The 218,284-nt window shown below is 48.2% G+C and overlaps 14 protein-coding genes, 4 long non-coding RNA genes and 2 pseudogenes across 45 annotated transcripts; 10 read left to right on the top strand and 10 right to left on the bottom strand.

The window, feature by feature from the left end:
• Positions 1-1,126: 1,126 nt before the first annotated feature.
• Positions 1,127-9,913, bottom strand: LOC144382213 (uncharacterized). The gene is made up of 2 exons (XR_013448698.1): positions 9,654-9,913; positions 1,127-1,878 (listed from the first exon to the last, which is right to left on the bottom strand). It is a non-coding gene; the product is annotated as an uncharacterized LOC144382213 (long non-coding RNA).
• Positions 9,914-22,662: 12,749 nt separating this feature from the next.
• COPS6 (COP9 signalosome subunit 6) lies at positions 22,663-25,324 on the top strand. The gene is made up of 10 exons (XM_036078778.2): positions 22,663-22,788; positions 23,010-23,135; positions 23,346-23,477; positions 23,795-23,883; positions 23,983-24,045; positions 24,343-24,390; positions 24,466-24,580; positions 24,673-24,765; positions 24,859-24,959; positions 25,068-25,324. Exons 1-10 carry the CDS (start codon positions 22,665-22,667, stop codon positions 25,206-25,208), a joined length of 1,032 nt encoding a protein of 343 aa, XP_035934671.1. The 5' UTR covers positions 22,663-22,664; the 3' UTR covers positions 25,209-25,324.
• Positions 25,325-26,186: 862 nt separating this feature from the next.
• Positions 26,187-33,655, bottom strand: MCM7 (minichromosome maintenance complex component 7). 5 transcript variants are annotated; one of them, XM_036078749.2, is made up of 16 exons: positions 33,515-33,651; positions 32,418-32,514; positions 32,244-32,323; positions 31,783-31,947; positions 31,496-31,620; positions 31,240-31,420; positions 30,800-30,937; positions 30,340-30,489; positions 30,039-30,153; positions 29,817-29,948; positions 29,512-29,595; positions 28,858-29,251; positions 28,286-28,369; positions 27,557-27,725; positions 26,729-26,838; positions 26,187-26,575 (listed from the first exon to the last, which is right to left on the bottom strand). In XM_036078749.2, the coding sequence occupies exons 4-16, from the start codon at positions 31,915-31,917 to the stop codon at positions 26,374-26,376; spliced, it is 2,019 nt and encodes a 672-aa protein (XP_035934642.1). In that variant the 5' UTR covers positions 31,918-31,947; positions 32,244-32,323; positions 32,418-32,514; positions 33,515-33,651; the 3' UTR covers positions 26,187-26,373. The 5 variants fall into 5 exon arrangements, with proteins under 5 accessions (XP_035934642.1, XP_035934643.1, XP_035934641.1 ...); XM_036078750.2 differs by lacking the exon at positions 33,515-33,651 and adding an exon at positions 32,953-32,984; XM_036078748.2 differs by lacking the exon at positions 33,515-33,651 and adding an exon at positions 32,617-32,757.
• A 172-nt stretch (positions 33,656-33,827) lies between these two features.
• Positions 33,828-37,740, top strand: AP4M1 (adaptor related protein complex 4 subunit mu 1). Of its 5 annotated transcripts, none has more exons than XM_036078770.2 (15): positions 33,828-34,032; positions 34,134-34,222; positions 34,542-34,648; positions 34,728-34,824; positions 34,951-35,061; positions 35,115-35,219; positions 35,433-35,495; positions 35,599-35,665; positions 35,771-35,824; positions 35,972-36,078; positions 36,180-36,274; positions 36,523-36,567; positions 36,808-36,858; positions 36,990-37,101; positions 37,240-37,740. In XM_036078770.2, the coding sequence occupies exons 1-15, from the start codon at positions 33,975-33,977 to the stop codon at positions 37,459-37,461; spliced, it is 1,383 nt and encodes a 460-aa protein (XP_035934663.1). In that variant the 5' UTR covers positions 33,828-33,974; the 3' UTR covers positions 37,462-37,740. The 5 variants fall into 5 exon arrangements, with proteins under 5 accessions (XP_035934663.1, XP_035934662.1, XP_035934660.1 ...); XM_036078769.2 differs by having other exon boundaries at positions 33,830-34,032; positions 35,139-35,219; XM_078074378.1 differs by lacking the exons at positions 33,828-34,032; positions 34,134-34,222 and adding an exon at positions 34,390-34,404.
• On the bottom strand, positions 37,666-51,240 carry TAF6 (TATA-box binding protein associated factor 6). 5 transcript variants are annotated; one of them, XM_036078743.2, is made up of 16 exons: positions 46,206-46,251; positions 45,749-45,907; positions 42,375-42,590; positions 42,179-42,265; positions 41,879-42,032; positions 41,631-41,687; positions 41,402-41,521; positions 41,102-41,247; positions 40,921-40,998; positions 40,713-40,814; positions 40,424-40,606; positions 39,895-39,969; positions 39,641-39,766; positions 38,939-39,112; positions 38,513-38,710; positions 37,666-38,231 (listed from the first exon to the last, which is right to left on the bottom strand). In XM_036078743.2, the coding sequence occupies exons 3-16, from the start codon at positions 42,528-42,530 to the stop codon at positions 37,851-37,853; spliced, it is 2,037 nt and encodes a 678-aa protein (XP_035934636.1). In that variant the 5' UTR covers positions 42,531-42,590; positions 45,749-45,907; positions 46,206-46,251; the 3' UTR covers positions 37,666-37,850. The 5 variants fall into 5 exon arrangements, with proteins under 5 accessions (XP_035934636.1, XP_035934637.1, XP_035934638.1 ...); XM_036078744.2 differs by lacking the exons at positions 45,749-45,907; positions 46,206-46,251 and adding an exon at positions 51,187-51,240; XM_036078745.2 differs by lacking the exons at positions 45,749-45,907; positions 46,206-46,251 and adding an exon at positions 50,800-50,929.
• CNPY4 (canopy FGF signaling regulator 4) lies at positions 46,502-50,756 on the top strand. The gene is made up of 6 exons (XM_036078785.2): positions 46,502-46,759; positions 48,583-48,709; positions 48,808-48,904; positions 49,116-49,238; positions 49,754-49,871; positions 49,964-50,756. The coding sequence occupies exons 1-6, from the start codon at positions 46,645-46,647 to the stop codon at positions 50,125-50,127; spliced, it is 744 nt and encodes a 247-aa protein (XP_035934678.1). The 5' UTR covers positions 46,502-46,644; the 3' UTR covers positions 50,128-50,756.
• MBLAC1 (metallo-beta-lactamase domain containing 1) lies at positions 51,241-54,257 on the top strand. The gene has a single exon (XM_036078783.2). The coding sequence runs from the start codon at positions 51,432-51,434 to the stop codon at positions 52,182-52,184; it is 753 nt and encodes a 250-aa protein (XP_035934676.1). The 5' UTR covers positions 51,241-51,431; the 3' UTR covers positions 52,185-54,257.
• A 1,984-nt stretch (positions 54,258-56,241) lies between these two features.
• On the bottom strand, positions 56,242-65,722 carry LOC118527124 (paired immunoglobulin-like type 2 receptor beta). The gene is made up of 4 exons (XM_036078787.2): positions 65,090-65,722; positions 64,372-64,761; positions 59,877-60,071; positions 56,242-56,605 (listed from the first exon to the last, which is right to left on the bottom strand). Exons 1-4 carry the CDS (start codon positions 65,142-65,144, stop codon positions 56,601-56,603), a joined length of 645 nt encoding a protein of 214 aa, XP_035934680.2. The 5' UTR covers positions 65,145-65,722; the 3' UTR covers positions 56,242-56,600.
• Positions 65,723-73,442: 7,720 nt separating this feature from the next.
• On the bottom strand, positions 73,443-134,908 carry LOC118527112 (NXPE family member 3-like). 9 transcript variants are annotated; one of them, XR_013448689.1, is made up of 9 exons: positions 134,688-134,906; positions 133,547-133,726; positions 95,584-95,790; positions 88,877-88,991; positions 81,491-82,215; positions 77,153-77,226; positions 76,834-77,046; positions 74,420-75,108; positions 73,443-73,808 (listed from the first exon to the last, which is right to left on the bottom strand). XR_013448689.1 is itself a non-coding variant. In XM_078074367.1 (8 exons), the coding sequence occupies exons 3-8, from the start codon at positions 95,586-95,588 to the stop codon at positions 74,576-74,578; spliced, it is 1,665 nt and encodes a 554-aa protein (XP_077930493.1). In that variant the 5' UTR covers positions 95,589-95,790; positions 133,547-133,726; positions 134,692-134,906; the 3' UTR covers positions 73,443-74,575. The 9 variants fall into 9 exon arrangements, 7 of the variants coding, with proteins under 7 accessions (XP_077930493.1, XP_077930492.1, XP_035934653.1 ...); XR_013448690.1 differs by having other exon boundaries at positions 73,443-73,935; XM_078074367.1 differs by having other exon boundaries at positions 73,443-75,108; positions 134,692-134,906.
• Positions 81,783-114,438, top strand: LOC144382211 (uncharacterized). Its single transcript, XR_013448696.1, has 3 exons — positions 81,783-81,840; positions 111,183-111,448; positions 114,023-114,438. It is a non-coding gene; the product is annotated as an uncharacterized LOC144382211 (long non-coding RNA).
• Positions 116,487-117,340, top strand: LOC118527126 (large ribosomal subunit protein eL21 pseudogene; annotated as a pseudogene).
• A 173-nt stretch (positions 134,909-135,081) lies between the features above and the next one.
• LAMTOR4 (late endosomal/lysosomal adaptor, MAPK and MTOR activator 4) lies at positions 135,082-138,393 on the top strand. 4 transcript variants are annotated; one of them, XM_036078795.2, is made up of 4 exons: positions 135,082-135,242; positions 135,731-135,811; positions 137,576-137,693; positions 138,037-138,393. In XM_036078795.2, exons 1-4 carry the CDS (start codon positions 135,240-135,242, stop codon positions 138,081-138,083), a joined length of 249 nt encoding a protein of 82 aa, XP_035934688.1. In that variant the 5' UTR covers positions 135,082-135,239; the 3' UTR covers positions 138,084-138,393. The 4 variants fall into 4 exon arrangements, with proteins under 4 accessions (XP_035934688.1, XP_035934687.1, XP_035934689.1 ...); XM_036078794.2 differs by having other exon boundaries at positions 135,083-135,242; positions 138,054-138,393; XM_036078796.2 differs by lacking the exon at positions 135,731-135,811 and having other exon boundaries at positions 135,132-135,242; positions 138,054-138,393.
• Positions 138,394-138,717: 324 nt separating this feature from the next.
• Positions 138,718-143,132, bottom strand: TRAPPC14 (trafficking protein particle complex subunit 14). Of its 2 annotated transcripts, XM_036078754.2 has the most exons (11): positions 142,505-143,131; positions 142,201-142,296; positions 141,965-142,094; positions 141,710-141,796; positions 141,425-141,545; positions 141,173-141,320; positions 140,959-141,041; positions 140,709-140,872; positions 139,997-140,151; positions 139,571-139,764; positions 138,718-139,456 (listed from the first exon to the last, which is right to left on the bottom strand). In XM_036078754.2, the coding sequence occupies exons 1-11, from the start codon at positions 142,913-142,915 to the stop codon at positions 139,303-139,305; spliced, it is 1,743 nt and encodes a 580-aa protein (XP_035934647.1). In that variant the 5' UTR covers positions 142,916-143,131; the 3' UTR covers positions 138,718-139,302. The 2 variants fall into 2 exon arrangements, with proteins under 2 accessions (XP_035934647.1, XP_035934648.1); XM_036078755.2 differs by lacking the exon at positions 141,710-141,796 and having other exon boundaries at positions 142,505-143,132.
• A 213-nt stretch (positions 143,133-143,345) lies between these two features.
• GAL3ST4 (galactose-3-O-sulfotransferase 4) lies at positions 143,346-149,047 on the bottom strand. 2 transcript variants are annotated; one of them, XM_036073314.2, is made up of 4 exons: positions 149,002-149,047; positions 147,496-147,808; positions 147,012-147,315; positions 143,346-144,802 (listed from the first exon to the last, which is right to left on the bottom strand). In XM_036073314.2, the coding sequence occupies exons 2-4, from the start codon at positions 147,618-147,620 to the stop codon at positions 143,768-143,770; spliced, it is 1,464 nt and encodes a 487-aa protein (XP_035929207.2). In that variant the 5' UTR covers positions 147,621-147,808; positions 149,002-149,047; the 3' UTR covers positions 143,346-143,767. The 2 variants fall into 2 exon arrangements, with proteins under 2 accessions (XP_035929207.2, XP_035929208.2); XM_036073315.2 differs by lacking the exon at positions 149,002-149,047 and adding an exon at positions 148,563-148,628.
• Positions 149,048-150,158: 1,111 nt separating this feature from the next.
• On the bottom strand, positions 150,159-156,164 carry GPC2 (glypican 2). The gene is made up of 10 exons (XM_036073311.2): positions 155,840-156,164; positions 155,012-155,170; positions 154,411-154,733; positions 153,798-153,878; positions 152,849-153,011; positions 152,500-152,630; positions 152,112-152,285; positions 151,868-152,007; positions 151,606-151,781; positions 150,159-150,556 (listed from the first exon to the last, which is right to left on the bottom strand). The coding sequence occupies exons 1-10, from the start codon at positions 156,003-156,005 to the stop codon at positions 150,306-150,308; spliced, it is 1,764 nt and encodes a 587-aa protein (XP_035929204.2). The 5' UTR covers positions 156,006-156,164; the 3' UTR covers positions 150,159-150,305.
• Positions 156,165-157,542: 1,378 nt separating this feature from the next.
• STAG3 (STAG3 cohesin complex component) lies at positions 157,543-185,674 on the top strand. The gene is made up of 33 exons (XM_036073299.2): positions 157,543-157,698; positions 159,136-159,238; positions 159,660-159,776; positions 163,823-163,919; positions 164,758-164,834; positions 165,131-165,335; positions 165,900-166,051; positions 169,314-169,387; positions 170,179-170,302; positions 170,784-170,882; positions 171,094-171,173; positions 171,546-171,653; positions 171,917-172,031; positions 172,623-172,728; positions 172,894-172,997; positions 173,269-173,361; positions 173,487-173,576; positions 173,841-174,041; positions 174,163-174,233; positions 174,322-174,409; positions 174,906-174,986; positions 175,069-175,161; positions 175,303-175,471; positions 175,596-175,732; positions 176,519-176,620; positions 177,129-177,277; positions 177,534-177,662; positions 177,763-177,920; positions 182,677-182,851; positions 183,092-183,193; positions 183,507-183,585; positions 184,703-184,762; positions 185,026-185,674. Exons 1-33 carry the CDS (start codon positions 157,547-157,549, stop codon positions 185,032-185,034), a joined length of 3,699 nt encoding a protein of 1,232 aa, XP_035929192.2. The 5' UTR covers positions 157,543-157,546; the 3' UTR covers positions 185,035-185,674.
• On the bottom strand, positions 170,001-172,742 carry LOC144382214 (uncharacterized). Its single transcript, XR_013448699.1, has 2 exons — positions 172,611-172,742; positions 170,001-172,102 (listed from the first exon to the last, which is right to left on the bottom strand). It is a non-coding gene; the product is annotated as an uncharacterized LOC144382214 (long non-coding RNA).
• Positions 185,675-192,487: 6,813 nt separating the features above from the next.
• On the top strand, positions 192,488-194,321 carry PVRIG (PVR related immunoglobulin domain containing). Of its 3 annotated transcripts, none has more exons than XM_078074394.1 (5): positions 192,490-192,790; positions 192,876-193,229; positions 193,330-193,432; positions 193,523-193,580; positions 193,692-194,160. In XM_078074394.1, the coding sequence occupies exons 1-5, from the start codon at positions 192,730-192,732 to the stop codon at positions 194,016-194,018; spliced, it is 903 nt and encodes a 300-aa protein (XP_077930520.1). In that variant the 5' UTR covers positions 192,490-192,729; the 3' UTR covers positions 194,019-194,160. The 3 variants fall into 3 exon arrangements, with proteins under 3 accessions (XP_077930519.1, XP_077930520.1, XP_035929210.2); XM_036073317.2 differs by having other exon boundaries at positions 192,495-192,790; positions 193,309-193,432; XM_078074393.1 differs by lacking the exons at positions 193,330-193,432; positions 193,523-193,580 and having other exon boundaries at positions 192,488-192,790; positions 193,725-194,321.
• A 3,391-nt stretch (positions 194,322-197,712) lies between these two features.
• On the bottom strand, positions 197,713-201,507 carry LOC144382215 (uncharacterized). Its single transcript, XR_013448700.1, has 2 exons — positions 200,769-201,507; positions 197,713-200,285 (listed from the first exon to the last, which is right to left on the bottom strand). It is a non-coding gene; the product is annotated as an uncharacterized LOC144382215 (long non-coding RNA).
• Positions 201,508-212,804: 11,297 nt separating this feature from the next.
• Positions 212,805-213,128, top strand: LOC118523637 (NADH dehydrogenase [ubiquinone] 1 alpha subcomplex subunit 1 pseudogene; annotated as a pseudogene).
• Positions 213,129-218,284: the final 5,156 nt, after the last annotated feature.

Raw genomic sequence — 218,284 nt, forward strand, 5'->3', positions numbered from 1 at the left:
TTTTCCTGATTATTCCTATTTCCCATTATGATTCCTCTTTTCTCAGTCCCTGAGTATTCCTGAATGTTGGGTCATGATACCACTTTGTCTCTTTCCTTACCATTACCTTGGAGCCACTTACTCCTGTGGTCTCAGCTCTTATCTGTGCAAATAAGTTTTAAATCTGCACCTGTGCTACTAGTCTCTCCCAAGTTCGTCTTGGGTCTCTGGCGGACTGCTGGTCATTTGTACTCGGACCTCTAAAAGTTTCAAGTTAACATGTTTCAAACCAGATAACATTTTTCCCATAAACTGCCCCCTCTCAAGATTTCTGTAAACTCAGGGTCAGACCTTCAGAGTTTTCTTTGGTTACTCATCCTGCATCTGACCAGCGTCAAGTCCTAGGCAGGTGAATTCAGTAGGCATGGAGTGGAAAGAGATTATTGGCAGAGGGGAGGGTTTCAGAGTTGAGGTCGTGGGGGAGGTGGGATTTCCAAGTGATGGTAATAATAGTAGCTGACACATGGCATATCCTCCGCCTGGCCCTTTTCCAAGTGGTTTTCAGATGTTAAATCGTAATCCTCACAACCGCCTGTGTGTGAGGCGGGCATTAGTATTAACCTCGTCTTACAGACGAGGAAACCATTGAACTTGCCAGGTGAGACGTGACCATGGGATCAGAGAATCACCATGAGGAAGACCCTGGGTTGCTCTACTTGGTGGGAGGCTGGACCCCATGGCCCAGACGGCTCCCATGTGAGGTGGGGAGGTGTGTGTGAAGAGAGTCTCACCCAGGCGATCGTCTTGCCCTGTCCCTTAGGATTCTACGACCTCCGTCGTTCCTCTTTGCTTCTATTGCTGCTAAGCCTAGAGTTCAGGTCCTTATTACTTCTCCCCTCGGTTATATAAATAGTCTCCTCGTGGATTGTTCTCTTTATTTTCTCTCAGTCTCCCCAAAGCACTACACCCATCTTGTCACTCCTTCAGTGGCTTCTCCCTTCTTAATAAAATTTGAAATCCTTAGTCGTATAGTGAAGGCTTTCCTTGAGCAGGTCTCTGCCTATCTGAACAGCCGTATCTACAACTGCTCCTCTTCACACATCGAAAAACCAGATTTGTGAAAACCAGTGCTGGTCAGTAGTGAGGGTGGTAAAAATATATATTTTATTTAGTACTATTGCAATAGAGGAAAAGAGACCTCTGTATAGACCTGGGCTCATGTCCGAATACAGCTGGTCAAGTGGGGATTTACAGCTGAGGGGCAAGGTAGGGGTCAGTGGATGGAAAATTTCTAAGAGAAAAAAAACATCAGGGTAAGAAGGATTTTGGTTAAACTGACCTAACAGGATTCTTGCTGAAGAAGGGCCGGGGTGAGTAGATCCCACCGTGGGGTGACGGTGGAGGATGAAGGACTGTTGGCAAACTGACTTCTCAGAGTTCTTGCTAAACCTAGATTTATGAGGAAACGCACAGAAGGGCCGAGGAGAAGGTTCAGGATCCTGAGTTTGGTTTGGTCAAGCAAAGAGGCTTTGTCCCATCAAGTAGCAAGATGATAATGGCCCATCCACACCTTACGATCATGCCCACGAGTTTGTTCACTCACGGTGTTCCCACATCCTGCTGGGGCTACCCACATTCAATCAATAAAAATCAGAGTTCAAGAGGGCCTTAGAAACCATCTTCAACCTCCTGCTCCATGCAGAAGCTCAGCGGTAGCCCTGACAGATGACCATCCATTCTCTCCTGCACTGTCTTCAGGATGAGAGGCTCCTTGCTGTACCCAGTAGAAAGGCAGGCTGTTCCCCTGTTGAATGTTCTCACTGCTAGAGGTTCATCTGAGCTGAATTCTGCCTCCTTAAGTTTCTGCCTCCATGGTTAGCTTCTGGTTTTGCCTCTCATCTGTGAAATGAGAAGGATGGGCAAGATTTCCAAGGACATTATCTAGCATAAAAGCAGTTTCATTTCCAGTGCCCCTCACCCATTCTGAGTCCTGTCTGTTCTTGAGATCCAGCTCTGTTCTGAGAACGCATATTATGTGGTAAGTTTCCAAGTAAGGGAAAACCCTGGTTTTACCTGAACATGTCAGCTGAGAGGAGTAGGAACCACGGAGTGGTAGTGGAGAAGAAAATCTTAATATTTTTAAAAAATAAATTGTTTATGGAGCTTAAATTTTTTAATCTCCTTCAAAAAAAAAGGAAAGCCCAGTCAGGTGTATTATTTTAAATATGCCAGTAATGAAGAACTGAAGATTTCAAAATGAATAAAAAATTACATGGACTAGGGGCACCTGGCTGGCTCAGTTGGTAGAGCATGCAACTGTTGATCTCGGGGTCATAGGTTCAAGCCCCACCCTGGGTGTAGAGCTTACTTTAAAAAAAAATTACATGGACTATTTTTTACATAAACATGGTCACCAGAGTGGTTTCTTCTCCACAAGCATATTTTTCTTTGTATATTTCCTACTTTGGCTGCTGACATCATCCACTTCCCAGTCAACCAAGCCAGAAACCTGGGAATTGTTCTGGATGCGTTGTTTCTCTGCATCTACCCACCGCCCCACCTCCACTTGTCAGGCGTATCCAGCCCATCCCGTGTTGCACACCCTCGACTCCCAGGTTGGCCTGGGCTGTCCTTACTTAGCTCGTTCTGGGACTCTGGCCCCAGCCTTACAGAAGTCTCTCTGCTTCCAGAGCCTTGCTCCTCAGTCCATTCTTCATCCTCTGCATGAGCTCTCTCTCTAAAATGCCAAGCATGTGACACCATCACCGAGACCTTCCAGTGGCCCCTCTCGTTCTTAGGCCAGTAACCATTTCTTTATGGAGAAGCAGGCTTCTCATTTCCTAGTCCTGCCTCCTTCCTCGCCCTGCCTCCTAGCACACTTGTTTATTTGTTTGTTTTAAAGATCTTATTTATTTGACAGAGTACGAGCAGGGGGAGTGGCAGGCAGAGGGAGGAGGAGAAGCAGGCTCTCTGCTGAGCAGGGAGCCCGACATGGGGCTCTATCGCAGGATCCCGGGATCATGACCTGAGCCGAAGGCAGACGCTTAACCGACTGAGCCACCCAGGCGCCCCTCCTAGCACACTTCTTACACCAAGTCCCTCCCCCACCCCCCCCCACATACTTGACCCTGGAGCCATGCAAAACCACGGTTAGGGTTATGGGGACACACATGCTGTTTCATGCCTCTGTGCCTTTGCATATGCTCTTCCTGCTTCCTGAACGCCCTCCCCACCTCGTCCACCTGACAAAATCCTGTTCACCTTTGCCAACCTCCTCGTGAGCTTCACCTTTTCTGTGGAACCTTGCCAGGGATCGTGCCCGTGCCCTTCCTGCGAGCTACCTCTGTGTCTTGTGTGTCCTTTCCTTCTTGTGCTTACTCATTTGTTCATATATCGGACTCCCTCACTGAGGTGAGTTTTCCCCTACATTTTCACACTTTTCTACCACAAACAAGAATTGCGTTCTTAATCAGAAAATAATAAATACTAAGAAAAAGAAAATAGGGGCACCTGGGTGGTTCAGTTGGTTGAGCGACTGACTTGATTTCAGCTCAGGTCGTGATCTCAGGGTTGTGAGACTGAGCCCCTCCCCCCAACAGGCTCAGCAGGGAGTCTGCTGGAGAGTCTCCCTCTCCCTCTGCCCCCCCCCAAATAAATCTTTAAAAAGAAAGAAAATAAAGTAGCAAGAAGTAACATCCATTGAGCACTTACTCTGTATCAGGCATTGTTCTAAGCACTTTATATGTTACCTAATTCAATCCTCATCACAATTCCATGATGGTAGGTACTATTATTGTCCCCATTTCTATTCCCTTCAGGAAAGAAGGAAGGAAGGAGAGAGAGAGGGGGACCCCTCCAGGCACGCAGTAAATGGCACAATGAGGGACAAAGGTGTTTGGAGCCTCCAGCTGGGGCTTCATCTCCTTATCACTCTCCCCAGACCACCAGAGGGAACCACCCCCGCCCCTGCCCTCCTTCAAGGCCCCTCTCCTCCCACCGGTCCCTGATGCTCTTCAGTGGCAGTTCTGCAAGTCCTGGGAGGCAGGAAGCCTGTATGGTTAATATGAGACAAGACACCGGCAGAGGTACCGAGATCATGAGGGCTCGTCTTTCTTGACTGCTGACCTCCGTGCTAGCATGTGTGGTCTTCACAGCAGTCATAGACGCTGGGAGTCCTTCTAATATCCCTATTTCGCAGATGAGAAAACCGAGGCCCACAGTGGTTAAGTAACTTGCCTGACATTACAGAGTTAATAAGTAGTGGAGCAGGAATTCGGACCCAGGCAGCCTGGCTCCAGAGCCTGGGCTCTTTTTTTTTTTTTTTTAATTTTATTTATTTGACAGAGAGAGACACAGCGAGAGAGGGAACACAAGCAGGGGGAGCGGTAGAGGGAGAAGCAGGCTTCCCACCGAGCAGGGAGCCCGATGCGGGGCTCGATCCCAGGACCCTGGGACCATGACCTGAGCCGAAGGCAGATGCTTAACGACTGAGCCCCCCGGCGCCCCTGGAGCCTGGGCTCTTAATGACACCACTCCAGTATCTACAAGTGAAATGGGGGAACTCAAAAAAAGTTTGCTTGTGTTGTGCCTGGGAAGATGCGAGGCACATAGCAGCCACAGAAGGCTTTGTTGAGGAAGTGGCGTTAAAGCTCAGTTGAAATCGTGGACAGGTGAAACAGAGATAACCATTTCTCTTTTCATGCCAAACATGTGACTTCTCTTTCCCTCAAGACGCCATCATATTCCTCCAGAATTCCTCTGTGTGGTACGATACTTAAGACTGTGTGGGCAGGTAGAAATCATTAAGACAAAACTATTTAGCCAGAAACGTGCACGACCCCTGGCACCCCTCCCCTCATTCCTTTCGGCTTCATCACGGTATGGACACCAGGCTGGAAAGTACAGTGAAAAGGAACTTTCGATCGTCTCTTCTGTAGGAAGAAGCTGATGCACCGTCAGAATCATAAACAGTAACTAGTGACCAACAAAAAACTTTTCAAGCTACTTACATCACCTGTCTTTTACCTGAATTGAAAATATAATTTTTTTTTTTAGTAATACTTATCTGCTCTAATTACACCACAGAAAAACCATACCACAGCAGCGGCATGGGACTCTTCATGTCTCACACGTGTTCAGGAACTGTCATGGTGCCCTGTCATGGATTTCCATCGCCTATCCCACGGAGCTAGCATTAAGGGCCTGTGAGCTCACCAGCCCCCGCCAGGACCCACCATGCAGCATCTTCTCTCATGGGCACGCCACTTACTCTCCACCGTCCTGCCTTTGCTGATGCTGTTCCCTCTGTTTGCAATGTCCCTCCCTCCTTCCCTGATTGCTAAAATCCGAGTATGTTAATATGGGGGGAAGGCATTCTAAGCGGGAGGACAGTAGCAGCACTGGGCTCCTGGAGAGGAATGTGCTTGCCACATTCCAGGACCAGTGAGGGCATTTGCGGTCTAGGAAGGGCTCTGCATTCTGAAAGTCAGGTCCTAACATGTGAGGGGGTTTTCTCATACAGAATCCTTGATCCTTAATCCAGTTGAAATTCTGATAAAAAATTTGGCTACCCTTAATACGCACAAGGGTAACTGATGGTACGAATCTTTTCATGTCAAGCCACATCCGACCCGCACAGACAGCCTCTACTAAGAACAGCATGTGGGGGGCGCCTGGGTGGCTCAGTCGGTTAAGCATCTGCCTTCAGCTCAGGTCGTGATCTCGGGGTCCTAGGATCGAGCCCCACATCAGGCTCCCTGCTGAGTGGGGAGTCTGCTTCTCCCTCTCCCTCTGCACCTCTGCCCACTTGTGCTCTGTCTCTCTCAAATAAATAAATCTTAAAAAAAGAAGAAGAAGAAAAAGCAGCACCTGGGGTGCCCAGGTGGCCCAGTTGCTTAAGCGACCGGCTCTCGATTTTGGCTCAGCTCATGATCTCAGGGTCGTGAGATCGAGCCCTGCATTGGGCTCTGCACTCAGTGTGGAGTGTGCTTGAGATTCTCTCCCTCTGCCCCTCTCCCTGCTTGAGCTCTGTGTCTGAAAAAAAAAGCAGCCTGTGTAGACATCCAGGGTCCAGGGTTCTCCTCAGCGTTAATCCCCCACTGCTCCACCAATGCTCGCCCCTTGGCAAAGGCTCTGTATGCCTTATACTCCCTTAATTGCTTGCTTGCTTGGGTTTATTTGAGCATGTGTTTTTATTCTTATTATTTTTTAAAGATTTATTTATTTACTTGACAGAGAGCACAAGCCAGGGGGAGCAGCAGGCTCCCTACTGAGCAGGGAGCCCGATGCGGGGCTCAATCCCAGGACCCTGGGATCATGACCCGAGCTGAAGCAGATGCTTAACTGACTCAGCCACCCAGGTGCCCCTGGGCATGTGTTTTTAAATACCAACTGTATTATAATCCATACACCACACAATTTACCCATTTGAAGGGTACAATTCAGTGGTTTTTAGTATTCAGAGTTGTGCAGCATCACCATAATCAATTTGAGAGCATTTTCACCACCCCAAAAAGAGACCCCATACCCTTTGGCAGTCACTCCCGACCCCCTAATTCCCTCAGCCCCTGGTGACTACCAGTCTACTGTCTGTCTCTCTGGATTTGCCTATCCTGGACATTTCACGTGAATGGGATCACCATAGCACAATACGTGGCCTGTTGTGTCTGGCTTCTTTCGCTCCTCAGGACGATGTCAAGCTTTGTTCCTGTATGTTGCCGCTTGAATCTATACTTCATCCTTTTTAATAGCTGAATAGCGCTCAATTGTATGCATTTACCAGTCTGTTCATTCTTTTCATCCATTGGGGGGCATTTGGGTTGTTGCCACGTTTGGGCTATTAGGAATAATGCATGATGAACATTGTGTACCAGCTTTTGTCTGGACGTATGTTTTCATTTCTCTTGGGTATATATACTCAAGATAGGAATTTCTGGGTCAAATGCTTTATTTAACCTTCTGAGAGAATGCCAGATGGTCCTCCCAAGTGGTTGTCCCATGTCACATGCTCGCCAGCAGTTATAGGCTTCTGATTTCTCTGTATCCTCAACGACACTTGTCACTATCCTTTTTATTATCGCAGTTCTACTGGACGCAAAGTGGTCTCACTGTGGTTTGATTTGCATTTCTCTGTTGGCTAGTGATGGTGGGCATCTTTCCACTTGCTTTGTATATCTTTTTTTTTCTAAGGATTTTATTTATTTATTTGAAAGAGAGAGCACAAGCGGGGCGGGGGGCAAGGGGCAGAGGGAGAGGAAGAAGCAGACTCCCTGCTGAGCGGGGAGCCCAACACAGGGCTCAATCCCAGGACCCTAAGATCATGACCTGAGCCAAAGGCAGATGCTTAACTGACTGAGCCACCCAGGTGCCCCCATTTATATGTCTTTTTTGGAGAAATGTCTATTCAGACCCTTTGTCTGTCTTTTAATTGGTTGGCTTTTTATTATTGAGTTGTAGGATATGTTCTAGGTGTAAGCCTTATCAAATATGCCTGATTTACAAAAATTTTCTACCATTCTATAGGTTCTCCTTTTACTTTTTTTTTTTTTAAAGATTTTATTTATTTATTTGACAGAGAGAAACACAGCGAGAGAGGGAACACAAGCAGGGGAGTGGGAGAGGGAGAAGCAGGCTCCCTGCTGAGCAGGGAGCCCAGTGCGGGGCTCCATCACAGGACCCTGGGATCATGACCTGAGCCGAAGGCAGACGCTTAAGGACTGAGCCACCCAGGCACCCCGTCCTTTTACTTTCTTAATGGTGTCCTTTGAAGCCAGAAGGTTTTAATTTTGGTGATGTCCAGTTTGTCCATTTATCTTTTGGTTCCTTATGCTTTGGGTGTCTGTATTAGTTAGGGTTCTCCAGAAAAAAAGAAACAATAGGATATAGAGAGATACAGAAGAGGGGATTTATCATGGGAAATGGCTCATGCAATTGCGGAGGTCGAGCTATGCCATGATATTCTACTTGCAAGCTCTACAACCAGAAAAGCTCATGGAATAATTCAGTCCGGGTCCAAAGGGCTGGTGTAATTCCCGGAGTCTGAAGACCTGAGAAGCAAGGACAGCCCCGATGTCAGAGGGCAGAGGATGGATGAGAGGGAGGGAGGGAAGAAAGGGAGAGAGGCAATGCACCTGTTCTCTGCTTTTTGATTCTGTTGAGGCCCTCAGCCGACAGGATGATGCCTGCTCACATTGGTGAGGGCAGATCTTCTTTACTCAGTCTGTCTGAATGCTAATCCCTCCGTAACCACCCTCACAGACACACCCAGAAACAATGTCTTACCAGCTCTCTGGGCATCCCTTAGCCCAGTCACATTGCCATGTAAAATTAACCATCCTGGTGTCCTATCTAAGAAACTGTTGCTGGTGGCAATGTAAAATGGTACAGCCATCCTGGAAAAGTTTGGCCGTTCTGTAGGGGTTCCACGAATCTATACATGTGCTAAAATTAATAGAACTGGAAAAGAGAAGAAAAACTGCGCGATCATTTAAAAAATTTTTTTTTCTTTAAAGATTTTATTTATTCATGAAAGACAGGGAGAGAGAGAGACAGAGGCAGAGGCAGAGGCAGAGGGAGAAGCAGGCTTCCCGCTGAGCAAGGGCCCAATGCGGGGCTGGATCCCAGGGCCCGGGATCATGACCTGAGCCGAAGGCAGACGCTTAACCGACTGAGCGACCCAGGCGCCCTCATTTTAAAACATTTAAAAATTTAAAGTAACTACCTCATGGATTGTTGAGTAGACAAAATAATGTATGTGCGGTGCAGGAAAGAGTGCGCTTGACGTGCTCCCGATGTTCCCGGGCAGGCTGATGTGGTGAGCCAGGAATCACGTTCATGGGAAAGGCGGGGCTGGCAGGCAGGGGAGGTGGCTTGGGAGGCCCTGGGAGGGGCTGATCAGAGGGGTACCGAGCAGGGGATGGGGACCCGCGGAGCCCGCGGAGCCTGCAGGCGTGGGGAACCTGGGGACAGGTGCGCCAGCCCTCCCCTGCCAGACCGGCCTGCAGCCCCGCGGGGCCGGGGGTGGGAGCGGTGGTGGTGGTGGGGGGTTTGTATGCCCCGCCCAGCAATACCCGCCCCCCCCCCCGCCCTCCCCGGCCCCCCCCACCCCCCCGTCCGGGCAGTGCAGGGACTCACGCCTCTGGCCCCTCCGACCTCGCGGGGCTGCCGACTGTGGCTCCGGCTCCCCTGGAGCACAGCTAGCTTTCTGGGTCCCATGACCCCCCGACGCTGCCCAGGGAGGATCAGGAGGTTGGGGGCGGGGCCTGCAATGCTCAGGTTCCTTACACATCCCACCCCCACCCGAGGGTGATTTCGATGCACAACCAAGTTTGGGAACCCCGACTTAAATCCTCTTTCCGGTCAGTTGGCAATCCACAAGGTGGATGCCCCCGTGGAGGTGGGAAAGCACAGTGTGCTCGCTTTCCTGGCCAATTAATCCAGTCCTTTCCCTGCCGCTGCACCCCCTTTGTAGACGTTACCGGACCCCTGAGTCCCAGCGGCCAGAGACTGGGAGCTCCCTCTCTCAACCCGTCACCTTAGGGCCAGACAAGCTGGCTTACATGCTGGCAGTGGGCCAGGTGGGGGTCACAGCAGCAGAGAAGAGAGGCTGAGGCTGAGAGGCCCGCTGGGGTGAACAGCAGGATTTGCCGGTTCTCTAACCACTGAAGTAAACTCACCAAAGCAGGAAGACTGGCTCCGCTGGCCAATGTGGCGTCCCTGAGGGGAAACCAGGCTGCAGGGCGGAGAGAGGGGCGTCTTTCATGGTGGAGAAACCCAGGTGGGCTGATCCCCGCTGGAGAGGGTCTGTGGACCAGCTGTGTAGGGGAAGGAGGGCAGGTGGCCAAGGAGAGGGTGCCCCCAGGAGAATAGCAGGAGACCCCCGTTAGGATCAGACGGGAAAGGGCCCTTCATGGCAAGCTGAGGACTGGCTCACTTTCCCCCCAGGTAACAGGAAGTCAAAGGAGGTTTACAAGCAAGTTGATTCTGTGAAAACCACAAGGGTGCTTGGCTGTAGCTGAGTACCAAGATACAACGGGCCTGACCACAAAGCCACTGGGGTCTGAGGCTGTGGGGGTACAGTGTGGGAGGTGAGAGTCCCCCTCCACCCCGGGAGGGACAAGTGGGGAGAATCACGCTTGGTTTGGCCGCCAGGCTCGGAGGGCATGGGGGCTGGGAAGCAGCAGAGGCTGGCGGGTGCTCATGGAAAACCGGGAAGGGCTATGCCGGGGAGAGGGGACCAAGGCGGGACAGGGTCAGCAGCCAGGAGGCGAAGCTGCTGAGAGACAGGTTTGGGCCAAGGGTCACGTTGTCGGGAGGTAAAGGCCTGACCAGAGAGGGAGCTGCCGGCCCTGGGGCCTGGAATGTTCAGAAAGAGGCAGGGTGTTACCATAGAGGCTCAAGCATCATGTGAAAGGTTGCACATTCATTATTCAGTTAATATTTACTGAGCAGCTGCCTGGGCCCTGGGGTAGACCTGCGGGCACAGCAGGGAACCCAACGGTCCCTGGAGCCTCTGTTCATATGGGGCCAGAAATAAGGGGTCAGCAAAGAGCACGGGGTGAGGCAGGAGAAAGTCAGGTCCAAGAGGTAAGGGGATGGCTTCCTTGTCAACTTGGCCAGGCGACAGTCTCCATTCAATCAAACACTGATGGAGGCGTAGCCACGATGTGTAGTTTGTCCATGTGATCAGAGCTCTAAGCGCGATCGTCCTTGGTAATCTAGGTGGGACTGATTCAGTCCATTGAAAGGCTCAGAGCAGCGCGCCTTTCACAGAAGAAATTCCACCTGTGGGCAGCGGTTTTAGCTTGAGCCAGAGTTGGGCCTGCCCCTCCTCATGGCCTGCCTTGTGGATTTCAGACTTGCCTAGCCAGCCCCCTGCAATCAGCTAAGCCACTCTGTTGCAAGAAAGCTCTCTGTCTGTGTCTCTCCCCTGACTGACCTGGGGGGCGTGTTATGTACCGGCTGGCAGCCACCGTTGGAGGTTTGACCAGCTCTCTGAGTGAACCTGAGCCACAGGAGGGCTTCAGCAGAGTGACCATGGTCTGTGGTCTGACCCCCATTGACAAGGGCTCACTCTGGCACCAAGGAGTCATGTTGGAAAGCAGCAAAGAAAAGTCAGGATTAGGAATGAAATTGATGTGTCCTAAACATGGGCTGTTCCTTTGTTAGGTGGCTGTAACTGGAAAGGCAACAGGGACTTGGTGTATTTATTGAGTTGTTTATTTTGAGTGAATAGCATAATGAACTCAAAATGTGATCAAGTCCTGGTGGAACTGAGACACTTTTTTTTTTTTTTTTTAAGTAGGCTCTACACCCAACATGGGGCTCAAACTCATGACCCTGAGATAAAGGGTCACAGGCTCTACTGACCGAGACAGCCAGGCGCCCTGGAACTGAGACAAACTTTTATCCAATCAGATCCTTGACTTCATGGGCATTACCTATCAAGCCATTTCCTACTGTCTGGACTTCACAGACTGTTCTCGGAATGCTGCCTTACCACAAACCTACCAGATCCTTTGATGGGCGGCCTAACCGCCACTGGGACTCATTGTTCAGAGATGGTCCATGTCTGCACAGAACCAATACGATGGGTTCGAGAGTCAGGTATTCTTAGCCGTGTCCCTTGACTTGCTGTAAGTGACCCTTTGGCAAATGACTCACCTCTTAAGCCTCAGTTGCCACTTCTGTGAACAGGAGTTACTTGATAAGAGTTTTGTGAGGCTTAAAAGCCAACCTGCGGCCAAGTGTTTGCCTAGAGGCTACTCGAAGTGTGTGCTCAGGACGTGTTACTAATCATTCATATCAGTAGGAGGATCTACCAGGAGCAATTCATGGCTTAGAGAGACACCAGACAGGTCCTGTGGTGTCTTTCTAGACAGAACGGACGTCCCTCAAGTCAATTTTAAAGACCATTTATAGACTCTTTCAGATTAATCTCATCTGCTATAAGAGGAATTCCCAGTTTTGATATACTTTTGAGCCATCATAAGACATCTTCTGTCTTTAACATGCTCTAAATTTCCTCAAAAGATAGACTCCACAGTTGCAGAATATGATTCAAATATCTGTTAGCCTTTTTTTGTTAAAAAAAAAAATGGGATTTGGGGTACCTGGGTGGCTCAGTTGGTTAGGTGTCTGCCTTTGGGTCATGTGATCCCAGGGTCCTGGGATTGAGCCCTACCTTGGGCTCCCTGCTCAGCAGGGAGTTTGCTTCTCCCTCTCCCTCTGCTCCTCCCCCTGCTCATTCTCTCTCTCTCTCTCTGATAAATAAAATCTTTTTTTAAAAAATGGGATTTAGGGGCGCCTGGGTGGCTCAGTCGTTAAGCGTCTGCCTTCGGCTCAGGTCATGATCCCGGGGTCCTGGGATCAAGCCCTGCATTGGGCACCCTGCTCCGCGGGGAGCCTGCTTCTCCACTCCCCCACTCCCCCTGCTTGTGTTCCCTCTCTTGCTGTGCCTCTCTCTGTCAAATAAATAAAGAAAATATTTTTAAAAATGGGATTTATTGCATACACCAAGCACAATACACTTTTGGGGGCAATTTTATTTTAGTTTTTTTAAAAAGATTTATTTATTTATTGGACAGCACACACAAGCAGGGGGAGAGGTAGGCAGAGGCAGAAGCAGGCTCCCTACTGAGCAGGGAGCCCGATGCAGGGCTTGGTCCCAGGACCCCGGGATCATGACCTGAGCCGAAGGCAGGTGCTTAACTGACTGAGCCACCCAGGTGCCCCTGGGGCAATTTTAAAAAATTGTGGTAAAATATACTTAACATAAATTTTACCATTTTTATGTGTACAGTTCAGTGTCATGAAGTACATTCCCAGTGTTGGAGTCTTTTTGGTGCACCAAACTCACCAGGTTTTCCTGAAGTATGAGTTTGAGTGACTGAATACTCCTCCCATTTCAGGACAGTTGCAGGCCCTCCCTGGCTCAGGGTTCCTAAATGATCCTAACTCGTATACAGAGAGACTGTATGTGAGATGGAATCCAAACTGCCTGGAGGCTATCTCAAGCCTTTCCCTAGGTGAACTCTCAGGTGCTTGGTAAGGTCCCTCTTTTCTTTTTTTCTTTCTTTTTTTTTTTTTAAGATTTATTTATTTTACAGAGAGAGAGAGCGTGCGAGTGCGCAGTGGGGAGGGGCAGAGGGAGAGTGAGAGAGACGGAATCTCAAGGAGACTCCCCGCTGAGCACGGAGCCCAATGAGGGGCTCCATCCCACAACGCTGAGATCATGACCTGAGCTAAAATCAAGAGTCGGACGCACAACCAACTGAGCCACCCAGGTGCCCCAGTAAGATCCCTCTTGACGGAGAAGTTTCTCTCCCACTGACCACGTGCATGGGGCCTCCCTCCAGTGTGGAACCTCTCGTGTTGAGAAAGCTGTGAGCAATTCCTGAAGGCTTTTCCGCACTCACATTTATATGGTTTCTCCCTAGAACAAATTCTCTGATGTCAGTGAGGTGTGTTCTGCCTCAAGGCCTTTCCACAGTCGCTGCTCTTAAATGAGTTCTCCCCATGATGGGTTTTCCAGTGCTGAGTAAGGGCTTCTCTCCAGCATGTTTTCTCAGATGCCAGAAGGTGGGGCTTCTGATGCAGGTCTTCCCACAATCACTACATAATAGGATTTCTTTAGTGTGGGGATTTTCTGATGCTTACCAATGGCTGAGCAACCTAATTTACATTTCTTTTTTTTTTTTTTTTTTTTGCTATTTGTTTATTTATAGGTGGGCAGGGGCAGAGGGAGAGAGAATATTAAGCAGACTCCCCACTGAGTGCAGAGCCTGATGCGGGGCTCGATTTCATGACCCAGAGATCACGACCTGAGCTGAAACCAAGAGTTGGACAGACGCTTAACCAACTGAGCCACCCAGGCACTCCCCAGGTTTTTTTTTTAAGTAGGCTCCATGCCCATTGTGGGGCTTGAACTCATGAGCTCGTGATGGAGAGTTGCATGCTCTACCAACTGAGTCAACCAGACATCCCATAAGATCGTTCTTCTTATGGGATATTGACATTTCTGTCGGCTTTCTTAGGATGACAGGCTTTTTCTCCAATGGGGGGTGGTTTCCTGGGGATGCCTGTTGCTGTGCTCGGACACGACCTGGGGGAAGGGGATACTTTTCTCTCTCTCTCGTGGAATTCTGCTGCTATTTCTGTTTTTTTTTTTTTTAAGATTTTATTTATTTATTTGACAGAGAGAGACACAGTAAGAGAGGGAACATAAGCAGGGGGAGTGGGAGAGGGAGAAGCAGGCTTCCCGCTGAGCAGGGAGCCCAATGTGGGGCTCGATCCCAGGACCCTGGGATCATGACCTGAGCGGAAGGCAGACGCTTAACGACTGAGCCACCCAGGCGCCCCTGCTGCTATTTCTAAACAGCTCGGAGATGTAGAATACTCATCTAGTCTTCCATTTATACCCGCCGCTTCACAGTCACCCCTTCCTGGAGTGCTCAGCTTCTTCCTGGTTGTCAAGTCTTGGTCTAAGAGAACAGAAAATAGAAAAGGCCAATGCCATCAATCTCTGTGGTAAAGAAAAGAAACATTCCACAGAAAGTCCAGAACGATTTACACGACTCTGAGATAAATGGGCAGGCAGCCTGGGCATGGGAGGCAGACAGAGCCTCAGTGAGAATTCTGCCTCCACCGCTGAATTGCTTGGAGGCCCTGAGTCTGTTTCCTCACGCCCTAGTTCACAGATTCTTCTGGGTACAGAATGTATGTGAAAGCCTCAAGCACTGCACATGACATACTAAGTTGCCGTATTAATTCAGTGAACAGTAGCTGGTGTCATCTTCCAAAAGCCCTTGCTGGGGCGCCCGGCTGGTTCAGTCCATGGAGCGTGTGACTCTTCATCTCGGGGTTGTGAGTTCGAGCCCTACGTTGGGTGGAGAGGTTACTGAAAAAAAATAAATAAAAACAACAACAACAAAAAGCACCTGCTAAGTACATTCTCCTTCACACATGGCTCAGTGTGGGTTTCTGGCAGCTGCCGAGAAGAGGAAGAGGGGAGTTTAAGAACGCCCCTGTGTCCCACACTCAGAATCAACGTCCCTTCCATGTTCTTAATGCTTCCATCCTCTGCTAACCGCATCTCCCCTAGGAAGATATTTCCTCCAGCCACGGCCTGTCCTACTTCCCTCTGCCCCTGCAGCCAGACTGTAACCCACGTTTTGTCACTACCTGTGGTCTCTGGGTGACAGAGGGATGCCATCAACACATTGGAAGCAGTAACCCATTTGGAGTAGTGGAGAAGGGCCCAGTTTGATAGATGAGGAAAGAGAATTGAAGAATAAGCCTCATCTCCTACATCCAATTAAATCTGCCTCTAAAATAGATCTTGCCATTATTCAAGATGCTCTACCATAGTAAGTTACATAATGGCCACACAAAGGTGTCAAGCCCTAATCCCTGGAACTTGTAAATGTTATTTTATTTGGAAAAAGGATCTTTATAGATCTAATTAAGTTAAGGAATTTGAGATGAGATCAGCCTTTTATTTTTAACTGTGGGGAAAATGAACCCAGAGCTCTTGTGCTTGATCCCGTCGAGGTGCCATTCCTATCACATGAACTAGGAGGATATTCATAGAAGAAATGAAGGCCCAGAGGATTGTTGACCTTGTGGGCTCAGGAGGAGAATCCCCTTAAGGTAATTACGGTGAGTAGAAGGAGCTCAGCTGGGACAGAGGTCTCCAACAACCGAACCTCTCTCACATATCTCTATTTTCACCCTAGTAACAGAAATCAAAGAACTAAAAAGAACCCTCAGCTTTCAGAATAGGGATTATAAATTCTTTACTGGGAAAGGGGTCCAGTAAAGACTGATGATCGACCCACGGTTAACATTCTGGTTGGCAGGAGGATGATGCTGCTGGGATGTGAGGGGGATGAAAGCTCACATCACAGGTGGCCCTTTGATGTGCAAAAGGAGGCTCTGGAGTCTGCTCTTTGTACTTTAATATCTTCTGCTGGATTCCACAGAGCGCATAAGTAGCTCTTAGGCTTGTTGACATTTGTAAAGGCTTCTTCAGACAAATCAAGGTAATCCACTAACTTTTGCAGAAAACTTGGTTAATTTCCAGTGACTTGCCTTCTGAAGGAGAACAAGGCCTGAGTTATGTTCTTCTCGCCCAGTTCTGTTTTTTTTTTTAAGATTATTTATTTATTTGACAGAGACACAGCGAGAGAGGGAACACAAGCAGGGGGAGTAGGAGAGGGAGAAGCAGGCTTCCTGTGGAGCCGGGAGCCTGATGTGGGGGCTCGATCCCAGGATCCCGGGATCATGACCCCAGTCGAAGGCAAATGCTCAACCGACTGAGTCACCCAGGCGTCCGGCTCATATTTTTAAATTAGGAAAATCCATTATTTAATCTAAAAACTGAATTTTGGTTTCTGCAGTTTTCCCCAACTTCATTGTAAGTGTATCCACTAAATTGCATGTTGCTGCATTTCACCCTGGCAGCTGGGCCACCCCCGTGCCCGGCACCCCATCCTCAGTGCCGGCCACTCCGGGCTGTAGCAGGAACCGGGTGCTGCAGCTGGGGGTGAGCGAAGCCCAGAGGACACTCGGGCCATTGGCTTATGCGGCACTGGCCAAAGGCGACTGTCGGGACACCCTGCCTGGCACAAAGGAGCAATGTCTCTCCTAGGGCCACCCGTGACGGCCCCCTCCAGGCCCATGTTAATGAAAACGACTGGTCTTGTTGTTGGGCTGGGACTGGACAGGCCTCCTGAGTCGGTCACTTTCGGTAGCGCCCCCATCAGCTGCAGGTCACCGAATCCCTCAGGCGCTGGCCTCCCATCCACACAACCTAGTCATCTGTGCGCAGTCCCCGTCTTGTAGGCACTTTCTCCAGCACCGTCACACACGCATGCACACGGACGCACACGTATACCCCAATGCCATTAACCCATACATACACACACACACACACACACACACACACACACTCCCCTCACTGCCCAGGAGGATGGGCTGAGAGAGGATAAGGTGCTCACTCTTCATGAAGGCCAAGAGGTGGCCAGAGAGTACCATCTATAAAGAAGCTGTCGTTAATTTTCTAACTGATTAAGGCTCTGTGGGGCCACAAAGATAAATGGGCCCAGGAGCCTTCCCCCTCGGAGTTACAGCCTAGAACAAGAGAGCGGGCAGTGCCGGGGCTGCAGGAACTAGCCGACCGAGCGGGTCCCAGTGCCCTGAGAGTCAGAAAATGACTCTCTCGGGCGCCTGGCTGGCTCAGTCGTTAAGCGTCTGCCTTCGGCTCAGGTCATGATCCCGGGGTCCTGGGATCGAGTCCCACGTCAGGCTCTCCGCTCAGCAGGGAGTCTGTTCCCTCTGCCTCTGCCTGCCCCGCTCTGCCTACTTGTGTTCTCTCTGTCAAATAAATAAAATCTTAAAATAAATAAATAAAAATAAAAATAAATTCAATCTCATTATCTTAAAAAAAAAAAAAAAAGACTTCGGATCCTCCGTTTCCCTCGTCCTGGGCACGGCATCGCTTGCCAGGTGCTCTTGCTTCTAGCTCTGCGAGATCCCCATACCAACCTCCTCCTCCCACTGCTGGCCACCCCCCTGCAACCGCGGAGCCCGCTGGGCCCTTCCGGAAGCCCGTTCTCCCCAGCCTGACCCTCCCCATTGCCGGGCCTCACAGAGAATCGCTCTCTGATCTGACTTAGCTTCCTGACCTGTAACCTAACCCACAAGGGATGCACATCTCTCTCATCTCCTGACCGCAGGTCGTAGAGGAGGAAACTTGCCCGCGGTTGCGCAGAGCACCCTGCAGGAGCCAGCCGGCCAGCTGCAGGCATGCCTGGGGGGGACGAGCGGCAGCAGCGGGGACAGGTGCCCGGGTCACAGCCACGTGTGGCCGCTGGGAGATGACCTGTGGGAGAAGGAGGGCAACTCTGTCCCCCGAAAAGAAGCAGCGAGGCTCTGGGCTCCAGCGCAGCCACATCTGCCCACGCGCCCGCACAGGGGCTGTGGCTATTTAGCGAAAAATTCGCGGCGCCTGCGTGGCTAGGTCGGTTAAGCGACGGGCCCTTGATTTTGACTCAGGTCATGATCTCAGGGTCGTGAGATTGAGACCAGCGTGGAGCCTACTTAAGATTCTCTCTCTCCCTCTGCGCCCCCCACCCCTGCACCGCCCTCCCCGCCCCTGCTCATTCTCCCCCCTCTCTAAAAAAAAAAAGAAAAAAATCCATTTGCACAAAACCCGCATGAATTTTTGCCACAGCTGAAAATACTGCCTGTCAAGCGAGTTGAGCTCACCTGCAGCCCACCCACGGCACCCACAGCCCAGCTGAGGCTTCCCTGCCCTGTGGCCGTCAGAGGGACCCGCTGGTGGGTGTGAGCGTCTAGTTCTTCCGTTCCGCTAGCCTTAGAGAAGCCTTCAGTACATACAAGGTGCGGCCGAGCCCCTAGCTGCACCTCCCGATGTATCCTGCCGGCCCGCGTGCGTGCTCGTGGGTGAGCAGGGGGGCTCGGGCTCGGACCCACAGAGGAGAAAGTGGGCCAGTTGGCTCAGCAGCTGTGGCCCGGCACAGCTCTGACTTGGATCCTGCCTTTGGATTCTGCGATCTCTCTGCGCCCTGCATCGCCCTCCCTTCCCCACTTCTCCCTGGAGTTAGTCTGGAGCCGCTATGTGATAAGCACCTGTGAAGCACTGGGTCACAGCACTAACCCCTCCCCTGGACCCCGAACCTCTGATTACTGGCAGGAAGCTCTCAGCACGGTGATGCCCCAGAGCTGCCCTTGCCATAAGCAAGTGCCTGGTAAAGGGGTGACCCAAAGGAATTAGCACAGCGCTTCTGACCAAAAGGTAAGGATTAAGAGACCCTTCTTATTCCACGGCTCGCAGAGACTATCCCTGCGGTCTCGGGGCACTTGATTTAAAGGGGAAAGAGAACTGTGGAATCATGCATCCATTTCCAATAACAACTAAAATCTAGCTGGAGTATCGCCCTCATTCAGTTCGGGATCCAGGGGGGTCCCCAGTCACAATGCTCCCCATCCATAGAGCTGTAGCAGAAGGACGTCCAGATGTCCTGTCTGTCCCTCTCCACAGCTTCAGCCTGCTCTGTCTCCACATGTCCGGGACTCCTCAGTAGTCAGATGCATCTCTTGGGTCCTGCACTGGGCTGCTGGGCAGGAGGGGCCGGGCGAGGAGAAGAAACCGGCCTAGTGGTGGGGGTTCCTGCGCGAGGCTGGAGTGGAGGAGGGCCCCGGCTCCTGGGCTGGCCTTGGGACAAGCACAGGGTCTTGCCCTCAGGACCCGGGTCTTAATAGGCCAGCTGCTGTCTCCACAGTGTGCCACTCAGTGAACCAAGTGGGTGAAATCTCTTTTTTTACCCCCTACATCCACAGCGCTGGACGGCCCTGAAGCCGTAGAGATGGGGCAGCTTCTAGGTGGATCGTCCTGTAGGGTTGGGGCTGCAGCCTGAGGTGAGGCAGCTGAGGAACGCGGTCGAATCTCTCTCAGGGGAAACGCCAAGTGCATGAGCAATATTATTCCCAAAGCCATTCTTGGAGTGCAGTTGTGGCAGCGAGGATTTGTGTGGTCTCCTGCTGGTTGTCGTTGTAGCCCCTGACAAACGAGTTAGATGCCTTGGTCCTTGTTCCTGTAGGGGAGGACGTGCCTGAGTTCCGCTGCCGGGGTCTGGACAAGGTTTGCAGTGGAGAAGCGAAGCTCAGGTGACCTTGCGTGGGGCCCGATGTCCTTGCTGCTTCTACACCTAAAGATGTAAGTAGGAACTGGTGGGTATATGGTCGCAATTGTCCAGTCCCTTAAGTATTAGAGGGGATTTTCCCATTCAGGGACTGCTGTATGTAGCGGGTGACAGTAGGCCGCACAGATCGCCAAGCAGGAGGGGAAAAAGGGAAATCACGGCGGGACTCAGGTGCCGCCAGTGGCGGTGCAACAGCGCCACCTGCAGGACACAGCCGGCGGCGCACCCGCCCGTGCCGAACTCCAGCCCCCGGCGGCCTGGTAACTCTGCAGCCTGGTACCCCCATCTTGGGGTGCATCAAGTCAAAGCTAATGAATAACAAGGTGGGAAGAGCCTACCCGGCCTCACTAGTAAGACAGGAGTGGTATGTTTAAGAGCACAGTCGGTCCGGCCCCAGAGGGGTTTTACATGGAGTGGCGCTCCTGTTTTGGAAGAAACCTGAAACCAAGACGCGGATCGGTAGGGACTGGAAGCCTCAGAGTTTCCCCTGAATGCCTGGGCTTGGTTCGCTGATGGCTCAGCTAAGGTGAACCCTGATGGGGTGCACTGGCTGTCTGCTGCTGCCCAGCTTCAGGGCCAGCTACCCCACACTGAAAGCCAATGTCACAGCTCTGATCAGTGGGCAGAACTCAAAGCTGTTCTCATCGGAAATCTGGCTAGCCCTCCCCCCCCCTCCGCCCCCCAGGAGCCTGGTGACATTTCGCTGACTTGGGCTGTCAGCCAATGGCCTGGCTGCTTGGTTTACCACTTGAAGATGACAGAGGAGCTGAAAGGTGCACGCTTTGGGGGCAGTGAACACACCTTGGCTCTGACAGTCGAGTCACTTGTGTGCATGCTCATGGCGGAGACCTGGTCTCTGATGAGGCTGGCCCTTTTAAGATGCTGATCAAGCCTGCACTGCCCAGAAGCTCCCTCCCACGCCTAAATCGACTCCATCGAACCTTCGACACCTTTTAGGGGCTCTCCTGGTGCTGATGTCCCTGTTCCAGTCTGATCCCCTGACTTAGGCCACATCATTATGGCCCTTGAAGCTAAACTGTGTCATGTTTTAGGTTTTGCAGATCATCTACAGTTTGACATTGGGGTGCACAAAGCTTTTTCTCACAAAAGCTACCCAACAATGGGTCAGTAGTCAAGGTGTTGGATGGACATTCTACACTCCCTACCATACGCAGCATCTGAGTGCCAAGGGCTGGAACGGCCTCCTCCAGATCATCCCGACCTCCCTTACCTCCTCCTGGTCCACAGACCTTAGTAAGACATCCTGATTGCTAAATGTCGCTGTTCACTGAAAGTGTTCATCTCCTCCTGGTCAGCCATCTCTTGGGTAATGATCAGGATGAAAGGAGGGTTTTCTAGACTTGTTTTGAAAATTCAAGATTCTGCCTTGACCATTCCCTGGTATGACAGTTCTCTCCCTCCCCCCTTCCCCCACCCCTTGGCTACCCCAGGCCATCCTGGTTGCAAACAAAAGGGAGCCTAGGGAATTCCAATCCTCTGGGTACAGCCCAGCCAAAAGGGAGCCTAGAGAATTCCAACTTAATTCTGGTTCAGCCACTAGGATTCTCTTCATGGACTGACATAATGCTAGATCATGAAGACAATGACCATTCGATTGAGGGCACTGCTCTCCAGCTCCCCCACAGTGGCCCACGTGTGCTGTGGCGGGCTGAACAATGGCCCCCAAAGACAGCCAGGTCCCAATCTTTGGAACCTGTGAATGTTACTGTACAGGGAAAAAGATTTTGCAGATCTGATTAAGTTATGGATCTTCAGATGGGGAGATTATCGTGGATTTATGATTAAGTTAAGGATCTTCAGGTGGGGAGATTATCGTGGATTTATGATTAAGTTAAGTATCTTCAGGTGGGGAGATTATCGTGGCTTTATGATTAAGGATCTTCAGGTGGGGAGATTATCGTGGATTTATGACTAAGTTAAGGATCTTCACATGGGGAGATTATCCTGGGTTATCCCAGTGGGCACTACATGGAATGCCAGGTATCTTTATAAGAAGGAAGCAGGGAGGGGGTTTTATTACAGAAGGCGATGTGACAAAGGGAACAGAAGGACAAAGAAAGAGATTTGAAGATGCTGCTAAAAGGCTGGACTTGAAGATGAGGAAGGTGATAAACCAGAACACATCTCCTGGTACCTGCTGGTTGTGGGCACTGGAGTGGCTCTGCGGGATCAAGACACAGGTGTCCACCTGCTTTCTGAGAGCTTACACTTTGGGTGTGGTGCAGACACATATTAAAAGAGCCAGCCAGACAAATTGTAGGGGCAGCAAGAGGGGATAAAGCAGCGTACAACAACTTGCTTGAGCGTAGGAGTGTGGAGAGGTCTGGAGAGGGCTAGGTTTGCCCGAAGCCAGTTTTGAAAGGCTGCTGGAGATGGAGGACAGAGGGAGGTTGGGAAGGGTTAGGGAGTGCTGGGAATGTTCCTAGTACTGTAGGTAATACGGTATTTGGAAGGCGGCAAGGAGGACACCAGGTGAACCACTTCAAATTAACCATCCACTTAAAAACTATTTGGGTGCGTGTGTGTCAGGTATCGTGGGATGTGGGAGCGAGCGGGGCATGCGAGGGGAACTGCCGTGAGAGCCGGTGTGGCTGAAGCATGAGGACCAAGGGGCAAAGCCGAGGACAGGGCCGGCTAGCGGGCAGGGGCCGGATCCTGCAGGGCCTCGCACGCCGTGGTTAGGGGCTTGGATTTTATTCTGAGGGCAAACACGTGATTTTTCATTCCTTCTGCAACAGCCTTAGGAACTAGGCCGTTTTATCCCAATTTTACTGACGAGGACGGTAAGGTTGGGAGGGGACAGGGTTAAGTAATTTGTTCCAGTTCACCCGCAGCTGCAGGCGACAGGCGAGACCCGGGTCTTCTGAAGCCCGCCGGCTCCGGGACCGCCCCGCCCCGCCCCGCCCCGCCCCGCCCGCCGAGACCCCGCGCCCACTGAGCATGCGCTGCCGGCCTACGGAAGCCGGCAGGGAGGGGGCGGGGCCGAGGCTGGCGGGCGCGGGGAAAATGGCGGCGGCGGCGAACGGGACTGGAGGGAGCAGCGGGATGGAGGTGGATGCAGCAGGTAACGGGCCTCGCGGGGGCGGCTTCTGGTGACGCCCCTCGGGGAGCGACAAGGCCCCCCTGGGCTCCCGGGAGGAGTCAGCAGGCGGGACGGCAATACCGCTCCCTGGACTAACTTGCGGGAGGGATGTATGGCTCCGGCTCTGCCGTCTCCCGCTCGCAGCTCCGGGGCAGAACGTGCGGCCCCGACTCTCACTCGCCCTCCTTTTCCTCCACCCTCAGTGGTCCCCAGCGTGATGGCCTCCGGCGTGACGGGGAGCGTCTCCGTCGCTCTTCATCCCCTCGTCATTCTCAACATTTCAGACCATTGGATTCGCATGCGCTCCCAGGAGGGGCGGCCTATGCAGGGTGCGTCTTCGGCGTAATTCTCCCACCTCCTCTGCTTGGTCACCTCCCCCAATAGGGGTCTTCGCCCCTTCCGTTCCTGAGGCCGGCTCCCCCTCCCCCAGGTCACGGTGTCTCCAGCGTTTGGTTCACACTGACCTCGACCCTTGGGCCGTAATGATGAGGGACAAGAGTCCTGACCCTCACGTTTTACATGTCGTTCTCTCCCCCCAGTGATTGGGGCTCTGATCGGGAAACAGGAGGGCCGAAATATCGAGGTGATGAACTCCTTTGAGCTGCTCTCCCACACCGTGGAGGAGAAGATTATCATTGACAAGGAGTATTACTACACCAAGGAGGAGCAGTGTGAGAGGGGAAGAGACTTGGGGCGGGGGAGAGGAGTGGGAGTGGGGAAGATGGAGAGTGTTGGGAAGAAATAAGAGAACGGGACAAGGTGGGGGCATGAGGAGAGTAGTGGAAAGGATCTCAGAGAACACTTTAGGTATCCCCCCCCCCCCCCAAAGACAGTAAAGAATGAGAGAAGATAGAAGGAATTAATTATTGTGACTTGAGCCAGGAGTTGAGTGGGGAGGGGAGAAGCTGATGAAAAATATACCAGGAGCTTCCAATTAAGGGAGGGTGGTTTAAAGAAATACCCTGTGCGTTGGCTCTTTCCTTTGCAGTCAAACAGGTGTTCAAGGAGCTGGAGTTTCTGGGTTGGTATACCACCGGGGGGCCGCCTGACCCCTCCGACATCCACGTCCACAAGCAGGTACACATGCTCACATGTGTGTGCTGGGGCAGAGCACGAGGGGGAGGGGGAGGGAGCAGGGTGGGCCTTGACAGTCGCGTCCACCATCCCCTTTTCCAGGTGTGCGAGATCATCGAGAGCCCGCTCTTTCTTAAATTGAACCCTATGACCAAGCACACAGATGTGAGTAATACTGACCCCGGGCCTACTTTTTATCCTCCTCCCCTGCTGTCCTTTAGCCCATCTCTGGTGGGTGGAATCGTCACCGGAGATGAATTCTCCCACTCAGCAGCTGTGTGACTTTGGGTTAGTCATTGAACCTCTAAACTGCTTTTCGCCTCACGTGTGAGATGGGGATTATCCTTACTTCAGTGGGTCCTTGGGAAGATTAGATGGGAAAAATCTAGGGTGGAGAAGAGCCCAGCCCAGCTTTTGGCCTCTAGTAGTTCAGTAAGAGTGGTCTCTGTTGCTTCTTTCCAGCTTCCCGTCAGTGTTTTTGAGTCTGTCATCGATATAATCAATGGAGAGGTAATGCCCTGCCCTTCAGCCCTGCGATCCTGCCCCTGGCCTTTCCTGCTTCTGACTCCGCCTTGTGCCCTGTAGGCCACGATGCTGTTTGCCGAACTGACCTACACTCTGGCCACAGAGGAAGCCGAACGCATTGGCGTCGACCACGTGGCCCGAATGACAGCCACGGGCAGCGGGGAGAACTCCACTGGTGAGGAAGGCTGGCAGGGTTTCCTTGGCCGCGGGGCTGGGCAGTCTGGCCGCGGGCGTTTTCCACCTTGGCCTGTCCCTGTGTCCCTGCAGTGGCCGAGCACCTGATCGCGCAGCACAGCGCCATTAAGATGCTGCACAGCCGGGTCAAGCTCATCTTGGAGTACGTCAAGGCCTCCGAAGCGGGTAGGAGTGTCTCCCTGGCATTCGTACCAGTTTTGCTCTCCCTCCTGGGGAGGTGACGGCGTCCACACTAATGCAGTCCTTTCGTGCCTTTAGGAGAGGTCCCCTTCAACCACGAGATCCTGCGGGAGGCCTACGCTCTGTGTCACTGCCTCCCGGTGCTCAGCACAGACAAGTTCAAGACCGACTTCTATGACGTGAGTATAAAACCCAGGCTGGGGAGGTGGGGCTTCTGTACGTCATTTCCGTGACGGGGGACCTGGGACAGTCCACCGCTTCCCGGGCAACTGGTCTGTTCCTTCCAGCAATGCAATGACGTGGGGCTCATGGCCTACCTCGGCACCATCACCAAAACCTGCAACACCATGAACCAGTTCGTGAACAAGTTCAACGTCCTCTATGATCGACAAGGCATTGGCAGGCGGATGCGGGGGCTCTTCTTCTGAGGGTACTTGAAGGGACAACGCACAGGTCGGACAGTGGCCCCACAGGGGAGGGGTGTCACACTCGTTAGAGAAGCCTCCTGTCAATAATAAAAGGGGAGAAGCCCCTCAGCACCCCTTCCAGTGGCTCTGTCCTCTCTCTCGGGCACCACACAGCCTTCTCAACTTGGATCTGAAAAGGAGGCCCTTGGTTCCAGCCTTGCTCAGGCAGGACAGGCTGCAGTGACCAGGAGGAGCTCCCTGCCACTTGAGGCGACCCCATGTCCGGTCAGGTGGGTGCATCTGCGCTGAGCCAGAGGCTGCTCGCTTCCACCCAAGTGAGCTCTGTTCTCTGAGGTCTCCCTACAACAGCAGTGCGGAGACCAACCCTGTACACTTGACCGATGACCGATTATCCAAGCTAAGTGAGTTTTTTCGGACACCCCAAAAGCTGATCCTATGGGCCCTGTTTATTGCCAAGACGAAGAAGTTTCTCTTACTGCGAATGTTCGCTGAGTGCTTGCGACAGGGAGATCGACACCTGACCCGTGGGGCACCTCACCCCCAGCAGGCAGAGGCTCGAGTGGCCCTCCTGGGGGCCAGCTGTGAACGCGGGGACTGCTATGTGTGGATCCCCTGTGAGGTGTCCCATGTCCCTGTGCCACCCTTCCACTCCCTGTCCTTACCCCTAAGTAAAGCTTTAGAGTGGGAGTTAGGGACGAGGGAAGGTCTGAGGCATTTCAAGAAGTAGAAAAGGAGAGGAGTTGGCTCGGAGGCACCGCAGGTCCTACTGGCCCGGTCTCTCGGGGGGGGGGGGGGGGGGGGCGGCACAGCAGGACCGAGGAGGGGACTGATCTCCGCACAGTGGCACTTACTGGGGACGCAGCAAGGAGTAACTGTGCCTGGCAGGTAGAGTGGGTGCCTTACTTGGTAAATTTATGGAGTGGACAGGGTAAGAGCAGCACGAAGGGAACAAGGTAAGAATCTAGAAAATTCCTAATACCCTGTTTGTAGATTGCTTTATTCTATTCAAACACTTTATTATCAAAAACAATAAAACAAATGCAGCTCAGGAGAAAGGAGGGGATCCTCCTTTCCCCTCAGAGGCATCACGAGCTCTTTCAAGGAAGGGGGATGGTCAGCACGTGGAACGCAGAGCAGACCCCAGTGTCTCACAAGCTGGACGGAATCAGACAAAAGTGATCCGCGTCCGGGCGGTGTTAACCTGCCAGACATTTAGCTCCTCGTACTCATCTAGCGCCGCCTGGAACTGGGCGGGTGTGAAGCCCCGGGATATGCAGCGCTGCTCGGCCTCCGCAAACCGCACACTTCGGCCCTCAGAGACCAGCTCCCGGATGGTGGCAAATATCACGTCCGCCGGCCTCTGGGTCCTGAAGGGGACAGTGCGGGGAGGGGGGGGGCGGTGAGGTCAGAGGACCCTGGGCCCGTGACAGCATCCCGAGGCCCACACCACACACGTGTGGATGCAGGAGCCACGAGGCTAAGTAGTCGGGGCCGGGAAGTTGGGCCTCGCGTCGGCTCACCTCGCCGTCTGCCCCTTGTCGCCCAGCAGAGAGTCCTTGGACATCTCCATGAGCCTGATGGCTTCGTTCACATCTTCCTTCTCCACCGCGTCCACCATCCGCAGCCGCGCCTGCGGGGAAGGGAGGGAGAGATGGGCACGGGAGGAGGGGGGGAACACGTCAGCCCGCCCCCCCAGCTCCAGCTTTCGGGAGCGCGGCCCAGAAGACGCGCGGAGAGCCCCCCGCCCGCCCAGCAGCCGCAGAGCGGGGCCGGCACTGTCAGACCGAGACAAGTGCAATGCGCGGGCAGCGTCCAGCAATTGCCCAAGTCTCCGCCTCGCAACGCTGGCCAGTCCCGGGGTTCCGCTGTCCTGTGAGGGAGACCGGACCCTTCGGAGCTCCCCTGGGCTCCCCAGCACGACAGACAGAGCAGGGGGAGCTCGGCCACGAAGGCGGCTGGCAGAGAGGTCGCGTCCCTGGGGCTCGGGAAGTGCTAGCTCAGCAGTAGGTCAGGTAATCACACTACCTGCACGAACAGCACTTTGGAGCCCCCGGGACTAAGGTCCAAGGTGTGCGGACAGAAGTGCAGGTTTCTAGCAAGGATCCAGGACCCAGGGAGCGGAGGTGCCCCCCCCCCGCCCCCGTGAGGCTGGAGAAGCGACAGCGGGCCTCTCCCTCCGGGGACGCCGTGCGTGCCCTACCGGAGCAGCAAGTACCCACAGTGCGGTAGCACGCAGGACCGCTATCTGCACTGTCAGCACTTTAGCACCGGCAGGGCCTGAGCGGGAGGGAGGCGGCGGCGCGCGGCGCGGGGCGGGCTGCCCGGGGAGCGGCGGGGCGGGCGCTCACCAGAGCCGTGGACAGCCGCAGGATGGCCAGCAGGGTCCGGGCGGAAGTGTAGGTGGCGTCCTTGCTGGCCCAGGCCTCCCGCCTCATCTCCACGTACGCGGCCGTGATGTAGTCGGCCAGGGACTCCGGCACCGTGGGCTGCTTCTCCCGGCACATGGCGATGTAACGTCTGCGGGAGAGGAGGTTCGTGGGACAGCGAAGGCTGAAAGTTTGCTATTTAAGAAAACATGGGGAGGATGGGGAGAGGGCACTTTCAAGTAGGAAAAACAAATTCGCTTGAGCATCACTGGTGGAGTTCTCCAGATGATTTCTAAGTTTTCAGAAAAAGGATTTTATAGCAGTAAAATCTATCTGTCCTAAAAGATGGTCAAGTCCCCTCCCCCTGAAACTAGGACAGCAGTGTGTGTGTGGGGGGAGTGATACACGTTGTTTAGTGCAAGAGAACAGGGACAAGGGGAGAAGACCTGAGGGCTCCCTGGGACCCCCCGGAGCAAACGAGATCAAGGACATGGAGCAGCATCCCGCTACTCCTGGAATCGGGACCTGCCTCCACCTTGAGATGGGCAGCTGGGCAGAAAGGTTCTGATGCTGGGTTCTTCTTGTGAAGCCACGGGGGGCGGGGGGGGCGGTAGTGAAAAACTCCCTGTTCCAGGAGACGCACACACAGCCCAAGCGGCTGCCACACGGGAGTGACGGGTCGGGCACACTGGCCGCGCCCAGCTCTCCTACCTCATCAGCTTCATGTCCAAAGGCTCGAACTGGGCTGGCGGCTGCCGGCTATGCTGGTGCACGTAGGTGATGTGCTGGGCCAACCTGGAAGAGGGGAGGCAAGTAGACACCTCCTCCTGGGGCTCTGCACCCCACGCCCCAGCTCACCATCTCTTCACAGTGTGGCAGGGAGGCTCTCCCAGGAAATCCTCCCCAGGATTTTTTTTTTAAGATTTTATTTATTTATTTGACAGAGTTAGCGAGAGCAGGAACACAAGCACGGGGCGTGGGAGAGGGAGAAGCAGACTCCCCGCCAAGCAGGGAGCCCGATTCGGGGCTCAGTCCCAGGACCCTGGGATCATGACCTGAGCCGAAGGCAGACGCTTAACGACTGAACCACTCAGGCGCCCCCGTCCCCAGGATTTTAGTCCTGACCCCCCATTTCCCTAAAGAACCGTGCACTAGCTCCCACAGTAAGAGGGGAAGGCTCTGGAGTTTCCACAAGCAGGGAACTGGAGAAGTTTCCAACCCCTTCTCCCTCCCTACAGATCAGCTGCGGGGGTGTGTGTCCCGGAGCACTGAGCTCCACTCACCGTAGGTCATTGTCGCGGTCAGGCCGGTCCTGGATCAGCCAGAGGAGGTCAAAGCGGGAGAGCAGCGCGGCAGGAAGCTGTATGTTCTGCTCCAGGCTGCGGCGAGGGTTGTAGCGCCCATAGGCGGGGTTGGCGGCAGCCAGGATGGAACAGCGGGCGTTGAGCGTGGTGAGAATGCCAGCCTTGGCAATGGAGATGGTCTGCTGCTCCATGACCTCATGGATGGCCGTGCGGTCGGCCTCGGCCATCTTGTCAAACTCGTCGATGCAGCACACACCCTGGTCCGCCAGCACGAGGGCCCCGCCCTCCAAGGTCAGCTCTCCGCTCACCGAGTCTCTCAGCACAGCCGCCGTGAGCCCCACGCCCGAAGAGCCCCGGCCCGTGGTGTACTGGCCTAAACGGCAGGATCAGGAACAGGAAAAAAGCAGACACACTGAGGAAGAGGAAAAGAACAAGGGAAGAAGCAAGAATAGGGTGGAGGTGAGGCCCGAACTGGAACCGCTCTACCGCCCCACCAGGTCCAGGCCTTCCTGAGGCAGCTGAAAATCAAGTGTTGGCACCAGAACCACCGCCCCTCCCCACCCCCTAAGGAGCAGATGAGCACGGGGCCCCATTGTCTGGTACATTCACCCCTCCCAGGGTTCAGTTACTCACTGCGGGGTGCCAGGCGATCAATGTAAGACAGGAGCTGAGACTTGGCCACGCCGGGATCCCCCATCAGGCAGATGTTGATGTTGCCTGGAAGAAGAGTTAAACCCCCAAGTGACCCTTCTTTCCGTGCAAGTTGTCCAACGACAAATACTCGAGATCCTCCCCGATATCCAGCATTACTTCTCATCCCCTCCCTGTGCCCACAAAGCCCAGATGCTCTTTTACTCTGTGACAAAGCGGTCACAGGACACTGGTCCTTGACATCCTTGCTCCCTCCCAACCGCCCCCTCATCTCCCCGCCCCCTTACCCCTGATCTTCATGCCCCGAGGAGACTGGTCCACCCCTCCCACCAGCAGGAGCAGCAGAGCCTTTTTCACGTCTTCGTGCCCGTAGATCTCTGGGGCGATGGAGGCCGCCAGCTTCTCATAGAAATCGTCCTCTGTGGGAAAGTTCAGAGTACTTGGGGGTGGAATGGGGGGAGGGGTGCCAGGAAGAAATTCCCATTCCGAGGCTCCCCCAGGCCCCTCACCTGCAATCTGCCTCAGCTCCTCCCTGCTTAGCTCTCCAGCCGCAGACTCCTCGTCCTCACTCTTGCTCATCTTCACGACCCGATGGGCTTCCAGGTAGGTTTCAGAGAGGAGACCCTTGGGCAGGAAAACGCCAGGGTATGGATGAAGGCCCTTTCACTTACCCATTCACCTGACTCCCTCAGTTCCTAACAAAACTCTCTGTGCTACTTTACCACTGCCATTACCAGTTCCCTCTGTGGAGCTAGCAAAAGTGAAGGACAAACGGAAATCTTTCCTCTCCCTTTCAAGCCCCTTTCTTACCTGTACCACCTGTCGGAACCCAGTGCGCAAGATCGGCAAGAAGATGCCGGTGACACTGACGTGGTCCCCAGGCTGGGCGATCCTCGTGTTCTCACCTTCTATCAGCACGGTGATGCTACGAGGGATGTTTCCCACAGGCACTTGGTCAGTCTACAGGGGAGAAGGCCCGCGGGCAGGAAGGAAAGAACATGAACGAAGCCTACAAGAACCTCATCTTCCAGGCCCAGGCATCCCACCCCCTACTTCTCAGCTCAGAGGAGCCAACAGGAGAAGGGAGTCCGAGACCGTCTTTGCCCCTTCCTAACTCAACTAGAAGCTCAAGTTAAACCTCCCTCCTGCTCTAGGTGACCTCTCTGCCTCAGCTTCTTTTGTCCTTTCTTTCTTCTACTCCGTGAGTGACTGCAGAACCTGAGCGAACACCTGAACTCCACCCTCCCTGGGCCACATACCCCAAACTCACATGTTCCTGCATCTTCATCTCCTGGAATTTGATGAATTTGGAACCACGTGTCTGCAGATACAGCCGCCCTCCTGAGCGGTTGGTCTGGCACTCTTGGCTCGGGCACATGATCAGAGGCATGAAAGTAGGGGACTGGATCTGGCATGCGAGAAAGGAAAGCAGAAGGAAACGAAGGCAGTCACCTGAGTCAACACTTCCTCCTCACAGCATACACCACAAACTGCAAAGAATGTCTTGACCCGTCCCGAGTTGATAATGATAGGAACCAAGAACACAAAATGGATGGAAAAACCACCATAGACCAAAAAAAAGAATGACAAGCGAACAGATAGTTACATTTCACAATGAACATAATAAATGACAAATAAATATCAGCTGACACAACAAATTCAGGGGGAAACCCCCAACAATTGTGTTCCTATTCCTTGCTCCATACATACCGGCTGGTAGGTCTCCGCCCCACACTGGTCACAAGTGTAAGTGGCCACCACCATTCTGGGTTTAACTTCACAGACACGAGTGACAATTCCACGCACGGTGACCAATTTCCCCACAGAGTCAGCCCGTACTTCCCGGATCACACGAGGCTTGTTACTGCTTGGCCCTTGAAAGTACAGCTCACTAGGGGGAGAAAATAGTCATCATTAAGGTCCTGGAGAACAAATTCCCACACCCGTCCCCACTGAGACCACTCACAATCTGCGCATGAGCTCAGGAGGGTACTGGTTCTGCGGGCTTCGGGCTGCCCCAGGGTCACGGCTCCGCTGCTCCATCATCAGCCGGTGCTCGATGTAAACATCCAAAACATCTTTGTTTACCACCTAAAGAAAAATAGAAAAAACGAGTGGCAGGAAGGTAAGACCATAAAGGGCACCAGGCAGATATTCCTGCCCTCTTTGTGCCAGCTCAGAAAAATCACCAGTATCCGAGAAGCTTCCCGAAAGCAACTGTTCCTTGCCCTGTGTTTTTCTGCAACCACTCACCTCCCTCTCCTTGTACTGAGGCAGCAGCTCCTGTACGGCGTCAGCAAAGAGCCTTGCATAGCGCCTGGCGTTCTCACAAATCGAGTCCACCAACTCAGGGTCATCCTCAGCTACATCGTCTAGGTCTACGTACATTGCCACTTGCTCCCGATGAGCCAGTCGAACCTGCCGTAAGGAAGCGACAGCAACAGAGCCCTGTTAACCAGGCTCGGCAGTGTCCATCACCCACAGGGCAGAAAGCAGCGTGAGACAAAGCAATACTCGTTTCTTAAAGACAGCCTCCTAACTCCTCAAGACCACTCTTGATCGTTATGCATGTACAATTACATCCACTTATTAAATAGATATTAAATAGAACACTGAAGGGATCACCTACAATGTACGCTTACTGAAATAAACCCGGCCACCTCTTATAACTCCTTAAGTAAGCACCCATTCCCTCCACTTTATCTTAGACTCACCAACTGGTTCCCATACTTGAATTGCTTCTTGCCAAATTCATCATCCTGGTAAAACTCTTGTAGGAATTTCTTAACCTTTTCTGGAAGGAAAATGTAAAATCACGAGAATCAGTCTTTCAGGCACTTTGCTGCAAACCCCCTTGATACGAATCTAAAAAACTCGCTTTCACTTACAAAATGTATGAAGTAATCAGTTTACATGAACATCTAAGTAAGCCTTCGTAATTGTCCCCAAGTAGGGCAGAACTCCTTCTAACAAGTCTGTTCTTACCTACGGAAGGAGAAGGGGCCCCGGGCGGTTAAGAGCATTACCCAACAACCCGCCCCCCCTCCAGGGAATTCCAATCTTTGTCTTAGTTAAAAATCTCAATACCCTTTCCCAAAGGCCTCCGACACCCCGCCACACACTCCGAACTCAAGGTTCTCAGCTTTTCTTCCACGCGTAAGATCCCCCCCTTTTCTTTCGGTCTCCTCAATCTCTCCACTAGGCCCGTCCTCCACCCCACCCCCTCTCCCGCCACTGCTTCCGCTCTTAGTAAACAAAGAAGCACATGGGCCCAGATGCAGCCGCCTCACAGCCCGGGATTCCTCCGCCCAGGGCGGGAGCCCGTCCGGCGATTGGCCGGCACGTCAAGGGCCACTCCGTCCCACTCCACCACCTCCTCTCTCGGGCTCCCGCGAAGCCCCCCAATTCCAGGCACGCCCCCACCCTGAGCAGCTCTCCCCAAGGCCGCCGCGCGGAAGGACACTGTTTACACACGACACTCCCTCCCGCGACGTCGCGCAACTTCCGCCCGCCTTCACTTCCGCTTGGAGGTTGGCCCAAAATGGCCAATCCCGGCGCGCAGCGGCCCGGGCCCGCCCGCCCCCGGGACTCCGGCGCGTCTCCAGGGGACGTGGGCGCTCCGAATGCTTAAGAGCGCGGAGGAAAGCGGACCCGGGATGCCCGTCCCTGGGGACGGAAGACCCTTCGGGTCTCCTGAGGTCTTGGTCTCTCCTGGGCGCGCCCCTCCCCTCTGGAGCCCCCAGCCCGGCTGTCCGCGCCCCCCCCCGCGAGCCCCCACTCCTTCCCCAAACAAGATGACCGGCTCTTCGACCTCGGTGGCCCGCGCGCCTCCCAGGGCACCATCTGTCTCGGCCCCGCTGCCTCCCGACCCTGCCTCTGGCCTCGCGCGCCGAGCCCGGCCCCCCAGGACGCCGGCTCACACCAACAGGTGTTGGCCGGGAGGCTTCCCGCGCAGGACGCTCCTCTCAAGTTTGCATATCCTCACCTTTTTCGAGCACGTAGTCCTTAACTGCCATCGCCCGTGAGGCAGCAGTTGGCGGATTCAAGGCTCTCACTCCTGGGATAGCAGAAAGCGTCCGCGCGGCGGGCTACTGCCGACCAACCGAAATTGGCGCGAAGCGTTGCGCCCCACGTGACCGGCGCCGCTGCGTGTGGGCCTATCAGAGAGGAAGCCCTTCGCCCCTCCCACTCGCCCGCCGGTCCCAGCCTCGGCCAATCACCGGGCGAGACTGGGCTGAGTGACGGGGCAGCGGCGCGGGCACGGGGAGGGAAAGGCGGGGCGGGGCGCGGCGGGGCGGGCGCTGGGTTTCCCGCGGTCCGAGCTGGCACGGGCGGAGGAGAAATTGTTCTTAAAGGGACAGCATACGCGCGTCCTTTTGTTCCCGGGCCGCAGGGCGGGGCAGGCCCAACTTTCGTTGTCTCCTTGCCTACTCTCCAGAACCGCCATGATCTCCCAGTTCTTCATTCTGTCCTCCAAAGGGGACCCGCTCATCTACAAGGATTGTATCCTTGACCTGCAGGGCGGGAGGGGGGGGCTGGGTGGGAGCAGTGCTCCAGAGCCAGCCTGTGTCGCCGACTCCTTAGCTGTCCTTCCACCCGCTCAGTCCGCGGGGACAGTGGCGGTCGGGATGTGGCCGAGCTCTTCTACCGGAAGCTGACGGGACTCCCCGGAGATGAGTCCCCGGTTGTCATGGTAACCAGTGGCGGGGCGTGGGGTAGGCTCCCGGCGGGCCGGGGGTAGGGGGCGCCTCCTTTCTCCCGGGGCTATTTCCCTGAGAGCTTCCGCTTGAGGATGGGGGTACATTCTGCCAAATATTCGGAGCGACCGTTTCTCGAGCGCCAACACTATACCGGGCGCAGCTCTGCCTCTCCGGGGTAGGTACGGGGGGGCTACCTCCGCTGACACATTAGGCAGCTGGGCCCCCCGGGGGGGTTCTGGCTCGCCCCAGGGCCCGCCGCTAGGAAGTCTCGCGGGCCCTTAATCACAGCTCTCTTCCCCGCCTCTGCCTCAGCACCACGATGACCGTCATTTCATTCACATCAGACACAGCGGTCTCTATCTGGTGGCCACGACTTCAGAAAACATTTCTCCCTTCAGCCTCCTCGAGCTGCTCTCCCGGTGAGGAGGGCAGGGCTGGGCACCTGGGCGCGGGGATGCGACCGCAGGAGGATATGCACACTCCATCCTGTTTTCTCAGGTTGGCCACTCTCCTGGGCGATTACTGTGGCTCCCTGAGTGAGGGGACCATCTCCCGCAACGTGGCTCTTGTCTACGAACTCCTGGATGAAGTGCTGGTGAGGCCAGGGATCTCCCCCACCGCGCCCAGGCCCTGCAGATGTGTGCTGTGAAGGGGAGGCTGAGTCCGTTCATTCTCACCCCTCTCCTCCGCTGACCATTCAAAGGCTGTTCCCTGCCTGCAGGACTACGGCTATGTACAGACCACGTCCATGGAGATGCTGAGGAACTTCATCCAGACGGAGGCTGTGGTCAGCAAGCCCTTCAGCCTCTTTGACCTCAGCAGTGTTGGCTTGGTTAGTCAAGGGAAGGAGGAGGGGGGGGCTGGTACGTACTGTCAAACCTGAAGACTGTGGCTTTGGGTGCTTTCCAGTTTGGGGCCGAGACGCAGCAGAGCAAAGTGGCCCCCAGCAGTGCAGCCAGCCGCCCCATCCTGACCAGCCGCTCTGACCAGGTGAGGGCGGGCGTGATGGAGTCAGGCCCTCTCATTTTTTTCTGGGACACCAGAGATGGAGATCCTGGCGTAGCTAGATGTGGATAATCCCTTCCCTTACCCCTGTGTCCCCACCCCAGGGTCCTAGCCTCCACTGCCCTGTCCTTTCTGCCTGTCCACTTTAGAACACAGGCCGTTCAGCCTCCAAGCGCCCAAATCCCCTCTCTTCCTCAGAGCCAAAAGAATGAAGTATTTTTGGATGTAGTCGAGAGACTGTCTGTGTTGATAGCATCTAATGTAAGTTGGGCCCCCAACCCTGGAGCTGAGGACAGATGGCATTTGGGAAATGTATGGGGGGGGGAGTGTCACCTCTGAGCATTGAGCTCTCCGCCATTCTTAGGGCTCACTGCTGAAGGTAGACGTGCAGGGAGAGATCCGCCTCAAGAGCTTTCTTCCCAGTGGCTCTGGTGAGAAGTCTGCAGGCTTGGCCCAGGCTGGGGTGTGGGACGGGCTCCTCGGTGCTGTGTATGGTGGTATCTGGCAGCCTTTTCTGATGTTCTTTTCTCTGACAGAGATGCGCATCGGCTTGACAGAAGAATTTTGTGTGGGGAAGTCAGAACTAAGAGGTGAGAAGAAAGTAGGTCTCTCTCTCCTATGTAGAGGTCACCGCCAGAAGTTGTGTGGAACACGGAGACAGGTTCTCCCCCAGCTCTCCCCTGCTGCTCTCCTCTCCCACAACGTGGGTTCCAAGAGGAGACTTTCTCTCCTTCCAGGTTACGGACCGGGGATCCGGGTGGATGAGGTCTCATTTCACAGCTCCGTGCTTCTGGAAGAGTTTGAGTCTCATCGAATTCTGCGCCTGCAGCCCCCTCAGGGCGAGGTCAGGATTGGGCTGGCCTAGCATGTTCTATCCACCATGGGGAAGGGAGGCAGTTCAGGGGTGAGGAGACCAAACTGACCTCCATTCCTGTCTGGTCCCAGCTGACTGTGATGCGGTACCAACTCTCAGACGACCTCCCCTCCCCGCTCCCCTTCCGGCTCTTTCCTTCTGTGCAGTGGGACCGAGGCTCGGGCAGGTGAGACCATTTCCCTGCTTTGGAACTTCTCTGAAGTCTAAGCCAATACAAAGATGTCCCCAAAACTCATTATGGAGAAGTGGCGGTAAGAGGATACAAGTCAGAAAAAGACACCCTCCCCCCAACGTGGACTCAGCCCTTAGTGGATTCACTGCTTGGGGCATGACCCACCCAGCAGCCCTGCACAGAGGCCCCGGGTGGGGATGGTGAGCTGCCAGCGAGTAACACTACCGTGCCCTTCCACCCAGGCTCCAGGTTTACCTGAAGTTACGATGCGACCTGCCCCCAAAGAGGTATGAGCGGGGGTTAGGCAAGCCTAGTTCTGTTACATGGGGTAGGACAGAGGGCCCACATACCTACTGCTCCCGCCTTCAGATGCATCCACTGGCTTCGGAATCCTGTTCAGTTAGAGGCAGGAGGGCTGGGAAGGGGATGGGGTAACACTCGTGCTGAACCCTAGTTGTGATGTTAATGAAGAGTGGGAACTGGTCGCTGCCTTCCAGGGGCTGACTCTGTTCCTTTTTTCTTTGCAGCCAAGCTCTCAATGTCAGGCTGCACCTTCCCCTGCCACGAGGGGTGGTCAGGTTAGTGGGTGATGCACGGGGGCTCGGGCGGTTGCACCAGCTTCCCTGGACAACAGGGTGGCCCCGGGAAGCGTGGAACTGGCCTGCCCCAGGAAGGCAGGGACTGAGCGCAGCGCCTCTCCGAATTCCAGCCTGTCACAGGAGCTGAGCGGCCCCGAGCAGAAGGCAGAGCTGGGGGAGGGAGCCCTTCGCTGGGACCTGCCTCGGGTTCAGGGCGGCTCCCAGCTGTCAGGCCTTTTCCAGGTACAAGCTGCTGACTCTCTGAGACCCTCTCCTCCACCTGCACGTCAGCCCCAACCTGTCCCTCCTCTTGCGGTGGGCCTCCCTGCCCTCCATCCTCTCTGGGCCTCAGTACCCCTTCCCGGCCTCTGTCCCTTACAGATGGATGTTCCGGGCCTCCCTGGGCCTCCTGGTCAAGCACCCTCCACCTCGGCCCCTCTGGGTCTGGGTCCCGCCAGCCTCTCATTTGAACTTCCCCGGCACACGTGCTCCGGCCTCCAGGTTCGCTTCCTCAGGCTGGCATTCAGACCCTGCGGCAATGCCAACCCCCACAAGTGGGTGCGACACCTAAGCCATAGTGATGCCTATGTCATCCGGATCTGAGGCTCCCCAAACGAGGACACGGGCAGCAAAGGTGGTTGTCTGCGGAGCTGGAGAGGAGGATCCTGTCTTTTCCACCCTTCTGGCCCGAGGCTATGGATCAGACTGAAGAGTCCAGAGTCCCGAGAGGCCAGGAGACAAGTCCTGGTCGACAAGCTCGACCTTCCCGTGGCACCTGACACAGAAAGGGCTGAGGTGGATCAGAACTTACAAATCAAACTTTTATTCTGAGGAACTGGCTGTACAATATCTAAAAAAAAAAAGTAACATGGAGGAAGCAAACTATTACTCCCTTCCATCCTGCGCACGAGTGTGTGTGTGTGTGTGTGTGAGAGAGAGAGAGAGAGAGAGAGAGTCGGGGACAGAAGAACGTTGGCAGATACACAACAGCATTAAGGTGCAGGCGGAGGGGAGCCAGATCCAGGAGGCTGGGAGCCGTTGGCTTTTGGAGTCCCTGGAGCTGGAGGGGGGCTATCCCCAGCTTCCTGTTTCCCCCCACAGAGGGCACTGCCCCCAAGCGGGGAGGGGGCTGAGGATGGGGGAGGAGCTGGAGAAGGATGGGAGGCCGGGCCTCCTTTGCCCTCCCCTGTAGGGGGAAGAGAGACCACGATGTACTTCTGGACGCTGCCGGGCCCAGAGGGAGCAGTGCTGGGGGGTGTGGTGGTGGCAGTGGAGACCAGTTTGACGATGGGCTGCACGCTGGGGACTGTGGTGGTGACGGGAGAGGTAGTGGTGGAGCCTGAGCCGGGGGCTGAGGTGCTGAGGGACAGGACCTGGGGGAAGAAAGGAAAGGCGCTGCCTGGGGGAGGATTCACCTGCTCCAGCCGAACAGCTGATCATAGTTCACGTGCTCAGGAGCCTGGAGGTTGCTGCCAGCTGGACAGCCATGCTCAGGATGAGCAGCCACGGCCTCGCGGGCCTCCTCGAAATGCCCCTTCCCGCTCCTGTCTTTGGGCCCAGAGGGAACTGGGCTCTACTCTGGGGCCCCCAGGGTACTTGGAGGTTGCCCTGGTCATGCTCCCCACCATCCCAGGTCCCACGTGGCTCCCAGTACCTGTTGGGTGGATGAGGCGCTGGAGGACGACGACATTACAATAAACTTGGTTGGAGGAGGGGAAGGCTGAGGCGGGGCAGCAGCCCGGGCAGACACCAATGTCTGCACAGGCAGCGCGATGGAGCCAGGGACCTTCAGCAAGCCAGGGGTCCGAGGGCCGGGCTGAGGGGCCTGTGAGAGGGTCAGCGTGGGCCGGGGCTGCACGAAGAAGAGGGAAGAAGAAAATGTCAAGGTCTAAGAAGGGAAAGGGCACCTGTTGCTGCTCCTCGGCGGGTCTCCCTGGGGTTGGGGAATCATCCACTAAGGGGGCCCAGACTCCCCCCAACACTGCTCTCTCAGAGGGCCCCATGTTTTCCAAAAGCAAGCTCTTGTCTGCGTCCCCTCCCCCCATGTTTCTTCACCAAACACCCCGCCCCCATCACGGACCTGAGTGATGGTCAGAGTGGTCCTGTTGACCTGCTGAGCCTGCAGAGCAGCCTGGGCCCGGGCCTTGACGACATGGGAGCAGAGCAGGGGTCCGAGGGACCCAAATTCTGCCCGATAAGCATCTTGATTGTCAGGTGGTAGGCGCAGCTTTGCCAGAACAGGGGCACAGTGTTTCTGCAGAGAAAGCAAAGAAAAGCCAGTAGGTGGAGGGCTGGGCCCCTCAGGAAGTGTGACAGGGAAGGGGTGAGGAAGAAAGCGCCCGGTAGTTCAGTATGTTCCTGGCGCGGGCCGGACTGCCGGGAGAGCCGTGTGTGTGAGAACCGCTGGCTTTTCCTCAGAGGACAAGCAGCACCCACTGGTGCGACTGGGTGACTTGCTGAATACACTGGTGACTTCTAAGGGGTGGCTGGTCCACAGGGTGATGCCTTGCACGAAACAGACCACAGTGATGCAGAAGCCTCAGGGGCAGTCCCTTCTAGGGGATGTCCTGTGCTGAGAGTTAAGATCTCTTATTTCTTACTTAACCTTTCAGTGCCTTGGTCTCCATCTGCACAACAGTATTGGACTCTGAATATATGAGGCAAAGATGGCATGAATGAATAAAAGCCAACCATGGCTTGCTGAACATTGTACCCGTGTGTGTGTGTGGGGGGCGGGAGTGGGAAGAAGAGGGGGGAGGGCAGGGATGGGGGCTCTGGTCACCAGGAGGAGGCTCTGCACGTGGTCAGCTCCGATGCGGTCGATGTTGCTCAGCACAGGGCCGTCTAGGACGCTGCGGATCCGCTCCCCCTCCTGCTGCAGCCGTGGCAGAATCAGAGTCTTAATCACCTATCAGAACGGAAGGGGAGAAGCCAGGAACCTTGGGTCACCTTGGGGTCTCCCGGGTGGGGCTCTTGCCCACTAGGACCCAGGATACCTCCTTTCCCCCAGCGCTCCCCCTGCTGCCGGGGCCTCACATCGTGTCCCAGCTCTGCCAGGCCTGCGATGGAGCCGTAACGCGTGGTCCACGGAGTCTTCTCATCCACCCAGCTCTGTAAGGGGAAGGAAGAGAAACCCGGGTCAAGGGGCCTGAGAAACTAACCGTTAAGGACCAAGTCTCATGAACACGCTTTTGTTGTGAATCATTAAGACATTACAGAGAGGGCCAGAGTTTGAGGCCCTGTCCCTCTGCCCTGTGTTTTCAGTGTCCTTTCCTCTCGCCACACTGACCCACCTCTGGCTTGGCTGAAGCTTTGTCCTGGTCACCACCCTGGGGTGGGGATGTGAAATAGTCTACACTCCTTATTCTTTAAGATTTATTTATTTATTTGTGCGGGGGGGGGGGTGTAGGCAGAGGGAGAGAATCTCAAACAGAATCCCTGCTGAGCACGGAGCATGAGCGCTGGATTCCACAACCCTGAGATCATGACCTGAGCTGAAATCAAGAGCCAGATGCCTAACCCACTGAGCCACCCAGGTGCCCCTACACTCCTCATTCTTGCTCACCTTGGTGAAGGTCTTGGTGATCCGGGACTGGATGTTGTTCGTGGTCGTGCTGAAATGCTTGCAGATCTGGGCCACGAGGCGGGCAGCAAAGTCCCGGAGTGCCCAGTGATTGTCCACATCTGGCCGCAGGCACAGCTGTCTGCTCACGATGCAGGTCATCACAGCTGGAATCAACTCATGCACCTATGGAAGGAGTGGCAAGTTGGCTAATTCTGACAAATGGCTTCCCATTGGTGGCAGCAAGGTGCCCCGACCCTGGGTGGAAAGGTGGGTGGGCAGGACCGCTCACATATTTTTCTAGATACAGCGTGGGGTTGTCCATCAGCGCCTTCACCATGCGCATCAGGTAGATGAGCAGGGCCAGGTTGTTCTGCACCACGTTCACACGGACCTGTGGGAGGAGGTGACGGGGCGGTGAGACCCTCAGATGAGCTCCCCCGCCGCCTCCTCACTGCCCGGAACCTCATCCTAGGTGCTGGCCATCTGCCTCCTCTCACCCCCTCCGAGATGAAAGTGCTGAATCGTGGCAGCATCTGATAGAGCCCCGGGTCCGTTGCGATGCTCTGCAGTGCCTCCTGCGGGGGGAGGGAGCGAGTGACGTGGGGGCAGAGACCGGGACGGGTTCGTGGGACTTCCGGAGAAGGGACCCGGGGTAAAAGCAGGTCAGGGGGGCCTCACCGCTCTCTTGGCCTCACAGGAGCCCACACAGGCTTCGGTGATCTCCTTGTAGTACAGCTGCTGCTCCACAGACAGCTCGTGGATACTTCGCGGCTTCAGCCGCAAAGGGGCGCCCTCCAGCAGGGGTGGCGCCTTCTTCTCTTTCCCTGGGTGAAGGGGGAAGACAGGTTTGAAAACAAAGGCTCCAGGAGAGGCCTCGAACCAGACAAACCTTTGCTCCCTGCCCAGTGAGACCTCCTCACAGCTCGCCATCTGGCTTTGGGGCAGGAGCCAGGAGAGGCCTGGCCTAGCAGTACTGACCTTTGCCATCGGCTGGAGCAGCCCCTTGACCTTTGCCTTTCAAGGGTCCATCTTCCTCCTGGCCTGGCTTTGCTGACTTCAGGGGTTCCGTGGCCTCAGCCTTCTGCTGCTCTTTGGGAGCTGGTGGCAAAGCGGTCACAGCAGGAGTGAGGAGAGTGGCAGGGGATGGAAAGGAAGGACAGGGAAGGTGAGATAGACCGGGGTGGGCTCTGGGCTTGGACAAGGTTACCTGGGGGTGGATTCTCCGGGATAGCTGGCTGGCAGCCTTCAATGCTCAGCCAATGAGCTGCAAGGAAAGAAGGTGTCAAGTTGAACTGCTGGACATGGACACTAAGGAGCCACTCCACACTAGGAACGTGTTTTCCGTCCTGTTCCCACTTCCTGCAACTCACCAGCGATCTCACGCAGCGGGCTTCTCCATTGTGATCCCCACCCCTTCTCCCTCCTCCCTGCCGCCTTGCTCTCCCCACCCCCAACCTTTGAGGCAGACGTCCAAGGGCACCCGGGGCAGAGGGGTATTGATGATGTCGCTCAGATCAACCTCCTTCTCCTCGTAGAAGTAAAGCTCCCGGCCCCCACCAGAGGCGAAACGGAAAGGAATGAACTCCTGAGCGTGGAAGCCATAGAGCGGCTATATCAGGAGAGAGAGAGAGAGAGAGACACCAGGATGAGAGGGAAGCCTGAGGAGCCATGGCCAAAGGCAAATGCAGCATCTGGAAGGACGGATCTCACCACCCTGTCCCCGCCCCCAACCTCAGTCCTGCGTGCCCCAATCACCTCGACATTCTTTAGCTTCAGTGCGTAGTCAATGTCACTCGTGGTGAGCTTCTGCCGCTTCCCCATGTGCATGAACTTCAAGGCGTCCTGGGGGTGGGTGGGAGACAGACAGACATCAGCCTGACAGCCTGAGGAAGAACGGGGCCTGGGCAGCATCCTTGATACAACGCAGGGCTGGGCGGACGGGTCAGGTTACCTGGGCAATCTCCTTGATGCGGTAGCTGACCTCATCGGTCAGCAGCTGGCAGGTCTCCTCCTGAATCTGAGCGATCCCCATTGACTCGGCCACCACCTTCATCGACTCCGAGGGCAGCACCGTATTGCTGAGCTTCAGCTTCTTCTCCTCGGCCATTCTGGAGCCCCTTGTTCCCTCCCCCAAAGAGTGATACCCCAGGGTGGAGAAACGGAGACCCTGGCAGGGGGATGGGGTGGGCAGAAGAGATAAAAAAGAACTATGAGTCAGCCTTGGATGTAACGGAAGCAGGTAGTAATCCGATCCAGGGCAACACAATGTACTGAGCTCTGCATTCTGTGCCCAGTGGCGTGCAAGTGAGGCACAGTGAAGGGACGTGGCCTCGACTGAAATCCCAGCCCTAGACTCCCCAGCTGGGTTATTTGGGCAAATTACTGACATTCTCCCACCTCTGGGTTTCTTCCCCATATGTGGAACGTGGAAAAGGCTTGGTTTCCTGAGGTGGTTCTGTGTATACCTTCATCTCTCCTGCCCCTTCTTGCACCATTATTCACGCTTGACACAAAAGCAGTAATGGTTAAATACAACGCTCCCACTCTGAGCCTAAACACCTGTACAATTTAATGTGATGAAAAAACACACAACCATCCCAACCAGTTCTTACTTTAAATTCATGGCCATGAACTTCACACAGGCCCCTCATGCTGCCAGACAATCATACTACACCTCCATGCACTCAGTCTCCCTCTGTCCTATGTGATACCTCCTCTCTTCCTTACTTCAGGCCATCAGAAGAGAACCTCCACAGATTCCCACCACATCCACCAACCTAACAGCACCGGTGCCCACATCCTCTGCCTTTGCACCTGTTACTTTAAGTATTTCATTTTTAAGTAGGCTCCATGCCCAGCACAGAGACCATTATGGGGCTTGAACTCACGACCCTGAGATCAAGACCTGAGCTGAGATCAAGAGTTGGATGCTTGGGGTACCTGGGTGGCTCAGTCGTCAAGCGTCTGCCTTCAGCTAAGGTCATGATCCCAGGGTCCTGGGATCGAGCCCCATGTCGGGATCCCTGCTCAGCAGGGAGTCTGCTTCTCCCTCTGCCCCTCCCCTCTGCTTGTGCTCTGTCTCTCAAATAAATAAATAAAAAAAAAAATCTAAAAAAAAAAAAAAAAGTTGGACACTTAGCCACCCACGCGCCCCCTACCTGTTAGAGAAGCCGCTCGTGCCTCTCACCAACTCCCAACACTGCTTTCTCCCTGCATCACCACCAAGTTTTCAACCTACCTAATCAGTCATTCCTGCCAGCCTACAAAATGCAGTTATTCCTCCCATCTTAAGAAAACAAAACGATAGTCTATCCATACAATGGAATAGTATGCAGCCTTAAAAAGGAAGGAGATTCGGACATGTGCTATACCATGGATGAACCTTGAGGACACGATGCTCAGTGAAATAAGGCAGCCACAAAAGGACAAATGGTATGTATTCCACTTATATGAGGTTCTTAGAGGAGTCAAATTCATAGACTCTGCAAGTGGAAGTGGGTTGCTGGGGCTAGGGCAGGGAAGAATGGGGAGTTAGTGTTTGATGGCACTGGAGTTTCAGTTTTACAACATGAAGAGTTCTGGAAGGATGGATGGTGTGAAGGTTGTATAACAAAGTGAACACATTTAATCCCTCTATACTGTACACTTGAAATGGTTTAGAATGGTGAGCTTATGTGTATTTCACAATTAGAAATATAAAACAATATTTTCTTCATTTCACTTTCTCTCCAACATATACCCCGTTTTTCAGCTCCTCCTTGCAACTAAACTCCCTGAAAGAGTTATCTTAACTTTCTAATTCCTCTCCTCTCCTCTCTTGCACCTACCCCAAGCAGGTTTTTGACACCACCAGGTCCCTGAAACTGCTCATCAAGGTCACTGATAACTCCACATCGCCAAATCCAAGGTCCACTCTCCGTCCTCATCATACCTGACCTGCCAGAAGCACACACTGTAGCTGACTACTCCCTCCTGAAAACTCTTTACTCCACTGCCTTCCCCTGGCTTTCCTCCTACCTCACTGGCCACTCCTGTTTCCCTGACCAGTTCTTCCTCTTGTCATCTGCCTGACGCCGGAGCATCCTGGGCTCGGTCTTTGGTTTTCTTCTGTTGCTACACTTACTCCCTTGGTGATGTCAACTACCCTCAATTTTCAACAGTGCTTATAGGCTGATGGTGGCCAAGTTTATATCCTCAGCCCAGAACGTTCTTCCTAACACCAGATTTGTTTATCAAACTGTCGACTTAAAATCTCTTCTGGAACTGAACTCCTGATCTCCCTTTCCACCTGCTCCATTTTTCTTCATCTTCATGGTAATGTCATCTATCCAGGCACTCACTCTGTATGTGAGCCCTCACATCAAATCGGCCAGGTGATCCAACCTGATTCCTCCAGTCCCACTGCTTGGCCAAGTCACCATCATCTCTCGCCTGGCTAACTTCAACAGTCTCCTGACAAGGTCTTCTTGCTTCCACCCTTGCTCCCTACATCTATTCCCAACACAGCAGCCAGAGTGATTCTGTCAAAATATAAATCAGATTGGGTCATTTCTCTGCTCAAAAGCCTGTAATGGTTCCCCATTTACCACAGAGTAAAATCCAAAATCCTAATTACAGTCTATAAGGCCCTTCATAACTTGCCCTCTCCCCATCACATCTCTGATCTGCTTTCCTTCCTTCTTCCATCTTGATCCAGCCCCAGTGTTATCCTGCTGTTCAAACCTCACAGGGAAGCTCTTGCTTTACGGCCTTTGCTCTCTTCCTTCTGCCTTGAATGCTCTTCCCCAGATGCCAGCTTGGCTGCCTACTCCCCTCACCCTATTCAACACCACACTCCAATCCCACTCTGCTTTTCCCCCTCATGGCATTTAACATCTACTAATATATACTGTATCATTTCTAATTGTTTATCACCACCACACCTTCCCTTTCCACCCCCCACTGTGTGGACAAAAATCTTTGTGTTATGCTCACTGATGTATTACAAGATCCCACACTGGTGCCTGAGCCACTGTACTCAGTAAATCATTTGTTGAATAAATCAGTGAATTATAAGGCTTAGAGATGTAGGTGCTCAATAAATTCACGGTACCACGATTACCAAGATGAACAAGATACAGGTCCAAGCTTGGAACCTGCTTTGTGGCCTAAAGGAGAGTGGCTTGCTTGAAGTTGGCATTCGGAAGACTACTGTCCAAAGTGTTTAGACTGACTGCGGGGTGTTGATGGGGGCGTGCTGGAGGGCTGAGCACGGAAGCGAAAGAGAATTTGGTCTCCTCCTCCGCTAAGTCTTCTGTTCAGGGAACACATTTATTCAACACATACTCTGTGCCTGGCGCCGGGTATACGAGACGCTGTTGTATCCCAGGTCACTGGTGAACTCTTACTAAGCCTTCAATACCCTCCGTACCGACTGCCAGCAACAGCTCGCAAAACACGCTACGACCTCAGGAGCTCTTCAGGTCAGTGGAGTCGGCAGGAAAGCTTCACAGAAAAGGGCTAACTTTAACTAGACGTGGGTAGTGGCTTCCCCAGCAAGGAAGCGAGTCGAAGCTCCCCACGGAATGGGTACAGCGCGGAAGAAGGCGCTGAGAGCCCACCTCATCCCCCCAACATCCTCCAATGCAAACACACACGCACACACAGAGTCCCCACGCGCACGGACACACAACCCAACGTCCTCCTCCAGACTCCCACACAGGCCCTTCAAAGGGCCTAGTCCCGGGTAGCACTCAGACCCGCCCCCGTCAGCCGAACGCCCCACGCAGAAAAAGTCTCTCACCGCCGCCAAAGCACCGCTCACCCGGCGCTCGGCGCCATCTTGGCCCCGCCCCCTCCCGGGAGCAGGTCCTGGCAGAGACGGAGAGGAAGTCACTGCCCCTTCCGCGAGCCGGAATGAGTCTCCTAGGCTCACGGCCTGAATTGGTATAAAAAACGGGTTTTTCTCTCTACGTGCAAGGAGCACACCCTCCTGCTGCAATTACTTCAGTTTATACTTTCACTACCCCGCGGCCAGGACCCTAAGAGGCGCCACAAAACCGAGGCGGGATAGCCGGGAGCGCAATGAGGCCCCACCCCCTTCCGGACCGGGACTGCGCGTGCGCCTCCCAAGCCAGGCTGCCTGGAAATTCCCTCCGACCCCCTCGGAACTTAAAGGGCCCGCTGCCTTCCCGAAGTTGGTGTGAAGGCAAGGGCTTGTTGGTTGTGGACAGCACTTTGTCATGGGACCTGTGCGGTTGGGAATGTTGCTTTTCATTTTGGCTGTGTATGGCGCTTGGGTTGGGTCGCCGAAGGAGGAAGACGATGACACAGAACGCTTGCCCAGCAAATGCGAAGGTATCTAAAGGGAGTGGCCCCTATTCGCATCCCTCTGCCCATCTCCTTAGTCTGGACCGGACCAAATGGACCGTGATGGGTGGGTCACTCGATGTCCTTTAAGACCTGAGGGAGACTCTGATGGAGCTTGGCTGAATTCGAAGGGGGTCAAGGGAGGGAATGCATAGCGCTACCCCACAACTGTGGCACTACAATTCCCATAGGGCATCCAGAGGAAGTCCTCTTTTTCTCGCTTGCGTAGCCCCAGTGATCTGTGGGAACTGTAGTTCAGAGACTATCTGCCCAGGATCACCCACTCTACTGAGCATTCAAAGTGTGTTTCCCCCCATGACACTAAACCTAAACCTGGGGAGCCTGCAGGAGCTGGGTGTGAGGCTCATACCTTATGAACGTCCTCTGCTCCACCCTTGCAGAGACGCTCTCAAATTACAGGCCCCATGCTCTCCTGGGGAGGGTTTGGGGTAAGTAAATAAGGCCTTGAAGCTCAAAAAGAGGAGGCCACAGAAATGGAGGAGGTTCCCCATACGTGTGAGGCTTTGCAGAGGGTGTGTACTTACAGATTTTACTGTGAGCAGCATCTTATGTGGCTGCATGACGGTGGTGACTGGGTGGGGTGGGGGGGAAACACTTCAGAGCTGGGCCGTTGAGTTCCCTGGTTCCCTAGTTTGTTGCCTTCCTGACTTTAATTTCTTCCCTGGATTCTTTTTCCTTTCACCCCACTCCACCCTGCATTTCAGTATTGGTGTTCCGCATGACCTGAGCCTACCTCGCCTCTCCTCCTTGCTCTAACACCTCTGCAGGCCTCCTGCTGTGGTCAAAATACACCCATTTTTGGCACAGCATAGAAGTCTCTTTGTTGTATGGCCCCCACCGCTCTTATATTTCTGTCTCAACTCCCATCCTCAAAGTGCCCATGATTCAGCCACACTGAACTTCTCAGCTGTCACTGAGCCTGCCTTATCCTCTTGCACTCTGTGCCTCAGCACACTTTTTCCCTTTGCCTGAAATAACCCTCTCCCTTCTGTTTTTGATTCTCAAGACCCAGTTTAGATGTCAATTCCTTTGGAAGCCTTCTTCCTTTTCTGTCACCTCCCACTATATTGTAAGCCCTTGGAGGGAAGAAGAGCACCTGTATCTCCGAGGTCCTAGCATAGTGCCTGGAACATTTAAGGCACTTTTGTTAACTTGCCCTGTGTTTAACTTGCTTGGCACTTCTGTATAGGCCACGCCCTTTCTTGGGACCCACCTCATGCCAGGCCAGGTGCTAGCTGCTAGAAGACGGTGGTGGAACATACGCAATGCTCATCCTTAAGGAAATCACAAGCTAGCAGCAATTCAGTAAATGGCCATTGAATGAATTTTGCATTTCCTAAAGAGATTAAATCTCTTGTGAACCTCTAGTGTAGGGCCCATCACACCACATTGTCATCATTTTTAATCTGTCCCCAACTACATCAGCAATGTCCTGTGAATAGGGATCATGGGTCTTACTGCTCTCATGCATATAGGAGCTCAATAAATAACTGCAGAATAAAAGCAAACACTTATAAAGTGCTCCCTATATGCCACGCACTATTATAGGGGCTTTACAGAGGTTGATTTATTTAATCCTCACCACACCTCTACGAAGGAGGTTCAACTCTATTGTTATCTCCATTTTAGAGATGCAGAAACCAAGGCACAGCAGAATTACCACATAGCTATTAAGTGGCTGAGTCAGGATTCTAACCCAGCCAGTCTGGCTCTAGTCTGCTGCTTTTGCTCATCTACAGAATGAGTTGCTGGAATGTTTGTTTATCTTTCACATCCTTGTGGACATCTAGTGTGTAAGCTGCTGAGCCTGGAGCTACAGGAAAAGCTGAGTCGCACTGGCCGATCTCGAGAGGTGCTGGAGCTGGGGCAGGTGCTAGATACTGGCAAGAGAAAGAAACACATCCCTTACAGTGTTTCGTGAGTTCTTCTTGTTGCTCATCTACCTTCTGAGCCCTGAGGGAGCCCTGGGAGCTCCTACAGCATCCAAGAAATCTTTGTTTCCCCTCTTCCCACAGAGAGACAAGGCTGGAAGAGGCCTTGGAGAATTTGTGTGAGCGGATCCTGGATTACAGTGTTCATGCCGAGCGCAAGGGCTCACTGAGATATGCCAAGGTCAGACTCTTCCCTAGGGCAGCATCCCACGTTTCAGAAACAACAACGGGTATCCCCTGGGACCCATCTCCCTCCAGCTCTGGAGAGTGTCCCCTCCCCATTGTTAGACTCCCTCATGGAGTCTCTGGTAGTTGACAAACCTGCTGTGGCAGAAAGGGGAAGGATGAGGTGGGGCAGTGAGCTGGGCTGATCCCAAATTCCTATCTCTCAGGGTCAGAGTCAGACCATGGCAACGCTGAAAGGTCTGGTGCAGAAGGGGGTGAAGGTGGATCTGGGGATCCCTCTGGAGCTATGGGACGAGCCCAGCGTGGAAGTCACGTTCCTCAAGAAGCAGGTAGGACAGGATACTGCACTGCCTGGGGCAATGAGAAGGGAACCTGAGGGGAGACCTAGATACTCGGGAATTCTGCCTCTGAGCAGGAGAAGGGGGCAGAGTGAAGACTCTGTCATTGATTGAAGTGGGCCCAGGAGCATATCAAGGAGTAATAATGGAGGCTGATAATATCTACTACCACATATTGAGCACCTACTATGTGCCAGATTCAGGCCCACATACTTTCCAGCTGCTGCCCCATTTTACCCTCACAACAACTTCACGTGGTAGGTACTGTTACCATTTCCCATTTTATAGGCAAGGAGTTGAGACATAAGAGTTTAATAGCCTACTTGGCAGAATAGGTTTTAGTAAATGTTTGTTGAATGAATGAGGATTACCATCTCGTACGCCAAGTTTAGCCTCCTGGCTACCTGCTCTTTAGGATGGGGTGGGCAGACAGGAGTGAAGAGCAGAGAGGAGCGTTTCCAAAGCCCAGCAGAGTAGATTCCTTTCTGACCCTTCCACTTGATCAGTGTGAGACGATGCTGGAGGAGTTTGAAGATGTCGTGGGAGACTGGTACTTCCATCATCAGGAGCAGCCCCTACAGCATTTTCTCTGTGAAGGTCATGTGCTCCCCCCTGCTGAGACTGGTAAGTGTGTGGGGCTGGCCCCTTTCCTGCCAGGCCCCAACCTCCTCTACCCCCAGATTAATATCTAAATTGTTTTCTATCACCCAACCTAGCGTGTCTACAGGAAACCTGGACCGGAAAGGAGAAGATCACGGATGGGCAAGAGAAGACAGAAGGGGAGGAGGAGCAAGATCAGGAGGAGGAGGAAGAAGAGGAAGAGGAGGAAGAGATGATCAACACACCAGGGCACTCCAAGCATGACCCAGAGGACCTTTGACTCTTGCCTTTGAGCCCCCAGGAAGGGGCAGGAGTCATGGAGAAGAACCCTCTGAAGTCTGAGCTCTCCCTGCTCCACATAAGGGTGTGTGTGTATGCGTGAGTGAGCTTGTAGCTGTTCTCTCCTGTCTGGTCTCGGGCAGGATCCTGGTGGTGCAGCATGGCATGGCTATGGGGACAAAGGTGGGAGCAGTAGGCGGAAGGCCTGCTCCAACAGATGAGTCCTCTGCCTGCCATCCGGCCCCTTAATTGGCAGGTGTGTGTGTGGTGACAGTATTGAAGGCTTTCCCCTTTAAATCTCTCTCCTACTCCCCACCCGACCCAGAGGTCAGTGAAGGCATTGGAGCTGTGGGTCTCGGGAAAGGCACTCTGCCCTCGGGGTCTGTTTCTAGACCCTTACAAGAAGAAGCCAGCGTGGACATTCTCTATGACCTATACACATTGCCTGAGTCCAGGCTACAAGCCAACAAACTGAACAAGAAGGGGACACTATGAGGATGGGGCGATGTTGATAAGTTAGGTGGGGTAGATATTTAGTCTACTTCATACTAATTTCACCGAGGGCCCACCATGTAATTTCACAGGTGCCAAATTTTCTACAGCGCTAGTAAAAAATTTTTTTAAATATCACCTGGGCCCGTAGTTTCAAACAACTGTCCTGCACACATCATACCTGGCCGATATAGCAGCGCCCAGAGAATAGAGCCGTTGGTCGCCGGCTGTTAGAAGCTAATGGTGCTTTGCAATTTGCAGTCCAGGGAGGCTGGCAGGGGTCCCCCGGCTGATAAACATCTAGGCGCGGGTCTGTGCAAGCCCTCGCGGCGCGTGCGGGAGAATGCACCGGAATCAAAAATCAGCGTTCGGCTCGGCCACCATACCCCGGGCTTACGGGAGCTCGCAGAGGACAAAATCTCGCGCGCTTTTCCGAGGGCCGCTCCAACTACGGAGTGAGGCCAGAATTAGGAGAAGCGGTGAAACTAGGTCCAAGGCGGGGAGCGCCTCGGTTAGAATGAGGGAAATAAAGAGGATATCCTTTGGGGCATGATGGGTGAGGACCTACCGCATGAGAAGTGTGGCGACGGCCGAAGACACTGAGGGACTGGCGGGTTCAGGCTCAGGGCAGCTTGGACGATACCATCTGCGGAAGGGCGTTGGGGCGATACCATCTTAAGGGCGCGAAGGGGGTGGCAAAGAGCAGACTTGGAAGGTGCTACTTTGGAGGAGGCAGGGCGCACGTGGGAACCCGAAGGGACTGGACAGTCGCCCACATCCCCATTTCCCTTCCCCAGCCGTCCCGATCCTGCCATGAGCGCTCTGGTGCGGACCGAGCCGCTGCCCGGGGAGCCGCCTCTGCTAGTGAGCGGCGACCCTTACTCCGTGGTGGTCCTGCTGCAGGGCTACGCGGAGCCCGAGGGGGTCGACGATGCGGTACGCGCCGACGGCTCCGTGACGCTTGTGCTGCCTCAGGCCTGGGGCTCAGCCTCCGGCACCCGAGAGTCCCCGCCCGAGGGCGGCGGGGCGAAGACCGCGCTGGAGGAGGTGGCCCGTGGCCCCATCCTCGTGGACACTGGGGGCCCCTGGGCTCGGGAGGCGCTCCTGGGGGCCCTGGCGGCGCAGGGCGTGGCCCCCGGAGACGTGACTCTGGTGGTGGGCACCCACGGACACTCGGATCACATCGGGAACCTGGGGCTTTTTCCCGGGGCGGCTTTGCTGGTCTCCCACGACTTCTGCCTCCCCGGGGGCCGCTACCTCCCCCACGGGCTAGGTGAGGAGCGGCCCCTGCAGCTGGGCCCGGGGCTCGAGGTGTGGGCCACGCCGGGCCATGGGGGCCAGCGGGACGTGAGCGTGGTGGTGGCGGGCACGGCCCTGGGCACCGTGGTGGTGGTGGGCGATGTGTTTGAACGCAACGGAGACGAAGACTCATGGCAAGCGCTGAGCGAAGACCCGGTGGCCCAGGAGAGGAGCCGGAAGAGGGTCCTAGCCACTGCGGACGTGGTCGTGCCTGGGCACGGAGCCCCCTTTAGGGTGGTCAGGGAAGCCCCTCAGCCAGGGAACTGACGTCCAGAAGACCAGAGGAACCGCCCTGTCAGCCGAGTCAGAGGAGTCAGGGGTGATCGCTTCCAGCCCTTGCAAGAGGCTGGTTTTCCAGCGAGGACAGTCATCTATATCACTGGTTCTGCAACCAAACTAGGACCAAGGACTGGCTCAGCCGTGTGCCACCTCTTGGGGCCCCCGTAAAATGGGAGAATGTTCCTGGGAGGGTCGTCCAAAATAAAAATAGGAAACTGCATAGAAAATCATAAAGCCCTAATGTAAATGTGAATCCTTAATAGTGATAATCATGCAGATTTGGTAATTAGCAACTGCAACAGGGGGGTACTTTGGCCAATTGCTTATTTCTCATAAGATGGAGGCTTGCTGAGAGAAGGTGCAGGGCATAGAAGTAACACCTTAGTTATCTGACTTTCATCCATCTGTTCGTTTGAGGAATATTTAACACCTGCAATGATTCAAGCACTGCCCTAGCTCAAGGGGATGCAACAGTGAGCAAGCTAGACAAACTCCCTGTTCCTTATGGAGATTACAGTCTACAGAGACAGAAAGACAACTAATAATAGTAAACCAAATAATTACAGATTGTGTTTAGTGATATGAAAGAAAAGGAGGGAAAGATGGGGGTAGAGTGCCTGGATGGGAAGATGGCCTCTTTTATTTAAGGTGGTCAGGGAAAGCCTCTGAGGAGATAATTTTTAATCAGGGAACTGAATGGGAAGAAAGCCAACCATATGAGGATCTGGCAGATGTGCATTCCAGGCACAGGAACAGCAGGTACAAAGGTCCTGAGGCAGGATGGCTTGACCTGCTTGAGCAGCAAGAAGAGCATGGGGTTGGACTGCAGAGTGCCAGAGGAGAGTGACAACAAATGAGGATGCAGAGTTCGGCCAGGCCATCATGGACCACAGTTAGGGGTTTGGATTTATACTGAGATGGAAGGCTTTGGCTTCTGAGGAGGCTAATGACTTGGTCTTATTTAAAGTAACTGCTCTTGTTCTGAGAGGAGAAGTGGTCAGAGTGGGGCAAGAATAGAATCAGCTGGACTGGTTAGGAAGCTATTGTGGTCTTCCAGGCAAGAGAAGTCAGTGGCACCTGCTCTTATCCTAGAAATCCTATTATGGCACTGGTCCTCTTCACAACTGTGTCCCAGGCCCTCCATCCACACAGTCCCAGGACCCGCAGAAGCACTCAGGTGTGGCAGATGAAGGAAAGGAGCAAGTCCACTTTGTTGCAGATGATGAGCCACCCTGGGTGGATGCCATGGGGCAGGGCCTGACTGGGGGTTATTTCCCTGGTGTCCACCAAAGGCAGCTCAGAGGAACCGGTTCACCTAGAGGGTGAACCAGTAGCTGCCACGCACAGACTTGTAGTTGGTGTTGGCCAGTTTGATGACCACAGAGTGCAGAGTTCCGGGCCAACAGTTCAGCCACAGCTGCCCAGATCCCTGCCAGTCACCAGATAAAGATAAATGGAGTGAAGGTGGCAATATGGGGACCCAGCCTCAGAACTACCCTTGGCCAGGTTTTCTAGCTTCTGGACCACAGAGTGCTGGGAGGTTACTGGTGTGTGGAGAGAGTACAGGGGCCAGCTGTGGGCCCACCAATGCAGCACTGTGCCCTGAGTGGTCTCCGGGGCCATCAGGGGCCCCATCTGATATGTGGAGTGTAGATCCAACAGCTTCAGGGCTGTAGGGAGGATGAAAAAGGAGTGGATGGGGGTTATTTAGAACTATGCACTTTCAACTTGTACAAATAAAAACTCCAGTCCTGACTTACTTTCCAGAATATGGTCCTCTGCCCACGACTCAGGTCTAGTCATCTAGAGCAACCCATCTCTTTGGCCACACTGATTGTCTCCAGGATGGGCAGGTCACCTAAGCTAGTCAAGGCTTGGCCATCTTAGGGGTTTTGTTGGAGCTAGTGGGAAAAAGTCTAGTTCTTTCCTGAAAGACTGACATGGGAGATGTACGGAAGTGTTGAATCACTATAGTCACGTATATCACGATGTGCACACCTGAAACCAATACTACCCTGTATGTTAGCTAACTGGAATTTAAATAAAAACTTTAAAAACTGACGTGAGAGGAGAAGTTATTTGCCACCTTGTGGGAAGAGCCCATGGGCTCTGGGGTCAAGTGGAGGCTGAGGCTGAAGCTGAACAGTAGGGGGCAGAAATGAGCAGTTAAGAGAAACAGATCCTGAGACAGACAAGTTTGCACTCTGAAAGCCAGACCCATCCCTGCATTCTTCCTTCAGTCACCTGGGCTAAGCCCCCACTTTGCTGCCTAAGCTGCTTTCTGCTTTCAGTCGCAACAAGAGGAGTCCTGGGTGGATACAAACACTGGTGGAAATGACCCATTAGAAAGGCCACAGGAACTGTGGGAAAGCAGCCTTAGAGGGTGGGGCCCAGAATGATTGTACTTTTAGAAGTTTTTTCCAGCTTCCCTTTTGTGTAACCTCTTGGGAAAACTTGACCCATATGGTTAGATGCTTCTACTCACAAATATTCAGGGGCTCCACATTGCCTACAAATAACACAAACTTTCCCAGTCCTAAGACAAACTGTTTCGGCTCTGCTGGGACTGCCTGCTGCCTGCCAGACTTGCCTGCTTCCTTCTCCCACAGGCCTGCTCTCCTGCTGTCCTCCCTCTTCTGTACCATCCCAATCATCCAGGCTCAACTCAGCTCATCTCCTACAGAAAAGCCTCCTCTGAATTTTCCACCCCTACTTTAAACTCTTGTAATGCATTCTCTGTATTATTCACTTAGCAGTAGGTATGACTGGTGTTGATCATTATTTCTGGAAATGTCCCCTCCCCACTGTGCCCCTTGAGAGCAGAAACTAAGAAAAATGCTTCTATGAATGCTTCAGAGCTTGGTATTTTGTCTGTGAACGCCATGTAATAAACACATGCTATTTTCCTGATTTCTCTGGGCATCTGTTACCTGTGGCCCAGCTCTGACTCCTTGCCCAGGACTTCAGTCCCTGCCCAGCCTTGGAGAAGTTCCAGTATCTTGTCCACTCTGCAAACACAAGGGTACTACTCAAAGCCCTCCCTGTTCACCTCCTCCTACAGGAAGCTCCAGGTGTCTTGCCAGGCGGCTTTGGGGCCCGGATCCCAGGGTGGGATGAGAGCTGATGTGTCAAAGCTGTAGGAGGAAGAAAAACATAACAGACTGGATAACAAGAAGCTCCCCAAAACAAGGCCACAGGAACCAGCTTGTCTGAGGACAAAGAAGCTAGAATGGTGCCCAAGGGCCTGACCCCACCAGCTCATCGTGTGGTCTGTCCCCTGGGGGGGGAAAGAAGGCTGGAAGTGTCCCCCCTGACGATGACGCCTCCAGTGACCTGGACCTGGAGCAACTCCTGGAAGATGCTGGAAAAGAGCCGGAGCAGCTGGAGGGACCCTGGTGTGGAGATGACCCTGGGGAGTTCACCTTGGCCTTCTTCGAGGAATAGCTGTGTGCACCTGCCTCCCTGCTGCTCTCTCACCCCCTTCCCTGCCAGCAGCAGGGAGAGCCCCTCAGAGGGTCCCTGAGAGGCTGTTAAGTGTGGGGTTTGTTCACCAGCTACAAGTCACCTGGCTGAAGTCCCAGCTGTGCAGTTTCCGTGTTAATAAAACAGGTTACGGCTTTCCGTAGTTCGTCTCTAACCACGTGCTTCCCTTCAGCTTCCCTCCCTCCCCTCTGCTTCCTGTGGCAGGTCCCTGTTTCCATGGAAGGCCGGCACAATATAGGGATCTGGGAAGGCGGGGACACCTGAGTCCTGGGAGAAGGCCATCCGGGGGGTGAGTGCGTCCAGTCCCGGCTCAGATTGTTGGAGATGCTTAAATGAGGTGGTGCACTTGACACATGCTCGTTCTGATCGGAGGGGAAGGAGAATGGGTAGAGGAGGGGCAGACCCTGGGTTCTGGGCTGACTACCAGCGTTCCGGGTTTACTGTTCCCCGCCCTAAGGCAGTCACCGAACTCCAGGACTGGGGGAGGGATCTCAGGTGTGAGCTCTTTATTATAGTTCATTTTTGGCGAGAAGGAAAAGACAGAAGTGGAAGGTGCCATTGGTTTTCTCCTTAGATGCCTTGGGGCAAATTCTAGGTACTTTTATTCTTGTGGGCAAGGGCTGGGAAGGCGGAGAGGGAGTTGGAGCAGATGGCTGTTTTTCTGCGGTCCTTGGTGGACTTCCACACCTGCTGACTTCTGAGTCTTCTGTGTCTGGCCGGGGTTATTATCAGAAGCTGTGACCCGCTGGGCAGCTTAGTCTGAGGAGGTCGTCCTTCAGTCCCACTCATCAGGCCTTTATGAGAGAATATAGGGTCTCCTCCTGGGGGCTCTCCTTGGGAGGGATGCAGGGAGATGCTGATGGTGATGAGGAGCTAGAGAGAGTGAGGGAGGTATAGAGGATGCCGCTGTTGTCCTGAGCTTCATTCTGGCAAGAAGGAAGGAGAAGGGGGTGACACAGTGGAAGGGGAGTGGTGGCTATTTCTCTCCTGCCTTGTGAACCTCATGGCGGGGACCTGGGTCTGAGCTGCAGCCCGTTCCCCTCCACCCTCTGCCACTGAAACCCGCCAGTCCCCCCACCACCCTCTTCCCTCCTTGTCCTCCCGAATTTCTCTGTGGCATTTCCCAAGGATTGGCCCCTGCTTCACAGCCATCCCCTCCACCACCTAACACCATCCTGGGAAGTCCTGTCATGCATGGAGACAACCCTCTGAACACACAGGACTCCTATGTCCCCCAAACGGCAGGGCCCTCTACTCCACCATACCCTGGACTTTTTTTTTTTTTTTTTTAATCTCTGGGACTGAGAACTCTGAAATAATAAATGCCAGCATCACTTTTATGCTACAACTTTCTTTCCTTCCAGCTTTCTCTTACCATCATCCTGCTTGCTATACCTGTGCGTTGACCCCATGAACTCTCGTGCCTTAATAATCCACTTTCTTTCGGGCTGTCCAAGCTCCCCGCTGATCCTCTACTCTCCACTCCCCTCTCACGAGCTCCTTGAACTCTCCTGTTCCCCTGTCCTTATGCCACACTTAGCTGACACATCTTTAATTCTGGCTGTGGCCTATGGTGGGGGTGCTATTTGCTTACCCAATATCCATTCATTTCTTCTTACTCAGTTACAGAACCTTGATTTTATTTGGGGTGGCAGTGTCCTCCCCTCCTGATAGATGTGGGACATATGACTACATCCTCACCAATACGATTCAAGGGGAAGTTGTGGTCTTTTTGTTCTTTCTTCCTTCCTCCTGTTTCCTGCCTGGATTCAGAAATAATGGCTGGAGTCTGAGCAGCCATCTTGGATCATGAGGCAACCTTCAGGGTAGAAGCCAGTAGCCAGGACAGTGAGCAGGAAGATGGAAGCCTGAGTGCCTGAGGACAGTGGCCTCTGCCATCCGCCTCCTCATCCTTTTATACGAGGGGAAACAAGAAACTCTTATGTAAACCCTGTTACTTTTGGTCTCTGGTGCCAGCAGAGGAACATAACTTCTAACCAACAAGTTCTAGAAGTTTCTAAACCTGCATGGTTGAATACTGCAGGGGGAAACATGATCATGGGCAGAGATGCTTTTACAGAGCGCTGGCTTCTCATCTAGGTGGAATCCTGAAATACCATCTTCCATTCCCTCAGTGACTATCACAGCTCTTCATCTCCGACCCTCATCCTCACTCTAGAGACAACCGCTGTGATTTTTCCTCTGCAGAATTAGAAACAATTTGTATATCGTTATCAATATTTTTATTCATGGCTTTTAGGTTTTATGTCATACTTAGGGAGGCCATCTACACTCCATGGATATTAAGATGGTCTCACAAGCTTTCCTCTAGTACTAGGGTTATTTTCCCCCTCATTTAACTCTTTGATCTCTGTGGAATTTATTTTGGTGCAAATTATGAGATCACATTATTTTCTCAGATGGCTGCTCAATTGTTCCAGCACCACGTATTGAATGACTCCTCTTTCCCCATTGATTAGAAATGCTACTTATTAACCTACTAAATTCCTGAATATATTTTGATCTGTTTCATCCTGCCTATATTCAGGCTTTTCTCTTTTCATATATTGGTTCATCTGTGTTTCAATATGACAGCATTGAATCTTTTTTTTTTAAAGATTTTATTTATTTATTTGACAGAGAGAGACACAGTGAGAGAGCGAACACAAGCTGAGGGAGTGGGAGAGGGAGAAGCAGACGCCCAACAACTGAGCCACCCAGGCGCCCCAGCATCGAATCATTTTAATTATTACAGCTTAGTACTTGCAGGCGCTAATGCTCATGTGGTCCTTATTCCGTGCCAGGATCTATTCTCAATGCGTTACATTTAATTGTCATGACAACCCCCAGGGTAAGTATTATTACTCTTCTCATTTTACTGAGGAGTGAGTTGAGGCACAGAGGAATAGTATCATTGCACCAGAGTTTACTCGGCCAGGATTTGACTGCAGGCAGTCCAGACTCTGTGCTCTTCACCTCTGTGCTTTAATGTCTGATGGGGCTAATCTCCTCTCACTGAAAATTTTCTTCAGAGGAATTTCAAATCAATATTGGAGCGTGTTGGGGTCTAAATAATGAATGCCTCTAGCCCTGTCCTCTTGAGCTGTAAGTGCATACATCCACATTTCTGATGAACATCTCTACTCAGATGCCACACAGGCATCTCTAACATATCCCAAACTAGAGAACCATCGTTCTCCCCCAAACATGGTCTTTGACCTTCTGTGTTCTCTAATTTGCTTGGTGGTTCACCATGGACTCACTCACCCAAGTTCTTCCACTCCCTCGCCTCTACACCAGTCCAATCACCAAGTCATACTGGTTTTCCTTCTTAAACTGTTCCAGGATCTGGCTCTCTCCCTCCATCCACCACCACCGCATTAGACTGGCCCCGCCTGGCCCACCTCTGGCCCCTCCACCACAGACTGATGTATCTATAAGGCAGAGCTGAGGTTGCCTCTGGGATCAGAGGCTCTTGGGTATCATTTACAAGCTTCTCTTCTCCCATCTCCAGCCTCCCCAACAGCACTGAGCTACTTAGAGTTCCTGCACTGATTTCCTGCACCTGCGTGGACAGTCACCTACTCACCACCCTCACCGTTTGCCTGGCCAATTCTCTTATATTCTTTGAGACTTTTTGCAGGGTCACTTCCTATGGGAAGTCCTCCCTGATTCCCCTCCTTTCTCCCAACCTACCACAGCTCTTTCCAAATGAGGCAGTCACTCCCTCTTCCCTCCCTCCACGACTGAGTTCCTTGAAAGCAGGACCTATGCTTTATTTACGTCTGTAATCTCCAATTACAAGCCAGACCCTGGAAAATAGGCCCTCAACCAATGCTTGCTGAGCTGAGCCAACTTCCTGTCCCTTCTGTTCTCGCCTTACTCTTCCCAGGGCTGACCCTCCCCTCCAAATGAACCAAAAGGTGAGGGTTGATGAGAAATGATTAAGTCAAAAGACAAAAACTAGAAAATGATCAAATTTGTGGAGAGGGATTGGTCTGGAGCAGTGGTTCTCAAACTTGATCACACACAGACACCACTTGATGAGACCTTTAAAAATGCAGATTCCCAAGCCCAGACTTCAAGCCCAGCAGGGATCTGCATTTTTTAACCAGCACCTGGGATCATTCTGATGCTGGTGGTTCTGAGAAACACAGTTGGGAAGCTTGGTGGGGGGTGTGGCCCAGAACCACTTACTTTTGCTTCTCTTCCACCTGAGGTAGAGTATCAGTCCCAAAATTGTAGTTTTGATCACAACACCAGGCAGTGCCACTATGACCACAGCTCCCACACTCAGGGGTGAAGATGCTGAGCTCCCAGGGCCTTCCAAGACACTGAGGCCAGTGGTGGTGGGAGCAGTGGTGGTGGGGCCCTCGGTGGTCCTCTTGGCAGCTGAGAAGACATGAGAATTTAGCAGATTCTCCCCTGGAGGACTGGAAGTTTCTGGATGAAACTTGTCACCTTGTTCCCTAGTTTGGGGAATATTGGGGGTAGGGAGCAACTCTCTGAAGCTCTCACACAGGGAGGGGGTAATGAATCCACATCACCCAGCTTAAATGCTGACTCTACCTCCCATCAGTGGTGTGACCTCAGAACCTCATTTCATCGCCAACAAATAGGGATCACTAAATTTCTAGCCTCAGGCATCCCAGGCACAGCAGAGGCGAGGGGTCAATCTTTGGGGCTGGAGGATTCTGTGTGAGGCTGAGACCCCATGTCCTTGTCCCCTTGGCGGCCAGTGTGCAGAAAGCCACGCTGACTGGAAGCTGTGTGTGTGATCTGGGAGAAAGTGCTTGTCAGCTAGTGAGCTGTAGGATCTGTTAGGATCTAGATCCTTTTGGGGCCCATCAGATAAATTTCTCAGAGAAGAATCTCCTGATTTCTTTCCTTGGTAGGGTGGGGGATACCAGCTGGGTTGCCTGAATCCTGGGAGGCATCTAAGGGGGGCAAGGCATTTAGGGTCTCATCAGTTCACCAAATCTCCAGTTTTAAGGACTGAACCCTTGCCCCTAGTATGCCTGGGGTACTGCCCCCAGAGTCCCTCTGGTCCATGCTTTCTGGAAAGCAAATCTCCAGTCTCTGCTGGGTGGGGAGGGGGCAAAGAGGTTTCCCTGCTTTTTAAATTCTTACCCAGTCCCCCAGCTCTCTGACCCCCTTTCACTCCCACTGTCAGGGGTTCTGGGGTCACCCTTCCTGAACCATCAAGGGGTTTGGCAATTTAAAAATCGCCTTTCTTCTGGGTCTCCCCACTGCTTAAGTAATGAAAAGCCCTCATTACTTAGGCAGTAGAGCTAAGCTTCCCTGGTCTCCTAGGCCAGGTACATTAGTCTATGTGTTTCCAGCTTCCCAAAGATTGTATTTGACCACAGGACTCACATATTTTTTGTCCTTGTGGTGTTATTTTTTTTTTTTTTAAGATTTTATTTATTTTTTGACAGAGAGAGAGACAGCAAGAGAGGGAACACAGCAGGGGGGGTGGGAGAGGGAGAAGCAGGCTTCCCGCAGACCAGGAAGCCCGATGCAGGACTTGATCCCAGGACCCTGAGACCATGACCTGAGCCGAAGGCAAACACTTAACGACCGAGCCACCCAGGCGCCCCGTGTCCTTGTGGTTTTTGTCTTAAAAAATTCCCTTTGCTGTCATTTTAGTAGGGTTTGCTAGGAAGGGGAGGTAAACGTGCACATAACCCACCATTTGGCCCGAATTTCTGCAATATTTTCTAGTGAAAATTATAAAAAATAAACATCCAAAAAATAATGTTGCAGGGGTGCCTGGGTGACACAGTCAGTTAGGTGTCTGACTCTTGGTTTCGGCTCAGGTCGTGATCTCGGGGTCATGGCATCAAGCCCAATTTTGGGGTCCATGCTCAGCTCCGGAGTCTGCTTAGTATTCTCCCTCCCTCTCTTTCTGTCCCTCTCCCCCAGCTCTCTCTCTCTAAGGTAAATATATACATCTTAAAAAAATAATGTTGCATATTAAAAACAAAAATAAGGGATTTAGAGGAAAGCATCTTGAGAGATATTTACATGGTCTTTAGAAGAACACTCCCAAGGTTACTGAGGTATATAAATTAGGGGCCATTCCTGGGTGGGAAGATTGGACATTACACTGATTTCCATTCTATCAACTGCTTTATAGGTTTAATGCAATTCTGATTTAAAAAATACCCATAGGTGAGGGGCGCCTGGGTGGCTCAATCGGTTAAGTGTCTGCCTTTGGCTCAGGTCACGATCCCAGGGTCCTGGGATCGAGCCCCGCATCGGGCTCCCTGCTCAGCGGGAAGCCTGCTTCTCCCTCTCCCACTCCCCCTGCTTGTGTTCCCTCTCTCGCTGTCTCTCTCTCTGTCAAATGAATAAATAAAATCTTTTAAAAAAAAAAAAGAGAAAAGACAGAACAGGGAAATAGAGCTGACAGACCAGAAGTGGGTGCTATCCTACAAAAAGGCCAAGCCTATGAGTCAATGGAGAAGAGAAAAAAAATTCCATGAATGCAGTTGGAACGATTGATTTGTTTCTTGGTGTAAAGATCAAATTAGTCCTTTACCTCAGACGATATACCAAAAGAAATCCTCACTACATTAATGAGTTTTACTGTCAAAAGAAAGCATACAGGGCGCCTGGGTGGCTCAGTTGTTTAAGCGACTGCCTTCGGCTCAGGTCATGATCCTGGAGTCCCGGGATCGAGTCCCGCATCGGGCTCCCTGTTGGCGGGGAGTCTGCTTCTCCCTCTGACTCTCCCCCTCTCATGCTCTCTATCACTATCTCTCTCAATAAATAAATAAAAATCTTTAAAAAAAAATACCTTAAAAAAAAAGAAAGCATACAAAAATCAGAAGAAATCAAAATATTTTCAGCCCCTAGTGGGATACAGGATTTGGGGCTGTAAAATAAGAGGAATTTAAAAAGGAGACTATAGGGAGATTTGGCTACAAAAGGAAAACATCTCTATGTAAAAAGCATTATTAAGCCAACCACAAACTTATCAGTTCTATTAGCTGCAAACATTCCTTTGGGGTGATGTCTTTGCATGGTGTACTTATCTTGGGTAAACACATTTCTTTTTATTACTTTCCTGTATTTTTTTTTTAATCTCAGTATGAATATCCAATTAATTGTATTAATTGAAAAAATTAATTTATTGATGAAAAACTCATAGTAAATGTGACTGAAACTGAGAAATGAGAAAAGTTAGGAGGATTAGGAAAGGAGGAAGAGGGGTCTGAGGAGAGCCAAAATCTCCCAAAAAGGGCCATTTAAGGGAAGATGGAAGAGGTGCCCGAAATATAAATCCAAGGCTGTCTTGCCTAATTCAGGTTGTGAACCACTGTCTATTTGCTCTAAAACCAGCACGGTGGTCCTACGGGGCAGTGGTTACCAAGGGTGGGGACACAGAGAGTGTGCTTCCCACCAGGAACAGTGATGCATTGCTCAGAATTGGCAGCGCAAGTGATTATAAAAAGGAAACCTACGATTTTTAGTTTTTAAGGAATTGTCTACAGATAATACACCCTCCAGTCCCTGCTCCTCAGAGAGACGCTCTCCCCATACTGCTCTGGGGACAAACCTAGGTTCAAGTTCCCACGGCCTGCTGAGTAACATGGGAAGATCTATTAATGCAACACATCCCATTATTGGGTGAACAATAGGTCAAGACAACGATATGATCAGGTCAGCTGGTGAGGCTGAGCAACTACTGGTTAAGAGTGGAGGCTCTGGGCTTAAACTGAGTTCAAGTCCTGCCTGCACCAGACTGTGGCTTTGGGCAGGTCAGTGTTTAGGATCTTGGAGCCTCAGGGTCCCGATATATCTCTAACAGGAAACGACAGCAGTACTTACTGTTACTGTGGGGTCGTGGGGAAGGTTAACTAGGGCGATGCATACCAAGTTGTTCAACCCTACACAGTGCACAGTAAGCGGGAGCTGCCGTATTTCTGCTGCAGACGTGCCTCTCAAGGGCCAGCACGGAGCAGTGAGATCGGAGTGGACAGTGGGGACAATACAGGCAGAGGTGGGGACTAGGGATGGGGGGGCAAGGAGGGTAAAGAGGACAGAGGCGGGGAAGAGGGAGATGGGAAAGGAGAGGAGGGCTGGGGCTGGGGCGGGGAGCATTGTGGGCCGGGTTCCGAGGAGCAGAGCAGGAGAAGAAGTGGGGGTTTTGGGAAAACAGGTAATGGGGTGTTGCCAGGGGACCGGGGCTCTCGGTCATCATTGGGTACCTGCTGTGTGTGCTGGGCTGAGCCCATGGCTGTGGGGAGACGCAAGACTCGGGGCTGGCTGGGGCTGCACACACGGACACATGACAAAGGGAAGGCAGCCCACATCCTGAAGAAGTCAAGTCCACCTGGACAGCATGGGGGGAGGGCAGGGAGGCAGGGCTGGAGCCCCAGCTTGGGGCAAGAAGGGAGGATAACTGGGAAGCCCAGGAGGTGCTGAGGCCGGGGCCTGGGGCGGCCTGGATCGGAGGGGGCAATGAGGGGGATGGTCAAGGAGGGCAACCCAGGCCTGGGGAGATGGAGGAGAAAGAGTAAAGTTGGCAGAGGCCTAGGGAGGGGGTGAGTATGGGGAGAGGAGTCTGAGAGAAGGGGCGAGCAGGAAGATTGGGGCCTGGGCCAGGCCTGGGGGACAAGGGCACCGTGGTCTTTAAGAGCCTCAGCAGGGTGGGCATGGTGGCTGCCGGGGCAGCTGGACTCACCATGGGTGACGGTGAGTCTGGTCCCCTGGAGGGACTGCCACACCTTTGTGCCGTCTCTTAGTGTTTCCACTTGGACCCGGCAAAAGTATATATGCTCATCCTCCTTCCGCAGGTTCGATATCTGCAGGGAGCCAAACTTCTGACCCTTTGGCAAGTTCAGGCAGATGCGGTTCTTGTACTCCTCATGGATGAAAGGCCCAGTACTGTTGTAGATGACCTCCCCATGGTAGTGTTTCCGTCTCAAGGCTACACTCACTCTGGGATCGTTGGCTAACTGCCAGCAGTAATAGAAGGAGAAATTGATATGGACGGAGCCACCCATGGGGGCTGAGAGGTTATTTGGTTGCTCGATCCCATAGTCAGGATATAAATCACATTCGTCTGAGCTACCTGCAGGACGGGGGAGAGGAGAGACTTTGAAGCCACTGGGAGAGATGAAGAAGATAACCCCAGACCTTCTGACACCCTCACCGCGGGCAGTAGTGTGACAGATGGTAGGACCGGCTCTCTGGCCTGGGTGTCCCCCTCGCCAGACTTGGGGTAGGGAGGAGGGTGAAGGGTTGGGGCTGACTAGCACTATGGGACCAGCCCGTCGCTTGCTAGGGCTGGGAGGCCTGGCCAGCTACCCTGGCAGACCCCTTCTCCAGCTGCCCAGCCTCAGCCCTTCCTGGGGACTCGCTGGGCCTCGGGGCAGAGCCAGGGTGTCCCGGACACTCACCAGCCTGCAGACATGTCGGCAACAGCAGCAGAGACAGCAGCAGGGACAGACCCATTGCCTCACTCTCTTCCCAGGGGAGGAGAAGACAAGCAGATCTGTCAAGGCCAGGGGAGGCCCTAGGGGGTGCCTTCTTGGGGAGTCAAGAGGCACCTGGAGAGCGTGGATCAGGCCCCTTCAGAGGAGCAAGGGAGGGTGAGAGCCTTCCCCAAACTCACCAGCACCCAGAGTAACCAGCACTTCCTTTATCAATCTGGTTTCTTCTTTTCCTATATTGCAAAAGTGCTTCCTTGTGGTCAGAGCTCAGAGAGCCACGACAGAGGCCCCCAGCCTCTATCTTCATGCTGAGGGCCATGGTTCTGACCTTGGCCATGTGTGGCCTCTCCTTTCTGCCTGGACTCCTGACCACTGCCAGCACCTCTACCTCCTTAGGAGTCAGTGTTTGTCTCTCTAGCTCTCCTTTTCATTGGCTCTCTGAGTGTCTCCTGGCCTCTGTCTGTCCTTCCAGGTGAAGGGGCGGCAGCAGGACCAGCTCCAGCTCTTGCAGCAAGAAGGCAGGCAGCCATGAGTCTCTGCCCAGCTACAGCCCCCTAGAGAGGAGGAGGAGGGATCCACTGGTGGTCAGATGCCCTCGACCTCCAGCCCCAGCACCAGGGACTCCTAGCTTGCTCTTGGTCCTTCTCCCTCCCAACAGGGGCTCCCCTTCAGCAGCCCCCAGCAGTCCTGTGCAGGACCCAGGCCTTCCAGGCCCCTTCCCCGCCCTGATCAGCTCCTCTTGTGCAGTCTCACACCCTCTCTGGGGTTAAGAGGTGAGGGTGGGCCTTCTGAAGGCCACGCCTTGACCCCCAAGATGCAAGACTGGATCTGCAGGTCCTTCTGTCCCCCACTCTAGATGAGGAGACCAAGGCTCAGAGAAGCCCTGCCCCAGGTCGAATGACTCTCAAGTGATAGGTCTAAGACTCAAACTCCAGCCTCACTGAGTCCACAGAGCATTCTGTTCCTTCTGGATGCTTCCGCCTGGTTGCACCACACAACCTCAGGGCCTCAGCTCCCAAGAGCAGAGCTCTGGGGGGTGACTCCCAGGAGGCTCTATTTTTATAATGCTCCTTAGATGATTCCCTCCCCAGCTGTGAGAGCCTTGGCTAATCCAGACCTTCCTTGACCAGGGGGGATATAAGGCCCAGAGCAGTAGCGTCACCCTGGTGACAGTCCCTGGACCATCTCCAATGGAGGGCACTGCCAGCCTGTGACTGGTGGTGGGTGGGGGTGAGAGAGTGGGGCTGGGACTTTTGGTGACTCCCTGGGCAGGTTGTAGGAGGCTGGGCTCCCTCCCACCCCTGGATGAGGTTGGCATTGGCTTACTGAGTAGATGGTGAGGGTGGGAGAGCATGATTTCATCACAGTAAGTGACCTTGTCTTCTGGAGGTGGCAGCAAGCAGACTGACTTCCTTTCTCCTTTTGTTTCTTCCTCAAACCTCATAGTTTTCTCCCACGCTTCTCCCTGGGCCAGCCAGGCAGCCCCTGCCCTTTCCCTGTGTCTGTGTTTCTTACACTTCCTCCCAGGCTCGAGAAGAGAAGTTCTGCATTTTCATGGGATCCCCTTATCTGAACCAGGCCCTAAACATCCACTGCCTCATTTTCGGCTTTACAACATTGTGTGGTGGATGTATTTTCACCAACAGGAAACTGAAGCACCGTCAAGAAACTGAGCCTTAATGTCATGGACTCCTCTGGGCTGTGGAAGGTGCTTGGGCGAATGGTAATGATGTGGGAAACTAAGGCAGAAGAAAAATTATTAAATGTCCTTACTACCTACAGCCCATCGACAAGCCCTTGAAACAGGCAGAGTGACAATCCTCTCGGGACTCAATTGCCTCGATATTAATACTTTGCTAAGGGCAAAAGGCAATCTACCCCCAAACACCCCGTCCCCCACCCAGGATCCTTAAGTCTTCTTTAACATATAAAAATTCCTTCAGAAATTTCCTTTATTTCTAAACCCCCAAGATGCATGTGGCAATCACCCCCCAAGCATATGGCCCACTGATATACATCTGAAGGGTCTCACGACTAAGGTTTTATTAGACAGTAATAAATGACCTTTTCCCAACAATATAGCTAGCCCCCTTAAGGTCCTGGAAACCTTGCTTCCAAAACTCCTTAGAGACTTACACTATCCCTAATGCCCTCCAAACTTGAAAGTATATAATGGGCCACTCCTCATAACCCTGGTGCAGCTCTTTCTGCCCATGGGTCCTATCCCCGTGTTTTAATAAAATCACCTTTTTGCACCAAAGACGTCTCAAGAATTCTTTCTTGGCCCTCGGCTTCAAATCCTAAAGTCTTTCTTATATCAGTAACAGCTGGAAAGTGAACAGAAGACAGGACAAGGGACCAACTGCCTTTTTGATAGCTCCTCTAGAGGGTAGCCTGCCCTTTCTGAGGGGTGACACCTGAGTTCCACTCTCACCTTGTCTCACTAGCTGTGGGACCTGGCTGGACAGTCTCCTCTTTGCCAGGCCACCCAAGGAGGGGGCTAGACCCCACTAGGGGGTGTCCCAGCCCATTCTGTTGGGCAGCATGGCATGTTAACTAAATACGCACGTTTACTAGATAAACTTTGGCAGAGTACCTGCTGTCCAGGTACCTTGGGCCCCACTGTTCCCACATATGGTCTTCCTAGATGCAAGCTGAACATTTCATGTCCTGTTCAGGCCTCTGGACCCAGCTGGATCCCCATGATGCCTGGAATTGTGAGGTGTGATTTCTGCTCACAGATGGTGTATATTCTCTGGGTTTGCTCATCCTCACTTCTCCCAACAGCAATGAGAGGGCCCACTGATCAGCCTTGAGCTGTGGCTCTCACAGAGGGGGCTTCTGGTGGGAGAAGGGCCTGGAGTTTCATGATTCATAGATGGGCAGAGCCTAAATGCAGCTCTTTAGCCCAGAGGGTGGCCATGGGGGAGGGGTCAGAAGTGCTTGCTCAGGAGCAGAGACAGAATGAGGGCTATGAGCTGTGGACCACATTTTGTGAATACCGCCTAGATCTTCTCCCAAGTTCTCCTCAGTTTCTGTTCTCCCTTCCTCATTGGCCACATCCATCACTACCTTTCCCCCTCCATGGTACCTCACCTTGCTCCTGCTTTCCCCCCAAGACCAGGAGTAAGGCAAAGATACCTGCTCTCACTACCTCCATTTATTATGATGGCGGTTCTAGCCCATGCAATAAGGCAAGACAAAGAAATAAAAGTGTTCTGTGTTTTCTTAGATTCTGTATTTATGTATTTGGCATTCATTTATCACAGGGCAATTGTATTAACTATTTTTTTTTTTTAATTTTCTGCATTCTTGATGCTCAGGCACTTGTGGCCTGGCTGACTGGGGAGAGATGGCCCCTCCCAAGGCTAGCCTATTCTTAGATAGAGCAAAGGGCATTCCTAGGAGCATGCCTTTCCTATGCAAACTAACCAATCCAGGGCCCATACTCTAAACCACCTCCTTTATCTAACTCTCACCTACCACGCCAGTATTTCCTCTGCCCTGAGTCAACCCTGTGCCAGGTGCCAGACAACGACAGACAGTTGTAACCTGTAACCCAAAGCCCACCGGAATTAATCAAACTAGCCAATCCTAAGCTGTTTCCCTTTCCTTGCTTGTCTTGCCAGGGGAAAACACACTAAAGGTGTGGTCTGTGCCTTCCCCTTGGTCTTGCCTCTTCCTCCTCTACTGCTTCCCCAGGTGGCCGGCCCTCTACGGCACGGCATTTTCCTTCTCTGCAGGAAACGTAAGTTAAAAAACCTTCCTTCAGTGTCATTACCCTCTCTGTGTCATCACTCAGTCACCTGTATACATTAAAACGCTGTGAGAATAAGAATTGAGTCAAAAGGCATCCAGATTGGGAAGAAAGAAGGAAAAACTCTTCGTTTACAGATGACTTGATTGTTTACATAGAAGATCCAATGGAATCGACAAAAAAAGCTACTAGAGCTGTACCTGATTTAAGCACGGTCACAGGATACAAGAGCAATACATGAAAATCAATTGTTTTTCTATATACTAATGACAAAAAATGGAAGTCAAATGAAAATGGTACCACTTACAATAGCTTCAAAATATGAAATACTTAGAAATAAATATAACAGATGTGCAAGATCTGAACACGAAAACTATAAAACATTACTGAGAGAAATTAAAGATTAATGAATGGAGATTTCATACGTATGTATGAATAGTGTTCAATACTGCTCAGATGTCAATTCTCCCCAAATTAACATGTAGATATAACACAATCTCAACCAAATCCCAGTAGGCTATTTTATAGAAATTGGCAAGCCAATTCTAAAATTCCTGTAGAAATTCAAAGTACTTAGAATGGCTAAAAACTGAAATTGAAGAACAGAATTGGAGGATTTACACTACCTGCCTTTAAGACTTACTATAAAGCTACTGTAATCAAGATGTATTGGTGTCAAGACAGATAAATAGATCAATGGAACAGAACGGAGTACAGAAAGAGACTCACAATTACGTGGTCAATTTATTTCTAACAAAGACGCAAAGGCAGTTCAGTGGAGAAATCACAGTCTTTTGAACAACTGGAAATTTAGATTAAAAAAATGAACTTGAATTCATATTTTGCATTACCTACAAAAATTAACTCAAAATGAATCATCAGCCTAAATGTAAGTCATAAAATTATTTAAGTCAAGGAAAAAAAAAACCAGGAGAAAATCTTTGAGACTTTGGGTTAGGCACAGATTTCTTAGATTTGATACCAAAAGCATTAAAGAAAATATTGACAAATTGGAGTCTCTCAAAATGAAATCTGTTCTTCAAAAGATACCATCAAGAAAATGAAAAGAGAAGCTACAGATTGGGAGACAATATTGGCAAATCACATAAATGACAAAGGATTTATATCCCAAATATACAAGGAACCCTCAAAATTTGTGAAAAAAAATCCCAATTGAAAATACGAGCTAAAGATTTGAAGAGATACTTTGTCAAAGAAAGACATACAGTTCACAACCACATGAAAAGATGTGTAAGAGCATTAGTCATTAGGGAAATGTGAATGAAAACCACGGTGAGATCACATTGTGTATCTGTTAAACAGCACAAATTGAAAGACCAGCCATTCTGACTGTTGGCGAGGAAGTGAAGCCACTGGAAATGTCCTACTCTGCTGGTGGGAATGTACAGAGGGGCATTCATGTGCGCCATTCCTTAAAAAGTTAAACACGTATCTACTACAGGCATACACACACGTACCTCATATCACAGTGTGGACCAGCTGCAAGTGGGAACTTGTGAAAAGGAAAAGTCTCAGGCCCCACTCCAAGCTGTTGAAGTTTGAGAACCACTGCCCTGGGGCAAGGACACAGACTTGGAGGACCTGCCTTGTCTGCTACCTTTCCTTTCCAGGGCAATCCTGTGAGAAAAAGGAATTTTATTCCCACCCAACAAAGGAAGAAACGAAGGCTCAGAGGGATCACCTCACTCACTCCAGTTCCCTCCACCAGGCAGGTCTAGGGTCTGGACAATGCTCAGGTCTGTGTGCCTTGTGAGCTTGGTGCTTTCCCAAATGATTGTCCTTCTTCCCAGCTCCCCCAGCAGCCTAACTTCCCCTACCTTCTCTCTCTTCCCACGGCCTTTCCTACAAAGGCCATTCATCAGTGCTGACTTCAGAATGCAACCTACCTTGCCAGCACCTTGATCTTGGACTTCCTGTATTCCAGAACTGACAGAAATTCCTGTTGTTTAAGCCACCAGGTCTGTGGCACTTCATTATGGCAGCCCGAGCAGACTACTCCCACTCCCAATGTGAAGTCGCTGAATTTGAGTCCAGAAGAAATGCACAGCAGCAGTGTGTCTTTCCCACTGTAGGACACAATAGCATGAATAACCTCAAGAGCATAGATCATAGTAATATGTGGTGAAATTAGAGAGGGATGAGCTTCCTTCTTTTTAAATATAATTTATTGTGAGTTTATCTTTTTTCTTGATTATAATTTTTTTATTGATAATGCTTACCTGACAAAAATTTACCATTTTATACCATTTTTTAAGTATACAGTTCAGTGGCATTAGGTACATTTATAGCGTTGTGCATACACTTAATTTTTAATAATGGCTGTGTTATTATTGGCTGGAAAAGGGCTCACAACATTCCCCAAAATGTACAATCAGCTCCAGCACACCTCCCTCTGTGGGGTTCCCAGGTGGTCATCAGGTGCCTTAGCAAACTCAAAAGAAAAATCCATGAAGTGATTTTGTTTATGTGCATTTCACGGAATTCTACCTTAAGATGAATTAGGATTGACACGTAAGTCCTCTTCCTCTTTTTTTCCTTCCTTTATTTGTAAAATGGTTTTAGTAATCTGAGCTGAGCATGTGCCCTCAAGGAAACTGGCAAGTGGATCTCAGCTGAGGTGGGGCTGCAGTTCATGTTAGCTCCAAAACTTCATGTCACTGCATGTCACCGGCCATGGTATTTATGTGGTTTGGTTTGAAACAGCAGACGTGTATTCTCTCACCGTTCTGGAGGCCAGAGGTCCAAACTCAAGGTGTCAGCAGGGTCGTGCCCCCTCTGAAGGCTCTCAGGGAGGGTTTTGGTCTCTGGAGAAAAGTTATTATTTGGTACAAGCAAAAGGCAATGTTCCTTCATACATATTGGTGAATGTTGTTTCTGAAGGCAGAGAAGAGGGAGCATCTCTACTTGCTGGATGGGATGCTGCTTGATTCATGAATTACATAAGAAAGCCAATTCTAAGAAAGGCGGAGAAGATACCAAAAGCACAGCAGCGACCCTCAGAGTTGGGCTTCCTGTAGCAAAGCAGGGCACAAGTCGTCCTGTTGGACCGCAGGGCCCATTCTCCCTCCCACACCTGCCTGAGTGCTGGTCCCACCTGCTCTTCCTGGGTTGATGGGCTGATGCCCCCTTGTGCTGAGCCAATGGAAGCAGCGACAGGATCCTGATTGGGGGCGGGGAGCGAGGCAAGTGCGGTCACGTGGGGGCGCCTGGGGTCCCTCTGGCCAGCGGGGGTGCGCCCTGCAGGGCTGTGGTCAGGTTCACTGTGGCCTGTCACCTTCCTTTCGGATGGTGGGTTTGCCCCTATCAGTTGTGAGACCTGGGCCAGAGCCCTACCAGAGCCCATGCCTTATGTCAAAATATTTAAGTTATCATAATCTGCCAAATAATCTCTCTGCCCAGAGAAGTATACCTTCCTAATACAAAATTGAGAAATGTGTTTTTACACAAATGATAGTTAGCAAAACAAGGACAACTGTATTGATTATTATTACATGAGCCTGGATGATCTGTTTTGGGGTGGCGATATTTGCAGGACTTTTAAAGACATGTGGAATTTCAAGTATTATATATTTATGTTGTAAAATTTATTTTTTCTTTCAGCAAAATCACTAAGTGTTTGTTATATTTCCAAATAATTTATTTTCTATTGACAGCAATGCCAAATTAGACAACATTCCTTTGTCTAAGAACACAAATAGGTCATTGGGAAAAGTCTATCACATGACTAACCCAAGAAAACTTTTAATTTTTTTAATTGAAATATAATATGGGCGCCTGGTGGCTCAGTTGTTAAGCGGCTGCCTTCGGCTCAGGTCATGATCCCAGAGTCCTGGGATCGAGTCCCGCATCGGGCTCCCTGCTCAGCAGGAAGTCTGCTTCTCCCTCTCCCACTCCCCCTGCTTCTGTTCCTGCTCTCGCTGTTTCTGTCTCATAAAAAAAAAAATATATATATATATATAATTGACATATAGCATTGTATTAGCTTCAGGTATACAACATAATGATCTGATATTTGTATTATTTTGAAATGATCACCACAATAAGTCTAGTTGACCCCCATCTCCAACATAGCTAAAAAATTTTTTCTTGCTGTTAGAACTTTTAAGAGCTACTTTTAACTGTGTTCATATATACAATACAGTATTATGAACCAGAGTCAACATGATGTATATTATATCCCCAGGACTTATTTATCTTACAGCTGTAAGTTTCTACTTTTTGACCCCCTCCACCCATGGTGCCCCCCTCCCCACCTCTGGCAACCACCGCTTTGTTCTCCCTATGAGTTTGTTCGTTGTTTGTTTGTTTGTTTGTTTTTTCAGATTCCACATGTAAGTAAGATCATTTAGCATTTGTCTTTCTCTCTCTGGTGCATTTCACTAAGCATAATGCCCTCAAAATCCAACCATATTGTTGCAAATGGCAGGATTTCTTTCTTTCTTATGGCTGATTAATATTCCATTGTGTATATACATTACCAGACTCATTACCAGACTCTGGTCCTTGGACCCAGCTATGGTAGAAACGAGGCTGGACCCCAAATTTAAAGGTACAGGCAAGGCTTTATTGGGACAGCAGCTGCCACCAGAGGGAGACACAGTCACGACTAAGGTGTCAGACTGGCTCTCCAAACAATAGCCAGGGAAAGTTTTCAAGGGGCCGAGGTGGGAAAAAGGAATGATGCTCAAGAATATCCGGGCAGGGAATCCCAGGAAAGTGGGCATGCAGGTGCAGTTGACAGAACATCCTTCTTCATACACTGGACTTTTATTTGCATGTTAAATCTCCACCTCTGGGCATGTTTTTTAGCATTAAAATGAGGAAGGAAGTCAGTGAAAGGTCAATTTTGGCAACCATCCAATCTCAGATCAGTTTGAAGCGGTCTGGGTTTGCTCCTTGGTTCGTGCTCTGCAGAAAAAGGGTAAGAGTCCACCGGAGTGCCTTGTTTCCAGGGTCCTTGACTGTCTCATATACACCACATTTTCTTTCTTTCTTTTTTTTTTTAAGATTTTTTAACACTTGCCTCTCGAAGGACCTGACTGACCAAGGCACACCAAAATCCTCTTTAGTGTCATTAGAACCTCAGGATAAACTCATCATGTATATCTCAAGTAAATAAAACAAATAAAAGGAGGAGGGATAGATTTTCTTTTTTTTATGCATTGAGAAATTGTTGAAAATATATGTATTTTAACAGTGATTATCTCCCAACCATGGGATTCTAGGTGATTTTTATTTTCATTGTTAATTTTTTGGTACTTTTTAAAATTTTCTACAAAAAGCATGTATTACTTTTATAACCAGGAGATATTTTATTTTATAAATCAATCCATAAAAGTCTTTATATATATATAGTTGGGCTCCCCACTAGGGTGGCTCTGATGAACTGAAATAGAATCCCTCTCATATTTTTGCAAGGCTCGTTGACACTCTAAATGGAGACTCCGGCACATAAAATGACAATCCTTATATGCACGGATGTGATAGATGTTGCTGGACCACTGCCAGGCTTCCCTCACCTGCCATGACGCACATTCCCAATTCTTGCTGGTTGATATATGGCCTGGGCATTAATAAAGTAAGAGAAGAGGTAAGGGCAGCTGAAGGGAAGGGCTTCCAGGCTTGATCATCCCATCAGCTTCTCCATCCAGACAGCCCAGGACCTGCAGAAGCACTCAAGTGGGGCAAATGAAGGACAGGAAGAAGTTGACTTCACTGCGGACGATAAGCCGCCCTGGGTGGATCCTGTCGGGCAGGGCCAGACTGGAGGTCATCTCCCAGGCGTCCACAAAGGCCACATGGAGGTCAGCAAAGGCAGCTCGGAGAAGCCGGTTCACCTGGAGGGTGAACCAGTCACTGCCATACACAGACTTGTAGCCAGTGTTGGCCAGCTTGATGACCACGAGAGTGCGGGGCTCCCGGGCCAGCAGCGCAGCCACCGCTGCCCTGATCCCCGCGAGTCGTTGCACAAAGACAGATGGGGGAAAGGTGGTGAAGTGGGAGCCCAGGCCCAGCACCACCACTGTGTGGGGGCCCCCAGCCAGGCCCCCTAGCTCCCGGACCACAGAGTGCAGGGAGGCCACTGGTGTGCGCAGGGAGCGCAGGGGCCAGCCGTGGGCCCGCCAGTGCAGCACGATGCCCCGAGTGGTCTCCACTGCCATCAGGGGCCCCGTCTGATACGTGGCGTGTAGATCCACAGGCTTCAGGGCTGTGGGGAGGACAAGAGGAGGCTCAGGGGTTAATATAGGACTGTACTTCCCCATTTAAAAACACAAAAGATCTAGCATCATTTTCCTCTTAGGACACAAGTAGCCTCCGGCCCAATCAGCTGGTTGTGCTCTCCCTAATCTGTAATATCACCAGTGACCTCCCAGTTACCAAGTCCCAAGACCCATTCTCAGTCCTGAGCCTCCCTGGCCCCCTGGAGCATTTTGTCTCATTGATGTTCCTTTGGATGCCCCCGCCTTTCTTAGCAGTATGTTGTCACCCTCTGCAGTCTTCTTTCTGACCCAGCACTTCAACTCGGATTCATCCATCGGCTCCCTTCGGCCACCCCTGGATGAAGACTTGCCCCAGGCTAGAGAGTCAAGGCTGTCCAGTTTATGTCCTTGCGCGTCGTGGCCAGCCGGCGGCCAGAGGCTTCTGACATCTGGTCTGTTCACTCAGTTGTGTGCCTTGATAGAGAGCTAGACGCACCTGCAGGAAAAGGCCCCTCCTTTCTTTGCACAAAGTCCCTGCCTGCTTGCCCCACCTTGTGCTTCAGGGCTCTGTGGGCGCAGGGGGCACCTTTTTCTATTTCACAGGAAGGTGCCAAATCAGCCAGCAGAGGATCTGGTTTTCCCAACATTCTGTCATGAGCTTCTGTTCATCTTTAGAAACATCTATTGCTTAAGAAAGTCACCTACTCCACCTGCCATGTGCAGAACTGTCCCAAAGTGACCCTGAGAGGTCACTTGAGGTTGCCTAACCATCAAATTGGTTGGAACTGGAGCTCTCATTTCCCCCACTCCCCGATCAAGCATATTCCTTAACCCATGTTACGTTATATTGTAGAATCTGTGCCCAGAAGCTGGAGGCTCAGATGGGACTGACCCTGCATGACACTCACTTCTTTTGACTTTTATCCTCCAGGGAATAAATATGAAATTCTGTCTGAAGCTCAGATATCTCAATTCAGTTCCAAAATCCTATGTGTTCAAAGGTCTCATGCACACGCTCTCCAGAAGACCCCTCCTCACCTCTTCAAGCCAGTATGAAGAATATAAAGTAAATATACCATCTTCTCCCACTGCTGTCCCTTGCTCGCACATCCAGTCAGGCACGCCAGTGACTTCCATTTTGAGTTCATTTCCTGTTATCCCTAGTCACCTGATCATCTCCCCTCTCTCTAGAAGCAGTCAGTCAACAAGCTGTCAGCTCCTCCAGTAGGAGAGCTCCTTTACTGCTGTGCCGGTTTAGTCTCTCACCAGCCTGCACGCTGACCTGCAGTTGTCTTATAACTGGTCTCTGGACTTTCCTTTTTCAATCCAATCAATCCAACAAACTGAAAACTCTGAAAACATTCAGTGTCTCCCCAGTGTCGCAAGATAAACCCCTGGTTTCCCTACAGTACTTTTCTTAAATTCCAACTCTATTCCTCCAGTATCCCCCCCGCCTCCGGCAAATCCTCACTTCTAGCTAAGGTTAGGTACTCATTGTTCTTCAAACACATCCCCCCTCCTGTTAGAGCCTCCCATAACCGACCTAATTGATGAGATTATGTGTAATCTGGGCACCCTGTTCCCCATCCCTATTTCTGCCCCAAACCCAGGTATCCGGTCCTTCCACAGGTATCCTTCAGGTCCTTCTCCTGAAATGTTCTCTGCCTTCTCAAAGCCCTGGATCTTCTCTCTTTCTCCTAGGAGCCCTGGCCTCTCCCCTCATGGTCACTCACAGGGCACGGTGTCACGCAGGTACTCCCACCACTGCCGAAGCGTGGAGTCCCCCATCATGTGGACGATGTGGCCAGCCAGGCAGCCCAGGATGCTGTCAACAGTGGAGAAGGAGCGGCCAGAGCAGGACAGTGAGTGCCACACAGCTCGGTGGTAGAAGCCAGAGGGCTTTGGGCCCGGGATCCCAGGGTGGCACAGTTGTTGAGGGGACAGAACTGTAAATAATCATTTGTAAGCAAAGCAATCTGTGGGTACAGAAGAGTCTAAAGCCACAGGCATGGAATAAGTGCTGCCTTTTCTACAAGCCCCAGTGTCACTTACCCAGACTCTTGTTGCTCTCCTTGGCCACCCAGATTGGAGAAATACCCTGAGGGAGGACCTTGTCTGTCACATTCCTGAAGAGAAACCAATTGGCAAGAGGGGAACCCTTAATGGGAATGTGTGATGGGAAGGAATCCTGGGCTGAGGTGAGATGGGGCTTTTTGGAGGAAAGGAAGTTCTCAAAGTCAAGGGCATCTGTCCAGTGTCAGGGCCCCCGGAGGTACTGAGGGCCTGAGGGCAGGAGAGGGATTGGAAGCTGGAGTTGTTCAGGGATCCAGGATCCAGGTTCTTTGCCTCGGGGATTCCGTCAGTGCAGAAAGCAGAGCTGTTTTAAAATGTACCCAGGGTTTTGGTTTTATTTAGGTACGGTGAGGCCAACAGATCAGGAGATGATGGCCATGAGAAAGATAAGGTGTTACCCAGAGTTCCTGAGAGGCAGGGGCACATGGAGAAGCACCAGGGTCAGTCGCGGGCAGAGGGAGCAAGGGCAAAGGGCAAAAACCTTTGTTGTGATTTTCACAGGAAGGAATAGGCAAGGCAGGGTAAGCCGCTGCGGAGGCTTAGGATTGGATCATGTGAATAACGTCAGCAGACTCTGGGCTATATAGGTAGATTCTAATTTCAGGCAGGGGGTGTTGGCCCAGACTGTAGGAGCCTGATAAAAGGAGGCAGGTGGTGGTATGCACTCAGGATTGGGTGGTTGTGCTCAAGGCAAGTTGTTTGCTATCTCTAGGAGCTAGCTAACCCTGGGAGGGGCGACCCCTCCCTAGGTTCACAAGGCCCCAAGGCATCAAAGCATCACAAAAATACAGGAAATTAAAAACATGATTCAGAGGCGCCTGGGTGGCTCAACTGGTTAAGCATCCAATTTCAGCTCAGGTCATGATCTCAGGGTCATGAGATTGAGCCCCGAGTTGGGCTCTGCACTGAGTGTGGTGGAGCCTGCTTAAGATTCTCTTTCTCCCTCCCCCCCACCAACGCTCTCTCTCTCTCTTAAAAACAACAACAAACAACAACAAAAAAAACCAAGATTCGTATGGGAAGAGGCTTGGAGCCTTTTGCAAGAAGTGCTGACTCTCCTCTTGGTCTCATTGAGCCCACTCCTGTTGGATTCTCCTTGACCATCATTAGACCAGCAGTCACCCCCTGATCCCTGGGACCCCTCCCTCCCCTAGTAAGTAGCCCCTTGTGTGAGCCCCCTTCTCCCAAGGCTCCAGGCTCAGCCCTTGCTCCTCCTTTCTGGATCACACTCCCTCCCTTGGTGGTCTCACTCAGCCAAGATCTTCAACCCAGTCTTTTCTGCCAAATTCCAGGTTTGTGAGTCTAGCCATCTGCTCAACATCTCCACTTGGTGTCTAATGCACGTGATCAAATTCCCCCTCTCCACCCCCCACCTCCCTACACCCCACCTGCCGCTTTCTCACTCCAGCTGATGGCAACTGTCCTTCCATGTGAGCAGGCCCCAGACCTCACACTCATCTGCGAGCTCTCACTTTTTGGCACATTCCGTTTTCTCTCAGGACATCCTATGGGTACTGCCTTCGGAATATACCCAGAAATGAATCACTTTACACACCTTTACTACTGCAACCTGAAGCAAAGGCCTCCCACCTTTCAGTCTCCCTGATTCTCCCTTAACCTGCAATCCATTCTCAATACAACGGTCTGAGAGACCCTTTAAAAATGTGATCAGGGATGCCCATCTTCTGCTTAAAATCCTTCAGTGACTCCCTTTTCACTTACAGCAAAAATTACCGTGCTTACAGAGCCCTTCCTGGTCATGCCAGGTCCTTCCCTTAACGCCACTGGTCTTCACGTGCCACCTCCCTGTCCTTTGCCCCATCTCAGCTATTTGACTTCCTTGCTGTTCCTCAGACACACCAGGGACACCACAGCATTTCCTCTGCCTTAAACCTCTTCTCTCAGTTATATCCTGGGTCAACTCTCTCATCCCCTTCAAGTCTTTGCTCAGATGTCACCTTCTTAATGAGGTCTACTCTGACGCCCTATTTAACACTGCAACCTGTCCCCACCATACTCCTAATCCTCACCTCCTGTGTATTTTAAATTTCCCCTAGCACGTTATCTCCTTCTAACATTCTATATACTATTTACTTATTGCCATGTTTATTGTTTCTGACCCTCCCTCCTGTCTTAAGTAAGCTTTACCGGAGCAGGGTAAATGGTGCTGGATTCCCAGTGCCTCCAGCGGGAGCATGCATGTAGAAGGTGCTCGGCATGCATTTGCTGAATGAAGGAACGGACTGCTTGAAGGGATTGTGTCTGAGGAGGAGAGGAGAATTTGCTTCTCAGGGGAGAGGGGATGAGAATATTCCTACAATCTAGAAAAATGCCTGCGTATGGCCTTCCTTGAGTGTCAGGGCCCTAGTGCCCCCTAGAGGTGACAGCTTCAGGAAGCAGGTGAAGGATGGTCCCACGGACTCTGGACCCAGGTGGAGATGCCTGCCCTCCCAGCAGAGCCCCCAAGATTACACAAGTTTGGACAGCGGGCACTTTGGGGTGACCAGTGTGGACAGAGGACTAAGGACGGATCCCAGATGGCCAAGGTGTCAGTTTCTTTGCAGGACCTTGGGTGAGGGAGCTCTTGCCACCACCCAGCTGCAGGGGTCCTCGGATGGGATTAAAGTTGATGTAAAGAAAACACCTGACCTTGGGGCTGCAAATTCACGTCCACTACACATTTGCCACATGTGTGGTTATCTCTTTAACACCTGTCTTCTATCAGCACACTGTTGGCTCCCATGGGACAGGTCTGCTTCTGCCCTGCTCTCCCATCCCCAGGACCTCCAGGCCTTCGGACAATGTCCGACAGAGCAGGGGCCACTCAACAGCAGCAAAACAATTGGGACAAGATTGTAAGAGCCAACAGAGCCGCTATATGCTGTCCCTGTTCTAAGCACTTTACACACATTAATTTATTTGTTCTTTACCACAAGTCTATGAGGGAAGTACTATCATTATTCCCCTCTACGGATGAGAGAACAGAGAGGTTAAGTGACTTCCCAGAGATCACACGGATAGGAGCCGGCAAGTCGGAGCAGGTGGAGCTGGGATCAGAACCCACACACTCACTCCAGAGACTTCAGGACTGTACCCCGAGTGACGTCTTGAGATGGCTCCTGTATTTAGCATTAGAGTTATTTTTAATCGACCAATGCAAAAAGGATGTGTGGTTCTCCTTTTCTGACCAAAGGCAGTGTAAGAATTGGTCTGGAAACACCAAGGTTTCCTGGCGCTAAATTCTCATGCCAGGAAGTCAATGTTAGTGGAATTCCCCAGACTGAGCTACCAAGAGCCTCCCAGAAATGAGTGTCTTGTGGGGACGGCAGGCACCCTGGCAGCTTGGGCGTCTCCAGCTTGGCTCACCCCCTCCCGTCCTCCTGGCAGGCAGTGAGAACTTCCGTGCTCCTTGGGGCTGCAAAGCAGCAACCACCCCAGCGGCCAGCCCTCCCCTAGAACACCTCTGGCTCTTCTCTCCCCCCACTCAGTAGGGGTGTCCTCTCACCCCTGCTCTGCCCCCACCCAGCCATCTTCTAGGACCCTGTTTTTGCCTCCATCCCCTACTCTCCCTGCTGGAGACCAGATATCCAGGTCTCCCACCTTAAAAAATGCCTCCCTCCTCCTTGGGGTCTCTCAAAATGCCTCCCTCCCCTTGGGGTCTCTCTGTCCCCACCACGCCTCAGATCTTAGGGACAGTAGGGCTCACAGTGAGCCAGGCTGTTTGCTGTGTCTCCCCTCCCCAACTCCCATTCTCTGTCCCCCCAGGGAGCCTTGCTCCCCCAAGACTGAGGACAGTTCTCAGCCATTCCCAGTTTCCAGGCTGCAGGCTCTGCTCCCCTCTCACTCAGGGAGGTCACATCCATCCTCCATACTCCCTGACCACATATGCTGGTAATTTCAGCAGCACATCTCTCCTTGCAAGTGCCATCAGAAGAGCAGCAAGGCCTGGAATCCTTTTCTTTTGCCAGAGGTCCATGGTTCTCCTTTAAGCTTAGCTAAGTTGCCACCTGCATGACCTGCCAGGTGGGGTGCCCCTTCTCCGTGCCCTCACACCACTCTGTGCATACTACACATAAGTACTCATCACCCTGTGTGTTTTCAAAAGCCATGAGTCTCCTCACTGAAAGCTTGTAGAGGGCAGGGATGCTGACCATTACATAAAAGTAGTCAGCACTTAGTAGGAGACCTGGTGTGCAGAAGGAAACATGTTTAACAGAAGGGAACAGATGAATAAAGGTAGTGGCTCAGGCAGAAAAATCACAGGGACCAGGGTTCAGGGGTGGGGGCAGACATCCCAGATGATGCTGGGTTTCTTACCATGCCAGCAGGGCCTCCTCGTGTGGTGTGGTCACATTCCAATAATGTCCACTTGAATGCCCTACCAGTGAGTCGCAGGGCAGGGTGGGGGGTCGAGCACAGAACCAGAGCTCACCAGAATCTTCATCCCTGTAGTGACAGGTAGATTCTTCCTCCCCAGTTAGCAGGGGGTTAACATTGCAAGTCACAATTTCTTCATATCCTGTGGGTCCTCGGAAATAGCCCGTGAAATCGACCGTGGCCCACTGGTCTCTCCAGATTCTCTGCAGGACTCTAACTGCCTCGCTGGAGTGGATCAGCCGCACTTGTACCTGGGCCTGTCCAGCCCAGAGCAGGGGGAAGGACAACAGGTAGGTGCCATTCTCCAGATCCTGGATATCTCCAGGGACTCCTGCCTTCAGGTAGGGACCCAGGAGCTGTGCCCGAAACAGATCCCCACCATGGGTCTTGGGCCTGCCCCGGTGGTCTCTTGCAACAAGAATGGCCTCCAGGTAGCCTCCCAGGGTGTAGCTGGCCTGGGGAGGTCCCCTCAGGTGGTAGGTGGAGGTCTGGGGACTGGTGGAGGCCAAAAGGTCCCCCCCATCTCCCAGGGTGGGAGGCCAGTGCAGTAAATGGGTCAGGCCCGAGAGCTCCTGGGGGAGAGAGCCAGAAGACTTGCAGGGTGGGTGGGGCTGTGGGGGCAGAGGAACGGTGCTGTCATGCCAGGAAACTCTGATGTACAAGATCTGTGGGTAGAGAAAGAGGAACCTGTCAGCGGTTTGTGTCTCTTCACCTTTTTTCTGGGAAGGCATTGTCAGTTAACCAGACTCAGTTCTCCTCTGCCTGGTAGGTCTCAGGCAGGAATCCTACCTGCCCTACCTCATGTTGCTTCTGAACCAAAGCTGGTGTCGGAGCCACCACACACATATGCAGATACCAACTCTTGTTTAAAACCGTATGTCTGTGGGTTTTGCTGTATTTCTCAAGGTTGTGTCATTTACAGAACCCACACCTTACACAGCAGTTGGATATCAGGACTGTGGAACTTAAAGGGGAATGGGAAATTGAGATGTTTCAAACATACATGATCTGGGGAAGATGGGCCCTTCAAGCAAGATCTGATGATGAAGGTTTTGCTATTACACATTTCCATTTTTCAAAAAGAAGGGAATGTCCCACACCCCATTCTCTGGAAGGGGAGGAAACATGCAGAAGTGGATTTTCCCTACTGCTAGAGTATGTACAGGACACAATCACCCTCAGTGGGGGGAAATGTCCCAACAGAATTTAAGTTCATAGGTCGCGGACTTCAGACAACCAGTGCAGACCAACCTCTGGTGAGGCCAAAACCAAGAAGCTTTTCTCTACTTTGCCTACTGACTTGCCTTCAGCTACCTCTGAAGCTCAGCTTTGTTTTTTGGCAAAACCAGAGGTTGAATTGTATTAGGTTCTGGGAACATTGTTTCCTGGGTTAACTGCTCAGAGGGGTGAGATTTTGCTATCATTTTCTGACTTTGGTGGGTGTGGGTCTGGTGCAGTGATAGTTTGGGAGTCCTGTTGGCCCTGGAGGCTCTTCTTCCTTGTTCTCGTTCTTCCTTCATTCTAAACTCTCAGGGCCTGTGTATGTGAGACAGTGATGCTGTGTAAGTGTGTCTCTTGGGCAGATCTGGGCTCTCCTGCAAGCAGGTTTCCTTAGGTCTAGACTTAGGTGTCTAGACAGGTTTTGTGGGTGTTTGTGACAGACACTACTGGTTGCCTCGCCAACATCCCATTTTTGTTTGGGACAGAATATAGCCAAATGTGATACATTATTATCATGCGGGATATTATTGTTGGCTTGAGCCAGTCGTGACATTCACATTCCACACTTCTCCAGTCTTCTTGAGAGTTTTTCAGTTCTGGCTAATAAGATACCAGGAGAGGTCTGATGAGAGATATCTGAGACAGCTGTCACTCACCTAACAAAAAGATCAATAAAGCTGGGGCCACCTCTATTTTATTTCCACCTGAGATGTGCATTCAGTGTCTGGAGGTGTGTCGGCCATCTTGCAATATGCTGTTTCAGATTTGTTTCTCCTCCAATACCTCCACTATTGGTGCTGGGTGTCATAGGAACATTCATACCATGATAGGATTTCTGGCTGCTTCTTTATGTGGTGATGCTGGGTTGGCACAGTGTGGGGAGGAGTATTCCTGGAAGCCATTCCTACACCAAGACAATTAGCTACAACTTAGCTATACCCGAGAATGACTGCAAACCACATTACATCACAATTAAATGTTCCTCAGCTCAAATTTCTCTTAACAGGCTCTAAAAAAATGCCTGTGACCAACCACTCCAATATCACCTGACATTGAGGAAGCTGTAATAGAAAGATACATGACCTTAACAGATTGAGGTTAAAATATTTTACTACTGTAAAATTTACAGACCACATGACATTGCTAGCACCCCGCCCATGGCCTTGGTAGGGATCTGAGCAAGTTAGAGTCTGAACTTCAAGCCTGAGGTTATGACAACAGCAATGCCAACTCTGCCCCCTACTGACTGCAATATGAGAGACTATAATTTATATGACTCATCTCAATTTTGGAGATGTTCAAATATGAAAAAATGCACATCTTGGAATTGAGAAAATATGATATTTACAACATATATAACAGACAAAGGATTAATGCCCAGAAGATAGTAATGACCACAAATCAACATGAATACAATTAATAGTCCAGGGGAGAAATGGGCAAAGTATATGAATAGGCATGTTACAGAAGGGGAACTATAAAAGAAAATAAACATCAGAGGGGCGCCTGGGTGGCTCAGTCGTTAAGCGTTTGCCTTCTGCTCAGGTCATGGTTCCAGGGTCCTGGGATCGAGCCCCACATCGGGCTCCCTGCTTGGTGGGAAGCCTGCTTCTCCCTCTCCCACTCCCCCTGCTTGTGTTTCCTCTCTCACTGTGTCTCTCTCTGTCAAATAAATAAATAAAAATCTTTAAATAAAAAAAATAAACATCAGACAAAGATGCTCAACTACATTATTTATAGGAGCTAGGAATGGTTACAGAAGAGCCAACCACAGTGGCTTAAGAATGATGGTTTTGTTTTTCTTATGTAATGAGATGTCCAGGAATAGGACTTCAAGGGCTGTTTAGTGGCTCCAACAATGTCAGCAAGGATCCAGATCCATCTGCTGTCCTTATTATGTTGACTTGGTGCAAGATGGCTGTACCTCCAGTGCGCATGTCCATGTGCCAGCAAGTAAAATGGGGAATGGGAAACTGCTTGGTGGATTTTCTCCTTTAAATTAGGAAAGCAAACATTTTCCCGAAAGCCCCACCCAGAACACTTTGGCTTATGTCATTATCAGCTGTCAGCTGGCCACCAGAGCTAGGAGAAGGACATTATCATGATTGGTTGAGACCAGTTATAATTCAACTGGCGGGCTTGGGATTTGGGTAATGGCCTATGTTCCCTGAAACTCAGGGATCTCTGAGGTAATGTGCTAGTAAACCAGCTCTCCAGAAAAACAAAAAAGTCCTGGCTTAGAGATTCTGTTTTTAGAAAAAGGTATTTAATAGATAATTGACAGTCCTTTGTTATACTAGATATCACCTCTTCATTGTCCACTTCAGATGTGACCAAGGTGGACTATGGATAAGGAGAAACTTCCCAGATGATGAAGCCAAGGACCATGGAAAATGAAGTCTGGGGAGCCCTTCCCAGGGAGTGGCATGATTACATTTTGAATGCTTAGCTCTTCCCTACCTTCCCAAACCTCACCTCCCACCTTCTTCCCAGACTCAACTCCTAGAAGACTGACAGCTAAGCATAGGCCACCAACCTCAAAGCAGAATCCTGCAAAATTTCTCTGAGGATCTGACCTGTCTGAGAGGAAAGACCTATTGGTACTAACATATGGGTTCTCCATTAAACCAGCAGGCCCAATCACCCTACATTGAAAAGCCCCCACCCATAAGCCTTCCATCTGTTTATTGCTAGTATATAGAAATAGTTGATTTTTATATATTGGTTTTATATCATTTAACTATCCTAAATTCACTTCATGATTTAGTATTTTCTACTTAAGGTTTTCTTTTTAAATGACATTTCCCGTCCCCCATAAGTGACATATCTGCAATGTTGACTCTCTACTCCATTAACATGGTATATCTCTTAATTTATTTAGGTCTTCTTTGATTTATTTCATCAGTGTTTTGTAGTTTTCTGTGTATAGATCTTGCACATACTTTATTACATTTATATCTAAGTATTTCTCTCTTTTTTAGGGGGTGCTATTGGAAATGGTATTTAAAAATTTTTTTGTTTCCAATTGTTAATTGTTGATATATAGAAATACAATTGATTTGTATATTGACCTTTTCCTGGTGAACTTGCTGAACATATTTATTAATTCTAGGAGACTTTTGGAGACTTCTTGGGGGTTTCTAAATGAGAAATAATGTCTTCTGTGAATAGAAAGGGAGTTATTACTTCCTTTCCAATCTGTATACCATTTTCCCCCTTGCCTTATTGCACTGGTTAAGACTTCCAGTACAATGTGAAAGGGGAGTGCTGAAAGCAGACATCCATGCCATATTCTAGATCCCTGGGAAAAGCATTCAGTCTTTAACCATTACATATGATTAAGTAGATTCCCTCTCTCAGGTTAAGTGAATTCTCTTCTATTTCTCCTTTGCTAAGACTTTTAATAATGAATAGATGTTGAATTTCATCAAATGCTTTTTCTGCATCTATTGAGATGATCATATATTTTTTTCCCTTAGGCCTTTAAAGTGGTAAATTATATTTATTGATGTTTGAATGTTGAATCAGCCTTGCACAGTTGGGATAAACTCCACTTGGTAATGACATGTTCTTCCAGGAAGGTTTTTTAACCACTAATTCAATTTCTATAACAGATATAGGGCTATTCAGGCTATATATTGTTTTTTTTTTTTTTTAATCTTTTTTTTTTTTAAAGATTTTATTTATTTATTTGACAGAGAGAGACACAGCAAGAGAGGGAACACAAGCAGGGGGAGTGGGAGAGGGAGAAGCAGACTCTCCGCTGAGCAGGGAGCCCGATGTGGGGCTCGATCCCAGGACCCTGGGATCATGACCTGAGCCCAAGGCAGACACTTAATGACTGAGCCACCCAGGCGCCCCTATATTGCTTTTTGAGTCATCTTTTGTTGTTTGTGTCTTTTAAGGAATTTGTCAATTACATCAAAGTTGTCAAATTTACTGGCTTACATTTGTTCATAGTGTCTCATTATTTTAATATCTGTAGAATATTTATTGAGATATCCCTTGCTTTCCTAATGTTGATAATTTTTGTCTTTATTCTTTTTTCCTCATGATTTTAGACTAGAGGTTTATCAGGGGTTTTTTAAATTTATTTTTATTTTTTTTAGAGGTTTATCAGTTTTATCGATCTCACAGAACCAGGTTTCAATTTATTTTCCATAATGTTTTTGTTTTCTATTTTATTTATTTCTGTTTTGACATATATTTTTTTCTGCTGACATAGGGCTTAATTTACTCTTCTTTTTCAGTTTCTTAAGGTAGAAACTGAGTTCATTGATTTGAGATCTTACTTCTTTTCTGACAAAGGTGTTTAGTGCTATAAATTTCCCTTTGAGTATCCCACAAAATTAATAGGTCTGTTTTTATTTTCTATCCATTCAAAATACTTCATAATTTCCTTTAAGATTTTTCCTTTGACCCATGGACTATTTAGATATTATCTATTTTCCAAATATTGGGGGATTTTCTAGAAATCTGTTATTGATTTTGAATGTTATTGATTGATTTTTAAAGATTTTACTTATTTGAGAGACAGAGATAGAGAGAGCATGAGTGGGGGGAGGGCCAGAGGGAAAGGGAGAGGGAGAAGCAGACTCTGCGCTGAGACATTTAACCGACTGAGCCAACCAGACACCCTGATTTCTAATGTATTTTAAATGTAGTCAGATAACAGAGTTTTGTTTGATTTGAAATATTTTTAATTTATTTAGACTTGTTTTATGATCCAGAATTTAATCTATTTTGGTAAGCATTCCATGTGCACTTGAAAAGAATGTGTATTCTGCTGTTGTGAGGAGTGTTCTATAAATGACATAATTGGGTCAAGTTGGTTCAAATCTTCTGTTAACTTATTTTCTGTTGACCTGTGCTTTCAATTATGGATGAAGGGATACTGAAATTTCTAATTGTGAATCTATTTTTATTTGAAGTTCTACAAGTTTTTGTTTCATATATATTGAAACTCTGTTATTAGGTGCATAAACAGGTCTGTTATGTCCTCTTGATGGGTTGGTGAATTGCTCCTTTTTAACATTATAAAATAACTCCCTTTATCCCTTCAATTCCAGTTCAACACCTCAGGGTCTATTCTAGTCTTCCCCTTTCCATATCTGTAACTCCTTCAACAATGAGAAACTGGTTTCTCATTATCCTGAATGCATTTACTTACTTACCTGATTTCCTTGTATGAAACCAATTTCCCAAACTTTTCCTGCTCTTGCCCAGCTGCCACCCCTCTTGACTGCCCTCTTCCATAAACACCAATGGTTTATAGTGATACGAGGAAATGCCATCTCTTGGGGTAATCTTTTCCTCTGTCAGGATCATATCCCTAAAATATACACTCTATTCTAAGACAGCACTTTTCTACTGAATTATCATCTCCTGTTCTCTGATAAAGAACCCAAAACAAGAAAAGATGCTCAAGAAGAGATTCTCAGTTTCACCAGAACTAGTCATAGCAACAACATGAACTTATCCCAGGCTAAATGACAAAAACTTTGAACACCCGGAAAAAGGAGCTGTAGAAGCAACTCAGTTTGAAGACAGTTGTTATTTAGCTTAACATAAATGATTTGTCCTTTGTAAATACACAGATTTATATATTTAAGGTTTCTTTTACCTTTTTCCCTGTTTATTCCTGGTAAAGCTTTTGAAGAATTCAACTCTTTTTCAGCAGAACCAAGGGGAAAAGAAAACTTCTACATATGCACAGAGGTAGAGAGGGAGAGCAGGGTATCCTTAGAGACAAGGTATGGAGGCTATCTCAGTTTTAAGAACTAGAAAGGAGCCACATAAGCTGGAGCAGAAATATAGCACCTTGGGGAAAGAGAAAGCATGGATAGCTCAAGTTTCCATCTTCCCCTCAAGCAAACTGCTTTTTGGGCTAATGTTTTGGACTCCATTACAGCTACCCCTACCTGATATAATTTGCTCATTCTTTTTCTAAGAGCTTGTCCCTCTTTGTCATTTCTGTTTCTGGATTACAAAGAGGAAAAAAGGATGACAAAATGGAGAGCTTCCCTCAGCCTCCTTCTCCTAGATGAAAGGAGTTGGTTCAAGCTTTATGGACAGACAGAGAGAAGTGGAAGGAAATATACTTACACAAATTGCAATGACTGATCCCACAACCACAGTCATGTGCCACTTGAACTGTCTGATGAATAGGTCTGTGGGAGCCTGGAGTTGTTTACTAGACATCTGGTATGTGATCAAGACCCTAGATAGGTAAAAGTGTAAAATCAGAAGGAGTGTCATTATAAACATGGTGAAATAAGAGTTTTCTACTGTCTCCCCTATCAAGACCAATAATGACAGTCACTGTGGATGAGAGGGCTTTTGTAAAAGTTCAGGTGTCTAGTGGAGAAGTTCCAGCACACCCTTGGAGCAATTATGATCCAGCAATTCTATTTATGTTCACAAGAAACATATGAGAATATTCATAGCAGTTTTATTCATAATATTCCCAAAGTGAAAAAGAAAATGCAAATATCCACCAGTGGAAGATTAGATAAGCAAGTTTTGGTATGTTCATACAATTGAATAACAACTAGCAAGAAAAAGAAAACGACTACTGATAAATGCAACAACATGAATGACTGTCAAAAATACAAGGTTGAGTGAAAAAAGCAAAACACAAAAGGCACATATTACATGATTCTTTTAGCATGAAATTCTAAATTCTTTTTTTAAGATTTATTTATTTATTTTAGAGAGACAGTGCAAGCAGGGGGAAGAGCAGAAGGAGAGGGAGAGAGTATCTCTAGCAGACTCCCTGCTGAGCATGGAGCTGGATGCGGGGTTTGATCCCAGGACACTGAGATCATGACCTGCGCCTAAATCAAGAGTTGGATGCTTGATTGACTGAGCCACCCAGGCACCCCTTAGTAAGAAATTCTAGAAGAGGCAAACTAATCTATGGTGATAGAAATCATAATAGCAGTTGGCTCTGGTGGAAGGGGCTGACCATAAGGGAGCATGAGGGACATTCTGGAAATGTCCTTTATCTTGAATTGGGTGATGGTTTTACATATTACATACATTTGTCCAAATTAGTTATACACAAATCTGTGCATCTGACTATATGCAAACTATACCTCAATAAAAAGGAGAAAAAATAGGGACTAGAGAGAAGAAAAGAAAAACATGTATATTCATATAATTCATAACTAAATTTTACACAATATCAACATAGTGGAGATGGTGGATAGGGTAAGATTAGGGGATGTGAGAGTATACTAAAGTATTTGTATTGTTCAAAGGGGAATATACAGATAATGATATACTTCTTTTTGATGCTATTATGAATGAAATTGTTTTAAAATTTTATGTTTGGATTGTTCACTCATAGTGTTTAGGAATATAATTTATTTTTGCGTATTAATTTTGATTCTTGTGCCCTTGTTGAACTTGTTTATCAGCTCTAATAGTTTTTAGTGTATTCCTTAGAATTTTATTTATACAAGATCATGTCATCTGGAAAATAGAGAGTTTTACTTCCTCCTTTCAAATCTACATGCTTTTTATTTCACTTTCTTACTTATTTTCCCTCACTACCTCCAGTACTATGTTAAAATCAATAAGGGGTAAGTAAACATAAGACATCAATAGAGGTAGGTAAACATAAGTACAAGTAATGAATATAAGACTAAAAATAGAATGTAAAAATGTTTAAAACATCAGGAAAAAAATTTGATTCATCCATTGGAAAGTAGGGAAGGAGAAAAAAAGAATGATAAATGGGAAATTTGAAATAAAACAGAAGAGGGCGCCTGGGTGGCTCAGTTGGTTAGGCGACTGCCTTCGGCTCAGGTCATGATCCTGGAGTCCCGGATTGAGTCCCACATCGGGCTCCCTGCTCAGCAGGGGGTCTGCTTCTCCCTCTGCCCTCTTCCCTCTCATGCTCTCTGTCTCTCATTCTCTCTCTCTCAAATAAATAAATAAAATCTTTAAAAAAAAAAAAACAGAAGAAACAATTCCTAATTTATACAGTCATTGCAATAAATGTCAATAGGTTAAACTCACCAATTAAAAGACAGTGGAGTGCAATCAAGAACATATACTCTGAGTGACATCTCACTCCCAGAAAACAAAGACAAGAAGGGTCTGGGCTTACCACATCCAACCTCTCCTCCCAAACTCACCAGTCAGATTCAGTCTCTCTACCCCAGAAGGGAAATGAATGAAGAGTTTAGAACTGACAGAAACATTACACTAATGTCTGTCCCTCCTAGGTGGAAACATCAAAAGTGGGGAATAAGTGTTCTCTCCACCACAACTTCTATAATATACAAAGAACTCTTACAAATTGATTAGAAAAAGATAAACAATCTCATAGACAAAGGGGCAAAAGTCATAGTCAATTTGCCAAATAGCCAGCCATAGGAACAGATGCTCCAATTCATTTGAAGCCAGAAAACTATAAATTAAAACAACAATGAGAAATAATTCTCTATTTCTGCCTGGAATGTGGAGGAAATGAAAGGAGAAAAAGAAATTATGCTCGTGAAACTTTGAAGCGTTCAAGCCTTTTTGGAAGGCAATCTGGCCATATCTATTAATATTTAAAATCCATATACTTTTGAACCAGCAATTCTGGCTCTTAGATAGCTATCCTAGAGAAATAAAAGAACTTATTTGAAAGGAACAGGATATTTATTGCAGCATTGTTCACAGTGGTCCCGACTGGAAACCAAACATATGTGTATCATTTGGGGGATTCTACCATGTTATGAAATGAAATGTTGATATGGAATAAAATTATAGTGGGTAACTTGAAGTGTGAACATAAGGTATTACTAAATAAGAAAAGCAAGGTCAGGAGCCTGGGTGGTGCAGTCAGCTGAGAGTCTGACTCTTGGTTTTGGCTTGGGTCATGATCTCATGGTTGTGGGACTGGTGCTCTGTGGAGTCTGCTTGAGGTTCTCTCCCTCTGCCCCTCTAGCTTGTGTGCTCTCTCTCTCTGAAATAAATAAATAAATCTTAAAAAAGAAAAGCAAGGTGATGAAAGAAAGTATGGATTAAAGTATAGCACATTTCAAAACCAAGAAAAAAACCTATTTATTTATAAAGTATATGCATATTATATAAGCACAGATACATAAATATATATATATATCTGTATGATAGCAATTGGATATGAAGAATATAGAAGGGTACACAGCAGGGGCGCCTGGGTGGCTCAGTTGGTTAAGCGACTGCCTTCGGCTCAGGTCATGATCCTGGAGTCCCTGGATCGAGTCCCGCATCGGGCTCCCTGCTCGGCGGGGAGTCTGCTTCTCTCTCTGACCCTAACCCCTCTCATGTGCTCTCTCTCATTCTCTCTCTCTCAAATAAATAAATAAAAATCTTTAAAAAAAAAAAAAAAAAGAAGGGTACACAGCAGATAATAATATTGATCATATGTAGGACAGAAACAGGGGGATAGGGTGTTCATTTAGGAAGAAGAGATAGGGAGAAAGAAATTCATGACTTAAAACGCACGCGCGTGCACACACACACACATGCACACAAAGTATATGTGATATGATCCCATTCATGTAAAACTATACACATGTATACCTGAATGAATAAAGAGGTTCTTGAAAGGATGGTCACCAAACTGTTAGTTATCTCTCAAGACAATGAGATTTCAGGTGTCTTTTATTTTCCTCTTTATATTTCCATGTGTTACTCAAATTCAAATAAAAAGCATGTGTTATTTATATGATCTTTTTTTTTTAAGAGAAAGAGAGAGCATTGGGGGAGGGGCAGAAGGAAAGGGAAAGAGAGAATCTCAAGCAGGCTCATCCAGCACGGAGCCCAACACAGGGCTTAATCTCATAACCCTGAGATCATGACCTGAGCTGAAATCAAGTGTCAGATGCTCAACGGACTGAGCCACCCAGGTGCTCCTATACAATCACATTTTAACTGTGGAAATAAAAAGTGCACTTTTTGGGAGGAATTCCCTTCCTCCTCCATTGAGGCTAGATCCCAAGAAAAGACAGGATTAAGTGAGGGCAAAGATAGGCATACCCCTAAGTACTGCCTTGGGGCTGGTGACATATTTAAGTCGGAGAGGACCAAGGACTTGAGGCAGGGGCTAAAGAAGGACCAGGTGGCCCAGGAGCAAAGCCAAGGGAGGGCCCAGAGGACTACTTACATAGGGCACACGGGCTTGGGGCTCTTTCAAGTTGTCTACAGCCAGAGAGAGATACCTCCACTGGAAACCTGGCCTGGAGCTTGAGAACCAGGCCTTCCACTGTCCAGCATGAATCCTGGGAATGGTAAAGAGCTCATTCTGCCAGATGCAGTGGGAACCTGGCTGTTGGGTAGGATGGGGGACCATCAAGCTGAGGATAAACTGAGATTCTTCTTGACCTTCTGCATTAATTAATTAATTAATTGATTGATTTAAACATGGGGCTTGAACTCACCACCCTGAGATCAATACCTGAGCTGAAATCAAGAGGTGGACGCTTAACTGACTGACCCACTCAGGCACCTCAACTGTCTGCATTAATTTCTGCCTGTTGTCTAATCCAGAACAGCAAAGAGCCCCAGGCCAAAGCAATAAAGCCAGTGAGTGGTGTTACCAATGTCATTATAGTTTTCCATATTATTGTCTCCAACAGTGCTCATGTGGAGACCAAGTGAATATATAATATGCAAGTGCAATTAAAATTATGAGGCCCCAGAGGCGCCTGGGTGGCTCAGTCAGTTGAGCATCTGACTCTTGATTTTGGCTCAGGTCATGATCTCAGGGTCATTAGATCAAGCCCCACGTCAGGCTCTGTGCTGAGCATGGAGCCTGCTTGGGATTCTCTCTCTCTCTCCCTCTCCCTCTGCCCTTCCCCTCTGCTCTCTCTCTCTAAAAAAGAAAAAAAATTATGAGGCCCCATAAAAATGTGAAGCAATAATAACAGTAATAACAGTAATAGCAGCAACACAAGACACCTGGCAGATTTTTAGCTTCTGCCCAAATGAAGATGGGAGGCAGGGGGAAGTGTATGAAAGAGATTCAGTTCCCCAATGGCTATTAGCAAACTCCAGATACATTCCCATTCCATCTATTTTCTTGAAATGTGAGGACTTGACCCTCAATTCTATTCACCCACACACCTCCTTCACCTTCATCAAGCACCTAGAAACTCTAGTCCTGCTTTCTTGTACCTATAATGTTGGACAGACTTCCTTAAAAATCTAAGAACTGGGGTGCCTAGGTGGCTCAGCCAGTTAAATGTGTGCCTTCAGCTCAGGTCATGATCCCGTGGTCTGGCATCGAGGCCCACGTCAGGCTCCCTGCTCAGCAGGGGAATCTGCTTCTCCCTCTCCCTCTGCCCCTCTCCCCCCTTGTGCTTGCTCTCTCTCTCTCTCTCTCAAATAAATAAATAAATAAAGTCTTTTTAAAAATTAAAAAAAATCTAAGAGCTACTGGCACTGCTCTAATAAATGCAGTCATCCTACAGTCAGGCATCTGCTTCCAGATTATTACCACATCATGTTTACTCAACATCTTATCAAATCTAAGGCAAGTCTAGTAAGAGACTTTCACTTGGGACAGAGCCAGGTATCTCTTCCCCAGCTTCACAAAGCAACTGCTACCTACTCTTTTATTCCTCCCCCTCCAGCTCCTCCTTTAGGAAGGAGCTTATGTTCTCTGCACTTACTTCTTGGGGCTGTTGGAAGACCTAGGAATCCCCACCACCCTCCCTTAGAAATTCCAGACATCCTACCACTCAATTGCTCCTTTCCACTCCTGGGACTAGGTTGTAGGCTCCATATTCTCCCCAACACAGCTCTGGGACCTAGGCAGACACATTCAGCTACAGCAGACCAAGAAGACGAATCAATCTACCTAATTATAAATGCTGCCCAGGGAAAAGTCAAGTTGATGTCATAATGCAAACCCCAAAGGGATGCCAGCAAAGTCATGTCAGAGAAGCTTGTTCGGCTAATGGATGAATCACTACCGTACATAGACTTAAACATACTTTTGAAATTTGGGTGGCAATCCGCAGGCATGGTTCCCCAGCCAGCACTGTGTTCGGGACCATCCAGATGATTGCCATGCATCAGGCAATGGTCAATAGGAGCAAAAAGGGAAATAAGAACCATGGTGGTCCTCTGCCACCCAATGCCACCTCCCTTTCCCCTTTCACCCAGTTCATGAATGAGAATGAGCCTGCAGGGATATCATGAGGTAGGTTACAGAACCACAGGGTCAGCTATGGGCTTACTAGTGTAATACCACACTCCAAGATAGCTTAGCCATTATCCTTGGCTTTGCACAGTTGGATGCTGGCTACTGGCTTTCAGGGATGGACATCGGTATCCTATCCTAGAGATACTCCAATATTATAGAAATAAAAGGTCCATCTCACCTGCCCCCCCAACCATGAACCTGCTTCCAGTTTTCCACAGGGTTGCCAGTGCTAATTGCCATCTCTGAGGTCTCTTTCTCCTTGGCTTTCTCAAGTTTCCCAGCAGTATTTGAAACTGTTGACTACGTTCTCCACCCTAAAGCCTTACCGGAGTCTCCTGTCTTCTTGACCACTTGGCACTGTCTCATACCCCCTTCTGTGGGCATTATCCAATGTTCTATTTGTACATATCACTTTCTCAAAACCAGGCACCATATCTTGTGCCCTTCTTTGTATTCATTCCATACGACATTAAAGACAGTAATTTGCCCAGATTGTGATTTTAATCCATGCTTGACAAGTGGTTGCTTGACAAGTAGCCCAAATGCCCTGTTCCCTCAACCTGAGTCTGCCCATGTGTCTACTTCCTCTGCTCACATTTCCTTTCTGAAGCGTAAGCCTGCTTACCTCATCTCAGGATACCTCTCAGCTCTTTTTGCTCTTTCTTTTCTTCCTCTACAAAGTCCCCAAAGTCTTGTTTCCTCTCTTCATAGCAACTCACAGGGTAACGTCCTGCCAATGCTTCAAATATTGCCAAAGTGCAGCAGCTCCAAACATGGGGATGATGCAGCCAGTCGGGCACCCAGGATGAAGTCAAATGTGGAGAGAGGACAGCTGTAGTAGGAAAGAGAGCCACGCTTTATAGCAGAATAACCTTAGAGTCTGAAAACACAACAGCAAAGAAGAAATGTGGGAATAAGTCTGCAGGAAAGAGGAGCTTAACCACTGTAGAACACTATGGTCCAAACCCCCAGACAAAGAATAATGACTTCCTCTTCCCACTCACTAGAAAGCCTTTTCTACTGACATCTGTAGAACAAAACAACATACTGGGGAGAGGGCCATGCATGTCTCCTTTCTAAAGAGAAACTAGACTTGAATCCCACACCTAAGCAGATGCGGGGAATGTGCAGGGGATGATGTCCTTGGTTAAAGACTGAGTGCTTTTTCCCTGAGTCTGAATTTTCATTGTCTTCTTTGTACCACTCAAGCACTAAGAGGAGAAAAAGGGCTCAAGCTGGGAGAAGGGTTCCCAATGCTGTGGCTGTAGGAATTACATGAGAGGTTGGGGGAAAAAAGAAACGTTGAAATCCAGAGATTATATAGGAAAATATTATTTTGATTCTATTTCCAAAATATATAATACAAATTATTTGATCAGACAAAATAAGAAAGATTGATTTACAAAAAGGACCTCAGAAAGCAGAGAGGAAAGTATTCCAGTCAGGGTCTGGTAAGGAGACAGAAATCCCACCAGATCAAACAGAGAATTTAATATAAAGAATCATTAACTGGCTATACAGAGTTGTGCAAAGGTAACTGGAAAAGCAGAATGATAACACTACAGTGTTGTGTAGATTCCAACTGCAGGAAGCAGCCACCACCCTTGGGACTGAAGGAGCTGAGAGAAGTTGTTAGAATGATGAATACTAAGAAACATAGGAGTCCATGGAGATAACACTCAGACCTCTGCGGAAGGGCACTGCTCAACTCATTCTGAAAGTGTTGGAAAAACCACAAACTGGATCAGCTTCTGCTCCTGCAAGGACCAGGTGCTGTCAGCATGAGGAGGGTAGCTGATGCTCACTGGAACAGGACACAAGCAGCAATCCCATAAGAAGCAAACGGGAATAGCAAGTCCCATTCTCTTTCCTGGAGCCTTGCCCTCTCCCTTTGGCATCCTCTATTAGAAGGTCCTAAGAGGCAACTAGCAGGTAGAGCAGAGATGTTTGCAGAGTCCCAGCCCCAGACTCACAAAGTCGAGCATAGAAGGCTAAGTTTGGAGCTGAGAGACAATTGTGTATCTAATGGCAGAGGTAGACAAACCAGTAATTGAACTTGTTGCTTAGAAATTGCTCCATGTGAGCAATCAACTCAGCCTTAGGTTTTCTAGCAGCAAGGCCAACACGAAGGGATATAAAATGTTTTCTTTCCCAGTAAAGTTAAGCGTTCTGAACAAAAGATTCACAACAGCTGTGTTTCAGTTCCAAAAAGGAAAGAAAACTGCATTATTATCATAGAAACCTAATAGAAACAGAAGAGGAAAGGAATCTACATATAGATGAAAGTTAACAGTAGACGATAAATGAGAATAAGGCAAAGTTACATCAAATCAGGTACTTACAACAACCAACCTCATCAGCTGGGGAAAACCTGTGGAAACAGCCAGGCTGGAGTTCCGATTGAGAGGCCTGCGTGCAGCGTCCTCCCGTCAGGTGAGACTTCCAACTGACCATCCCCAAAAGGGCCATATTTATAGGGCAAATAACGGGGTTTGAAATCAAACATTTGTTCGCCTATGTGCAGTTTGGAGCGAGCTGCATTTCTATGTTATCATTTTTCTATATTTTCAAGGAGCTTGGGCTATGTGTGTCTGCCTCCCCTCCTGGATTCCATTTGGGGGGTCCAACCCAGCCTGGAGCAGGAGGGGATGTGGGACAAGATTTGTAGCTCTTGGCATCCAGAACAGAAGGGCCAGTTCTGACCTGGAGGCCAGATAATATATTTCAAACCACAAGAGTCCCAAGGTCATTCACACAGCATAAGTCTCACAAACAATATTCCTTAGCCTGCCTGTGCACATGTAGGTCCAGGCGGCCGGCTATGCGGGACAAATCACAAAAACATCTATCCATATAGAGCAGTAAGATACAGCTTTGGAGAAAAATGTTCTGTTAACTAAACAATAGAAGACATGGGAAGGGAAAGAGGGTTGTCTAGGGGAGAACCTGAGAGAACAAGGTCTCTAAGGGAATGGAATTTGGTTGAGTTGGGTCAGAGTTGACTAAGGGAGGGGAGTTGTGCTCAGGAGTTTGCAAGGTGGGGATCCAGCATGCTGGTTTCTTTCTGGGTCAGGGGTTTCCCTCACGGGCTATGGTCACTTTCAGTTAGCTCTTTCCTGAATTTTCAGGCAAGGCTAAGAGTTGAATACAAGTAAGTACTCATCTAAAACCATAGCCAGGAAGTGTCAAGCATCTACCTTTTCCCAGGGTATACATTGCAAGTCAAGGGCTCAAGCCCTGCTACTAGTCCAGGAAACCACTTTGGGCATAGTATACAAATCCTCAGGGATCTTCTTGCTTAATTTTGCTCTCTCACCTCTCCCCTCACCCCATCCCCATCTCAAAAATGTTGCCATGTGATTATATCATCCCTGGCCATCTCTGTTTCCCAGCCTGGAATGCCCTTCTATCTAGAATGTCCTAGAATGCTCTGTGCCTGGCTAATTCACAATCCTGTTTTAGAACTCAGCTCAAGTATCTTCCCTTTGTGGAATTCTTCCCTAGGCCCCAAAGGCTGGGCCACATGCCTATCCTGTATACTCTCATAGTTCACGAACACTTACCATATGAAACTGTAATTGCCAGTTACCAGGGGCAGTATAATCACTTACTCTGATTAATCAGAGTTCTTACTTTGCAGAGACAGAAGATAATTCGGCTGAGTAAAGAATAATAGAAATTAATAGGAGGATTCTGTGTACCCCAAATATTGCTGGGAGACTTGAAAAGCAAGCTTGAATGCTAAGCTTCTAGGAATTATACCCTACACCATGCTCTGAACATAACTGCTGAGGCATCCACCATCCCTGCTGCTGCCTGACTGAGCAGTAGGAGATATTCCCACTATTGTTTACACCAAGGATGCCATTTTTGTGTCAGGAGCCTGACCTTGCAACCACCGTTACTCTTGAAAGCCACGTACCTCTGATACCACCCTTACCAGCAAAATGGATTCTGTGGGGACCTTATTTTTCAAGTCACTCATGTCTGAATTGAAGGATGGGATATTATGGAAGCCGAGAGAAAAGAAGGTTTCATAAAGGAAGGAGTGGCCCATGACCACTGTTCACTTGCACTGGTGTGTGTGCGCCCTCTCTCTTAAGAGAGAGAGAGCACAAGCAGGGAGGAGGGTCAGAGGGAGAGGAGAAGCAGACTCCCCGCTGAGCAGGGAGCTCGATGCGGGGCTCAATCCCAGGACCCTGAGATCGTGACCTGAGCCGAAGGCAGACACTTAACCAACTGAGCCACCTTAGGCGCGCCTAAATAAGTAAAATCTTTTTTAAAAAAACCCAAAAAACTAACCAGTCCTACTTAGACAATAAAACTATCGATTGCAGGGGTGCCTGGGTAGCTCAGTCGTTAAGCGTCTGCCTTCAGCTCAGGTCATGATCCCAGGGTCCTGGGATCGAGCCCCAAATTGGGCTCCCTGCTCAGCGGGAAGCCTGCTTCTCCCTCTCCCACTCCCCCTGCTTGTGTTCCTGCTCTCACTATCGCTCTCTGTGAAATAAATAAATGAAATCTTAAAAAAAACCCCAAAAAACCAAAACAATTGATTGCAGAATCTGCATGTGGAACATTTACAAAAACTGATTGTATACTGGGCCAAAAAGCAAGGCTCACCAAATCTCCAAAGATTTAAATTATATGAAATACATTCTCTGGTTACAATGGGATTCCATTAGAAATCAATGACAAAGGGCGCCTGGGTGGCTCAGTTGGTTAAGCGACTGCCTTCAGCTCAGGTCATGATCCTGGAGTCCTGGGATCGAGTCCCGCATCGGGCTCCCTGCTCAGCAGGGAGTCTGCTTCTCCCTCTGACCCTCCCCCCTCTCATGCTCGCTCTACCTCATTCTCTCAAATAAATAAATAAAATCTTTAAAAAAAAAGAGAAATCAATGACAAAAATAGTATTAATGGGAAGATGTTCATTATATCTCAGTTGAAACCAAATCAACTACAAATTCAGTATAATCACAATTATTCAATATAATCACAATTATTCAATCTAATCACAAAATAATCCAACAGGAAATTTTTTTCAATTTCATAAATTGGTTAAAAGATTTCTATGGAAGCACAAAAGGCCAAAAAAAAAAAAAACCTGCCCAGGCCCCTTTATTTTATTTTATTTTTTAAAGATTTTATTTATTTATTTATTTGAGAGAGAGAGAATGAGAGAGAGAGAGAGCACATGAGATGGGGGGAGGGTCAGAGGGAGAAGCAGACTCCCCACTGAGCAGGGAGCCCGATGCGGGACTCGATTCCGGGACTCCAGGATCATGACCTGAGCTGAAGGCAGTTGCTTAACCAACTGAGCCACCCAGGCGCCCCTGCCCAGGTCCTTTTAAAGAAGAACAAAAGTGTAGATCTTGTCCACCAGAAATGCAGAATTAATACAGAACTATAGTAATGAAGACTGGGTGGTATTGGTGCTGGTATAGACAGACAGACTCACTGAACAGAATAGACAGCCCCAAAACAAACTGATACACTGACACCTGATTTATGAGGAAGATGCACTGCAGAGCTATGGGGAATGGATGGACTTCTCATTTAATGTGCCAGGTCAATCAGGTATCCAAACATCCCAAACTTTTTTTTTTTTTAATGTTCTTTCATAAGTAATCCAGAGAAATTCAAATTAAAACCACATAAGTCACTACTACACACCCACAAATTTTGCCAAATATTTAAAAATGATAAAATCTTTAAAGATGATAATATCAAATGCTGGCAAGAATGTGGAACAACAAGAGCTGCTTGTGAAAGAGTAAACAAGTAAAACCACTTTTGAAAAATTGGCAGACTCCAATAAGTCAAAAGATATATCTACTCTCTGATCAGCAAACCACCACCAGGGGACACCCTACAGAAACATCTGTCCATGTAGGCTGTAAAGTTACAGGCACAAGAATACAGCAGTTTTTCATAATAGCCCATCAACAGTGGAAAGTAAAAATATAGTGTGATATAATCATACAATGAAACACCATATAACAGTGGAAATGGACCAACTGCAATCATATGAAGAATATGGATGAATCTTAAATACTTTACTGAGCATAAGAAGCCAGACAAAACAGAATTCATAGTGTATGTTTTCATTTACATGAAGTTGTCAGGCAAAATGCACATGTATTGTTATAAGTTGGAAAAACCATTAAGAAAGACAAGGGCAAAACTATTATAAAAGTTAGAATAATGAGTACATCTAGAACAACAGGAGAGAAGGAGGGGCTACAACTCGGGAGAAACAAGGTGTCAGGGGCTTCTGGAGTGAGGATCTTGTTCTCTTTCTTATTTTGGGTGGGAGTTATATGAATGATCATTTTATAACAATTTGTTAAACTGTTTTATGCATTTTCTGTTTTATATTTGCTAATAAAATTTTAAGTAAAATTAGGTACATCCATTTTTATATATGTGCATGCATACATATACATTTAAATCCTTATATTTGTAAAAATCCTTATATATGTATAAATCCTTATATTTGTATATGTACATGCATACATATACATTTAAATCCTTATATTTGTAAATCCTTATATTTGTAAAAAGAAGTATCTGATGCATAAATAAACAAAATAGTGGCCTATAGATGGAAGAGGAATGGAGTTTGAAGGGCAGGAATGGAAACAAGACTTCTCTTTGCATAATTTTCTGTACAGTTTTGCCTTTTGATTCATGTATATGCAATACCTATTAAAAATTTAAATCTAAGAAGTGCAGTCCCTGAAATTGGGAACATAATGAACACCTCGAAATATTTATCAAATTGCTAACAACCACAAGAGAACGAATTTATTCAGTTCTTCGTACTTGGTTAGGGGGATGCAGTCTAAGGACAAAAAAAGTTTACAAAAGAATATTACAGTTGGTTCAAATCATATAGAGTTCACACTCCGTGACTGATGGCTATGTCTCACATCTTTTTCAGGCTATCAGCCCCCTTCCTCCATGTGCCCCACCTCCCCATTTGCAATTATTTGTTGAAGAAACCAGATTGTTTTTTTCTGTAGAGTTTCCTATGGTCTGGCTTTTAACATCAATACTGTTTAACATTTTCTTTCAACTCTGTATTTCCTATAAATTAGTAATTAGATATAGAGGCTTGATCAAATTCAGATTCCATTTGGGGGGGGGCAAAGCTTCAGAAGTAATGACTCTGCTTCCATCAGGAACCACACTGTCTGGATATCTCTACTTTTTGTGATATGAGCAGCTATTGATGATTACTGACTAATTCTTTTATTTTATTTTTTTTTAAAGATTTTATTTATTTATTTGATAGAGACACAGCGAGAGAGGGAACACAATCGGGGGAGTGGGAGAGAGAGAAGCAGGCTTCCCGCTGAGCGGGGAGCCCGATGTGGGGCTCGATCCCAGGACCCTGGGACCATGACCTGAGCCGAAGGCAGACGCTTAACGACTGAGCCACCCAGGCGCCCCGATTACTGACTAATTCTATCAATTCACAAGGAGTTATGAAATGATGATATTCTAGTGTTATCATTCCTTCTTTATTTATTAGCTGGAGTATTGGTATAGAGAGAAATTTCCCCTTGCCAATCATTTGGTTATATAGGAAAGACAGGATAAAAACTTGATTCTTTTCCTTTACCTAACAGTTTTTAAAATAATGAGCTGATTGCCTAAAATTCTCCAAAGTGTTATCATAAATTTGTGGATTTAAACATGTCTGTTGTGTTTCAATCCAGTGCAGCAGTTTTTTTTCCTTGTTGATAATCAAATGTCCTTTTTTATTTTTTATTTTTTGGTCCAGTGGAAGCTTCTTCAGGTTGGCTTCTGAGTCCTTTTGATACAACCCTGGTCATCTATAAACAGATCTTTAACTTCATTCAGTGGTTTTACTGTTATTTTTAACAGTGGTATTGTTACTTTGAAATTACTTTTTTTAATATGATAGACTATAGCAAGTAAGTAATTGTGAGTTTTTTAAAAAAGTTTTTATTTTAATTCCAGTTAGTTAACATACAGTGTTATGTTAGTTTCAGGTGTACAATATAGTGATCCAACAATTCCATACATCACCTGGTGTGCATCACAGCAAGTGTGTTCCTTAATCCCCATCACCTATTTCACCCACCTCCCCACCCCTGTCCCTTCTGGTAACCATCAGTTTGTTCTCTATAATTAAGAATCTGTTTTTTTGTTTGCCTCTCTTTTTTCCCTTTGCTCATTTGTTTTGTTTCTTAAATTCCACATATGAATGAAATCATATAGTATTTGTCTTTCTCTGACTTATTTTGCTTAGCTTCATACTCTCTAGCTTCATCCATGTCATTCCAAATAGCAAGATTTCATTCCTTTAATGGCTGAATAATATTCCATTGTATATATAAATACCATATCATCTTTATCCATTCATCTATCCATGGACACTTGAGCTGTTTCCATATCTTGTCTATTGAAAATAATGCTGCTATAAACATGGGAGTGCATGTATCACTCTGAATTAGTGTTTTTCTATTCTTTGGGTAAATACTCAGTAGTGCGATTACTGGATTGTAGGGCAGTTCTATTTTTAACTTTTTGAGGACCCTCCATACTGTTTTCCACAGTGGCTGCACCAGTTTGCATTCCCACCAACAATGCATGAAAGTAATTGTATTGTTAGATTTTCCATGTAAGAGAAATGAGATGCAAATATAAACTCAAATAAGAAAATAAACCACTAACTCTACAATTAATCTGAAATATCAATATGAATTTGTGATTTTTAGTCTGTGTATCTGTCATCAATCTGCATTCTCTTCTGTCTTCTAAATAACCTAGAAACAATGTTACTCCAATAATCATGAGCACTACAGTGACCAGATATTCATTTCTAATTTCATTCTATTCATTTCTAATTCCATGAATTCTTGGAGAATCAACAAATTCTATGTCAGGAGCAAAATAGTACAAAGTGAGCCTGGGATACCTTGTGCCAGAAATCAAGGAAGCTTTCTAGTGTTGGAGGTATGTCAGAAAGGACACAGGAGTCAATTTGGCAGAGATTGTGAAAATTTGAATATTAGAGAAAAGAATGAGAGGGAATAATTAGAGAAAATGATAATTTTATAAAAGATTGGCTCAATCACACCAAATTGATAAAAATCTATGTATCATACAATGATACCAAAAAAAGATGGTCATTTGCTACCATTTTAAACTGGCTCTTTTCTTTGCAAATTGCTCATTAAAGGGAAACAGTTGAATATTTTCTTGCCTTTCCAGGAGAAGTTATCTTTCAACTAACCTATTAGCTCCAGTTAATGAGAGGAAGCATTATTTTTATAAAAGGCCAGCTGATAACTGTAGAAAGAACAATGGAGTTAGAAAATCACTCTTTTGTGGGTTGCCTGGATGGCTCAGTTGGTTAGGCGTCCGACTCTTGATTTCAGCTCAGGTCATGATCTCAGAGTTATGAGATCAAGTCCAGTCTGGCTCCGAGCTGGCTGGGTGGCATGGAGCCTGCTTAAGAGTCTCTCTTTCCCTGTGCACCACCCCTGCAAAAATTTTAAAAAGAAAGAAAATCACCCTTTCTTTTTTTTAAAGATTTTATGTATTTATTTATTTTAAATATTTTATTTATTTATTTGACAGAGAGATAGAACAAGTAGGCAGAGAGGCAGGCAGAGGGAGAGGGAGAAGCAGGCTCCCCGCTGAGCAAGGAGCCCGATGCGGGGCTCGATCCCAGGACCCTGGGATCACGACCTGAGCCAAAGGCAGCCGCTTAACCGACTGAGCCACCCAGGTGCCCCGAAAATCACCCTTTTGTAACATTTATAAAATGATTGATACAGGAAATCATTATCAGCTGTGTTAAAAATCATTGGGAGAATGGCTAATGGGGATTTCTGGAATTCATACAAGGCCAAAATGATACCACTAGATTCCTTTCTGATCCCAAGGGGAAAACAACTGCTGTGGAGGGATCAGGCTTGTATAACCTTATCCAGTGGTCACTCATGGTCATGGTCACTGATGGTAAATAATCAGATACTGATACTCCAAATGTGCTGCAGATAGAATTTACAACATCCCTTTCCAAATGCTTAAGTTAAATCTATCAAGTCTTTAACTCATAATTTATTTTTATAGGGAATACAAGAAATAAAGGACTAACTAAATGTCACCATCAGGAAGCAAGCAGAAATAATCCAGAAGGTGGGACATTTGAGAGGATAACTGGCCCTAACTTTTCCACTAAAAAGGATAAGGAAAAGGAAGAACTAGCCTGGATTTAAAGAAATCAAAGTATTGGGGCACCTGGCTGGCTCAGTTGGTGGAGCATGTGACTCTTGATCTCAGGGTCATCAGTTCAAGCCCCACGTTGCATATAGAGATCAGAAATAAATAAGCTTTAAAAAAATAAAGAAAGAAATCAAGGGATAAACCACCAGGTCCTGGAATGGATCTTGACTTTGAAAAACAATTGTATGGACTTTTGAAGGACAATGGAATAAATTTGATTATGAACTGCATATTAGCTTTAAGGAATTATTATTCATTTTGTTCACTGTAATAATCTTATTGTGGTTATGTCTAAAAATATTCTGTTTATAAATTATTTATACTGAAATATTTGGGAGTGGGACGTGATGATTCTGCATTTGACTTAAATACTTAAGCATATGAAAATAAAGTAGAAAGGGACAGGTATATGCCACAGGAATGTAATGGAAATAACACTGTTGAGAGAGAAAGTGATTTAGGAGGGAGGGGAAATTGGTAGAGCGATGTCCTTGAACAGGCAAGAGGGGACAAGAACCAGAGGGGAAGTGGAAGGATCAGTCATAGATAAGAGCATACAAAAACAGGTGGGAAGATGGAGAATTCTAGTAGAGGCGCCAGGAAGGAGGTGAGGAAATGTGGTTGTGGGAGAGTCTGCAATTCACCTCCAGTTGCTTTGTTTTGTTCAAGAGAATATGTTAGGTCATCTGCTGAGGGTGAGGTTGGGGAAGGTTTCAGGAGAGAGGAGACGCGGGGGAAGCAGTCACCTGGGAGCGGCCCAGTGGAACTAGGGCAGTGACTCCCAGGCTTCAGTACACATCAGCAGCACCTGGAGGTCTTGTTGAAACAAAGACTTGCTCCTCCCCAGAGTTTCTGACTCAGTAGGTCTGGGGCTAGGCCTGAGAAGCTGCATTTCTAGCAAGCCCCCAGGTGATACTGATGCAGCCCATCTGGGGACCACATTTTGAGAACCACTGTGATTACTGTGCTTCATTAGGGCCCCCTTGAGGTGTATGGTCTAGCGTTTCAAGTGAGAACTGTCAGCATGGAACGTTTTTCTCCAGGTGTGTTCTGCTGCACAGGTGTAGTTGCAAAAGAGGCAGAGGGTTGAATGAGCCAGAGCCAGAGATTATCACCAAAATAATCATATAGGGGGCTCCTTCTCGTCATTCTGGATTCAGCTCAAATGAAACTGTTCAAGAAGCACCTTCTCTGACCTTTTAATCTAACTATCTTCCTCCTCCTTACCATCTTGCACTTCCACATTGTTTTCTCTCACAGAACTTTCCACTGTCTAGAGCTGTATGTATATGTATTTATTTTGTTATGTGTTTCTGGGTCTTTCTGCTAGAGTTCATGCACAACAAAACAGGAATCTTGATTTCTTGTTTTGGTCACTGCTATGTTCCTAGAACCTGGAACAGTGCCTAGACACCAGTGGTTCTCAATAATTATTTATTGACAAAAAATAAGCAGGTGTGAAAAATAAGAAACAAAGGAAGGGAGAGAGAAACAAGGAAAAAACTGACATAATTACAAAAATATAAACACCGTTCATTGATGTCTAAAATTAATGTAATTAAATACATTGGAAAAACGGGAGTCTAGCTAGTTGCTCACCACCCCATTTTCTCTTCCTGAAGACTTTGTTTCCTAAATTCCCTGCGTGGGTTGTGGACATTGGAATTTGGGCAGCAAAAATGTATGACACTTCCATGCCTGGACATAAAACACCCCATATAGGGTGTTGAAAGGGACCTTGATTCTAGAGTCACTGCTTAAACAACAGCAGTATGGAAGGCTGCTCCGAAACTGTACTGTACGTACCCAAACTGACTGTACTTCAGATGAGTTCAAAATAAACTTTTGTATCAAGTCATTATTGAAATTCCAGTGTTCTTTTTATTACACAAAAAAGAGGAATGTCAAAAATTGATTCATCAGGAATTACTAGTGTATCAGTTAGAATGCAATGAGGAGAAAGAAACACACAGAATTTAATTTGAACAGGGAAAGTTAATGTAAAGAATTATTAATTATAACAGGGTAAAGAGAATTCTAAACAACACTACAGAGTTGAGGGAGAGAACCTGAATTCTACAATAATTTTTTAGCTTACTATTTGCTCTAAAGTGGTATCCATTCTACTATTTATCCCATCTACTGTGTGTTTTCAAAGAATATTTCCACTTGGAAGATATCTACTTGGTTCTTTGTAGTATGTAAAGAATTCAAAGTAACATATACATGGATTAAGATAAAACTGACTCCAGGAGGGATCTGAGCTTCCACTCCTCCCTGGAAGCAACATGGCAGACAAGGTGAAGCGAAGAAATGCTGGTTGGCACTGTGCTTCCCTGCCCCTGGTGTCAGTAGGGCAAAGTGTGGAGCTGAACTTCCACCTTCACCCACTGGCAAAGAGTGAGAGTTGGTGCCCCATGGTCACCGGGCTGGCATCAGTAGGGCCCCCAAGACAACTGAATATACACCCCACCTAGATCTGCATGCCACACCTAAACAAGGTGATTGCCTGCTAAAGAGAACAAAGGTAAAATAAGACCCAGAGTGTCAGAACATAATACCCAGAATGTCCAGTAAATGATAGAAAATCATTCATCATACCAACAGCCAAGATAATCACAACTTGAATGAGAAAAGATCATCATCAGGTGCCAACATCAAGAGTACTCAGATGTTGGAATTATCTGATAAAGATTTTTAAAGCCACCATCATAAGAAATGCTTGAATGGGCCATTATGAACGCTACATATCTATTAGTACAGCTACAATTTAAAAGATTGATCCTTCCAGGGGCACCTGGGTGGCTCATCAGTTAAGTATCCGACTTTTGATTTCAGCTCAGGTCATGATCTCAGGGTCATGAGATCAAGCCTTGCATCAGGCTCTGCTCTGGGCATGGATCCTACTTAAGATTCTCTCTCTTCCCTCCCTCTGCCCCTCTCCCCCTGCTCTCTCTCTCTCTCTCTCTCTCTCTCTTAAATAAATAAATAAATAAATAAATAAATAAATAAATAAAAGATTGACCCTTCCAAGTGTTGGCAAGGATATAGAGCAACGGTAAGTCCTACCCAGTGATGGTGGCAATATAAAATGGTACAACTAATTTGGAGAACATTTTGGCAGTTTCTTAAAAAGTTAAGCATACACCTACCATATGATCTAGCCATTCCACTTTAAAGTATTTATTCAAGAGAAATGAAACATATATCCATACAGACTTGTGCACAAATATTCATAGCAGCTTTATTTGTAATAGCTAAATTGGAAAGTATCGACAGATGAATGGATAGTCAAGTAATGGTATATCCATACAATGGAATACTACACAGCAATAAATAGGGAATGAACTATTGCCACATGCAGAAATGTGGATGAATGTCAAAATTATTATGTTGAGCAAAAGAAGCCACACAGAGAAAAGAGTACATATTGTATGGTTACATTTGTGTAAAGTTCTAGCAAATGCAAACTAAGCTAAAAAGACAGAAAGAAAATGTGTGGTTGCCTGGGAAGGGAGTGGGAATGGAGGAGCGGGAAGGATTAGGAAGGGCCACAAGGAAACTTTCCTGGGTGGTGGGTATGTTAATGATCTTATTTGTGAAGACTGTTTTCCAGGTGGATGTATATGTTATAACTTATGAAACTGCACACTTTAAATATGTGTTAATGGCTTGTCAATTACACTTCAATAAACTGTTTAAAATAAAGGAGAAACTCCAACTAGCCTAGTGACTGAGGGATGACAGTATGGCAAATTTCTAAACTTTTCAGGAAGACAGGAATGTATCTGAGCTTCCCATCTGAGATGGGAGTTAATATGCTTAGATGGATGTTCTTCAAAAACATGGTAAGCAAGAGCTACAATTAGCTTGTTGCTAACTTTACAACTGAGTTCACAGAGAGTATGATCACTGAACTATGGCTAGCTTTTTCATTCTACTTTCCTCTTCCCTAGATATCTTGGAGATTGGTAATAACTTTGTATGAGGTACTGCCTTCTTGGGATATACTTTTATTCTATATAACTGTTAGAGATGCTAAATGTTTGTTTTTCTTTTCTAAATGGGAGGTAACTCACAGGTCTTGTGATAGTTCTCTGTTTTCCATTGATCTTGACTATTTAGAAAAATGGTATGCACAGAAGATTTGGGGTTTGGATGAATTTAAGTTTGGAGGGGCTGAGGAAACTGCATGCACTGAGCAGAAGTCACTCAGGTTTTAGGATCTAAGAGAACCACAGCTTGCTCTACCAGCTGCTGCTCAACAAGGGAAAGAAGGAAAGAGAAGAGAAAAAGAAATTGAGGGGGAGTGTGGGACAAAAGTTTGAATTTCATGTTGTTTACATTACTTTTACTTAAAAGAGAGTAAATGGGGATTTTATTTATTAACTAAGTGGGGGGACCTTTTTGTATTATCAGAAATTGTATTATTTGAAGGCTTTTTTTAATGCTGTCATTTGAGCTCATTATATAACATCTGGTTACCTAAACTGGAAAGGCAGCTCAACAGTAATAATTATATTCTCCTAGCTCAGAGTCCTTTGCTCACTTGCCCTTGGAAAAGTCCCAGCATCCTGCCCCATCTCTCTATTGAAAATGTAGGAGCCTTGTCTCTCAGAACCCTCCTTGTTCATGTTTTCCTTCATGAGGCTCCAGGTGTCCTGCCCTCTCCCCCACCAGAGCCACTCATAGCACATGGTGTCTCCCAGGTACTCCCCCGACTGCTGAAGTGTGGAGTCCCCCATCGTGTGGCCGTGGCCAGCCAGGCAGCCCAGGATGCTGTCAACAGTGGAGGAGTGGTGAGAGCAGGACAGCAAGTACCACACATCCCAGGGGTAGAAGCCAGAGGGCTTTGGGCCCGGAATCCCAGGGCAGCATGGGGGCTATGCGGACAGGGCAGTAAGGAAAAAGGAAAAACAGAACAGAGCTAACATTTATAACTTACAAAATGCCAGGCACTCTTTTTTTGTGCTTTATATGTATTATTTCATTTACTCCTTTACAAAATCCATGAAGTACTATACTATTCTTATTTCTATTTAGAAAAAGGAACACCACACCATATACAAAATTAATGCAAAATGGATTAAAGACTTAAATGTAAGACCGTAAATCATGAAACTACTAGGATAAAACTTAGGGAAATAGCTTTTTAACATTGGTCTGGGCAATTGCTTTTTTGGATATGACACCAAAAGCACAGGCAAAAAAAAGTTTCTGTACAGCAAAGGAAACAACCAACAGAGTGAAAAGGCAACCTATAGAGTGGGAGAAAATATTTGCAAACCATATCATTGGTAAGGACTTAAGCTCCAAAATATATAAGAAACTCCAACAACTCAATAACAAAAAAACTAATACCCAGTTAGAAAATGGGCTAAGGACTTGAGCAGACATTTCTCCAAAGAAGACATATAAATAGGCAACCGGTATATGAAAAGATGCTCAACATCACTCATCATCAGGAAAATGGAAATCAAAACCACAATATCACCTCACACTTGTCAGGATGACTGTTATAAAAAAAATACAAACAAACCCCAAACAAAGTGCTGTCAAGGATGTGGGGAAATTGGAACACTTCAACACTGTTGATAAGAATGAAAAAATGGTGCAGCTGCTGTGGAATATAGTGTAGATGTCCCCCCCGCAAAATTAAAAATAGAAGTACCATATGATCTAGCAATCATACTTATTTTTTTAAGATTTATTAATTTGAGAGAGAGAAAGAGAGAGCATGAACAGGGGGAGGGGCAGACGGAGAGGGACAGAGAATCCTTAAGCAGACTCCCTGCTAAGCATGGAGCCCCACAGGGGGCTCGATCCCAGGACCCCGAGATCATGACCCGAGCCAAAATCAATAGTTGGCCGTTTAGCCAACTGACACCCAGGGTCCCCTAGAAATCCTACTTCTGAGTATCCAAAATAATTGAAATCAAGATCTTTTTTTTTTTTTTAAAGATTTTATTTATTCATCAGAGACAGAGAGAGAGGCAGAGGGAGAAGCAGGCTCCCCACTGAGCAGGGAGCTCGATGCGGGACTCGATCCCAGGACCCTGGGATCATGACCTGAGCCGAAGGCAGACGCTTAACCATCTGAGCCACCCAGGCGCCCTGAAATCAAGATCTTGAAGAGATATTATCATTCCTATGATAATTGCAGCACTATTCACAATATTCAAGATGTGGAAATATCCATTGACAGATGAAAGGATAAAGAAAACATGGTATGTATATACAATGGAATATTATTTAGCCTTAAAAAGAAGGAAATTCTGCAATATGAGACAGCATGGATGAACCTTGAAGCCATTATGCTAGGTGAGAGAAGCCAGTCACAGAGAGACAAATATTCCATGATTCTACTTACAGGAGGTATCTAAAATAGTCAAATTTACGGAATGGAAGAGTGGAATGGTGTTTGCCAGGAGCTAGGGAGACAGGAAATGGAGAGTTACTAATCAATGGGCATAAAGTTTTAGTTAAGCAAGATGAGTAAGTTCTAAAGATCTGCTGTACAACATTGTTCCTATAATACTGTGTTGTACATTTTAAAAATTGTTAAGCAGGTAGATCTCACACTGTGTTATCACAATAAAATTTTGAAATAAAAAATAAGTCATTTTCATCAAGGCACTATTCATGTGAAAGGCGGGCATGATGTAGAGCTGGAGAAGATATTTGCAACATACACAACAAATGAAGGGGCTTGTAACCAAAATTTATAAAGAATTCCTGCAAATTCATAAGAAACAGACAAATGACCCAATTAAAAATGGGAAGATAACAGCCATTTCACAAAATTCAAATGATGAATAAATATATGAATAGATGCTCAATGGAATTAGTAAGAAAAGAAAGAAAATTAAAACCACAGTGAAGTACCCCTACATATTCAAAGAAAGGCTAAAACTAGGAGACAGACGATGCCAATGTTCATGAGGATGTGAAGCGACCGAATCCCTCATATTATTTTGGTAAGAGAACAAATTGGGAAAACCACTTTGGAAAACTGCTTGGCAGTAAGTACCAAAGTTTAACATATAGTATACCTTGGGACTAAGCAATTTAGCTTCTTGGTGTATACCCAACAGAAAGGCATGCATATGCACACCAAGAGACTGGACAAGAAGATTTATAGTAGCAATATTTAAAATAGCCAAAAACTGAAACTCAATTGTCTATCAACCATAGAAATGATAAATTCAGAGCACTTGGGTGGCTCAGTTGGTTAAGCGACTGCCTTCGGCTCGGGTCATGATCCTGGAGTCCTGGGATCGAGTCCCGCATCAGGCTCCCTGCTCAGCGGGGAGTCTGCTTCTCCCTGTGACCCTCCCCCCTCTTGTGCTCTCTCTCCCATTCTCTCTCTCTCTAATAGTAATAATTAAAAAAAATGATAAATACACTGTTGTATTTTCATGCACTAGAGTACTATGAGATGAAAATGAACACTACAATATAGATGAATCTCACAAAAATATTGAATGAAAGAAGACACATCTTCTTAATGATAAAAAAGAAGACACGCGGGGCGCCTGGGTGGCTCAGTCGTTAAGCGTCTGCCTTCGGCTCAGGTCATGATCCCGGGGTCCTGGGATCGAGCCCCGCATCAGGCTCCCTGCTCAGTGGGAAGCCTGCTTCTCCCTCTCCCACTCCCCCTGCTTGTGTTCCCTCTCTCCCTGTGTCTCTGTCAAATAAATAAATAAAAATCTTAAAAAAAAAAAAGAAGACATGCATAAAAGAGTACATAATATATTTGTATTTCTATAAAATGCAAAATCAGGCAAAAATAAACTATAATGTTTATATCTGGAAAGAAGAGAGGGTGGTAGTGATGGGGATGAAGGCGTAAAAGGAAGTTTCTGGGGATCCTGGTAATGTCTATTTCTTGACTTGAGTGATGATTACACAGGTGTGTTATCTTTTATTTCATTGAGCACTTATGATTTATATATTTTCATGCATGTTATAGTTCAGCTTTTTTTTTTTAAGATTTTATTTATTTATTTGACAGAGAGAGCGAGCACAAGTGGTGGGGGGGCAGCAGGCAGAGGCAGAGGGAGAAGCAGGCTCCCCACAGAGCAGGGGGAGCCCGATGTGGGACTCGATCCCAGGATTCTGGGATCATGACCTGAGACGAAGGCAGTCGCTTAACCAACTGAGCCACCCAGGCGCCCTATAGTTCAACTTTTTTAAAAGGTGTAAAGTTTTGGCTGCTATACCAAGAAGTCTGGCTCTTTCTCACAGTGAAAGGTTACTCTGGAAATGAAATCAACACTTTCCTTGGACCAGATTATTAAGGAATTGGGGTTTCCCTGCCAAACTCCTTCATACTTTTAGAATAAAGACCAATCTTGCCAGATCAACCACTTAAGTGGAACCAGAAATCCATATTTTCATTTGAAAGCCCCTACTGTTTAACTATCAACAACCCATTCAACTGTTTTAAACATGAGTTTAAACAGTCCAAACAAAATGCATCTGTAGCTACATTAAGCCCCAGAACTCCAGTTCTGACTTATGGACAAACAGGGAAATGCCTTCTCTCAGAGATATTTTAGCTTCTTGCCATACCCATGTTTCCAAAAGATACAGCCAATTACCCACTCTTTCCAGACAGGGATTTTTTTTTTTTTTCCCCTGAATCCTTGCCTTTTTTTTTTTTTTCTCTTTTCTAAAAAGCAGGACTGGACACCATGGATTTCCATCTCTTTCTCTCACAATGGGACAGAAAGGAAACACTTTTGAAGGGTGAGGAGAGTGGAGAACCATGGGCATTGCTTTTTTTTTTTTCTCCATAGGATTTTCCTTGAAAAATCTCTTCTGGATTTGTGTTTTGAATTCCCTAATAGACTCTAATACTCAACCACTCACCCTCCTCCTAAGGATGATGTCCCACCCTGCAATGGCTGCCCCTGGAGTCCCACGGGGGCACAGGTAAGGAGATTGAGAGCTTCCCTCAGTCCCCTCACCCAGATTAAAGCATTAATCAATCCAAACCTTAGGTTGCACAATGAGAGAACACAGGAGCCAATGATGAGAGGCAAGCATGTTACTCCCCCAAGCCAGAAAGACAAATCCCACAGTCAGAATCTTGTACCCCGTGAATGGATCCATGACAGTCTAGACTTTTCTCTTAAATATCCAGTATGAACCATGGATCCATGTACAGCATAAAACAATAAAGGTTTAGGGGCGCCTGGGTGGCTCAGTCATTCAGCATCTTCGGCAGATGCTGAACGACTGAGCCACCCAGGCACCCCTAGGCCTTCCAACATGAAAGAGTGAGTTAACTTTGGCAACTTTCCAAGAAAGCGCGTGGAAATTGTTATGTGGCATAAATGCATGTTCTGCCTGGTACTGCAAACTCTTCCAGGCCCTGTGTCTCTCAAAATCCACCTTTTTAAGTCCTAGTCCCCCATCCCGCCCTTCTCAGCCCCTGGAATCATAGAGTCTCACTTTCTGTCCTTTGGAGCCAATACAGCTTCCTGTAAGCAGGCAGATTCCATTCTGGGGTGCCAAGAACCCTCTACCCCCACCCCAGGCCTTTGCATGAAGTCTGGCTTGCACATCTGAGGACTTACTTTTTTCACAACTGTTTTAGGTAATAATTCACCATATCCAAAAGCCATCAGTGAGAGAATTTACATTTTGTCATTCACTTTAAATTTTCACAAAATGTATTTGGTGTTCATTGCAGTTGTTTTATTGATATATCGTGACTCTATAATGGGAGGACTTTGGCATGACAAATTCCCACTGTAGGAAAAGGGTATCTATCTGAGAGCATCAGAGTGGATTATTCCAGAGGACAATGATTAGCAAGAATGACAGATATAAAGGCAGCTACCACTCCTAGGGCTGAGTTCCAAACCTTCTGGAGAGGACTCAAGTCATGGCCCACTGAATGGCAGAGAAGTCACTGTGGTGGCACAGCAGTGGAACTTGCTATAAACCTACCTTCTGGAACCTCCTGGAAATCAGTGCTTTAAGGTGTTAGTGAGAGATGTTCAAGGGGAATACCAGGTGAATGCAAAACACTGCACCCAGCCAAGCCCAGTCACTAGGAATACACGAAACCCACAGTGCATTCATCCAAAGCATTTTCTAGCTACCTCAGCTCCCTGGATGTGTTACGAGCCCCACCCACCCAGATCTCCTGTCACAGCTTTGTCCCATTTTAGATTTCCTCTTTGGTCACTTCACAATTCTGAAGATGCAACTTTTCCAGTGCCCACTTCCACAAGCAAATTTCAGGTCTTTTTCAATATAAAGTGCCATATTTGTTGTAGTATTTATGTATTTCACAAATGGGTATGAAGTGTGAAATCACACTATTGTTTTAGTAAGTTCGTATCTTTTTTTTAATGCGTCACTGACAGTTTTTGAGGATTATGCCCCTAATCCCATTTTTCCCATAAGCCCCATGGTTTTCACTGTGTGATATAGTGGTTTTTAGGAATGCATATGTTGTGTTATTGCAGAACTGATTGTATATACAACTCTAGGCTAAAACATTTTAAAAATCTTGGTGAAATGGGTGATTTTCTAGGAAATTTTCAAAACTGATGTAAGAAGAAGTTAAAATCCTGAACTGATCACAAATCACAAAGGAGCTTTTTTTAGGTTATCAACAATATACTACCAAGAAAGATGTCTGATTGGCTTTGAGGGTAAATTCTTTCAAATGCTCTAGAAATAAATCATTTCTATACTGTATAAATGCTGCCGAACACTGGGAAAAATGGAATATTTCCCAATTCATTTTACGAAACTAACAGAAACGTGGACACCGACTCCTGGCTAACATACACAACATAAAAAAAAATTCAAAACCTCCTATCAATCTCACTTAAAAGTACAGATGTAATGATTGTAAACAAAATATAAGCAAATCAGATTCAACCACATTTTTAAAGGATCATAATGATGCTGTGCCCAATTTGGATTTATCACAGGAGAACTAGTTAAACATTAGGAAATCTATTAATATAGTTCATTGTATAAATAGGAGAAAGGACAATTCAAATAGGTACAAAACCAGTATTCTGTGAAATTAAACATTCAATAATTATTTTAATGAACAAAAGCTCTAGAAAAGTAGGAATAGATAAGTATTTCTATATCATGAAAAAAATTTTAAATCTATCTCAAACCAACAGATAATATCAAAAGATAAAAGGTAAAACACCAAAAATCTTCCTGTTAAGTAACATGGTACTATTACTATAATACTAGGATTATAAAGTGCTTACTAAGTAAAGTACCAGCCAATATTCCAAGAATTTTACATTCAGTAGTTAAATCCTCAGAACAAACCTATGATGGAACTATGCCCAAGGTTACACAGTAGGGCATAAACAAAGTTTCTGTTATTCACAGATGATATCGTTACCTAAAAACCCAAGGCAAGCACCTGAAAAATTGCTGGAATCAATTATAATTCAGTAACATAGCTGGTTATAAAATATTTAAACAAAAACTAATAGCTTCCTTTCAGCTGGAGCGGCCATCTTCCAGTAATTCGCCAAAATGATCAACACAAAGGGAAAGAGGAGAGGTACCCGCTATATGTTCTCTAGACCTTTTAGAAAACATGGAGTTGTTCCTTTGGCCACATACATGTGAATCTATAAGAAAGGTGATATTGTGGACGTAAAGGGAATGGGCACTGTTCAAAAAGGAATGCCCCACAAATGTTACCATGGCAAAACTGGAAGAGTCTACAATGTTACTCAGCATGCTGCTGGCATTGTTGTAAACAAACAAGTTAAGGGCAAGATTCTTGCCAAGAGAATTAATGTACACATTGAGCATATTAAACACTCAAAGAGCCGAGATAGCTTCCTGAAGCGTGTGAAGGAAAATGATCAGAAAAAGAAGGAAGCCAAAGAGAAAGGTACTTGGGTTCAACTGAAGCACCAGCCTGCCCCACCAAGAGAAGCACACTTTGCAAGAACCAATGGAAAGAAAGGAGCCCGAACTGCTGGAACCCATTCCCTATGAATTCATGGCATGATAAATGTAAAGAAAATAAAAGACCTCAAGACTGTAAAAATGTTTCTCTTAATTGAGTAGAAGTGTGGTGTCCTTTCCCCCAAAAAAATATTTAAAGCAAACTTTGTGTCCTAATTCATTGGGTGATGTCCTTATTCAAACTTAGTGGCTTTTTTCTTGCTGAAAGAGTGAGGTGGTTTATTGTAGAACAATATACTCAATTGGTTAGGAAACTGCCAGATACTACTTTAAAAATATTTATAGTTGGAAAATAGTCCCTCCAAATCCCTAAGAAAAAAGAATTTTAAAAATATGTGAAAGGTTATCTGTCGCATTGCATTTAAGCTCAGGGAAAGTTGAGTTCTTGTAATTGTATCCTGTCTTAAATAGCTGTGTTTTAAGGATAAAAAACTTGCCTTTGAAGCCTACTATTTAAAAACAGATGGTTTAAAGCACTGTCTGGTTCCTACTAAATTGTTTTCCCTGTTATTTCCTGTTATGGTTTTCCTGTATGGTGCTCTAGCTCTTAGGAAAAATGTATTTCTTGGAATTGCTCTTTCTTGCCCCAGTTCCTTTGTACTTGTCTTTGTCTGAAATACCTACACTTTAAGTTGGTGAAAACAAAACAAAACAAAACAAAAACTAATAGCTTTTCCATATACTTTCCCACATACTAGCAATGATTAGTCACCAAAGTTTCAACAGAAATGAATTTTTAATTTTCTGGGAATAAAGTGATAAAAGTATAATATGTATATGAATTCAACTTCAAAACTTTACTAAATGACATGGAAAAAGAGTTAAATAGAGAGATGTATCATGTTCTTGGACAGGAATACACAGTATTGTAAATACCTTCATTCTCTCAAAATTAATTTATAAACTTAATGCAATTATGAGTAAAATTCCAAAGGGGTATTTCTTTTTTTTTTTTTTAATTTTATTATGTTATGTTAGTCACCATACATCATTGGTTTTTGATGTGGTGATCCACGATCCATTGTTTTTGTATAACACCCAGTGCTCCATGCAGTACGTGTCCTCCTTAATACCCATACCGGGCTAACCAATCCCCCCTCCCCTCTCCCCTCTAAAACCCTGTTTGTCTCTCAGAGTCCATAGTCTCTCATGGTTCATCTCTCCCTCCAATTCCCCCTCCCATTTTTCCCTTCCTTCTCTTAATGTCCTCCATGTTATTCCTTATGTTCCACAAATAAGTGAAACCATATGATAATTGACTTTCTCTGCTTGACTTATTTCACTTAGCATAATCTCCACCAGTCCCATCCATGTTGAGGTAAAAGTTGGGTATTCATCTTTTCTGATGGCTGAGTAATATTCCATTGTATATATGGACCACATCTTCTTTATCCATTCATCTGTTGAAGGGCATCTCAGCTCTTTCTACAGTTTGGCTATTGCGGACACTGCTGCTATGAACATTGGGGTGCATATGGCCCTTCTTTTCACTACATCTGTGTCTTTGGGGTAAATACCCAGGAGTGCAATTGGGGTCATAGGGTAGCTCTATTTTTAATTTTCTGAGGCACCTCCACACTGTTTTCCAAAGTGGCTGTACCAACTTGCATTCCCACCAACAGTGTAAGAGGGTTCCCCTTTCTCCACAACCTCTCCAACATTTGTTGTTTCTTTCCCTGTCCACTTTTGCCATTCTAACTGGTGTAAGGTGGTATCTCAATATGGTTTTGATTTGGATTTCCCTGATGGCTAATGATGATGAACATTTTTTCATGTGTCTGTTAGCCATTTGTATATCTTCTTCAGAGAAGTGTCTTTTCATATCTTCTGCCCACCTTTTGACTTGATTATTTGTATTTTGGGTGTTGAGTTTGAGAAGTTCTTTATAGATCTTGGATACCAGCCCTTTATCTGTAGTGTCATTTGCAAATATCTTCTCCCATTCTGTGGATTGCCTCTTTGTTTTGTTGACTGTTTCCTTTGCTGTGCAGAAGCTTTTTATCTTGATCAAGTCCCAAAAGTTCATTTTTGCTTTTGTTTCACTAGCTTTTGGAGATGTATCTTGAAAGAAGTTGCTGTGGGCGATGTCAAAGAGGTTACTGCCTATGTTCTCCTCTAGGATTTTGATGGATTCCTGTCTCACATTGAGGTCTTTCAATCCACTTTGAGTTTATCTTTGTGAATGGTGTTAGAGAGTGGTCCAGTTTCATTCTTCTGCATGTGGCTGTCCAATTTTCCCAGCACCATTTATTGAAGAGACTGTCTTTTTTCCATTGCATGTTTTTTCCTGCTTTGTCAAAGATTATTTGACCATAGAGTTGAGGGTCCATACCTGGGTTGTCTATTCTGTTCCATTGGTCTATATGTCTGTTTTTGTGCCAGTACCATGCTGTCTTGGTGATCACAGCTTTGTAATATAGCTTGAAATCAGGCAATGTAATGCCCCCAGCTTTGTTTTTCTTTTTCAACACTTCCTTGGGTGATTCGGGGTCTTTTCTGATTCCATACAAATTGTAGGATTGTTTGTTCCAACACTTTGAAAAATGTCATTGGAATTTTGATCGGGATGGCATTGAAGGTATAGATTGCTCTGGGTAGCATAGACATTTTAACAATGCTTATTCTTCCGATCCATGAGCATGGAGTATTTTTCCATCTTTTTGTGTCTTCTTCAATTTCTTTCATGAGTGTTTTGTAGTTCCTAGAGTATAGATCCTTTACCTCTTTGGTTAGGTTTATTCCGAGGTATCTTATGGTTTTTGGTGCTATTGTAAATGGAATCGTTTCTCTAATTTCTCTTTCTACAGTTGCGTTGTTAGTGTGTAAGAAAGCAACTGATTTCTGTGCATTGATTTTGTATCCTGCCACATTACTGAATTGCTGTATGAGTTCTAGCAATTTGGGGGTGGAGTCTTTCGGGTTTTCCACATAAAGTATCATGTCGTCTGCGAAAAGAGAGAGTTTGACTTCTTCTTTGCCAATTTGAATACCTTTTATTTCTTTTTGTTGTCTGATTGCTGTTGCTAGGACTTCTAGTACTATGTTGAACAATAGTGGCGAGAGTGGGCATCCTTGACGTGTTCCTGATTCCAAAGGGGTATTTCTTAAATATATTTTTTAATATTTTATTTTTAAAAAATTTTGGGGGGCGCCTGGGTGGCTCAGTCGGTTAAATGTCCACCTTGGGCTCAGGTCATGATCCCAGGGTCCTGGGATAGAGCTCCATGTCAGGCTCGCTCAGGGGGGAGTCTGCTTCTCCCTCCCCCTCTGCCCCTCCCCCTTTCTCATGCGCACATGCGTGTTCTCTCTCAAATAAAATCTTTTTAAAAATTAAATAAAAATAAATTTTTTTAATTTAAATTCAATTTAGTTAACATATAGTGGATTATTAGTTTCAGGGGTAGAATTTAGTGATTCATTAGTGGCATATAACACCCAGTGCTCAATACATCAAGTGCCTTTCTTAATGCTCATCACCCAATTACCCCATCCCTTTCCCCACGTCCCCTCCAGCAACCCTCAGTTTATTTCCTATAGTTAAGAGTCTCTTATGGTTTGCCTCCCTCTCTGTTTTTATCTTATTTTATTTTTCCTTCCCTTCCCCTATTTTCATCTGTTTTGTTTGTTTTTTAAATTCCACATATGAGTGAAATCATATGGTATTTGTCTTTCTCTGAGGGGGTATTTTTAATCTAACAAAATAATCATTGGGTTCATCTGGGAGAAAATGTTCAAAAATCACCAAGAAAATGCTTAAGTAATGAGAGGTACTTTGATCTTAAAATGTGCTCTGAACTAAAATGTGCTTTAAACGACAGTAAATAAAAAACATATTATACTGAAAATAGACTAGAGAGACTAATAAAACTGCAAAATCCAACTGCATGCTAGAGAGAAAACCTAGACTCAGACCAAGCATAGTAATTAGCATGTGACAGAAGTAACATTTCAAACCAGTACAGAATAAAGACATTATTCAATAATGATATTGTGATAATTTGGGTGAAATTTTCTTTTCTTTTTTTTTCTTAAAGATTTTAAAAATTTATTTATTTGACAGAGAGAGACACAGCAAGAGAGGGAACACAAGCAGGGGAAGTGGGAGAGGGAGAAGCAGGCTCCCCACTGAGCAGGGAGCCTGACGCGGGGCTCGATCCCAGGACCCTGGGATCATGACCTGAGCCAAAGGCAGATGCTTAACCGACTGAGCCACCCAGGTGCCCCTGGGTAAAATTTTCTAATTAAAGAATTAAAATTTTGATAAAACAAAAAACCTATTATTTTTTGAAAGTAAAGATTTACTTACTCTTGCATTGGAAAAGACTTTTTATTGTAGTATAATACACATAACATGAAATTCATTATTTTAGCATTTTAAAGTGTACAATTCAGTGACATTAAGTACATTCACAATATTGTGCAACTGTCATCACTATCTGCTTCCAGATCTTTTAATCACCCCAAAGAAAACCCCATATCCATTACGCAGTCAACCCCCATTTTTCTCTCCTTCCCACTGGCAACCATGAACTTTCTGTCTATGGATTTGCCTATTCTAGACATTTCATATAAATAGAAACATATATATTGTGCCTTTTGTTTCTGGCTTCTCTCATTTCACATAATATTTCCAAACTCATCCATGTTTTAGCATGAATCAGTACTTCATTACTTTTAACGGCTGAATGATATTCCATTGTATGGATATACTACTTTTTGTTTGTCATTCATCAGTTGATGGACATTTGGGTTGTTTCTACCTTTTGGCTATTATGAATAGTACTGCTACAACCATTTGTGTACAAGTTTTTGTGTGGACCTATGTTTTCAATGCTCTTGATTTATGAATTTTAGGAGTGATTTCCATTTCTGCAAAAAGGCCTTTGGGATTTTGATAAGGATTGCATTGAATCTGTAGATCACTTTGTAGTATGATAGATATAGTATTGTCATCCTAACAATACTAAGTCTTCCAAACCATGAATTTGGATGGATTTCCATTTATTTCGATCTTCCTTAATTTCTTTCAGCAATTTTTTGTAGTTTTTAGTGTACAAGCCTCACACCTCTTCGGTCAACTTTATTTCTAAGTATTTTATTCTTTTTATGTATTGTAAATGGAATTGTTTTTTAAATGTCATTTTTAGATTGCTAATTGCTAATGAATATTAGCAACTGGTTTTTGTGTGTTTTGTATCCTGCAACTTTGCTGAATTGGTTTATTAGCGCTAATAAACACACATTGTGTGTTTTTAGGAATTTGTCCATTTCATCCAGATTATTTAATTTGTTGGCATGCAACTGTTCAGAATATTCTTCTATAATCTTTTTTTTTCCTGTAAGGTCAGTATTAATGTTATCACTTTCATTTCTGATTTTATTAATTTGAGTCTTCTTTTTTTTTTTTCATAGTCTGGCTAAAGATTTGTCAATTTTGTTTATCTTTTCAAGGAACCAACTTTTGGTTTAATGGATTTTCTCTATTATTTTTGTATTCTCTACTTTGGTTATCTCCACTCTAATCTTTATTATTTCCTTCCTTCTGCTCTCTTTAGGTTTAGTTTGCTCTTTTTCTAGTGTGTGTGGGGGGGAGTGTGCTTTATAAGCCTGACACCAAAGGATAAAAATCATAAAAAACCCCTGACAGCTTAATTACAAGAAAAACATTTAACTTATATACATAAAAAAACACATGAATAAATTAAAAGACAAAAAACAAACTGGAAAAATATTTAAAACCTTTGTCAGACAAAGGTTAACATTCTAAGAGCTCCTGCAAACAGTAAAATGAACATCCTAGCAGAAAAGTAGGCAATAGACAAGCCTAAGAAAAAGAATGAAAGAAAAATCACCCTAATGGTTACTAAACATATAAATTCTGAATCATAATTGTAAATAAAGAAATTAAAATTAAAAGAAATAAAGACATAATATTTCTCTGTTAATTTTCTTACTGGGGTGAAATTCACGTAACACCAAAATTAATCATTTTAAAGTAAGCAATTCAGTGGCATTTAGTACATTCACAATGTTATGTAACTACCACATCTATCTAGTTCCAAAAATTTCCATCACCCCAAAAGGAAACCTAGTACCCATTAAAAGCAGTTACTCCTCACTCACCCTCCCCCCAGCTGCTAGCACCATCGATATTTTTTTTTCCATCAAAGAGGAAATAAAAGAGTGATAATTCACCTATCTGTACATCAGAATCACCTGGGAAGCCTCAATAATTCCAATGCCCAAGGGCACATCCCAGACCAATTAAATCAGAATCTTTGGGAATGGGACCAGCGTATCAGTATTTTTTAAGGTTCTCCACATGAGGACACTTGGGTGGCTCAGCTGGTTAAGCGTCTGCCTTCGGCTCAGGTCACGATCCCAGGAAACTGTGATCAAGTCCCTCATTGGGCTCCTTGCTCAGCAGGGAGCCTGCTTCTCCCTCTGCCTGCCATTCCCCCTGCTTGTACTCTCTTTCTCTCTCTCTCTCTCTGACATAAAAATAAATAAAATCTTAAAAAAAAAAAAAAAAAGGTTCTCCACATGATTCCAATGTACAGACAAGGTTGAGAATCACTAATTTAAAAGAATGATAATATCCAACGTTAACTCTAGTGACAGTGTATCCTAGTTTAGGGTGCTCTGTAATTTGTGCAACTTTTTGAAAAAACTGTCTGGCAATAATAATAGCTCACATTTATTGAGCTCTTATCATGTTCAGGCACTAGGCTAAGTGTGTTATTAGTTCTTTTAATCCTCACAGCAGCCCTATGGAGCAGTGTGCTATCACCCTCATTTTACAGATGTACAAACAGAGATACAGAGAAACTAAATGATGTAACTAAATAACATAGCAAGTAAGTGTTTTTAATCCATGCTTTAGCCACTACTCTACACTGTAGACTGCCATCTTTTATTTTATTTTTATGTTTTTTTAAAGATTTATTTATTTATTTGAGAGAGAGACACACAGAGAGCATGCAAGAGAGGGGGGAGGGGCAAAGGGAAAGGGAGAAGCAGACTCCCTGCTGAGCAGGGAGTCCCAATGCAGGGCTCGATCCCAGGACCCTAAGATCATGACCTGAGTCAAAGGCAGATGCTTAACCAACTGAGCCACCCAGGCACCACAAATGCCATTCTTTAAAATGTTCCTTCTAGAAAGTTATCCCAAGGAAATCATCCTGGATGTGCACAAGAATTTTCAGTGCATGCTGTTTAAAAATGAAAATTGAAAACAATTTAAATACCCAGGTGTACAATATGAAATTATTAAATTACATAAATTATGTGATTGAATATGAGGTAGCTATTTTATTTTTTTATTTTTTTAATTTTTTTTTAAAAGATTTTATTTATTTATTTGACAGAGAGAGACAGAGTGAGAGAAGGAACACAAGCAGGGGGAGTGGGAGAGGGAGAACCAGGCTTCCCACGGAGCAGGGCGACCGATGTGGGGCTCGATCCCAGGACCCTGGGATCACGACCTGAGCCGAAGGCAGACGCTTAACGACTGAGCCACCCAGGTGCCCCAAGGTAGCTATTTTAAAGATTTTATTTATTTATTTGTCAGAGCGAGAGAGAGCACAAGCAGGGGGAGCAGCAGGCAGAGAGAGAAACAGGCTTCCCACTGAGCAAGGAGCCTGATGTGGGACTCAATCCCAGGACCCTGGGATCATGACCTGAGCCGAAGGCAGACACTTAACAACTGAGCCATCCAGGCATCCTAAGAGGTAGCTATTTTATTTTTTTAAGATTTTATTTATTTATTTGACAGAGAGAGACCCAGCGAGAGAGGGAACACAAGCAGGGGGAGTGGGAGAGGGAAAAGCAGGCTTCCCACTGAGCAGGGAGCCCGATGTGGGGCTTGATCCCAGGACTCTGGGATCATGACCTGAGCTGAAGGCAGACATTTAACCGACTGAGCCACCCAGGCACCCTGAGGCAGCTATTTTAAATGGGTAGTTGAATATATGTGTACACAGTTGAATGATTCCAAATGCTAATAGTATCTCTGAATGATAGATTGTGGATAACTTTTATTTTCTTCTTTTTTGCATATGTGTATTTCCTAATTTTTCTATAATGCTTATGTATTTTTTGGTTTTTAAAATAAGTTTAAAGGGGCACCTGGCTGGCTCAGTTGGTGGACTGTGGGACCCTTAATCTCAGGGTTGTGAGTTCAAGCCCTATGTTCGGTGAAGAGTTTACTTAAAAAAAAAATCTTTAAAAAAATAAAATAAGTTTGAAATGTTAACTGTCGTCATCAACAAACCTCCTCTATCCCTTTGTCCTTGGGATACAGTATAATCTAGAGACCTTACACAAAACCTATCATGCTCCCATCATCCCCTCTCCATTTTTGAAACTTTTGGGTTCCAGTCTGCACTATCCCAAGCTGTCTCTAGTCCAGATGAAAAGAGAATCAGATGTCACTATTTTAACCCGCAAACTCCACTTGTTTCCTTCCCCCCTTACACCTATGCCTTCATTTCTTCAAAACAAACATCAAATCCACCCTCTAGTGTTGCACGATTGAGGAGCTAAATGTGACTAAGGACTTAAAAAGAAAAGCATAGAAATAAAACCTATCCCACCCCTTCTCAAATATTTTTTTTCCTTTCTTGTTTTTGGCGGCGGTGGTGGGGGGCTTCTCCTTTTATCTTTTTTCTCCTTTTCCCTGAAAAGAAATAGATAATGTACCACCACTTCCCCCCCCACCCCCCACACACACACCATCCTGGATTCAGGTCATACTTACTGTTACTATCCAGCCACTTACTATGCATCTTGTATAACTTGCTTCACCTGTTTCTTCTGTAACTAAATTAATCATATCTACCTTATTTGCATTACAAAGTAGTGGTGTTGATAAATATAACCTGCAAATGTTCTGAAGATATAAAATACACTATAAATTCTGAAGGAGGCAATTTTTTTCCTCTCTAATTTCTTCTTTTGCTCTCCTGCCTCGTTTGACTACTTGTTAGATTTTCTTCCTTTTCTGCTCCTTCTCCTTCCCATTTTCTACCTCCTCACCTCTGTTCATTTATTCATTCTGCAAACATTGATCAACAGTTGGGTCAGGCACACTGCTAGGGTTCTTTGAAGAGCTCACAGCTAAAGTGGGGAACCAGGCTCGTAGACCAGTAGCTGCAGTATGATGTCTAAGTACTAGAACGGCACAGAGGACCCTGCGACAAAATCTGGGCACAGGAAGTCTTCACAGAGGAAGTGGTGGTTTGAAGAGGGCCTTGAAGGATGAAATAGTTCACAGATAGGCAGAGGAGGGAGAGAAGAGCATCCCAGATAGAAGGGCCACATGCAGAGAGAAACATGGGTAATCCCAGAAAGGCAGAGGCAGAAAATGCAGTTAGAATGGAAGGTTACAGCCACATCAGGGATGTTTTTAAACCTGACTAGGGAGTTTGGATTTAACAACCCAGCTCAGGGGTTTCTGGTTTTGTTTTTGTTGTGGTCTCGGGAGTGGGCTGGCAGGATCATTGAGTGGTCTCAATGCAGTGCAACATGAAAACATGGGGCCCCTTGTTCAAAGATTATTACGAATTTCAAAATGGGGATGGCAGAGCATTAAACCCAGCACAGGCCCTTCTGAGCACGGGGCTCTGTGTGACTGTGCAGTTTGAGCACCCACGAAGTCAGCCCTGATGAAAGGCAACGGTAATATGGACAGGACTGGCACAATACACAGGAACTGACCCAGGCAGTACAGGAAATGAGGCAGTTGGGATCCCACAGTGAGGTCTGTGAACTATCTGAAGTATTTAAAATATTTAGTAGAGGGGCGCCTGGGTGGCTCAGGTTAAGCATCTGCCTTCAGCTCAGGTCATGATCCCAGAGTCCTGGGATCAGTCCCGCATCAGGCTCCCTGCTCAGCGGGAAGCCTGCTTCTCCCTCTCCCACTCCCCCTGCTTGTGCTCCCTCTCTTGCTGTCTCTCTCTCTGTCAAATAAAAAAAAAAAAAATCTTAAAAAAAAAAAAAATTTAGTAGAAATGGATGTTGAAGGTATCCAATATCCAATGGATATTGGAAGTAGAAAGGAAAATTTTAATAAATTTGAAACAAAAACGGGTAAAAGGTTACATCATAAATGCAATGTTGTAGGGGCGCCTGGGTGGCTCAGTTGGTTAAGCAACTGCCTTCGGCTCAGGTCATGATCCTGGAGTCCCGGGATCGAGTCCCGCATCGGGCTCCCTGCTCAGCGGGGAGTCTGCTTCTCCCTCTGATCCTCCCCCTCTCATGCTCTCTGTCTCCCATTCTCTCTCTCAGATAAATAAATAAAAAATCTTTAAAAAAATAAAAAAATAAAAAAATAAATGCAATGTTGTAAAAAGAGACTAAAGAGGGTGTCTCGGTTGTGGCCGCTGTAACAAAATACCACAGACTGGGTGGCTCATAAACAACAGAAACTTAGTTCTGGAGGCTGGAAGTCCCAGATCAGAGTGCCAGCATGGTCAGGTTCTTGTGCAGGGGGAGTGACTGAGGGAGAGGGAGAAGCAGATCCCCAGCTGAGCAGGGAGCTGGGACTCTATCCCAGGACCCTGGGATCATGACCTGAGCTGAAGGCAGATGCTTAACAGACTGAGCCACCCAGGCGCCCCGGGAGGACTTTTTGAGGGAAAAGCCAAAATCAGAAAAGACTCTCTCCCATATCCAACCAAGGAAAGATCTCCTTGATGGGCCCAACCCCCTCTGTCTATGCGTTGATTTGGAATTTTGTTAAACCCCATGCTCCAGCATATACCCCTCTGGGTTCACATTACCATCCCATCCCCATCTTAGCCCCTTCCTGGTCTCCCACCCTTCCCCTCTTCCCACTGTCTGACAAGACTTGCCGAGGTCTTTCTTCTTTTTGCAGTGGCTACACTGTCATTTATTTGAGGAGAGGAAAGGGTCACCAAATTTGGCTGCCTTATCCCTTGTGGGTGGTTTTATGGAAAGAGACGTGGGGATAAAGGAGAAGGAGGGCTAGCTGGGAAAAAGATGATATTGGGTTTGTGAGCCTGAATTTTATTTGATTTTGTTTTGCTAAATTTTGAGAAAATATGGCCCCAGTTTATGAACATGATCTTGGTTTGCAAGGCAAGGGCTAAATTCTAGTAACAGCCCTGAACTGAGGTTTTAGGGGCTGAACAGAGGATGAGGATGAGTTGATATTTTCAAATACAAGTAATACAGGGCTATTACTCCACAAACCAAGAAAATGTTATTTACCAAGTTCACAGTGGTGCCAACAGGACTCCTAGCGATCAGGCCCTATGGGATCATGTGCACTAGCAGCTCTGGGAATCTACACATCTCCACCTTACTATCAGGATCCTTTGAATACAAATGCCTGCCCCAACCAGTACACACTCACCCTCTAATGAAAGCAGAAGAGCCCCTCCTTACTCTAGCTCCCAGTCAGCTTTGTCACTTGTTGCTGACTGGCTGCCCCTGGGCCTTGGCCTTCTGGTTCAGCGTGCCACTCCTCTGAGGCCACCTTTGCCCACCCTCACCTGCTGCACTCCCAGCTCCACTTCTTGACCAGGAATGGGACTCAAGCTAATAACTGTTCAGGGCCTTTCCGATCCCATTATAAGTTGCTCCTGCTATCTGCCAGCTGACATGTCCTTCCCCCTCATTCCTAAACAATGTCAGCTCCTGGCTCAGTGTCACTCTCTCCAATTTCTTACCTGTCCTAACACTCAGCAATTTGAAAATCCATGTAGATGAACTTGTCAACACTATACAGCCTTTCACTTCTGTAAGCTGCTCTCCATCGATAACACTGTCATCCACCCTCCTTCAGTCACTCATTCTGGGCTGACCATTTCACACCTGGGCCTCTGTCCTCAAACTCCAAATATGTCATCTCCTCCTCTCTCTCAGGCAGTGACTGTGGTTCCCATTTCTGAAAAAATTTCACAGACTTCCCCACCCCCATTTCTATCTAGCCATCGGAATCTGTGTCCATATAATCGGCCCATCAGTTGCCATGGATGAACCATCTATATTTGTATAAAGACAATCCTTCACTAGACTCCATCCTTCCTCACCTTCACAAGGCTATCGCTCCAGAAATTCTCCTTGCTCTCTCTTATATCACCATTTCCCCCCTCTTTTCTAAGTTATTCCTATCAGCACACAGCTATGCTTTTATTCTCTCATTTTGATAAAACCCTCCCTTGACCCAACTGATGACTGAGGTCTGTTCTGATCACTGATGTATCCAGCCCTTCTACCAGCAACTGCCCCATTTCTTCGATCCCTTTGCAGTAAAACCTTTAAAAGTAGATGACTTTACTCAGTGTCATTGATTTCTCCACTCCCATTCTCTATTAATCTTGTTATAATCAGACTTTGTTGTGACCATTCCACTGACACTGCCCTTCTTGAAGTTATCAATGACCTTTATAGTATATAATCCAACAATCAGTCACCTGCTGAAGGTTCTCAGCACCCATCAGCAGTGTCTGCACCAGCTGGTCACCTCCTTCCTGATACATGCTCTTCACTTGTTTTCCAGGACACCCCACTTTCCTGGTTTCCTCTGACCTCACCGATTGTTCCTTCTCAGACTTCTTCGCTGATTTCTTCTCTTCTTACAAGCTCTTGATGTTGACATGGCCCAGGGATCAGACCCTGATTCTCTTCTCTATTTACACTTACTCCCTTGTTGAGCTCATACAGTCTCGTGGCTTTAAGGACCATCCATCTACCAATAGCTCCCAAATTTATATTTCTAGCACAGAACTCTTTCCTGAATTCCAGACTCGTAACTACCTATTCAAAATCTCCACTTGCATACATAACAGATAGATGTGGGGAAAAATGAACTCTATTTCCACCACCACCAACTGCCCTCTAAATAAACTACTCTATCCTTAGCTTTTCCCATCTAAGTTGATGATAATGCCATCCTTCCAGTGCCTCAGGGCAAAAACAAAATCATTCTTATTGCTTTGTTTTTTTTCTCATATCCTACATTCAATGCATCAGGAAATCTTATTGGTTTTACCTTCAAAATGTATTTATAATCTTACTCCCTCTCAATATCTCCACTACTACCACCCTGGTCTATGTCACCATAATCTCTTACCTAATTTGTCTTGCTTGTTGCTTCCACACTTACCTTCCTACAGTCTTTTCTCAACATAACAGCCAGAATGATCCTTTTAATAATGAGATCATGTTATTTCTCTGTTTAAACTCCCTGGTGACTCCCTATTTCACTCAGTATGCATTCTCAACAGGAGCAATATCATCTCCAAGGGAATGAAAGCTGTTTCCTAGGGATCAGGGGGTAAAAAAATTTTTTGGATATTACAATGGTTTGTGGCCCTCCGAAGGCCGCAGTACATAAACAAATACAAGTTATGTCTATGGTATTAAAATTTTATGAGAGGGTAGCAATTAGGAAATAAAATCTAAAGAGTCTCCTAAGGGGCATAATAATGGGGGGTGAAAGGTTGACAACAACTAACTCAGAGGAAAAACCAAATTCCTACACAGCTGTACATCATCTGGCCTCCATTACCTCCCTGAACTTTTCTCCTACTACTCTCCCCTTGATCATTCAGTTTCAGCCACATTGGCTTTTGTGCTGATTCTCAAGTATATCAGTCATGCACATTCATACACACACACACTGAGCCTTTGTGATAGTTACCTCTGCCATGGATACTCTCTCCCAGGTTTCCTCCAGGTTGACTCCCTCACCTCCTTTCAGTCTTTGCCTGAGTCTTCTCAATGTCTCCTCAGAGAGACCTACCATGACCACCCTATTTAATACTATAGCATGTCCCCTCTTACCTCCACACTCTGGCCCCCATTTACCTTGATGATTTTTTCCCCATATCACTTATCATCTTCTAACACACTACTTAATTTTCCTTTTATATGTATTGCTTGTTTTCTGTCTCCATCCGCTAGAGTATAAGCTCCATGAGGGTAGAGATCTTTGTTCTACCCACAGCCTCTAGAACAGTGGCTGGCATAGAATCATAGCTTTCAATAATGAATGAATTCATCCCTTCTAGCCCTAGAGGAAAAACTTAAATCCCAGAAGGAATTATAACTTCAGTTGAGTGTGAATCTATAACTGGAAAAAAAGTATGAGGCCAGGGCTGAGGATGTGACTCATGACCACATTATTAATTCTGTCTGGGACCCCCTCCTTAAGATCATAAAAATAACTAGAAATTCAGGCATGTTAAAGCTGTATCTGGAGCCTAGCCCAGGTGGAGAGGGACTTTTTGCCTGGGCTTCACATTCACGAAAGCCTCAAATGTAGGTTTTGAATGTTCCCTCTAAAGGGGGTTGGTTATATATTCAGTCAGAGACATGCCCACAAGAAAGGAAGGAGACTTTTCAGATTACAACTTAACTGGTGTCTCATTACAGCATCCTGCCTCACAGATTAACTTTGTAAACCTGGCAATTATTGTAAGACTGTCAAAATCATAAAGCTTTGTAATATCTCTGTGTTAAAAGCATTCATCTGTTAAATGTAACCATTTCAATCGTGCCACAATTTTGGAACCCTGTTTTTGCTTCTTTTTGGTTTTTCACATACTACTAAATTTGAGAAATGGGGTGGCCTGAGCTTTGAGAGAGCCTGCGTATGTTAGATGGGCTTTGTCGCCTCTTGGCCACAGAGAACCAAGGAAGTGGACTCTCCAACATTACATGGGCTCCCAGCACTCACAGGCTGCCAGGCCCCAGACACTCAAATGCCTCCTCCCCTTCTGGCTCACCAGTGCTTCCCCCAAAATATGTACTTACAAAGCACATTCCTTCCCCTTTGCTCAATTATCCCATAATACTCCTGGGTGGAGGCAGGGGAAAACCAGTGGGAAAGGATTACCCACAACTACAGGCCCAGGTATGAATGCTGCCACAGAGACCATCACAGCAAAGGGGCACCAGCCTCTCTGGGTTTTGTGGTTGTGATGGTTCATTTTACGTGTCAACTTGGCTAGGCTACGGGACCCAGTGGTTTGGTCAAACAACAGTCTAAATTATATACAACCATCAACACACTTCCCAACCCCCACTCTGCCCTTCCTGGCTCTTAACCCTGAAACATCCATTCAACCAGCACTTTTTGAAGGGTAATAGTCATTATCTTTGGGAATAAAATGTTGAAAACATCACAGCCCTGACCCCCGTACTGCTCAGCTTGTAAGTGAGCTATGCAGGCAAACAAAGAGTAGCAGTGAAGTGCAGTAAGTGCTACACTAGAGATATGAGCCCCTTAGATCCTGGTGGGACAAAGTGTGTATGTTGGGAGGGGTCAAGTTAGGGGAAAATAAAGGAATGTGTAGTTTCCAGGCACTTCCCAAAGTCCCAACCTCCAAATATCATCAAAATAGGGATCCGGGTCAATATGTGAATTTGGGGGTGGGGACACATAAGCATTCAGACTATAGCAATTATCAATACTTTGAAACCCTTTGTATCTCTTTCTATCCCATCCCCCTCTCAATCCCAGAAGTAACCACTATTCCAACTTTTAAAAATCATTCCCTTGATCTTTATCGTTTTGAGATAGATAGATAGATAATATCTCCAATTCCAAGAAGAGTGTCTGGTACACAGAAGGTGCTCAATAAACACTGGTTGAATGAAAGAATGAGAAACTTTGCTCACTACATGAGTAGTATGATTTGTGAAAATGAAACAATTCTGATGGCTGATGAACAGTGTCCTGTGAAGGGCTCCTCTGTGTTAAGTAAAATAAAAACAGGGAATTTCTGGGGTAAACTTAAATGTAGCTTTTTTTTTTTTTTTTAAGATTTTATTTATTTATTTGACCGAGAGAGACACAGCGAGAGAGGGAACACAAGCAGAGGGAGTGGGAGAGAGAGAAGCAGGCTTCCCGCCGAGCAGGGAGCCCGACGTGGGGCTCGATCCCAGGACCCCGGGATCATGACCTGAGCCGAAGGCAGACGCTTAACGACTGAGCCACCCAGGCGCCCCTTAAATGTAGCTTTAAAAAGTAATAATAACTGTAGTTGGCTGATGGAGCAATGGGAAAAGCATCCGACTCAGTGCCAGCAAACTTAGATTGGAATCTGGCTCTGCCACTTGCCAGCTAGTGTGCCTGTGAGCAGGGCTCAACCTCTCTTAAATTTGCACTTCCTCATCCGCAAAACAGGGATACTATTACAGCGTGGTTAATAAGAGGGATAGGTAAGTGTATGGATAAAAATGCTCTGAAGAGTAAGTTAAAGAAAATGATGCTACGAAGTGTCATCAATATTTAAGGCCAACGGGAGCCTTTGCAAATTAAGCAACTCCATGTAACTGTCTCTACATCCTCCTCCCAACTTATGTTATAAACATACCTTATTTTGGGGCATCTGGGTGGTTCAGCTGGTTAGGCATCCATCTCTTGATTTTGGTTCAGGTCATTATCTCAGGGTCGTGGGATTGAGCCCCATGTTGGGCTCTGTGCTGAGTGTGGAGCCTCTTGGGATTCTTTCTCCCTCTGCCCCTCCTCCCCCACTCATGTGTGCGCACTCTCTCTAAAAAAAATAAACAAACATACTTCATTAAAAAAAAAGGCATCCATCCATCTTCTCTAATGAAACTTCTCCTCAAGCAACAGTACTGTTTTATTTTGTTGAGATATAATTCACATACAGTAACATTCACTGCTTTAAAGTGTGCAATTCAGTGGTTTTACTACATTTACAGTCTGTGTAACTGTCATCACTCTATCATCCTAGAACATTTTCATCACCAATTAGGAGTCACTCCCCATTTCCCCCTCCCCTCAGCCCCTGGCAACCACTGATCTGCTTCTTGTTTCTATGGATTTGCCTAGTCTAGACATCTCACATAAATAGAATCCTAGTCTGTGTGGCCTTGGGTATCTGATGGCTTTCACTTGGCGTAATGTTTTCAAGGTTTATCCATGTTGTAGGACTTATCAATACTTCATTCCTTTTTACAGCCGGATGAGAGTCCGTTGTATGGATATACCACCGTTTTATTTACCTGTTGCTGAGTTTATGGATATTTGGGTGGTTTCCGTCCTTGGGCTATTATGACTAACGCTGCTATGAACATAGGTGTGCAAGTGTTTTGGGTGGACATGTTTCCAATTCTCTCGAGTCCAGCTAGGAGTGGAGCTGCTCCTAGAACAACTCTAATTGAACTTTTCCAGGAACCGCGGATGGGTTTTCCACAGCAGCTGCTGCATTTCACAGCCCCATCAGCACTGCACAAGGACGCCAATTTCTCCACACCTTCACCAACTAGGACTTATTATTTCTAGAATCAACCTTCAATTTACCTCACCAACACTTTCTCAGTCATACTGATATTGCGGGTCTGGAAACTATTTAAATGAAAACAAAAGTAATCGAGGTGACACTCAGGTATTAAAGAAACGACTTCAGAGTACTGTTTCTAATTTTTCCTGGCAGAGAATATTCAGCTTCGCGGCCGCCTCGCCTGAGGGGAGGAGGCGAGGGACCCAACTCACCGTCACAACGTTCCTCACAGAACCCCGGGAGGAAAAGCCATTTTGGGAACAAATCCCTGTCTTAAAGGGATAGTTTCCTGGAGTAGGGATAAGAGTAGCCTTTGACTAGCTCTTCACGTGCATTTCACGTCACTTCACTTTATTCTCTCACTCATAGTCTCACTGGCGGGTAGTTTCGCCCAAAGGGAATGTCGGCTCCTCTGCGCGCAGGCGCACACCCTCAGCCCGCCCTCCTCCCTCCGGTCCCGCCCCTCCAGGCCCCTCCCTCCGCCGACACGCCCCCTCCCCTCGAGCTCTGGGGCTGATGGGCGGGGAGAGGGCTGTGAAGGAGGGCCTGCGACCAATCCGCTTGCGTCTTCGGGAAGCAGCGCTACGCACTGGTAGATTAAGGCTGATGATGTACTCGTGTTCCAATCCACACTTTGGGGGCGGGGCTAAAATCCTGAGGCGCAAAGCTGGAGGGGACCGCCTGGTGGAAGCACGTGACCTGGGTCTGGAGCCGGAAGCTACCTATCTGATAGGGAGCGCCCCCAGCACCTAAGGCTGCGATGGTGAGTGAGGACGCATGCGCGGGAGTACGCGCTAGGGGTTCTGCATCCCTGTTCCCCAATCTCTTCGGTTCCCCCCACTTGGGCCTGTACTCCGCCCTTACCTCCTATCCACCCCGGACGCAGAGAGAATGGAGATGGGAGGGGAGGCGACGTAGAGGGTTGAAGAGGGGTCCGTGCGAGGGTGTATGGGAGCTGGGGAGTAGTCTGCGGGGGTGGGGCGGCCCACCGGGGGAATTGGAGATGGGGCGGGGTGGGGGAAGGGAACAGTGGTGCTGCGGAGGCCAAGGGAGTCCAGGGTCAGAGGGTGAGAAGGTGGGAAGCTCGGCATGATCAGTGTTGAAGGCTTTGTAGAGGAACAGGGTCTGGAAGAGACCTAGCTGGGAAAGAGGTTTCGGGGGGGCCTTGTCAAGGGAGACTTGGGGTTGCAAGTGAAGGGCATCTAGGGCCATCCTGGCATGCTTCTCACTAATTGCATCTTTACCCACTAGACTTCTGCACTGACCCAGGGGTTGGAGCGAATCCCAGACCAGCTTGGCTATCTGGTGCTGAGTGAAGGCGCAGTGCTGGCGGTGCGTTCTGGGCAAGGGCACATGACCCCGTGATCCCTTTTAATATCGCCCGGTTTAGCCTAAGTTGTCTGTATTCTAGGTCTTAGCTATCATGCTTGGCAGATAGTAAGCTTTCAGTAACTAATCAAATAAATCCTGGAATCATAGTCTGGTAACTTCTGAGTTAAAAGAAGTTTAATGACTTTAACAAAGACAACTACTTACAGGATTGTTGATAACTGATATTATCCAAGTTTTCTCGAATATGTCTTTATTTGGTATTTATTTAAGAGGCTTTGAATTTTGTTTCATAGTACAATATAGTGTTAAGCTCTCTAGAAGTTTTTAATGGAGCTGGTGAGCCAAGGCTTAAGGATAAAAGTTGAAAGCAATGCAAGTGGTAAAGACTAGTGAAGGAGACCAGAAAATGAAGGATTCAACCCTTGTGTTGTAACTTACATTATAACAAGGAGACTCTTGGAGGAGGTAAGAATTCAGCTGGGCTTAAAGGATGGATGGTTGTGAACAGGCAGAAAAGGAGAGTACTCAGGGTTGGAGTGGTGGGTTTGTGTTGAAAAGATTTGGAAAGGTTTGGAAGAAGATATGGTAAGGAAGGATCTCATTGTGGAGGACTTTCAAGGCTGGGTTGACACATTTGGGTTAATCTTGAGGGTAATGGGAGCTTTGAAGGGTTTCGAACAGAAATGTGAGCTAAGGAAATAGTTGAGCAAAATTATTCTATTAGGTGTGAAGACAGCTGGAAGGGGTGGGATTCAGAAGTAGGGGGAACTGCTGCGAAAATCTAGGTATGAGACAGGTCTGGTGGCAGTGAGGAGGAGCAAGGAGAGAAGAAATTTTGAAGGAAGAATCAATGTATCTTGGTAATGACTAGAGATAGGTAATAGAGGGGATACTTCTCCATCTAGTAAGACTGAACCCAAGCCTAGAATGATGGTGCCTTAACAAACAGGAAATTAAGAAATGAAGTTGATTGGGGAGGGGGTGAGGTAAGGAGAATTTTGATGACTTGACTTTAGACATTTTGATATAGAATGATAGCAGTTAGTATATATTGCCAGGAGCTGTTCTGAGCATCTCACCGATATCTCAGTGTAATCCTCACAACGGGCCCATGGATAGGAACTTGTCCCAATTTACAGATGAGAAAACAGAGGTACAGAATGTCCAAGAGAGCAAAGGGCCTGAACATGACCTAGTTGGGAGGTCCATGTTGAGGAGGTTGGGAGAGGAAATTGAGACAGTCAGCAGAAAAGAGGAAGCCTAGGCCACAGTCACATCATTACCCAAGGGCTAGGTAGGAGGGAGGGGCCAAGGACAAAGAGGATGTTCGTTTATGTTTCAGATTCTGCAGACAGGGCACCAAGTAGAAAGACTGAGGAAAAGAGCTCTGGAGGGGTCCCTGAACCTGTCAGTGGTGGGTGGGTGGGCATAGATGTTTGAGTATGTAGTTTTATCAATAAGTGGGGAGAGAGGGAGAAATCAAGTTTCAGCGATTAGGAAAGAATGGTCAGTAAAGAATGAGAGTCACTGCTCACTGGGCGAAGCCCCATTTTGTAAGGATGAGAAACAAGATGGCATCAAGAGGGGCAACAATATCATAGGAAAGTTTCAGGTTTATTTTTCCAAAAATGGGGGTAACCTGAGGGGTACTGGAAAGTTGAGAGGGAGAGGTTACAAATGCTAGAGCCAAAGTGACTGTTCTGGAATTCTTTCCCAATTCTTTTCCCTAATCTCTGCCATCCTTCCTCTTCCCTCTGCATGCAGTCATCTGGGGATCTAGAGAATGACGAGCAGGCAGCCAGTGCCATCTCTGAGCTGGTCAGCACGGCCTGTGGTTTCCGGCTGCACCACAGCACGAGCATACCCTTCAAGCGCCTGTCGGGTGAGCCTCAGCCCCTGCCCCCCTGGTGGTGGTGGTGGGAGGGGGTGGGGGTTGCTCCCAGAGGCTTGTCTTCTGAGGGCTGGGGGGAGAAAACGGCTGTCTCCTGCCAACCTCCCACCATCTCCCCCTGGGGTCCCTGGGCCCTTTGGGATTCACCCCTGCATCAGAACTATGAGAAAGCAAGAGAGGGAAGGGGACGTAATGGAGCCCTCCTATCTTCAAATCTCTGAGCCTTGAACTATCGAATGCCTTTGGCTTTTGATCCCACCAGCTTGTGTGACCCTGTAGAGGCCGTTGTACCCCACTAACTCTGTGCTCCCTTCCCTCTCCTGGGCGGGGGAAGGTGTGTCTCCTTTCCAGTGGTCTTTGGAGAACACACGCTGCTGGTGACCGTGTCAGGACAGAGGGTATTTGTGGTGAAGAGGCAGAACCGAGGCCGGGAGCCTGTTGACGTCTGAGCCTGCCAGAGGGCAAGGGGCAGAGGTGGATTGGGTCCATGGGCCTCTGTGATGAGGAAGACGCAAACCTCCTCCACCTCTTTCTTGGCTTGCTGCTAGAACTAAGGCTTTCTGCTCACCCACTTCCCCACCCCTACCTGGAAGGGCAGAGGCTTGGGAACTTTGCACTGTGTCAAGGAGAGTGAGGGCAAGGGGATCTCCCTCTTCCCTCCCTCCCTCCTAATAAACATGAGTCTGATGTTCCCAGGTCCAGGGATGTGTGTATGAGAGGGTGTGACGGGGGAGGGAGGGATACACCCTAAGTCTGTCTTCTGTCTTCTAGGGAGACAGTCATGTATGTGGGCCCAGAGGGGTGGGGCAAAGCACCTGGGCATATAAAACTGGCAATCAGAGAATAGTATGGTAGGAAGGGAGCTGAGGGGAGCTACTTGGTGTGCATGCTGAAGGGAACCACTCTGAGCCCCTGGGGCCTCTGCTCCTGCCGCCAACACACAAACGAAAGTCATTCTTCTCCCTCCTGAACAGGCATTTAATAGTCTTATTTCAGTTGGAAGCAGTAGTTGGAGAATAAGTTACAGGAACAGACAGATCAAAAAAAAAAAAAAAAGAAAAGAAAGAAAAGAAAACCCCACACAACTTAAAGTGCTTCAGGCTGCAAACGTAAACATGAGGGGCAGGAGGAGGCCACCTGGCTATCTCCCCTTTCCCCGGAGACAGGAGGGTCATTGTCGGGGTCCCTTTACCATCACCACCCTCTAATCTCAGCCCTGCGGGTGGGTGGGAGGAGGGAGGGAGGGAATATCAGAGGCAGGAGGGACAACTTAATAGGAACAAGGAATACACTTTGTAAACTTAGAACCAGGGTACAGGGCGGGGGGCAAGGGAGCTCTTGGAGCCCCTGCCCTGGCTTCGGGGTGGGGCCAGCCCCCCCAGGGAGTCGGAGAAATACTGTTGGCTTAGTGCTGTAGCCATACCCGCCCATTTCACAGCTTCTTTCCTCGTCCCTCATCAGCAGACACAGACAGGCGGCCCTGTTGGGCCTCCTTATCCACGGTGGGAGGCATCCCAGGGGAGGCACAGTCTGGAGCGAGGACCCCCTCCAGGGGCTTTCGGTTTCTGGGAGTGTAAGAGGGAGGAGAGCCCGCACGGTGCTACTTGACAGGCTCCACCACCAGGACCTTGCACTCACGCTTGGCAATCTTGTCCAGAGAAAGCACAGCCTTGTCCGGGGGCAGGTAGAGGGGGCGGCCCACAGGGGAGGCCACAGGGGGCGTGATGGCCCTGCGCTCCATCACGCTGCCCGACCTGGGGGAAGGCAGAGGCTGTGGGCTCCGGTCGGACCCCGGGGACCCTTTCCTGCTCCCGCTCCAACTCCGGCCTCTACTGAGTCCAGTGGCACCCCCTCCCATGTGTCCATACCTCATGAGGTGGCTGCGGGAGGGCTGTTGGTGAGAGAAGGACTGAGAGCGGCCCAGGCTGGCCTGGTGTCTCTCCACCAGGTCCCGGACAGCAGGGCTGCTGGGGCTGCTCTTTCGAGAGAGGGGCCGGGCCTCGGGCGGAGGGTGGGACACACTGGCCGTGAACTGCAGCTTCAGTTTCATGTGCTGGCTCAGCTGGAGCGGGGAGACACAAGTCAGCATTCCAGCTCGGCCTCCGGGCCCCAGCCTTCCTTTCCAATCAAGTTCCCCACTTGCCCCGCCAGTGTGGGATCGAAGTTCCACCTTCCCTCCACCCCCGCTGTTTAGTACCACCCGTGGTGTTTCGTCCACAGAGGCTGGTGGCTGACTCCTCCCACCCCGACACTCTGCATAGCCCATCATGCAGTCCAGCCCCTCCCCAGCCCACCTCGAAGAGCCCCGTCCTCAGAGCCTGGAAGGCCACACTGAAGGTGAGCGCGCTGCCCTTCCGGGAAAAGCCTAGGTTGTTGAGGGGCGTGTGGCAGACAACAGAGTCCAGGGCAGCCTGCATGGCCCGGCGCTCCTCCTCACACAGCTGCTTTCCTGCAGGGGCGGGGGGGGGGAGGGACACAGAAACAGCCACCACTAAACACATCTGTACGGTGCTCCTCTGTTCACACAGCGCTTTCATGAACACAGTCTCATTTGCTCCTCAGAGCCCCTCTGTGCAGCAAACTGAGTATGTCATCTTTTGCTGAACTTTATAAGTAACAACAGCTAATACTTACTGTGTGCTGAGGTCTATTCTAACCATTTCACTTATGTTAACCGTTAAATCACCATAACAACCCCATGAGATATTATTTCCCCCATTTTAGAGAAGAGGGATCGGAGTGAGGCTCAGAGAGATTAAGTAGCCTACCTAAGGTCACACAGCTAGTGAATGGGAGAGGTAGAAATCAAATATACCGGGGAGCCCAGATCCAGGGTCAGTGCCCTTAAAATCACTGTCCCGCTGCTTCTGTAAGCTTTCCATCGGGGACACTGTGGAGACCACCATGGTACAAAGCCGAGGTAGCCTGCCACAAGCCACCCACCTCCATGACTTCCTTTCCCCTCCTCTTTTGGGACAAGGTCCCAGAGCCTGACAGCCCACCTACCAGCCTGTGCGTGCTCTGGGGTCCACACAAGCCTCACAGCAAGGAAGTCTTGGAGATTGTTGAGCAGTGTGTAGGTGACCGTGAATCGCTCGTAAGTCCGAACAGGGGACTCACAAGAGGCAGTCATCACAAAGCATGGGCGGTCCAGGCGGATGCTGGGCAGGCTAGAAGCAGTGAGAGAGGGAAGCGGGGCGTCTATTGCCAAATAGGTGAACAGGACGATGCCCAGCGGGGAGTCCCACAAACTCACCGGTAGTGGGTGTAGATGCTCTGGGTGAAGGGCAGCTTTGGGGTAGACCACTGAACCACAGCAATCAGGGGAACTTCTAGGCCCTGTAGGAGAGACAAAAGGAAACACCATGTGTATCTGAGGTCCCCTTCCATCTTTTGTTACCCCCTGGCCTTTCCCTCCCACTGCTTTTTCTTAACCTTGCTCTTCGAGCATACCAGCCTCTTATACTCACCTCTTTGGCCCCTTGAGGAGGTTGCTCACCCCCTCTCAGCTGAAACAGGAAGTTGTGTTCCTCCAGGGCACTAAGCGGGCAGGGGAAGCAGCCAGAGGTACCAGGGAGCCGGCAGAAGGAGCCCATGGAGACTTCCCCAGATTGGTGACTAGTTCAGCAGAAAGAGGGACAGAGCTTGATCTTTTCATGCCAGAGCTCTTGGCCCTGCCCCCATCCCCACTTTGCAGCCCTGCCCCCTCCTCAGGACCTCACCAGACATTGTCCACCAGCAGCACTGAGCCGTCGGGCATGACAGGTAGATAACTAGCATTGAAGTTTGGGAGAATACGGATATCCCAGATGGAAATTTCCTCCTGGGAGGAGCTGTTCAGCACTGTTGGAGGTAACCAGCTCAGCTCAGCTAAGAGTACCTGGACCCCTCAAGCCCCGACTTTACCCCTCCAAAATTGGACCGATCCCCACCAGTGTGCCCAGAGTAACTGCCACCCAGTCAGTGCCCTTGCTGCTACCAAAGACCTGAGCCACAGATCTGCTCACCCTTGAGCACTGTCAAGTGTTTTCCAGCCACAGTGAACTGGCGGCATTTCAGAACCGGAGGGGGCAGCAGAGTCAGCAGGGTGCTCACTGCAGGAGAGGGCCCAGGCAAGAACTGATGAGCTGGGCACAGACCTCACCTCCAACCCACAGTTCTAATCTTACTCTGCTCCCCAGATCATGCACTTGCCAGTATTACCCCTCCACTCTGTCCCCCAAATTCCAGACTCCAGCGTTTCCTCTCTGCATTTTCCCCACCTTGGGCCTTGAAAGCGCTCTGCTCCCCCCGGAAGGTCTCCCCCGGAGATCGGGTCTGCAGCAAGCGCAAGTAGCCTTGATCTCTGACCTCTGGTGCCTCAACCTCCCGTTTCCACACAGTCACTACAATCTGAGCACAAGGGACACAGGACCTCGGTCAAGACGAGAGACAGCCAGCCCAGCCTTAGAAAAGGAGTCTGAATTAGGACAACATCCCCACCCCTTGCCAATCTTACCTTGGCCTTAGGTGTCCCTGGGGGCAGCCTATCCAGTGAAACGGTGAGTGGGAAGATGACCTCATCTGTGGACACAATTGGTTCCTCCACAGGCAGCTGGGGTTTGTGAAAGGAGTAAGAGGGCGGGAGAGTCAAAGAGGCAGCCTGCGGCGTTCCCTTTAAGATGTGATGTTCTCCGTTCTTCTTGGCCTCCGCTCTCCTCCGTCATCTGCCTCCTTCAGGCCCCCAGCGTCCATCCCCTCCTGTCTCTGGAGCCCAGCAAACCGCCCCTCCGCCCTGTGCCGTGTCACCCCAAGCTCCTCACCGTGGTCGCTCCCCCTGAGGTAGCAGGGCCCGGGCCGTGGGTGAGGAGGGGGCTGCAGCCTCGAAACAACGCCCCACCGCCAGGATCCCCGCCCCCTGGGGGTTCGGGATCCTGGTCTGCGGAGCCACCGCCCCCGGGCGCCCCGCCTCCGGCGCTGACCGAGGCCAGGGCGGCCAGGGCCGTTGCCAGTTCTGCCCAGGCCCCTCGGGAGCCCAAGCCCGGGCCGCCCCCGGCGCCGGACCCCGCGCCTCCCCGGCAACGCAGCACCAGCAGGAAGCGGACAGTCTCCCCCAGGTAGAGATGGTTGCGCCGGGGCAGCGCCCGGTACCGGCCCGGGTCCCCCGCCAGCTCCGCGCGCGGCGGCAGCGGCACCGCCGGGAAATACATGGAGTAGTCACATTGGGACTCCATGGGGCGGCGAGGACGGCGCGGGCGGGGGGCGAGGTGGGCCGGGGCCGGCGGAGGGCGAGGGGGCCGCTGGGGCGGGGCCCGGGAGTCCCGACACCCAACGGGTGCTGCGCGCGGCCGGGCCGGCCCGGGAGACCAGCCGGGGCCGGGAACCGGGGCAACGAACCCGGAACCGAGACCCGACAGGGCCGGAACCGGACTGCTGGGCCGATTGACTGGCGAGAAACCGGAAGCGGAAAGGAAGGGGCGTGGCCTCTGAGGCCCCGGAATTTGTGGGTGACCGGACCGCTGTGGCGGGGGGAGAGGCGGGGTCCGGCTGGGGTTAGGCTGCAGTAAGAAGGGTTTAGGAGAGACTACAAGACAGATTTCTTAGAGAAGAAATATTAAAAGAACCCCCTCCAACTCCACTTCTCCCAGGAAGATGCAAAGCAAGTCAAAGGTTCAAATTATTTATTCAACAAACATTTCATAGTGAAATGAGCATAGTCCAGAACCAAATAATTCATAGAGAAATGGACGCATTATTCCAGCCCACACGTTCCAAATTTTTTCTGGCTTACTCCATGATTTGCTCCTCCGGGGGCTCTTTGAGAGTGCTATAGGGACCTGCCAGGGGGTTGGAAAGGGGAAGGGGCAAAATGGGCGGGGAGGGGGTACTGCAAGGAGCTGAATGCCTGGAATGCTTTGCACAGGCTGAAAGACTTGGTCCCCACATCTGTGCAAAGTTTCATTCAACCTCCAGGGCACAGACATGCTTTCAGAGGGAAGCAGAAATGGCATCTGGCCCCCCCATACTCAATCATGTGTGCCCTCTAGCTTCACTGCTCTTCAGCCTAAGACTTAGTGGTTTGATGCCTAGGGGGAGAGTATCCTTGAAGTCTTAAGGGGCAGAGAGACTGTTGGGGGAAACTGCTTGGCATCTAGCTTGTCCTTGTACTGTAGCTCAGGGGTAGCCAGACGCTCACACTCCTCCTGGTCTGTGAGGCTCAGTCCACTCCGAAGTACATAGCCCAAAACCTTACCTGACCCAAACTGGAAAGGGCGGAACCGTCGGTCAGTGATATATTTGGGGTCTAAAGCCTCACCCCCCTCTAGACAATGTTTAGCCAGGGCCTCTCGGCGAGCCCGGAGCTCTGCCACGGCACTCTCCAGTCGGCTCTGGCCATATTGATTTATTCGTGCCCACAGACTGTGGTTGAAGTGAACATAGAGAGCCCAGTCCAGGTGGTTCCAGGCTCTGGCCCGTGCAGTCAGCTGCCTGTCCTCAGCGGTCAGTCCACCATTGCTGACAGGGCCTCTGCCCTGCTCACCTCCAGCTTGGGCGTTGTGCATGAAGCCCACCACATCATCTAGACCCCAGCACAGGGCATCTGCCAGTAGAACCAATGACTCATCAAAGTACTCGGCCACCAAGACCAGATCAAAGACAGAGTCCAGCCAGGCCAGACTCCACTGGATGAAGGACGAAGATCCCAAATCTAAAGAGGAAGGGCTGGATGTCTGGCTGTGACCACCAGCAACTGTGGGAGCAGGATGGAAGACAGCATTGGGATCCAGGGGATGGTGGGCTCGGGGGCCAGTGCCAGAAGGCAAAACATTCAGCTGTGGGAGGCTGGGGTCTCTAGGTGGATGAGTATTACCTCTCTTGGTCTTCATCTCTGGGGGGAAGGGGAGGCCAAAGTCAAACCAGAGCAAGTTGCGTGCATAGTGGTCCCCATGGGCCCCAGGTCGGTAGAAGGCTCGAGGATTGGCCAGGAAGGCAGCCAAGGATGGCGCCTTGCGGAAGGCCGATGAGGTGGATTTATAGTAGGAGAAAGCAGAGCGGGCCAGAGCTGCTGGGTCTCGGACAATGGAAAAGAAGAAGCTGTCAGAAGGCATGACCTGAAGTACCTGCAGAGGAGAGAAAACAGGCATAGGGAGAAAGAACTGGGCCAGGAAGCAACTAAGCAAGCCCATTGCCAGTGGATCCCCTAGACTCCTCAAACCTCCTGGAAATTTCTGGGCTTTGCTGGAAACCCCCAGCTTCCTACACTAACACTTTGGGCAAGTTACTTAACATCCCTGAGACTCAATTTGCTCATCTGAAAAATGGGGACGTAGCTTCCCCCTGATTATGAAGGTACACTAGATAAAGGGTATGAAGGAACCTGGAACATGGGAAGCTACTCAAGAACATTAATTTCTTTGGGCCTCTCTGTATGGCTTTGGTCAGTAAAATCTTTAAGAATCAAACTTTGTCTTCACTTCTCCAACAAAAACCTCTTAGGTGCCTACCCTGGGACTCTTGGTCACAGCTTCAAGAAAGGAACTAGTCTCAGGCCTCCTCCAGGTGGGGGTGTGTGGGGGGGAGTGGTCACTGGCAGCAAAGAGGGAGGAGAGGGACCAACCATAATGCTGTCTCAAGTATAGGCATCAGGTAGGCAGGCTAAGCCCAGGATGGCCAAAGGATAGGGTACTTCTGGGGTTCTTAGGCATCTTGGAAAGTAAAGGACACCCCTGGACTGGGCACTGGGGAGCTATGGACACTTGGTAGGGTGCTACCCTGAGGCCTGGGACATACGATTCTACTTCTCAGCAAGAAAGATGGTGGGAATTGACTGAGCCACACCCTAGGATGGTCCTGCAGCAGATCCACATCAGGACCCAGCCCCTGGGCTCCCCAAAGGGTTTCTGCCTCTGAATATGGCTTATCACTAAACCTGACGCCCTCCCACGTTGTCCTCCAATCTGCTCTGCTAATGTGGGCATGCCTGCAGAGCACAGCTTGTAAACTGAGTGTCTCTTTGAAGGCAGGGAAGAACAGTACAGAGAACAGTCTGTGGCATCAGGTGAACCTGCAATAAAATCCCAGTTCAGCCATTTACCAGTTGTGTGACTTTAGACAAGTTATTGAACTTCTCAGAGCCATTGTTCCTCCATCTATAAATCTGGGTTAACACTTACCTTGAATGTGGAAGTGCATGGAACATGGTAGGTACTCACTGAATGGTGATGACAATGAAGGTCAAAGGTCAAAAACCAGAGACACCTGCCTGAAAGATCATTGTCATCACCTCACTCCCAGCAGTGACCCCTCACTGCCCTTTAGATGATACTCATGACCCTCAGCTGCTTTCTCCAGCTCCAGCTTAATAGGACACACACACATACACACACAGACACACACCAGGACTGCCACCACCACCAGGACCACCACACCTTTGCTGATATTCTGCTCCCTCTAAAATACCTGATATTCTTCTTACTACAAAGTTGTGTCCACCCTTTCCTTAAAAACCACTTCACCAGAAAGCCCTGCTTCTTTTGGTGAATATTCTCCTCACAGTTCCAAATATAAACACACATACACATGCACACATGCCAGGGAAGGCCCTTTGACTTGGGAGCAGATGGACCTGAGTTCAAATCCTAGCTCTGCCGCTTTCTGTTAAGGAGGCCAGTCACTTAGCCTCTCTGAAACCTGACCTCATCTGTGTAATGGAGACATTTATAATGCCTTTCTGGCAAGGTGATGGTAAGCTTAGTACCCAGCAGACAGTAAGTATTCAATAAAAGTTCCTTCCCTGTATATTTTCATTTGCACATTGATTTTGTTTGCCCAAGAGCTCTCAGGTTCCTGGGTGTGTATGGATGAGTACGTGAGTGCATGCACACATCTTCCCCTTTAGAACTGGGGAGGAGGGGGTCAGGACCAGGCTAGGGCTTGGCATGTAGCTGATTCTCCGTATCTGGCAGAGGAAGATGGTCAGAAGGCAGTAGCTGAGCAAGGGCCCTGGTAATGTCAGTAGAAGGGGCCAAGAAGAGTGAGAGTCTGGGGGGTCAGAGTTGTCAGGGCACTGATATCAGTGGGGTAAATTGGTCAAGGAAAGAGACTGGAAAGCTCTAGATGGGAGAAGGCAGGACTTTGGCTCCCAGAAACTACTAGGCAAGGGACAGCTGAGGAGAGGAGAACAGGAATCTCTGTGGCTCCCATGCCCAATTTTTGGGTGAAGGGGTACCTGGGAACCCCCAGGCCTGGGGCCTCCTCCCTTGGTGGTCTTGGCCACAAGCCCAAGCCCACGTCTCTCCAATCCCACCCATCCCCTCTTATACCCCTCACCTCTTTCAGGTTGAACCTCATGTGATGACAGAGGATGTGGAAGGGGGGCTTGGTACCTCCACCCTGAGGGCGGTAGCCTTTGACCCGAGAGGCCTGGAAAAGCCTTGGGTAGCCGAACTGGTAGCGGGCAGGGAGGGCAAAGCGCAGCCCATGTCGGTCCCCGTAGCGATGAAGCAGGTTCAGCACAGAGCTGCTCCCAGATTTATGCGTCTTCAGGAACACAAGTCGCTGCCGGGGCAGGCAGGATGAAACAGCCGATCCCGGGGATGGGGCCAAGGGCTGTCGGAGCTGCAGGCCCGGTAGCCTGGGGAGAGATGGGAAGGGAATTTTCCTGTCCCTCACCAGCAGGTGGGCGGGCATCTTGTGGAGCAAGGACAGAGGACATGGAACCTCCTCAGAGTCCCCAAGAGTCACAGACCTAGGTGGTATGGGGCGGAGCAAATGGGGGGCATCTATAAGGCATTGGGACAAGATGGGAACTCACCTCCTGTGGAAGGGGCCCCCCCAGAGCTGGAGGGCAAATCCGATGGTCATGAAGACTCCCAGAGCCACCCCCAGGCTCCGAGGCCCCCAGAGGCGCATGGTCCTGGTAGGAGACAGAGGGCCCATGTGGCACAGGTAAGGGTGATGCTAGCGAGGGACAGGGCAAGGGCCAGGCACAGAGGCAGAGACAGTTTGAGACAGCCGTGCAGCCGTGGAAGGCGCTGGTTTGAGATCGGGGGGTCATCCCCCAGGCCTGCTCGTAGCCCTGGTTGAGTCTGCCCCCTGAGTTAGCAGATTTTTGCCTCTGTCAGCGTCTAGAAGGGAAATGAGGGGGGAAGGAGGGGAGTCTAAGGAGAGGGTAGAGCCTTCTCTCCTGCTGCTGCAGCTCATTCCAGGAGTGGAAGCCTGGGGGGTGGGGGGGGGCATGTGCTCTCTATACCCAGATCTTCCTGGTGGTCCACAACTACTCCTGTCAGCTTCCCCGGCCCCCACCTGCAGTTTCTACCTGAGCCTCAGGGATTTAGAAGGGGAGAGGAGAAAGGCAAGACCCTGTAGAAGGACCCATCCGCTCATGTGCCACTGAGGTGGACATCGGCTGGCCCCTGGCTTCCTTAGCTTCCTCATGAGCTCCTCTGCCTGTGACAGATAGGGATGAAGAGCCCCATTCTGAGGCCACAAGGGGCCTCCATAAGGAGGGAATGGGGGTCAGACAGGGCACAGGCTACTGAACCCAGGGAGGTCAACTACAGGAACGACTTTGTCATGAGTACAAGTCAAAACTCAGGCATCTCTCGCCCCTTCCGAAGTGCTCTCAGCACAGGGCAGACCCCAGTGTGTGAAGAGCTGGGGGAGACGTGGGGTTGCTGATGAGGCTCAGCTCCCTGGACACCCCCTACTCCCCCGTGCCGGCTTTCCAACTCCCTCTGCACCCAGAGGAGATTGAGAGGGTGGAGCTGGAGAGAGAGAAAAAAAACTCTGCGACATAAAGATACCGAAAGATACAAACATGGAGCTTCTGAGTTCCTTCCCAGGCCCCAGGTTCCTAATCAACTGGGAGTCTGGACTCACCCCTTCAGATCACAGCCGCAACCATGGGCCACAGCCCCTCCAACAAGCCCGACAGCCCCTTTCTGGGACAAGCCAGGAATAACCCCGGGCAAGGAGAACCCACACTTGCTACCTAGAGACCCGCCCCCTCTGGCATCACCCCTCAAATCCCTCCCCCAACACAGCCCCCGGGATCCAGCCCCGCACCGGACTCCCTCCTGTGTCCAGACTTCTAGTCCTTTTTCATCCATCTCTGTCTCCTCCCATTAGCCCCATTCCAGCCCTCTGTCCCCTCCAGCTTTGGTGATTGCTCAGTCTGTGGCCAGCCCTTTGTTGGCCCCCTCCGGGGTTCTATGAACCCCCCAAGTCTCCTCCCATAAATTCGAACCCCCCAAGTCTCCTCCCATAAATTCGAGAGTCCCTCCACCGGCCGCGGCCTTGGCTTCACTTGCCCACTCACCAGGCCACCTGAGGAGCAGCAGGGAAATCAGGGTCTGGCCCTCCCGCCCGCCCCAGCCACCGCCCGGCTCCGCGCAGTGCTCAACTTTCCCCATAAACTTGCTCCGCGCCCAGGCTCCTCCCCCTCCCTCCCTTTGTCCCGCCAGTCCCTGCAGCTGCTTGGGCTTTAATCGCGTCTCTGGGTCTCTCACTCCCAGCATCTTTCCTTCGTCAGGGCACCCAGCCCGCCCTTGGAACACAGCACTTCTACCCTCCTTTTGCACTTAGGAATCAATTATACCTTTTCCTCTTAGCTTTCTGCAGAACAAAAGACTCATTCAGGCAACAGAAAGAAGGAAAGAGAAAATAACAGACGAGCTGAAAGCAGACATTGTCAAGGACCTGACAAGGTAGCCCCCATCTGACACACAGAGAACAGGGGTCCCCACCCTGAAGGCAGGGGCCAGAGGTGTGGTAATATTAAAGGCGCCTCAGGTTCAGGAAGAATTTTGCCGGTCCCCACAATTCTCCCCATTTTACAGATGAAGGGGCTCAGACCCAGAGGGTAGACAACTTGACCAAACAGAATGACAGGGGGCAGGTTCCAAGAGAGGTCAGAAGCCTCTGCCAGGAGCCTGGGCTCAGGGAAGGATGCTAAAAGTCCAGAGTCACACACAGGGTTCAATACGTTAGCTGTTTATTTGTAGAATAAACACTGAATCCAACACTGAAGCATGAAGTGTGGAAGCTTGTGAAGGATGTGGATGACAGAGATCATGAGATGAGCTCTTTTTTTTCTTTTTGGTATTTTAGTTTAAGAAATTGATACTGAGAAAACTCCATAGAAACCAGGCCCACAGATCTTGACCTTATTCACATACCCTTGTCCCCTGCCCTGCACCCTATCGGCACCCAGCTTTGTCCCTTTGAGCCCAGGTGCCCCACCCCTCCCCACTTCCAGCTTCTTTCAAACCCCACCCCCAATGGCAACTCTAAAACTCCTCCCTTTTTCCTTGTTGGGGCTGACAACTGGCCCAACATAGAGGCTTGGTTGGTGAGTACACCTCCTTCCTAAATAAATACCCCCAGCTCCCTCCTCCCCAGATTGTAAATGAAAAAATAAATATTGTGAACACCCACCCACCCACCCACCCCCAACCCACCAATGGTAATCTCCTGGATTTGGGGCCCCAGCCATTCACCCAAAAAGTCCCTTTCTCTACCTCTCTGCATCCCCCTTCAACTCCTCCCCAGACCCAGCTGAAGGGCAGGGGGGAGGAGGGGAAGGGCCATGAACCCTTCTGATGCTAGGGCACCCCTCCCCTGTTATCTTGGTCCAAGCAGGGCCAGGGCTGAGAGGAAGAGAATGAGGATGGGTTGGGTGTGAAAACCAACAGATGTCCCCCCAGTCCTGCTCCTGCCCTGGTTGTGGCGGACAAGGACACCTCCTCCCTTGCCCCCACTAACATCCCTTCGAGGAGGGCGAGGCAGCCTGGCTGGGGGGGCCACAGCTGCTGCCCCAGCCATCCAGTCATCTGCATAGTGCTGTCCCTCTCCAGAACCACTGGCGTCTTCATCTGCAGGAAGGAAAGGATCAGAGACAGGGTTGAGAAAGAGAGGCAGTGGGAGACAGACACAGTGAGGGGGAGCGGGGAGAGAGACAAGAGAATTTAAGATTAAAAACAGAAAGGAGATGGGGCATGTGGGTGGCTCAGTTGGTTAAGTGTCTGCCTTCGGCTCAGGGTCCTGGGATGGAGCCCCGCATCGAGCCCCACATCGAGCCCCGCATCAAGCCCCACATCAAGCCCCACATCAAGCCCCGCATCGGCTCCCTCCTCAGCGGGGAGCCTGATTCTCCCTCTCCCTCTGCCTCTCCCCCCTCCCACTGTGCTCTCGCTCATTCTGCTCTCTCTCACTCTCTCAAATAAATAAATAAATAAATATCTTTAAAAAATAAAAACAGAAGAGATGGGAGAGAGACACAGGTAGATAGATGGAGATTGGGAAGAGGGAGAAAGTGAGTGACAGGAAGGGGAGGGGAGAGGTCAGACAGATGCAGGAATGAGAGAAGAAAAGAGACAATGAGACAGAGACAGAAGAGAGAGAGAGATGGGGAGAGAGGATACACAGGAAAAGACAAAACAGACGCACACAGAAGCAGCAAGCAGACAGAAAGAGGGGTGTTGAAGGAGAGACAATGCGAGACAGAGACGGACAAACAGATGATGAGAAAAAACAAAAACACTGTCTGTGCCTTGCTTCTCCGGCAAACTCTATCCTGGGAGCCAGCCCAATGGCCCCCCACCCAGCTTCCCCACCTCCCCCAGGTTGCAAGCCCTCCCCAACAACCCACACCCTTTGCTCGATCTAAGAGGCTTCCCACTGTTATGTAAGAGTGTTTTGGTGTCTTCCCACTGGGTCGTGAACTCAAGGATGGAGACCCTGCCATGGGTCTTCTACCACTCAACTTTGAGGTAAACGTTCAATAAAGGCGTGTTCAAAAAAGGAGGAAAGTAATGAATGAGTAAAGATGCGAGGGGAGGGGCTCAGAAGGCAGTGGGCGGGGCCGGGTCGGATCGCAGAAAGCCGGGAGGGGCGAAGCGCTCGGGGCGCCCGGGGTTCTCACCCCAGTCGTCCAGTTCCACGTCGCGTCCCAGCGCGGCCACCCTCATCCTGGTCGTCGCTGCCCGGAGCTGCAGCCGCCGCCTCCGCGTCTGGAGGTCGGTGCTCGAGTCTTCCTTGTCCAGCTCTGGGTTGTCGAGCTGCTCGGACGCGGAGACCCCGACCACGGGCGACAAGTACCTGCGGGCAGAGCAGCCCCGAAGGCTCCCGCCCGGCCCCGACCCGCCCGCCCCGCGCCCGGCCCGCCCGCCGCCGCCGGGTCTCACCGGCCCCGCCCAGCTCCGGTCCAGCAGGGCGCCGCCTCCTTCGAGATGTCTGCTGCCATGCGGGGGTCCCCGCACACCGCCAGAGGCAGCCCGGCCCAGAAGCCCCTCACCCGGCCCAGCCGCTCGCGGAGCTCCCACACCTGGGCGAACAGAGAGCGCGGCTGGGCTGGAGCACGCGCCCCCCACTACCCGTATCCGCCCCCCCCCGCCCCCCGCCGCCGCCCCCTCTCTGCCCCCCACTCACCAGGCGGTTCAGGCTGGTGCTCCCAGGCGTCGTGGGCCTCTCCTCCGTCCCTGGCACCCCTGCTGCCCCCACCGCTCCCGCCGAGGTCCAGAGGCGTCCCACCTCTTCCCGGGGGGCTGGGGCTCGGCGGGTGCGGCCTTGTACCCGTTGGGGGTTGCCACATTGCTGAAACACCTAAGGCACAAGGAAGAGGATCCCCCTAGTCATCCTGCGATGAGAACCACACAGTGTCCCCACTCCAACACCCCAGTCTCCCTGACACCCCACACTGTCCCCCCACTCCAGACCCTCAGCTCCACTCATCTCTCTCCTGTACTCCAACACCCTCCCTGCACTGTCTTTCCCCCTCCTCAGGCTGACACTCCCACCCTTCTCATGGCCCCTGTACCTGGGCTGACACTGCCACACTGTTTTCCTGCAGATACATCAAAGCTTCTGAGATCCTCACCCCAATGGACTGAGCTGCCAGCTCAAAAGAAAAAGAGCCCTGGAGCTTCTCAGCCAGGAACAGGAGACCATCTTGAAGGAGGGGAAGAAAGAGAAAGGGTGTCATGAGGGACTGTGATGCTCCCACAAATCCTGACCTGGGTCTTGGAGGGAAGCAACAAGGTGTTGGATAGGAGAAACTCACATGAGAATAGTCTCTCAACTCCGTAAGGTTTAAAACTCCCTCCCCAGTCCACCCCAAGGCATCCCAAACACAAACAGCCCTCCCAGGCCCTCCTGAATCCCCTCACCCAGATAGGCCCCCCAGTCAGGATCCAGTCCGTGGCTGCGGAGACAGCCATTGGCCACATTGAGGCAGAAGCCCCGGCAGGGTGGCAGCGAGGGGATGCCCCGACAAAGGGGGCAGCCAGTCAGACGCATCACAGCCCGCCTGCAGCCTTCAGACATGGGTACCTGGGGGCAGACAGCAGGACTTGTCATTCACAAACACAGTGGCTGCACTCAGCCAAGCTTGGTGCTGGACAGAGAGAAATCAAATACTCCACCTCACCTTCCCCAGGCTCTCTGTGGAGAGCTGGATGTGAATGTCTAGGGTTTGTGACCCCATGTGGCATCAGGTAAGACCTGAAGACTGCCACAGATCTGATAAGGAAGTTTCCCAGGGGCCAGGCTACAGATACCTCCTTCTTGGGGGGGGGGTGATGGAATTAGAGAGGCAGTGGGGAGAGCGGTCTGAGAAAAGGTTCAAGAAGAGAGAGGCCATTGTGGTTGAGAAGTGAAGAGATTGCGGATGCAGGAGGTAAAGCTGGGAGGTCAGGGAGAAAATGGGTGGTGAAGAGAGGGCTTTGAAGGCCAAGGCAGGAATCTGGCCTTCAGAAGCAGGGAAGGGAGAGCCATGGAGGGGTCCTGTGGGAAATGGCGGGTGGGGGGGGGATGGTGGAGGCAGTACTTCAATCTCAGGCTGCTATGGAGATGAGCAGACCACCAGAGGCTGCAGGGGTCAAGGGGCATCAGAGAGCAAAAGAGGGTCAGATAATGGGAGGAGGTCATGGATCATGACACAAGGGAGATTCCACTCCTGCCCCCCTCCTTCCTGCTTTACCCTGGATACTGGGGCCTCAGGGCTGATATGGGAAGGCCCTGGACCTCTCCAGCTGGCACCTGACTCTTCCTCATAGGGCCTTTCTTACTTCTGCCTCTCCCTCCCTGGGCCCTGCCCACACTCAGGCCCCCTCTAACCTTAAGTGTTTCGCTGACCACATCTCTTCCGGTCTCCAGGCCCTGGATAAAGGCCCGGGCAGCCACCAGGGCCCGGGTTATCTGGGGTAGGGGAAAGAAGGTGAGAGAAACCATAGGGTCAGTCTGTGAAACCCTAACTTCTGGGAGGCTCAGTTTTCTTATCTGTAAAATAGGAATACCACTATCTATCTCAAAAAGTTACTACAACAGTTAAATGAGATACTGTAAATGAAAGTCCGTCTCAACTATTAAGTGCCTAATTCATGGTTAGTTGAACCACAGGAAGTCAAGATATTAGGATTAGGGAGCAATTAGCAGAAAGGTGTCTGGGGGCCAAGAGCAGGTGAGTGGGTCAGGAATTTGTATGCAACTAGGGCGCAGAATGAGAATGAGGGGGTACCCAATTAAAGGAGGCCAAAGAGCATGGGGTCAGGCAGCGGGGACTGGGGCTCAAGATAGGGGTCACCAGGTCAGAGATGGCTGCCATGCAGGATTGGGGAGATCACCAGGTCAGGGGTGACTGGGGCATGAGAGGGGAGTTAGGGTGAGTGGTGCACAGCTCAGAGGTCACCAGGTCAGAGGTGGCTGAAGCTCAGGCTTTGGGGCCTCTCACCTGCAGGTGGAGGCGGTGGGGTGCATCCCCGAAAGGCTTCAGAGAGTCATCAGCAGAGGAGGCGAGGCGAGTGAGGCAAAACAGGTAGTCGGGGGAGAAGGTGTACTGTGGATGCAGCAGGGGGAACAATCTCTCCAGGAGCTGTGCCCAGAAATCCACCAAAGCGTCATCTAACCCCTCACCGGACCTCTCATAGTAGTCCCGTAGCCGAGAGAACAGGCCACTGAATACAGGGGCGTGCTGGGAATACAGGCGGCCGAAGGAGTGGTGGAAGAGCAGGGCCAGAGAGCGCTCAGAGGACAAGAGTATCTCCCGAAAAAGGTCTGTGGCAAATGTGGAGAAAGGAGTGTGAGGTGGAGTGAGTTCAGAGAATGGAAAATTGAAAGGGTGGAGGCAGGAAGAGATGGGGATGGAGGGACAAGAGAAAAGTGAGCTAGAGCCTCAGGAACTCTTAGAGACCTGAGAATACTGGGGGGGGGGGGGACGCGACCCTGGAGAGAATCTGGGGGTGGTGGTGGAAGGGGGCTAAGGCAGGATGTTTGCTGGGGTCATGAGCACAGAGAGGAGGTGTGAGGCCAGGTTTGGGGACCCCAGTCCTCACCATCAAATTTTCTGTGCCAGGAAGCCAGTGTGTGAACCAGGAATGAGCTGCTCTCCTCCACCAGGCCTCGGAAGGTGGTCTCAGTCTCCCAAGTCAGCCTCTGCTCTATCTCACTGGAACAGCAGGTGTATTCCTGGGGACAGATCCGGAGGTGCTCACCTGGACAGAGGAGACACAGAAGAATGGAAGGAGGGAGAATGCTATCATGAAATTCTTTCCTTTTTCCGTCTGTCTAGGGGGCTATCCTTTCTCTTCTACCTGTCTGCTCTCTTTTCTATTGTCTCTCCCTCATCCCCACCTGACCCTATCCCCTCCTTATTGTACCCTCACCCATCTCGAGTCCACTGGCATTAGTTAAGGGATCAAATAGTAATGAGCCAAATTAGTGATCAGTGTCCTTAGGTGACCCTCCCCAACATCCCACACTCCAGGCCTCTAAGGACTTACAGGACAGCATCTATGGGAAGAATGGGGTTTGGAGGGGTGGGGTTACTAGGTAAGCAATAAAGTGTTATCATTGAAGGGGCTCTTAGAAATAGCGATGGGAACAAATTGAGCTGTGAAGAATGAAATACAGAGGGGGTGCTAATTACTCGAACAGGATTCCTAGGGTGGGGGTGGAGTAAGAAACCTATTATGTGAACGGGAAGCTTATTGTGATCCTGGTAAGTAAGTTCAGGAGAAGAGATATTATTGGCATGACTATGGCATGAAAAGATTATTATAACGGTCATTCTGAAAGGGAGGAGAGTTATTGTGGACTGGGGAGGAGCCGCCCCCGCCCCCCTCCCTCGCCCCCAATTCTCTAGTCTTCCTCTTTCTCCTCACCTGAGATCAGGGCGGGAGGGAGTAGGCTTAAGCTATATCCCCGGGCCCCCAGCACCTGCCGGGTCTCAACGCAACTCCGGGTGACCTTTGCCTCGCTCCCGGGTCCAGGACCAGGACCGGGACACAGAGACAGCAGCAGAAGCAGAAGAGATCGCAGAGCGGACATAGCTGCTGCCGCCCTGGTTCAGCAAAGTGTGTCCTAAGAAGGAAAGAGCAGCCCGAACTCGGGAAGCCGATTCTCTGCCGCGGGACCTCTCCGCGGGGCAGAGAAAGAGCGCGACCTCGGAAAACTGAACACCGAGCACGATAGCTGGACCAAGCGGCATCTGCGGAGACAATGGGAGCCGGGAGCCGGACAGGGGGCGGGGCCCGAGGCGGGGCCCCGCCAATGATGGTAAGTAGCGGGCCTCAGGGGCGGGGCCTAGGGAGAAATTAAGCCAATGTAGTGGGGAAGCTCGGCAGGGGGGCGGGACTCGGCGGAACTAAGGAGGCTGGTGGGGGAGGGGCGTAGCCTTTCTTGGGGGCGTGGCTATCCGATTCGAAAGGCGGGGCCTGGGTGGAACCTAGCCTATGGCAGTTGAGAAGCCAGAGTGAAGGGGCTACAACTAGTCTAGTGCGAAGCCCGGCCAATGGAGGGAGAAATTGGGGGCAGAAGGGGCGGGACCTGGGTGGAGAAGGGCTAAAGTAGGCTGTCCGCGCGCCCGAGCCCACGTGAAGGGGCGGCACGCCGGAAAGCTTGTGCCCGCACGAGGCTGCCCGAGCAGCGTGACTGGAACGTGGTGAGCACGAGCTCGCGCACGCCCAAGCCTCGCGACAATTACCAGCAGTGGGACGGGCCGTTGAGCTAGCGCCTGCGCACAACGTGCCTCGTGCCTTCCCGCGTTTTTCTGGATTCTTCCACCACCGCAAGAGAAGCAGCCGGCGCCTGTCCTGGAGGTGGGGTGACTACAGAACCCCGAGGGACCCGAGGCAGTGATCTTTCCTCATCCCTGCCCAACCAGACGTCGCTGTTCCGGGTTCAGACAGTGAGGCTCCTCTTGGACCCAAGAATACGCCCTCTCCCCGCACTCCCAGCCCTGAGAGAAGAACCGCCCTCTTCCATGCCTCAGTGGTTTTCTCCAGAGAGGCCAGGAACCCCAAGCCCCAGCCCCCAAGAGACTGATAATCACTCTTTTCAACGGTTAGGAAGCCCCTCAGCCCACTTACCCCGGGATCTTGTCAGAGATACCACCTTCTGGAAAAACGGAGAACGCGAATTTGTCTTTATTCCTTCAGCGTTTCTGGTCCTGTTCTAATGGCGGCTGCGGCCCCGTTAAGCGCTTCCCATTCTCTTCAATGTGGAATCAGGCTCCAGCCTGAATATGAAGGAGTGGGTCCTTTTTTGTTTTGAGGGTTTTTATTTGTAACATGAGCGAGCTGGTCCCCTTGCACCATGCAGTCGACACTTGGACGCCTGCAGGGAAAGATCTGCTTTAAGCGGCTCTGGGGTGCGTTTTGCTGTGGCGCTGGAGAGCGACTCCCAACCCACGTCCATGGGGCCGTGGTGTCTTAGGGCACGACTCTTGTCCTTTTTTGGGGGGGGACGTCCACACCCCAACCCCGAGTTGCAGAGCAGTCCCCTTGTAAAGAAAGGGCATGGTTGGAGCTGAGGCTGGAGATGTGGTGGGTAGAGGCCCTTTCCTCTTTTTCTTCCGCAGCTGGACCAGCATGCCTACTCTGCGGTCCTCCTCCTCCCCAAGCAGTGTGTCCTCCCCGCTGCAGAGAGCAGCAGGTGGTGTACAGAGGGGCATGTCTGCATCCTCTAGTTCATCTGTCAGTGTGCCCTATGGTGAAAGGGACTCGGACCAGGCTTCACAGGGGTGAGTGGAGTTGGTGACAACTTGTTGCGTTGTCTGGCTTTCTCCAGCAGTGCGGGTAGCTTTCCCCTCTGTCTGCCTGTGACTCTCTGAGAACATAAGCTTACTGGTTTAGAACAGTGACCCTTTCCAGCTCTGCTGGCTGGTTTTGGGTTTGTTTTTCTCTTTCCTGCCCTGCATGTTGTAGGCACCAAAAAAAAATACATCTTCTTCTAAATCCATCATCCAGCTCATCCAAACCTTTCTTGAATACATTTGTATATTCAGCATGTATAACCTCTGTCGGGAGTGGGGAGATGGGGGAAGAAGTAAAGAGTTCTTTGTTTCCTAACAAATAGTATATACTTGTTAGTTGGTGTGTGATGTTCCTTTATTTAGGGATTTTATAAACAGATTGGTCTATCCTTATCTATGAGCTTGCTTTGTGAAGGTTATAGTAATATCTTTTTTTATTTTTCCAGGAAAAAAATAACCTCCTACAAGATATGATTTATCTCCTGGTTATTTTTTTTTAACTTTTTTTTTTAAGATTTTATTTATTTGACAGAGAGATCACAAGTAAGCAGACAGGCAGGCAGAGGGAGAGTGAGAAGCAGGCTCCCCGCTGAGCACAAAGCCTGACATGGGGCTTGATCCCAGGGCCCTGGGATGGACGACCTGAGCCGAAGGCAGCTGCTCAACCAACTGAGCCACCCAGGCACCCCTCTCCTGGTTATTTTTTAATTGGCTTCCTCTGACACCTTTCTCTCAGTGCTACTGTTTGGGACCAGATTTTATCTATGTTATAAACTTAACTCTGATTGATAACACTTGTGAACTTGTTTCAAGGGGTGAAATTTAACTCTAGGCATATATTAATCTCCAGTTTATGTATAAGTAATGTGTGACTTCCCAAGCCACGCTGATTTTTCTCCACAGCAGTGATCCCTCTCCCTGCTTAAGTGAATATCATTTTCTTTTCTTTTTTTTTTTAAAGATTTTATTTATTTTTCAACAGAGAGACACAGCGAGAGAGGGAACACAAGCAGGGGGAGTGGGAGAGGGAGAAGCAGGCTCTCCGCTGAGCAGGGAGCCCGATGTGGGACTCGATCCCAGGACCCTGAGATCATGACCTGAGCTGAAGGCAGACGCTTAACGACTGAGCCACCCAGGCGCCCTCATTTGATTTTCTTATTCAGAGAGAATATTAGGAAGGGGTTGCCCTTTACCCACTCCAGTCTTCATTTTACATCTTCACTGCTTTCTTCAAGTGAAAGTTTTCCTTTAAGATTCTGTCTCTACTCCCTGTTAAAGTAAACCTCTTCTTAAAAAAAAAAATCTGAATATATTTTTCTCACGGAGAAGGGGTTACAGTTACAGAAAAAGAAATTATCATTTATTTGCCGTTTTAAATGGAGGGACTGGGGTTGTGTATCTAAGGAGAACCACACTCTCTCATAGGGATAGTGATTCTTTATCAGCTGATGAAGGCAGTGACTTTGAAGATAGTCTGAGACACAGCGTGAAGAAGAGAGCAGCAAAACGACCACTCAAAACAACCCCAGTGAGTCAATCAGTTTCGTTTTGCTTTTGAACCTAGTCTGGGAAGCAGCAAAAACAAACAAAAAACCCCAAAACCCAAACAAAACGAAAATCTAGAAAAGGCTCAGGTAATATGTTTGATGAAAGGGCAAAATTTAGAGAGTGTTAAGGGACAGAAGTAGGAGGAAGGCAAATTTTGAAGAGAAAAGAATAAAAGAAGGGTATTAAGAATAGAGGAAAAAGAATGGGCTTAAGGGACTTTTTAAAAGGAGAAAAAGTTAGAAATAATAAAGTTCACCGTGTAAAAATCAGTTATTTTAGATCTCAGTAACTCAAATTCTGCTGTGAAATTGGCAGCTTAAGCCTACTTGTATGACAGTGATGAGACTGTTAATATCACTTTGACGTTTTAAAAATATTTCTGATCTCTTTATACTTACTAGGTAGCAAAACATCCAAAGAAGGGGTCCCGAATGGTACGTGGTCATGGCCAGAAAGACTCAGAGCTACCACCCAGTGATCTCTTTGATGCTGTGAAAGCTGCCAAAAGTGACATGCAGGTAAAGCAGTGTCTCACCCTCTGTTTCTTGATACCATATCTTACCTGTTGTAGAAAGATAAGGACAAATGTTTACAAAATTGATTTAATATGGATGATGTAGGGAGTATAACCTGTATGAGGAAAGAGAGATAAGACCATGGAGTAAATCTTTGGAATGATGTAAGGGAGACCTTGGATGTGAGAGAATCCTCCTTTCTTAAAAGTATCACAGAATAGGATAGATTTTACTTTTACTAATCGGGATGGAGGAGGCAAGCAGTGGCATTAGATAATCTGGAGAGAAATCATGCATGTGGGTGGCAACTTGTTCACCCTTGTCACTCTTTAGCTCCATTTTAACAGTTATACCTAATTCTTTTTCCTCTTCCCTGCATTTTTTCCATAATTTTATTGTAATTCTGTTATCTAAAAGTGTAGAAGGCTCATATATAGTTTTTAAAAATTTGAATAATCACCCAGATCTCTAGTCTCAGCTCAAGAAACATTAATAGTGCCATAGTATATCTTCTCTCCATCCAGCCCACACAGTCCCTCACCACCCAGAGATAACCACTAGAGTAAATTTTCTGTTAATCATTCCATTGTCTTTCCTTATACTTTTGTCACTAATGAATATGTTCTTTAAATAAATGAACCATTTTTATATAGTTTTCTGTGATTTCTTTTGATTATTTGAGATGTAGTTATATTGATGTGTAATGTAGATTTTTATAGTTTCTAGAACAGTTTTAGATTTTCACACATAAGGAGTTTTTATATTTTTGTTATTGTTTTCTAACTTGATTACATTGTAGTCAGAAAATGTGGTCTTTGAAGCTTAGGGAGACTAGCTTTATGACTTAGCATGTAGTTCATTTCCAAAACTATTTCACATGTGCTCAAAGAAGGTGTGTGTTCTCCATTTGTTGTATAGAGTGTTCTCTTGTGTGAGATCAAAAGTGTTAAATGTGATACTCCTTTGATATTTCTCTAGGTTTTGGGTTTTTTTGTTTGGTTTTGGTGTAGTCAATTACAGAGAGATGTATTAAAATCCACAAAGATGATCTTTTTAGTTACTATTTTTGTATTCGTGCCTATCTTTGCCTAAAGTATTTTGAGCATTTGTTGCCTAGTAAATTGAACTTTTGTTATATATCGTCGTTTTTTATATTTTAAGACAAAAAATTGTTGGTTATTACATCTACGTTAACTTTATTTTTAGTTAGCATTTGCCTAATACCTTTTTTTTTCTAAAACTTTATTTTTAAGTAATCTCTCCACCCCACCTGGGGCTCGAATTCACAACCCTGAGATCAAGAGTTCCATGCTCTATTGACTGAGTCAGCCAGGCTCCCCTCCTTTTATCTTTTTACCTTCAATCTTTCCGTGTATGTCTGGAGTCTTATCTCCTGCGTGTAGTTTATATCTAGATTATGTTCTTTAATCCATTCTGTTAATCTCTACTTTAACAAGAGAGTTTGATTCATTTACATTTATTATCACTGTGGATACATACGAATTTATTTCTATCATTTTATGTGCTTCCACTTTATATTTTTTATTTCTTTTTCTCCTCTCTTTGCTTGGTTTTGGATTTCTTTTTTTTTTTTCATTTATTTGAGAGAGAGAATGAGATAGAGCATGAGAGGGGGGAGGGTCAGAGGGAGAAGCAGACTCCCTGCTGAGCAGGGAGCCCGATGCGGGACTCGATCCCGGGACTCCAGGATCATGACCTGAGCCGAAGGCAGTCGCCCAACCAACTGAGCCACCCAGGCACCCCTGGATTTCTTTTTTTTTTTTTAAAGATTTTATTTATTGAGAGAGAGAGAGAGAGTGAGCATGAGTGGGCAGGGAGGGGCAGAGGGAGAGGGAGAAGCAGACTCCCCACTGAGCAGGGAGCCCGACGGGGGCTCTATCCCAGGACCCCGGGATCATGACCTGAGCCGAAGGCAGACACTTAACCGACTGAGACACCCAGGTCCCCCTGGATTTCTGTCTTCTATAAGGACCCAAGCACACTTTAATTCTAATTGCCCCTTCCAGTTTTCATACTGTCTTGTAATGTTTTAGTTAACACTAGTCTATGTCCCTTCTTCCAACAAATTAGACGTTACTGTTTTATACAGTGTTTGTATTTACTTACATTTTTATCATTTGGCTAATCATTGCTTCTCAAATCTTTCATACAAATTCACCCACTTGTTCAAAGTGTATCCTTTAAAATTTCCTTTAGGTCGAGTTTACTAACAAACTAATTTTTTTTGTTTGCTTGTATGAAATGTTTTTTACTCTTGTTCTTGAAAGGTTATTGAAAAGTCTTGAAAGGGTATAGACTTCTAATATATTTTTCTCTCTCAGCACATTGAAAAGATTATTCTAACTTCCCTATTGCTGCTGAAAGTGAGCTGTCAGTCTAAGTTAGCACTGTCTAATACAACATTTTGTAATGATGGAAATGTTATATATCATCATTTAGTATAGTATTCACTAGCCACATGTGGCTACTGAGTACTTCAAATGTGACTGGTGTGACTGAGGAACTGGATTTTTAATTTTTATTTGATTTAGTTTTAAGAGCCATAGATGGCTAGGGGCTGATGTATTTGTGCAGATCTAATTTGTAAATTGTTTTGTTTGTGTTACATGCAAATCCTTTTTAAGGTGTAAATTTCCTTTTTATTTGGCATGTTTGAAATCTATTGGCATCTAGGCTCTGAAGATTGGTGTCTTTCAACAACTGTGGACAGTCCCTTTCAGATATTGCCTCTTTGTCATTCTAGTATCTTCTTCTGCAATTCAATTAGACATCAATTAGAACTTGTCACTCTATTCTCCATGTCTCTTAATAGCTCTATCAATATTTCTGTTAGTCTCTCCAGGCTGAATTTTGGATAATATCTTTGATTTAATCTTCCAGTTCACTCATTTTTTGTTTTACTGTGTCTAATCTGCTTTTAATCCGTTCATTGAAGTTTAAATTTTATTATATTTTTCTATAGATTTTTTTGGCCCTTTTTCAAAATTTATTGTTCTTTGCTTCTTTAAAACTTTTATTTCTCTATTCATAGGATCATATATAATCTGTAATAACTTTAATGTTTGAAGTCTGTGAATGTAATTCTGTTTTTTTTCTGCTAAGTCTTATTTTCAGTGCCTTATTTCTTTACTAAGTTTCACTGTGAGCTCCTCATTTTTCTTGGAGCTCTGTATGTTGGAATTCTTTGGGCCCTGGGTTAAAGGTGGGTTTTTAAGAGTGGAATCTGCATTTCCTTCCGGTAGTTGACTGGGGACATTCCAGAATCACTTTGAATTAAATTCTCTGATTGAGAGTATTCTGATTGTATAGGAAGTATGGATCTGGACTGCAAATCTAGACCTGACCTGAGAGCTGGCTTATGGTTATGAAGTCTCAAGGGAGAATTCTTTTTTTTCCCCCCTTCACCCTATACTAGTCATAACAGGCTAGTTTTCTTGCTGTCCCCGTCTGACCTGTAGGTTCATTTCTTATTCCTGCTTCCATGATGTGACTTTTTCCAGCACCTAGGTTTATTGCAGGAGCCTCCCTTTGGACCTCTCTTGGAAAACCCAAAGGCTCTATATCTTATGCTCTGCATTCCATGCAGCTGTCTGGACAGAAAGTCAGGATTTCCAGTGTTAGATAGAACCCCAGGGTAAAAATCAGCTTTCTTATCTCCCAGGATTGCTACCTTCACTTCATTTTTGGCCTATATGGAATTCTACTTTTCATTCCAGTGAATGGAAAACCCAAAGGCTCTATATCTTATGCTCTGCATTCCATGCAGCTATCTAGACAGAAAGTCAGGATTTCCAGTGTTAAATAGAACCCCAGGGCAAAAATCAGCTTTCTTATCTCCCAGGATTGCTACCTTCACTTCATTTTTGGCCTATATGGAATTCTGCTTTTCATTCCAGTTCAGCAATACATTTTAAAACATGTTTTTAATATTTTAATCAGAAGTTTAGCTGTTTCAGTTGGGACAATCATACAGGATTTCCAGTCTGTCATAGTGCCAGAAATAGAAATCATCCACCTTGTTTTCCTAGTCTTTGGTGGATGAGTGGCTGGATAGCTACAAGCAAGACCAGGATGCAGGATTCCTGGAGCTCGTTAACTTTTTCATCCGATCTTGTGGATGTAAAGGTGAGGAAATTCCTACCCCTTTGTGATCCCTAGCCCTTTACTCCTGTGTTATGAAACTTTTGCTACATTTAGATGAGCGGGACTAGTTATTTTCTAAATAAAGGGAGAAAGTAAAACATAAAAAAAGTTTCACTGATTCGACTACATTGTAGATTGGTAAATAGGTAAGTGATCCAGTTAGGGAACTATGTTGGTTTGGAGCTAAGACCCTTTGGGGAAAAATAACTAATCACACTAATGTGATGAAGATGATATTCACAAATTTGAAAATAGACCATTAGACATCTTTCAGTCGTCCTTTCTCTAGATGAGATAATTTTTTATTATTCCTTATTTCCTTAGCCATTTCCTTCCATATTTCTCCATTGAAGCTGTGGGCCCCCAGATCCCCAGAGGTCATGACCTAATTTATTGGGGCAAGATAATTTCAGGCAGGTTGTATTATAAGAATCCAGAATTTGTGTAGCTTTATTGCTTTATTTATTTATTTATTTTTAAAGTAGGCTCCACACCCAGCGTGGGGCTTGAACTCACTATCTTGAGATCAAGAGTCACATGCTTTACTGACTGAGCAAACCAGATGGCCCATTTGGATTTATTTTAAACCATTGTTTTCCATTGCTTTCTATTGCTTGATTCCTTGGGTTTTCTAGAGAGCTTGCTTTATAGCAGATACACAGTTGGATGGTAGCAGATTTTATGACTAGGATTCAGGTCTTCTTATTCCCCACCTAAGCTCTTTTCAGTGTATTCCGTAGTTCATCTTCAGGTGTATATGCAAATGGTCACAGTGTCCTGTTATTTTTCTCTTAAGTACCTCATCTCCTCCATTCCTCAGGCAATGTGACCCCCGAGATGTTCAAGAAGATGTCCAACTCAGAGATCATCCGGCACCTAACAGAACAGTTTAATGAGGTGGAGGAAGACAACTAGGATTCTCTTGCCACTCTTATTTCAAAATATAAGGCCCATTATCCCCCTCTTTCTGATTTTGGGAAATAGGGGATAGCTTTTGGAAGGAGTTTAATTTCTTGGGGGTAAAAGGGACCCATAGATGTTATCTGAATATGCCTCTAGAGTTCAGAAGAGCAGGAAATGAGGTGTACCTGAGATACATTTTTACTATACTATTGGGTTTTGATATCCCGAGTCCCTATGGCTTCATAGACTTGATAATACTTTTCTCATCCTTTTCATAAATCCTTCTGTAGGACTCAGGAGACTATCCCCTGACAGCACCAGGTCCATCCTGGAAGAAGTTCCAGGGCAGCTTCTGTGAATTTGTGAAGACCTTGGTCTATCAGTGCCAGTATAGCCTTCTCTATGACGGCTTCCCCATGGACGACCTCATCTCCCTGCTCACCGGCCTCTCAGACTCCCAAGTCCGTGCCTTCCGTCACACTAGCACCCTGGCGGGTGAGCACTCACTTTTACTCTATAAATGTTCTTGGGGAGATTTCCTCTGTTCTTTGGTCCTGGATCTTCTTTCTTACCTCTGTCTTAGCTCTTTATTTCAAGGGCAGTCTTCTTACACTTCAATCAAGTTTCTCACTAGTGGTATTATAGAAAAGGGTAGATTATAGTGACAATTTTCAGCCTAAACTTTTTTCTCATAGCTCACCTGCTGGGAGTATGCTAAGGATTAAAAGAAGGCCAAAAAAGAGAAAAAAAGGTCCACTCCAGAACAGTCAGTCTTCAGATGTTAGGGTCACCCTGCTCTAGCTTTTCATTTTTACTGCCCTTCCTTTTTCTTTTCCTTTCCTTTCCTTTCCTTTCCTTTTCCTTTCTTTTCTTTCTCTTCTGTTTTTTGGTGGCAGTGGTGGCAGCAGCCATGGTAGCTTTCCCCCAGCTGCCCCACTTCCTGCTTCCTCCTCCTCTTCCCACTGAAACCACAAGAAGCTTTTTTTTTCTTTTTTGAACCTATCCTCGTTCCTCTGACCTAAGTAATAATTCCCTTTTCTTGTTTTTCCTGGCTCAAAGCCATGAAGCTAATGACCTCCCTGGTAGGAGTTGCCCTTCAGCTGAGTCTGCACAAAGACAATAATCAGCGACAGTATGAGGCTGAACGAAATAAGGGGCCAGGACAGAGAGCACCTGAGCGGCTGGAGAGCCTGTTGGAGAAACGCAAAGAAGTAAGAAGTGTTTCCTGCCTCTTCCTTCCCTTTCTCCCAGCTTCCATCCACTGCTGCTGTAGGCCGTCTTAGCAGTGCCCGAGCACTTCTCTTTGGAAAGACACAGGCCCCTATGCAGCCTTTCAGGCCATGAACAGTGGAGTCTAACAGTCTTAATAGACCCATCCTGTCAGAGGTCATTGCGTGCTTGTTTCTGGAATGTGAGCTCAATGAATTATTTCTAATTTAGAGTAAATTTCAGAGTTCTTTATAATTCCACTTTGGCTTAGTTTTCATTGTCTACATTCATTATCAGAAATGTGTTTAAGTGTTGTGCTGGCATCTCGTGCAGGCAGTTAATTTTTGACCTGGTCAAGTATACAGTCTGCAGGTCACCGCAGGAGTGTTAAAGGCCAGCCACTGACAAGGGAGGCCAACTGTTCAAGGACTGGAAAGCGATAGGCCTTTCAGTCACTCCTGGGTTTGTTCTGTTCCAATTAGCTACTAGTTCCGTGGCCTTATGTCACCTCTAAGCTTCCGTTTCCTTTTCTTTAAAAAGGGGATAATTCTACCATTTTATGAAGATTAAATGAGATGGTGAGTGAATTGCCTAGTCTGGCACGTAGTAGGTATTTGCTTTATTTCCTTTCAAACTTAAAGACCACCGGATGACATAAGCCCTACCAAAATCTTTTACATCGATTAAACCTTCAAACAGCTATGTCTGTCACAAGACACTGATTTCCCCCCTACTCTCCAGCAGTGTCTGAGACTCCCCGAGCATGAGGTTGGCAGGACTCCCCATGTGTCACTGCACCAACTGACTGTTTCCCACCCCTCACCAAGGTCTCTTCCATGGTAAACCTTCTTTCCTCACTCTCACTATTTTCAGTGTCTGTATGATCTTAAACCTTATGTACTTAAGGTTTGTTTCAGGCCTTAAACTGAGTCTACCACCATGAATCTTTTATTTGTCTTGTCTAGGCTCTTGTTTTATCGGTTATTCTCTTTTGGTTTTTATTTTTTATTTATTTTGTATTTTTTATTTATTTTATTTTTATTTTGTAAAGATTTTATTTGACAGGGAGAGTGCAAGTGCACAAGTAGGCAGAGCGGCAGGCAGAGGGACAAGCAGATGCCCCGCTGAGCAGGGAGCCCCATGTGGGACTCGATCCCAGTACCCTGGGATCATGACCTGAGCCGAAGGCAGATGCTTAACTGACTGAGCCACCCAGGCGCCCCTATTTTGTATATTTTTTAAAGATTTTATTTGAGAGGGAGAGGGAGCACGAGGACGGGGAGGGGCAGAGGGAGAAGTAGACCCCCGATGAGTAAGGAGCCCAGGCCCTCGGGATCATGACCTGAGCTGAAGGCAGCCACCCAACTGACTGAGCCACCCAGGCACCCTCGGTTTTGGTTTTTAATTGCTCCCTCCCCACTGTTTTCTGCTCTTCATGTATAAATAAATGTCTGTGGGCCCTTGATCCTTTATTCTTCTTCTCTATGAAGTATTCCATCTCTGTCCTTCTTTTTAGTATTTCCTTACTTCCTTAATTTCCAACTGAATCCTTTTTTGCTACCTAGCTTTTCTTTGAAATTATTCTCTCCAAACCAGTGACTTCCTAATCCCTGTGGTCAATGGCCTTTTTTCAATCTCCTTTCTCCAAACTTCTGTAGAATTTGGTACTGATGACACACTTTTCCTCCTTCCTTCGATCCCTCTTTCTCCTTTTCTTCATTTTTTATTTTTATTTGTTTTAAATATTTTATTTATTCGACAGAGTGCGCGCCAAGTGAGCGCACAAGCAGGGGGAGCAGCAGCCAGAGGGAGAGGGAGAAGCAGACTGCCCACTGAGCAGGGAGCCTGAGGTGGGGCTGGATCCCAGGATCCTGGGATCATAACCTGAACTGAAGGCAGACACTTAACTGACTGAGCCAGTCAGGCTCCCCCCTTTTCTTATTTGAGAGAGAGAGTGCATGCCTGCATGCGCGTGCGGGAGGAAGTGGGGGGGAGGAGGAGAGAAAATCCTCCAGCAGACTCCCTGCTGAGCACAGAGCCTGGACACAGGGCTCTATCCCAGGATCCTGAGATCCTGACCTGAGTCAGATCAAGAGCCAGCCACTAAACCGACTGAGCCATCCAGGCGCCCCTTCCTTTTCTTTTCAATATGAAAATTTCTAAACATTCTGAGAAATAGGGACACTGGTAGAGTGAACACTGTATACAAATTATGTAGATTTAACAACTAATATTTCACCATATTTGCCTCATCTGTTTTTTGATATTTTATAGTAAATTGTAAACATACTGGTATTTCCACCTAAAGACTTAAACTATGTACTCTACAAAAATATTTTAAAAAGTCATCTAAAAAATTATCCCCACATTAACCCAATACCATTTTCACATTCAAAAATATTAATAATCCTTAATATTTTCTAACCCCAATTCATATTTAAATTTCTCTATGTGTCTGCAAAATGGTTTTTATAGTTGATTATTTCCAACCAGGATTTAATTAAGGATTATGCATTGTATTTGTTGTATTTCTTAAGCCTCTTTTAATCTTATATAGAACTTCTGCCTCCCCCATTTTCCTCCCAGTATGTTGATTTATTGAAGAGGTAGGGTCAGTTGTCTTAAAGAACATTTTCTTATAATTCTGCTTCCTTGTTGTTCTTGTAATTCTCCTTATCATTCTGCTTCCTTGATATTTATCATTCATCCAATCCAGGGTTTCTCAACAATGACACTATTGACACAGGAGGTTGTCTTGCCATTGCAGGATGTTTAACCGCATCCCTGGCCTCTATCCACCAGATGGCAGTAGTGCCCCCTCCCAGGAGTGACCACCAAAAAATTGTTTTCAGAAGTTGCTAAATGACCCCCGAGGGGCCTCAGTTGAGAACCACTGGTCTAATCTCTTCCCTCTCTTTTTCTGCTAGTTCTACTTTTTCTGTCAAACTACATTTATTAAAAATTCAATTTCTCAACTGTTGTTAGTCGAAAACGTATGTAACTACCAGCTAGCTCCTGTAAATAGCCAAAGATAGCCAGAATAACCAGACCCAGAGGGGAATATTATTTTTTTACAAAAACACAAAGAGATCTCTGAGGCATTAGTTGGTTATATAGCTTCTTCTAGAATTAGAAGGTTTTCAGGGGTTCAGACTGTGTCCTGTAATAAATAAGAAGTAGATGGAAGTCATACTTTACTATACTTCTGTGGTCTTATGCCAATGGGGCACAACAAAGATTGACCTGTTCCTCCCTGTCCTCCAGCTCCAAGAGCATCAAGAGGAGATTGAGGGGATGATGAATGCCCTTTTCAGGGGTGTCTTTGTGCATCGGTACAGGTGAGTCAATGGGCTCCCCTCTTTGAAGCAGCTGGTCCTTGATTGTAGAATCTGTAAAAGTAGCAAGGCCGCTCTCCTGACCCTGGTTATTTGGTGAGTCCTAGCGCTAATGCAGCTGGAGCAAAAACTCTGACAACAGATGTTTTGAATTAGTAAGGTTTAGTTCATCCCCAACTACAAAGGCTCTTGTAAGCTCTTTTGGGAGAGAAAATAAGAGAATAAGGCATTGTTGATATTATTCTGCTCCAACTTTGCAGAAGACTTTCCCATCCACATCTTCCTGGGACTGGAGACCTAAGAGGACAAGAGCAAAGAGCCAAGAGGCGGGCTTTCCCAAGGACATGCAACTTGGCAGGCCTTTTCCTAGCCCAGCCTGCCGTGTCACTGTGCTAAAAACGGGAGTTTTACACCGTTTAAAAGAACTAGTGGAATTAAGTTAAAAATAGCATCCGTATTTTTTTCACTCTTAACTAGATTTCAGCCTCTGCCTTTCCAGAACTCTTCAGCTGATTTAATCTTTTTTTCAAGTGGAAGTTTGGCCGACAGTTAAATTAACTTCTAAAATCAGTTTTAAAAGGGGCAAGGAGGATACGCTCAATAATTTTATGCAGTATTACAGACAGAAAATGTTTATTTTTTATGTATTTACATTGGGAGGAGAAGATGAAAGGCATGGGACAGGGTATTTAGTGAAGAAAATAGATTCTTCTATGGCAGGAAGATGTGTGGGAGGATGGAAAGTGAGTTTGGAAAGAAGGTGATAGGGGGTCAGTTTCTCTGTCTGTGCCTAGGGATGTCCTTCCTGAGATCCGTGCTATCTGCATCGAGGAGATTGGGTCTTGGATGCAAAGCTACAGCACATCTTTCCTCACTGACAGCTATTTGAAATATATTGGCTGGACCCTGCATGATAAGGTGCGTGTTGAAGTCTCATTTCTCCTTTTCCCCTCACCCTCTTCCTGCCCTAAGATGCTGCAGCTTTTCCTGGTTCTGCCATTTGGAAGCTTCACTAGTGGTCAGCCCATCAAGGAAGACGACCTCAAAACTCCCCAGTATTGGGTAGGATAAGGCAAAAGAGAGAAGGCTACATCCAGGAGATGGAGCACCTCAAAACCAGAGTACAGAGAGAAGGACTTTCCCTAGGAAAAAGTAAGAAAGCTAGGAAAAGCAAGAAATGGATTGGTAAGACAAGTGCTAGGGTGGTAGCCAAAAGGTCCTTTTCATTATGATTGTTAGATTCTGCTGTGATCCTTTTGTTTGTTATTTCTGAGTCATCCCCAAGTCCTCAGCATGCAGGACACCAAGGCCCAGAAAGAGTAATCTGCCGGAGGGGTATGAAGGCCCAGTGGGGGTTAAGTAGAGGAATAGCCAGTCATATTTCCATTTTCCTTGATAGCATCGAGAAGTCCGTCTGAAGTGCCTGAAGGCTCTAAAAGGGCTGTACAGCAGCCGGGATTTGACTGCCCGCCTGGAGCTCTTTACCAGCCGCTTCAAGGTGAAATCGGGACAGTACTCCTGTGCTTGGCTCTGTCTTGTGGTTCCCATTTCCCCACCTCATCTTTCCATTCCTATTGCTCTTATGTGTCTATAGCTATCCCAGCATCTGCCTCCACGCCTTCTCTTTAGGAATCTCTCAAATTCTGTGAGAGCGTGATGTTTGGGGATGGGTACAATGAAGTATTGAGCGATGTGTTCTTTCCTTACAGGACCGGATGGTTTCCATGGTCATGGACCGAGAGTATGATGTGGCAGTGGAGGCCGTCAAGTTACTAATACTTATCCTGAAGTGAGTCCTGGGGAATGGGGAGGCGTGCATCTCAGAGTCTGACCTTTCCAACATCAGACAGGCCCTTCTAGAGTTCTTTCCCTCCACCTATCATAAGTTGACACTTCCTTATGTACAGGTTGAAAGACAGAGGTCATTCCTGAGTTGCAGGATCTCCAGGAAAATTTCCTATCTTCTCTAATTCTCTATACTCCTCTGTCTTCTACTCGTCATTTAAAAGTTCTTTGTCAGTTAATCTTCATTGCTTTTTTTTTTATTTTTGGTTCCTCTGGATTTTTCCAAATCCTCATTTGGCTCTCTTTATTTTTGGCCTTAGTTGTGCTAGAGGACAACATCCATAACCACCTGCTTTTTACTCTTTTGTCTTGGCAGGAACATGGAAGGGGTGCTGACAGATGGAGACTGTGAGAGCGTCTACCCTGTTGTGTATGCCTCTAATCGAGCCCTGGCGTCTGCTGCAGGGGAGTTTCTGTACTGGAAGTGAGTAGGGGCCTCTCATTAGTTCCTATGACACTGTCTGTTTTCTCTCCTGCATCTGCTGCTGCTCTTCCCAGGGACCACCCACCATACCCGTTAAAGTCTCTTTTGGTGTTGCCTTCCCTCTCTCAACTCCTTGAGGCTTTCCCTGGCTCTGCACCTCTTTCCCTTACAGCTCTCCTTGGACTCTTTCTTTCCCCCATCGTGATTATTCCACTCCTCATTTGCTCCTGTGCGTGGCTCTTTCCCCATGTTCGTTCTACCAGGCTCTTCTACCCTGAGTGTGAGACTAGAACAGTCGGTGGGAGACAGCGACGCCGAAGTCCACACGCCCAGAGGACTTTTTTCCACCTTCTGCTGTCCTTCTTTGTGGAGAATGAGGTGACGTATGGGAAGGAGTTATTTGGCTGTTGTGCATAAGACCTGCTGGTGGAAAAGGATGGGAGCTGGCACTGCAGGAAGGAAAGACATGGTTTATCAGTATTTACCAGAATTTTCTAACGTGGCTTCAATAACTTAACAGGCACCTTTTTCAAATGAAATCTTATCATTTGCAAGGACGTGGGTGGAACTAGAGGGTGTTATGCTAACTAAACGAAGTAAGTCAATCAGAGAAAGAAATCATATCATATGATTTCACTCGAATGTGGAATTTAAGAAACAAAACGGAGCATAGGGGAAGGGAGGGAAAATAAAAATAAGACGAAATCAGAGAGGGAGACAAACCATAAGAGACTCTTTAACTATAGGAAACAAACTGAAGGGTGCTGGAGGGGAGGGGGCGTGGGGGGAGGGGGTAACTGGCTGATGGCTATTGAGGGCACATGATGTAATGAGCACTGGGTGTTATATGCAACTGATGAATCACTGAATTCTGTCTCTGAAATTCAATGATACAGTATATGTTAACTAGTTGAATTTAAATAAAATAAAATTTTAAAAATTAAAAAAAAAATGTACCTTTTTCCACAGCTCCATGACCACGTTGCTTACTTAGTAGACAGCCTGTGGGACTGTGCAGCGTCTCAGCTGAAAGACTGGGAGAGTTTCACAAGTCTGCTGCTGGAGAAGGACCAGAGTGCGTGCTGTGTGATAGCCGGAGGAGGGGACCTTTCACCTCCTAATAGGAAACCAGGAGTCTTAATAAAGGCAGAGGTGTCATGGGCAATGGGATTTGGAGTGACCTGGAGATGGAGGGTGGCTAATTTGTGATTCTGTGTTTTTCATCCTCCTGCCAACCCAGACTTGGGAGATGTGCAGGAGAGCACGCTGATAGAAATCCTTGTGTCCAGCGTTCGGCAAGCTTCAGAGGGTCACCCGCCTGTGGGGCGGATTACTGGGAGGAAGGTATGGCATGAAGGGTGGGTGGGTTGGTTAGCAATATTAAATGCAGATAGGCATTGTTCATGTTTATCCTCAAGTGTTGGGTTAGGGTGCACTTCTCTGCCCCTCAAAGATTCCCATTTCTAGAAAAAAGAGATCTGAAGGAGCTGCCAAATGAATTCTCTCTTCCTTCTAGGGCAGATAAGATCGTAGGGAAGAGGGATACACATCCACACTCTCTGGACCCACTGTTTTTCTACATCTTTCCCTCCATCCCCCAAATGATTAATTCCAGGGCTTAACCCCAAAAGAACGGAAGATCCAAGCCGATGACAAGGTGAAGCTGACGGAGCACCTCATCCCCCTGCTCCCCCAGCTCCTGGCCAAGGTAGAGCTGCCCCACCATTCAGTATCTGGGAATGAGCAGTGAATGGAAATGGCCTCCAGTGAGGACTGGGAGTAGGGCTTAGCATATATGAGCTAGTAAGTAGTTCTCCCTCTCAATCCCTGCAGTTCTCAGCTGATGCAGAGAAAGTTGCTCCCCTGCTCCAGCTTCTCAGCTACTTTGACCTCAACATCTACTGCACTAGGCGCTTGGAGAAGGTGAGGAGAGAGGAAAATACAGTTCTTACACAGTGCTGCTTCCTTGCTAGGGCCAGAGGTTCTACTACCAAGATCTGGTTCTTCTCAAGAACCTGGGTTCCAGAAAAATCAGTAAGTCTTCCCTTTCATAGGCATCTTATCCTTTAAGTTTAATGCTTTCAACTACGTATTTTTTATCTCCCACAGCTCTCCTCCCCTCCAGAAGACTTGCCCCCCCTCCTTTGCTCCCCCGCAACACTATCTTCTCTCACCTCTTTCTGTCAGCATCTGGAGCTGTTCTTACAGCAACTCCACGAGGTGGTGGTGAAGCACGCAGAGCCCGCGGTGCTTGAGGCGGGTGCTCATGCCCTCTATCTGCTCTGTAATCCCGAGTTCACGTTCTTCGGCCGGGTAGACTTTGCCCGCAGCCAACTGGTGGATCTGCTGACTGACCGCTTCCAGCAGGAACTTGAAGAGCTGCTGCAGGTAGGACCTGGAGCTGAAAGATGGGACACCCCAAACTTGGGTCAGAGAAGGCCACAAGATGGGGAACATGGATCTGTGAATTCTCGGGAAAATTCCACTGTGGATCTTCTTCCTTCCTCAGTCATCCTTCCTAGATGAGGATGAGGTGTATAGTCTGGCAGCCACTCTGAAGCGCCTCTCTGCCTTCTACAAGTGAGCAGCTCACCTCTGTTCCTTCTCCTGTGTCTGTCGGTGTCTGTGGCGTTGATTCCTGAGTAACGTTTCTCTCTCCTCCCCAAAGTGCTCATGATCTGAGTCGCTGGGAGCTCTATGAGCCATGCTACCGGCTCCTCCGGAAGGCTGTGGACACAGGAGAGGTTCCTCACCAGGCAAGTAGAAGAGTCCGAGATGAGTCTGAGAGGAACATTTCAGGGTTCTGGGTTCTAGGTGGCCAACAGTGCCAGGCAGTCCCAGTCCCGGGGGTGTGGAGTAGACCCAGGAGGAAAGTCGTGTGCATGTTGTGCCTTCCGTTCCACTCTAGAAGGTGAACTGTACTTTCCGGTGCCTGAAAACAGCCACCCTCTCCCTTTTCCTGGGAGTAAAGGATAACATTGAGGGATTCTAGGAGATGACAGATAAATAAGGAAGAGGTGGCATGTCTATCCAAGACAGAATTCTCTGAAGATTGTCCAGATTCAGTGCTTTTTTTCCCCCTAGAGAAGGAATCAGGTGTCCCCTAATCTCATTTTCTCTCTTCGCTGCTTTTGTTTCTCTTCACTGCTTTGGGTGTGTGTTGCCTATTTGTCTTTCCCTTTCTTTCTCCCTCCCTCCCTATCTGCTCCTCACTCTCCTGATCTCCATCTTTGTAATGTTTGGTTGTTACAGGTGATCCTGCCAGCCTTGACTCTTGTCTATTTTTCCATTCTCTGGACACTAACCCACCTTTCTGGATCAGATGCTTCCCAGGTGAGTCTGAGTCTGAGTAGGGACAATGGGAATGGAAAGGCCTGTGTCTCCATTCCTCCTCATTAAGCCACTGTCTCCACAGAAGCACCTGTTGAGTTTGAAGGGCAGGATGGTGGCCTTCTGCGAACTCTGCCAGAGTTGCCTCTCAGATGTGGATTCGGACATCCAGGAGCAGGTTGGCATGTACTCGGGTGGGACCAAGGAGGCACGCCTCTCCCTGTGGTCCGAGGAAGCCTTGTTTTAAGGGGGAGATTAGCTGCGTAATTTGTCTTGATCAATATCCTGTCCTTTTTAAGCATTCTCTTTTTCCCAACAGGCTTTTGTCTTATTAAGTGATCTACTTCTCATCTTCAGCCCTCAGATGATCGTAGGGGGTCGTGATTTCCTTAGACCCCTTGTCTTTTTTCCTGAAGCTACTCTCCAGTCTGAACTAGCCAGCTTCCTCATGGATCACGTCTTCATCCAGCCTGGAGAACTGGGCAGTGGTACAAGGACTTAATACCTGGGGCTCAGGAAGGGTCTGGGGCTTGGGCCTGCCTCAGGCATTTGAGGGCAGGAGTCCTAAATGGGTGGTTCTGATATTTCCATTCTGCATTTCATGTGAGCCAGGTCATTCCCAGGAGGATCATCTACAGATAGAACAGCTGCACCAGCGGCGCCGCCTTCTGGCTGGGTTCTGCAAACTCTTGCTTTATGGGGTCCTGGAGATGGATGCAGCCTCAGATGTGTTCAAACACTACAACAAGGTGGAGTGGAGTGACATCAGGCTGAGGACAGCTGGAACTTCAGACACTGGAGCACTCTGGGAAGGAGGGTGGGGGAGATGATGCTATCAGGCTTGAAGGAAAAGTGCGAGGAAGAAGGCAACAGGAGTTTGGAATAAAGGGACAGAGAAGAGTCAGTAGTAAATAATCATGGGAAGAAAGCTGTTAGGAGGAAATTCATTGGAAAGAAAATCTTACTCTTTCCAGAATCTTTTTTTTTTTTTTTTTCTGTGAATGCAGTCTCCCTAAACTGGGTGTAATATAAGAAGAAAAAGAATGGAAGAGGTATCAATCCTTACAAGATATCTAGATGTGTACCTCAGTTTCCTTGACTCACCATTGTATTGATTTATGTTTATTTTGAGCACCTACTCTGGGCCAGATACCATTCCAGGCACTAAGGACACAGCGGTGAGCAACAGAGTAAATTTCCTGCTTCACGGAGCCTCCCTTCTAGTGGGGGAGAGGCAAACAGTGAAGGCTTCAGTGCTGCGAAGAGAGCGGACGGTGGCAAGCTTATTACTCTTCTTCCCCAAGAAATGGGCTCAGGGCAGAGTTGCTTCCCTTATTTTTTTGTCTAAACTCTGATGTCTTTGGGCCCGGACCTGTTGGCTAGAGAGGAGGTCCAGTCAGTTGTTTTATACTTCGATTCATGTTTCCTGACCTAAGGTACTTTAGGAAGGACACATGATGAGTGTAAAGGAAGAAACAGAACGGAATGTCTTGTCTTGTGGTCAAACATTATCTTCTCCATTTCCTGTCCCTCAGTTCTACAGTGACTATGGTGACATTATCAAGGAAACACTAACTAGAGCAAGGCAGATTGACCGGAGTCATTGTTCCCGAATCCTGCTGCTGAGCCTCAAGCAGGTACTCCCTTCTGCCTGGAGCACCTCAGGCCTATGATATGCCCTCCCTGTAGCCCACCAGCTGTCTGCTCACCCTCAGCCACGTAGGGTGTGAGAACTTACAAACAGGAACTAATTTATTTTGACTCTACTTGACAGTCTCCTTTGTAACTAGTAGGTGCGTGGAAAGTATTAGCTGAGGGGCAGTTTCCACCCTAACTCCATAGAAATTCAACTATATTAGGACATAGGAGCACCATCAGTAAGATGATAGAAATTCCTAATTTTCTTCTGGTCTGTTGTCTCTTAGTCCCTTCAGTTACTACAGACATTTGTTTTGTTCTAGAGCAAGGGTGAAGACTCTCTGTGCTGCAGGGGGTCAGGGGTAGGGACAGTGTCCTGGCAGGAAAGAGTAAAAGTAGCAGATGGCTTCCCAAGCCCTTTAGAATTGGCCGAGAAGGGAATGCTGTACTTCTCTATTTCCACTTTGTTCCTCCCTTTCCCAAATGTACCATGTTTCCTGGACACAGTTGTACACAGAACTGCTGCAGGAACAGGGGCCCCAGGGCCTGAATGAGCTTCCAGCCTTCAATGAGATGAGGGACCTGGCCCGAAGGTTTGCCTTGAGCTTTGGACCCCAGCAGCTACAGAACCGTGACCTTGTGGTCATGCTACACCAGTAAGGAAGTATTGGTTGGAGGTCAGCGTACTTGGATCTTTCTAAGAGGGCTGAGCCAGAGGCTGTGTACAGGGAGAACTGAAGTCTGGTTTTGGATGGAGGGATAAGCATGTTGAGGAGGAGCAATCAGTTTGGCCAGTGGGTATTCTCTGAGAGACAAACTGAGGGCGGGGAGGGTGCACTTGGACAGGATGCTTCAGCCCTGGGAGGGAAGTGAGGAGGGACTATCTTCCTAAAATAATTCTGCTCAACCAAGGGAAGGCATCAAATTCTCCTTGTCTGAGCCGCCTCCAGCTGGCTCCTCCGGTCAGCCCCCAAACCTGGCATTCCTGGAGCTCCTTTCCGAGTTTTCCCCCCGACTCTTCCATCAGGACAAGCAGCTGCTGTAAGTTAGTGGGTGGGTGGATAATGACGTGGATTAGGGAAGAAGGGAATGGTGAGGGCCCCTCGAGCAACTCAGCCTCTTCATCCCACCCCTTCCTTAGACTGTCCTACCTGGAAAAGTGTCTGCAGCGTGTCTTCCAGTCACCTGATTGTCCCTGGGGTCCAGTCACCACCTACCGCCACTCCCTCAGCCCTGTGGAGAACACAGCAGAGGCCAGCTCCCAGGGCTACCCCCGCTCCAAGAAGAGGCGCACTGAAGGTAAAGTACTGTGTGTGAGGGTATCAGGGTACTCGGCACTACTTCCTTTCTTTAGAGCCAATTCTTAGATAAGCAGCGTATGGTCTTTTGCCTCCTTCAAACTTTTGTCTTTGGTCAAACATTTCACTGAGCATCTGTTGTCATTAAGCGGTATTCATTTTATTCAAGGTTTATCTGCCGAGTAAAAATAGCAAACCTTTGTGAAAAATCAAATAGAAACTGATGATAAAACCAAAGATTGAATGAAGAAATCTGTACATTTAGGGGGCCCCTCCTTGCATCTAGTATTCTGTTATTTTTCAGATTTTAAAGATTTTTACACAACCTTCATGATTTTTTTTTTTCACTTTCAGATCACTACGTGTCTTATAATCTAAGGTTTTTTTTCTTTAATTTTCTTTTTAAATATAGTTTCACTTTAAGTGGGTAATATCCTAGAAATCACAAGTTTGATGAGTTCTGTGTTTTCAAGTGAACATTTTAAAATACTCATTCTCCCCATCTCTCAGCCGTAGTCAGAATCACTCATCTACTTCCTGTTTCTGGATTTGCCTATTCTAGACATTCATACGGTGAAATCATACAGTAGGTGGCCCTGTGTGGCTGCCTTCATTCACCTAGCAGAATATTTTCAAGGTTCATCCATGTTTTAGCATATATTAGTACTTCATACCTTTTTTTTTTTTTTAAAGATTTTATTTATTTGAGAGAGAGAACACAAGCTGGGGGGGGCAGAGGGAGAGGGAGAAGCAAACTCCCCACTGAGCAGGGAGCCCGACGAGGGGCTTGATCCCAGGACTCCAGGATCATGATCTGAGCCAAAGGCAGGCACCCCAGTACCTCATACCTTTTCATGGCCAAATATTCTATTGTACGGCTATGCCACATTTTACTTACCCATTTGCCAGTCGATTGACATCTGGGTGGTTTTCATTTTTTTCTTTTAATTGTGGAGTATAGTTGACATACAGCTTCCCATTAGTTTCAGGTGTACAACACAGTGATTCTGTAACTGTATGACAACTTTATACATTGTGCTAGCTCACCTAAGTGTAGTGATCAGCCATCACCATAGAGCGCTGTCATGACTGTATTCTCACTGACTTTCATCCCTGTGACTTCCTCATTTCACAGCTGGAAAGCCTGTACCTCACTCCCTTCCGTTTTGCACATCCCCCCACCCCTCTGCCAACCACCAGTTCTCTGTATTTATGGGTCTGTTTCTGCTTTTTTTGTTCATTTGTTTTGTTTTTTAGATGCCACGTATAAGTAAAATTGTATCATCATTTGTCTTTGCCTGTCTGATACCTCACTTAGCATGATACTCTCTGGGTCCATCCACGTTGTCACAAATGGCAAGATCTCTTTAAGACAAGTGGAGTATTATTCTGTTGTATGTGTACACTGTATACTCTTTATCCATTCACCTATCGATGGGCTGCTTCCATGTTTTGACTTATATATAATGTTGCTGTGGACATTCATGTACAGGTTTTTGTGTGTACATGTTTTTAATTTTCTTGAGGTATACCTATGAGTGGAATTGCCAGATCTTTTGCAGAAACTACCAAACTGTTTTCTAAAGTGCCTGCATCATTTACAGTTCCTGCAGCAATGTATGAGGGCCGCAGTTTCTCCACATTCTTTACAACACTCATTATTGTCTTTCCTATTTTTCCCATCTCCTAGTGGTCATGAGGTGGTATCTCCTCGCCTAAATTTGCATTTCCCTAATAACTAATGTTGAGCATCTTTTCATGTGCTTATTGACCATTTGTATCTTCTTTGGAGAAATGGCTATTCAGATCCTTTGCTCATTTTTAAATTGGGTTCTTTGTCTTTTTGTTGAGTTGTAAGAGTTCTTTATATACTCCAGATACAAGTCCCGTATCAGTTCAGGATATACAAAAATTTTCTCCCATTCTGTGGGGTTTTTTTTCATTTCCTTGAAGGAAAAAGTTCCTAATTTTGATGAAATCCAGGTTATTTAGTTTCTTTTTTGTTGTTGGTGCTTTGGTGTCATAGCTTGAAAAATCATTGCCTAATCTAAGATCATGAAGTTTTTACACCTGTGTTTTCTTCAAAAGTTTTCTAGTCTTAGCTCTTAGACTTCGGTCTGTTATCCATTTTGAGTAAATCTTTGTATATGGTGTGAGGTAGAGTGTAACATTTTTTTTTAATGTCTTTTGTGTACCACTTAAAAGTATTTTTATATCATTAGGAAACTCCTTTAATCAGTTAACTAATATTTGTTAAGGACCTATTCTGTGCATGATACTGTGTTAGGTGTTTTAGAGGCTGGGAAGGATCCTCAAGCAGCTTACTGTCTAATAGAGAAAATGCATTTATAGAAAATTTAAATTATGAACAGTCACCAGTAGATAACTTCCTGAGGGTTTTAAGAATTGACAGATGTGTGTTTTAGAATTCAGGGAAGGAAGGTATCACTTTGAGTTTAGTTGATCTAAAGCCTATGAAGGCTTCACCAAGAAGATGGAATTTAAGTGGAGCTTGAAAAATGGATAAGATCTTATGTAAGCTGAACAGATGAAGAAGGAGTAGCATGAGCAGGACATGGGAAGGTGTGTGTCAGCCAAGCATGTACATGTATTGGTCAGTTTGCCTAAAACACAGGGTTTGTAAAGGTAGGAGAAAACTGAAGAGACTGGTTCCATTGTTCATTCAACAGATATTTATTGAGCGCTGTGTGCTGGGAATAGGGCAGTGCACGAAAAAAGACAAATCTCTCTTCTTTAGAGAGTGGCAGGTTGTGCTGTGTGCTGTGGTGGGAAGGCAGGAAGAGGGCTGGCAGACACTGGGGAGGCGGGAGCTGCAGTCTCCTCGCGAGGGATGGGGGAAGCCGGCAGAGCCTCCGAGTGTTGGGCACAGACCTCAAGGAAGGGAGGGGTCGCCTGGTGTGTAGAGAAGAGCGTACGGAAGGGGCGCCGCTGCCCAGGCATGTGCCTGGCACGTTCTGAGAACAGGCAGGCCAGATGGCAAGTGGAGGGTATGTTGGATATAAGGCCAGAGAGATTGGAGGAGCCCAGACCATATGAAGCCAAGTAAAGACTCTGGCTTTTACTCAGCAGTCAAATGGGAGGGACGCCTGGGTGTCCTGGGATCGAGCCCCGCATCAGGCTCCCTGCTCAGCGGGAAGTCTGCTGCTCTCTCTCCCTCTCCCGCTCCCCCTGCTTGTGTTCCCTCTCTTGCTGTGTGTGTCTCTGTCAAATAAATAAAATCTTAAAAAAAAGTGAAATGGGAAAACAGAGTATTAGAGCAGAGGAGATCTGTCTTCTGTTATTAAAGGATCCTTCTGGCTGCTGTGTTGAGAATTGACTGTAGAGGGGCAAGGGCAGAAGCAGAGGGACCAGCAAGGAAGCCGTGGAGTGGATAGACTGGGGGGAGTGGTGGAGGTGGGGAGAAGTGGCCAGATCCTGGATATATTTCTAAGGTATCACTGATAGGATTTCCTGACAAACTGAATGTGGGATCTAAGACAGGAGCTGAGGGTGGATTTGGCCTGAAAAAAGGATTTTGACCTAACAACGGTTATTGGTGGCATGGCTACCAACTTAGATGGGTAAAGTGGGGAGTGAGAGGAATAGGACTTGAGTATTAGCCATGTTGTTGCAGGTGAAAATGCTGGACAGACAGCGGGGGGACAGGAGTCTGGAGTTCAGGGGAGAGGCAAACACTTGAGATAAATTTAGGAGTTGGTATTTAAAAATGTGAACCTGTGTGGCTAAGGAAGCCAGTGAAGATGGAGGACAGGACAGACTGAAGGGCTGAGCCCTTGGGCATCGCACCATGAATAGGCTGGGGAGAGGAGGAAGGCCCACCTGGTCCTCCCTGGGGATACAAAGTCACACATGTGGGGTTTTTTGGTTTTTTTTCAATTTGGCTTTTTTTTTTTAAGGATTTATTTGAGAGAGAGAGAGAGCGCATGTGCACTCGCGGGTAGAGGGGCAGAGGGGGAGAGAGGGAGAGAGAATCCCAAGCAGACTCCCCACTGAGCACGGAACCGGACGCAGGGCTCCACCTCACGACCCCAAGATCATGACCTGAGCTGAAGTCAAGAGTCGGACGCTTAACCGACGGAGCCTCCAGGCGCCCCAAAGTCCTACGTGTAGCTCTTCCTTGTTTTCTCTAGTCCTCCGCTTAGACCAGTAGCCGCTCACTTTCCAGTGACTGGTTTCAGCACCCAGACATGGCTGTGGGACAGAGGGTAACGGGGGTATGAACATTTACAGTTGACAAATATTCATATTGGTTTGAAAATACTATGACCTGGGTTTTCTGAGAGAACCTTGGATTCTTTCTTCTCTTCTGCCTTCTCGGGTCTCTGCAGGAGAGGCTAAGGCTGTGAGCCCCGGTGTTCCACTTCTCCTTCAGATCAGCTTGCTGGTGCTGCGGTTGCCTCATTTTTCCTGGCTTTTAGAAAATCCAGTCTCCCATTTTTCTGTTCTCGCTGGCCCTCATGCTTCCACCCTTGTGGCTTCTGGTCCCCAAACTCTAAAGCCATTTTACGCCTTTTTTTTTCCACTTTCCTTCAACAAGCCCTAGATACCATTCTGTAAGCCTTACTTTTTAGTAAGTAGGATTATACTCGTTTTTATCCTAACATAACGAGGCCATATAGGTTTTCCATTCTCTTCTTAACTTTTGCGAACCAAACCCTGGGCAGGTCTTGAAACCGTAGGAAAGATCTGTGGCAGTCCCTGGTCTCCAGTGACTATGCGTGCCTGTTTCTCCTCAGGTCCCTCCAGGCGGCAGAGATGGGATGCCTCTTCATCCCAGGAAGAAAGCCTGCAGCTGAACAGCATTCCCCCCTCACCCACCCTCACCTCCACAGCGGTGAAGAGGGCGCAGCCCCTGAGGGGGTTGGAAGAAGTGGAGGAAGAAGGCAGCTCAGAACCGGAGCTTACCCAAGGGTGAGGGCCGAGGGCAGCGGCATCTGGTCTTGGTGTCTGTCTGCCTCCGTCCTGCCATTTCTGTTCTCTTGTTCCTCCTGTGGCACTCCATCCTTCTCGGGTTCGTCCCTGCACCTTTCCCATTTTCTTAGCTTGGGATTTTCTTTCTCCCTACACGTTTTTCTTGCGTAACATTGCCCACCATCCCCTTTTTACCCTTTACTTTTACACCCATCCCTGATCCTACTTCATTCCCAACAGCCAGCCCCTTTCAGGTAACCAGAGGTCAAGGTTCTCGAGTCCACGGCATTTCCGGACTCTGCTCAACCCTTCAGGTCCTGGTTTGGGCACCCGGCTGACCCGGTGAGCTTCTCATTGTCTTCCGTCCTCACTTCACATTTGGCGGCCACTGTGAGGGGTTCTCCCGTGACCCACTGCTTCTGTGCCCATACTTTTTGGACATGTTTAAATCACAGACCACTTCCTTCCAGGATAGTGTGTGCCCCCGGCCTGTAGAACTGACAGGAGGAGAGCTGCTCTGATGGAAGCAGCAGCGGGAACCTGGAGCCCGCTCCCCGCATGCCCATCCCCGCTCCCCCGGGTGCCTCCCAGGGACTCTCAGTGCTCGTCCATAAGCAGCAGTGTAAGAGCCTCTGCCCTTTGCTCCTGCCCTCAGCCTCAGCCTTATGGAAGAGGATGAAGAAGAGTTGGAAAGTCACAATGAGTTAAGTGAAGAATGGCAAGATACAGACAAGGTGAGTAGACCCAGCATTCCCTTCTCCCTTTAGAACTAGAGGCAACTATGATAGAGAAGCTAGAATGATTCTCCTCTGTTGTCCTGACGATGCCCTTTCTCTGAAAGCTGCTGAGGATTTTTTTTAAAGAATCACAGAGTAAAGGAGAGAGATTTGTAAGTTGCTTTGTACTTTGCTTGGACTTTTATTAAAGAAGGGAGGGAAAAAAAAAATACCAAAAAGGACTCCGGTAACCTTCCCTCCCTCAATCCCCATATAAGTATTTTGCCTCTGAGCCTAAGAGTTGACAGGAGTCCCAGAGCTAGAGACGATGGACGGTCCCCTGGTCCCACCGTTCCTCCCCCTCCCCCCAGTTCCTCCACTCACTCCGTTTCCCACCCTGGCCCACCTGCTTCCTCAGGAGCAAATAGCTCCAGGCCAGTAGGAGCACATGGAAGTTGTGAGATGATCTGAGTCCTCAGCTCTACTACTTCGTCAAGTTAGCTTCTCTTAACTCCTCAACCTCTTCATCTTTCAAATGGAGCTTGTAAACTGAGAAGGGTTATGTGTCTGCTGCTGTTACTCTCCTCCCTTCTCTGCTCTTTGTGGGGGAAAGAAAGGGCAGAATAGTGCAGGGGAATGGAGGGTCTTGTACTCAGAAGGACAAAAACAAGGACGTCTTCAAACAGACTAGAGAGCAAGGCCTCTATTAAAATGGTCTTTCCTGGGGCGCCCGGGTGGCTCAGTCGTTAAGCGTCTGCCTTCGGCCCAGGTCATGATCCCGGGGTCCTGGGATCGAGCCCCACATGAGGCTCCCTGCTCAGCGGGAAGCCTGCTTCTCCCTCTCCCCTACTTGTGTTCCCTCTCTCGCTGTGTTTCTGTCAAATAAAATATTTAAAAAAAAAAAAAGGTCTTTCCTGAAGTTCCCTCAGGAAAAATGCCATTCTCTGGTTCCAAACTGAACAAATTTAAGGGCCTCAGTTGGCAAGCCAGGAGAGGACGCACCTCTAGGTCTGAACCTTCGCCCACCATCCCTTTGCTAGTCTCCCCTCCCTGGCTGCTGCAGGGACCTAGCTTGGAAAGGGCCCTTGGTTATTGTTTGCCATGTGACGGACTGACTTCTGCCTGCTCTCTCTAGCACTCTTCTCCCAGCGAGCACGGGCTGGACCTCTTAGATTCTACAGAGCTGAACCTTGAGGTGAGTGTCCCCACACAGATTGTGGAAGGCAGTTTAGAGGAGTTGTGTCCTTGGGAGGTGTTGCAGGTAACCTCTGTCCTATGTAGTAGGCGGAAAGAGAGGCCATAGCCCGTGGCCGGTCCTCTCCGCTGTTTTTGGAACCTTAGGAGTAGCTGTGGGGGGAGGGTAGGAGGAGAACTAGAATGGTCACCTGGGGGAGCTCACTGTCATCTCTTTGCCCTTTGGGCTGTTTTGTCTCTGTGTTTTCATCTTTCCCCTTACAGGATTTCTGACAGGACTCTGTGCCCCTCCCACCTCCACTCCCCACCTCAACTTGGAAAAGGCAAATAGGAGAAGAGAGCAGAAGGGACCATTACTTCCAGGCTCCACCCTGGTCTTTGAAGGGAAGGAGAGGTGGGCTGTGCCTTCCTAACCTAACCTAACCTTTCTCTGATGATGTTGGGCTAGAGAAGCCTTAGGCCCCCTGTCCTTCTTAATGCTCCCCGGCTCCGTCCCGGTGTTGAGTGCCTTTTTCCTGCTGTGTCTGGAGTGGGTGGGGGCTTTACCTCAGTATGGGAGAGGCGCTGCCTCCCTGTGCTGAATGGAAAGAGCCCAACAGTTTCCTGTATTTTTGGAACAGCTTTCCCAGCCTCTTTTGTACCCTAGTGATTAGCTCAATAAACATGTTTCAAGCAGCTGGTTCCTGGGTTGTGGCTTGAGATTGTTAAACTAATGCCCATCAGGTTCTTTGCTGGTGTCTTAAGCGGCTCTGCCTCGCTCGCCCCATGGCCCAGTGTACAGACAGACGCCGGCCTTTCACATGCCCCCAAGTGCTTTCATGTATTGGCTCGAGGCTGCTCAGTAACTGGGACACATGGTGAGGCAGAGGAACTGGGAGGACACTGGCTACCTTTCAGTAGTTTCTCTAGAGAGCACCGAGGAGGGCAGGCAGAATCCCTGATGGCTGGAGCGTGGCCTCTCTCACCTACACTGAGAACAGGCCATCCACCTTGGCACCTTCACGCAAGGGTTCTTTCCAGGGGGAGGTTGGTGACTTCATCCCCAAGACACCTATTATAACTTGAAATTGTATAGAATCTCAGTGTCTGAGTTAGGAGGAAACTTAGAAAAGGGACTCCAAATGTCCAACCCCAAAATCCAAGACTTCGATGCTGCCTTCTCCTTTAATCTTGCCTTCCCCAGCTAGTTCCTCACCAAGTCCTGTCATGTCATTCTGCAAAATCTCTCTCATCTGTCAGTCTCTTCGCTCAGTGCAGCCATCATCTCTCACTTAGGCCACCTCTGGAAACCTTCCTCCTTCAAACTCTTTTGTTCTCGTTCTGCTGCTTGAAAGAGCACAGCACCTCTGCTCTCTCTTTGCCCCCTGACAAGCACGCAGATATGTGAAGACACTCTTTGTCACTTTCTACTTTGACTGTTTAAGCCCTTCAGCCTCCTCCCTGTCCTGGGCATCTGCTTTAACTTCAGGTTCTCACTATGGTCTCCCAAGCTGGATACAGCCAATCGGCTGGTGGTCTGTGCAAAAGGAATCCTGACTTCCCGTGATCTGGTCACTTAGCCAAACTCATTTCTTCCTTCTCCTCCCTTCCTCTCCAGCACCCTCTCCCCCAGATAGACGCTAAAGGTGGATTTAGGAGTCTCTTTGGAAAGGCAGCTGACCTACTCAGAGATCTTGAATCTGTATTAAGGGGGAACAGGTCCAGGGAAAGAAGCCCTTCCTATGGGATCTGGGAGCGGAGTGGAAGACTAAGGTGAACATAGGAGGTCACTAAGGATCCAGGAGGAGAAAGATTCCCAAGTTATTTAAATACCAGCCAAGCTGAGGATACTTCACAAGATCAAAAGAAAAACTCGGCAGCTCTGTAAATATGGAGATCTTTATGCATCCAGATGGTGCAGGGTGGTGAATTGAGCCTCAACCTTAGAATATTTGCAAGTTTTATATCATGCTCCCCAAATTGTTTAACACTCTTTATTGAGGGGGTGGGTCTAGATCCTCTCCCCTGGAATATGGGCTCTGTGATTGCTTAATAGAATATGGTGGACTGATGTGTGCCAGTTTCTGAACACTGAATTAAACTAGCAGTTTCCAATGTCCTGTTTCTTGACCTGTTCACCCTTGGAGCCCAGTCACCAGGCTGTGAGACAGCCCCAAGCAGCCACATGGAAAGGCAATGTTTGGGGGTCCAGCTAGCAGCCTAGCTCAAGTCCCAGCCTATGTCCAGTATCAACCACCAGACGTGCTTCAGATATGAACCAGATGATTGTAACACCCCAGGCCTCATCTTTTCTGTGCCTTTTCCAGATTCCTGACCCATAGAATCTATGAGCACTATAAAATGTTTACACTTAATTTGGGGTGGTTTGTTATATAGCACTAGTAATTAAAAGAGAACCTTAGAGTCCTAAGACTCCAAAAGTTTGGGCATGTCTGTCAGTTAAAAGAATTATATAAACATTTACCAGTTTTTTTTAAAGATTTTATTTATTTGACAGAGTGAGAGAATGCGCACACGAGTGAGCACAAACAAGGGGAGATGCAGAGGGAGAGGGAGAAACAGGTTCCCCAGTGAGCAGGGAGCCCGATGTGGGGCTCGATCCCAGGACCTTGAGATCATGACCTGAGCCGAAGGCAGACGCTTAACTGACTGAGCCACCCAGGCGCCCTTATTTATTACACACATTAAAAATGTAGTGGGTGGGGTGCCTGGGTGGCTCAGTCAGTTAAGCATCAACTCTTGATTTCAGCTCAGGTCATGAGCTCAGGGTTGTGAGATCGAGCCCTGAGTTGGACTCCATGCTGAGCGTGGAGCCTGCTTGAGGTTCTCCCTCTCCCTCTGCCCTTCCGTCCACCCCCCCCCCCACGTGTGCTCGCTCTCTTGCTCTCTCTCTTGCTCTCAAAAAACAAAACAAAAAACCAACCCAAAAGTAATGGGTGAGTTAATGAAATAAATGTTTTGAAATATTTTATTAATAGTACAAAATACCTTTTTGCTCTAAAAAAATAGCAAAGTGAGAAACATTTTTTAAATCATAGTCTAATGTTTTCTGAGGTTCTTGTTGAAAATTTAATTTATTTTGGTAATTATTTTTTATGGTCTACATAACAGAGGAGTACCTCTCAAAACCTTGTAAATCCAAATGGAATAGGTGCTTCTTTGGCTGCATTTACTGGTTTTTGTTTCTGTTTTTGTTTTTTAATAGATGAGCCAAAACCCCCTAAATTTTTTCACTTGGAAGACTTAAACAGGTCAGAAAATGATTTCCAGTACAGTGACCGTGTGTTTAGAGGGCATATGCATGGTTAGGACCACAAAACCCACTGCATCTTGGAGCATGTAGACCGCAGGCCAGCAGCAGCTTTGGGTTTGTGTCTTACTTGAGGACGCTGATCTGATTGGAGGTGAACGCTGGGATCCCAGTGAGAGCCCCAGTGTCACTTAGTGGTAATAAAAGTTACCTTCATTGTATTCTTATCTTTAAAAATGAGAAATGTTGGTCAGTTTGTCCTGCATGACAGCAGTTGATCCCTTGTGTACCACCTGAGGTTCAAGCCCCCCCCCCCCGAAAACCACAGCTCTAGGGGGTGTCGTGCCAGTAAACGTCTTGCTAACAGAGGCGGGGCTGTGGGCTTCAGAGCAACAGCCCTGAGTGGCCAGGCCCCAGCCAAGCTGGACCCGGAGTGGAGGCCTGCTTGGGTAAGAGAGGTGGAGGCCTCTGCACAGGCCGACCTTACCTGGGGTGACAGGTGACACCGAGCAGTGCTTTTCAGGGGACTGGCATGCTGTGCATTGCCTGTTAGCTTATTGTCGAATAATAGCTTTTTTTTTTTTTTTAAAGATTTCAGAGAGCAAGTGCATGCACACACACACACACACACACACACACACGAGCTTAGGGGCAGGGTGCAGAGAGAAGCAGACTCCCAGCTGAGTGGGGAGCCCGATCCCAGAACCTGGGATCATGACCTGAGCCGAAGGCAGACGCTTAACGACTGAGCCACCCAGGTGCCCCCCGCAAAGAATAGCTTTTAAATTATTTTAAATCATCTTCAATTAAGGCTTTTTCTTTTTTAACCTTTGTTGTGGCCAGGAGCTGCACCAGAAGGTGAGTTGGTGGTGGTCTCTCCTAAATTATAAAGTGAAGAGATTTTTTTCAGATGGCTGAGGAGAAAAGTCTTCGGCTAACAGGTAAGTCATCCTGTGTTTTGAATTCCAGGCAGCACTGACTGGGGATGTTACAGGATGAAAAGAGTGTTCTTGGATGGCAGGAGAGGATAAGGGGGCAGGACGGGGGAAGGTTTATTTTCACACATAGACATTCTGAAGTCTTCCCTGAGCTCTGTAGTTCCTTCCCTGGGGTAGGGTGGAACACAAGACCTGGAAAGGACCCACACAACAAGTCTTCCTTGAGCACAGATTCCCTGTGAGCCCTGCGTGTGGAGTTGGGCTGGCTGGAGATGTAGGCACTGAAAGGGGGGGTCAGACGAGAGCAGAGCATAGAGGAGTGGCCCACCCGCCGGAGGAACCCTGGGACACTCGGGAAGATGAAGGAACATACATCAACTTTAATGCAGTAGAGAGCCAGCCAAGGGATGGAGTGGGGGAGCAGGCGCTGAAGGATAAAGCAGCTCCTCTCGGCACAGAAGCAGCTCCCATCGGGATGGGGGGCAAGCCCAGCCTCGGAACTGAGCACAGGTTATCCACGGATGGGGCAGAGGATTGCTGGATTTTGATCAAAACCTTGTCATTTAACATTTTTATATGTGGGAGAGACAACTCAGCATAGTTGTAATAGTGTGGGTTCTGGGGCAAAAATTTTTGTCAAATCCTGGCTTCACTGTGTACTAGCCTTGCGACCCTGGGCAAGTTACGTCCTCATAAGGTCACTGTAAGTATGGAACGGATCTGTGGGACTTGCTCAGAGTAAACTTAGCGCATAGTGTACACCTCGATGTTACCTCTTATTGTTACTTTGATAGGGAACATAAATGGCCATTTCATGACATTTGAGATATTTGTGAAAATGATCAGTTAGGAGTCTCACTCTACAAACTCAGGTGAGGAAGGTCTCTCATAAAATGATGGTCACCAGGGGCACCTGACTGGCTCAGTCCGTGGAGCGTGTGACTCCTGATCTCAGGGCTGTGAGCAAGAGCACCATGTTGGGTGTGGAGATTATTTAAAAATAAAATCTTAAAAAAAAAAAAAATCTGGTCACCAACATTCACTGAGGGCTGGAGCCAGGCGTGAATGCAGCACCACGGGCTGTGAAGCAAAGTGTCGTCCCTGCTGGGATATTGCTGCTTTGGGAGGTTAGGTTGCTTTGTCTAAGCTTGCACAGCTATGAAATTATGGCGCCAATTCAACCCTCACGGGCCTGATTCTAGAGACTGATGCCAGGGGATGTATTACTGCAGCAGGACGTGAGCTGGGTGTGGCTGCAGGGACTTCACTGAGAAAGGGCAGAGCTGGAGGTGGCCATTATCAGACCTGGGTCATCTGCTGTGTGTCTCTGTACCAAAAAGGGAAGAGGCCCAGCAATGCAGGCCTGATGATGCAGGGCTTTTGTTGGCAGGTTTAATGACCTTCTGTGTCTCTGGAGCTCAGAATTCTGGAGATTGTGCAGGAATAGCCAAGAAAGTTTTGAGAAAGGGCAAGGGTCATCAGATCAAAACAAAAGCATTCTACTTAGGACCTTGTGGTATTGAAACAGAAATAAGCAAATGAATCAACAGATAGATTAGGAAAGAGAATCCGGAAGTATATCATTTGTAAGAATTTATGATCAAGATGGCATTTCAAAACAGGTAAAGACACTTTGGGGACATTGGCTCTCCACCTGAAAGGTTACACTATTTTATACCATCCCCAAATTAAATTATTTAGGGGCTAAAAGGAAACCCTTCATAGAGTTTGGGATAAAAACAAAACTTACAATGTTATTTTTATAATTTGGTCTTCGTAAGCCATGCACAAAATCCAGAAATGATAAAATATGGACAGTCTGAACCTCCTGAAAAAATGGGGAGGGGAATGGGAATGACGGGGAAAGTGAAAGAACTTTGATGTTTTCTATGTTTTAAATTTTTTTTTTTTTTTTTTTTTAAGATTTTATTTATTTGTGAGAGAGACAATGAGAGACAGAGAGCATGAGAGGGAGGAGGGTCAGAGGGAGAAGCAGACTCCGGGCTGAGCAGGGAGCCTGATGTGGGACTCGATCCCGGGACTCCAGGATCATGACCTGAGCCGAAGGCAGTCGCTTAACCAACTGAGCCACCCAGGCGCCCCTATGTTTTCTATGTTTTAAATCGTCTACAATGAGAACTGAGGGGACAGTGTGGCTTAGAAGACAAAATGGAAGATGGTGAGTAGTTGTGCCATTGCTTTTTGTCCCATCGACCACCAAGTATTGCTCTCCCCTTGTGGGATTGGGCTCTGAAAGCCAGCCCTCCCTCCAGGGCTTAGAGTCAGCCCCGGAGGACTGGCCCCCAGGCAGCCACCGCCCAGGGCCCGCCGTCTATGCAGTGGTTGTTCAAGAGGGAAATGTTCACTCAGGGACAACTTCCCGGAGGTGGTGGGATTTGGGCCTCGCAACGTGGGGAGGATTTCAGTGGGTGGGAGGAGGGCTTCCAGGATGGGGAGGCTGAGGTTCCATATGCCCCTGTACTCTGCATCCACACTGAGCTGGGCTCCCACCCTGTCAGGGGAACAGTAGTGAAAGAAGTGACAGCAGGTCTGAGTCAGGTTTGGAGATTGGCCCATCGGATCTGAGTGAAGGTCACTGGGTTGAGAGGACGCTCACTGGGCTGGGAGCAGTGAAGTGATTGACCTGGAGGCCCTGCTTTTCTAGGTTTTCAGGCGTGGATGGGATGAGAGTCTGTCCAAAAGACGGATTTGGTTTTTGGCTAACATAGGATTAAACGCACTGTAATGGGCGGGGACAGGGCCACAGCTCTGTTCTGACCACACCTTGGACAAAGAAGTCCTCAGCACGGGCCCTTGGCTCTAACCCTGAGCTCACCAAGCTCCTCTCACCCCACACAAAAGCTTGGCACAGGAGAGGACAAGATGCAAATCATTCTGCTCACAGCAGCATTCTGGTTGCTCTGTGTGTTCTATAAACGAACAGAAGCCAGAAAGCAATTTGGAGCAATACTTTGTGGAAAGAGACGGCTTGAGTCAGGGAGGCGGCGAAGGAGTGGGACAAAGGGCTCAGGTGGTCAGGATGGGAAGCCCTTGGGGTTTCCTGACAGGCTGGAGATGAAGGAGAAGAGCCAAAGAGGACTATGCCTGTGGCCCAACAGCTGGAAGCCCCTATGCCCTCCACTGTTGCGGGGAGGCTGCAGATGGGACAGAGCTCAGTTTGGGGGACGTTTGTGACAGGCATCCAAGAGGCAACGCTAAGTGGGCCGCCGGACATGATGAAGCTGTGGTTCAGGAGGGAGGTCTGAGCTAGAGATCCATAGATGAGTCAAGCCGGTCGGCTCTCAGGTAGCGCCCTGCTGGCTTTCCTGCTAAGGATCTTCCTTCTTCCCAAATTCCTGTACATTCCCCACCCGTTAGCTGGGGGGCGGGGGCCAGAGGCTTCTTCCTAAGGAGAGACCAGGGACCCCTGGTGCTCCGTCTCAACCCCCTCGTACTTCCCAGGGCCTGGCCTGCCCGGGCGGTTACTTGGAGACAGGGCTGGGAAAGGAACCTGAGCCCGCCGCCCCGCTCGCGTGCAGCGCAGCCTCGGTGCAGGGAAAACCTTGTTGCTGTGGCTTTACGTCTCTCAAGGCAGGGGGTCCATTGCCCTGTGTTCACCAAGCCGAGGCAGACAGAGAAGGAAGTGGGGCAGGGGTGTGGAGAACACTGAGCGCAGCTGCTCCCCGGGCCTGCTCACATGAAAACTTCCTGCGATGAGAACGGAAGCACAGGTACTGTCCCCACCACGACAGCTCCCAGAGCTGGGGCCAGAGGGAAGCCATGGACAGGCCCCGGGCCCCGGTCCTGCTCTTGGCGCTGCTGACACTCTGCATCACTGCTGGTGAGTTGGGGGCAGAGAGAAGCGGAAGACATGGGGGTCAGGTGGAGACCCAGCCCTGGGGTGCTCCTATGTCTCTATCCCACAGGGACTCCTGAAGTGTGGGTGCAAGTTCAGATGGAGGCCACCAAGTCCCCGTCCTTCACTGTCCGCTGTGGATTCCTGGGATCTGGCTCTGTCTCCCTAGTGACCGTGAGCTCTGGGGGGCCTGATGGTGCCGGAGGGACTAGGCTGGCTGTTTTGCACCCAGAATTCGGCATCCAGCAGTGGCCCCCTGCCTGCCAGGCCCACTGGGAAACCAAAACCAGCATCTCCCTCACCGTGGGAGAAGGGTCTGCGGGGAGAAGCCCCAGTCCCAACACCACCTTCTGCTGCAAGTTTGTTTCCTTTCCTGAGGGCTCCCAGGAGGCCTGTGGGAACCTCTTCCTCAGCACAGACCAAGGTAGGGCTGAGGAGAGGGGGGCAGGGAGGGAGGGAGGGCACCAGCCACCCGTCTGGTACGCCTCTTTGTCTATACACAGGGCTCCCTGCCCCTACTCCAGCTCCCATACTGCGGGCTGACCTGGCCGGGATCCTTGGGGTGTCGGGGGTCCTCCTCTTTGGCTGTGTTTACCTCCTCCACCTCCTGCATCGGCAGAGGCACTGGTGAGACCCAACCCCTGTGGGGTCCAGTCTAAACCCCAGCACCGGTGGGCTAGCCACTTGCTTTGCTTCTAACCCGCCTCACTCTGCCAGGTCTGTCATGAAGGTCCAGCCCTGCCTCGCCAGTCCCCAGACACAGCCACGAGCAAGGGTGAGGACTGGGGCATTGTTTGGGAGTGGGGAACAGAGGAGGCTGCAGCTGGGGGGGGCGGGTCCTGTGAGGTAGAGCCTAACTTGGGCCTCCTTCCCCTCATGCCTGCAGGGGGCTGGTCAAGCCTCCCTGGTCTCTCTGCAGGCCCCCTACGCCACCGTCAACACCAGCTGCTACGGCCCGGCAACTCTGGACACGGTCCTCCCGCCCCGGCCACTGTCCCGGTGGGCGGCACTGCCCGCCCACACAGCCCGCCCGCCGCAGCCGCCCGCCCGCTGGCCACCCCTGCCCGCCTCCGCACGCGACAGTTTCATCTCCATGGAGAACGGACTCTATGCTCAGGCGGGGGAGAGGTCTTTCCAAGCCGGCCCCAACCTCGTCCCTTTCCCGGACTCTCTGGGGCACAGAGCCGTGGAGGGGCATTTAGGAGTTCGATGAGAGGGACCCCAAGTCCGCTTGGGCCTCCTCTCCTCTCAGACCTCTGGGACCCCCTTGTGGTGTCTGTGTCCTGGGGGCGCATCATCTTTGCACATCTTACTTTATTCTTAGGCCTGCGTAAGTGTCTCCACACATACTTGGCCAAGGCCCCCTTGCTGCGGATGTGGTCAGCACGTGGGCACGTGTGGGCACACGTGTCTACGTGAAGTGACAAAATCCCATCCCAGGTTGTTTCCTGTTTTCAAGTCCCCAGTCCTCACAGGTGATGTTGATAAGTAAAAAAAAAAAAGGTTTCTGACTGGGGCCTTGGCTGGACCTTTTCTTCTTTAAGGGTTAAGAAGTTAGAGGCAGTTTCAACCCCTGGGAGGCAGGGGCCAGGTTAGACTTCGATGGGGATAGGCCTCAGCCTGGGAGGTCGCTCACCTGCCCGCCCCCCACCCTGGAGAGTCCTGGCCCTGCAGACCTCGCTGAGACACCAGGGGCTGGGAAGACAAGACTGGGGCGGGGGGGGGGGCTGATGGCAGGATGATCCATACTCAATTCTTGCCACATCGTAGGACAGCAGCAAGGGCTCCTGGGTTTTCAACCCAAGAAAAGCATCCTTGGGGCATCCATGTCAGGCTCTCTGAGGTGGTCTGCGGAGGGGGTCCTGCTGCCTGCCTTCCACCGACTTCATAGGTGGGAAGCTCACCTCAAATCAGCCCACGGTAGCTTCCTCCGGCGCCTCTCACTGCTAGGGCACCAGCACTATCCCCACTGGTTGCTAGCGGGGTAGGTAGAGGCCCGGCCAACACAGGGAGCAGACACACACTCCCCTACCCACTAATCTTCCCCTCTCGGAGCCAGCCCTCCGGTAAACAGGGCGAGCAGCCTGGGCCTCATCAAACCTTTGCCACAGGAGAATGTGGTGAGAGCTGTGAAAGCTGCAAGGCTCCGTAGGAACGTGGCAGATTCTGGGGGGCAGGGGGCGGAACGGTCCTGGAGCCAGGCTCAGACCGCACCTGCAACCAGGATGAATACCAGCATGGGGGAGGGGACACCAGCCACTCCATCCCTTCCTTGGTTCTGCTTGTGGGAAATCCCAGGCAGAGCCACCTGCCAAGCCAGGAACCAGCCCCTCTGCCCGGCTGAGGGAGGGCCTGCCCAGAGCGGTGTCCAACCCCAGAACCTTTCAGAAACCCAGTTTGCTATTCTAGGCATGCTCTAAGGGGGCCTTCCCAAGACCCAGCACCACCCAGCCGCTAGCGCTGCAGCACTGGGGAGAGGGTGGGCCGGGCAGAGTGAGGGAGTGGTTAAGGGCCTGTCTTCCTCAGCCAGTGATCCTCCTCCTCCTCTCAGAAGCCCTCAGCACTGACCTGATCAGCTCAATGGTCCCTGCAGGGGACCTCAATGGACCCTGCAGAGAGAGAGGTGGGGGTTTGCGGAGGTCCCTGGGGAGGGTCAGGGAGACGTGAGAGAGGGAGTAGATCAGGGCCCAGCTGCCTTAGGACCATGTCAGGGACAGGGGTGGGGGGGCAATGGGGCTTGCAGGGTCTCAGGGGAGGCCTTGGGGGGCTCCCCCAGGAACCGTTGCTTCTCTAGAAAGGGAATGTTTGTCAGACAAAGGAGGGAGCTCTGAGGGATCCCTGGCCTGAAGCTGGCTCCACCCCTGAGCCACTTGCCCATCTTGGAGTCAGGGAGGACCCCCGGACTCAAGCCTGTCTTCGAGTCAGGCTGGCCAGCCCCACGTCCCGGAACCAGCAGCAGCACCGAAGGGCCCGGCTGGGCGAGCGGAGTTGTGGCCCCACAGCCACAACCTTGGAGCTCATGCTCTGCTCTTTGTTCATTCAACACGTGGCAATTGCGGCCCGAGTGAGAGAGGACTTGCCCAAGGGGACAGAACTGAACCCGCCCCCTTACCCCACCAGGCATCCAGGACATGCCCTCTGCCTTAATTGGAGCTAAGGCTTGGGCTTTGGACTCCCCCTGAGTTTGAACTCCAGGGGTCACTCCCTGGCTGTGAGGCCCCCAGGAGCTTAACTTCCCCGAGGCTCCCTTTGCTCATCGCGTGCATAAGGAGGGTCGTAAGGCCGAGGGGAGTGTGAAGATTGTAAACCAGGACGAAGCAACTTTGCACGGAGTATCTTGCTTAGGACTTAACCTCAAGGGGTAGGTAATTTCAGGAAGTTCATTTAACAGATGTGGCGCCCGAGCCTGGGGTCACTGAGCTGGAGGGCGGAGGTGCTTTCAGCAGGGAGCAAAGGAGACACAGTGCCAGCAGCCCGGTCTGGACACGTCCTTGGGTCTGCTCGGCTATGGCGGCGGTGGGGACCCTGGGGAGCCAGAGCTGGGCCTAGGCCCCAGGCGGGAGGCTGGGCGTGCGGGGACCACCAGGTGGCGCCGCTGACACCCACCATGGTGGGGCAGACTGTGCAGCGGCCTGCGAGTGCGTTCCGGAAGTCCCTCTGCAGAGGACGCCAGACCCTCCATAGAGAAGAGCATCTTTGGAGGCGCCGCAGGGGTCTCAGGGAAAGGATAGAGCGACCCCCACCCCTCCATAACGGGTCCCTCAGCCCTGCCCTCGCCCACCGCACCTGGCCCAACGGACCACCCAAGACACCAGCTCGCTCCTCCCCAAATGGCCCTCAGGACACCCCCACCCCATGGCTACCTCCACCCACGGTCAGTTGCTCCTTCTTGCCTCCGCCCCACCCCCAAAGTGGTGTGGTGACCTCAGGAAATATGGTAACAATTTTCGGTCAACATATGGCCCATTGATTTACATCTGAAGGGCTGAGGTTTTACTTGACAGTAGAGAATAACCTTATCTTAACAGCTAGCCCTTCAAGGTCCTGGAAACCTTGCTCCCAAATTCCTTAGAGACCTAAGCTATCTCCAACCCCCACGAAGTAAGAAGTGTGTAATCAGTCACTCCTCACAATCACCAGTGCACCTCTTTCTGCCCACAGGTCCTGTCCCTGGGCTATAATAAAAACTTTTTTGCACCAAAAAAGTCTCAGCCCCACATCACTAATACCCCTCCCCTCTGTGTGGCCCACTGCCCACACAGACCGTCCTGCCTCTCTCGGCTCTGGACCCTCAGTGGCCACCTCTCCATACTGACCCCTAGCCTGAGGGGCGGGGGGGGGGGGTGGTCAAAGTGCTCGGCAGTTGCTTCCCTTCTAGGGACCGGTGGGAAGAGTCAAGCACCAGGAGTCCTGGGACCTGGACTCCACGGCCTCCTGCTGGGTGTGTGACTTCTGCCCCTGCAGGCCAGGAAGACTTGAACCATTGCTGGGTTCACTGCAGGGCCCTGGAGGACATGGCCTCGCCACCAGCCAAGCCAGGGTGTCCATCCTGTTCATGCTGACCTCTACAGTACACGGTGGGGGTCTGGGACCTTGGAAGAAGAAATAGGGCCGAGGCGTGTCCGAGGGCTCAGCCAGTGGGACACAGGTCGAAGGCCCTGGCCTGTTCTCTGGGCCTCTCCCAGGCGCTATGGGGGAGTAGCTACTCAACAAGAAACCCCAGGCTGTGATCCCACTCCAACACAGGGACACACAAGGGCACAGGATACTAGGCGTGCTGGCCCAGCCAAGGGCAGGGGGAGGCTCTCCAACCTGCCCAAGGGTTCTGGGCAAACCCTGCTGAGGGGGACCAGTGACACCCGGAACCTCCACAACAGGGCCCTCAAACAGCGTCATTGCAACATCTGTGAAATGAATCAGAAATCTGGGCTGTTTGGAGAAACAGTAAACAGACATTACAAATGTTAAAAGAAAAAAATTAAAGTGGTTTTTTTCACTTTCACAAAGTGAGAAGGAATGATGGGGCCTTTCTGATCAATGACACCTACAATAGAACCTGAAGCTGAGTGGGAGCTGTTCAGGCAAAGACTGTGGAGAGACTACGCCAGGCAGGGAAAGACGTGTCCAAGAGCCCTGGTCTTAAAAGGAGCTTGGCCCTGCAGGGGCCCCGAACCGGTCCTTGCGTTCGAAACAAGGCGAGGGAGGGAGTACGCAAAGCCCCCGGAAGGGATGTGGATTTTATAAGGGCGGGGGTCACCTCTGGTGCGTTTTTTGTTTTTGTTTTTTGTTTTTTTTTTAAGATTTTATTTATTTGACAGAAACAAAGGGAAAGCAGGAACACAAGCAGGGGGAGTGGGAGAGTGAGAAGCAGGCTTCCCGCCAAGCAGGGAGCCCGATGTGGGGCTCGATACCAGGACCCTGGGATCATGACCTGAGCCAAAGGCAAACACTTAACGACAGAGGCGCCCACCTCTGGTGGGTTATAAGCGGAGTGCGGCAAAATGATCAGATGGACATTATAAAGGGAGCACTCTGGGGAGGGGAAGAGAGCACTTGTGTGGGAGGAAGAGTAGAAGTAAGAAGAATTGGGGAGCTACTGCAATGGTCCAGGTGGCAGATGAGGTGTCCGGGGCAAGGACAGTGGAATGTAGATGGAAAGCAGCAGAGGATTCAAAATGTGTTTTGGAGGCAGAATTGTGCCTGGCTGTGGGAAGAGGGGATGACGATGGTCTCAAGGGTTACACCCAGTTTTCTAGCGTGAGCCACTAGGTAGGAGAAGTGCCATTTACCTCAATGGAAGATTGAAAGGAGCATCTTCCAGGGAAGGGGTGACAAGGGGCCAAGAAAAGACAGCTTAGGTTGAGATGGCTGACACACAAATGAAGTACATACAGCCTATCGATGTCTCCTCAGAGCCCAGGCAGAGTCTCAGGAAGGGGCCAGAACTGTATGCAAAATCTGGACGAGAAAAAGCAAAGTCCCAAATAAACGGAGACATATCCATGTTTATAAATCAAAAGGCTCCTTGTTAAAAGGTCTAGTCTCCCCAAATGATCTACAGAATCAGAACTTTAATAGAAATTCCAGCAGGCTTCTCTGTAGACACCGACCAGCTGATTTTAAATTTTATGTGGAAAAACAAAATTACCTAGAAAAGCCAAAAACAATTTTGAAAAAGAACAAAGTTGGAGGATTCATGCTATTGGATTCAAACTTAGGTAAAGCTAAAGAAATTAAGACAGTGAGGTAGAGGGGAAAGAATAAGCAGAGCAATGCAACAGAATAGAGTCCAGAAATAGACATCTACCTACCTACCTACCTACCTTTGTAGTCAACTGGGTTTTAACAAAGGTGCCAAGGTAATTCAACAAGGGAAGAAGAGTCTTTTTAACAACTGGTGCTGAAACAATTGGATATTCATTTGCAAAAAAATAAAAATGAACCTCGACCCATACTTTCCATTATATGTTCTAAAAACTTAAACTAGATTGTAGACCTAATGTTAAACCTAAGACTATAAAACTTCCAGAAGAAAAAACAGGGGAAAACCTTTGTGACTATAAGTTAGGCAAAAATCTCTAAGATTCAACACCAAAGCCATGATCCATAAAAGAAAACATTGATAAACCAATTTCATCAGAAGTAACAACTTCTGGGGCACCTGGGTGGCTCAGTCGTTAAGCATCTGCCTTTGGCTCAGGTCATGGTCCCAGGGTCCTGGGATCGAGCCTCACATTGGGCTCCCTGCTCCGCGGGAAGCCTGCTTCTCCCTCTCCCACTCCCCCTGCTTGTGTTCCCTCTCTCGCTGTCTCTCTCTCTGTCAAATAAAATCTTAAAAAAAAAAAAAATTAACAACTTCTGCTCTTTGAAAGATACTATTAAGAAAATAAAAAATAGGGGCACCTGGGTGGCTCCGTCGTTAAGTGTCTGCCTTCGGCTCAGGTCAAGATCCCAGGGTCTTGGGATCGAGCCCCACATCGGGCTCCCTGATCGGCAGGAAGCCTGCTTCTCCCTCTCCCACTCCCCCTGCTTCTGTTCCCTCTCTCGCTGTGTCTCTGTCAAATAAATGAATAAAATCTTTAAAAAATAATAAAAAAAAACTACAGACTGGAAAAAAATACTTGCAAAACGTGCATCTGATAAAGGACATGTAACCACAGCATATAAAGAACTCTCAATACTCAATAACCCAAATCTCAATTTTTACAAACTGGACAAAAGATTTGAGGAGATACTTCATCAAAGAAGAAATACAAATGGCAAATAATTACCTGAAATGAACTTCAAAATCATTAGTCATTAGGAAAATGCAGATTAAAACCACAACAAGATACAATACCAAGAGCTAGTGAGGATGCAGAGCAGCTCAAACTCTTGTACTTTGCCGACAGGGATTCAAAATGGTACAAACCGAAGTTAGAGCAAGAACATTCCAGAGGCCTTCAGGCCCGGGGTGCTGAAGGGTGTGGACTCTGGATGCCTGCGGACCAAAACAACAACAACAACAACAACAGTACAACCGCTTTGAAAAACATTTTGGCAGATTCTTATAAATGTAAATACATGTGCACATATAACCTGACAGTCCCACTGCTATGTATTTACCCCATAGAAACGAAAACATGGTCTCACACAAACAGCATCCTAATGTTCATAGCAGTTTTATGCGTAATCACCCAAAACTGTGGGGAAAAAAAAAAAACAACTGTCCACCAACCGATCAACTGGTGACTGGATAGACAAGTTGTGGTACATCCACACAAGGCACTATGACCAGCAGTATAAAGGAGTCAACCCCCGGTACGCGTAATAATGTGAAGAAATCTCAAAAGTATTCTGCTAAGTGGAAGAAGCCAAACCCAAAAGGCTAGGATCCCATGTGTACGACTGTGAAAATTAATAAAGGGTAACTTCACTAAAATAAAGTGGGGAGGTTGGGAAGGGGAGCGCTCTCATGCCTTACCCGGAGCAGCGAGCAGAGCAGCGTGGAGGCTGAGTCATCAATTGCAAATCCAAGAGGAAGACCTGGGCCTTTCAGGTGGAAGCTACTTTAATACCCCAGCAGCTGGAAGAAAGGCTTTCATCCCCTCCCCCCGCGACAACCCAGCCAATGAGAAGCCACTGTAACTCCCAGGTGACTCCAATGGACTTGTTTATAACAGCCTCCCCCAGCTTCCCCCTTTCCTCTGTTAAAAAAAAAAAAAAGTGTTCCTCTCTTTTGTTTGGTGGACTTGCCTCTGATTTTGCTATAACTGGTTTGTCACGGATTGTAATCCTCCACTGTTCCCGAACAAACCCATTTTTGCTGGTAAAATAGCTGGCAGTTTTATTTTGAAGGTTAACACAACATTCTAGAAAAGGCAAAATTATAGGGACAGAGCCCTGAACGCCAGGGACTGGAGCTGGGGAGAGAGGACTGACTACAAAGGGGCGCAAAGGAGCTCTGGGGGTAGTGGAAATATTCGGTATCCGAATTGTGTTCGCAGCTATACAACGTTACATCTCTTTTTCTTTTTCTTTTTTTTTAAGTAGACTCCAAGCCCAGTGTGGAGCCCTGTGTGGGGCTTGAACTCACAACCCTGAGATGAAGACCTGAGCTGAAATCAAGAGTGGGGCACTTAACGAACTGAGCCACCCAGGCACCCCGCCCTTATACCTTTTAAAAACTCACTGCACTACAATACCTGAAAAGGATACTGTATGTAAACTAGACCGCACTAGACCAGATTTAATTTTAAGAAAAACACAGTTAACAGGCTCCCTGCTCCGTGGGAAGCCTGCTTCTCCCTCTCCTACTCCCCCTGCTTGTGTTCCCTCTCTCGCTGTGTCTCTCTCTGTCAAATAAATAAAATCTTTAAAAAAAAAAAAAAAAAAGAAAGACACAGTTATCTAAAACAGCAAACAATAAGGTAATAGGAATAAAATGAATAAATCTAACAAAACATACATAAGATCTTTTTGAAAAAAGAATATAAAACTATTGAGGGGCGCCTGGGTGGCTCAGTCAGTTAAGCGACAGACTCTTGATTTCAGCTCAGGTCATGATCTCAGGTTCCTGAGATCAAGCCCCACGTTGGGCTCCAGGTGGAACCTGCTTGGGATTCTCTCTCTCCCTCTCCCCCTCCCCCCACCACGCACAAGGGTTCTAAATAAATAAATTAATCTATTGAAATTCACTTAGTTATACACCATGGTCATGGATAAGAGACTCAATATCATAAATATGTCACCGCTCCTCAAATTAGTCCATAAATTCACACCATTCCAATAAAAATCCCAACAGTTTTTCTCATGGGAATGTGTAAGCAGATACTAAAATGCAAATGGAAGAGCAAAACGCCTAGGATAAATAAGACTTTGAAGAGCCAAAATTAGATGAGGGTCTCACATAGGTACTAATTACAAAGTTACTGAAATTCAGACAATGTGGCTTTGGCACAGAGATAGATAAATAGAGCAATGATAATAGAGAGCCTGGAAATCAATCTTTGCGCATGTGGAACTTTTAAATATTAGAGAGGTGGCATTACAATTCTCTGGGGAAGAATGGGTGGGACAATTGGCTGGAAAAAATAAATTCCAGCTTCACACCTTATACAAATGCCAATTCCAACTGGATGAAAAACCAAAAATGAAAAGCAAATTTGAGGTCTTTAGCAGAAAATACAAGAAGTTATCTTTATGACCTTAGGAGTAGGACAGGATTTTTTTTTTTATTAACATATAATGTATTATTTGTTTCAGGGGTACAGGTCTGTGATTCATCAGTCTTACACAATTCACGAGAGTTCACCATAGCACATCCCCTCCCCAACGTAGGACAGGATTTCTTAAATAAGGCATACAAAAAAAATATTGATGAATCTGAGAAGATTTGGTTTAAATTTCTACAGTTCAGGGGTGCCTGGGTGGCTCAGTCAGTTAAGCATCCGACTCTCGATTTCAGCTCAGGTCAAGATCTCGGGGTCCTGGGATTGAGCCCCACGTCTGGCTTCCCGCTCAGCAGGGAGTCTGCTTGTCTCCCTCTCCCTCTGTGTCTTTCTCTCTCAAATAAATAAATAAATCTTTAAAAAATTTTTCTATAGTTCAAAGGTACAATAAAATGAAATAATAAGCCACAAACAGAAAGACAGTGTTTGCAACATATATGACTGATAAGGAATCAGGTATCAAAAGATCTATTCAATGGCAAATCAAGTTAAAAATAGATAAATATAGAAAAGAAATAAATACAAAGAGGCATTCACAGAAGAAAAAATCAAAATGGCCCAAACCATAAGAAATGTTTGGCTCAGTCGGTTAAGCGTCTGCCTTCGGCTCAGGTCATGATCCCAGGGTCCTGGGATCGAGCCCCGTGTTGGGCTCCCTGCTCCTTGGGGAGTCTGCTTCTCCCTCTCTCATTCCCCCTGCTTGTGTTCCCTCTCTTGCTGTGTCTCTCTCCATCAAATAAATAAAATCTTTTTTAAAAAATTAGAATAAGAAAGTAAGAGGATAAATTAAACAGCAAATTAGATACAGCAAGAGATAAAATTACTGGATGAGCCTAAGACAGATCCAGAGATATGATTAGAATGCAGCATGGAAACACAGAGGTGAAAAATATGAAGAAAAAAAATCAAACATAAAAGACAGTAAGAAAGTTGGATGTGTCTAATAATATGAACTTCAGAAAGAAAGACTGAAAAAATGGGGAAGAAGCAGTATTTGAAGAGACAATGGTTAAGAATTTTCCAGTATGGGGGCACCTGGGTGGCTCAGTCAGTTAAGCGTCTGCCTTCTGCTCAGGTCATGATCCCAGGGTCCTGGGATCGAGCCCCGCATCGGGCTCCCTGCTCAGCGGGAAGCCTGCTTCTCCCTCTCCCACTCCCCCTGCTTGTGTTCCCTCTCTCACTGTCTCTCTCTGTCAAATAAATAAATAAAATCTTAAAAAAAAAAAAAAAAGAGTTTTCCAGTATGGATTCAGGAAGCCCAATAAATTCCAAGCATAATGAATATGAAGAAGTCCACAACCAGAAACAGTCTGGTAAAACAGCAAAATACCAAAAACAAAGAGAGGGTGTTAATAGCAGGCAAGATGAAAAGCAAAAACAGAAACAAAATCTTATCTACAGCATAGCTACACACACACAGCTAACTTCTCAGTGGAACCCAAAAGATAGCGCAATGTTGTCTTTGAATTGTGAAGAGAAAATAATGTCCGCCTCGATTTATACACCCAGATAAATTATTTTTAAGAACACTGGAAAAATAAAGACACTTTCAGACAAAATAAAAGTACCAGAAAGAAGTAAGTTCTGAGGTACAAAAGGGGGTGGGGAGAAGAAAGAAGCCTGTCGGTAACTCGAAACAAATTGTAACTCGAAACAAATTGAGCTTATCGAACAGCAACAACAATGCCTAATTCGTGGGATTTAAAATATCAAGGTAGGAGCCCCAGTGCTGGTTATGATGGAATAAGTGATACTCCGACCCATGTCTTGCACTATTACGACGAAAACCCTGGACAGGGTACACAAAAAGCAGCTAATGGAAGACTGAAAAGTAAGTAATAACAGACAGACTGGAGAGAGAAATCAAAACTCAAGGAAAGATATGGCAGTGAGCTGATGGTTTTCTTTGGTTTTTATCATCCCATATCTCCAGCTCACACTCAGGGCATCCTGGATCCCAGAACTACATAGCGGGCACAGGAAGAAAAAGCTCCAAGAGAAACTCTCTTTTTCTGGTCAGGGGACTAGGACCGGGAGAGTAGGGGAGAGAAACCCTGTTTTTATTTTTAATCCCACCCAAGCCTGCCCTGAGGCAAGGTCCAGAAGCAGACATGACTACACTGACCTCCAGAAACCAGGAGACAGAGAAAAAAGCCCTTTGCCTGATAGAAACTGGCAAGGGGAAGGAGTGGAGGGTGGGAATCCCCTTGGTTTTTTTCTTCCTTTTCTCTCATTGCTTTCCCTGAGAACAGATGCAGTCACAGGAAGTGCATGACATGAAGTGCAAGAGGAAACTAAAACCTTGGCCTTCTATCTTTAAGAGGAGGAAGCTTGAAAAAGGGATCCATTAGCTGTATGTGAAGCATGAAGCCCCAAGCCCACCTCCAAGATAATGGCACTGGAACCACGGCCCACAGAAGGTGTGTTGGGACTTGTGGTCTGAACTTAGCTCAATTGTCTGCCAAAACAGAGAAATCAACATTCTCCATAGAATTTTTTTTTTAAAGATTTTGTTTATTTATTTGACAGAGACAGAGAGAATGGGCATAAGCAGGGGGAGCAGCGGGCAGAGGGAGAGGGAGAAGTAGGCTCTCTGCAGAGCAGGGAGCCCGATGCAGGGCTCGATCCCAGGACCCTGGGATCATGAGCTGAGCCCAAAGGCAGACGCTTAACCAACTGAGCCACCCAGGTGTCCCTCTCCATAGAATTTTAACAGGACCCAGCACCACACAGAATAATAATACTTAAAAGGTTCACAATATAATCCAACATCGGTTGACATTCAAGGAAACAGGAAAATCTCAATAGCCCACGGATGAAAGACACTAACGCCAAGATGTTGGGATTATTAGACAAAGACTTTCATGTAGCTGTTTTAACAGCATGCCCCATGAAATAAAGGTAAAGAGTCTTGAAATTAATGGAAAGATAGACATTCTCAGCAGAAAATAAAAGTCATAAAAAAAGGTCAAATGGAAATTTTAAAGCTGACGAATATGATAACTGAAACAAAAAGTTAATTAGAAGTCTGTCAATAACAGAATAGAGATGAGAGAGGAAAGAGTCAGGAAACTTAAAAACAGATCAAAAGAAATTATCCAACCTGAACAGCCAGGGAAAATAAGATTTAAAAAAAACGAAGAGGTGTTAGAAACCCATGGGACTCTAAAAAAGATTGAACATCTATGTCATTGGAATTCTGGAAGAAGAGGAGACAGAGATCAATGCAGAAAGGAATATTTGAACAAACAATGGCTGAAAACTCAAATGCAGTGAAAAACATAAATTTAAAGATTTAAGAAGATCCGTGAATGCCTGACAGGATCAACTCAAAGACATCATAATCAAACTATTGAAAACCAAAGATAAAATAAATCTTGAGAGCAGCCAGAAAATAACAAAGCATTGCATTCAGGAGAACAATCATTCAAAGGACTGCAGATTCCTCATCAGAAATCATGGAGGCCAGAAGATAGTAGAACTATGTTTCAAGTGTTCAAAGAAAGAGCCGTCAACCCAGAATCCTCTATCCAGCAAAAACACCCATTAGCAGTGAAGGCAAAAGAAAGATATTCTCCAATGAAGGAAAACTTCCCGGCCAGCACACCCGCCACCAGGCACCCCAAATTGTATGCTTTAAATGAGTGAATTGTATGGTGTGTGAATCATGGCTTGATAGAACTTTCCCTGACACCCAACGACTGAGCCACCCAGGCACCCCAGAACTTTCCTTTTTTAAATGGGACAAAAAGTCTTAGTTACATGTCCTCGGAAAGGAAGAGACACACTCTTAAATCTTGGATCAAAAAGAAATTAAAAGGGAAGTAACAAACTACTTGGCAACAAGAAGGAAAACACTGTCGTAACAACACCGTTGGACACAAGGAAAGCTGTATGAGAGAAGTGTCCCTTCTTAAAGGCGTTTGGTATTAAAGAAGAAAAATGAAAAAAATAAAAGAAATAAAAAATAAAGTTTGAGGATTGAGACTGTTATATGTTCCTCAAAACTTAGATCCTTTTCCTATGGGACACACAAAAAGTGGGCCCCTATGTACATGTTTCATGTGTTTTTAATGTTTAATTGCCTTTTTAAAAGATTTTATTTATTTATTTGAGAGAGAGTTCTTGAGCAGTGGGGAGGGGCAGAGGGAGAGGGAGAAGCAGATTCCCCACTGAGCAGGGAGCCCTACTTGGGGCTCAGTCCCAGGACCCTGAGATCATGACCTGAGCTGAAGGCAGACACTTAACCAACTGATCCACCCAGGCGCCCCTTAATGGTTAATTCTTAACAGAACATTCAAGAGTTGAAAAAATATTGAAACATTAAAAAGTAGGTCATTAAAACTCTCAAAACTATTTTAAGTTTAAATATTTTATTTATACCCCAAATAGAATTTGTTATAATTTTACCTTCCTGGCTTTAATGGAAGCAAACTCATCAATAATACTTCCAAAATCTACTGAGTTTTTTGGAGTCCTCTTAAGGCTCTGAGCAGAGGTGAGTGCCTCACCTGTCTCACCCTGATCCTGGTCCCACACTTAAACACATTTCCTAGCCTGCCTCACAGACACGTCAGGGTCAGACAACCGATCTCTGGCCTGTGCAGTGTGGGGAAAAAGATGTATATTACCTCCAGAGGAAGTAATGCAAAACTCTGTCATGCAATTTTCCACGCTGTTTCCCCATTTGCCAGGTGAGTGGAGAGGACCCCACAGAACTAGAGGAGGTGAAGCTGCAAGATGGAAGGAGCCTGGGTCCCTGAATCACCGAGTATGGGAGGGACGAGAGGAGCTGCCCCAGAGTGCCTTGGACCAGGAACATCACACTGGGATGTTGTACAATCAAGGACTGATGTTCATTGTCTTAAACCATGAGCATTTTCGGCTTGCTTGTGTCACAGCAGTGGTGGGATTTACTTTATCCCGTGCATCTCAGGTCCAGGAATGAAAAAAGTTTTTCCAGGGGCGCCTGGGTGGCTCAGTCGTTAAGTGTCTGCCTTCGGCTCAGGTCATGATCCCAGAGTCCTGGGATCGAGCCCCACATCGGGCTCCCCGCTCGGCGGAGACCCTGCTTCTCCCTCTGCTGCTTGTGTTCTCTCTCTCTGTTAAATAAATAAATAAAATCTAAAAAAAAAAAAAAAAAAAAGTTTTTCCAGGCTACATTTTCCAACCTACATTGTGGCTCTCCTCTCCTGCAGCAGTCTTCAGCAATCGATGGGACATATAGCCACTGAGCACCTCACCCTTTGCGTCTACTGCATGTTTGCCAACGACGAATTCACACCCCGCATGCCTTTGTCCCCTCGTGAAGCAGGGCAGACCCTGATGGGAAAGAGATGGCTCTCTCAGATGCAGGCAATTGGAACAGAGAGCTTAGGAAAGGAACCCTTACAGAGTATAGGAACACGCTATTGAGACAGAGTGGGGGCCCACGGCCACTCCAGCAAAGTCAGCTGTTGTCCCTCCAGAGAGAGCAGCTAAGTTACCAGAATTCAGAGAGAGGCGGGGAGATCGGCTGCGTCCGAGTTAGGGATCCCACCCTGGCCCCAGGCTCTAGAAAGTCTTGAACCTAAACATACAAGTGACTTTATAAAAGACACACGAACATGTGGGACTCTAACACCCAGGGCTGGCCCAGTGCAATCCGGATCCTGTAACACCCTTCTGGCCCCAGAGAAGCCTGGCCCCCAGATTGGACCCGATGCCAGGGGTGGGGGCTGTGGCCTGTTGACACAGAAGACTGTCTTTGCATGGGCCTGTATGAAGGGAAGGAGCAGAAAAGCCACCTAAGTAACAAAAAGACTAATTAACTTGTTAAATCTTTCCCTCAGATAACTTGCACGCAATAGATTTTTGCGTAACACCTGTCTCCTAGTTGTATCAAACACCCGCTTTCTTCCTTCATGTTCCATTTCATAGTTCTAGAGATGCAGACTAGCAGCTCTAACAGTTGCAAAAGTCAACTGCAGAACTTTAAACAAGTCTTATTACATATCCATAACGACATACATGTATATGCGCACGTATATGTAACACATATATATGAATTTGACGTATCAGGCATGAAGCAAGCTACCAAAGTTGCTTTACAATGTGGTTAAAATCATGGTGTAAGTGGTAACAACTTAGATCATAAAATTTAAACATTTTGTAATATTTTCTGTAACAAGGATAACTTGTTATATGACCCTACCACAGCCAGTGAATATATTGTGTAAAATGCATGACATTTCCAAATCTAAGTATTGCTTTAAGAATTGTACTGATAGGGGCGCCTGGGTGGCTCAGTCGTTAAGTGTCTGCCTTCGGCTCGGGTCATGGTCCCAGGGTGCTGGGATCGAGCCCCGCATCGGGCTCCCTGCTCAGCGGGAAGCCTGCTTCTCCCTCTCCCACTCCCCTGCTTGCATTCCCTCTCTCGCTGTGTCTCTCTCTGTCAAATAAATAAATAAAATCTTTAAAAAAAAAAAAAAAAAGAATTGTACGGATTGCTGCCTCAACAGACAGGGGTTTCTCCAGATGGAATTAATAAACAAAACTACCTCAGAGCTACAATGATCCAAGAAAGGTGGTCTAATTTGGCATTACCACCCATACGAAACAAATTATATGAGAATAATGATCATAACATATTTAGTGATTTTACGGGGAGATGTTAAAAAAATTTTACAACATAAATATGTAATACTTGAAGAATCCCACATATCTTTAAAACTCCTGCAAATATCGCCACCCCAAAACAGATCAACCAGGCTCATGTAATAATAATCAATACAGTTGTCCTTGTTTTGCTGACTTTCATTTGTGTAAAAACACGTTTCTCAATTTTGTATTAGGAAGGTATACTTCTCTGGGCAGAGAGAGATTATTTGGCAGATTATGATAACTTAAATATTTTGACATAAGGCATGGGGCTCTGGTAGGGCTCTGGCCCAGGTCTCACAGCTGATAGGGGCAAACCCACCATCCAAAAGGAAGGTGACAGGCCACAGTGAACGTGACCACAGCCCTGCAGGGCGCACCCCCGCTGGCCAGAGGGACCCCAGGCGCCCCCACGTGACCGCGCTCCCCTCGCTCCCCGCCCCCAATCAGGATCCTGTCGCTGCTTCCATTGGCTCAGCCCAAGGGGGCATCAGCCCATCAACCCAGGAAGAGCAAGTGGGACCAGCACTCAGGCAGGTGTGGGAGGGAGAATGGGCCCTGCGGTCCAACAGGAGGACTTGTGCCCTGCTTTGCTACAGGAAGCCCAACTCTGAGGGTCGCCGCTGTGCTTTTGGTATCTTCTCCGCCTTTCTTTTTTTTTTTTTTTTTAAAGATATTTATTTATTTATTTGACGGAGAGAGAGACAGCGAGAGAGGGAACACAAGCAGGGGGAGTGGGAGAGGGAGAAGCAGGCTTCCCGCGGAGCAGGGAGCCCGATGTGGGGCTCGATCCCAGGACCCTGGGATCATGACCTGAGCCGAAGGCAGACGCTTAACGGCTGAGCCACCCAGGCGCCCCCTTCTCCGCCTTTCTTAGAATTGGCTTTCTTAGGCAATTCATGAATCAAGCAGCATCCCATCCAGCAAGTAGAGATGCTCCCTCTTCTCTGCCTTCAGAAACAACATTCACCAATATGTATGAAGGAACATGGCCTTTTGCTCCTACTGAATAACAACTTTTCTCCAGAGACCGCAAGTTAATCAAGTCCTGTGACAGACTGTGTGCTGGGGACAGGACTGCAGGTGGGGTGATTTCAGCCATCGTGCCCTGACTCTGGAGAAGCCTCTTCCTCCTGGGGTCCTCGCTGCCGTCGCCACCCCCATGTACTTCATCTCAGATGCAAGCTCCCCTCTCTCGGTCCTCCTGGGTCTCACCCTCAGCACACGCTTGTGTTGTCCCCATGCACGTTTGTTAACCACTTCCTCATAGTTTTTTACCCTCCGGTGAATGCCCAGAGCCCTGATGCACTCTGCGTCTGAGCTGGAAATACAGTGGAGCCAGTCTTCACGCTGAAAGGCAGACACGGGAAGGAGGGACTGCCAGGTGCCAACCGGCCAAGGACCCGGGAGACCCCTGTGAGCTCCAGAAGCTGGGAGAGGTGGGAAGGACCCTCCCTGAGAGCCTTCAGAGGGGGCACGACCCTGCTGACACCTTGAGTTTGGACCTCTGGCCTCCAGAATGGTGAGAGAATACACGTCTGCTGTTTCAAACCAAACCACATAAATACCATGGCCGGTGACATGCGGTGACATGAAGTTTTGGGGCTAACATGAACTGCAGCCCCACCTCAGCTGAGATCCACTTGCCAGTTTCCTTGAGGGCACATGCTCAGCTCAGATTACTAAAACCATTTTACAAATAAAGGAAGGAAAAAAAGAGGAAGAGGACTTACGTGTCAATCCTAATTCATCTTAAGTTAGAATTCTGTGAAATGCATATAAGCAAATTCATTTCATGGCTTTTTCTTCTAAATTTGCTAAGTCACCTTACGACAACCCAGGAACCCCACAGAGGGAAGTGTGCTGGAGCTGACTGTTACATTTTGGAGAATGTTGTGAGCCCTTTCTCAACACAGCCATTATTAAAATTTAAGTTTGTGCACAACGCCTAATGCCATTGAACTGCATACTTAAAAATGGTAAATTTTGTCAGGTAAGCATTATGACAATACAAAAATTATAATCAAGAAAAAATTAAATATAAACTCACAATAAATTATATTTAAAAAGAAGGAATCATCCCTCTCTAATTTTACCACATATTACTATGATCTATGCTCTTGAGGTTATTCGTGCTATTGTGTCCTTCAGTGGGAAAGACACACTGCTGCTGTGCATTTCTTCTGGACTCAAATTCAGCGACTTCACATTGGGAGTGCGAGTAGTCTGCTCGGGCTGCCATAATGAAGTGCCACAGACCTGGTGGCTTAAGTAACAGGGATTTCTCTCAGTTCTGGAGTCCAGGAAGTCCAAGATCAAGGTTGCATTCTGAGGTCACGGCCTGTGGCTTGTACGTGGTGCCCTCTTGCTATGTGTTCACAAGGCCTTCCCTCAGACTGTGCACTTGGAGAGAGAGAGAGAGAAAAAGAGAGAGAGTAGCACTCTGCTGTCACTTTCGATAAGGACCCTGATCCTATAGGATCGGCTACCCACCCCCATGACTCCTTTAACCTTCATTATTTCCTTAGGGGCACCATCTCTGACTACAGCCACACTGGGGGTTAGGGCTTCAACGTGTAAATTTGGGGGTGGAGTGGGGACGCAAACATTTGGTCCACACAGTAGTAGTTAACTCAGTACTGTGGGAGTTTTTACACCATGGAAATGGGCAAATGCTATGAATCAGGGCTTCTTTTCTGGAGAGCTGTTTGTTCAACATTTACAACCCTCCGCTGCTCTGAGGGCAAGGGCGGACAACGGTCTCCTCTGTGAGCATCCTTTCTCTCCTCCCAGCTGGGAACGCAGCAAGGTCAGGGGTCAGTCCCTGCCTCCCAGGTCTCTGCCCTCTGCGCTCATCTAGAAGCTCAGTCTGCACGTGTCAGGTTGGTCAGGAGCTGGAATGCAGCCAGGGGCCGTGAGGAGGAGGCTGACAGGTGAGGAAGTCTCGGTCACACGACACACATGAAACGTGTGAGTGTGACAGAGGCCGACTGCACAGAAGGCAGGCTCTGGGTCAGACAGCTGGGCAAATGCCTTCCCTTCCCCGAGCCCATTTTCTCATCTGTCAAGTGGGGATAACAGCCACCTCCCTTAGAGGGTCTGAGTGGGGACAGAATGAGCAACACAGAAAACACTGCACACTGACTGGAAAGCTACATGGATCCTCATCGCCTGACGCCCACCCTTTAAAGATGAAGACCTCTCTGCCTTCTCTCCAACCACACCAGTCAGCCCTGACTGCCCTGTGCATGAAGCCGGTGACAGGGACCCAAAGCTCCATGAGCCAGTCTGTCCTTAAGCATCTCCCTGTGTAGCAGGAAGACAACCCAGAAAAGGGAACCCTGACTGTAATGTGGGTCAGGGGACTGTTGACTTCTGTCACTGCGTGGGGAAAATGTCACCGTGCACAAGCACAGACCCCACACCACAGCAGACATTCACTGGCAATGTGACCTTAAGTGATGTTCATAACCTCCCACGGGAACTCAGTTTCCTCTTGTAAAATGAGGACCGTAACAGACCCTGCCTACCTCCTGGGGCTTGGGGAGACTTAACTACTGTTTTAAAATATAATTATAGGGAAGGGGGCCAAGGCCGGGTCACCTTTACTGGGCCGGGAAGGCAGGTTTGGCCCTGGCAACCGCGCTGCGATGTGGTTCGAGATCCTGCCCAGGATCGGCGTCATGGCCGAGTGCTTGGTCCTCCCCGGCATAGCCACGGTGCACATCCACAGGTTCAGTAACAGGGGCAAGGAAAAAAGGGTCGCCTGTTATCCGTATCAGTGGAGTTTGATGCAAAGGGATAGGCGGGTCTCTGGAGTTAATCGTTACTATGTGTCAAAGGGTTTGGAGAATATTGATTAAGGAAGCATTTTCCCGATTGATGAAAAATAACTCAGTCATACTCATCTATCCCTTCTAGAAGGTTATGCAGTGTATTAATGTAGTGCATAATAAAAACAACAAAAAAGTAAAAAAAAATTAAAAATAAAATAAAATTGTATTTGGATTTGTTTGCATCGGGTATGGTAAGACACAAAGATGCAGAAATGACTGTCATGAAATACGAATTTATCCTCACAGACCTCTAGAAAGAGGAGGCACAGAATTCTGAGCGGGGCCATGTTGGGAGGCACCAAGGTTGGTCAGGAGGCTGAGGAAGCGAAGGGAAAACAGGGGCTGGAGACTTTATCATAGTGTCTGTGGAAAAGACAAGGCAAAGCAGAATAAGCAGGCTTAGGACTGACCAATGGGAATAATTTCAGCAGGTTCTGAGGATGAGGGGCTGCCCTGGGGGGAATGGGGTAGAGGAATATTGCCCTCCTGGAGCATCAGATAGAGGAGGTGGTTTGGAGTGTGGGCTCTGGACTGGTTGGTGTGCATATGGAAGGCATGCTCCTGGGGCACCTGGGTGGCTCAGTCAGTCGGGCATCTGCCTTCAGCTCAGGTCATGATCCCAGGGTCCTGAGATTGAGCCCCCCATCGGGCTCCCTTTTTGGTGGGGGGCCTGCTTCTCCCTCTCCCCGCTCATGCTCTCACTCACTATCTCCCTCTCTCTTAAATAAATAAAATCTTAAAAAATAAATAAAATAAAATAAAATAAAAAGAAAGGCGTGCTCCTGGGCAAGTCTTTCCTATCTCCAGGAGGAACACTGCAAGGGGCAGTCGCTCCCTGCTCAGTGAGGCCCCAGATGTCAAAGCATCAAGAAGAAGCAAATCAGCAAAACACCCAGCACCCAGGAAGTGGGAGGTGTCATCCCCACCTGTTCCAACATTAACTTTGGGGCCTCCTTCTACTTGTTTCACATGGGGGAGCCTTCCCTTCCCAGCTGGGCTCTCATTTCTGGAGGGCTCACTGCGTGCCTGCCCCCAACCAGGGCAGGACAAACCCTCTCTGGGCCCGTCCTCCCTCCTCCAATGGAAAACAAGAGGAAGTAAACAGAGTGCTGATGTCAGCCGCGGCCCGCAAGCAGACATGGGGAAGAAAAGAGACCAAGATCTGAACCCTGATTTCTCCTCCTTCTCTGTTCTCAGAGACCCCTTCTCATCTTCCCATACCTCCATGGCCTGCCCCTCCTCACACTCTCGTCCCTGCTGCCTTTCTTTCCCCAGATTGACCAGTGGCCGGATGAAAGCAGCAGTGACAAATGGCCTTCATAGGAAAGGGGAGGAGAGAGAAGGTGGGGGAAGTTAGGCTTCTGGGGGAGCTGGGAAGAAGGACAATCATTTGGGAAAGCACCAAGCTCACAAGGCACACAGACCTGAGCATTGTCCAGACCCTAGACCTGCCTGGTGGAGGGAACTGGAGTGAGTGAGGTGATCCCTCTGAGCCTTCGTTTCTTCCTTTGTTGGGTGGGAATAAAATTCCTTTTTCTCACAGGATTGCCCTGAAAAGGAAAGGTAGCAGACAAGGCAGGTCCTCCAAGTCCGTGTCCTTGCCCCAGGGCAGTGGTTCTCAAACTTCAACAGCTTGGAGTGGGGCTGAGACTTTTCCTTTTCACAAGTTCCCACTTGCAGCTGGTCCACACTGTGATATGAGGTACGTGTGTGTATGCCTGTAGTAGATACGTGTTTAACTTTTTAAGGAATGGCGCACATGAATGCCCCTCTGTACATTCCCACCAGCAGAGTAGGACATTTCCAGTGGCTTCACTTCCTCGCCAACAGTCAGAATGGCTGGTCTTTCAATTTGTGCCGTTTAACAGATACACAATGTGATCTCACTGTGGTTTTCATTTACATTTCCCTAATGACTAATGCTCTTACACATCTTTTCATGTGGTTGTGAACTGTATGTCTTTCTTTGACAAAGTATCTCTTCAAATCTTTAGCTCGTATTTTCAATTGGGATTTTTTTTCACAAATTTTGAGGGTTCCTTTTATATTTGGGATACAAATCCTTTGTCAGTTACGTGATTTGCCAATATTGTCTCCCAGTCTGTAGCTTCTCTTTTCATTTTCTTGATGGTATCTTTTGAAGAACAGATTTCATTTTGAGGGGCTCCAATTTGTCAATATTTTCTTTAATGCTTTTGGTGTTGAATCTAAGAAATCTGTGCCTAACCCAAAGTCTCAAAGATTTTCTCCTGTTTTTTTCTTCTAAGGTTTTATTTGTTTATTTGACAGAGAGAGACACAACGAGAGAGGGAACAAAGCAAGGGGAGTGTGAGAGGGAGAAGCAGGCTTCCCGCTGAGCAAGGAGCCTGATGCAGGGCTCGATCCCAGGACCCCGGAATCATGACTTGAGCTGAAGGCAGATGCTGAACGACTGAGCTACCCAGGCGCCCTGTTTTTTTGTTGTTTTTTTTTTCTTGACTTAATTACTTTTAGGACTTACATTTAGGCTGATGATTCATTTTGAGTTAATTTTTGTAGGTAGTGCAAAATATGAATTCAAGTTCATTTTTTTAATCTAAATTTCCAGTTGTTCAAAAGACTGTGATTTCTCCACTGAACTGCCTTTGCGTCTTTGTTAGAAATAAATTGACCACGTAATTGTGAGTCTCTTTCTATACTCCGTTCTGTTCCATTGATCTATTTATCTGTCTTGACACCAATACATCTTGATTACAGTAGCTTTATAGTAAGTCTTAAAGGCAGGTAGTGTAAATCCTCCAACTCTGTTCTTCAATTTCAAGTTTTTAGCCATTCTAAGTGCTTTGAATTTCTACAGGCATTTTAGAATTGGCTTGCCAATTTCTACAAAATAGCCTACTGGGATTTGGTTGAGATTGTGTTATATCTACATGTTAATTTGGGGAGAATTGACATCTGAGCAGTATTGAACACTATTCATACATACGTATGAAATCTCCATTCATTAATCTTTAATTTCTCTCAGTAATGTTTTATAGTTTTCGTGTTCAGATCTTGCACATCTGTTGTATTTATTTCTAAGTATTTCATATTTTGAAGCTATTGTAAGTGGTACCGTTTTCATTTGACTTCCATTTTTTGTCATTAGTATATAGAAAAACAATTGATTTTCATGTATTGCTCTTGTATCCTGTGACCATGCTTAAATCAGGTACAGCTCTAGTAGCTTTTTTTGTCGATTCCATTGGATCTTCTATGTAAACAATCAAGTCATCTGTAAACGAAGGGTTTTTCCTTCTTTCTTTCCAATCTGGATGCCTTTTGGCTCAATTCTTATTCTCACAGCGTTTTAATGTATACAGGTGACTGAGTGATGACACAGAGAGGGTAATGACACTGAAGGAAGGTTTTTTAACTTACGTTTCCTGCAGAGAAGGAAAATGCCGTGCCGTAGAGGGCCGGCCACCTGGGGAAGCAATAGAGGAGGAAGAGGCAAGACCAAGGGGAAGGCACAGACCACACCTTTAGTGTGTTTTTCCCTGGCAAGACAAGCAAGGAAAGGGAAACAGCTTAGGATTGGCTAGTTTGATTAATTCCGGTGGGCTTTGGGTTACAGGTTACAACTGTCTGTCGTTGTCTGGCACCTGGCACAGGGTTGACTCAGGGCAGAGGAAATACTGGCGTGGTAGGTGAGAGTTAGATAAAGGAGGTGGTTTAGAGTATGGGCCCTGGATTGGTTAGTTTGCATAGGAAAGGCATGCTCCTAGGAATGCCCTTTGCTCTATCTAAGAATAGGCTAGCCTTGGGAGGGGCCATCTCTCCCCAGTCAGCCAGGCCACAAGTGCCTGAGCATCAAGAATGCAGAAAATTAAAAAAAAAAAATAGTTAATACAATTGCCCTGTGATAAATGAATGCCAAATACATAAATACAGAATCTAAGAAAACATAGAACACTTTTATTTCTTTGTCTTGCCTTATTGCATGGGCTAGAACCGCCATCATAATAAATGGAGGTGGTGAGAGCAGATATCTCTGCCTTACTCCTGGTCTTGGGGGGAAAGCAGGAGCAAGGTGAGGTACCGTGGAGGGGGAAAGGTAGTGATGGATGTGGCCAATGAGGAAGGGAGAACAGAAACTTAGGAGAACTTGGGAGAAGATCTAAGGCGGTATTCACAAAATGTGGTCCACAGCTCATAGCCCTCATTCTGTCTGCTCCTGAGCAAGCACTTCTGACCCCTCCCCCATGGCCACCCTCTGGGCTAAAGAGCTGCATTTAGGCTCTGCCCATCTATGAATCATGAAACTCCAGACCCTTCTCCCACCAGAAGCCCCCTCTGTGAGAGCCACAGCTCAAGGCTGATCAGTGGGCCCTCTCATTGCTGTTGGGAGAAGTGAGGATGAGCAAACCCAGAGAATATACACCATCTGTGAGCAGAAAAATCACACCTCACAATTCCAGGCATCATGGAGATCCAGCTGGGTCCAGAGGCCTGAACAGGACATGAAATGTGCAGTTTGCATCTAGGGAGACCATATGTGGGAGCAGTGGAGCCTGAAGCACCTGGACAGCAGGTACGCTGCCAAAGTTAATCTAGTAAACATGCGTATTTAGTAAACATGCCATGCTGCCCAACGGAATGGGCTGGGACACCCCCTAGTGGGGTCCAGCCCCCTCCTTGGGTGGCCTGGCAAAGAGGAGACTGTCCAGCCAGGTCCCACAGCTAGTGAGACAAGGTGAGAGTGGAACTCAGGTGTCACCCCTCAGACAGGGCAGGCTACCCTCTAGAGGAGCTATCAAAAAGGCAGCTGGTCCCTTGTCCTGTCTTCTGTCCACCTTTCCAGCAGTTACCATTCGCCCAAGCACCTTCCACAGCCCAGAGGAGTCCATGACACTAAAGCTCAGTTTCTGGACAGCGCTTCAGTTTCCTGTTGGTGAAAATACGTCCACCACACAATGTTGTAAAGCTGAAAATGAGGCAATGGATGTTGGGGCCTGGCTCGGATAAGGGGATCCCATGAAAATGCAGAACTTCTCTTCTCGAGCCTGGGAGGAAGTGTAAGAAACACAGACACAGGGAAAGGGCAGGGGCTGCCTGGCTGGCCCGGAGAGAGGCGTGGAAGAAAACTATGGGGTTTGAGGAAGAAACAGAAAAAGAGAAAGGAAGTCAGTCTGCCTGCTGCCACCTCCAGAAGACAAGGCTACTTCCTGTGATGAAATCATGCTCTCCCACCCTCACCATCTACTCAGTAAGCCAATGCCAACCTCATCCGGGGGCGGGAGGGAGCCCAGCCTCCTACAACCTGCCCAGGGAGT

Source organism: Halichoerus grypus, chromosome 6, assembly GCF_964656455.1.
Source record: "Halichoerus grypus chromosome 6, mHalGry1.hap1.1, whole genome shotgun sequence".
NCBI lineage: Eukaryota > Metazoa > Chordata > Mammalia > Carnivora > Phocidae > Halichoerus > Halichoerus grypus.

Excerpts from the sequence above, each read along its gene's own strand:
- LAMTOR4 (XM_036078794.2), top strand. Across the intron at positions 135,812-137,575 it reads GTGAAGGCGCAGTGCTGGCG|TCATCTGGGGATCTAGAGAA; the intron begins GTGCGTTCTGGG and ends CTCTGCATGCAG. Across the intron at positions 137,694-138,053 it reads ACCCTTCAAGCGCCTGTCGG|TGGTCTTTGGAGAACACACG; the intron begins GTGAGCCTCAGC and ends TCTCCTTTCCAG.
- COPS6 (XM_036078778.2), top strand. The coding sequence starts at position 22,665 with ATGCGCTGCCGGCCTACGGAAGCCGGCAGGGAGGGGGCGGGGCCGAGG. Across the intron at positions 22,789-23,009 it reads GATGGAGGTGGATGCAGCAG|TGGTCCCCAGCGTGATGGCC; the intron begins GTAACGGGCCTC and ends CTCCACCCTCAG. Across the intron at positions 24,391-24,465 it reads TCGATATAATCAATGGAGAG|GCCACGATGCTGTTTGCCGA; the intron begins GTAATGCCCTGC and ends TGTGCCCTGTAG.
- TAF6 (XM_036078744.2), bottom strand. The coding sequence starts at position 42,530 with ATGGCCGAGGAGAAGAAGCTGAAGCTCAGCAATACGGTGCTGCCCTCG. Across the intron at positions 41,688-41,878 it reads CTTGGACGTCTGCCTCAAAG|CTCATTGGCTGAGCATTGAA; the intron begins GTTGGGGGTGGG and ends CTTTCCTTGCAG. Across the intron at positions 39,767-39,894 it reads TGGCAGAGCTGGGACACGAT|GTGATTAAGACTCTGATTCT; the intron begins GTGAGGCCCCGG and ends CCGTTCTGATAG.
- GAL3ST4 (XM_036073314.2), bottom strand. The coding sequence starts at position 147,620 with ATGGGCCCTCTGTCTCCTACCAGGACCATGCGCCTCTGGGGGCCTCGG. Across the intron at positions 147,316-147,495 it reads GGGGGCCCCTTCCACAGGAG|GCTACCGGGCCTGCAGCTCC; the intron begins GTGAGTTCCCAT and ends ATCTCTCCCCAG. Across the intron at positions 144,803-147,011 it reads TGAGGTTCAACCTGAAAGAG|GTACTTCAGGTCATGCCTTC; the intron begins GTGAGGGGTATA and ends TCTCCTCTGCAG.
- CNPY4 (XM_036078785.2), top strand. The coding sequence starts at position 46,645 with ATGGGACCTGTGCGGTTGGGAATGTTGCTTTTCATTTTGGCTGTGTAT. Across the intron at positions 46,760-48,582 it reads CTTGCCCAGCAAATGCGAAG|TGTGTAAGCTGCTGAGCCTG; the intron begins GTATCTAAAGGG and ends GTGGACATCTAG. Across the intron at positions 49,239-49,753 it reads TCACGTTCCTCAAGAAGCAG|TGTGAGACGATGCTGGAGGA; the intron begins GTAGGACAGGAT and ends CCACTTGATCAG.
- STAG3 (XM_036073299.2), top strand. The coding sequence starts at position 157,547 with ATGCCTACTCTGCGGTCCTCCTCCTCCCCAAGCAGTGTGTCCTCCCCG. Across the intron at positions 169,388-170,178 it reads GTCTTTGTGCATCGGTACAG|GGATGTCCTTCCTGAGATCC; the intron begins GTGAGTCAATGG and ends GTCTGTGCCTAG. Across the intron at positions 175,733-176,518 it reads TGTTCAAACACTACAACAAG|TTCTACAGTGACTATGGTGA; the intron begins GTGGAGTGGAGT and ends CCTGTCCCTCAG.
- LOC118527124 (XM_036078787.2), bottom strand. The coding sequence starts at position 65,144 with ATGGGTCTGTCCCTGCTGCTGTCTCTGCTGCTGTTGCCGACATGTCTG. Across the intron at positions 64,762-65,089 it reads GCCGACATGTCTGCAGGCTG|GTAGCTCAGACGAATGTGAT; the intron begins GTGAGTGTCCGG and ends CCCGTCCTGCAG. Across the intron at positions 60,072-64,371 it reads CAGACTCACCGTCACCCATG|CTGCCAAGAGGACCACCGAG; the intron begins GTGAGTCCAGCT and ends ATGTCTTCTCAG.
- MCM7 (XM_036078747.2), bottom strand. The coding sequence starts at position 33,545 with ATGGCAGTTAAGGACTACGTGCTCGAAAAAG. Across the intron at positions 32,324-33,514 it reads GGACTACGTGCTCGAAAAAG|AAAAGGTTAAGAAATTCCTA; the intron begins GTGAGGATATGC and ends TTTTCCTTCCAG. Across the intron at positions 31,421-31,495 it reads CCTGAGCTCATGCGCAGATT|TGAGCTGTACTTTCAAGGGC; the intron begins GTGAGTGGTCTC and ends TTCTCCCCCTAG.
- AP4M1 (XM_036078767.2), top strand. The coding sequence starts at position 34,322 with ATGGGGGTACATTCTGCCAAATATTCGGAGCGACCGTTTCTCGAGCGC. Across the intron at positions 35,062-35,114 it reads ACCTCAGCAGTGTTGGCTTG|ACTGTGGCTTTGGGTGCTTT; the intron begins GTTAGTCAAGGG and ends TCAAACCTGAAG. Across the intron at positions 35,220-35,432 it reads TGACCAGCCGCTCTGACCAG|AGCCAAAAGAATGAAGTATT; the intron begins GTGAGGGCGGGC and ends TCTCTTCCTCAG.
- TRAPPC14 (XM_036078754.2), bottom strand. The coding sequence starts at position 142,915 with ATGGAGTCCCAATGTGACTACTCCATGTATTTCCCGGCGGTGCCGCTG. Across the intron at positions 141,321-141,424 it reads CTGCTGGTGGACAATGTCTG|TCACCAATCTGGGGAAGTCT; the intron begins GTGAGGTCCTGA and ends CTGCTGAACTAG. Across the intron at positions 141,042-141,172 it reads CTCCTCAAGGGGCCAAAGAG|GGCCTAGAAGTTCCCCTGAT; the intron begins GTGAGTATAAGA and ends TCTCTCCTACAG.
- LOC118527112 (XM_078074367.1), bottom strand. Across the intron at positions 82,216-88,876 it reads GATCAGTCATTGCAATTTGT|ATCTTGTACATCAGAGTTTC; the intron begins GTAAGTATATTT and ends CTCTACCCACAG. Across the intron at positions 77,227-81,490 it reads GAGGAGGCCCTGCTGGCATG|GAATGTGACAGACAAGGTCC; the intron begins GTAAGAAACCCA and ends GTTTCTCTTCAG.
- GPC2 (XM_036073311.2), bottom strand. The coding sequence starts at position 156,005 with ATGTCCGCTCTGCGATCTCTTCTGCTTCTGCTGCTGTCTCTGTGTCCC. Across the intron at positions 154,734-155,011 it reads CTGGCACAGAAAATTTGATG|ACCTTTTTCGGGAGATACTC; the intron begins GTGAGGACTGGG and ends CATTTGCCACAG. Across the intron at positions 152,631-152,848 it reads TGACTGGGGGGCCTATCTGG|ATGGTCTCCTGTTCCTGGCT; the intron begins GTGAGGGGATTC and ends CCCTCCTTCAAG.
- PVRIG (XM_036073317.2), top strand. The coding sequence starts at position 192,730 with ATGGACAGGCCCCGGGCCCCGGTCCTGCTCTTGGCGCTGCTGACACTC. Across the intron at positions 193,230-193,308 it reads CTTCCTCAGCACAGACCAAG|GGCTCCCTGCCCCTACTCCA; the intron begins GTAGGGCTGAGG and ends GTCTATACACAG. Across the intron at positions 193,581-193,691 it reads AGACACAGCCACGAGCAAGG|GGGGCTGGTCAAGCCTCCCT; the intron begins GTGAGGACTGGG and ends TCATGCCTGCAG.
- MBLAC1 (XM_036078783.2), top strand. The coding sequence starts at position 51,432 with ATGAGCGCTCTGGTGCGGACCGAGCCGCTGCCCGGGGAGCCGCCTCTG.